Source organism: Polypterus senegalus, chromosome 5, assembly GCF_016835505.1.
Source record: "Polypterus senegalus isolate Bchr_013 chromosome 5, ASM1683550v1, whole genome shotgun sequence".
NCBI lineage: Eukaryota > Metazoa > Chordata > Cladistia > Polypteriformes > Polypteridae > Polypterus > Polypterus senegalus.
This window is the reverse complement of record NC_053158.1, coordinates 179,794,764-180,083,121: the sequence shown is the minus strand read 5'-3', so window position 1 is coordinate 180,083,121 and position 288,358 is coordinate 179,794,764. Positions and strand designations below refer to the sequence as shown.

Here is a 288,358-nt window from a genome sequence, read left to right as displayed (position 1 = left end):
TTCTAATAATACTATTCAGCGGCGTATAACAGATATGTCCGAAGACGTCAAAGAGCAGATTCTGAATGAAATCAAGGCTTCACCATTGTTTTCTTTCCAAGTTGATGAATCAACAGATATCAGCTCGTGTGCTCAGTTGCTTGTCTTCGTGAAATATATTCATTCAGATGATATTAAAGAAGAGTTCCTATTTTGTAGTGGACTTGAAAGTACAACAAAAAGTGAAGACATTATGGAGAAGATTAATGCGTTTTTTGAGACTGGAGGATTAAAGTGGGAAAATGTCTGTGGAGTTTGTACGGATGGCGCACCATCTATGCTTGGGTCAAAATCAGGCTTTCAGAAAAAAGTAAAAGAACTAGCTCCTCAAGCAAAGGGAATCCACTGCATGATTCACGGTATGCCCTTGCCAGTAAGACTCTTCCAATTCCTTTGCAAGCGGTTCTTGATTCAGTTATAAAAATCGTAAATTACATAAAATCTGGAGCTCTTAATACGCGTCTGTTTAAAGAACTGTGCAAAGACATGGATTCTAATCACGAGGTTCTGTTTTTCTACACTGCAGTACGCTGGTTATCAAAAGGGAATGTTGTGAATCGTTTCTTTGAATTGAAAGATGAAATTAAATTGTTCCTAGATGTACAAGAGAAACATGATCTTTTGGTATACTTTAACGACAAAGCTTGGTTGGAAAGAGTAGCATATTTAGCAGATATATTAGAACAGCAAAATAAGCTTAACCTGAAACTGTAGGGAAAGGAAACAAATATTATCGTATTTCACGATAATCTCTGTGCATTTTTATCCAAGCTGCAAAACTGGCGAAGGAAAGTAAATATTGGAAATATTGCCATGTTTGAGAAACTCTGCAGTGTGGTAGATGAATCTGGAGGTGAAATAAATAAAAAATTGAAGGAGGAGATTGTCGGGCATCTCGAATCGCTTGAGAAGGAACTGGAGCGTTACTTCCCTAAGCTGAAGGAAGAAGAAACTACATTTACACGTAATCCGTTTTCTGCATCTCTTGATATAACAAACATTCCTAATGAATTACAAGATGAATTCATAGATTTACGGAATGATTCCTCGGCACGTAACTTGTTTAATGAAAAATTGCTCACACAATTCTGGTGTAGTATGTATCATTCATACCCGAATGTGACAATGCTTGCCTTTCGAATTTTAATTCCATTTGTATCGACATATCTCTGTGAGAGTGGATTTTCCACTCTTCTTCGGTTAAAAACGAAAGAAAGAAATCAACTAAATGTTGAGAACGATATGAGATTGGCGTTAACGAATACTCAGCCACGAATTTCGAGATTGGTTGATAAGTTGCAATTTCAACCATCACATTAAAATGTAATTATTAAAATAATGTAATTTAGCTTAATGTATAAAATTATACTAAAATACAATTTTTTTGTTTTTTTTCAATTATCGTATTATAAATATCTATTTCAATTACATGGGGGGTCGCGGGTCATATGGCTATGATAAAAAGGGGTCGCTACGAGAAAAAGGTTGGGAACCACTGTTCTAGAGAATAGTGTCATAAATCAGCACTTTTTTTTTTGTTCTTAATTTCACCTTATACAATTTCTTGTATTAGGAATTTGTTAGTTTTCACATAGCTCTTGGGGTCAGAGCGCAGGGTCAGCCATTGTACAGCGCCCCTGGAGCAATTTTAGGTTAAGGGCCTTGCTCAAGGGCCCAGCAGAGTAGGATCTCTTTTGGTAGTCATTAGATTAGATTAGATTTATTGCAGGATGAATATTTTGATGATAATGAAAGTGATCAAGATAGTGACATTCAGTTGGATAATGTGGAACCTCTAAGACTTTGGTACTGATGTGAATAGTTGGTGTGAAGTGATTTCTTCATTAAAAGGCATCTGCAGTTGCTAACTACCAAATGTGTTGAGTAGATCCTGGCTCTGATACTGATGCAGGTAGCTTCTCCGAAGGCATTTCTTCATCACAAGGCACCCGACTTACCTCAACTGTCATGACAGAACACATGAATATCCTGTTACCCATTGAATGCACATAATCATCAGTTACCAAATGAATTGCATTCAATAAGCATGAACGGCGCAAAGAAACAAGTTATATTTATGACACATGTGCTTCTAAGCCTGCACTCTGTGTGGTGCCATGATTCAAGACTCTCAGTCTAATGCAGGCTTTTGGTCATGGTGCTGGTGAAAATAAATCATTTAACAGTTTCTTGACATTTTTCATTGAATTTATTTACATTTTCAGAGTTTTGTCAGAGTTACTGTTAATAATAAAACCACTGCTTTCTAATATATCATTTTTATTGAGTTTTGATAGAGTTCATTATTTATCATATATGGATGGATCCATACTGCAGCACCCTGGTAATAAATAGTCTAACATTCATTGTGTTAAAGATTCAAAATTATTAAAGCCTGCTTTTCTGTCTAGGCATTTGCTCTATTTTACCGCCAAGGGCTGGTAAATTTTTTTCTATCTTTCAAATATTTCTTTATTTGTTTGGTTAATGAATTCTGCTCATTTTTTGACCTTGAATCTTTCTTAGCCCCAAACAACTAGTTAATTTGTTGATCTTGTTTTCTTTGCTAGTTCTGACCTCAAACTCTAAGCTTGTTTCTGTTTAGCCATTTGGTTACATTATTCACAATAACCTTGACAATGACTCTGTCCTGTAACACTTGTTCCTAAACAGTCCTCTCCTCTGACCTCTTATGTAAGTTGCTTTCCATAAAAGCTTCTGCTAAGCAAATAAATGTAAATGTAAGTACCTGTTCCTAAGATAATTTGGGGCTTGGTTATCAAAAAGAAACACTTTCTGCTTAAAATGAATTTATTTAACTTTTTTTTTAAACTAAAGACAGCTGTTTCAGAATATTTTCTGTCTGTGAGTTTTTTTTTAACATTTCAAGAGTCACCTCTGCACAAGTTTTCTTTGTGCCAGTTGTTGCATTTGAGAGTTACCACATACAATATGTCAGAGACAGAGGTTTGAGTTAAGTCACATGTAGGCGGTTCTTGGATTGATTGGATGCAGCAACACAAGTAACTTGTATAGATGTGTATATCTGTAATCTTCTGTGCCTGTTTGAGCCCGTGTGCCTACTTTTAGAAATTGGTACTCACAAATGATGAATCATCCTGGCAGTGTTGATTGTATAATTTACTATCTTACTGCAAATGAATTCGCTTTTCATATTGCTATTTTGCTTTTTTCCATTATATGTTTTTGTTTTTCCTCTTTACTTCTAATGCAGCTGCATAATAGATTTTAAAATGTTATGCTTCACCCACAGATGCTTACAGGAAGATGCAATGAAAAAAATGTTGTATCCATGGAAACAGTGACAGCCAATCCACTATATTTAAGAGCTCTGCACTTCCTGTACCTCAGAAAAGCTTTTCTATTATAGAATGAGATCTAATTGCTCTAAATACCAAGTTCTGTCTTTTATTATTGGAGCCAATTTTGTAGAGATTTGTATTATTTACACACTGTTCTAAAATCGTCAAATGAAGTTAAGATAATCATTTCACCTTTGTAGTCTTAACACATATTACACATATTTTTGTAAGTTGTTATTATTAGAAAAATACGTATTTCACTTTTAAATTATTCCTGATCTTAAAAATACCATACTTTCATCATTAGTGCCACCGCATGACTATGGCCTCTCAACACAAAATAGCTTTCATGGGCAGTATAATTTATTTCAGCCTTCTAAAACTAGAATCTCAGAAACAGAGGTCTGTGCTCGAACTGGGTTTAACTCAGTGCTTATAAATCATATTGTTGGGGAAAATTCATTTGGGGCAAACTAATGGGCTGAATTTTCATTTCTTTGCATATTAATAGTAGCTGTATCATCATATGTGGTACTAAATGTATTTTTACATACCAGTAATATGCAGAGTGCCTCGTGCAATTTCTCCTAGCCCAGATTAATACCAAAAGTACATCAAAACAGCGCATCTATTCACTAAAATAAATGACAGCATGAACAAAGATGCAAAACACACCGACACTGAGTACTTTCAGCCAAAAAATGATTCAGCAGAAGTGGGTCAAGAAACATTACGGGGGCTCCTTTATATCAACAGCAATATCCCTGCATAATGCCTCACTGCGACTGTGAGCCAAGTCAGAAGCTTTCTTGCCTTTTAGTCATCCTTGTGTGTGTTCAAACCAAAGTGTGTGTGTGTGTATTTGTTTATTTATGTATCTATGTATTATTCAAAGAGTTTCTGTTAAAGCCAAATTTCCCCCTGGGAGCAAATGAAGTTTTGTTTATCTCTCTATCTTTAAAAAGTTATGGAGCCACCAAGTCACGGTGCCTTCTGCTATTACCGTACCATCCTTCAATAACTAATAAATATAGGAATGAACAATGTTCAGTTTAGTTTAATTACTCTTGCACATCACATTTCAATGAATATAGGCTGTGAGCAGTTACACACATCCATCCATCCATTATCCAACCCGCTATATCCAAACTACAGGGTCACGGGGGTCTGCTGGAGCCAATCCCAGCCAACACAGGGAGTAAGGCAGGAAACAAACCCCGGGTAGGGTGCCAGCTCACCGCAGGATTTACACACATTTACAACTAAAATGTAATAACAAATAAATGACTAAACAATCCAGCAGGACTATTCAATTACAAATTCAGTTAAGTCAGATTTTCAAACCTTCTGACTTTCAAATTTAGCTAGGCCAGACATTTTCAGATGACAAATTTTAAACCAACTCAAAGGAATGTACTGAAAAACAAGTAACGTTTGTTTACTGTTTCCCTTATAAATGTGGTCATCTCTGACCCAGGTGGGCTCAGGGAACATGCACATACAGCTCATTACCGTAACAGCCACGCGACGAAACTACTCAGGATCCTGGTTGGCCACCCCCCAAGCAGACATGCAGTCTAGTCTCACCCTCCAGAAATGACCCTCTATCTGCCGCAGCCAGGTGTTACGTGGGCACCCCCTTGGCCTGGTCCAGCCGCTCGTGTTCTCAACAATTAGGATCCTGCGAACCGGATCACCCTCAGGGAATCGTGGCAAATGGCTGTAGTACCATAACTGACGCTCCCTCACAATACAGGTAATGTGCCTCATTCGGGACTCCATGAGCAACCACTCATTCGACACAAAGTCAAACCAGTGGTACCCAAGGATTCTCCAAAGAGACACAGTACCAAAGGAATCGTGTCTTCGCCTCAGGTCACTGGATAGCATCCATGTCTTGCAACCTAAAGACTTGGACCTTTGTCCTTTTGTAAAGATATCGGGAGTGCCACACACCCCTTTCCAGCAAACACATGACCCCACCCCCATGCTCCCCCAATCTGTCTACTGACTGCATAAGAAGAGTCACCAGAGACATGAATGTGACTGCCGAGGTAAGTAAACCTCTCTCCACAGACAGACACACTGCTGATAGAGGTGCCTAAGAGGCACATCAAAAAGTGCATACAAAACAACAACATAAAAACTATAACTGAACAGAATCTGAGGTAAAAACAATACTTTTTTTCCACTTTTGAAAGAAAAAAAAAATATTTTGCTTACATCTGACCCAGGCACATCACAAAATGCATTTAAAAGAATTAAAAAGAACTATCAATGCTATCAGTGCACAGACACATGAATACAATGTCTGGTGCACATGGATGGAACATTATGTAAGTAGGTTTTAAATGACCATGTTTGATTTGTTACACATCACGCATTATGTTGATATTGTGACTTGTCTCACTACTACATGGGTTGTGGAGAATGGAAGCAGAGTTGGGGGTGGAGTCTTGAGGGAAAGCATTTTGTGAGGGCTCAGGGCACCTCCTAAGCTGAGTGGCAGGATCAGGGTGAGAGGGAAATGAATGGTAAAAGAGCAGGAAGAGGCAGTAATGTGGGAGGCTACCTTTTCTTTTCTTTATTTTTGTTTTGGAGATGTCCCCATGTCACAGACAAGGAGTGGTAGCCCAACATAGCATAGCACACCAAATAAAAAGCCAGTCAGCATTTTGAAGATTCCCCCAGAGAAGTGGCTCCTGTGTGTCTTACTTGACAGGTCATCACAGTATCATAGACTGCTACCACCACTTCTAGACTCACAACAACATGCTGCATTGTGGGTTGAATGTTGCTCGGCTATACGGAATGTTGCATTCATAGTATATACTACTGTAAGAATTCATGCAGGATTTTCTTAAAGCTTGTGAAATGTGCCTTTCTTGGGTTTCCCTGTGTTTCTAGTGGAACCATGGGCTAGTCAACTTGGTTGCTCTTGGGCCGTATATGGCCGCAGGCCACAATTTAGGTTAAGCATATTGTAAAACAGATAATAAAAAAAGTACAGCTTTGGAACATTCATAGAAAACCTAGGCCACTCTTCTTCTTTGTTAGTATTCTACAGCAATGTAGTGACCTTCCATGTGAGTAGAGAAAGAAAGAAGGACACTGTGAAATGCAGAAATAATTAAAAAAAATCGAAGTCTATTCTTCTTAACAGCTTTAAACAAAAGGAAAAATGCAAAAAAATTAGCAATAACCAATTACATTCTTAACTACTACTTCTCAATTGTTGTGGCCATGTAGAACATATTGCCTTCTGACTCTGGTGTTTCAATCAGCTCCAAAGCTGAGACTGCTGGCATTTTTGATGGAAACCAGGAAGTGATTGCGGAGAAGTTTGGTAAAATGAAACCTTTGTGTTGAAACTATATACGCAAATACGGTACATTGGCGGGTGGATTTCCGGAGACTCATTATAAATTTGATTAACTAAAATACACAATACAGTGGACCCTTGACTTACGAACTTAATTTGTTCGCGAAGGCTAACCCATAATGCGTTCCGAACCTCCCACTGCAACACTTACTTAACCTTTTCATAATAAAAAAGGGTTTTATAATTTACCAAAACACCAATAATTTTTGTAATGTACTAACCAAAAAGTCATAAAAAGTGCCTAGCCTACCAGAAGTAGGCTAGATTAAGCTAGGAGGATGGCGGCGTGTATGGTCGCAGCGGCTCAGGGCTCTCCTTTTCAGTGCACTTTTTTGTTGTTTTTGTACTTTTTTTTTCCTTGTTTGTGCACGATCCGTTCGGCGACCATCCGCTACACCCGTCAGAACCTTGGTGTCCAGAGCCAGACATCTGTTTCGAGTGTTTTTCATCACACGCACAACATCCCAGACAACATAGCGAGATCGTGGGTTGTTGTCAGGTCTAGGAGACGACGCAGACGGAGGAGGGAAAGAAAGCAGAAGCGGGGCTGCAGATCCGGCGTTATGCTAAGGCTAAAAAAACAACCATACAAACTCTATACACAACTTTTTTTCTGCACAGAAGGAGCTGCTTTTAATCTCATTGTAGATGTGTATAGTGACAATAAAAGGCATTCTATTCTATTCTAGAAACAACAATTTCATACTGTACTCACCATTTAATTTGACATCTTTGGGCTGCAGGAAGGGAGGAGGAGGAGAATGAAACGGAAGGTGGTTATTGTTTAGAAGGAGCCTCCTTATGCAAATCTTTTCTTTGTAAAATTGTCGAGATAGTGGATTTCGACATGCTGTACATATTAGATCGGTCACACGAACAGCACTCTCATATTTCCACACAATTTACATCTTCGTTTCGATTGTGATCGCTTTCTTTACCTTCTCTTCCTTCCTTAGCAATTATGTGTCTTGCTTGCATGGTCTTAATGAATTATATATATAGGTAAATCAATGCAATGACCAAAATTACATCCACAAACACATGTATCTGGGCTCCAACTGACGCTACTAACGCTCTCAGTTGTTTGTTTACAATCGCGCAAGCGGATACACGTGACCGCATTCGGGTCGTAACGCAAGATGTTGGTCGTAAATCAAAACAAAAATTTGTATTTTAAACTTCCCTATAATCTATACTAATAAAAGGCAAAGCCCTCACTGACTGACTGACTCACTCACTCACTCACTCATCACTAATTCTCCAACTTCCCGTGTAAGTAGAAGGCTGAAATTTGGCAGGCTCATTCCTTACAGGTTACTTGCAAAAGTTAACCAGATTTTATTTCGAAATTCTATGCGTAACGGTCATAACAGTCGACATTGTCTGCCATGTTAAACTTTCTTATTTATGGCCCCATCTTCACGAAATTTGGTAGGAGGCTTCCCTGCGCTAACTGAAACCAATGTATGTACTTATTTCGGTGGTATGACGCCACTGTCGGCCACCATATTGAACTTTCCAATGGTCTTTGTTGCCTATGGGCCCATCTTTAAGAATCCTACTTATGTAGGATTAACTTAACTGAATCCTACTTACGTACATATATACGTCCATAGCCTGCAGCTCGGTCGCCGTGTGAGGCGGCGTTGGGTCCCCCATCCCCACGCCTCCCACGTTGTTGGCTGCCTGCCTATATACAATACAATACAGTTTATTTTTGTATAGCCCAAAATCACACAGGAAGTGGCGCAATGGGCTTTAACAGGCCCTGCCTCTTGACAGCCCCCAGTCTTGACTCTCTGAGAAGACAAGGAAAAACTCCAAAAAAAACCTTGTAGGGAAAAATGGAAGAAACCTTGGTTAAGGCAGTTCAAAGAGAGACCCCTTTCCAGGTAGGTTGGGCTGTTGCTCCATTCTCTTCATTCCCTTCCTTGCTTCACCACGGTATTCACGTCTCCCTGCTGATAACTGCAGCCTTTTTATTTAATCCACGGCTTCTCCACTGTTTTATTGTTCGTTTACTACGATTATAGTTATTGTATAGGTATTTTAGACTTAGTTTACATTTTTCAGGTACCCATTTCCTTTATCGCTCCAACCGTACCCCCATTAACATATTTATCGAGGTGATCACCATCGATCAAAGAACTGTCACTTACCGAGTGGTTTCCATACCCGGAGATGCCGCCTGCCTTTTACATTCTCTGTGTTACATATTGCACATCCATATCAGGCTCACTATTGATATCCGGAGGAACATTGTGTCTTATGTACTGAATGACTGGGACAGGTTCAAAGTGTGGACTTATGATGGTACAGGAGATAATTATACTACACAGGAGCACTATAAGAGTGAAATACTTAAGACCTTCACCTATGGTTCTGCATGTAAGTTGATGGCTACCGTTGAATTGTTTGCTGGTCGCTTTCAAGTGTACCGAAATGGCCAAATATTTTACACCTTTGGACAACTGCCAATGCCTCTTAAACATCTTAGATTCACAGGTGACAATTTGAGTAGTGGACATTTTGATGTTTATGAATGTTTAAACTCTCAAAAGCTGGATGCGAAGTTATCGATGAAACCAGTTGTATGCTTACAATGCTTGACAGATGCCGAATGTCACTTCAACACAACAAGTCCTGCAAATACTAACGTAATTGAAACAAACCATGAAACTCAAACCGATTATGACAGCAGCAATCCAAGCTGTGAGATCTGAGGCAAGATTGCTTTTTACATGGCCAACTGTACGTTGCATGCTCAAGAGTAAGCTCAGCGCACAGCTTGGTCATATTACAACCGGAGGGCCGAACTGACAACTTGGCATATTAATAATTATTGGTATATTTTTCCTCAGTTTAAAAAGGTTTAATTTTCTTCTTAATAAAAATTTTAAGGCATTACTTCACCGCTGTGAAGTGTAGGTATTTTGCTAGTTTATTATAAATTTTATTAATAAAATCAACAACTGAAACACTTTTTTGAATAAATTCTTTATTTAATTTAAAGTACCGGCATGCAAAGTTACTTCTTCATCTGAAAGATGGCTCTGTGGTTTCGTCATTATTTACTTCCTTATTCATCGGCAAAACCGGCATTGCGCTGAAATCTTATATCTGAAACGATACTCGTGGTATAAACCGACCCCCAAACTCCAAGCCAAAAACCTAGGACGAAATTCTTGACTTATGTAACAGGATCTAGGGTAATTTTATTTTTGCATTCTCTTCCTTGTTTTAAATTCTACCAACACTTTTCATAAAGAGGATTTGTATAAGTCAAGGATTTAATGTATGCAGTATGTGAATACACTGAATGGTTTCTTGCACCACTCTCTGAAAGTAGAATGTAATAAGTGTGTGTAGCCTGCTTGAACAAGATGGAGTATTCAAACCGGGAATACATTAAACTTAAAATGGGAATGTAGACATGTATAGCAAGAAATATTTTGAAGAAATCCAGAAAGGAATATTAAATAAATCAAGAGAGAAGATGGCAAGGAGAGTTGTGGTCACGGCCAGGAAAATCCTTTTGAATTGCTCTAGGCAAAATCCACCCAATGTACTTGTTAAGTTTACTTTTATTGATTTATTTATCAATTGATTGGTTGGCTGTATTACCTGTCCTGTGAGTCTGTATTCTTGTTTTTTATGTTTCTGTGGCTGTATGCATTTGAATTTCACCATAGGCTTAATAAATGTTATCTAATCTAACATAAAATAAAGGGCACTAATGGTGTTCCATTGTTAGATGTAAGAGGTCCTTGTAATGGTAATGCCCTTAAAAGTTTGTTGTTCCATCAAATGATGGCTACTTCCTGTCCAAGTCATTCTTTATATAGGGCTGCCAGAAGAGGTGAAGCAGAGGCCAAACTGGAAGTAGCGTGCCCCTCCATGGTAAAAAACATTTACAAAGGAACCTGAATGCTTTCCATATTTACAATTTGCACACATTAAACATTTTTTGGAAGCTGTGATTGAACATAAATCGGCCATTGCCTGAATAATTATGAGTCTTTTAAGGCTACATCCTTATTATGAGTTAATTTGCCATTGTCAACTCACTAACTTTTTCAGTTTTTGAATATTACTGCACCCTCCCATCAACCTGTTGTCTGTAATGTCACATGAAGCAACACAGCAGAATTTTATGTTTGGTTGAATACAGATTGATTCAACATATATTTTATAGCTGGTTTGTGGTGGTCTGACGATGGGAGTCTTTTGGATCTGGAGGCCCCCCACCTTGTGGGAACTGCAGGATGTGTCTGCTATGCCACTGATTGAGAGTTTACCGGTGGGAAACACTCTACTTTCAGGGCATAAGCAGAAGATATGTTAGTGACTGGGATACTCTCACTGCCCCCTGTGCCCTCTTAAATCAGTCCCTGTAAGGAGCTTACCACATTGGTGTAAATGACATTATTAAACCAAGCAAAATCAGCTTGGGTTTAATAAGGAATTATGGGACAGCTCAGGCCAGGGCATTTCTACCTAATTTTAATGTGTCACTTCTTTTCCTGATTGGTTTATATAAAGTAATTCAGCAGCTGGTACTCTTCCTTAGCCTCACTGTTCATTTCCTCTTGTGAAATGTCTTTGAGACAAGGTTAATTAATGTAATCTACTGAGTTCACAGTCTCTTAACATTTGCTTGTGGAAAGATTATTTTATGTGACAAAGATGTAGATGTTGTTCTTTAGTTAGTGCATAAAGATAAAGGGCATTTTAAAAATCAAAATCTTTCCAGTAGCCTCTTTCATGAATTTGTCTTATAAATTGCTTTTAAGTATGGTGAGTTTTAAAAGGAAAAATTGTCTGTGAAAAAATGTTTCTGTGTCTTAAAAAGGAAAGGTCTGTCTATTTAATGGTACTGTAATATCCACATCAAATGCTTTTTCAGATTCACATGTTCCCTCTAGAAATCAACAGATTTACTAGTCACCATGGAAACCATACAACATATTTTCAAAAAATAAAAAGAGTGAAGTAGAGCCTATTTTATAAAAAACCTGGGCCACATTTCACTTCACTGACAGTTGTATTTTTTAATCATTTTTGTCCTAGTTATACTGTTCTTTTTCATTTATATGATTGATGTGTCACATCTGTAACAATTCCTTTTTTATAGACCAGATTGTATGGTACTAGTTAGAATTATGGCTTTCATGGCAGTTCAGAATCCTGCAATGATTCTTGAAAGCTGCAGAGAAGTATTTTTGAATGCCAGCCTGGTCATTCTTGTGTATAATCTGTATGTTTTCTTTGTGTTCACATAGTTTTCTATGGATAATCTGGAAATGTGTATATTATATTGTGACATTACATTTTCCCAGTACAAGGTACATGTGGTTATAAGTGTTTATCTGTGAAATTCATTAAAGCATTTTTTGCAGCAAATTTGCTGGGTTCGCCAGTGACCTTGCTCTCTGAATTTTTCTCTGAAAATTTGCTCAGGCAGCCTTTTTTCCCAGTGCCCCATGATGCTTTGTGAGAATTGTGTGACATTGCAGAGCAGTATCAGTCAATATTGGATGAGGATATCACTACCCGATCTACGCTACCTGCCTGATTTGCATTGTGCATGTGCAGAACTTTCAAGGATGTACAGTATAATGTAAGCATGCTCCACTACACTTTAAAGAGCTGCTTCATGTAAGTGTAAATAATTTATGCATGGTATGACCAGTGTCACCACTGGTTAGTAGCCCATAATGGTGGCAACTGTCGATCATATGCAGTTCAGTATTTCCCCTGCTCCATTTTTCTTCCCACATAGCGCTGCCAGCTGCACACTCTTAACTGTGAGCCATCTCTCAGTTAAACAGTAAAACTAGGGCAAAGGATCACAGCTACTCTTCAGAAACAGTATTTCAATGAGAAACAAACACACTCTCACACTCTTACCCGTCCCCTTTGCGGGATCAGCTGTGGGCTTACAGGCTTACTGTGCAATATGCTTCTTGCACGAGGCTTTGAACATTTAAAAGACAGAGCCCCGGTCAGACAGTCACTGCTTCTGAGCCGTTGAACCCGTTTGATGAGGAGGACTTTGCGTTATTTTGACCTGGAGATGAGAGCTGGACAACCTGTGTGTTTTCTGCTATTGACAAAACCCTTCTGAATAAGGTATTGTGTTTGTACCTGCAATAAAGATTTTGTTCCTTGGAAACCTGTCCCTTTTCCAGTATGCAGTGCAACTTTGTGACCCAAGCTTGACAAATTACACACATGCATGACTGAAGGAGTAGAATGGACTGGGAGGGATGTTTCCCCTTCTCTTTCCGGGATGGCCTTACCATCCTTGGGAGAAGAGGGGGACTTGGACTCAGATGGCATCAGGCTCCCTCTTATTTTTAAATATTCGGAGCAGGTACAGCATGTAGTCAGGGTGATTTGGAATAATTTATATCAGGCGCAGGGTGAGTTTGAACCATTGAGGCCTATTAAATTGGTGGCGGCATATCAAAAAAACAAAAACTTAAAAGATATATTTGTGCACACCTCGTGTAGCATTCGACCAAAGAAACGCTTCGCTTGGCACATCCCCTTCAAGATGAAGAGGGTCATCTGCAATCCATCCTCTCACAAAGAGGTAGCAATTTTGCAGGAAATTAATTTAAATAGCATTAATTGTGTATATGCGATACAGTATCGGGATTGAGGCTTAATTTACGTGGAGAGACTAAAAACATGTTGAGGGCCTGATGTGTCCAGCACCTCCGACTTATAAAAAATCAAACACAATTCACTATATTGTACCAACACTGTACCAAGAAGGGCACAGGCCGCTTATGTTTGGGCATGAACATAGTGGTAGTTGGAATAAGACATGGCAGCTTAAGAAAGAACTGTCTTGGATCAAGGACCTGGAGACATATCACCCCCAGAGTTTGAACGAAAGGTGATGGAGACTCTGCATAGAAAGAAAAAAAAAGTCATTACATTTTGAGGCTGTTGAACAGACCTTATTGCACAATTTCATTAGTGATGTTTATTTAGTTTGAATTAGGTACACTGTATGTAGGTATAGATAGGAATTGATTGCAGGCTGCAGTTTGAATGTAGTATGTTTATACTGTTATATGGGAAGTCAGTGTTTCTGGGCCAGCCTATTGGCTTCTATCCCCTACCCTATCCCTATCCCTATCTCTACCTAACCCCAATTTTATCTCAGGGAGACATGGTGGTCCAGTAGTTAGTACTGCTGCCCCACAGCTCAGGTCACTATTTGGTCGCAATAATTGGTTCAGTATAGTTGGCAGACATTTCTATAGCTTTTAGGGACACTTATACGATCACTGTACAGAGCATACCTGTTGAACATAAGCACTTATGAAACACTCCTTTGCTAAAATGTATCAGCTACAGCACTTGGTTCTGTTGGCCTTGGAAAAGATCCTAGCATGAATTGGTTCCCAGAGTTGTGGAAAAACAGATGTGTTGCCTTGGAGCCCATGGGAGAACAGGGATACTCTATATTAGAAGCGACAGTGGATGGAGAATAGGTGAGCTCTATTTTGATTTGAGAGTGGCCAGATTCTCACAGAGCAGCATGAATACAAACACTGGCATTATAGAGCTAGGCTGAAAAAAAGAGGCTTGGAGTTCAACCACAGAATAACAAATGGTCTTTTTAAGGGCCATCAACCACCAACATTATCTGAGAGCTAGCTCATTCGTTCACCTCCACTTCCTGTTTATTATACTGGAACACCAACTCTACTGGCCTGATCACACTGCCCTCAAATGGACCAGCTGAAAAACTGTGTGGCCCTGATGGATTAAACAGTGTAACATCTGCAAACCAGATCTTAGTTATACCCTGCTAAAATATCTATGGGTTGTAACAAGAAGATGGAACCATCTGGCAAAAAGAGTCATAAAAGGAGCCTTTACAAAGCTTGGAAAAGCAGTTATCTGTCAGACATGAGCACTTATAAGACTCACTCTGCTAAAATTATATGTCCTTGGCATATGTCCTTGCTTTGAAAACCCATGGGTGGTCATGGAAGTGGAGAACAATGGCCTGGTTTCAGATTGGAGTGTAGTCTCTTTGAATGAGTGTGAGATGGAGTGGCATCATTAGAATGTAGTCATTGAAGAAGTCTTCAATTTGGCTTCAGAGTAACAAAACACGTCGCAAACCGTTAACATTGTTCGAGGGCTAGTCCACTTTAGGAACTCCTGCTCCAAGGTAATAATAAATATCTCTCCATAAACTGCAATGAATGTAAATACCAGCATAATACACTTTTATTTTAACATTAGAAGCTGAAAGGAGCATTTTAATGTAAATGCTTTTTGCAGTTATGCTGAATGTACACACAAATGCCTTTTCCAGACCCCAGCAATACTACTGTGCTATACACCTTTGTACTACTTTTGCAGAAATTTAATAGTTTTGCGGTTACAGCAAGGCTTCTATTTTAGGAAGCATTACACAAAAGTAAGAATATAACTTCTGAACAATACATTGTATCATTTGTTTCTTGAACCATTGCACTTTTATTAATATAAAATTATTCTTTCTTGAATGCCCCAATATAATTAACAAAAACAAAAAAACTGCTATAACAGCTCTCTAAACTTCAAATATATTACAAGAAAGTATTCTAATATTAAAACCCCCTTGGTTTCATTTCAAATTAATTTTCAAATCAAAAAATGTTCTGCAGTGATGCCAGTAATGTAAACATTTATTCAATGCCAACATATTAGCTCGGCTTTGAAATTACATTTTGAGCACCTAATGGGAGAATGGCATGCTTTGTCAGCTTAGTGGTGCTTGGAATAAAGAACATGTACAACAGGTACAGAGTGGGGAGAAGACATGAGAGCAGCCAGATGTTAACAAAATACCACTCTCAACCTCCAGAAAGGAGAGCAGAAAATATACATTGTACTGTTGCCTGGCTCAGTGTATAAAGGCAGCAAATAATCAATTTTTACTGGAACCAGTTCAGGCCCCTTTTCCTTTTTACTAGTACCGACATATATGCATTCCTGAAATTTGATTTTTGGATTCTAGGACATTTTTAAGTAAATTTAGTACATCAGAATTCTAACTGGAGTTGCATGACAAGTAGATACAAGCTTTGGGGCAACCTAAGAATACATAATACTTCTGGGGGATTTCAATATACATATAGATAATATCAATGTCCCTATTACTAGAGGCTTTACATCCTGCCTTGAGAGGTTTGGATTCCAGCAGCACACTGATGTTCCCACTCATTACAAAGGACATATCTTGGACTTCATATGCTGTTCTGGAGTTACCCCGCTTGATTGTACTGCAGATGAACTCCCCATAACTGATCACTTTCTTATTTCATTCAATGTTAAACTTGCACTTTCTAACACTAAGCTTTCCCGTCTCGTGTCTTTCTGTAATATTAAGAATATTAACTTAGACTATTTTCTCTAGTATTGATTCCATTATGGACATTCATAATTTATCCACTCCTGAAGAACTGGTCTCACACTATAACACTGGACTTAATGGTATTCTTAACTCTGTCGCTCCATTAAAAATTAGATCTGTTTCTTTCTCCTTTTCTGCTCCCTGGTTCAAGTCAGAATGAAAGTTAGAGAATATAGTAATTCATAACATTGTTTTTGATTAAGGCATTATTGTAATTTAAGTTTTTATTTACTTTTTATTTTGTTTTACTCTTTTACAGTGATCCCTCGCTATATCGCGCTTCGACTTTCGCGGCTTTTAAATGTAAGCCTATCTAAATATATATCACAGATTTTTCACTGGTTCGCGGATTTCTGCGGACAATGAGTCTTTTAATTTATGGTAGATGCTTCCTCAGTTTGTTTGCCCAGTTGATTTCATACAAGGGACGCTATTGGCAAATGGCTGAGAAGCTACCCAATCAGAGCATGTATTACGTATTAAATAAAACTCCTCAATGATATACGATATGCTTCCCCCGCAGTGCTTCGCACACTTCAAAGCTCTAACAGCCCGTATTGATTTTTGATTGTTTGCTTTTCTCTGTCTCTCTCACTGTCTCTGACATTTTCTGCTCCTGATGGAGGGGGTGTGAGCTGAGGGGCTGTTTGCACAGAGGCTGCTTGCTTAGAAGATACGGACGCTTCTGTAAAAAAAGCTGAAAGACTACCTTCACATTGATGCCTTCATTGCTGCGCTGTTTGTCGCGGGTGCTTTGTATACTTAAAAGCGCAAGAACCCTATTAATTTTTGATTGTTTACTTCTCTCTCTCTCTCTGACATTCTCTGCTCCTGACAGCGCTCCTTTGAAGAGAAAGATATATTGGCATTCTTTTAATTGTGAGAAAGAACTGTCATCTCTGTCTTGTCATGGAGCACAGTTTAAACTTTTGACTAAAGGGTGTTATTTCATGCCTAGAGGGCTCTAATAATGTTAAAAAAATGTATTTAGAAGGTCGTAAACAGGTTTTCTATGCTCTAACTGAGAAAATATTAGATTTACAAATAAAGTATCCTACTTTGTGAAAATTCATTTATGTGTCTGGAGCGGATTAACTGCTATAAACGTGGGTTTACTGTATAACTGTGCGGAGAATATTTATAAACAGTGTGGGAGAGTTTCTAAGGGCTTAAAATATAGAAAAATAACCATACAAACATATGGTTTCTACTTCGCGGATTTTCACCTATCGCGGGGGGTTCTGGAACGCAACCCCCACGATTGAGGAGGGATTACTGTACTTTTTCCTACTTTTTATTATTCATTGGTACTTAAAATAGACAGCTGTAGTGAAATAGTCAAGTAACTGATTTTCTACTGTGGCACAGCGTTATATAGGTGTCAACCTGACACAGACTGACAGCAGAAGCACATATAAAAATAAACAAAAAGGTTTTTAATTTTGCTTCAGCCGTGGGGCACATCATCCCCATGTCCCACAGGCCCAACACAGTCCCAAAACACCACCAAAGAAAACATCAAAAACACCCAAAAATCACTCCTCTTCCTTCACTCCTCCCAGGCAGTTTTGTTGTCGTCGTCGTCGTTGTTGTTGTCCTCCTCCTCCTCCTACCAACTTTGGTGACCGGAGTGGTGACTGTCTGCTCCTTTTATAGCCCACCCGGAAGTGCTGCAGGTGCTCATTGACCTACTTCTGGCTGCACCTCCAGTTGTGACAGCTTGTTAGACTGTGCAGCACCCCCTGGCGGTGGCCACGGAGCCCAACAGGAATGAGGTCCGGTGTTCCAAAATATTGGCCCTGATGCAACCCAGGGGGGCTGCCAACAAGTGTTCCAGGGGACGTTGTGTGCATCCCAAGACTGCTTCCCCGGATCCATTGTCAAATGGACGTTCGACCGGGCATCTGCCACACTACCTATAATAACTAAGGATCAAAGCAGTCTTCCTCCCACGCATCTCATACTCTTCTATATACCGCCTATTTAAATGCAATCACTTTCTGTAATGAAGGAGTGGCCCAACGCCCTTTGAGCAGCTCAGCTGCAAGTTAGTGGGCGCCCAGCAGCTGCTGCTGGGGGTTGGCAAGCGAAGTGACCAGGGGGCGGAGCCCCTTCTTTATAAAGAAGTTTACAAAGATATTCCTTTTTTAGCATATTCTTTTATTAAGTAACTGATTTTAGAAACATCTACATTCTGACAGTAGTGGTGCCAGGATTTCATAAGAGTGGGCCTAATGTTGTTTTTGTTAATGTTCAATATACATTATTTTTAAAGAAAAAAAATTTTAGAAGTCCAGTCTTACAAATGTAAACAGGGTAATCTTTGTTTTCACACCTAGTTAGTTTGAATAATTTTTGTTAACAGTAATTTCAATCTAGTAATTTAAATGGATTTTGATGAAACATATGAGTTACCAGTCCATTGCAAGGTACAAACTTCAAAATAATTCTTACTGTAACTTTGATCAGTTATCACCAAAGTTTCAAGCTCATATCTTTCAATATCCTGTATTCTAGTCACGTACTATACCAGTTGTACCAATGACTCAAAAGGTGTGTGTCTTACTGGTTGTAAAAGAAGTCTAAAACGTTAGTACTAGTTGAGTTAGTGATTTATAAATATCAGACAAATCCATAAGCTTAGGTGATCCTTCAAACATTTGGTGGAGTAAAGGTTGTAGAATTTCCAGAATATTCAGTTGTAATGTTGGTAGCAAACTCATCACTAAAGTTAACAAATACGAAGGCAGGGTTTTCACTTACCATTAGGGTTTAACCCAAAGTTTCAATACCGACATCAGGCTCTGTAATGCAGTTCCGTTTGTTCCCTTTCGCTAATAAAACCTAACAGGGTTCTTCAGTGAGACATTGTCAATGCTTGATTTGCCATATTGAAATTGCCCTTCCACAGAACCTACCTATACAATAAGTAAAGGCAGTAAGTTACTAATTGATAGCCTCCTGCCCATACCACATGTTTTGAGTGGTTGCGATTGGTAAAATTAAAAAAAAAATAGTTTTCTAAATCTTGTTGAGTTGACAAAAAAGCCATGCATATAGCACTTTTTAAATACTTTAATTCTTAAAGTAATAAAGTGACTTAGTGATTTGGGTATGTTGGGGTTAAAATTAACTGCTACTTAAATAAAGGGAGCTGTATATTAAAAGAATGTATGCAGCACAGGCTAATTTTCATTTGTAAAACAAAATAAATAATAATTTAAAAAGCTTAAAAAATACCTGGGTATGTCAATGAGCAAAGTGGGTCGGCATAAGCCTACCCAGCTTCTATACTGGTCCCACCCCGGAATTGTGACAAAGATCCCATAACAAAAATGAGTTGACTGATACCTGTCAAAATGTAATGCTTGTTAGTTTATCAAATTATGTGTAGTAATGTGGATTAGTTTTAGTGAAGAACCCTAAAAGTGTGTATTTACAAAGGAAAAAATGAAAGGTTATTTTCACACTGAAAGGAGATGAAGGTAAGAGACACAACACATTGGCTGTACCATCTTTATCAGGTGTATGGCTAAAAAGGAAAAAGCTTGTTACAAATATATGTGAGTGAAAGAGGGAACAAAGCCATGGGATACGAAAGAAGTGAAAGATCAGAGTAGGTGTGCAAAGCTGCCATTAGATCATTAAGACCTGGAGAAATATGCAATCCAAGGATGAGTTTAGCTTCTTTGGTTTTCTTAAACACAGAGATTAGTGTTATGCTTAAGGTATGTGAAATGTTCTACAATAGGCTTGGTGAGGTCGTTGACTTTCACAACTTGAATGTACTCCCTGAAATGATCTGCTAACTCGCCCTGTTTCCCTGTATAGTGCAGATGGCAGGACACTTCCTACAAGAAATGGAGTAAATAAGATTGTTAGACTGGTATGAAGCTTGTTTGTTTCATACTTAATTTTCTCTTGGAACCAGATATAATGGTATCGTTGTTGGCATATTTCTAAGTGAGACAACAGCTTTTATGCAAGTTCATGGCATGTAACATGGCTATACCATATGAATTGATTTGTGAACAAGAGATTTGTACAGGTTAAGGGGTCAATGGAATGAGGTCAAAGGAAGGTTAGGAAGAAAAAGCTCCTGTGGTAGAATCTGTCTGAAAAATGGGAACATTTTGTTTAAATATAACATTACTTATGTAATATAACACATGATGTCCTATAACATATAATGTCATTTATCATTTTTTAATGACTTTTGCTTTTAAATACATTGACTCAGAATACTCTCTGTCCAAAGACCAGAACTACAATAAACGTCACTCTCATCCATCACTTTCCAACAACCAAAGTAATGTCTACAATGTACTCTGGAACATATTTTCCAAATAATTGCCAAAGTTTCCTCTTTCCATAAATAAGTGCCATCTTGAAAATTAAAATGAATGCTGTTTTTCCATTTATGTACCATCCACAGCTAACAACACATTAAGCTAATTGTGCCAAGTTACAAATATTTGCGTAAATTGTATTAAATCATTAAAGCCTTGAGAGACAAACATTTTACAGAGATGGCAGAACAATATATTACTGATGAAGCTGTGTAGATTTAATGTAAAGAATGTGGTTCTTCATGGTCCTTCCATGAAATATCGTGTCATATTTACCTCCCATTTCTTTTGTCATTTAGACTTTTAGTCTTTGAATTGCCTAAATAGTTAATTTCACATTAAGCAAATGCTGTTATTTGCATAACTTCCATTGGGTTTCAAAATTATGTACAGTAAAGCAGCCAGTATGTGTACTGAGTTGTGCTATCAAATTGACAGAGTAATCCAATATGATACAACTCATCCATGGATTGTGGTTATCATGCTTCTTTCTTCAATCAGATACACGCCTGAGACCACAAAATATTAACTTGTAACAGTAACCCCAGTTAGGACAGAAATAGGAATACTAATAATAAATAAAGGTACTGTACTGGAAATGTATTATATTGGAGAACAGTGTCATGACCAAGCATTATTAAAGTCACAAAGGCTTCCTTCTGGTCACAATTAATACAAAACATGCAAAATCTTATTCTATTTTAATCCAAAATACTTCTCAATTTCTGAAACTGTAGTGAGTCATAACATATGAAATGACATATTACACAAATAATTACTATTAGCTTTACCGTTTTCAGAATGCTGTTATATGCTGCACTATGCACAGCAGGAAATCTAGAGTATTGACAGAAATCATCTCTTGTTGTTCTCCAAGTGTCCTTTTTTGAGGGGTAAAAAGAAAGGATTAATTAAGCATAATCATCCAATCTTGGCAGGCAAAGCTTTTAGCCTGTGACGTACAATGAAAAGAAAGGCTGTGATTTTCCAAGAGCAATTTCGAATGCCTCAAGAGCTTTAAAATGTCATGAAGCCTGAAAGGTATGAAGAACAAAAAAGATGCTTGATGTGAGAAGGCATGTGCTATATATATATATATATATATATATATATATATATATATATATATATATATATATATATATATATATATATATATATTATTTCATATATATAGAGCCACTGCAGTATACATTTGCCTGTTTAGATACTGTGGACGTAACATGCACATATTAGAGTTAGAGACAGGCATCTCAGTAACCCCGTAAATACAGTATTTCTGTTTCATAAACATTGCTTTTGCTAAAGTCACAAGTGACAGATTGTAGTTTTATGACTCATTCATCAGCTGGCTTAAAGAATTTCGCTCTACATCCATAGAAATATACCTTTTGAACAGGCTCTATTATTCAGTCTCATGGTTTCTCTTATCAGTGCTCTGCCGATTATAGCTGTACATCTGTACCTGTTGTTCCCTCCAGAGGACCACAAGGTATCAACCAGAATCTAGGCACGTCTCACTGATATTAGACCTGGATGACAGAACATCATCTCTAGCTCAAACTGGCAAAGACAGACCTCTTGTTATCCCAGCTTGTGTATCTAAACAACATGCCATCTTTGTTCAAATTGGCTCATTATCATTAACACCTGCCAAGTTGTTATACAACCTTGGGGTGATGATTGATAAACAACTGTCCTTCAAGGACCATATTGCTACAGTCCCTCGGCCTCGCTCTGTACAGTATCTGCAAGATCATACCATATCTGACAGTGAATGCCGTACAACTCCTGGTTTAGGCTCTGGTGTTGTCACAGCTGGACTAATGCAACTCTCTGCTGGCAATAGCACTGGCATGTGTCACTGAGCTGTTGCAGATGATTCAAAGTGCAGTGGCTTGTCTGGTGTTCAGCCAGCCAAGGTGGGCACATGTCACTCCTCTCTTCAGATCAATATCCTGGCTTCTTGTAGTGGCAAATATTAAGTTCAAATCCTTGATCATTGTCTATATATACTTATATATCAAGACACTTGTGTGCTCCTATGTTTCTTCTTAACCACTGATTATTGGCATCTGGTGATATCACCTCTAAACAGTATCAAATCTCATTCCAGACTAGTTTCATGTGTGTCTCCTGGCTGGTGGAATGAGCTGCCCACATCCTATGGAATCTCTGACTCAATTAGTTCAAGAAGAAGCATTTGAAGACTCCTTTGTTGGGTGAATTTCCAAGTAGTTGCTCTTAGTCTTTGTAAATCTGGGAATCATAACTACATTATTATTTTGTTTTGAGCTTTTCACTGGTAGAAATCAATTTTGTACCCTTCTTCTGTATTATTTGTTTCCCATCAGTCCCCAGACTAATGATATTGGATTATGTTGACCTCTTTTGTAAATCGGTTGAATAAAAGCATCTGCTAAGCAAATAAATATAATCAATATCAAACATCTGCCTTTACAAGCTGATATGCTTATGCACCACAATCACTATAATAATTCAGTTGAAATGTCAGTTTGACAAAAAAGAGACAACGTGGCGTCACCATTGTGTAAATGCTTTTTGTTCTTTTCAGATTGCATTTCTGTTTACATTGAAACAGTATTGATTAGAATATTATAGACAGTGTTGCATGCGGCTAGGGGTGGAGCCCAGTCGGGACGCCCAGGAGGACCGGAGGAGGGCTTGTGCCTCTTTCAGACCACGAGGGGGCGACCGCCCTGGTTGTGCTGGGGCCATGGGCAGAGGGCATGGAAGCCCAAACCTGTAGGGGCCCGTGGCCACTGCCAGGCGGCGCCCCGGTGCCTGAAGAACCCTGGACCTCAGCACTTCCGCCACACCAGGAAGTGCTGGGGGGAAGAAGACTGGGGACACCCAGAGGGCTTCCAAGTGCGCAGCCGGCACCTCTGCCACATGGGGGTGTGTCTGCGGGGGATTGCCGGGAAAGCAGCTACAGCCCATCCAGGTTGCTATTTAAGGGGCCGCCTTACTTCCGTCAGCAGCAAGAGTCGGGTGTAAGAGGATGGAGCTCGAGAGTGGAGTGGAGGCGTCCAGAAGAAAAAGCATTTGGTGACTGTGAGGCCTGGACTTTGGGGGATCGGTGCGGGAGGCACTGGGACGTGCACTGAACTGTTTGTAAATATTGTACATAATAAACGTGTGTTGGGTGAACCGACGATATCCGTCTGTCTGTGTCCGGGTCCAGTTCCCCAACAGTTTATTTATCCACTTTTCAAGAAGCATTTTTTTTCAGATGTTCATCTACTGTGTGACTGCTTCCATCCACATGAATAAAGTCTAACTACCTTCATCTACTCACAACCCTATAATTTTAATCCCTCAGCACAAAGCTTTGTGTCTGGTCTGCGGGTGCACTAATTGTATTAGTTTTCTTTTTGAAGAGTGACTTTCTATTCACTGCCTTTGATTGTGGGGCTAAATTCTTTCTGCCAGTTGTGTGTTTGTGAATCTTCTTCTTCTTTCGGCTGCTTCCGTTAGGGGTTGCCACAGCGGATCCTCTTCTACCATATCTTTCTGTCCTCTACATCTTGCTCTGTTACACCCACCACCTGCAAGCCTTCTCTCACCACATCCATAAACCTTCTCTTAGGCCTTCCTCTTTTTCCTGGCAGCTCTATCCTTAACATTCTTCTCCCAATATACTCAGCATCTCTCCGCTGCAAATGTCCAAACCAACGCAATCTCACCTCTCTGACTTTGTCTCTCAAATGTCTAAATTGAGCTGACCCTCTAATGTACTTGTTCCTAATCCTATCCATCCTTGTCACACAAAATGCAAATCTTAGCAACTTTAACTCTTCTACCTCCAGCTCTGTCTCCTACTCTATGGTCAGTGTCACCATTTCCAACCCATATAACATAGCTGGTCTCACTACCATCCTGTAGACCTTCCCTTTCACCCTTGCTCATACCCGTCTGCCACAAATTACTCCTGACACTCTTCTCCTTCCATTCCACCTTGCCTGCACTCCCTATTTTACCTCTCTTCCACAATCCCCAATACTCTGTACTTTTGATACCAAGTATTTAAACTCATCCACCTTCGCCAACTCTAATCCTTGCATCCTCACCATTTCACTGACCTCCCTCTCATTTACACACATGTATTCTGTCTTGTTCCTACTGACCTTCATTCCTCTCCTCCACAGAGCATATCTCCACCTCTCCATTGTCTCCTTAACCTGATCCCTACTATCACTACAGTTCACAATGTCATCAGTAAACATCATAGTCCACAGGGACTGTCAACCTGTCCATCATCATTGCAAATAAGAAAGGGCTCAGAGCCGAACCCTGATGTAATCACAACTCAACCTTGAATGCATCTGTCACTCTTACCGCAGACCTCATAACTGTCACACTTCCCTCGTACATATCCTGCACAACTCTTACATACTTCTCTGCCACTCCGGACTTCCTCATACAATACCACAGCTTCTCTTGAGGCACCCTGTCATATGCTTTCTCCAGGTCCACAAAGACGCAATGCAACTCCTTCTGGCCTTCTCTATACTTCTTCATTAACATCCTCAGAGCTAACACTGAATTGTATTTGTGAATGTTATGGTGAATTGTTTTATTGGTCAGCTTCTTTGTGAGCAAAAGCAGTCTACCATTTTATACACTGCTCCCTCATGTATTATGTAGCCTGTATTACCCAATATCCAATCCCCATATATATTTTATATTTCATAACCAGTTTTGATATCACCTTGGTGAGCTCAACACTTCAGAGAACGTGAATGTGTCCTTTACTTCAGATTGAAACTAGTTTATCTGTTTGCAAATCCATTATTATGTACTTTGATCTGCTAAGCAGAGCCTGCTTTACACAAGACATTTATGTAAACAAAGATGTACCATCTGCTGCATAAAATACATTTTATTCAGAGGCGCTTTACATTTTAATGCTAAAATATTACAGCTTGTTAGAGATACAAGAGGATACTTAAGGCTTGTCCTTCTGTTCATTTGAAGTACAACATGGTTTTGTGTTCTCTGTTGGATACAGGAAAACTTGTTGAAGTTTCACTTGAAATATTATGATGCTTTCTACATTTGGTCAAGGATTCCTATAAAACTGTTAATGATCCTAGAAAGTAAAAAATTAATTGTATCCCTCAATATCTGCAGTGAAGTGTACATTACTGTTTCATAATATATCAAGTAGCAAGAAACAGAAGAGCTGGGCTTCGAACATCTCATCAATTACAGGCCAAAAGCGAATAATGACCCGTTGTAGCTTGTGAATAAAAGAATAACTGCATTTAAAGAGGGTGATACACAAAAGGAAGACATTGTCAAAAGAAAGTGTCATTTTCTGCCCACTGAAAGACCATTTGGGCAATCATTACCTGTATAACCATTACACCACAATCATAATTTAACTGTTTCTTATTTGATACATCTCAAATTTAATTTGCTGTTTCACTGTTTCCAATGCCCCACCAGTTTGAGAATGATTATCATTAATATTGTTGTATTATCTGTGTTCTACCCTATATTCTTCCCCCGTTTCTCCAAACTTTTATAACCAATTGACACCAATGATTGTTCCAAAGAGAAATGTTTATTGAGCATGCATATAATACAGTTAATGCCCCAATGCTCATGATTCATAATGACTCAGTCATGTTAATATAGAGGATTAAAAACTCATAAGTGGCATTTATCTCTGATCAGGTAATGTGTAATTTTCACTAATCATTCAGCACAGCATTAGGGTATGAGTATTGCACAGAACAAAAAGTACAAATTAGGCAAAGGTAACATGCCATTTTATTACAGGACATGCACAAGTAAAGCTATACCACATACTTGGTATTTTTAATTGGTAAATCAACCTAATTAAATGGCTTTCAACAACAGAAGGAAACCTTAATAAGTCCAGAGGTATAAGAAATACGCAGTGGGAGAACATGTTGAATTTACATACAACCCTGAATCAATTTAGGATTCTAGCTTTTATGATGTGAAATCTCTACTGCACAAATGACTATGGCCATTTTATGTGTACTCAATTCATCATATTTACTAAATCCGTGAATCCACAAACCTATTTTCAAATTCCAGTTAGTTATTCCAATTATAGGACGGATGAGCATCTCAGCTTAGCTTGGCTGTATCAGGCACAGGGTACAGTGAGAAAGAAACATAGATCTGCTCCAGTTTTGGCTAAATAAAAAAAAAAAGACTGATACATCTAATTCTTACAGCTTATGAGTAAGGTTATACTTTGGCATCTGTGCTAGAAAGAAAGGAGTATATCTACAATGTAAAAGCATTACAGTGTCATGAGCTAAGGGCAGCCTTGTAGCTAAAGTATCGTATATACTCACGTTTAAGCTCTCCCGCAGATAAGTCGGGGCTTGATTTTACCGTATTATTTCTGGTATTTTCTAATGTCAGTCGTATAAGTCGCATGCGGAAAACTTACGCTTTCTATCCAAGAGATTATGATATGCTAATACCCATCTGAGAGAGTAACCACAGAGCACACTTCCTTTTTTTCTATGTTATTGTGCCTACGGACTACACGGTAATAACAGAATTATTCCGAAGCGACATTTGCATTGTTTTGTGTCTTTTGTATCTCACACCTTTATTGTACACGCATACCTTATCTACGATGGAGCGTTCTATAAGAAGAAAATATGAAGCTGGTTTTAAGTTAAAAGTCATTGAAGTGGCAAAATAAATCGGTAACTGCGATGCTGCAACACAATTCGATGTGTTTGAGAAATTGGTGCAAGATTGGAGGAAGCAAGAAGATGTAAAAAAAAATGTAACCGTCATATTTTTGAACGGACATATATACATTAGGGTCTGATTTTATGATCAATTTTTTGGGTTTCAGGACCTGACTTATATGTGAGTATATACGGTATATCTAAATGTGTCTGGTACTTTTGCTCACTCCTTTATTTAAATCATTTGCTAATTATCCATAACATTTAGGCTGTAAGTCACATATACTTTGTGCTTATTTATGAGCTTTTGCAACTACTTTATTATAAAGAATTCTTTCATGTTTCTTGTCTAATGTATGTAACTTCCTGTGTTTCATTTTTCGCTCTGCATTGCCACGGTGTGTTGTTTTTCTTGCTTTGTATGCTTACTCCTGCTTGACTTAATACATCTCTGCATCTTTACCACACTCTAATTCTTCTAAACACGTTATTAATTAAATCGATTGTCATTTATTAAAGTAAGTAAATTATGTGTTACTTTTTTCCATGTAGCCTATAAAAAGTAATCTTTACTATGATAAGACTAATCCTGACTACAAATCACAGTTAAAACATTTCAATATTTATTATGAATCAATACATTGTTATGAGTGACCTGATGGATAATGTAAAGAATGCAACCAAGAATAGGTGGCATACATATTGCAGCAGCAGGGTCCAATAACGAATTAGTCTGCAAAGAGGAGCAAGCGCTAGCAGTGAAAACAGACATTGTCACACTAGTCCTGAATGAGTGGCATCATCAAATCACCAAAATGCTCTGTATGCACACTGAATGCCCACAGAAATGTAGAAATAGGTGCACACAAAGGAACACAGGGACAAAGAACTTTGATCAAGGAAAGGAATGATCTTTGCTCCCCCAGGCAGAACAAGAAAAGCAACACAGCAGATATCAGGGATGCATGATACTCCTTATATAAAAGGACTAGAAGTGTTACCCAGCTTTGCTAATGGGCCTCGGTTATAGTGCCATCGGTTTATCAAATATATTATTAGAAGTACTAGCAAAATACCCGCGCTTCGCAGCGGTGAAGTACTGCATTCAAATTTTTATTAAGAAGAAAATTAAACCTTTTTAAACTGTGGGACAATATGCCAATAATTATTTGTTAAGGATCTCTTTGTATACCATGTTGTCAGTTCGGCCCTCCGGGTTTAACATGACCAAGCTGTGCGCTGAGCTTACTCTTGAGCATGTAACTTACAGTTGGCCATGCGAACAGTAATCTTGTCTCAAATCTCACAGCTTGGATTGCTGCTGTCATAATCGGTTTGAGTTTCATGGTTTGTTTCAATTACGACAGTATTTGCAGGATTTGTTGTGTTGAAGTGACATTTGGCATCTGTCAAGCGTTGTAAGCACACAACCGGTTTCATCGATAAAATCACATCCAGCTTTTGAGAGTTTAAACATTCATAAACATCAAAGTGTCCACTACTGAAATCGTCACCTGTGAATCTAAGATGTTTAAGAGGCATTGGCGGTTGTCGAAAGGTGTAAAATATTTGGCCATTTCGGTACACTTGAAAGCGACAACCGAACAATTCAGCGGCAGCCATCAACTCACATGCAGAACCATAGGTGAAGGGCTTAAGCATTCCACTCTTCTAGTGCTCCTGTGTAGTATAATTATCACCTGTACCGTCGTCAGTCCACACCTTGAACCTGTCCCAGTCATTCAATACATAAGACAGAATGTTCCTCCGGATATCAAGAGTGAGCCTGATATGGCCGTGCAATATGTAACAAAGAGAATGGAAAAGGTAGGTGGTATCTCCGGGCATGGAAACCACTCGGTAAGTGACAGTTCTTTGATCGATAGAATTTCTTGAAGATGGGCCCATAAGTAACAAAGACTGTTGAAAAGTTCAATATGGCGGCCGACAGTGGAATCATACTACCGAAATAAGTATGTACATTGGTTTCAGTTAGTGGAGGGAAGCCGCCTACCAAATTTCGAGAAGATGGGGCCATAAATAAGAAAGTTTAACATGGCAGACGTTGTTGACCGTTATGACCATTACGCGTAGAATTTCGAAATGAAACCTGCTTAACTTTTGTAAGTAAGCTGTAAGGAATGAGCCTTGCAAATTTCAGCCTTCTACCTATACGGGAAGTTGGAGAATTAGTGATGTTGGAAAATTCAATATGGCGGCTGACAGTGGCGTCATACCACCGAAATACTTTACTTCACTTTAACATGGCCTTTTTATAACTTCATTTTAATCTTAATTTAACTTAATCCTGATACTCTGTATGTTCAATTCATCATAATAACTATTCATGGTGGCTCTAAAATCGGTACTGACCTCTACTCTCTTTTCTGTTTCTTTTTCCGGTTTCTTTGTGGTGGTGGCCTGCGCCACCTCCACCTACTCAAAGCTTCATGATGCTCCAACAATGATGGATGGATTAAAAGGAAGAAGTCTACATGACCATCATCATCATCAAGCCCTTCCGTGAGAATCCTAAATCCAAAGAGGACTGTTTCATTTATGTTAGGTAGAATGCCCAGAGGGGACTGGGCGGTCTCATGGTCTGGAATCCCTACAGATTTTATTTTTTCTCCAGCCGTCTGGAGTTTTTTTGTTTTTTCGTCCCCCCTGGCCGTTGAACCTTACTCTTATTCGATGTTAATGTTAATTTATTTTGTTTTATAATTGTGTCTTTCATTTTTCTATTCTTTAATATGTAAAGCACTTTGAGCTACTGTTTGTATGAAAATGTGCTATATAAATAAATGTTGTTGTTGTTGTTGTTGTTGAAATAAGCACGTACATTGGTTTCGGTTAGCTAAGCGAAGCCACCTACCAAATTTCGTGAAGATGGGGCCGTAAATAAGAAAGTTCAACATGGCGGACGTTGTTGACCGTTATGACCGTTACGCGGACAATTTCGAAATGAAACCTGCTTAATTGTTGTAAGTAAGCTGTAAGGAATGAGCCTGCCAAATTTCAGCCTTCTACCTACACGGGCAGTTGGAGAATTAGTGACGTTTGGAAAATTCAATATGGCGGCCGACAATGGCGTCATACCACCGAAATAAGTACGTACATCGGTTCTGGTTAGCGCAGGGAAGCCGCCTACCAAATTTCGTGAAGATGGGGCCATGAATAAGAAAGTTCAATATGGCGGACGTTGTTGACTGTTATGACCGCTACGCGTAGAATTTCAAAATGAAACCTGCTTAACTTTTGTAAGTAAGCTGTAAAGAATAGGCCTGCCAAATTTCAGCCTTCTACCTACACGGGAAGTTGGAGAATTAGTGACGTGTGGAAAATTCAATATGGCGGCCGACAATGGCGTCATACCACCGAAATAAGTACGTACATCGGTTTTGGCTAGCGCCGGGAAGCCACCTACCAAATTTCGTGAAGATGGGGTCAGCTTTCTACCTATACGGGAAATGTGAAAATTGGTGACGTTGGAAAATTCAATATGGCGGCCGACAATGGCGTCATACCACCGAAATAAGTACGTACATCGCTTTTGGTTAGTGCAGGAAAGCCGCCTACCAAATTTCGTGAAGATGGGGCCATAAATAAGAAAGTTCAACATGGCGGACGTTGTCGACCATTATGACCGTTACGTGTAGAATTTCGAAATGAAACCTGCTTAACTTTTGTAAGTAAGCTGTAAGGAATGAGCCTACTAAATTTCAGCCTTCTACCTACATGGGAACTTGGAGAATTAGTGATAAGTGAGTCAGTGAGTGAGTGAGTCAGTCAGTCAGTGAGTTAGTGAGGGCTTTGCCTTTTATTAGTATAGATTATGTATCCAAGTAGTATTCTGTATACAATATCGGGAGGTTTTTTTTGTTTGCTTTGTGTGCTGTGGTTCTGCTTTTCTTGCTGATTGACCTCGGCTTTTCCAAAACATAATTTTACAGGAGACTGAATTGAACTGAACTGAATAATTGTAATCTAAGGTATATATTATTATTATTAGATATTTATGAATTGTTCATGTCATTTCCTTAAGCATTTCTTTTCTGTCAGTTGTACTTTCAAGCTTTTATTTTAATATGTCTTATGGCTTTTTTTGCTTTAATTTATTATAAACAGCACTGACATTTACAGGCTACACATTTACAGTGCATCCGGAAAGTATTCACAGCGCATCACTTTTTCCACATTTTGTTAGCTTTATTCCAAAATGGATCAAATAAAATTTTTTCCTCAGAATTCTACACACAACACCCCATAATGACAACATGAAAAAAGTTTACTACAGATTTTTGCAAATTTATTAAAAATAAAAAAAAACTGAGAAATCACATGTACATAAGTATTCACAGCCTTTGCTCAATACTTTGTCGATGCACCTTTGGCAGCAATTACAGCCTCAATTCTTTTTGAATATGATGCCACAAGCTTGGCACACCTATCCTTGGCCAGTTTCGCCCATTCCTCTTTGCAGCACCTCTCAAGCTCCATCAGGTTGGATGGGAAGCGTCGGTGCACAGCCATTTTAAGATCTCTTCAGAGATGTTCAATCGGATTCAAGTCTGGGCTCTGACTGGGCCACTCAAGGACATTCACAGAGTTGTCCTGAAGCCACTCCTTTGATATCTTGGCTCTATGCTTAGGGTCGTTTGCCTGCTGAAAGATGAACCATCGCTCCAGTCTGAGGTCAAGAGTGCTCTGGAGCAGGTTTTCATCCAGGATGTCTCTGTACGTTACTGCAGTCATCTTTCCCTTTATCTTGACTAGTCTCCCAGTTCCTGCCGCTGCAAAACATCCCTACAGCATGATGCTACCACCACCATGCTTCACTGTTGGGAAGGTATTGGCCTGGTGATGAGCGGTGCCTGGTTTCCTCCAAATGTGACGCCTGGCATTCACACCACAGAGTTCAATCTTTGACTCATCAGACCAAAGAATTTTGTTTCTCATGGTCTGAGAGTCCTTCAGGTGCCTTTTGGCGAACTCCAGGCTGGCTGCCATGTGCCTTTTACTAAGGAGTGGCTTCCGTCTGACCACTCTACCATACAGGCCTGATTGGTGGATTGCTGCAGAGATGGTCGTCCTTCTGGAAGGTTCTCCTCTTTCCACAGAGGACCTCTGGAGCTCTGACAGAGTGAACATTGGGTTCTTGGTCACCTCCCTGAGGCCCTTCTTCCCCGATCGCTCAGTTTAGATGGCCGGCCAGCTCTAGGAAGAGTCCTGGTGGTTTCGAACTTCTTCCACTTACGGATGATGGAAGACACTGTGCTCGTTGGAACCTTCAAAGCAGCAGAAATTTTTCTGTAACCTACCCCAGATTTGTGCCTCGAGACAATCCTGTCTCAGAGGTCTACAGACAATTCCTTTGACTTTATGCTTGGTTTGTGCTCTGACATAAACTGTCAACTGTGGGACCTTATATAGACAGGTGGGTGGCTTTCCAAATCATGTCCTATCAACTGAATTTACCACAGGTGGACTCCAATTAAGCTGCAGAAACATCTCAAGGATGATCAGGGGAAACAGGATGCACCTGAGCTCAATTTTGAGCTTCATGGCAAAGGCTGTGAATACTTATTTACATGAGCTTTTTCAATTTTTTTAATTTTAATAAATTTGCAAAACCTTGTCATACGCAATTTCTTTGCACGGTTTTGCAGACTGGCAGCACCCAGCGTCAAATCAATGATACTGTTCCTGTGTGGTTACTCCTTATTTTCCTGATGTGGCTTTATAAATACACAGAAACTAACCGCATATTATTTATTAGTGTAATGCATCTGATTGTAATTAACTTGTAACAATATAACGGTCCAGGGAATAGCCATAGTATTCCAAATACCATAACTGCTTTAGCGTTGTTACTCTCACTGCACCTTCTTCTTCTTTCAGCTCCTCCCGTTAGGAGTTGCCACAGCGGATCATCTTTTTCCATATTACTCTCACAGCACCACTCGAAGTATTTATATCACTGTATCTGAGTGGTGAATCACAGCAGCAGCTGATCGGAAAGAGAATTATCGGGATACAGCATCAAGCACATGCTGTCTCAGCCACGGCAAAATGCTTCAGAGTCTTTCCTGTACGGACCTCGCGATTCAGAAACAGTTTCATCCCAAGAACTTTAAACGCACTCAATCAATTGCTCCTTGTAGAACTGCTTGTACTCTATAAGTACAATCACCCCACTGTAAACTTGCACTACAGTTATAATATTACACAACCTGCTCCACTTTATAAAGCGCGTATTTACATATGATGACGATATTTTTAAGATGAAATGCAGCAAAATATGTTTATTATATTATACAGATAAAACTTTAACTTCATTTAAATACTCTATATTTCTCACTGGGACTGGCATGAAGGATAGAATAATTAAACATGTACTACGAAGATATTTCAATGTTCCTTAAACGTTTTGAAGAATCAGCGCTCTACGCTTACAGATGGCTTAACGTCTATTACAGAGCTGATTGTGTGGCGATCGGTTACTTGGAGAAAGAAAAGCAAGGGCTGCAGAGGCAGCCACGCCAATATATATTGAATATAAAACAGAAAGAGAAAATAACGACACAGCTAAAAACGCAGGAGCAAATTTCAACAAAAGTTAAACGCTTGTGTCATGAGGCAGCTATGCAGTGCCCGCAACGGACGTGGCCATTCACCGTGCATAAGATACCATATTGACATTGGCGGGCGAAGGGGCCAACGATTCTTTCTCTGCCAAGGGCCGCCACAAGCCTAGAGCCGCCCATGAGTACTGCGGAAATAATTTCATCGAAGGTCGCACACAATCACTGCGCCATGAAACTCATGTTAAATAACATGCTTTAACTATCATCATGAAATTATCACGTATACATCTCAGTATTTTAATTATTCAGAAAGCTGTAATATCATGAATGTAATGGATTCTGTGTCCTGTCAGAGGAAGACAGTCGGTTTAAGAAGCAAGTAGTGATTCACACACATAGAGCACATAGAAGATCACATACAAAACAAAGCATTTAACGTGCTATACTTTAATTACGATGTGATTTGAGAAACTGGTTAATTAAATGATTTTAAGATGAAGTTTATGATGTTCTACTTTAATGACAAAATAAACTACGTGATTCAAGTAAAAATTTCGAGATTGAAGTTGACATTTTGTGCTTTTTCCCCACTGTGTACCTTTATTTTCTCTGTATCCTAATAAGCTTTCATATGACACTCAGACAGTGGGCTACAACTCGCCTTTTCACAGCGACTTTGATATGTGATTTCTTTTTTATTCCTGGGACTGTGCAACTTTGAGAACGTGAGCTTTTAAGTTTCTCCAACATGCTATGTTACACAATCAACTTCCTTTTGTTGATTATACCATGGTTTAAATCAACAAATAGTATGTTTTTCCTTTGCCTCCACTTGGTATTCGCTGAAATTCTTATATTTTCCCCCGTGCTTTTCCCATTGTCTTTTCACAGAAGGCTGAGCTTTGGGAGCGATTTATATTGATTTGCCTATTCAAAGAGGCGTAATTCTGGGAGGAGTTGGGGCGGGACATGAAGCGCATTCACGAGCATTACTTTTCGCGCTGACCAGGATTTATGTAGCGGAAGAATGCGGAAGTTGTAGTACGCACAGATTCCTGCATCTAGATTTTTCTGTGCATAAGCACATTTCGGATTTTGTGCTTACGCCATGTTATAGTGCGAATTCTACGCAAGGCGTTATATACATGAGGCCCCAGGTGTGTTGCATCATCCATTAATTAAATTGAATCAGTTGAAAATAGATCCGTTGTCTTTGACTCAGGAGTTGGCACTAGCTTTGTTACACTTTTGGCCGGTGAAGATTGGAGTATTGATTTTGTTAGATTCCCTCTCCTTTTCCCACAACCCTTGTCTTAATCTCAATGTTTTAGGTTCAACCCCCTACCTTTATTCTAATCTTAAAGTTTAATTCAGCCCTAATCTAAAAGTAAAATTGGGGGGCCCTGAGGATAAAAAGTCCTTTCCTTGGGAGCCCAACACTAACCCTCACATTGTTCTTCCCTTTTTCTAGATTATTTTTCTAAAGTACCTTAAGAGTAATTTTAAAATTTTAGGTACTGTATTTTATTTTGCATATTAGCTTGATGAAATTTTTCTCTTGAATATCATTTTAAAAATAAGGGATAGTTCTTTTGAACCCCCTGCTTTTTTGCTAGTATTGTTAGCAAACTCTGTAACAGACCTGTGGATATACATTCTAGCATCATATTATATGTATTATATTATAAAATAAGAAACGTCTACAGTCTTGCACAAAGATTTTTAGAGTATTCATGGGGTATAGACAATTTAAATAAGTTATTTTTGGGACTAAGTGTGCCAGTAACCGCCCTTTGGGACTCATTCTCCTCTAAACCTAACCCTAACCCAAGACAACAGTGAGATCACAGGATAAGATAGGATTCACTGGGAGACAAACAGCGGAGAAGATCTTAAATCATTGGGTCCAATATTTAAACTAATTGTCTCCGTGACCTCTAAATCTGCAGACAAGGCAGTGAAAAATAATATTTGAAACTTATCTGATGAATTTAGTTTGACAGTCTACCAAATTTCAGTTTTTAAAAAAGGTCTTTGTTCCCACCTCCCTGCTTAAAATACAGAGGGAAAATTTAAAAACTGAAATTTTTGACTACCACCAGAGAATGAAGCTAGCCGTGTTCTTTGAGAAGGAGACAGATTTAGAGAGGACTCCTTTCCACCTTAAATTAGACTGGTAGCCTAATATGGAACACATCTCAATAGAAGTAGTGGAGATAATAGAAAAAGATAAGAAACAAAACCAAGAGATAGTAAGAGAAGAGCCCAGTTTAACACACAATCTGACCAAAGCCAAAAACGATGTGCTCAGAGAGCTACAGAATAAAACAGAAATAATAATTAAACTAGCTGACAAGAGCAATGCGATTGTTTTCCAAAATAGAAGGAACTACATCTTCAAGGCTCGTAGACAATTGCATAACACTGAGCACTGAATGGATGGTCCAATTTTTCCAGAACCGACACTGATGATTGTGAACATTGTACAGAATATTACCAAAAACAAATTTCTCAAGAAAAAAGAATTTCTAACACACACACCCCACCACCCCAAAGAGAGAAAATTGTATCTTTTGCCCAAAATCCATGAGGATATGAACACATGGACAGTACCCCACAAAATTCCACTGGGCAGGCCCATAGTGTCAGACTGCAGCAACGAGTCGTACAACATGACACAATATATAGAGTATTTTCTAAATCTGCTCTCGACCTGACATCCCAGCTATGTAAAAGACAGTTATGGTTTCACATACAAGGTCAAAGTGCTTAAAATTCCACACAAGAATTTTTCACAATTGACATCAATAGCCTATACACCAATATCAAGACGGACAGGGGACTCCAGGCAGTCCATAAATGGTTCCAGAAGTATCCTGACCCGAACAGACCAGACAGTGATTTGTTGCGGCTTTCAGAGTTAAGTCTGACAAGAAATGACTTTGAGTTTGACTCAGAATATTACTTACAGATCAAAGACACCACTATGGGTAAACTCTTTGCTCCGTTGTATGTCAACATATACATAGCAGAGTGGGAAGAGACAGTTTTCCCAAAATGTCCGTTCTGTCCCAGCAATTACATTCGGTATGTCGAAAATATCTGGGGGACGTGGGAGCAGGACAAGGAGACGTTCAAGGCATTCGTAAAAATCCTAAATACTCACCATCCATCTATAAAGATCAAATACACCAGAGATGTCCAGAGTGTTAAATTTCCTGGACACCATGACCTACAAAGGCCCAGACTTCCTGTGGATCAGCTATTAATAGTTATCATCTCCCCAACACATTCCGGGGTTTGGTCAAGTCCCAGCTGCACTGCTTTCACAGAATTTGCACTAGAGTCGAGGACTTAGGCGCAGCGAGCAGAACTTCATTTCAAGCTCTGAGAAAGAGAGGTTATGGGAGATTGTTTTTGAGGGGATGCTTTGGGATTTTCCTGCAGAGCATTCAGAGTAATGACATGCAGCATATCTTGCCCTTATTCACCACTTACTCGTCATTTAGCCAGAAGGTGAACTGAATGGTTAAAAATAACTTCCAGGAGGTACAGCAGGCAGACCCTAACTTCCTGGCCTATATATAGAATAATTTCCGCCTTCCATAAAAACGGCAACTTAAAAAATAAGCTTGTCTCAAGCCGAAGGAAAAATCTCAACAGAATACTGGTCTAACCACAGAAATACCGGATGAGGACTAAAACCATTCAGAATGCGATCACCTTAGTCTCACGGCCCCCTCAACAGGGATTAAATTTAAATCCAAAACCTGTGTCTATGCGATCCAATGTAAATAGTGCCTGATGATTTACATATTTGAGACAGGGAATGCCCCCAGGACAAGGCTCCATCAACGTGTGCACAATATTAGAAATGAGAAGAAGAAAGATACACATTCGGTGCAGAATTTTTTGTCCCATGGCTTGCAGTCACTTAAGATCACTATAGTGGAGCACAATCTCAAATGTTTGAGTAGGGAAAGGAAAGGGAGGGAGAATACTTGGATAAGGACTCTCAACACATTTTCTGACTGGTTTGAATATGAGTGGATCTCGGTGACAGCCCAAAACAAATTAGTATGGCCTGTGCAATCTGAGCATCCATAGGACTGGAAGCACTCAGCTCACCATTGGAGCACTGCTGACAGAGCCTATGGGAACTTTGTTTTTCCCTAAAACCTTACCCAAGAAAACAGTGAGATCAGGCAGAAACAGAACAGACTTGTTCTCATCTCTAATGCTTCAGATTTTTCTCCTCAGAAAAAATATCCCAATATTCTCACTAATATATCCTCTTGAGTTTCAGCAGAGATCTCAGCAATGACACAAAGTGGGTTCAGATTTTCCGAGTAGTATTTTAACATTCCTTTTGCAATTTGAAAGTATTTGCAATGTGTAATATATGATGAAATGCATGGGCAGTTGTTTATGATAGTAAAACACATTTAATATTCCAACAGTGCAGTTGTTGCTTCTGAATAATACTATTGGATGCCATAATTTATATTGCTGTGTTCCAATTAGATCATCCTCATTTTGGAAGAGAAGGCAGGCACTGTTGTATGGTGGTTAAGACTTTGCACTTCAAACCCTGAGTTTGTAAGTTCAAATCATAACACTGTGTGACCACAAGTAATTCACTTCATCTTCCTTTTAGGAGAAACATCTTTGACAAAGTTGATTATTAAATGAAACGTAAATGAGAATCTCTTTCAAGTCCTATGGGCCATCAAAGTTCAACATTTTGGGTAGTAAAATGTTCTTATGGGCTAGAATAGCCTTGTGTATTCTTGCTTTTAATTTCACAGGCTATATGCTTTAGCTTATAACATGGGGTATTTTACATTTAATTGTAATTAGTACATGTATACCTGGGGTATTGTATGCATAATTATATTATTTTGAAAGTCTCTTTTAGAAAACTGCAGACAAAGACTCTTATATTAGCATTACACAGTTTTTCACAGTAAGATTTCTTCAAAGATTTTCAAAGTGCCTTTCAGAAATCCATTTTCTGCTAAATGGATCGGCTATTAGTAGTTGAAGTGTTTTTTTCAGAAACATGTGGCTTTTATTTTTAGCTAAAAATCTATTCCTCTAATTTACTTTTTCTAAGAAGAGTAGCTAAGAGACTATGCAGCACTAATAGCTCCAGTCCACAGGATCATGTGGAGAAGAAAAGCAGTGTATATATTTTTAAGTGTATAAAGACTTATACTGAATGCAACCCATATTTTAAACTATGTCTTCATGGTAGAAATGAAGATGCTTTTAGTCAGAGTCTGTGTGTTTTAAAATAAATGAGTATTTTAATGGTTTATACCTCCCTTTTACCAATTAACATAATGTTGTAGTGCTTTAAAATATTTATGAGAGAGACAGATATTGCACAAGCTAAAAATAACATTTTAAATATTGTAACTGTGAGTAGAGGTCATGAAAAATGGTCCTGAATTAAAACATTTTAAGTAACTTTTGAGAATAGTTTTGGACTAACTGTAACCAATAGCAATAACAAGTGAACAAAATTAAATCTATAGAAAAACAAAATGCAGATTTAGAAAAAAGTGAAGGAAAAATGTTTAAAAATCACCAGTACTCTTCCTCTCTTTCCAAGTTTAAACGGGTTTGTTCTTGTCAGACAACAATCAGCTGTATCCCATTTTATTTTTATCTTATAAAGCAGTCAGCATTATAGAGAGTGGCAGGTGTCAGGTTCATGTGAATATTTTTTTGACTAACAGTAGAGTAGTGTCTGTTTTTTCTGGTCAAGACAGCCATCTCATTTTAAATGGGAGCCGAATTTTAGTTCTGTTAAATTGCAAATCCATAAACACAGCAAACCGTTTGTGTCTGCTCTTTTTGCCAGCTCCCATGGCCATTCTATTATTTCTCCTTAGTTACTTTTTTAGCAAGGCAGCTGCTGTCTCACAGTTTTTTAGCTGGCCAACACCCAAGTGGCTGTGTCTCTGTTTTACTGTGCAGCTGCAGACTTTCATTCTAACTTGCATCTGTCTTGGTGTTGCACGGTTGACATTACCATCTAATGACCCCTTGCATTGTTTTAGGATGTTGTCTATCACTCAGATACATAACCTAAAAAAATAGAATCAGTGAGCCTGAAAACATAACATCAATAATTCAGAGGGCATTTAAGGATTTCTTTTCATTTGCCCACCTGAATCCAAACACTAAATTTGCTCTTGTGTAGAAAGTGTGTAGAAATAATCATTTGTACAGCAAAGGTCTTTGCCTCTGTTTCTGTGACTATTTTCTCATTGTATGAACACTCATTTCCAAATCCCTACCTATGACTCAATAGTGGAGCCCAAACCAGTAGATGAGTTGCATTTTAAATCATCAATGTTACAAATTTTCAAGAGGTAACAGAGCAGACAAGAACAATGAGAATCCAATTACCTGTTTCTTACAAAGCTAGAAACGCCTTTGCTGAGTCCTCGCTGTTTTGTCTATAAGTGTGTGAGAGATGAGATGACTATAGCAATTGAAAGAGTTGTAGTGATAGAAAGCACACTTCTGGAGAAATGTACTTAAGAATACACAGATGTAGCTCTGACATTTGGCAACCAAGGATATTAACTTAGGTCTTTGCTATCATTCTCCCTTGTTAGGAAATGTTTATTGAAAAATGATAGTGTGTTGTTAGGAGCTCAAGGAATTTTTTTGTGGCCTGGTTATATTTTTCTTGTGTACTCAGACGTATGGAGAATCCAGTCTTGTTCATTGTATATTTTTTCTTGTGACACCATGATGTAGCTTTCAGAATGTCAATAATTTGTGGTCCCATCGACAAGACATGGAGCTTAGTTGCTATGTTTGTGCCTACTGGCAAATTCTTAGTGCATAATGACATCAGCGCAACCTCATTTAAGGGATCAGCATGCTATTTACTTCATCTGAGATTGTGGATAACTTGCAGTTTTTGCTGTATTTAGGAATTTAATTTTGAGATACCGGTAATTATCTTTTTGACAATGTACTTAGACTTAATTTTGTGTTTAGTCGTTCATGCTAGGTGTTCTTTATTCCATAATATACAAACTTGGAAACCTGTGAAAGTAAGCAGTTTGGATTTAGTATACTGGTGCATGATTTTGTTTTTTTTTATCCATTTATCCATTATCCATTTATCAATGTTTCATCTCCTGACCTTTTCCCAATCCTATATTTATTTCGTTTGCTGTGACTAAACAGTATGGGCTTTCTCCTTTGGCCATTTTATTGATCCTAGTAAAATTTGCAAAATGTATCTATTGCTGACTAATGATTTAAGTTAAGGACTTAAAGATCCTAATGTTAAGAAAAAAACAATTCAGAACTATGCACACACTTCTGTCAGTACAGGGGAAGAACAATACCCAGGGGTGGTAAAACATTTCATTTTAGTAATTGGAGGCACAGTTAGAGAACATAGACACGTGGAATACGTTACAAATTAGTGTGGCAGACAATAGGACTTGGTGGACATTTAAAACTTGACTTGATGTTCTTTTGATGGAATTAAGCATATAGGACTGGCAAGATTGGTTGGGGTAAATTGCCTGTTCTTATCAAAAATGTCAAGATAGACTTAGGGTTCAGGGAAGTGGGAAAACCAATAACTGATAGATCAAGGGTGTCGAACTCCGGTCCTCGAGGGCCGCGGTGGCTGCAGGTCTTCATTCTAACCATCTTCTTCATTAGTGACCGGCTTTTGCTGCTATTTAACTTCTTTTGCCTTAGTTTGAATTAGCGTGACTCAGGCCCCTTACTTGTTTCTTTTTCCTCAATTAGCAGCCAAACAATAATAAGACACAAAACGAGCTGACATATGACCAGCTCACCTCACACAATATCTGACAATAAAGAAAGGTGAGGGTCTCAGTAAGGCTGATCTCTCAGGTCACCAAACCATCTTGACGGTGTTCTTAGAAAAAACAGAAACTCAACAGTTTTGGAAGTGTCTGCTGTGGCAGGATGAGAGCAGCAACAAACCATGGAATTAAATAACGGGTTTAATTAATAGCAAGAATCGGCTTCTCGTTAAGAAACTGGTTGGAGTGAAATTGGTTGGCGTTTGAAGCCCCAATTTAGCCGGTCATCTGTTGGCTCGTTTCATGTCTTATTTCTGTTTGGAGATCATTTAATGAAGAAAAGAATTTATTCAGAGGACTGAATCCTTAAAAACAGGGCCATTAAAATGAAGGGAAAAGGAGTTGATTAGCAGTGAAAACTGTTCGCTGATTAAGAATAGGGTTAGAATGAAAACCTGCAGCCACTGAATTAGACCACAGGTGTCGAACTCCATGCCTGGAGGGCCGCAGTGGCTGCAGGTTTTCATTCTAACCATCTTCTTCATTAGTGACCGGCTTTTGCTGCTAATTAACTTCTTTTGCTTTAGTTTTAATTAACTTAACTCAGGCCCCTTAGTTGTCTCTTTTTTTTAATTGGCAGCCAAACAATAATGAGACACAAAACGAGCTGCCACATGACCAGCTCACCTGTGCCCGTCACACAATATATGAAAATCAAGAAAAGTGAAGGTCTCGCTAAGGTTGATCTCTCAGGTCACCAAAACATTTTGACGAATAAAAAATCAACTGTGGCAGAATGAGAGCAGCAACAGACCACAAAATTAAATAACGGGCTTAATTAATTAACAGCAAGAATCAGATTCTCATTAATAGATTGGCTGGAGTGAAATTGGTTGGACTTTGAAATCCCAGTTTAGCTGCTCATCTGTTAGTTCATTTCAAGTCTCATTTTTGTTTGGCTGCCATTTCATGAAGAAATGAATCAATTCAGAGGACTGCATCCTTAAAAAGAGGGCTATTAAAATGAAGGAAAAGGAGTTGATTAGCAGCGAAAACTGGTCAATGATTAGGAAAAGGGTCAGAATGAAAACCTGCAGCCACTGCGGCCCTCCAGGCCTGGAGTTTGACACGCCTGTGATAGATAAAGCTTCAGAAAGACAATTTAGAAGATTCTCAATGGTGATTTATGACTTGGAAGTAACTAGTGAAATCATCATTGAATGGGGCTTAAAAGTGGGAACTTAACTGTTGGGGAAAAAAAGAACGCCATAGATCTGAGTTAGTGGTACGTGAAATAGAGGAGTAAGATTGTGGACAGTAATCTATATATATAATTCACTAAGGCAAGACAACCATGGAATGCACGCCGGAAGGGACGTGGATTCACTAAGCCGCCAACAAGTGAGACGCCTATGGCGCACGCAGGAAGGAGCCACACTCACCAACTCCAAGACCATTGGATACGACGACAACTCACAGAGCCACGCCCACCAACTCGGATGCGATGACACAGAAAAACCGGCGTCATTTATATTCATCTGTCTTAGAGGTCACATGCCTCTCCGACCCATATTGACTGTTCATAGAGGCATGTTTCTCGCTGTGCTTAAAAAATATTAAAAAAACGGCCTGATTATGTGGCGTATGGTATGCTCCGGGTTGGCTAGTATTGTATAATACGGGTTGTAAACCAGACACAAGCGGATATTTAGGAGAATATTTTTTACATCTGGAAACAGTGAAGTTAGAGGTGCTATACAGCAAAGGATTTTTCATTCTGGCAGCATAGGTCCTAATTTAGTAGTGGCATCTCAATGGAAAATTGCTCACTCTCTTTCTGACGATTTAAGGAAGTCTTCTTTGTACTTTGTATTTCTTTGTGAATTGGTTGGTTAACGGGTTATCTGGTTTCCTTACTAAAAAATATTCATACGTCACCTGGCTTTTATAAGCTTGTGTGTTGCGCCTGTCGCATTATTATTAATAATCTAATGGACTGCAGCATAGCCAATGATCAACTCATTTTTTTTAAGGCCCGGTCACTCCTTCTGAATTGCCTGCTGGTAAGAATAAATATGGTCATCCACTAGGATGGGGCTAACCAAACCGAGAAATGTATATATGTAGAAGAACCCATAGCGAGGGTCAATTCCAGAGATCTGAGAAAATAATGCCAAAACCAAAAGGGTAAACTGTAAATGAGGTCAAAAGAGGGATTGCCACAAGTTGGTAATCATGAACCATAACTAAATCCAAAACTATAGATGGCAGACAGAGTTGAGAGGAGAGTAGTTATGAGACACTAATCAATAAGAACTCCCAGGCACATAATTGATCCAGGTTAGAATCCAGATTCTCTGCAATGCAGAGAATTCACTCGAGCTCCATATGCGCAAAGCATACAATTATACAACTCAAAATTATATATCGAGCACATCTGTCTCGACTAAAACTCTCCAAAATGTTTCCAGGGCATGATCCAACCTGCGAACGTTGCAACCAAGCCCCAGCCTCACTGGGTCACATGTTCTGGGCCTGCACCAAATTAACATTATTCTGGACAAAAATTTTTAATTACCTCTCAGACAGCCTTGGACTCACAATCCCTCCTAACCCATTAACAGCTGTGTTTGGGGTTCTTCCAGAGGGGCTTAAAGTGGAGAAGGACAAACAAATTGTGATTGCATTTACTACACTCTTGGCACGCAGACTTATTCTGATAAACTGGAAGAACCCAAACTCTCCTCTTTTAAGTCAGTGGGAAACCGTTGTGTTATATTATTTGAAATTGGAAAAAATCAAATACTCAGTTAGAGGATCTGTACAGACTTTTTTCAAAACATGGCAGGATCTAATCAGTAATATTTTAAAATAAGTTTATAAAGCACAGAGAATTTATTAATTTAGGTATTTTTACAAGCCTTAAATTTTACACCGTTTGGCTTGCTCTCTCTCTCAGGGGTGGGGATTGATCTGTTCTTAACATAATTCTTTTTTTTGTAAAAACTTGATTGCTATGTATTGATTGTAATAAAATTAATAAATAAAAAAAATAATAAAAAAAAAAAGAATCCAGATTCTCAGATGCTGCAAAAAGCTATAAGTGTACCACCTGTGACATGGCACCTTTTGCCTGTTGGGGCACTGATCCTAGCAACAATGTGGCACATCCCAGCAACACGGTAACAAACTGGTGACAGGATCCAGTTAAAATGCCCAATGGTTCATTACATCAGTAATACAAAGCACTCACACATTCATATTCCCTGAGGTTAAAGTCTTCCAAAGACTCAAAAAAGAACAAGAAAAATGTATTCAAAACAGAAAAACTTACACAGAGTTTCCCAATTTATAACGCTGGGATGCTGGTGACCAGGGATGTCGAGATCTCAATATTTTTTTTTTTTTGCCTCTAACCTTTAATCTTCATTTTCTGATCTGGGGTGGGGCAGTACACTCTTTTACACCTGTCCTGGCACTTCCTCTATTTAGTTTTTTATTGTCTTTATCAGTGGTCCATGAGGCACATCTTTATTTTACTTATTTTTTAATATTGATTTGTAAATTGCTTATCTGCATTACTTTTCTCAATTCAATAAATTTTGTATTTTCACAAATGTGCAGATAATATCAAGTTAAAAATTTCATGATAACACTGAAAAATTTGAGAAAATCAAAAGAAGAAAATGACATGACATCAACAGAATAATTCTACGAGGAATGCTCGAAAAGTTTCTGCACATTTTTTTTTACTGTTTATTAAGAATTTCAAAAACAAATTACATCAGTTTTCTACATAGTCACCTTCCTTTGCAATGCAGTTTTCCCAGTCACACAACACTCTGAGACATGACCAATTACTACTCCTCCTGCCTTCATGGTTTCCAACGAAAATATAAAAGAGAGGAAACTTTTTGAACATCTCTCGTAATATGAAAGGTTCTTTAGGAGATCCTCCTGCAGTTGCTGTATATTCCTTCATAGTCACATCTTGTAAACTTTTCATGTGGGAAAATATACAGAACATGACTGAACTAAGTTTACCATCCTGATCAGCACAATCTGAATGTATTCTGGTACAATAGTTCAATAGGCCTCCAAGTTTAAAGAAAGACTAATATAATCTGAAGAATTATAGTTTCCTATAGGTAATTTTTAAAGGGCACTTTCTGATGCTGTGGTTAGTTCAGCTGGCTCATAGCATCAGATGACTGGCTTTGAATCCCAGCATGTCTTTCAAAAGTCACTACACACTGGGGAAGTTCTCAAGGAATAGAAAATTAATATTATCTTGTTATTTAAATTGAGTGATCAGGCAGATCCAAGTAACTATAGGCCAGTAAGCTTAATGTGCATCATGGGTAACTTAATGGAAGGAATTATTAATAAAAAAATTAAACATTACATGTCAAAACAGAAGTGTTACTGAACAGTCAACATGAGTTCATACGGGGTAGGTTGTGTTTTATTAATATACTGGAAATATGTGAGGAAACAACAAAAGCATATGATCAAATAAGTACAGAAAAGAAAAAATTTGTGGAGGCATTTGATAAGATTCCATATGATAACTTGGGCATCAAACTAAAATTAAGGGGAATTCAGGGGGTATTGTGTAGGTGGGTGCAAAATTGGCTGAAACACAGGAAGCAAAGGGTTGTGTATGATGTAAGGATGATGTTAAAAGTGGTCAATACAGTATCCCTTCAGCATGGCATTTTAATTCTTCTGATGTGTACATGAGACTGAATTGTAGCTCCTAAATAAAGTAAAAATAACTACAATACACTGATAATGTATAACTATCATCCATCCATCCATTATCCAACCTGCTATATTCTAACTACAGGGTCACGGGGGGTCTGCTTGAACCAATCCCAGCCAACACAGGGCGCAAGGCAGGAAACAAACCCTAGTCAGGGTGCCAGCCCACCGCAGTTTATAACTATCATAGAGAGGATAAATTTAATATTCTTTAGATTTTTTTTTCTACAACCAATTTTTCAGGAGCGTACCAAGAAAGAAAATATCACAAGTAAAACAGTACAAAATGAATTATCATTTTTATTCAAGAGAATCAGAAACGAGTTCAGTGTGAATTTTATTAAAGAGAAACACCATTTCACTATTTCTGCCTATAAGAGAAAAAAGAGAAATTCATGAAAGTAATCATCACAAGAGTCTGAGCACAAACTTTGTCTCCCATCTCTCTATTTATACATCATTTAAAACTTGTAATTGTCATGTAAGTAGATATGATCATTTACTCATGTGCCACAACTAGCACAATAACAAGCAATGCAAGTTTGACCTTTTCTTTTAAATAAATAAATTCAAGAAAAGCTTTCTGAAATGAACCCCCATTGATTGTACTCGCAGAGACAGAAAATAAAGCAAGTAATTGGCAGGATTTTTCTATAACCTACCATTTCTATCCATTTTCTAAACTACTTCATTCCAAGTTTAGGGACACAGGAAGCACAGCCAATTTTTTTCAGCATAATTTACAAGGTGGAAAACAAGACATCTGTTCTATTATGGGATGCAGCACCCACATCATACAGGAATGAAGTTACAGTTGGCAGTTAACCTAACAAATTTATGTCTTACAGATAAAGGGGATTATCCATATTTGAACATGGAAATAAAATTCAACTGAAGCACTCAAGTGGGAGGTGTAAATGCAGGTTGCTGCATCCATGTGACAACAGCGGTAACCAATGCACTGTGCCTTCTCGCATTCAATTCAATAGTGTTGAAGTGTGTCTGGTAGCCAAGATCACACAACACAGATGCACTTCACTACAATGCACCACAAATCACTCCAGCCCAGGCCCCAACACAAAGATACAAATCCACACTCAACATTCATTTAAGAATTGTGTTAGGGATGGCAGTAAGATCAAAGAGGAACCATCTTCAGGTAGTTCACCAGACCATATGTGGTTACTCATGCACATGCTGCAAGTCAGTTCGATTGTAGCCATGTGACAATGCAGGCTGGCTCAATGCTCCTGTTGTGCCCAGGAGCTTCTTTAACCCGCCAACATCGATAGCCATGAAACCGAGATGAGCCAGGCAGATGAGGACACATGCCTCCAGACAAGGGGTAGTTGTAAAAGTAAGTATTTTTTTTATTACAACAATCAACAGTGTCCACATTAAAGGGCAGTGATTCACAATGTCTTTCATAAGAAACTAAATAATCTAATACAAATAAACTGTTCAGTGAAGATTAAAACCAATCCTTTACATTAAAAACAGTCCTTTAAAATCAAGGTTAATATCCTCAACCACAAAATTGTCCATTAAAACTCAGTCCCTAGTGCAACCCCTTTAAAACTGACGTCTCCTCTGCTTATCTGTCACAAGGCCTCGCAGCAGAGGAGACACCCATCTGACAGGCACAGCCTTCCATCTTCTCCAGGTTTCTACTGTTCCATGGCTCCCAATTGGGCCCCACGTCAAACCTCAATGTGTCAGCCTCACGCTTCCTAAGGGGCTGTCCTCCTAGTTGTCTTCCTTCTTTCTTGTTTGCTGTCTTGCACTGGGATCTCTCCACCTTCCTTTCTGCTTCTCTCCATTCTTTAACCTCCATTCTTTTCTGTCTTCTCTTTCTTTTATTCTCAGATCATCCCATCTTGTACTGGCTCTCCCTTATATGCCTCTGTGGGTGCAGCGCCTCATTCGAGGACCACCATAAGCCAATGGAGCAACCAAGACAGACCACACCCTCACGTGCAGGCGTGCTCCACCAACCTTCCGCAGCTGCATGAGCACGCACACCCACAGAGATTGAGCCAGCTATTTCATTATTTATATATTATGGAGCCTGGGCTGCTTGGCTGTAGAGCCTCTATTACACAAGCTAATCCTTGTAACACAATGTCCACTGATTGTCAGTAGATAGTGGAGTCCCTGAGGAAAACCTACAATAAAGTTAAGAAGTGGATGTATCAAAACACATGACATCCCAACCAGCAACCTAACTGAGGTTTACCGACTATGACACTGAACTGCATTTTGCTTCTTCATTTTCATTTTTGGTACATCATTTTCTGTGCTGTAACTATTGTCATCTAAAAACAGAAGACCACAGTTAGAAGCTTGTTAAGGGCAAACTTTGCACAAACATCAGAAAGGTTTTGTTAAAAAAAAAAAAACTTAATGGATGGACAGAATAAATTACCAGGCAGTATGGTAGAGCATAAATTTGAAGGACCTTTACGTCTAAAACCAGTCCAACTTGTCAATAATTTGGTCCACCAAATACTTGTAGGAATGGACCACCTCGACATACACTCCTTGAATAGCAACCAAACATAGAGGCTCTTGTTGAAAAAGGACCTTTGGCTTCTCAGCAGCCATTTCCACCATGCCACTATGGTGTTCTGTTACTCCACATTCTCCCAGCTGGTTGAATCCTTTGCCCACTCATACATACTCCAGCTCCTCCTCACTCTGCTCATCTGGGGTCAGAGGCAACCCAAATACTACTGAGTGGACCCAAGGCTAGGGTCTGCATACAGGACGTGCTGCCAGCTACGCATCAGGGCTGATATACTCTAGTAGCCAGGAGACTCGTCTGAAGTGTACTATTATATCTTTCTATACATATAAAATCCAACGTCTGTATGTCTGTCCGCGTTTCACTACTTAATGAATTTAGATCATGTTTTTTGTGTATATTTTGCTAGAACATTCTGGTTGATTTTGTGATTTCTGTCATTTCGCTAGGTACCATAGTTCGCTTACAGGAGCAATTTATTTGTGCTAATCCGAGACAGAGGCTGCGGACCGAGGGGAGGGAGAAATGTGACATCAGTAGTGGGGAGCCGGATGGGGCCGTTCTCACTAATGCGCCAGCCTCAGTTCGAGTTGCTGTCTCTCTCGCCATGTTTTGGAGTGTAGCTTGCCTTTGCCTCTGCTTAGCTAGCGATATTTATTTATTTATTGATTTTTAAAGTTTGTCCTGTTTCTCTACTACGTAGACGGAGCCGCAGGGGACAGCTAGTATTATATACATAAAAGAGACAGAGTGACCTGCTGGTGCAACTACTACCTCACAGGTTCAAATCCTGCACTTTATAAATGTTTATGTGGAGTTTGCACATTAGCACCATGCCTGTTTAGGATTTTCTCCGGAATGTGCATTTTTTCTCCCACATCCCAAGGACATGTGAACTTGCTTAAAAGGTAACACTAAATTTTCCATCTTGCGACTGTGTACATGTGAGGCGATCATTGTGTCATGTGCTGTTATGTAATTCTGTTTAGGGAAAAACAAAGATATAGTGGCCAGCACCACTGTCTCCCAGGTATAAATAATGGGTTTGAGTCCCAGCCAGAGCACAATCTGTACATATAATGTTTGTCCAAGTGAGGTTTCCTCCAGGTACTTCAGATTTCACATCAGAGTTACAACATTTGCCTGATAGTTCTAAAGTCCCCAAAGTGGCAGATCTTAGCATGGGGACATGAGTGTATAAGTGTGCCATGCAATGGAATGAAGACATGCCAATTGTTGGTTCCTTCACTATGCTCAATGCTGTCAGGATAGACTGAAGCTCACTGACTATTAATTGGAATAAGTGCGATTCAGAATATAGATGACTTAATAAACCTTTTGTAAGTATGAACTAGAAGTTAGAAAAAAAATAGTGATGTCTGTGGATATACGAAACATATTTGTTTAGAATAGGAAAAGGGAAGATAAAGTCATAAATGAATTACATTAAGAGCCACATTTTATGAAAACAGAACATAAGCTATGCTGTGTGCTCATTTGGCACTTTACGGATATTGTAGTGGAGATGCAAGGTAACAGGGGAAGAGAACGACAGTTTTCCCTCTCTATTTTAAATTTAAGTGCACCTTGTTTTATTATTGTGAATGCCAGCAGCATGTCAAGAAAGATAATCATCTATTTTTTTCTCTAGAATATAAACCTTGTTTCTTGACCCACCACCAGACTGTCCATCTTTTCTTCACAGTTGAAAATTTTAATTAATTAATGTAATACTGTTTTTGCCATAAGAAACAAAGTAACTTATTCAGTTAGATAGGACTCACCTCTAGGAGGTACAAGGTTTTAATCCTTGTATCCATTTATGATAAAACCATCAAGAGTTTTTTTTTTCTTGCTTTGCACTTTGCCAGAGAAACAACCTAAGATCTGTGAGTACAAATTGAAAGGAAACCGAAGTATGAATCAACAGTGACAAGAAATATACAGGGGCCATGCTGAGCAGAAATGGCAGTGAATTCAGCAGTAAATATGCTTTCTGATTGCACTCTGTGCCCAATGAGCAATATTTTGTCAGTGCTGGACTAGTTAATAGAATCTGTCTGTTTTATGAAAATAAATAAATAAATGATGTCTCAACTCAAATTATTACTTCATAATTATGGTATATGTTAATTTTTCACATGCAAATACATTTTAAAGTGAGGCAAGTTTTAGAAATCTAAACAAATACCTAGCATGCTCTTGGACTTTATAATAGAATTAAAGAACAACAGGGTCCAACATGAATACAAAAACCTTTACTTTTCAGAAAAAATAAACTTTCAGAAGACGTCCACTTTAAAGCAGCAAAGGTTTTGATTTAAGACAATGTTAATTAAGCATTTCTGAGGCATTTGCGACAACAAAAGTAAACTGGAAATAAACTTTATCACAAATTGTTGGTACTATTTTCTTATAGTTTTTTTTATTTACTCTGTTATTTCCTTACAGTGTGTGTCATGGGAAGAGTTTGCATACTAAGCTAGCTGAGCCTATGCAGTACTCTTTGTTCATCAGTTATGTTCAGCCATGGCTTGTACTAACAGACAGATATGCACACAAATCATATGATTATGGAGCTAGAGTCATGCCGAATGACAGTGTGGTGATGAAGAGGACACATAATATTACATATGAACTGAACAGATTTACACCGCATTGCATTTTTTATTAAAAGTTTAGGCTTTTGAATGAAACAAGCCATCTGTTTGTTGATACCATCTCATGGTAAGTACAAAGAGCCATTTAAAATTCACCTCTACTTCCTATGGCGTATTATGCACACACACACAAAAAAAAATTAATTGTCAAATGAAAAAAAAAGAGTCTGCTACAGAATCAAATGACGATGACACAGATTGAGGCACTACAAACCAATTAAAGGCTTTAACAGCGCATTTTGAGTTGCTCTTAACTAGTAATGGTAAAAGAACTTAAGACTGTTTTTTTTAGTAAACTCGCTGATACCAGTCGACCCCTAAACACATGGTTAAAATGTGCAAACACTTTGTACAGATCTGGGTGTTGTAAGGAAGGAATGACGTCTCTGCACTACCACTCTGCCTATGCTGAGTGTTAAACTCACTAAACTTCAGCCTGATTAAAACTAATTGTTATGCCTGCCTATCAGTTCTTGTCAGTTGATCGCTTGCTGTGCACATGCTGGACCACCAAAGCATGTACAAGCATGATGATTGCGACAGCAATAAGAAATATATTGGTGAAATAAAAGTCCTTTTTTTTTTTTTTTGCATATCAGGAATATGCTTCTCAGTAATAAAAAGACTGAAAGTGAAGGTAAGAGTGGCTTTTATCAGTGATTAATGTCTAGTTCTCAACAGAACAGAAACAGCTGTTCACATCTTGACATCTGCATTCAATTATGTCAGTAACAGTATTTAAAGAAGACACATAATGGTGAAACTACACACATGGCCCAAACAGGGCCACCAAGGAAGATGAGCAGCGGGTCTCCTTTTAAAATGGCTGAAACAGAAACTCAAATTAGTGTTAATTTAATTGTGTTTACCTTGGTTTTAATTATTCATGTTAAGTGTTTATTTGTAATTAATGGAGGTTAAGCAAAATGCCTAACTGGATTTATCCCAAGTCTGTTTGTTTTAATGAGCCTCATGGGCCTACTTTAGGCTCCTTCAGCCACTGCAGTTTTACAGTGGCATTAGTTTTTGATGTGTGTTTCTGCTTCTTCTTGTGGTTTTATTTCATATTTTTGACCCTCTATAATGATTTTGGTTTTGGATATAGGATTTTGACTTGTTTATTTTAATTGAAGTACTCTTTTGCATTCCAATTTGAACATAGTTTTTGCATTTTGTATTTTTCTTCATTTTTTATTTTTGCATTTTTAATTTTGGTTTAACATTTTATTTGATTTTATTTTCATAACCAGGGTTTGTGATTTTTTTTATTTGATATTTATTTTAGAGCATTTCAGCATTACAGGGATTTGTTATCCTAAAAGCAGTTAAGAGACAGCAAGAGCTTCCAAATGACTTTTTAGCATTCCCTACTGTGTTTCATTTTTCTTGTTTTGATTAATATTATGTTCTTGACTGTATTCTAATAGCATGATTTGTAATTTTATCCCAGTTGTATACTACCAACATCGCTTAATTAAGTCTAGGGGTTATTGTCAGTGGTGGCCTCCACCTGTTTCCAGAAAGTGATAGCCAAATATATATGAATTAATACATTTACTGTAAAAGCATAAATTCATTCACTTCTTTCAGAATTTTCTTTAGTTACACTAATGTTACATTTTGGTAGATTTAAAGGTTAATGACCATTCATAATATTTCTGGATTCATATAAAAAGTATAGTAGTTCATAAAAGCATCCATGTGTTCAGAATAATACAGAGTAAGGTATTAGATTAAGAACAAAATGTTTTTCCTGTGGAGAAAAAAAAATGCAAAAGTAAATTTACACAATAACCTAAGCATGACAATATTTATATTCTTAGTCTCTTTTGTGTTACCTTTGTTTTAGTTTCACTTACCACTGCCCTATGAGAAACTATAAACTGTCTATTTTTTACACTGTTTCCAGTCTAAATTAAACCTTGTGTTATTGAGATATAGCTTCATCTAAGTTAGAGACAGTTAAACTAGCAGTAACATCTTTTGTCTTAATGCAGTGAAAAAGCAGTACCTGGAAATCATAAATAATTGAACTGAATGAATTTATTCTAAAATAGCATAATTCCATTTTTGAGTGCAGCTTACTTCCTAATCTCTAATTTTCTCTGCTTTCTTCTCTTGTTCTTCTGTTGTGGCACCACCACCATCTGATCATGACACCGGGCAGCCACCTGTGATCTTGGAATGAGGACAGGTGCCCAAGCTGTCCACGAGACTGACTGCATCAAATCATCTCAATCAAAGCCAGGAAGCAATGAGGAATGACTTAAGCACATTCATGTTAGGTAGAATGCCCAGTGGAGGCTGGGTGGTCTTTTTGCCTTGGACACCCTGCAGATTTTGTTTTTTCCTACAGCTTAATTGGATATTTTTGGGTTTTTTTCTATCCTCCCAGCCATTTGACCTTATCATTGTACTCATCTGCAGAGACATAAAATTTGATAGTGTATAGAAGAATCCTATCTTTCTACCAATTAAATATCTATGTTTTATAAGCTTGTATGGATTTTGGATTTATTTTCTTTGATATATATTCATTATCATTCTTATGTAATATTGTTTTTTCTTTTCTTGTAACTTTCTCTTTGACATCTTGTAAAGCACTTTGAGCTACATTCTTTGTTAGAAAATTCCCTATATAAATAAATATTGATGTATACAAAACATTAGTAATGATGTAGAAACCAAAATACATTCAGAAATCTATTTAAAGAAATACACATTTTTTTCTTTAAAAAATCGTTAACAAATCGTCTCAAAAGATTTTTAAACCCAGATTCAACTATAGTAAACACACTGCTACTGGACCTCAATCATTAAACCAGGATACCACAAACCTCTGATTGAGGTAACACTTTAGTTTAGGGATAGTGCATTTAGTCACTTCTAGCTGTGGATCAAGACCTTGATGAATGCTTTATATGGTCCAAATAAAATACCTTTATTTGGACTTAAACTATCAAATAACCATTACCAGTTGTTTCCTTCTACATTGTGCAGTTAGTTCTTAATAAATAGAAACACAACAGAGGAAAATAGCGATCAGAAGATAAAAACGGTAAACGTAAGCCAAGCATAAATTTGATAACCAAAAGTACACCAATTTTTCAACAAAGCCAAGAATCATAATGAAAATGTCAAAGTCGGAAAACAAAGCAAGAATTCTTAGTACTAGAAAATCAATCACCAACCATAAAGTCTTGTTTTGATCAAAACTCCAATACTGGGAAGGGAGTAGTGCTTACCTTTATACTGTTGATCTGATGACATCACAGGTTACAACTTCCAGTCATCCTCTGGTGGCAACCACCAAAGCAACAGCATACAAAAATCCTAGAGAATGGCAGCTCCCTTAAAAAACAAAAATGGCATCGTAAAATCCACAAACCAAAATCACCTTTGTTAACTATTAAACTATGCTGAAGGATAAAAATATAGTTTGTAGTGTTCAAAACCCCTAATGGTAAAAAAAGTCTGAAAAGTAGACATTACAAAGACAGATAAAATTAAATACGAAAGCCAATCATGACACATTCATACTTTAACTTTAAACTTACACATCCTTGAGTCTTAGTAAGTCCAAATATAGCCCTTGTGCTGACAAGATACTAGTATTTAATATGCTATTAATATGGCACATTGAAGAATATGAATGACCACTTTGTTGATGCGTTTAAGTCTTATTAATACCAAATAAAGCCTTGTAAAGATCTTCCTAAGTAGCATTGATGTGTGTAATAGGCGTGCCTTTTGTAGTCCATGAACTAAAGTATTCGGGATGAAGAGACATTCATAAGTGGCAACACATTCAAAATATACCAAGTAGAGAAAGATGAGGAATGAAACTTGGTAGTGGACAAACAATACAATTAATTCAGTATATATATTTACATGGAGTATGTAATGATGACTGCAGTATTTCTTAATGAATCCTTATACAGTGACAGTGAACAAAAGAGAGCGGCTAAGCAAGAATTTCATCTAAATAATGCCAATGAGGCAAAAGTGTAATAAAGGGAAGGCTTCATTATAACAAACATAATAAGTTGCATGGTTGGTAACCAAGATAAACACAAAAGGGAAAACAACAAAATCTAATGCCCCTCAAGACCTACCTAGACACAGATTCTCTCTCTTGCACACTCTGGTAGGTTTGCTGGTCCAGTTTCACAGTTTATTTCTGACATTTGCACTCAATCACATGTCTTCATAGTTTGGCCTCAGTTCCTTCTGTCTGCTGTGTCCTGCACTAGTTTTCCAATCACCAAGTGCACCTGGCTAGTACCAATGCACCAATGGAAACCTGGTTAATAATAAGATGACAATGGTTCACATGGTGTGAGGTCATCAATGCCATTGTTTTCAATAGCATTAGCAAACTTACTAAATTCACAGATAACATTAAAATTGGAGGGATGGCTGACACGGAGGAGGCAGCGAAAATAATTCAAAAGGATCTGGATAAGCAAAATACTTGACGTGGACTATAAGAATGTCAATTATAAATACAAGATGGGAGACGTAGTCTTACAGAAAGCAACCTATTAAAAGTGTTTGGGGGTATATATTGACACAACATTTTTATCAACTAAGCAATGTACAAAAGCAGTTAAAAGTACAAATAAAATGTTAGGTTATATTATAAAAACTGTTGAATATAGATCAATGGACATTATGCTTAAATGCACTAGTGAGACTGCATCTGGAAATTTGTGTGCAGTTCTGGTCACCGTGCTAAAAGACATAGCAGCACTTGAATCTGTCCAGAGGAGAGCAACCCAGTGCACCACAGGACTTAAGGACATTTCCTACTCTGATGGTGTGGGTTGGCCCCATGCTACTGGGACCTTCCCGCGAGTTTCTTGAACCTGCTACTGCCCGATAACGTACCCGAGGGATGAGCCAGCAGATGAGGACACAACACACAGACATAGCAAGGGGTAGGTGAAATAGTGCCTTGGTGCTTTTATTAAACCCATCAAAAACAAACCATGTTCAAAACTGCAGTATACTAAACTCTTCAGTAAATAAATATTCCAAAAAAGAAAGTGTTCAGTGGAGGTCAAAATCAATAAAATAAGTAATTCTTTAAAAACGAGGTTAAAAACATGGCAGGAATCTATTCTTTATCTGTTAGTATTACATTGAGGCACAGAAACCCTCACTTGATAACAGTCCGTGTCACTGACGTTCTTACTTTTTGAGAGTTCATTTATCTTTTGGGTATCTTATGATCAAACTCCAACATTAGACTCTACCATTCTTACTGCAGATGAGGTCCCAAACAATTCCCCCTTTACATGGGCTATTCAATTGTTATTCATTTTTTGGCATATTGTAATGAATTATGGCAGCTTTGAAATTCTACCTAATAGCATAACTTCAACCTGGTGGATCCTCACTGACCTGCCTTCAGTTTCCAGGCCCTTCACTTTCTTTACCAAGTTATCCTTCTTCAGGTTCTCTAATTACCTCCCACATTCTGAAATATTTAAGTTAATTTTAAAATGGTCTAATATGACTGAGGGTGTCCAGTTTGTGTACTTGTATCCTGCTGGAATGATGTCCAGTATATTGTGCAAAAAAAACTGAATTGAAAAGATGATGGTTCATTTTCACCTCATTTATGTTACTGCTTGATATATCAGAGACTAAGATTATGGCAGTTTCCTTATCAACAAAATGGAGCTAAAGAAGAAACAGAGAAAAACAGTTGAAGTGATGTGCTTCTCGGTGGAAACCTAAGACTGTATGTAAAACAGGGGGAAGGAAATTTCACACTTTTAGACGGTGGTGCTGCAAAATATGATTGGACATACTTATAAAAATCAGCTTTAACATACTAAGATCATAAGGAGGTCAAATAAACAAGTAGATAAATAAGCAAGAAAACGGGAGGAATCCATACAACTGCTGGTATGCTGAAGGCCTATGCGTTGGAGCTTGGGAGTCCTCTACAGCGTATCTTCAAACTGAGCCTGGAACAAGGGAGAATCCTGAGGCTTTGGAAAACATCTTGCATCACCCCAGTCCCAAAGGTATTACGTCCTGATGAGCTAAATGACTTCAGGCCTGTCGCCCTGACGTAACATGTGATGAAGACCATAGAGCGGCTGCTGCTTCACCACCTAAGGCCACAGGTCCGCCACGCCCTTGACACTCTGCAGTTCGCATATCAGGAGAAGGTGGGAGCAGAGGATGCCATCATCGATCTGCTACACCAATCCCTATCCCACTTGGACAGAGGCATTGGTGCAGTAACAATTACATTTCTGGACTTCTCTAGCGCCTTCAACACCATCCAATCTCTGCTCCTCAGGGACAAGCTGACAGAGATGGGAGTAAATTCATACCTGGTGGCATGGATCGTGGACTGTCTTACAGACAGACCTCAGTATGTGCGTCTCGGGAACTGCAGGTCTGACATTGTGGTCAGCAGTACAGGAGCGCCGCAGGGGACTGTACTTTCTCCAGTCCTGTTCAGCCTATATACATCGGACTTCCAATACAACTTGGAGTCCTGAAACGTGTAAAAGTTCGCTGACGACGCTGCTATCATGGGCTGCATCAGGAGTGGGCAGGAGGAGTAGTATAGGAACTTAATAAAGGACTTTGTTAAATAGTGTGACTCAATCCACCTACAACTGAACACCAGCAAAACCAAGGAGCTGGTGGTGGATTTTAGGAGGCCCAGGCCCCTCATGGACCCCGTGATCATCGGAGGTGACTGTGTGCAGAGATTGCAGACTTATAAATACCTGGGAGTGCAGCTGGATGATAAATTGGACTGGATTGCCAATACTGATGCTCTGTGCAAGAAAATACAGAGCCGACTATACTTTCTTAGAAGGCTAATGTCCTTCAACATCTGCAATAAGATGCTGGAGATGTTCTATCAGATGGTTGTGGCAAGTGCCCTCTTCTATGCGGTGGTGTGCATATAGAAGAGGAACGCCTCACAAGCCTGGACAAACTGGTGAGGAAGGCAGGCTCTGTTGTAGGCACGGAGCTGGACAGTTTGACATTTGTGGTGAAGTGACGGGTGCTAAGCAGGCTCCTGTCAATCATGGAGAATCCACTGCATCCACTGAACAGGATCATCTCCAGACAGAGGAGCAGCTTTAGCAACAGACTGCTGTCACTGTCCTGCTCCACTGACAGACTGAGGAGATTGTTCCTTCCCAACACTATGCGACTCTTCCTGCATTTTTATCACTCTTTAATTTATTTATTTTTTTTTTATCAGGATGCTGCTGCTGGAGTATGTGAATTTCCCCTTGGGGATTAATAAAGTATCTATCTATCTATCTATCTATCTATCTATCTATCTATCTATCTATCACTGCTCAAGAATTTGAAAAACTGTGGGAATTGAGTAAAAGCCTGCTGTTCATTTGATCTCAGATTGTTGCCTTTCATTGAATATTTAGTCTATAAATGCTTTATATTTTCTGTAACAAAGCACTACACAAAATACAAAGTGATCAGTGAGCATATTTTTAAAAAATACCCAAAATTCACCACAATATTCACCAAAATATTCACCTGTTTATGTCCATAGATAATGATAGAAACAAGAGCACTTTATAATAACAAACTTCACACTTAAGCCATTTTTAATCCTAAGATACCCTTGCGAGAGCAAAAATAGGAAACACTTAATCAATGATTTTAAAAAAATAAATAAATATTGCAGCATTCAAAATATGTCAGACTTCTACTGGTCCATTTTCTTTTCCAGTTACATTATGGACCAGATTTACTGTTAATTAGGAGATATGTTTCCTTTACCAGCCAGGTCATGGATCTTAGCACTACGACATTTACTGTATGTCAGCACTAATGCTGCATCTTTTCTTTTCTAGCTTTGTCTCACACTTCTCTTTGAAATCTCTCCGTGTCTGTTGTCATCTCTCCTTAAATGTCATATGTTCTTTGCCCCTCCATTAATTTATGTTCTCACTTCCTTGCCCATCTTCTGCTCTTCTTCCTCTCTATGTATGACTTTTTATACCACCATCCCTTGTGCACTCGCTTGCCTTTAAGTCCCAATTATCTAGAGCTACCTCATGTCCCTTTCTCACAGTTTATAACAACATATACTGAGAGAAATGGTTCAATTTTTCAAAACACAATTATGTATTGGCAGTACTGTAAGTATTTGAAAAAGCAAATCTCACACACTGAAACACAGAACCATTTGTTCAACATAATTTTTTTTATCGACAGTCACATGAATTATTATTCTGTAGTGCCATCTAATGGAAACAGCATGCTCTTTGGTTTTTTTTTAAATTTCAATTTTTTGCAATAAACATTCATTGAATGTTATAACGATGGCAAAAATAAAATTTAATATTCAAACAGCCAAATAAAATTTATTAATATGAAATTTTATCTCGTGTGGAACTTGACCCAGACACAGACAGGCAGACACGTTGTAATCACCCCACACACGTTTATTATACATACTACTATTTACAAAGTCCAGTGCTGTCAACCCCCAAAGTCCTGGCCACACAACACAATGCCTTCCTTCTTCAGGCCGCCTCTTTCTCTCCTCCAGAGCTCCATCCTACTCCACTCCCAACTCTTGCCATTGTCTGAAGGGAGGCGGCCCCTTTTATATGCACCCAGATGTGCTCCAGGTGCTTCCCGGCAATCTCCCACTGACATGCCCCAGTGTGGCGGAAGTGCCGGCTGCGTACACGGAAGCACTCCGGGTGTCCCTAGTCTTCTTCCCCCCAGCACTTCCAGGTGTGGCGGAAGTGCTGAGGTCCAGGGCTCCAAAGGCATAGGGGCACCCCGTGACCACGGGCCCCTATGAGGTGGAGCTTCAAAGCTCTGTACCCGTGGCCCCCAAAGGTACCAGGGAGGTCTCCCTCACATGGTCTGGGGAAGGCGCAAGACCTCCTCCGGTCCTCCTGGGCATCCCGGCTGGGTCGCCACCCCGGCCATCTCTGACACTAGATAAATACTGCGTCTGCAACAGAAAATTCCTATATTGCATGTAAATACAATTTCAAGTGGAGTATCATCTATCACCATGTTTTGTTTTTTACTTCTCCAATGCTTTTATCATCATACAGCCCTTACATCTGGAAGATTAGCTGATTTCTGTTCAAATAAATTTGTGTCATGGATAACTGAGTACTTAGACCAAAATTTATGAAGTTGCAGAAGCTGTTGCGTCCTGCATGAAGGTAATGGACCAAGGGCCTTCAAGGCTCTTCTCCGGCTCCAATGTATCTTTAACATTGTTACGGCCAAGCCTGTCATCATACGTAATTGGCAAATCTGACAATTGTACACAAGAATACGTCTGCCAGCTCAACAAAATGTCTAAAACATGGCAGGAAATGATTCTGGTCACCTTTTTACTAGAGATATTTTTTTTATTTAAATGTTAATTGAATGGCAGACACATGCAGAATTAATGCACTTAAATTTTCTCAGACCTGACTAAACACCTTTCCTTAAGCATCAATAACACAGATTCTGCTGGAAGTGAAACAGAGTTTCTTTCTCGATTTCTTTTGCAAAGTGACAAAATTCAATTTAGCCGCACAGAGTACAGCCAAGAAACTGTCTTAGAACCCTTCTGTTCACACTTCACATGTCTAACACAATTCTGAGACATGCCACCTGCAGTGCTTGAACCATTCGGAAATCAGAGGGTGCTGTGGTAAGTTGCATCATGGTGACAGTATGTACCATGCATGTGTGTGTGAGTGAGTGTACATATTTATTGATTTTCTTTTGCGTTTAAACAGTTATACTGGATTGCGTTTACCTTGAGGGTTTTAGGGTAGTGCCATTGTGAGAACTCCAGTAGAGAGTAACTGTGAGGCACATGTACATTTTATGACAGATTATATTCTGAAAAATCTTTTGGGTTTTACTCTTTTATGCTGAGCACAGTATCTGCCTGCCTGTCTGTGTTTACTCCTTTTTACCCCTTGAATTTTTATACTATTGCCATCCCTTTCTGTTGGCTAGTTGTAATACTGGCACTGTTATGATCGTGTGTTTGAGAGTGGCTGGAATGTCTTGGTTATTTGTCATGCATTCTGTTATACAGTCAGAACAGGAGATGAAGGGAGATGAGAGGGAAGGCCTAGATACTGAGTTGTACATTGAAGGTTTAAAAAATGCATTTCACATAATGGGGTGGCACGATGGTGCAGTGATATGAAGAACCACTTTATTGGTGCATTTTTAATGTTAGTCATGGTGTTAGTTTTGGTTTTCTTCAAAGGTTCTCCCTGCATGGGGTTTGTATGTGCTCACTGTCTCTGCATGGGTTACCTCTGGGTGTTCCAGTTTTTTCCCACAGTCCAAACAATGTGTGTTATTTATGTTCTTTGAATTGCGTTTTGTGTCTACAAGGGTCTCTTTTATGTATCTTGTTAAAGAGTCAAGGCCTTTTGGGCATCAAAAACATGGCCTGTTACAGCTTATTGCAGCAATCCTGGTGTAATTTTGGGCCATACGAAAATTAAATTGTTGTTAGGTGGGTTGGTGATACTACATTGGCCCTAGGGTTGTGTGTGTTTGCCCTGCGATGGAATGGCACCCTGTCCAAGGTTTGCTCCTAGCTTGTGCCCCATGCTAGCAGGGATTTTGCTCCATCACCTTTTGTGCCCCTGTTCAGGACAAAGCGAGTTAGAAAATGACTGACTGACAAATATTTCACATAATGCACTTTTATGAGCAGTAGTGGTTGGTAGATTTTGGAACTTGTGTTCCTGGTTATTTATTTTACTTTTTAAAAGGTAGTGTAGTTTAGTTTTATTATGTTGCACTTATTTGAAATGTATTGGGTACACCAGTGAAAAATTATAACAAATATATTACTAACATGCACCCTCTTTACTTAGTTTGACACATTGCAATAATAAACCTGTCTGCCCAGCACTTCCAGGGTGACTGACTGAAATCTTTCTTGGCAGGCAATGTGGCCTGGTGCCAAACAGCAATGTAAAACACAAAACTGCCATTTTAGTCTCGTGACTCTACCTCACTGTATGACCCTACAGAATTTACTTAGCTTGCCTGTATCCTCATTACTATTATTATTACAGGTGTTAGTTGGGACAGTTATTATAATAATGTATGTTAGACTCTTTTCCAGAAGGGTTATCAGTGATAATATTTCCAGGCAGGGACAACGATGAAGTAAACCATTGGATGGTTTGCAAGAAGTATTTTGGGAATGTTATTTCACAGAAGGGATGTGTGTTCTCATAGGGATGGCCTCTTTTAGTTCACCATGCTAAAAGTTGCAATTTGCTAGTTGCATCCTTATTAGCAGTGCTTGGTAACTTGTTTGACATATTAACAACTTTTTCAGTTCCCCAAACACCCAACACAGACAGGCTTGGGCACAAGTTGCAGGAGGCAAAGGCTTTTATTGTGTTAAACTCTTCTCAGGAAGAGTTTCCCACACCACCAAAATAGTACAATAAGCACAAACAGCACACAACAACTCTTTGTCTTTGACTTCTTCTCTTTCCATTTATACCTCTGTCTCCTATGCTCCTCCAGCAAGCTTTGTCTCCTTCCTCCTTGGGCTCCCAGAGCAGTGGCAGGTATCTCCTTTCATGTGATCCACGGAAGTACTTCCGGTGTCCCAAAGCCATGACACAGAAGCACTTTTAGGTAAGGTTGAGCCCGATAAATTAGGGCTCACCAGTGCACCCTAGCGGCACCAGTGAAACCCAACAGGGCTGAGCCAACAAACTCCAATACCAATGATGCCTTGTGGGAATCCATGGCAATGCTGCCACCCAGGAGAGCTGCCATCTAGCACCCTGGAGGAAACAAAGCCCTGTGCAAGTTGTCTCCCCCTGTCCTTCCACACTGTGGGTGTCCTGGCCAGGTAAGGATCACAGGAGGCACCCTGCACAAACTCCACATGTAAAATAACATTTGCTAACAGTTTTGTAAAATTTTCCACTTAACCAGTGCATGTCTGTGCTCCCCATATTCTTGTTGAAGAATTATTATAATTATACGATTTAGGACTCTTCTGTCCTTTCACCACTGGAGACTTCAGTTTTATTTGCTTTGTCTCTGCCTGAAATAAGTGAAATATGAACAATATCTAGCAGTTTTTATTGCTGTTTCTACAAAGTCTCATAAAAAAAAAAAAAACTTTAGCTGAGAAATGCATTTTTTCAGTTTATTTGGAAACTTTAAAACAATGGATATTGAGGTACACTGTTCACAGTATTTCACTGATAAAAATGCAAAACACTATGTCAATGTCTAGATAGTTTGTATATAACAATAGGTATTGTTAGTTAAATGTCACGACATTCAAGACCTAAGATGCAGAATATCACACTTCTGTCAAGTTAATTATGTCAGATATTTTCTCCCCTGGATATCCAAGTGCATTATATCCCATAGTATTTTTATTTTGAAATGTTGCATACAAACATCCTGGTCTTTTACTAAAAATTTAACGCATTTTGGAAATATAATACAGGGTAGGTTAACAGTTGTGAGTAGGCAAAATAAAGGGATTTATTCTTGTATTATGGTTTATTAATTATTGCATTATTTATTTCTATTAGTTGTCTTTGTATTTATGTTATTATTATCATCGTTAAAGTGTGCTTGAGTGTAGAAGTAGACTACAAGAATGTGCAAATAATAAAGTCCAGCAATTTGAGTGCTTACAAGATTGTACCGAAGTGCACTGTGCCATTGTGCCATTTTTTTGAGTTAATAAAGCGACTGTAATTATAAACCTGCATGTCTTTTTTCATGCAAACAACTGTAAACCTACTTTTGCCCACCCCTTTATATATCCCTTAGAAAAGTTACCTTATTCTAACTATGCCTGAAACAAAAGCAAAATGATATTCTGTTCCTTTTATTTCAGTATTTTGTAAACATTAAAGAAATATTTTTTTCTTTATGCCATATTTATAAATGTAAATACTCATTTTCCATCTATTAATCCTGGTGAAGTCTAAGTGGCAACACACTAGACTGAACAGTCCAGGCCACCCTATACCCAGCAGCCCCTTCCGGTTGATCCTTAAAAATTCCCACTCAAACCAGCCAAGACAAATAATCCTACCTGTGTTTTTCTATAAGTATTTTTCTTTAAATAAGATTGTTAATTCTACTTAATCAAAAAAAAAAATTTGTTTCATGCTAACATGGAGTAGAGGGCAGAAAATGACCATCGACAGGGTGCCATTCCATCACCAGGTCCATTCATGTCACATATCCTCACAAAGCTAGTATAGAGTATCTAATTAAAGTAATGTGCACATCTTTAGGATACTGCTGGGAGTTCAGAGCTTGGCTAAATTCTGTTTTTATTTAATAACATTCATAATACTGCATAAAGCAATTAATTTAAAGCAGTTGCATAAAGCGAATAATTATTTTAGTACAGTACTGTAACCATAAGGGGACACCACTGAGCCCCAACCCTCAGATACAGTATCACCCAACACAATTCCGGGTTCAAATAAAAGGTTTTTATTTTTCACCAACTCTTTTTCACACAAGCACCAGCCAAAATGCTTCAAAATAAACAGATTATCTTTCTCCTTCCACCTACAGTTGAGTGTTGCCTGCTGCCTCCCAACTCTAATTCACCAGTGTGAGGTTTTGGGCTTGTTTTGAATTAGACCCAGGGAACTGCTTTCGGTGCCAAGATCGTCATGGATTACTTCCGAGTCATGTGGAAACCAAGACATTGGCTCCTCACCATCACCTTCTCGCAGCACCCAATAACCCAGACCGGGATGCATTTCTGGACTCCAACTTCCATGCCACCCTGCGGGTGTCCTAATTAGATTCAGGAACACTGACACATACTGTATGGAGGAATGAACTTCTCTTGGCATACATGTTTGCCCATTGCATTTATTATGGCCTCCTGGCTAGAGAACATATCATGCTCCATCCTGGCTAGGATACCTCCTTCCTCCATACACGTCTGAGAAGGAAGTCAACCTAGTTAGTCATTTCTTATACTTAAAAAATCCAAAATAATGTCTGTGTTTGATGACCCCCAAAACTGTTATTTAAAGTTTAATTAAATTGCTGTCACTATTTTCATTTTTTTCAAGTGAAGGCATGTTTTCTAATGTGAAATCCAGAGCAACACTTCGAATGCACTCAAAAACAATATTTTTAAATCTAGTCATTTGGTCAACAATGTTTTAGTTCCTCATGAAAACAGTATTTAACATCAGAATAAATATAAATAAACATTGGTTTCATCCATCCATTTTCCAACCCACTGAATCCAATCACAGGGTCACAAGGGGCTGCTGGAGCCAATCCCAGCCAACACTGGGCACAAGGTAGGAACCAATCCCGGGCAGGGTGCCAACCCACCGCAGGACACACACAAACACACCCACACACCCAGCCCAATTTAGAATTGCCAATCCACCTAGCCTGCATGTCTTTGGACTGTGGGTGGAAACCCACGCAGACACGGGGAGAACATACAAACTCCACGCAGGGAGGACCTGGAAAGCGAACCTGGGTCTCCTAACTGCGAGGCAGCAGCGCTACCACTGCGCCACCGTGCCGCCCAACATTGGTTTTGTAAAATGAAATAAGATTTTCTTTTTTCCCTTACGTTTTTTTTTTTCATTTTTCCCTTAAAAACCAACATACTGTATGTTTGGATTCCAGAACTCTCTTTGAGGCAGCCCATCATTGCATATTTTTGTTAAATTCTATTGATAGCACTCGACTCAATTATTATAAAATCATAAAATATTCTTGGTACATTTTTGTATTATTTTGCATTATTTTGCATTAAAGTAACAGCTGATCATCCACCTCTTCTGTCACATCTCATCATAGTCTATGTTTCATTAGGCTAAGCAGAAAACTTCAATTCATGGATGGGTATTCCTTGCCATAATGGTCATTCATTTTCTACCTCTCAGCAGATCCTCGTCACGTAATGGCAACTATAACTTTTGATGTTTTATGCCTTCCTTCTGTTTTCACACTCTGTTATGTTACCTACTTTTTAATATTGCCCAGTAGCATAATTTTCTGTTTTTAAATAATATTATAATGTATTACCTAGTCATTTGTCTTATTTGCTCTAAAGAACTGATAATTTAAATCACAGGGAAGTAGGCAAAATGGGGTTGGATGACTGGTTGACCAAAGCCAGAAAAGGATGGTTTGGTCTATTTGTTAATTATTATAAAGCTTATAAAATTATTTACACCCTTGGAAGGTATTACCTTTTATTTTTATACAACAGTGAATCACAGTGGATTTAATTTGCCTTATTTGGTGCTGATCAACAGAAAAAGGCTCTTCAATGTCAAAGTGAAAACAGATCTCTGCGAAATGGTCTGAGATAATTACAAATTAAAACAACAAATAATTGATAAGTATTCATCCCCTTTAATATGACATACCTAAATCATCTCTAGTGTAGCCAGTTGGTTTTGGAAGTCACACAATTAGTTAAATGGAGATTACTTGTCTAGTCATGGGGTTTCAATTGAATGTATATAAATGCATCGGTATGAGAAAAATCCAACTTGTGAGGGATCTTATTGTGACCTAACTTACACAATGAAGCACAACGTGAAAAATACAAGACAGGAGATGGCGACAAGAAAATATCCAAGTCACTCAATATCCCTTGGTGTCCAGTTAAATCAATCTATATTATAAACGAAGGTTGTATGTATGCACGCATGCCAGAGGCCAGAAGCAAGCTGTACACGGATGCCAGAGGCCAGAAGCAAGCCGTGCACAATACAACCGCCGCCCGAACGCGAACGCGTACACCACCGCATATACTGTACAACCTTTGTTTAGTAATGTAGATCTCCAAGCCAGGATCCTCCTCCATGGTCATTACAGCTCACGGATCCACCGCCATCACCATCAGGGAACTTGGTGGCGCCTAAAGCGCCTCAGCACCTCAGATTCAAACCCAGCGGCTTCCCAAAGTCAGTAGGTGGCACCCAAACAACACAACACAACCTGTAGGGATTTACCTATCTGAGCCTGTATTTGGACATGGACAGCTTTATGTTGCCTTTTCAAGAGTCCGGAGTTTGTGTGACGTTAAAGTGAAGGTTTTAACTACTCCATAGTCAAGGACAGGAAGCCACCTTTACCAAAAATGTTGTTTATAAGGAAATTTTTGATTAACTATTTTGAATTTACCATTTTCTGAATTTTTTGTTTCCAATTTACTTTATTTAAACCTTTGCACTCCGCTATTTTTTTTACTTATGAGTGCAGCAATTGAAAAAAATGATATAACAATAAAATTTCAATTTTAGTTTTAATAAATTGGTTAATTTTAGTACAAATATATTTATTCAATTAAATGAAAACTTTCCCAGGTGCTCCCACCCTCCATGATTTTTCATCCCTCCAAGGATCGGAGGGAAGAGAAAGTGATTGACATTCTTGCATTTCCGATTCTTTACAGAATCGGAGGTTTACTGGTCATTAAGAAATGGAAAGAGTACGCCACAGACGAAAATCTGTTTAAAGCAGGCCACCCATAAAAACTGAGTGATCGTGCAAGAGGAAGACTAGCGAAGGATGTCACCATTGGAGAGGCTGTGCAGACAACAAATGGTGCACAAATGTTTCATCAATTGCAGCTTTATGGAAGAGTGACAAAGAGAAAGATACAGTTAAAAAATGCACATGACTTCTCAACTAAAGTTTGCTAAAAGGCACACAGGAGACTGAAGTCAGCAGGAAAAAGGTCCCAATTGAGCTTTTTGACCATCAGACTGAACATAATGTTTGAACTCTGTACATTATTAAAGACACGCCATCACCACATGATGGTGGCAGCATCATGCTGTGACGATGTTTCTCTGCAGTGGACTCTTGAAGCTTTTGAAAGTAGAGGGTAAAATGAGTACAGCAAAATACTGGTAAATCCTGGAGGACCTCTTGGTGTAGTCTGCAAGAAACTCGCACCTTGGGAGAGGTTTTTCAGCAAGACAATGACCCCACGCATAAAGCCAAAGCTACAGAGCAATGGCTTAAAAACAACAATGCTAATGTCCTAAAGTGGCCAGGTCTGAGTCCAGATTTCAATGTAATTGATGTTTGTGTCTGGACATGAAAAAAGCTGTTCACTCATACTCCCCATGCAACGTGAGCAGGTTTGCAAAGAAAGGAGAAAAAGTGTTCTGTCTAGCTGTGTACACACAGACTAAATACTGTCATGTCTGCTAAAAATGCTAATTACTGACTTGAAGCAGGTGAATACCTATGTGGTTCATTATTTTGTGTTTAATATTTAAAATTTATTTAGATAACTTTACAGAGACCTGTTTTCACTTTGACATTAAAAGGTATGGTGTAGTCCTTAAAGCTTTGAACCTAGAACTTTAGCTTCTGGGTTTGTGAGTTCAGATCCACTGTATGAACATGAGCATGTCACTTCAACTGCCTGTGCTCCAACTGGGAAAACAAAAGAAATGTGACCAATATGTTGTAAGTCGCCTTAGGTAAAGGCATCAGTCAAATAATAAGTAATAATGATCAGTGGTGCTTCTTATTCTTGGACATGCTATACACAATTGTCCATGCGTAAATCGTTCCTACTTTCCATGACTTGGCTTTTGTTCGTCGTTGCAAAACACAATTTTACAGCAAAGTGTATTCTTTTGAATTGAAATGGATAATCATCTGAAATATTGTGAAATCAGAGTATATATTATTGTCATTATTAAATGTTTATGATTTTCATTAGTTTACGCTGTTCACTCAAGTGCAATATTTCTTTTTGTGTTTTTCGACAGTTGTATGTAGTCCCTTTTTTAAAGTCCACAGATTTGAATGTATATGAAAAGCAGTTCTTGAAGTACATACATATGTGTGCTGGTACTATATGTGTTCCACTGTTGTATTAACATGAAGGGCAAGGAGTATGGGGCAGTAGCTTTGAGTGTTATGACAACATTTCTGTGGCTTCCCCATTAGGATTCAAAGACCACTATCCAAGACCTACATTTCTCCCTTAAAGTTTGCAGCATTGCAATCAAAAAGTAGGGCTGGGAGGTGTGGTTGGTTTTAAACACCGCAACTTAGGGCTGGAGGTCGATGGAGTAAAACAGACAACAAAGATGAGAGCCAGTATGCATCTAAGAGTGTTGGTAGTCAAAAGCAAAAAAACAATGCCTGCTAACCACTGAGCTTTAAATCTTCCTTGAATTTTGCCAAACTTTCACTTTCCATTTCACAACGTGATCACATTTCTTTTTCCCTGTCTAGGAAGCTGCCTTGTCTACAGTCATCTGGCGACCCTGTTGGGAAGTGGCGGTATTTGTGTGGCCTTTCAATCTGTTCTGCTGCATCCTTCATTTGCGTAAAGCATGCTGTCAGGATAGTACAGAGCATATGAGTTACCATAATATAAATAAATGTCAGCTATGATAAAGGGAAGGCAAATAAGAAACTGGAGAACTGAAGTAAATTTGGGGTGTCAACTGGGCCATCCCGTTTATGACAAGTGTTTAAAAACTGAACAAAACTGAACACATGGTTGCGCAACAGAAAATAGACATAATGAGTTCCTCGTTAGTCTCAACATGTTCTAAAAATAATCGGCGAGGGAGGGTTTGTGTCGTTCATAGAGGATGTAACTCCACCAGCTGAGACACCATCTTCCATGAGCTCATGGAGTTATACTTTCCTGATCAGGGTTATTGTGTACCTTATCAGGGACAGGACGTTGATCCTCAGATGTCCATACGTGACACAACAAATAGAAAAATTATCAACCAAAAACGTGTTGGCTAATTTTCTCTTTTCTGTAACGTTACCAAATTTCAGCCAAATCTGTAAAGGCATTTTTGAGATTTAGGGCTATTTACATATTCTCCTTTAATGGCCACTATTGCCCTAGATATACCATCCTGCTAAATTTCAACTTTTTAACTAAACTGGAAAATCTAGTTCTGGCAGATTTGCTCTTCACCCATCTGTTCCAGGCCAGTCTCTGGCAGGATGTACTGTGAACTTCAGGCCGGTTTACACTTGGATGGAACTTTAGCTGCCTTATCCTTTTCCTTTTCTTTCTGAACCCTTTGTTTGCTACTTGTACTTATTTCTACTTACGTATAATGTACTTAATTCCTATCAGGATAGTAAATGCAGGATAATTCGGGATGACAGTAAAAAAAGAAGGGTAAAATAACACCGCTTCTAATGGAGCTTATAGCCCTAGAGGTCCATCTCCCACAATGGACATAACACAAAAAATTAAAAAATTATCAACAAAATGTATTGGCAAATTTTTTTTTTTTACATCTCCAAATTTCATTCAAATCTGTAGTATTTACATATCCTTTCTTAATGAGCAGTTACTGCCCCAGATGCCCTAGATGTACCATCCTACTAAATTTCAACCTTTTAACTAAACAGGGAAAATGGTTTTCTTGATGAGTAAGGGAATGAGTTGGTCAGTTTCACATTATATATACTGAATATATAGAATATTACTGTTGGTTTTGTAAAGTATTACTGTTATGCACTGGGTTTATGTGTTTGTTGCATGTTCCTTTATTTTGCTTTCACTAGATTTGTTGGTATCTGTGTTATGAACTGACAACTCATCTAGAGATGGCTCCTAGTCAGTGCTACTGTTGCAGGGTTTAGTCCCTGGCACCCTGAACTGGACAAAGTGGGTTTGATAATGTATTTGTGGATGTCTGTACATGTATAGGCCACTCTGGAATTAAAAACTGAAGTACACTATGTTCATGTGAACAAATGAGGTACTGTGAGAAATTAAAGTATATTCTATACTACTAATGTCAATTTGTGCGTGTGTGAAAATATAAAGCTTCAAAATATAATTTTAAAAGTGATACTTTTTATTTGGTGCTTAGTTAAATGTTAAAGTGTCATCCAATAATCTGAAGACCACTATACAAAAATACAGTGTTGTCGTTCACTCAGAAATCTTTGTATATTAGGCCATTAGGAAGTGTGTGCATCCCTCAGTTAAATTCTTGTTAGAGTAAATCTAAAGGCTTACTGGCACAGCCTCCCATCATTTGATTATTATGAGAAAATGAAAGCAGATTGTGTGAGTCATCAGATGTCTCTAGTGAACACTGCTAATCAAATCAACCATGTCCTGAATGAAGTACTGATTCATCAATGAACTTCAGAATTAACTGAATCACCTTCACTCGCTGGTGTCCAACCGAGCACGCAGCATCTAAAAAGCAGTGGCACACTGTGTTCATTCGATGCCTGTGTGAAATACTAAACAAATTCTTACCTCTAAAAGTTAATAATGCAAAAAGATGTAGTCTTTCATTATTATTATTTGTAATGTGTATTATTATTAATTACTATGTATTATTATTTGTAATGTGTTTATGTGGGGTGTCTTAGTAGTTTAGAGTTCTGTGTTGTCTGCCTGGAGTTTTCCTTAAGTCTGTATGTTTTTTTTTCCTGGTTCTATGATTTCCTTATGCATTCTAAATGACAAAGTGGGCTAAGGTAGTTCATTGGTGGCACGAAGGTCCAATGTTAATGTATAGGATTTGTGCTATGTGATAGACTAGCAGTCCATCCAGTACTAATTCCTAGTCAAAGTCTGAATGAGCCAGTACAGAAAAAAAGACATGAATAAATGTTGAAAAGATTAGTATGATAGATTGACATGCTATAAATGTTAGAATCCTATCTTGTGACTGACACTACCAGGATTAGCTTGTCCTGTCCTAATAACCATGTATTAGAATAAAGCAGTTTTAGAAAAATGAACATATGTTCTAAAAAGTTTTACTTTTAGAAATGCTTGTTTCATATTAAGATTTTTTCCTACACCTGTTTTCCAAAACCAACACTGTAGTTGAGGATTCTAGGAAGTTAATGCCAGACTATATTAGACTACTGCTTTCAAGGTGCAAGTGCAAGAGAATACTTATACACTTATGAACTGATGAGCAGCTCCAAAGGCACACTTAAATGGCTATCTTTAATTATTTCTGAGTGGATAGTAACATGGTGCAATGTCTAATGCTGCTGCCTTAAGACCATGTCACATTATGTAACTTTTCCAGCAATTTTCTGTCATAGCCGCCATAATCTTAACAAGTCTGAGGCAGTCAGTTAATGTGACATACCCAGAGACCCACTCCAACTAGTCTACGACTTGCTCTGACAAATTTTAACCTGTTTAATTATTCTGTGTGAACCTATGTGTTCAGTCATAAGGGAGAGCTGTGTGCGTGTGAGAACTGACAAAAAAGTATTGCTCACACAGAAATACAATGCCTACTGTATAATGCAGAGATGAGGAGTATGGAACAAGGGTGTTTTGGATCTCACAGAGAGAAGAGGGTTTTGTCTATCTCATGTTTGATGTTTTATGTACCATGCCAGAATGACAAGAAGAAAAATGAAGGGCCGAGACTGCAACTGAACTTGCCGTGCCTATTAATCGTTCATACAGCACCAGCTCCATTAAGTTTATTGGATTAACAGAAAATATGCAATATGCATCATAACAAAATTAGACAAGTGCATAAATTTGGGCACCCCAACAGAGATATTACATCAATACTTAATTGAGCCTCTTTTTGCAAATATAAAAGCCTCTAGACGCCTCCTATAGCCTTTGATGAGTCTCTGGATTCTGGATGGAGGTATTTTTGACCATTCTTCCATAAATCTCTCCAGTTCAGCTAAATTTGATGGCTGCCGAGCATGGACAGCCTGCTTCAAATCATCCCATGGATTTTCGATGATATTCAAGTCAAGACACTGTGATGGCCATTCTAGAACATTGTACTTCTCCCTCTGCATGAATGCCTTTGTAGATTTCGAACTGTGTTTTGGGTCATTTTCCCGTCGTAACTTCAACTTTGTGACTGATGCTTGAACATTATCCTGAAGAATTTGTTGATATTACGTTGAATTTATCAGACCCTCAACTTTAACAAGGGCCCCAGTCCCTGAACTAGCCACACAGCCCCACAGCATGATGGACCCTCCATCAAATTTGACAGTAGGTAGCAGGTGTTTTTCTTGGAATACGGTGTTCTTCTTCCACCATGCTAAACGCTTTTTGTAATGACCAAATAACTCAATATTTGTCTCATCAGTCCAAAGCACTTTGTTCCAAAATGAATTTGGCTTGTCTAAATGAGTATTTGTATACAACAAGCGACTCTGTTTGTGGCGGGAGTGCAGAAAGGGCTTCTTTCCCATCACCCTGCCTTACAGATGTTCTTTATGCAAATTGTTCTGAATTGTAGAACGATGTACAGATACACCATCTGCAGCAAGATGTTCTTGCAAGTCTTTGGAGGTGATCCGTGGGTTGTCTGTGACCATTCTCACAATCCTGCACATATGCCGCTCCTGTATTTTTCTTGGCCTGCCAGACCTGCTGGGTTTAACAGCAACTGTGCCTGTGGCCTTCCATTTCCTGATTGCATTCCTTACAGTTGAAACTGACAATTTAAACCTCTGAGATAGCTTTTTGTAGCCCCATAAACCATGATACTGAACAATCTTTGTTTTCAGATCTTTTGAGAGTTGCTTTGACGATCAATCCCATGCTGTCTGTCACTCTTCAGAGGAGAGTCAAAGGGAAGCACAACTTGCAATTGACCACCTTAAATACCTTTTCTCATGATTGGAAACACCTGTCTATGAAGTTCAAGGCTTAATGAGCTAATTGAACTAATTTCAAATCAGCAAAATTACAAGGGGACCCACATTTTTGCACAGCCAGTTTTCACATTTGATTTAATTTCATACAACTAAATACTTCTTCACTAAAAATCTTTGTTCGGAAAACACCCCAGTACTCAGATGTTTGCTAAGAAATGAAAGGCATACTACTGTTATCTTTTTTGTTGAAAGTAGAGTAAATTATTATGCAGACTGAGAGGGGTTCCCAAACGTTTTCATATGACTGTATATGTTATGAGATATCTGAAGTCTTTTAAGACCCCAACAGGGTGACACGCGGAAGCACAATTGCCGCATCTGTTGAGGGCTGCTTGTCCATCGCTGAGGCAACCGGAGTTTCACAGCGCCACAGAAACAACAGAAAGCTGACGCTGCTGTGCACAAAATTCCTGTTGCCGATGGGTGATGCAGAGAACATTATAACTTGGCCACTTAAATGACCCGATCCTTCCCATTTGCTGTGTCTGTGTATAGTAGCGTGATAGATTCCGCTATAATAAATAACCTTGCTGTTCCTGTTTCGAGTTGAATAAAGCTGGTTTTGCTGAAGTACTGAGACTCAACCTCATCTTTTGGGTGCAAGACAGTGAATCACCTGTCACGGTGTGTTCAGAAAATTAATGGATAGTTATTAGACTTTTTTTTATTTGTTCAAAGTCATCTTGTGCATCATTGTGAACTGTGTCACCTAATATTAAAAAAAGATAAATATAATAGGTCCTGAATTAGACTAATAGCTGTCTAGGGTTAGTTCTTACCTTGTACCTGATTATTCTGGGTTAAACTTCAGACCACCTAAACTCTCCAACTGGTTTATGTTATGTTACCAGTTCTACTTGACTTTATATGTACTCTGTAGTTGTGACAAAAATAGTTTTGCTTTCTAATATTATGAAGGATAAATATGTATATTTATTTAAAATATTTATATCTCTATTAAACCCTATTTTTAGCTTCAAGGTGGCAAAGATTTTGATGCCATCCATTGCTTTCCTGTGAGAGATTCTGTTGCAAATTCGTTTTTGTTTTACCTTTTTTCGTCGTTTTTATACAGGTTTGTGAAAGAGATTCTGGCTTACAAGCACAGTCCAGTCACCTATAATTACATTGATTCCTTTATTCACTCGTTCATTCCTTTTCTGCACTCTCTTTGTCGAGAATAGAGTCATGAGGGCTGGATCCTATCTGGAAACATAGGATGTGAGAGAAAAACCAAAGTACCAGCAAAAAAAAAAAAACACCTCACACGGACACAGAAAGAAGTTCCAGTTTCTGAAGAGGAGAAAGTAACTAATCTAGATTTGCATGTTTTGCGTTGACCATGTACTGTATGTGACAGCAAGAGTATGACTTACAAGTGATAGACATCTGATCTTGGATTGGTTACTACTTTGTGGACATGATAGGCTAGAAATTCCCAGGGTTGCATTCTCGGTTGGTGGATTCACAATATGCACTTTTTATTTGCCTGCCATTTTGGTAGTGGCTGATAAAATGTATCGAGTCTACATATATACACACACACACACACACATCATACATACATTATCAATACAGGAACATTGTGCCTGGTCATTTATGTTTTCTTGATTTTAATGCTGTCATTACCAAAGTTACTAAACAGAAATAATTAAAATTACTGATGTATTTTAATTAAAAAAAACTTACATCCATTTTGCATTAAATTGCAGGTCTCCAAATTAGTAATTTTATAGGTGTAGTGGTACAAAAAGAGACCATTTCAAGTTATAAACAAACTGAGCTGTATTATCTTATAATATCTAAATTACTATTAGTTATGTCCAGCAGACCTTCTCATCCTCAGCATAAAACGTTCACATGAAATTAGACATCAGTGCAAGTGCATTATGATGCTTTCATTTCTGTATGAGATGAACATTTTTCAAACCAGGCTGCGTCCAGTCTGATCATTTCAGGAAATGCAGAGCATCACGAACTTCAAAAACAGAATCAGAATTTTGTGAATGTTTCTGAAGACTGTCTCCTGGTAGTTTCCGTTTATTCTAATTTACTCCAAATAGAAAAACAAAAGAGAAATGTTACCAATTGCTTCTCAGATGTATGTCACCTTGAATAAAGACATTGGTTATATACAGTACAATATTCCAAAGCTTCATTTCTTTATCTATTATCCAAGGAACTATATTATGTAATAACATTTAAGTGTACATAATTACAGTTACTTAAAATGAAGGTACTGTGCCATATATGAAAGTATAAAAACATATACTGTGATACTGAATCACATAATTCATCAGCACAGCAGCTTTAGAAATTATCAATGACTGGCACACACTTCCCTCTAGTGGAGGAACTAGGGAACAATCCAGCACACTACTAAATTATTTATTTTCAATATAAAAAAGTATATATCAGTTTAATTTCTGTAGCACTGATTAAAAATGTTACTACTTTGCCAAAAATAAGAAATTGTTAAGTTGTTAACAAGTGAACATCCATGAAGCAGATCAGGTTCATCTAGCATGGTGGTGGTACCAAAATCTATAAATGGTAAACTGCTTAACTGAAAATAAAAGATATCTTTACAATCATTTGCCTTTTGGCATGATAGTTAATGTGATAACACAGTCATAAATAAGCTCTGAATGTGTTACTCTAAATGAGACCAACTTGGAGGAATTTATTGAATAGTTGGATTTTTTTCTTTAAACAATTTTCTATAAATTATATATAGCAATAATCTATTTATTTTATGAAATCTGTTAAGATGACTTCATGTAGTATAACCGACACATAGCTTATCTATATCCATTTGTTGTGACTGTGTTTTGAGGAAGGTTTGGGAGCCCAGAAAAGATCCCACTCTTTCCGGTTCAGACCAGATAAAAAGGAAGGGTGATTTTTCTCTTTGGATCTACACTGCAATGTGAAAGGAGCTCCTGAATGTTTGATACATTTAGTATTATTGAGGCTTGATTGGCTGAATTTTTGTTCACTGTATTCAAACCTTAACATTTTCTTTTTATTTTCATTAAACAGGGTTGCCTGGTTGGCTAGCAAATGTTAAGTTTATTTATAGAGATTTTTAAGACCTTAACATCTCCCCAATAGCACTGTGTGCTGACCTACTGTTAATGTTGGCAAGGATTGGTTTTCCGCTGCTGGTATTCACAGATTCACCACATAACGCGTCTTTTGTTTGATAGTTTGTGCGGGGAATGTTTATAACCAGCTACTGATCTGGCCTTGCGCTCACTTTCTGTCTCCTCTATTGCTGTTTTTTTTGATCTGAGGAGGGAACTAATACAGGACAATGTCATCCTCACTGCGTGCATACAGCTTGTGTTGGAGTGACAGTTCCCATTTGAATAAATGCTTTGAAAATGTTCTTGTCTTTACAACAATAACTTTTTGGAAACCTTGACTAGCCTCCATCTCTCTTATGCAAGTCTGTGACCCACAAATTACTATATATCTTAAAGAGCTCTGGTGATGGTCATTACCCACTGAACTAGGGGTTGGTGCTGTGGTCTAATGCCTTCTCTCTTCCTTCCTCTGCAGAACGAAGACTGACAGCCACTCCACCACTGATGTCACTTCCGTTGTCTCCACACTCCTGGACGCACCCCTTCCTGCCGAATGACTATATTACCTGGGAACCCATCATCTTGCTCTCAGCTCTGCTTTGAACTTGATTCTGGAAAGATGCTAACTATTGTGGGTTGTATTTTTTGTGCACTTTTTCAAATTATACAGGGTCAAGCTGTTGCCCCAACACTTTCACTTTTTGTGTCTCCTTTATACAATCTGAAATAAATTATATAGCAAAAGAAAGCTGTACTGTGCATTCTCCTTGTGTGTAGCCATTTTTAGGTGTGTTCACATATAATGGATATCATGGTGATGTCCATCTATCTATTCACACAAAACAACTCTTTAGAAATTTCTGAAGTTCCCATTGAGAAGTATTGGCAAATTTGTCACCATATCTGTCTTAAAATCCTGTAGAGAAACATTCTGTGAGAGTTAAACTATGATTTAGTTTACTGTTTCAGTTTTACTTTAAGAAAAGACAACTTTAACTTTTATATTTCTTATATTTTTTTCCTTTTACTTATTCGACAGCTGCATCTGATAACAACTGCCTGATGTACATGCTGGCACAAACACCCTTTGTTTCAGAACAAGGAAGAGGGGGCAGGGTCAGATTATAGATAGGGTTGAATGGCTTAGTGTTATCATATAAGGAAGGTATGACATTAGATGTGTATGCATTTATTAAATTTGCTAATAATTTATATTCTTTATTTATTCAGTATGGCAATGATGACATTGTCTAATTTGTTCATCACTGTACAAGGAAAGTCCCTTTAGATATTGTGCCAGATTACAGGACTAGGTCTCATATGCTAACAGATTGGCTTGTGCCTCCATCCCATCCCATGTATGTCACTGTGGTTGCACAGAATCTTGCATGAACTTCAGTCACACCAGATCACTTCTCCTGCTCCTTGAAATCAATGTGGGTAAGTGGCATGATCTTCATGTCTGTAAACGTAAAAACAACATAAGCAGAAATGTATGAAAGATGGCTCAGTGACACTTTATGCTACAGTGTGTGGACGAAGGCTTCAGACCAGACAGCAGGTGTAATTATAAAGCAGCTTTATTTTTGCAGGGTCACAGTGAGAAGAGTTTCAGAAAAGCAGACAATCAAATATACATGACAGAGTCAGGGCTCTTCTGAACCCCGTCTGTTGGGTGGGGCAAGTTTTTATACCCCTAGAATGCGTGATTTCATATCATTATAAAATGTAACAGTCAACACTTTATTATACACAATCCTTGAGCCCCTTCAACGCCCCTTATGCAACTTGATTTCTTGGCCCCTTTTGTTATGGCGTTCAGATATAAGCTAAGGGAAAACGTGATAAGGCAGACTCATGTGTGGAATGCTTAGACCTTGAGTCCTTTGCACAAATATTTTTCTGTTTGCTAAAACAAAGCATGCTTTTACATGGTTTAGTAAAGCTTACTTCTCAGACATGAATTAGCACAAGGGAACGAAGAGAACATTCGTCTTCCACAACTGGCAAAATGTGCATTACCAGTACAATAAAACTCAATCTCATGACAACATTATCTAAAGATTATTATGAGTTAATATCTATGTGACACTATGTACAATTTAGCGATAAAATGCTACAATAACCCCACTATCTGTCGGATAACTTCGGATGCAGCCAAAAGTTTTAACTTGAGACTTCAGCACAGGTTTAAATCTCCATCCAGCATTTTTTTAACAATTTTATGTTTGAGAAATGTGAACTTCAATTACCCAAAGACCCTTCACATCCAACAACTAACAACAATACTGGAATCTTTTCATCACTTGAGTTAGAGTCTGCTGTCTGTTAGCAAAATTAGATTGTAAAATAATATTAGCATATGTACACTGCTAATACACTTAAATTATATAAAAAAATGGGAATGATCTCCCTTAGGCTTTCTCACGTACTCAGAAATAGGGATGGATATTTGAGGAGTAAATCACAAGATAATGATAATATAAAAATGTAATGTACATTAAAAACCATCAAAATCAAATCAAACTAATTAATATTGAACAATTATTATAAAAGTAAAGTTGAATAAGTCAGACTCTGCAGCTGCATGGATAAAAGGTAAAGTACCACTCCCAGTTAATGGAAATAGCCCAAAAGTTGATAGAAATCTATGTTTTGTACGTACCTAATACTTTTATGCAAAATTTGGTTGACCTCAGTGAAAGTGTACTCAAGTTATCGTGTTTACATACACACACAGAGACAGACATACAGACATAATTCCAAAAATGATATTTTCAGACTCAGGGAGGTCAAAAACATTGAGATTCATCAAAATCTCGAAATGGAATTTTTGGAGGATTCCAATACTTTCTCTATACTTGTATACGAGAAAGTCAGGGAGGTCTAAAATGTCGACATTCATCAAAATCTTGACATCGAATCTTTGGTAATGAAATACTAAATAATGTCAAAATGTTACAGGTTTTGAACTAGCAAGCCAAGTCAATGGATACACCTGAATGCACCTGAGCCATTACATAATGTACTTTTTAAACATTCCATGTACAGTGGATTTGGAAAGTATTCAGACCCCTTCCCTTTCACTTTATTGTGCTATAGATTCAAATTTTAAATGAATACTTTTTCATCTTTTTCCCATTTACTCTACACTCAGTTAACCCATAATGACAAAGAAAAAGCATGATTTCAGAAAGGTTTGCAAGTTTATTAAAAATCAAAAACTGAAATCTCTCATTTATGTAAGTATTTAGACATTTTGCTGTGGTCAGATGCATCTTGTTTGCTTTAATTCTCATTGTGATGTGTCTAGAACTTGATTGGAGTCTACCTGTGCAAACTGAATTGATTGGACAGCATTTAGAAGTGCCCAGACCTGTGTAGATAGATAGATAGATAGATAGATAGATAGATAGATACTTTATTAATCCCAAGGGGAAATTCACATAATAAAGTATAAAAGTGTATAAAAGGTCCAACGATTTTAAACTGCAGGCCAGTAGATCTCCATGATAAAATTTTGGGCATAGATCAGGGCAAGGGTATAAAGCCATTTATAACATTTGAGTGTTCAAAGGGGCACAGTGGCCTCAATAATAAATGGAAGATGATTGGAACCAGCAAGACACATCTATAGAGTTGGCCATGGCAGCCAAAGTGAATACATATGCAAGAAGGTCCTTGGTCAGAGAGGCGAATAAGAACCAATAGTCAATCTAACAGAACTTCGAAAGTCTTCTGTTAAGGTGGAAGAACCTGCTAGAAAGGACGACCATTTCAGAAGCACTCCATCAATCAAGAGTTTATGACAGAGTGGCTAGATGGAAGCCACTCATGAGTAAAGGACATAGGACAGTTTAAAGGACTCTGAGAGCATGAGAAAAAAAGATTATCTGGTCTGATGACACAAAATTGAACTCTTGGGGCAGAACTCTGAGCACTGAAGACCAGGCACTGCTCATTACCTGCCTAATAGTATTTGTATGGTGCAGCAAGGTTGAGGCAGCGTCATACCCCATAGAGATGCTTTTCAGCACAAGGACAGGGAGACTGGTCAGAGTTGAGAAAATGATTAATCCCGCCAAATACAGTTAGGTCCTTGAAGAAGACCTGCTCCAGAGAATAAATGACTTCAGCTTGGGGTGACAGTTCACTTTTCAGCATGATAATGACATGAAGCATAAAGCCAAGACAATGCTAGTGTGGCTTTGGGATAAGTCTCTGATTTGTCCTAATTGGCTCAAACAAAGTCAAACTTACACCTTATATAAAACCTGTGGAGATACCTGAAACTGACCACTTACCGGCACTTCTCATTTAGTATAAGGGGGCTCAAGGGGATCTACAAGGAATAATGGGATAAAATGATCAAGGTGTGCAGAGACTTACCCAAGAAGACTCGAAGCTGTAATTGCTGCAAAAGGGGATTTCTGCAAAGTACTGAATAAAAGGTCTGAATACTTATATTAATAAGAAATGTCAGTTTTTTAAATTTTATTAAATTTGCAAACCTTTCTGAAATCATGGTTTTACTTTGTCATTATGGATTATTGAGTGTAGATTGATGAGCATAAATGGCAATGTTATCAATTTAGAATAAAACCTACAATAGAGTAATACAGTATGTGCAGAAAGTGAAGAAGTCTGAATACATTCTGTATCTACTGCATATTGTACCATATAAAAATCTGTGTCTTTTGTGGAGCCTAATAAGTAATGTAGGTTGTATACAAAACAAATTATAATGCATCATGTCCCCATCACTATTGGCAGGCTTGGGGACCTCTAGTAAACACTTCTTTTAAATCCACCGATTCATTTGTAAACTGATTAACCTTTTTGGCTTCTTAGTCAAACACATTAGCCCATATGGCCTTATCTCAAAGCACACCATAACAGGATTAATATCATTTTTTAAAAAAATGATTTATAGTTCAAATGCGAAAGCTATCAAAAATCTCATATTATGTAGTGTTTCTGCAGTGCTGGTATGGCCTTCAGTTTTATACATTAATTCTGAACACTTTCTCATATCATGCTCAACCTACAGGGCTCAGCTGTCTGTAGAAATGTGTTTAGGAACTAACAGATCTCTGTTACTGCATTTCAGTGTTCTGCAGGGTTACTGGTTTAATTTGATCACAAATTACACATGCTCTCACTGAGTGTGGAAAAGAATGATGTAATTGCTGTAATCATGTAAATGTGACAAAGAGATAATCATAGTGAGTGATTGCCCTCTAAAAATATCGAATAATTGACATTTCAAGTGCTAAAAATGTACTGCAATACTTAGCTATTCTTCAGCATGTATGTACATAACTTTGTAAAGCTCCCTCCCAGATGTCTATGCATACTTGTTGATCTTATATCCATAGGGTTCATTGTGCAATAATATTTTCTTTATTAAATTTATTTTGAATAAAAATAAAATGAGGTTTGACTCTAACCACCCATGCTCCAGTATATCAATTAATACTTAATTATCAATTGTAAAAAAAAAAAAGTGAGAACTGAACAACAAAAAACATCTTTGGATCCCAATTTGGGTATACTCAATTTGAGGATAAGGTGAGAAAGCTGGTGCATTGAGATGGATTTATAGTCTGTCAAAAGCGTAGCTCTTCTGTAAGCCACAGGTATCCTCAGATGCTGTTGAGTGGTTGCTGATGGCGTGCGGGGAGTGGGAGTGAGAGAGCATGGAGAGGTCCATAGAGTAAACCAGGGCCATAGGCCTTCTCCTGTGTTGGCCACTTCAGAGCCGGAGATGAAGCTGAAAGATATGTGTGTCCCCTGGCATTTTCTTTAGTGCCTCACCACTAATTGTCTCTGCTGACTCTTTTTAGGCACACATGAACAGTAAAGTCCTCATCAAAGTAAATGAAACAACTGGTTGCACTTACAGACTGATTACTTACAGAAATCCATCAAGTCATCCATTCTTAAAACAAGTTCAGAAGTCTTCCACCTTCCTAAGAAGTCAATGAAGGACTTTGCCGATTCCACTGACTCAGAGCCCTCGCATTTGAAGTAACAAAAAATGCTGATGAAGCATATACAGTAAATACTCTAAATGGTAAAATGTAGGCCCAGTAAATGTAGCCAGTGACAAATAAGAGCAGTCCAGTGTTCAGAAGGAGATACATTCTATACAGTCCAGTTTCTCAGCACTTTGAAGAAATAGAGAAATCTTCTCTGCCTTCAGGGTGCTGACGTGCCAAACAAGGACACCAGTGAGCCAGGCCATCAAGACAGTGAAAGACGTCTGCCTCCATCCATTTCCACTCTACACTGCATTACTGTAGCTAATACTAGAAGATTTGATTCCCTCAAACTCTTATAATATTTAATCGTCGCTCTGCAGGTTATTGAGGACTTCCAAAATATCAGCCAGTTAACTTTCTTGTTTCTGCATAGTGCAATTTACTGACTGAGCTCATTAATTGTATGATGGGTTGTCTGGTGAATAGGAAACTGCAAGCAGGAAAAAGATGCAGTAGACAACGGAATGACACAAAATAGCACTAGGAAAGAGAGGGAAATGTGCAAGAGAAGAACTTTTACCTGTGATATTCTGGACATCTGATAGATCATGAGCCAAACAGGATCAGAGGAGAAGAAACACATACCAAAACTGACAGATGAAAGGCGCAAGTCTATTCCTAAAATGCTGTACAACAAAAACAAAGCAGTGTCATGCAGGTTTGAGTCATAGTCCTTCAGCGCTGACACTCCAACCAAAATAAATAAAAATTTAAAAAATCAAAAGGGACAAAACCAAAAACATTAGTGTGTTTTAACAGTTGGTAAGATGCACCTCCATAGTCCTTTATACGAAAACTACATGTACACAACCAAAATAAACTCAGTCTAACTTTTCAGGTCAGTAAGCTCCTCAAATGGGAAAAATGAAGAAAAATGTTTACCAGAAAAATCAAGTGTGTGTATATACAAATAGAAAATCAAAAGAAAACTATGCCAAAACCAAATATTTATATAAACCTCCACTTGGAGATATGTAGGTACAAGAGGTATTTGCAAAGCCGTCAAGAAAAAAATTTAACTGCTCATTTTAAAGTTCAGCAGCGCTTATCCCTACCTTGCCTTTTAGGTCCACTGACGACCCCTGTTGGCCAGCAACTAATTAAAAATATAACCGTCCAGGTTATCCAGGCAATAGGGACGAGCAGGGAACATATTGTGCCTTTAGCAGGTGCTGAAACAAGAAGGCTGTTCTGGGTAAGTTCTCCTCTTGATAGAGGCTTATGACACCAAAAGCGTTTTTTTGGTTTTTTTTTGCACATTGTCTTTAATTTTCTACATACTATTTTAGAAGCAGAGCTTGTTTTGGGTATGAGGTAAGTCAGTACAGAAAGACTGTGGAAGTATATGCTGTCACACACGTGTGCCTGAGGAGGGTCTTATGGGCTCTAAAATAGTAGGAAATATAGAGAAAAGAGAAAAGTGTTACACTAGAGCTAAAAGTCTTTTCTTTTCTGTCCTTAGAATTGAGGAAGCAACTCACAAGGCACCATGATGTCACTTCGGTTCTGCTCCTTCTGTTCCAGCCGCCATCTGACCCCACCTGAAGTTACCGTTCATTTGCAAACCAGCATCTAAATGTTTCCCTCTGAGTTTTTTGAAGCATTTTCTCCAGGCTGAGGAAGACAGTGCTAAGACCTCACACTCTTATTCCTGTTGTTGTATTTGGCCTTGCGTGATTTATTTATTTATTTTTTCTGGTGCTCGGCTCTGCACCCCAACCCTTTATACATTTCTGTGGTTCCTGTTCACACAGTGCCTTACATTTTCTGTTGTAATTTCGTCTACCTCCATTCAGAGAAGAATTTGGATACAACAAAAGGAGTTAAGATTGGTGGATCTTTATTTTTAGCTACTTTCATGAATTTCAGTGGCTAGAGACCCGAATGAGATGAAATATCTGTGAATATCTGCACATTAAAAGTGTTGTTTCCTTGCTGCACTACTGACCATTTGATTGTCATCTTTGGTTATTTTAATGTGTTACATCATTCACAAAATGATGTAATTGTCAAAAATTGGAACATATGGCATGAGAAAATTATATCTGCATCAGCAATAAACTACTGTTTGTCTACAGGAAAGTAAGAGTTTCCTTTGTCATGGGAGAACTGTTTTACTTTAGAATAAGATGGGCTTACAAGATCACAGCTGTTGAAAGTCTTCCTGCAGTCAACCGATTGGACTTTCAAGAAGTTTTGTATCTTCATAATTCATAATTATCTTCACAATAAGTTTTTTTAAAGTGTTTTTATGACATGTGTAATATCTTCGTATACATGTTTGGTCTTAAATTACTGCTAATGTTATATGGACTATTTTCAAGAGTTTTCTCTGTTTCTGTTATTATACCTTAAACTCTGTGTTTTATAAAATCTGACATATGTGTCCGCTTTCTCTCTTTTTATTCTACTGCAGCAAACTATACTGCTGCTAACTTATTCGAAGATTTTATATTCCACCCATTGTTCTAATTAGAAATGCTTTGGACTGTAATTAACTTCAAATATTTTTTGTTTGCATTTGGTACACTGTGTTAATCTCTGAAGGGAAATTGTCTTTTTGCATGACCCTTGGAGATCAGGGCACAGGATATTAAAAGGATAGGTTTCAAAATTACAAATAGAAGATTAGCATTTTTGTCTTCTGGAATGCACACTGCACTTTTCTAGTATTCCTTATTTCTCAATTTTATTAATTTATTCCCTTGTGTTATTTGTTTTGAGTTTGATGTAAGCTTTCAATTATTGTATTGATTTCCTGCCTACTATAATTATAATTAATTCTGAAATGTTGTAACCCCTTATACTGAGGACACATGCTAGAACATAGCCTCTGAGGTTTGCAATTAGGAAATTCCTGTTTGCTGAGTATTCTTTAATAGTTAGGCTTTAAATTAATGTAATACACATTATGTTAAGCTGCCTAGCCACTGAGGTTTTATTATGAAACACAAGCTAAGGTATGGTGCTTAGCCCCTGAGGTTTCATTATAGAGCACAAACTTGTTAAACAGCCTTAACCTCAGAAGTCACAGATAAAAAATGACTACCAAAGTCGTATTGCTTTCTACAGTATATGAACCAAAGTTTTGCAAATGACGTTAGCTTGATTTAACTCAGGCTAATGGATTTATATCATAAAGCTAAAATTGGTCATTTAGATCCAAAGCAATAAATTCTAGTCATGGTGCAGACTCCTATTTCATCATTGGTTAGGAATCGTAAGGCTGCAGTGGGACTGGGTGAGTTAAAACTTAATATCTGTCTAAACTCATTGCCAGGTAAAAACGCTGAAACCATTCCCCTGAGCAAAAATCCAACCTGACTGTTTAAACTCAAATGAAATTAAACATAAGAGGCTATCAGAATTTAAACACAATTTATTGCCAAATATGAAAGCGGCCTGTATTTGCTCTTACCAAATCAGATACAGTACAGGTTTAAGGTGTTTACACCAAAAATAATATCTGTCATGTTTATTTAAAAATTTGTAATGAGATCACATCAACTGGGTTATTTAAAATATATACTGTAGTTATTCTTGTTAGTCAGTTATTTCTTATAAAAAAAGCTACATTATTCATTGATAAAGTCAATTTTAAGAAATATTACCATAGGGTGTGTTGCCTATTTAGAACATAAAGTAATTATGAATTTCAAACATGCAACAATAATGGCCTTATTAACTTATGCACATATAAACATATTTTACAGTTAGTTATTTGATAGTTCTCAGTCAAAACATCAGGGGTCTCATGCATAAGGCCGTGTGTAGAATTCGCACTATAACATGACGTAAGCACAAAAGCCTAAATGTGCTTACGCACAGAAAAATCTAGATGCAGGAATCTGTGCGTACTCCAACTTCCACGTTCTTCCACTACATAAATCCCGGTCAGCATAAAAAGTAATGCTCATGCATGCACCTTCTGTCCCGCCCCAACTCCTCCCAGAATTACGCCTCTATGAATATGCAAATCAATATACAGTAAATAGCCCTTAAGCTCAGCCTTCTGTGAAAAGACAATGGGAAAAGCACTGGGGCAAATATAAGAATTTCAGCGAATACCAAGTGGATGCAAGGAAAAACTTACTATTTGTTGGTTTAAACAGTGGTATAATCAACAAAAGGAAGTTGATCGAGTGACATAGTATCGGAGAAACTCGAAAGCTCAAGTTCACAAAGTCGCACAGTCCCGAAATAAAAAAGAAGTCACATATCAAAGTCGCTGTGAAAAGGCAAGTCGTAGCCCAGCGTCTGAGTGTCGTATGTAAGCTTATTAGGGTACAGAGAAAAAAAAATAGGCACACAGTGGGGAAAAAAGCAGGAAATGTCAACTTTAATCTCGAAATTTCCACTTTAATCACAGAGTTTATTTTGTCATTTAAGTAGAACATCATAAACTTCATCTTAAAATCGATTAATTTACTAGTTTCTCAAATCCCATCATAACTAAAGTAACATGTTAAATTCTTTGTTTTGTATTTGATCTTCTTTGTGCTCTGTGTGTGAGTCACTACGTGGTTCTTAAACCGGTTTTCGCTTCCTCCGACAAGACACAGAATCCATTACATTCGTGATATTACAGCTGTCTAAATATTTAAAATACTGAGATGTATACATGATATCTTTTTCATGATGATAGGAATGAAAGCATGTTATTAAACATGGGAACATGGTGGCTGTACTGTCTCTTTCAAACGTACTAAACCCCAATTCCTGTCCTTACTTTTCTTTCTCCAAATACCCACTCACCACACAATGAGCTCTGTAATAGACGTTAAGCCATCTGTAAGCTTACAACAACAATTCTTCAAAACTTTTAAGGAACATTGAAATATCTTCGTAGTATGTGTTTAATTATTCTATCCATCTATCCTTCCAGCATACATCAATCAATCAGGATCAATCTGTCAACTAGCTAGCGCTGCGGCACCGTGTCCTCACATGTTTAATTATTAACAATACAGATTATTTAAATGAAGTTAGTTTTATCTGTATAATATAATCAACATATTTTGCTGCATTTCATCTTTAAAATTATATCATCATCATATGTAAATACGCGTTTTCTAAAGTGGTGCAGGTTGTAAAATATTATAACTGAAGTGTAAGTTTACAGTGAGGTAATTGTACTTATAAGTACAAACAGTTCTACAAGGAGCACTTGATGGGCTGATTGATTGTTTAAAGTTCTTGGGATGAAACTGTTTCTGAACCGCGAGGTCCGTACAGGAAAGACTCTGAAGCATTTTGCCATGGCTGAGGCAGCGTGTGCTTGATGCTGTATACCGATAATTCTCTTTCCGATCAGCTGCTGCTGTAATTCACCACTCAGATACAGTGATATAAATACTCCGAGTGGTGCAGTGAGAGTAATATGGAAAAAGATGATCCGCTGTAAAAGAAGGTGCTGTGAGAGTAACAACGCTAAAGCAGTTATGTTATTTGGAATACTATGGCTATTCCCTGCACCATTATATTGTTACAGGTTAATTACAATCAGATGCATTACACTAATTAACAATATGCAGTTAGTTTCAGTGTATTTATAAAGCCGTCTCAGGAATGTGCATCTAAGAAAGAAAGGGTAACCACACAGGAACAGTAGCACTGCTTTGACGCTGGGTGCCGCCAGTCTGCAAAACCAAGTGGAGAACTTGCGTACAATAGGGTATGAGGTATCGTGAAAATGTGCGTGGCTTTACGCCAAGTTTAGGCTTTATACATTGCGATTTGAACGTGGAAACGTTCTTACACATTTCTGTGGGTACGCACTGTTTATACATGAGGCCCCAGCTGTCTAAAGTTGACTCCAGGTTTTTATTGTTTCTGTGTTCACTTACCAATACACTAATTGTAGTTATTTGGGTCAATAAATTATCCATCAATTGCTAAATAAAGAGTGCGCTGAACAGGCTCCTGTCAACCATGGAGAATCCACTGAACAGCATCATCTCCAGACAGAGGAGCAGCTTCAGTGACAAACTGCTGTCAGACTATGCTACTCTTCAGTTCCCCCCGAGGGGGGTAAACGTTAATACTGTTACACTTGCCTCACACCCTCCACCTTGCATTTTCTAACTTTCACTGCATTTTTATTTAAATTAATATTGTTTTTATCCGTATGCTGCTGCTGGAGTATGTAAATTTTCCATTGGGGATTAATAAAGTATCTATGTATCTATCTGTCTATCAAGAGTGGGCAGAGTGGTAGCTCTGAGGCTAGGAATCTGCACTGGCAATTTGAAGGTTGCCGGTTCAAATCTCGTAAATACCAAAAGGGACTCTGCTCTGTTGGGTCCTTGAGCAAGGCCCTTAACATGCCATTGCTGAGCGCTTTGAGTAGTGAGAAAAGTGCTATATAAATGCAAAGAATTATTATTATTATTATTATTATTATTATTATCTATTGTGACAGATGGGGGGCGCTGTTCCCCTTGAACCCTCAGATCAGACGACAGACACCAGATAAAAGTCCAATAATTTGTTTTATTATTACAATAATGTGCACAAAGCACGCTCCACTCCACTATACTCACAAATCAAATACCATAAACAATAATCACAAATTATGAGTTGCCACCCTTCCTCCCGACTCAGCTCGTCCGTCTGGGATTTCCCATAGTTCTTTATTGTCCATGACCCGGAAGTGCTTCTGAACCCTCAGTCCATGTGACTTCCTAGCACTTCCGGGTCAGATCAAAACTCTTCTATTTCATCCCGGAAGTGCATCATTTCCTCTGTCCCTGTGACCAGGACATACTTCCGGGTTATAGGGCAAATAAAAGTCTCTGAGCCTCCCTGCAGTGTCCCCTTGCGGCCCCCATAGTATCCAGCAGGGCTGTGAAGGAAAACTCCAATGTCCATGATGCCCTGCTGGAATTCGGGGCACCTCCATGCTGCCGGAAGGGCTCCATCTAGCGGCGTGGGGGTATTGGCCGGGATGAACAGCCGGCCATATCTCACACTATCTATCTATCTATCTATCTATCAGTCATGCATGATTCAAAAGTTGCATATTAAAAAAAAACACCAGTCACAATTATTTCAACCATTTAATGATGTGTTAAGCAAAACATAAAGTAAGCAAATATTGTATTTAATAGTAAATCATTGTAATACAAGGAGTAAGATTACATGCACATAACTATTTCAATCTTATATACAGTTCTTAAATTGAATGGTAAAAATATAACTCAGATGAAACCCTTATTTTAAAAAACAAATTCTGGTTAAGCCCTTAATGCAAAACTAGAATAAGATAAGATAAATTGCATATGTCTCGACTAACCCCAAAACAGGATGCATGGAAACACCTTATTCCACTTACGAGTTTGAATGTGGTCTGCAATTTCACATTATCATAAAAGGCAGTGTGGTGCACTGATGTACTAAGAAGCTAATTCAGTCAAAAATATGGCTTGTGTAACAAGAGGTGCACACTTAACTGGTCCATTACCTGGTGCTCTTCTGCACATCTACCTAATGTGCCTACACAAAGCAGTCTTAGTATACATGATAAGAAGCTTGGATGCATTTACAATGAGATTGGAAGGTACCATCGTAGATTTTTCTTGTTTGCATAAGATACTGAATGAGTTTACTCTCCAGTTTCAATTAATAAATTAACCACAACAATCTTTTCCTACCACTTGTGCAAAGTGTATTTCATAATCTGTGTATAGTATAAATAATCTTGGGTCCATAATTACTGCCTTTCAAAATTTTAAGGAAAGCATGCATAGTGCCCCCTTTATGATCAATAGTGCATCATTAATTAATTAATTAATTAATCACACTTTATTCATTTCATGGAGTATGAAAATGGCATATGGAAAATAATTTTTATAAGAACGAGAGTTAATATTTGTAAACTTCTATGCATACAGAATACCCTCAAAGTTATGAAAAACATCCTTAAGAAATTCAGTATAAATTAAAGCTATTTTATTATCAATAAACCTAAGTATTTAAATAAATAAATAAGATGTAAATGTTACACAAGACAATAAAAGCTACAAAATATTACGTTTTCTGAAGACTAGAATGCCATAATAATAATAGGCATACAGATAATTTAATTGTTACTATAATTAAATAGTTCTGTCCTGTCGTATACAGCAAGGCAGGTGAAAAAAGTCTTATTGAGGTCAACCTCACAATTGCAGATGAATATTTCCAGGTTAGTGCTTTTTATGTTTCATATCATACAAAGTCACAATAATAATGCACATTAAGTAGACACAGTTAATTTTCCACAGTATGTTAGCCTTCTTTGTGGCCATTCTGTTTTCAAAATAATTGCAGTGACAATTGTATGTACTATATGCCCCTAGTCAACTGTTCCTATTGCTATGAAATTAAATATTCATAGTAATACAGGGTTTTCTATAAGCTCTTGTGACCAGGTTTAGAACTATATTTTAGTTAGCATTAATTAATCTAATAAACTTTTGAAATATAATTAAAATCATTTTGGTTTTCTAGCCAACACCAATTTTCAGTGTCTAGGCATGGGCGTCCCATTGATTTTTGCTGCTGCCGTTCACATGAAATCATCACATTGACACTCTTCAAGATGACGGCATGCATGAGGTTTGTCAATGAAAAGATAATTGTGACTTTACATACTGTAGATAAAGAAAAGATGGTAGACAAGGTTTAAGACAAGGTTTTTTTTTTTTTTGCTTTTTGACATTGACATGATTTTTGTCTCTTGGTTTGTTACTTGTCACCTGGTTCTCTTATTTTTTTGATGCAGAAATGTACCTCTTTATTGGCATTATCCTTAGATTGCCCTTAAAGTTAGTACTTTATTTCCCAATCAAAAAGTTCCTAACATTTTTAGTCTACGTGGCTTCCTTTAGCATTAGGCTTAGCAGGAATATTCAAGAAGCATTCTTTTCAGAAAAAATAATAAATCACCATTAATTTGTCACACTGATTCCACCCACTTTTTATTAGATCAAACAAAAAAGTCTGTGAGAACAGTGAAACAAACAATGGAATAAAATGAAGAATGATACAAAGGTATTAATGAAAACATAACAGCTTTTTAGGGTCAAAAAGGTGTGTCAGCTTGGCTGTCTTTGGCCACCACTGGTACAATTCCATAACTGTTGACTTGCCATCCAATCCATTTACGTTGAATTTCTGATTGGACCTGCAGGTTAAAATTATAAATACAGTTACAGGATAACGGTAACATTCAATTGTAATATACTCAGCAAACAAAGAAACGTCCTCTGACTTTCAACTGTTTTTACTTTCAGTAAACTTAATGTGTAAATATTTGTATGAACACTAAAAGAGTCAACACCATAAGACATAAACTAAAAATGTTTCACAATGTGTCCCTGAATGAAGGGAGGCTCAAAATCAAAAGTACCAGTCAGTATCTGGTGTGGCCACCAGCTGCTTGAAGTACTGCAGTGCATCTCCTCCTCATGGACTGGACCAGATTTGTCAGTTCTTGCTGTGAGATGTTACCCCACTCTTCCACCAAGGCACCTGCAAGTTCCTGGACATTTCTGGGGGGAATGGCCCTAGCCCTCACCCTGCGATACAACAGGTCCCAGACGTGCTCAATGGGATTTAGTGGGACTCTTCCACTGCGAGGATGATCAGCTGTCCTTCCTGTCTCCCTGTAGCGCTGTCTTAGGCGTCTCACAGTGCGGACATGGCAATTTATTGCCCTAGCCACATCAGCAGTCCTCATGCCTCCCTGCAGCATGCCTAATGCACGTTCATGCAGATGAGCAGGGACCCTGGGCATCTTTCTTTGGGTGTTTTTCACCGTCGGTAGACAAGTCTCTTTAGTGTCCTGCGTTTTTAGAACTGTGACCTTAAATGCCTACTTTCTGTAAGCTGTTAAGGTCTTAACGACCATTCCACAGGTGCATGTTAATTAATTGATTATGGTTAATTGAACATCCATGGAAAACATTGTTTAAACCCTTTACAATGAAGATCTGTAAAGTCATTTGGATTTTTAAAACATTATTGTTGAAATACACAGTCCTGAAAAAGGGATGTTTCTTTTTTTGCTGAGTATATATAGTCTATATTTTTCACTGGTCTTTCATAAGATAAGGTATGAAGAAGAAGAAAAATAAGAAAGTAAACCAGGTGTCTTTAACCATTTATACTTTTTCTCTTGAAATGAGATTGGATTGACCTAAACAACATTAGGTAATCGGGTAGAAAAATAAAAATATGTTCTTTTGTAATGGTCCTTGGATTTTTTGTTTTATTTTCAGTAACAGAGGTTAAGAAAATGAAATAGTAGATAAACCCATAATCCAAATAGCGAGGTGGTACTACATTTTCAAAACCAAAAGGCATGCAATATGGGTTCTTCTTCTAGCAGGTCATAGTGTCAGTAGATTGTTCCCATTTTCTCTGTGTTCACATGCTTTTCCCCAAGGAATTCCTCTTTCCATCCCAAGAAGTTTGTTAGGTTGATTGGTAAATATAAATTGGTTGCATTGTGTGTCATATATAGTGGATCTTCTCTAGGTTTGGGTACCGGCATTGTGTTTCCTGTAAACATCTAATATTAAGGTTAGATTTAATAAATATAAATGTAACATATACATTTTATTTAATTTTATTTATGCATATATTAATATATTAATAATTTCTGAAATGTGTATAAAAATAACAAAATATTTTAAAAAGGTCAGAAGATGAAATGTGGCCAAAATTTAGAAAAAAGTCAAAAACTGGGATATTGTAAGCCCTGTCAACCAAAGCTGAGAGACATAAGGCAAAAAATCAAAAAGTCCAGAAAGCAAGATAAATTCTAGGAATTTCAAAAGGATTTTTTTAAATAGCAAAATAGCCAACAAAAATGGTGTATCTTCAGTTCGGATAAAGAAGTGAAGAAAGGGTAACCTTTTAACCTGTTATAAATTAGGGATTGTAAATTAAGTAATCATTGGTCCTAGCCTTGTGCCCAGACTTGACAGCAGCAGTTCTAACTCTGCATGACTCTACACTTAGAATGACTGAGTTTACAAAATAGATTGATGAAAAAGTTTAAGGAATTATTGATTTTAAGGATTTTAAGTTAATTTGTTTCTAATTGTGTATGGATTCAGGTAATGTATTCATAATTCAGGCACATATCTGCCTAATCCTGGCCAAGAATTAGAGTGGCCAGATGCTCCTGTAGTAGTTGGAGCTTGTTTGCGTGTCAGTTTTTAAGTCATTCATGTAATTGCTTCTTCTTTCTGTTTTTAATTAGTATTAGAACACATACACTCACTAAACAAATTATAGGTAACTATGCAATTATTTAATCAGTCATTCATGTGAAAGCACCACAATGCATAAAATCATGCAGGTACAGATCTGGATCTTCAGTTATTGCTCATATCAAACACCAGAATGGTAAAAAAAAATGTGATCGTGACCATGGCATAATTGTTGGTGCCAGACGTGCTAGTTTGAGTATTTCTGATCTCCTGGTATTTTCACGCACAACAATCTTTAGAGGCTACTCAGAATTTTACAAAAAACAAAAAAATATCCATTGAGTGGCACTTCTGCGAAGAGACACCTTATTGATGAGAAAGGTCAGGGGATAAGAGCCAGGCTGGTTTGAGCTGATAGAAAGGCTATGGTAACTCAGATAACCACTCTGTATAACTGTGGTGAGAAGAAAAGCATCTCAGTATGCATAGCATCTCGAACCTTGAGTTGGATTTGCCACAATAGCAGAAAACCACATTATTTTTAAGTCCTGCCAGACAAGACCAAACAGTTGTGACTTAAGTGAGCACAAGCTTTCCAAAATTGGACACCAGAAAACTGGAAAATAGTAACCCGGTCTAATGAATCTTGATTTCCGCTGAAGCACAGATGGTAAATTTGGCACCAACAACATGACTCCATACACCTAACTGGCTTTTAGTCAACAGTCCAGGCTGATGGTGGCCTAATGGTGTGGGGAATGTTTTTGTGGCAGACTTTGGGCCCATTAATACAAATCAATCATCACCTGAATGTCATGGGCTATTTGAGTATTGTTACTGATCATGTGTAATTCTTGATAACCACAATTTACCACCTTTTAATACATGCTTCCAGCATGAAAATGGTGGTTTTATGAACATGACAACGAGTTCAGTGTTGTTCAGCTGCCTTCCCAGTCACCAGAAATGAATCTAGTAGAACACCTTTGGGATAACTATAGAATGGGACAGACACAGCTGACATATATGCAGAAATTGCATGATGCAGTCATGTCAACATGGACCAGAATCTCAAATGAATGTTTGCAACATCTTGTGGAATCTATGCCACAAAGAACTGAGGCTGTTTGGAGAGCACAAATGAGGCCCTATCCAGTATTAAAATATATATATATATATATATATATATATATATATATATATATATATATATATATATATATATATATACTCCTCACTCACACGCCAGCCTCAGGGTGTACCTTACCTCCGCTTAGCTAGCAAACGAGAGAACTACTTAATGGATTTAAATGAAAGCAAATGAAAAAGAAGAGGAGTCAGGTCAAGGCAGAGAAGGTTTGAGAGAATGGAGGCAAATTGTCAAGGTATTGGCTCAAGAAGAGTGAGCAGATGATGCTCACGAGGTAGGGTCACTCCTGTTGAGCACCCAGGGAACAGGAATGACCAACTGTTCCAGGAGATCCCGCAGACACCAACGGACAATGGTGGGAGAAGGGAGCAGTGATTGCGGTGCTGCCTGCTGAACAAAGAGGGATAGCGGTGGGGAAGACACGAGCCAGTGAGAAGAATGTTGACTGCACTTGTTAGTGAGTGTCTCTGCTGGCTAAGCAGACATAGTTAGGTTAGGAGCAGAAATGTGGTTTAGATGGAAACACCATGGCTCATGATTTGTTTTTAATGGACAGATCCTGAACGTGATTTAACTCTGTTTTACCTGTGGATTATTTATGAATTATTTACTGATTCATCACTGTTTTCACTATGAACCATTTATTAACTCATTTGAACTCAATTTAAAGACTGCACTATTTGCACTCAATTAACAGGCTCATCTTGGTCATGACTATTGATAGTCCTGGGTTCATGGATCAGCTGCAGGCAACACGGATGGTCACACTGACTGTTTCAAAACGTATGACTCAAAGAATCTGTAAAAAATCTGCATCAATACTGCAGTGGACATTACAGACATACCTTTCCTACCTTATACAGTGGAACCTCGGTTTACGACCATAATTTGTTCCAAAACTCGTAAACTGATTTGGTCGTGATCCGAAGCAATTTCCCCCATAGGATTGTATGTAAATGCAATTAATACATTCCAGACCATACGAACTGTATGTAAATATATATATTTTTAATTTTTAAGCACAAATATAGCTAATTATACCATAGAAAAACTGGCTTGTTCGTATACAGAGTGTGTGGTCGTGAACCGAGGTTCCACTGTATATGTTGATGTTTTGGTTGAATAAAATTCAGTGTTTTCTAAGGGTAAACATAATGTTAAGTAGGTTAATCCAATTCAGGATTTTTGGGGCCAGAGACTATTCCAGTGTCATTGTCAAAAGGAATGAAACACCCTAGGCATGGTGCGACTCCATTTCATGACCCATAATCACAATAGCATAAGGTTCACTTGTAAACACCAACTGTCCTTTGGAGAAGTGGTAGTTAAAAGCAATAGAGACATGGAGAGAATGTGCAAATGTTATAAAGACAACAGCTAGGCACGTGATTAAACAAAGAAAATTTTATATGTGAGGCAATACTACTGTGCCACCATGCTGCCTATTGAGAAATAAATTGCAAATAAAATAATAGAGAAATTAATATTTCTTAAGAAAAAGTTGTGACAGCTAAATTGGGTCTGATATATGGGACTGTCCAGGGAAATATGGGATGACTGATCACCCTATACAATGTTCGTTTGCAACACACAATAAATACAGTATGAGATGTAGTAGATTTTGGTTATTGAAGAGAAATATCTAATAAAATATTGTAACTCATTATTGTTCATTTGTGTTGTGTTGTCTGAGAAGTCATCAAGGTGATACATAATGTCATTTTGCATGCAGTTACGGTGATTCACAACTGAGAACTCTAAAATGGACTACTTCACTATTGCTGAATATTCTAGTGCAAGTCTTTTACTGTCCACTAGATGGCTCAAAAGTGTAATTTCTGCACCCTGAATGTCAAGTTGTACTACAGAATCCCCATCTATTGTATCTAAAATGGCTGTACACTTATTCCATACTTATTTGTTTGATATGCTTGATTATTATTATAGAAGATAGGTTTATTTTCTTAACAAATTTTGCACCATACACTAATGGCACTAATATCCCATGTTAAAGCAGACTTACTTCTTGATTGAGAAAGCAGTACAGAACAGCAACTAAGAAACCCTGAAAAACAAAAGATGATAATTAGAGAATCATATTTTGTAAAAAAGGGTACATCTATGAGTAAATTAATAATTTCTGACAATATTCTGTAAATGGTGAGTGAACAGTGATTGAGAATGTGATTTACTGCCTATTCTCCTCAAAGGTTTTCTGATGCTTTTCAACCCTTTTGTTTCTTACATTTGTTTAAAATGAGTTGTCATTGCATGCAAGTTACATAACTGGGTACTCAGAGAGCAGAAATAAATTTCCACATTGGCATGCTAAAAAATATATTTAATTATAAATGCAGTTAAAATGTTCTGTATATTTTCCGAACTGAAGAGTGGGTGTCATTTGTTGTAAATTTTATGTCCCATTTTTATTTTAATAGTAAGCCCCTGATAACACAGTAATAATTACACAAATATGATATAGCCTGTTTATTTTAAAAGCAGTTTGAATTTTTTCTATATTTTATGTGTTTTCTTTTGATCGTCCAATAATTAAAAAATGCTTCATTTGTGGTTGGATCATGCTGCAGAACATACTCAAGCCTTTGTAATAAGAAGATTATTTTTTAAACAACAAATTTCCAGTCAATTTTACTGTAGTTTTACATGACTGCACACATTCCCATGGCCCTGTAGCACAAACTGTTGGATCAGAAAATTGATTTCATACAACTTATAGATAAGTTATATAATTATGATTTTACTCATGCAGGAAAACATTCTCAAAAATATCAGTTACATTCAGCAATCATGTCATTCAGAAATTACAAACAATATGAGCTAATCATAAATAATATTCTCCAACCTGATTTGTCCAGTTCAAGGCCACGTGGAGCTGCGACCTATTTTGGTAGCATTGGGCACAAGGCAGCAACCAGTCTTAGACAGGATGCTTGTACGTCACAGAACACACAAAGGCCAATTTAGAATGCACATCTTTGGAAACTCAGTAATGCAGTGCTATAATATCCTCTAGTTCATTGATTAGCTAACCCACTTAGTCCAGTTAAAGGTTGTAGAAGTCCAAAGCAAAGGCGGTGCAAGGCAGGAGCCAATCCATGAGGGGATGCTATTCCACTGAAAAACAGGCTCCCTTCCAAACCCAGTTACTTATACTGGACCATTTTATGACTCCCAATTAAACTAACATTCACATTTTTTAAAACAATCAAAGAATCAGGAAGAATTAGGAAATTCTGATTTCGTAATCACTGAATTAAAATTTTAGCTCAAGAAGAAAGACATTTAATTTGTATAAACAACTACTGAATTTGTAACGTAGTAATTAATTTGTTAATAAAATAAAGAATTCCAAATTTAACTGGAAAAAAAATAAAAAAATGGATTCCCATAAATAGCCACTGATTTGTAGTAGTAATGCATTTCTGCTAATAATGTCTATAACATTAATTCTTATACCCTGAAATCTATCTATATTACAAGTAGTGATGAGCGAACTCTAAAGAGTTTGCTTCCCTGTGATTTTTGCCGAAATCACAGAAATGTTCAATATACATTGAAGTCAATGGGGAAGGAGAACCTGAATTAGTTTTGAATTGATTATAATGATGCAAATGGTCTTTTTAGTGTTCCTGAGGGCTACGGAAGTGGCTACCAATTATGCTGGACTGTTTACTGTGGTAAAAATTAGATCTGTGCCCTGAGGCAGCAGTGGTAACCACTTCCATCAAGGAGAATGAAACGCCTCCTGAATAGTAATAAATCTTTCATTATTATTATTTCACAGAGTCTCTTGTGTTTTCTGATGAGGGGTGGAAAGAGGGGTTGGCTCCTTTAAGGCCTGTTTTGACTGTATTTACAACTTATGACAAATTATGCATGCAAATTAGCCATGTGGCACTGTGAGCACATAGAGATCAGTGTTATATACTGTATTTGGTGGCAGTACTCATAATATTCTTGTTATGGTCAGCTAATGCAACCCTCAAGTGATAATACTTGAAGTTTTTTTTTTTTTAATGCATGTGGGGTGGAAAGTTGAATATTAACCATGTCATGACATTGCATGAAGCAGTTTTACAAATATCTTACATGTATGAATGCATGAAAGTTCTGTGCATGGTTGCAAGAGCTTTGCGAAGTCACCCATACCTCGCAAAGCATCATGGTGTGCTAGGAACAAAAAAGTTTGTCTAAGCTGGCCACTTGGTGAAATTCCATGAAAAATTCAGTGAACGAGTAACAAAAACCTCTTTGGCAATTTTCACCGATAAAAAATAATGACAAGAATCCATTTTCTGAACCCATTTACAGCTGACAGATGTTCATCACAATGGGCAAAATAAACAACTTCAATTAAAACAGATACAAATGTCTTTAAGATGAAAACCAGAGACACAGTGACCTCCTCCAGATTTGCATCCTGTCCCTTAGAAATGTGAAGCAGCAGTGCTAATCATTACAAATCCATGTCTTACTTATCACATGAGTACTGATACAAGAATCTTAACATGTTCTTGATTTGGGTATACATTTGTTTACAAACCTGAAAGGATCCCAGACAAAGTTCCATGAACAACCTTGCACTTTCACTCACATGCTGTGGTAGGAAATTAAAGACCATGTAGTGTGTTCCAAACAAGGGAATCAGAAGCAGTGTTGACTTTGCCAGACGCCTGCAAAACAAAGCAGAAGAGATTTTAAAACATTCTGTTTTCAATCTGGGCACTTGAAAATCTCTCTCTATATAAAATTCAACATCTGTATGTCTGTCTTTCCGCTTTTCACAAGAGAAATACTTAACAGATATTTTTTCTATAATTTGTGTGACTATTCCGGTTGATTTTGCGACTTCTGTCACCACGCTAAATATCATATTTTGCTTGCTGTACCGATTTATTTTTTTGTGAATCAGAGAGAGAGACAGTGGGCCGAGGGCATGGGGAAGCATGACGTCAAGAGTAGGGAGCCGGGAAGGGCCCTCCTCGCTGTCCTGTTTCACTATTACATGGGCAGAGCCGTAGTTACATACAAAATATCCTGGTTTTAACATTTTTTTTCAAATTGTAAAAACCAAAAAGACAGTAATTAATTTTAAATAGAAAGCTAGAAGACTGGATAGACTGTTTAAAAGTCCAGAGGTGTATCTGAATAACTTAAAATATTTTCCAAAAGCAATTAATTGGTCTCATTATTTTTATAATGTTTTATATATTGTAATGCAGGACCAAGAAGAGACTGGCAACTTTAGCTTGTGTAGAGCAGTTGCTGGGCAATAAGATGCCCAAATGGTTTTTGCAGTGGCAATAGTGACACTACACCGCTGGTACCCTGGAGTAAATTTTCCTGGAGTATAAATATGGATTGAATGCACTGGGAGAAGACTGGGAATTTCAGGAGTCAGCCAAACTGTTGGATAGCAGCATGGAGACCGGTGACATTTACATTTATTCATTAAGTAGATACTTTTATCCAAAGAAACTTACAAAAGAGTTCAGTGTAGTTGAGCAAACTTCAGTCTGGGTTCTGTTTTGAGAAAAATATTATAGGACAAGGTCACAAAATGGACCAACACAAATGAAAAGCTCTAAACCAATTACAACAACACAAGAGTATTTATTCATTCATAGCTACAAAGAACCTAGCATCAAAAACATTTTCAATGAGATATTCACATAACAAGATCAGTGGTGTGGATGGAGGTTGGCAGCTGATTTCACCATCTAGGAGCTAGAAATGAACAGAATTTGGATTGAGATTTAATGCCACATACAGAGGTGGTGTGATTCATTAACAGACCTGAGTGGGCAAGAAGGAGTGTAGGACCTCATGCATCTCTCCATATACATAGGTGTTTAATCATTGACTACCCAATAGGTAAGCATCAGTGATTTCAAATGAACACATGCTACTATCAGGAGACATTGGAGTGAACTGAAAAGAGCAGTGGCGTGCTGCAGTCTGTGTTGGTTCAACAAAAGAGATGCTGCTACATTTTGGACCATTTGCAAAGGCATGGCGGTGCATACAGGTACCCCATCTGCAGTGGTTAAGACATGACAAAACCAATGTATTGACCAGTAGTTGAGCTGTATAATCTGTCAGATATGGTCTGATTTGCATTAACGAGAGAAAACTGTAATGTGGTCAGCAGAGGATAGCCAGCCATTGTTTATCACTTCAAGGTTATGTACTGACTTGGTCGGTGTTAATAATAATAAGCTGAGCTTTATGTAGTCAGTTGCTTTGAACAGATGGGCTGTGAGGCTCCATTGATGACCCAACTCAATGTAGTATATTTTTCCTATTTTTTCAGGTATTGCAATAACATTCTTTACATTTCTAAAAATACAAATAAGTGTTCAGAATCTTCTGTTCTGCTTGAAGTGGCAGGAATTTGCTGTTATATCTGCCATATGCTTTTCTTTTGTCTACTGCTCTGGTTGAACTGTTCAGAAATGTCTAAGAGACTGACTTAGCACATGCTGGCCATTATTTAGCCTATTATTTTTTGTAGAAGTATTCTTCTAGTGTTTTGTTTATTATAGTTTCAATAATTTTACTCGGGATATGCAGTATGTAGGACTTATTAATCTGTAATTACTATGATCCAGATTTTTAAACCCTTCTGTTTTGTGAATTGGAGTTACAGCGACAATTTTCCAGGAATCAGACTCCATTTACCTGTTTAGTAATTGCTAGAATATTTTTAGTAAACATTTATAAATGATGTATTTCATTTCTTTCAATATACCAGGAAAAATTGCATTGGACCCTGGAGTTGTTTTTTTTTTTTTAAGTCCTCAATGCATTGAGGGTTTGAAGTACTTTTGATTCTTCTCTGTTAAAATCTGTAAACTCAGGGCTTTCTTGTACTTCTGCATGAGTCATTCCATTTATCTCTTCTTGAATGAAAGGCTGGGTAAGGTTTTTATGTAGTTGATTTGTTGCTTATTTTCACTGATATGTCCTAGTGTGTCTCTAAGGCTTCTTAAACTTTGTTTTATTGCTTCTTACTACAGTAGTACCTAAAACATGTTTACTGCTTGCTTGGCCTTAAGGGCAACTTTTTATTATTTGGTTTCTTTATGAGCCTTTTAAAGTTTTTCAGATTCCTGCACTACTTTCTGATATTCCTCTAGAACTACATTTTTTGTCTCTTTTTAAATATTAACATAGGATGATCACTTTAGTCTTACCATTTTTAAAATGCCTTTATTTATATATCTACAACATTTCTTTTGTCCTTTCATTTTATTTTTTGGGGTATATTTTTTCCAGCTTGATTTACAATGTCTCTAAGGCTGGAATGTAAATTTTAAAACCACATCTTTGCTTCCCTTTAAAGAGACAGAAATTCTATAAAATATACTAGGGTGCTCTGCCCCCTGCTCACTTCACTCGCCTACCCCCGGGTTTGGTTTGCCAGATACACAATTTAAAGAGATTGTTATTTTCATGGGAATTGTAACATATGCATTATTTCCACTTTTACTTTTAAACTTTTGTAAAAGCAATACTTGTCCTTTATTTCTGGCCCCGCGTGTGCTTAAATCTTTCTCACGGGACATATAACACTACCCATGGGGCTGGCTGAACTCACGCTAAGGAGATGTCGTCATTTGCTGTCTTTCTGCTGCTGCTGCTGGCGAGCTGTGTGTTCTTTTTGTCGTGCTGCACGACGATCATTTAAAAGCCTGTACAGCAGCTGTCCTTCTGCCACTTCGTGTCTCTGCCGCTCACATGGATGCACGCTAAGGAGTTGCAGTCGGATCATCTGTTGGCTTTTTGCTGCTGGCATGCTGCATTTCCTGCTTATTGCGCTTTGCGCCGATCATTTCAAAGCCTGTACAGCAGCTGTCCTTTTGCCATTTCACGTCCCTGCCGCTCTTGTTGTTGGGGGAAAAGGGACAGGGGTTGCTGAATGCACGCTAAGGAAAAGCGGTCATATCATCTGCTGGCTTCCTGCTGCTGCTGCTGGCAAGCTGCATGTTCTGCTTATCGCTTGTCGTTGTTTTAATAGCTGGGAGCACATCATGTCCGTCTGCCAAAAGCATTCCAACAGCTGCTTGGTTAGATGTCCTTGAACTTCTTTTAAATGTTGTCTCACTGCCTTGTCTCACGTGACATTAAAGTGTCTCTCACAGGATATCAAATTGTCTTTGCGTGACGCTAAAGTGTCTCTCCCGGGACGTCAAATTGTCTTTGAGTGACATTAAAGTGTCTCTTGCGGGAAGTCAAATTATCTCCGTGTGACGCTAAAGTGTCTCTTGCAGAACGTCAAATTGTCTTCTGAGAAGATCACATCTTGTCCCCCTAGTCTCCCTCCCAGGATTTATTTTTATAATAGAGAGATAACCAATATGACTGAGATTGCAAACCAAGTGCACCATCAGTGCCTTGTAGACGTTGTATTTATTGTTACATCTATCACCAAACCTGCTCCACCCAATTTAGAGTCAGAAGAGTTAAATTCTATCCCAGAAGCACCAGGTGCCTGCCAGTATCCAACCCTAGGATAGGGTGCCTGTCAAAGTCAGAACACACTTTTATATACACCTTACCTCACTTGTACAGGGTCAATTAACCTAACATACTTGTCTTATGAACACCTTATATTTAAAATACAGCCAAGGCTAAATCTTATAGCAGTGTTACACTCTGTTGGAGAGGATGAGATATTGAGATGGCAGTGATAGATTGGCCATCTAGCTCAGTGAAGAGGAATAATTATGTTTTGTATGTAGTCTTTACCCTATTTTCTGACACCAATTGCACACCCAACCTACCTAGAATGTGATCTTTCTCTGAATTATGAACAGTCTCAGATAACTAGGAAATCTGTTTCTCTTCTCCATATCAAACAATTTTGTGCCATGACATTTTGAAGATTTCTTCAACTTTTTTCCCTACAATTTTTTTTGTGTGTGTGTGTGTGGGGGGGTATTTCTTCTTCTCTTTGTAGGGAGTCAAGCCAGGGGGGGCTCTCAAAAAGCAGCGCCTGTTAAAGCCCAATGAGGCATTCCTTGTGTGTTGGGATATACAAGAAATAATTTGTTGCTGCATTACATCTGAGTGTCTCTGCCTTATCAATGACTAATACTGAGTACAACATTTCAGATATCAATAGTAGCAGTGTACTAACTAGCTAACTAAAGTTATCAGAAATATCCACAAGCCACCACAAAACTAAAGAAAATGATTAAAAAAAATATTTTGTTCTATCTGTCCATCCATTTCAAAATATACTTATCCAGAGCAGGATCACTGGGAAGCTGGTACTGATCCCAGCAAGCACTGGGCGCAAAGCAAAAATACTCCATGGACTGGGTGTCAGTCCATCACAGTATTTTGTAATACTCATACTTTAATTGCAAAACCTCATGTAAAACTTATGCTTTGTGAGAAGCCATATTGCATTTGCTTAAGTGGGTAATATACTGTGAAATAATGCATTGCTTCTGAGAAATGTGACAATTCTACACTTAGGAGCTTTTGGTGAAGTACTTCCACCTCATTCATGGCTCAGCCCATCAAGTCCGGGCACAGCAGATTTAGTTTTGCTAAGGTACAGTTCTGATAGTTTCTTTTTACCAGTCTGTTTTATACTGTATTGTAAATTTGTTAATGCTCATTGATGAAGGAGATTAGTTATTGTCTTTGTAATTTCTTTTACACATATTTAACACTGATAGATGGCTAAACTGAGTTTAGCTACGATTGTATATTCTTGAAAAATGGTTTGATCAGATTTTATTTAGGAAACGGCGGCTTCAAATACCATTAATCAGGACCCAGAAAATATAGTAAAGAGACTTCATATAAAATTAAATTAGTACAACAACAGGGCAGGTGAGCTGTGGAGAGACATAATTAACAGCACTCTAGAGCTGTGTGGCAGTAAATGAGCCATCAGTCCAGCAAAGATAATTATATTACAAGCGTGTCTTATTTATAAGAATGCAAAACTTGTATGTAAAGCTGTTGATGGTGCTTATCATGAAAGATACTATTAGTTGACAACTTTAGGCGTTTTTATCATGTATCCATGGAAATTCTAAGCTCTTCAGAAGTCCCTAAGATCTTTCGTTTAAAATATTTAGAATTAGAAGTTTAGAATTAATTAAGAACATCTTAAATGAGATATACATGAATACACTGGTGGTTGTTTATTTTAAAGCCCACTATTTTTGTCTCAGCTTGCTCGACCACAGACATAATTGAGGCATATGTAGTCAGGATATTGTTAATGTAAATTTCAATGTGAAACTGAAACAATGGTGGAAGTATATATTTTTTTGCATAAATCAACCCGCCCTTCCATCCATCCATTCATCAATGTACTCAGTTTGCTTAATTCAGTTTGGCAGTCTTTTCTAGCAGTCCAAACGCAGATTAAATCATCAATTTATTCAGTTTCCTTAATTCTGTTTTAAGGTCATGGGGAACTGCAATCTTTTCTAGTAGAATTGCTACTCACCCACTGGAGCCAGTTTACCATGTGTGTTACCATGGCACACATGTCTTTGACATGTACAGTAGATGACTACTGCAGAAAAACCCACATAGACAGGGAGAATGTATAAACTCAACAGAACAAATAACAAAGCAGTAATTTGAAATGGACCTAGTTTCATGTCAGGCTGCACAGCCTGTTCTCATCAGAATTGCTCTAATGTTCTTAAAACTGCAAGGCAGCAGCACTGAGTAATGTACCACTATATCACCCTTAGTATTAAGTTATGGTATACATTATAATTAGTTATAGTACAGAACATGCTGTACCATATCTATCTATCTATCTATATACTATCTATCTATCTATCTATCTATCTATCTATCTATCTATCTATCTGCCATGGTGATAGAATAAATTTGAAAATATTTTATACCTCTTGCCCAATGTATACCTTCAATGCCTTTCCTCAGTATCCTCATGTGTCTAATTCTGTCTCACCCAGCACTCCCTCTCTGATAAAGCCTGCTTCTCAGACTCTGCCAATATTTTTAAGGTGCCTTGTGTGCCTCTTGTCCACTTTTATGTACTCTTCCAGTATTTGAAGGCAACTCTCAGCATGTCTCCTTGTCTGTCATTTCCGCATTCGATCTCATCACCAATTTGCTATGCATGTTAGCTTTGAAATCAGTGCTTTCTATTGTAATTGATTTTAACTTTATTACATGTCTCTACTCAGAGTAACAAATCACTGTGATTTGTTTGACTTATTCTAATGGACTTCAGTTTGAAGATTTTATATAATTCAATTGCTACTTAATAAATCTGTCAAAACATTTCCAACCCACATAAAACTAAATGTGTTGTGCAAATGTGTTCTTCATGCTAAGGTGATTGTAGTTAGCATTTGGAGATGGAAGAATATGTTAATAATCTTAAGCTTTAACTGTTTTTTTGGAGACAATAAATTAACCATTTGACTGTGATATACTTAAAGAATTTTTTTTTATTATTGATCTGCTATTTGGAATGTGTGGCTTTTTACCATACTCGGCACCTGAACTCATTTTCCTGTGCTTTCTCTTTTTCAATTTGGGCCACTGCATGGACTCTATTTTAGCTGTTGAATATAAAATCAAATAAAACTGATTGTATTAACAGAATATTTTACCCAAATATATTTTTTATACATTGCATACTTTACATGTTTTGTAATGATGACTGAGAAAAAAAGTTTAACCTCATGTTTACATGAAAGAGAGAGAGAGAGGTTAGGAGCGCACCCTGATTGCAACCGTATTGTTGCACCCACCACATGACAAACCAACTCAGGATCCCAGATTATGACCCAAGTGCAGCCATGCAGCGGGTGACACCTCAGCACCACACTAGTTCAGATAGAATGGAACCAGTGTGAGGTTTTTTATGATGGCTGGAGTGACAATTCTGCCACCAACCCCCAGGTTTTTCCCTGCAGGTTGGAGAGCCTACATGCCGGGCTGGATGCAGGTTAATATCATACCGAGGACGGAGCAATTGTAGGTTAGGTTAAGAGCCTTGCTCAAGGGCCCAATGAAGTACAAACACTTTTGGCGTTTACGGGATTGGTACCGGCAACCTTCCAATTACCAAGTGCAAATCCCTGGTCTCAGTGCCACCACTGGGCCCACTCCGTTTACATGAAGAACAGAGATAAAGTTTATGACAAAATACAAGCAAATAGTGACTAGTGCTGTAAAGTGCAATGTGAACATCACTGGGAAAAAAATTGCAATTCACAAGAGTACTACCTTCTATTCAAAATCTCAATCACGTGTGAATTGTGTTTACAGTTTGTGATTTCACTGGAAGTATCTATTTAATGATATTTTATTAAAAAGTGCATTTTTCATGCATGTTGTAGGCATGTGAGAGGATAACTGATACAGCACCACACAGATTAAAAATATGTTAGAAAGTAAATCCAAATCCAGAGAAGACCATGCAGGAGCTCTAACCTCTATTTCACTTCTGTCCTTCCTGGTAGACTGATAATTGCAAATTTTCTGAGTTCCATACAAAAAAGTAAAAAGATAAAGCTGCAATCAATTTAAGTTTTGCTGACTTTAAATATATGAATCCGACTACTGTGACAAACAAATCTATATAGACCAAACAGACAACAATTAGCGTCAGCAAATTATTCATGCATGAATACCTGAGCAATACTGACCAAATAAAAAGTCATAAATAAAACAGAGAAATGCATATTTGAAAAGAAAAGCAAAGTAAAGGAGGCTGACCTTGTTGCTGATGTGGCAGTGAATTATGCTCTTGTGCTGAATGTCCATTGGGCCAATTAGAATGAATGGTTGGTTTATCCAATATACAGTAAGCATGTTTCAAAATGTCATTGTGTCTGTATTTCATTCATCAGTCATGGTCGTAGTCTTGTATGGTAAAAGCCAAAGGAATAGATACTTAATATATTCTACACATACTGTTCAAAAAAGTTAATTAAAGGAACACTTTTTAATCAGAGTATAGCATTAAGTCAATGAAACTTCTGGGCTATTGATCTGGTCAGTTATGTAGCAGAGGGGGTTGTTAATCAGTTTCAGCTGCTTTGGTGTTCATGAAATGAACAACAGGTGCACTAGAAGGGCAAAAATAAGACAACCTCCAAAACAGGAATGGTTTAACAGGTGGAGGCCACTGACATGTTTCCCTCCACATCTTTTCTGACTGTTTTTTCACTAGTTTTGCATTTGGCTATGGTTAGTGTCACTACTGGTAGCATGAGGCGATACCTGGACCCTACAGTGGTTGCACAGATAGTCCAACTTCTCCAGGATGGCACATCAATAGGTGCCACTGCCAGAAGGGTTGCTGTGTCTCCTAGGACAGTCTTAACGGCATGGAGGAGATTCTAGGAGACAGGCAGTTACTCTAGAAGAGCCGGACAGGGCTGTAGAAGGTCACACAATGACCAGGCTGAAATAAGTCTGGATGGTGGGCGGATTGATGTTTTCCAAATAGTTTTTAATTGTAGAGGAAAAGACAGATTAGTTGCAAAACAGATATTAATGCCATTTACTACAAAGGTCTCTATTCCCTTAAATACTGTTTTATTATAGTTGATCAGAAGCTTCATTCAAAGAATGCAAAGGCATTCTTCACATTAAATTTTAGATTCCTGTTTAGAAGCCTATAAAATACTGTATAAAGTACTTCTTAGCAAATCTTTCCTATTTGATCATTAAACACATTTTATGGAAAATACATATAAACTATCGATTCTACGTTATTCAAAGTACATACTGTTAATACTGATTAACTTTCTAAAAAGATAATATCAGCTATCACTTCTTGGCAGCTGTAAAACCTGCATTAGCAATTGGGGTCTTATAACAGATGGTGAGCTTGGCACTGTCTTACACCAAAATGTCTTGGCATTCTGCTTGCTGGGTAGGTCAAATGAATTTTTATATATACAGCACAATTCACTGAGTTCTATTGTTTGCCAGATAATAAGCAATATTATTATAAATTAGAAAACAGACTAACATGCAATTTTTGAAAACCAGTATTGTTTACTATACACATAGTGGGAATAATAAAAATGCCTGCTAATTAAACTAAAATGCATTACTCCATCAAAAAAATATGAAAATTAATAAATTAAAAGTGAATTCTATATTTTCTTTGTCTTGATGAATTACACTATCCTTGTTTTTATAAAGGCAAATGTTTCTTAAATTTTTTTTTTTTTTTTGTAATTTTGTAAAACACTTTTATGTAAAGAAGGTTGTTTTATTTACATAAGCCTAAATGATGACTGACATGTTTGTAGATGTACTAATCATTATTCATAATAAATAATACACCCAGTCATATAATTTGTTTAAAGCATGATTCTTTACTCTAGTTTTGATGTTTTTTTCTAATATAAGATTGTGCTTACCCTGTGGTCTGTGTGTGGATCCCAGTGCATTGATGGGGGCATAGTGCTGAAAAAGTTGCCATCGTCCTTCAGATGAGACGTAAAACTAGGGTTATGATGGTTATGAAAGTAAGCAAATGGTTTACCCGATGTTACTATGTTATTCTTTGTGCTGTAACAGAGTTCCAGAATTTCAGAAAAGTAAAATAATAACAAAATCCACTATTACTATCAGTTTTACTTTTAATTAAATAAACTCTAGTTCTAAGGTGCCTAGGATGGCAGCCATGGTAGTTTGATGCTCCGTCTTTTGTCTGTCATTTTGTGTTCAATTCATTGTCACCAGGCAAAGTCATATAACATATACAAGGGAAGAGAATATCTGTCACAGTGTGCAACCTGATCTAACCCCTGTCACACACATGTGCATGGGAGGCAGCTAAAGGGTCTAAATGAGAGTAATTCCATGCCAGACAAGGGGGTGGAGGAGTGCGCTGACCTTTTTTCTCGCTTTCCTGCAGACTGTTCACGAGAAATTCCACCAGACTCTGATGATGTCACTTCTGGTCCCAAACCCATGGTGGAGGACCATTCCAGTTCCAGCCCTTTTAATGACGTCACTTCCGGGTTCAAGCCTATGGAGGAAGATCCTTCCGGATCTGGCCCTATTGACATCATATCCTGCTTTGGCCTTTAAAACCGCTATTGAACAAACAATCAATCAGTTCTGTTTTGGACTCCGTTCTGAGCACATCAGTGCTAGCAATTCACTCTTTTGCAGCCAGGGAATATTATACAGGTGGCTGCCCCAAACCTTTTTATGACTCTTGCATCTGCTTTTTGTGACACTGCACATATTATAACTACATCTGCGGATCTTACAACTTTGTTGATCACAGGTGCTCATGCTGCTAAACAGTTAGTTCTTTTTAAATCATTCTATTCCAACCTAGAATTGCTTAGTAGAAACTGTAAGGCATTTTATTTACCACACAAGTTCTCCTCAGTGAATGTGGATGGTTTTTACAGTTGCTCTCGCATTAATACTCATGAATTGCAGTGGTGACTTACTAATGTAATCACTAAGATTGAAAAAGACAAACCAGACTTGCAAATCATTATTATTGGTGATTTTAACCATGTCAATTTTAACCAGGTTCTTCCTAAATATCAACAAAAAATAAAACAAGTTACATAAGATGAAAATATTGTAGATCACTACTATGCAGGTATTAAGGATGCCTTCTCCTGTGCCTCCCTAGGTAAGTCTGACCATTTTTTTTTGCTATTAAAGATGACTGACAGCTGGTGACATAGCTTACAAATCATAATATTTGGCAGCTTCAGCTAACACAATCTGCTGCAACTATTTTTTCCAACATGTCCAAGATCTGCCTCTAAAGCTCATTGGTACAGCATTGTGCTGAATATTTTCTAGTCTCATCTCACAGCTATGCAGGTCAGAGTGATTAGTGACAGTTGCTTTTCGTAGTACTGTACACTGGTGTCACATGTAAGGTTACTGGTTGCCTTAAACTTGATGCTACCAGAATAGAACTGTGGCTTCCTGTGAACAAACAGTTTCAGAAAATGTATAAATTAATGGATGCACCTCCTTATACACAGAAGCCTGCATGAAAACATGAGATTATACATTTTTATTGGCCTTCACTACAGACTACATGGGCTAAGTAAGATACAGTATAAAAAATAACATTTTTGGTATGATTATTTCTTTAATAAAAGCATGTACATTCTTAAATTAAAATACCAAAGTACAAGAACATAGATGTATAAAGAGATAAGTGGCATGTTTACCAGATTGCATGAAATTAAAAACAATGAAAAGGCACATAAACGCTACAGTATATGCTCCGCTTCCAAATATCATTCCCAACTAATAGATGAAAATAAAGACAACATTTTAATGTCATCTTGAATAGTAGTAAATTAAACAAATAGTCAACCTGAACTGCAATGTAAATTTCCTCCCAGCCGTAGACCACTTTTTAAAAAACAAATTACTTAAAATTTATGATTACAAGATTAAACTCTTTCCTTGCATGTACTATGTCTCTACAGTACATGTTAATTTAAACTAGATTTGCTTTCCTTTCAAAAGCTCTTGAGAAAATAGTGTCACCTTTAGCAGTACACCTATAAGAAATGTTTCAGGTTTGCATTGGCTCCATTCACAACACTAAAAAAGGCCTCAATTTGTATGTTTAGCATCAAATAATATTATCAGATGCATTAAACCCTGTATTTATTGGGACTTTAAAATTTACTGCAGCTACTCATACTTTGGCTAACTGAAATATAACAGATGGTTGGTTTGAGGTTACTAATAGCAACCTCAGAGATCATGTATGGAGTGATGTCAGGGGTCACAGGGTGTAAAGGGTGATCCTTTGGGTCACTTTCTTACTGGAGTCTGCAAATTTCTAAAGAGAATGAAGCAAAGTTTGTTTGCATTTTTCATTAAGCTCTTGGTATTTGAATACCTTTCTGTTATTCTTTTGCCTTTGAGTTTGGTGCATGTTTATGCTTGAAATGCTAGGCACATTTTCATCTTAGTTTAGACTATCTACTTTGACTCACGTTTACCTCCCAGTCCTTTCACTGTCTGAACGCAGAACAGCTATTCATAAATGGTTTCCATTTATAGCGTACAGTTAATTTGAAATTATGTCTCTAGTAAAACTGATTGCTTCAATATTAAAATGGCAAAAAGGGAGAAGAGGCTTAAAAATCAACAAATATTAGGCCAAGGCTTCACTAAATCTGCATCAGAAACAGGCCTCGCCCTATGCAACCATACCCTAAACTTAAAAGGTGGTGCTCCAGTCTGCCTAGACCCAAAATAAGACACAGGAGTTAAGAGATCTTCTTCTTCTTCCTAGTGTTAGTCCCATGTGATTGCAGGGTCCGCTTGTCTGCAATGTTTCTTCCATTTGGCGCGATCTGAGGCGTCCTCCAGGTCAACACCAGCGATTTTCATATCCTCCTTGATCTGATCCATCCAACGTTTTTTTGGTCTCAATCATGGGCATCTACCTTGGAGGCTCAGGCACAGTGTAGTTCTGGTCACTGAGTTCTCATCACCATGGGTGACATGCCCATACCATTGTAGCCTTGCCTTATGCATCTTTTCCATGATTGGTGCAACTCCCATCCTTTTCTGGACATCAGTGTTCATGACATGGTCCCATCTTGTCAAACCAAGGCACCACCGCAGCATCCGTGTTTCCATCACACTAAGGGCCCCTTTCGCGCTTTGCAGTAGCTGTCCAGCACTCTGAGCCATAGAGGGCAACTGGGCGCACCACCATTTTGTATATCTTGGACTTAAGACAGTCTGGCATGTTGTGGTGGCAGAGGACTCAACCATACAGCATTGATCCTTGCACGGGCGTCAGAGAGCAGGTTGCCGTTGCTGCTGATGACTGATGACTGAGCCGAGATATTTGAAGTCTGCGACCTTCTTCAGGTCTTTAACACCAATGCTGATGGTGCCGTTGGTCTGTGGGCCACAGGAGTTAAGAGATTAAAATGCTCAAAAATGCCCTTTTAAATGAGGGGATAGTTATTCATAAATTTAAAGTAGCATGGCAGACATAAAATCACAAAAAACAAGGCAAAAACCATAAAAAAGTCCAACCCATAATCCAGAAATCAGTAACCATAAAGTTAAAAGTAAGAATCCAACAAACCAAAAAAAATGCAAACAATACTTACAAAGAAACTCTAAACACTACAATATTTAATGATACTTTGTGCGACCTTAGATGGGTCTGAATGTGGGTGGTCCTTCAGCAATGGCATCATGGTGGACTTGCCTTTTGGGCTTCCACCCACAGTATATAAGGAATATAGCATCAATATGAAAGCACTGAATAATTAAACAATACAATATTAACAAAAACCATAAAAAGACAAAACTAATCCAAAAAAGAACTAACATTAAAATGGAACATATCATAAAATATAACAAAGACCTCAAAATAAAAATAAACATACTTGATCTGGTGATCGGACAATGGCTTGAACAGAACGATAGCATTGTAACACCTGTTATGAACTCACTAGAGTAACCCATTTTACATATAATTTTTTTAGTTTTATTTGAAGAAAATAACATTGCCTTACAATCATGTCAAACGTATACAGCAGATGACTTCCTAGTTAAACTAGAAAAAAAGAAGGAAAGCAGGAAGAAAAAGAGAAAAAACCTAAAAAAACAGAATTCAACCCACAACTAAGGTAACTCATTTTACATTCAAAACGTTATACATTAAACAATCCAAAGCACATCTTCAGGGATAAATTAGGCTACAGGAGAGGACAGAAGATTTAGTTAGGGGGTCTCCAAACTAAACAATGATATCCTCTGATTAGTGTAAGGGATGCTTCATAGTTCAACCATTAATTAATAGACAAATATTGCTGGGCTCAATTTATTTTATTCAGTTTTAAACTGTTTTGATTTCTTGTCTGTTAAAACAAATCTGTGTGTACTCATTATGTAATTAATACTTTGTAAATTTGTATTTGGTTTTACTTGTGACAGTGCTGTGTGTCTACACTTAGTGAAGAGTACTGTACAAAAATTAATTCAATTAAATTCATACATCTTAATCCAAGATGAAAAATGTTTGCTTATAAATTTACGGACTGAGCTAATAATTCTGCAAAACTATTTTAAGTTATTTGTTTAACATATAATGTAGCAATCATAATAACTATATATGGCTGACCTTTCTCCAATCTCTGTTCTTACCTTCATTACTGGCTGGGGCACTAGGTGCCATTGCTGCTTTCAATAACCAACTCTTCCTAGCATCATCGGTGTTATTCTACAAGGGAGTGCTCAAGAAAATGTGGGAGGATGGTTGGCTTTGGTAAAATGGACTCACTTTGATGATTTTTAAAGCACAATACACCTTATAAAGGGTTCTTAACTTTCAGAACACTGGAAATTGGAGTTTTTGCTTTCCCCAGCATAAAGCCAACTGGGCACACCTATAACAACTGAGCTAAGCTCAACAAAAGTTAACAGGTGTTATATAGTTAATGCATTTTGACTATGACAATTAAGCAATACATTTAAATGTTAGAGAGAAATATCACAAAAAAACACACACAAGTCATATTCATATTTTTAGAGCGTGACATACTGTAAGACATCCACGATTTAAAACTTTATGTGGGTTGTGTTGAGCTGGACAAAAATGAATAACCTCCTCAATCAACATACAGCACTGAACTTGAATCACAAGATAAAGTAAATTAGAAAAGCTGAAAGTTTGAAGTTTCAGACATTTCTAAGGCTTTTCAATTTCAGAATTGAATTAATGTAATCTAGACAATCATATTTAATTAAAATTAATTAAAATAAGATGAAAAACTGGTTAAAATGATAGTTATAATATAAAGCAAAACTAACACAGAATAATCTATTAGAACTTCATTTCTTTTGTCTTTTTACTTAAGACATCAACTTTGAGCAACCACTGTATGACAGCCTAATTGACTTTACTGGAATCTTAATCACAGCACATTAAAATGCAAACTCGTCCTTACCTGTACTGGAATGAATTGTTGAACTGAATAAGTCGAGGATCTAGCTTCTGTATTAGAATTCTAATGATGTTTAAAAAGAGTATAAAATTTACCTGTCAAAAAGAGACAAGGATGTGAAAAAATTGAATGCAAAATTATCCTGTTGCTAGTTCTGGCATGCAAACACTTTTAATAATATTTTATGTACCTTATGTGTAAATATCAAATTTCTGCTGATTGCTCCAAACACACAACAAATAAAGGATTCAAAAATATATGCCATCCATCCATATACTGATTTTTTTTTTTTTAGTATATGATAACAGGAAGGGAATTTTATTTGACACAACAACTTAGAAACATTTCACACCCTTGAATCAGAAGAAGCAGATTCAAAGATGTATTGATGGATGGAATTTAAGTATATCAGGTAAACTAATAAAGCACACTCTAGGAATGTAAATATCACAAAAAAATTACAGGGGAAAAAAGTTAAAATATAAAACTCCCAAAAAAAAGAGCCAGAGACCTACTAGGTAGTAACAAAGCCACCCTAGCACATTTGGTTCCTTGAATGCTTGTAGGATTTCTACTACAATCCAAACCCCATTACAAGTGGGCTAACGTTCTGTGACAAGGTGAAGAGTTCAGCAGTAAGGGAGAACATTGAAGTAGAAGCACTGGTTCTCTTTGATAAAGAATAGTAATTTGACATGGTATGGGTGTGTATTTAGGATGTCCTTTAGGCACTTCTCATGGGGTTGCATCAAGCATTGCCTAAAAGGAGAAGAGCTAGGCATTCTGGGGGGATGTTATCTCCTCAATTAAGCATTAACAGGTCCTAAAAGTCCTGAAAGCTAATAAAAACAATAGCCACTTTGAGCCTTACTAGGAAAAGCAGATTAGTTAAGTAAAGTGAAGAAATAGTAAAGTATGTGAAGATCCAGGAAGTTATTTGAAATGAAATGTTCTTCCAGAAATTGGTTTCTGTCAGACAGGTCAATTAGATGATTTAGTGTGCTAAAAACACATGAATAAAATATAATATATTGGCAAGGTAAACCTATTAAATGTGTGTTCCTCAGCAGATAATAATAAGGTCGATGTTACAAATATGGAAAAAGCATCCAAATGCTCAGTCACGTATCAAATATAGAGATCAGAGAGGACATTGTAATTGTGGCTAGGAAAGGTGAACGACATAGACATGCTTGTCATCAGCTGTATTTTAAAGAATTTTCTTCATTTATTGAACCAGTAAAATAATTTATTGCTGCTGTTAACAGCAATTTGAAAACAATTTTAATAGAATATTTCTCAAGCGTGAATATAATTATTAAACTGCACCAAATTGATTTTATACTGATGCTACAACTGAGTATGTAATGAGTTTTTTTCAAAGCAGCAACTGACATATAGACTATTAAAAAGGCAATGTGGAGGTTTACAGGAGGAATACAGGAAGTGAAGACAAATATTTTTATTGTAAAAATAGAGAAGAGCCAAGCAAAATGACACCTTTTATTGGCTAACTAAAAAGATTACAATTTTAATGTACAATCTCTACATTCATAATGGCTAACACGGTACAACACCCTAGTACTATTGTAAAAATATTAAAGCAATCTAGTTGAAGTTGTCTGCCCTATTGAAACATTCTTATTGCATGAAGTGTCTGATCTCAGTAGAAATATAAATACGATTCCATAAATATATCTGACTTACTGCAATAGATGTAACAATTGGACCCTTTATTATCCACCAGTATTCAGAAGTCTCATTAATATCCCAGCAGCTAAAAAGCAGATAAAAAAACACTCCATAACTTACACATAAGTAAAACAATATGTCATGTCAAGTCATCTTCCAACCCGCTATATCCCAACACAGGTTACATGGGGTCTTCTGGAGCCAATCCCAGCCAATACAGGGCTCAAGACAGGAACAAATCCCTGGGCAAGGCGCCAGCCCACCACAGGGCACAAACACACACACACAAACACAAACACACACACACGGGACAATTTAGAATTGCCAATGCACCTAACCTGCATGTCTTTGGACTATGGGAGGAAACTGGAGCACAGAAAGAAACCCATGCAGACATGGCGAGAACATGCAAACTCCATGCAGGGAGGACCCGGGAAGTGAACCCAGGTCTCCTAACTGCGAGGCAGCAGCGCTACCACTGTGCCACCCTGTAAAACAATATCAATAATGCAAATTATACTGAGATTGACATTTCTTATTTCTAGTTGAATTAGTGTTATATTCCCAAAAGGCAGTGTTTTACCAGTAATATTGGGTCAATTTGCTTTCCAGATTTACTAATAGAATCAAGAAAATTGTTACAAATGCTGCATGACTAAACCAATAAATACTGAAAAATAACAATATAAATAATAGCAATGAGGGTATGTCAAATTAATGTGTACAAAAATACAATTTTATACAAAACAGAAAACAATTACTTTTGTAATTGTTATGTAGTTATGTTGTGACTATTCCTTTTCATTTTAACTTGAAAGGCATAAAGCTTTAAATACATTTCTGGGCTTGACTTGCAAAAGAAAAAAAATGTGAACATCAATTAGTGGGAAAATGATAAACATGAATTAGATTAAAAGTCTAATTCCTATACAGGAATGCTGACAGTGATTTAATCAGTCATGACCCTGGCAATTCAAAACCTAGTGAGTAGACAAGTGACGACATTCTTTTATCTGTGGAAAAAATTAATCTGCTCTACCTGACATAACAATTGCTAGTACAGAAAATGATTCTTGTTCCATTATGAAAGTGCTGTATTATTTGTTGTTTGTGCTCTTATGAGGTACAGGTTGACTACATTGCAACATGACAGTATGTATTACTATTGTATTTGAATAATAACAGAATACTGTGATGGACTGGCGCCCTCTCCAGGGTGGTTCATGTCTGGGTCATCATATCAGTATTAGAAACAAAAAAGTCAAAGGACATTGAAATGTGCTATCACACACAAACTCTCTGATGGAAAAGATGATTCCTTCTGAAGAGTATTCTTAACAAGACTATTAATGGAAGCAATTATTAAAGAAAATGTTGAGCAATGCATGTTAAATACTGGTTTATTACTCAACTGTCAACACAGTTTTTGCATCCATTTTTAATAACATGCTCAGATTCTATCTAAGGACGCAACAAAAACATTTAACTAGAAATGCTATCTTAATTTTCAAAAGTGAATAAGTAATTGGTATTTTTTACTCTTTCTTGTTGGTACTTACTTGTTCAAATATATTTTATGAGGAGGCTGTTCTAGTATTAGGATTTGATGCCAATACAGAGTAGTGATTTGTAGCAATTTTAAATTCAGCTTTGAATGAATTACTTTTTGTGGCAGTTCAGCCCAGACACAGAAAGTCCCAAAACACACGTTTATTTACAACAAAGTTCTGCACACAACACAATGCCTTGCACCAAACACCCTTGTGTCAGTCCCTTTTTACTTCTCTTTCAGACTGCTTTTTCCGCCTTTCCACCACTCCTCCCAAGCATTGCCTTCTTCCTCCCGACTCTGCTCGAGGGAAGCGGCCTCTTTTATAATCACCCGGATGTGCTCCAGGTGCTCTCTGATAAATGTCTGGCGGCACTTCCTGGTCTGACGGAAATGCCACATGAGAACCCTCCAGGGCTCCACATTCCTCTGGGCAACCCCCAGTGGTGACCACGGACCCCAATAGGGCTGAGCTTTCATGCTCCATTCCCATGGCCCCCATAAAGACCAGGGTGGTTGCCCTCTTGTGGCCCAGGGGAGGTATAATCCCCCTCCTGGTCCTTCCAGGCGTCCCGGCTGGGCATGGATCCCCTCTGTCCGCCACACTTTGAATAACCTTTATCATATTACCAAATATAACTTCTGCTTTTTCTCCTGAAAAATTAAGTCCCACAGCAATTATTGTGAAGCACCAACCTCTAACACCAGCCCCAAGACCAAACACTCCCCGAGCATCCCACTGCAAATGTTTTCCATCATCCTTGGTTAGGTGAATAGGAATTGAAAAGGTGAACAATTATCTCACTGATTAAACATTAAAAGCCTACTTTATATAACACAGTGGCAAGAAATAAAGCTGTTTACTCAGAAGATTCATGTGTTGCTCTCCTATGAAGGGCAATCACGTAATCTGACATATTCTGTAACTAACTCCAAATAGTCCACAAAGTTGCTCTGAGAAAGTAAAACAGTTCTGATTTTGTCTCTAGTTGTATCGGCAGACTCGTGTGTGTGTGAGAGCTGACAACCAATAAATGCAAACAAAAGAGAAGTTTGGCTGTCCGATTTCTTATGTTTTATGTACCACCACAGAATGAAAAAAAAGAAAGCTAAACTCACAATACCTGTTAACCCTTCGTACAACATCAGTTCCAACAGGCAGCATGCTATTGGCTTTTAGAAAAAGGGATGAGAACAACTGTGCTGAAAAGTTGACACATAGTCACTAAAATTGATATTCCCAGCAATTTTAATTCATGTAAATTGCCATTGTCTGGTGATCAGATTAGCAACTACATTTGGAAAATCTGACATACTCCATGACTAGAAGACATGTAATGTGTCTTTGGCTTTAAGCCACATCCTCGCTGCTACATTTTCATTTAAAAAGGCAGACATTATTCTTTGTTTTCACCTTTCATACATAATACCTCAGCATTATTAACCCCCAAAAAATGGAGACGTTTTAAAATGCTCTATATTTCTGCAAACATCTTCTCATTGTAACAGTGTGGATGGTTGAAAATGGAGAGTTTTGAAAACTAATTGTGCTGTAATTGCTTTGTGCTTATAATGTGGCTCTTCCTTGTTTGGATCCTGCTTGTTACATTTTCTCGCCTTGTACACGTGCATTAATTTCAATAAAAATACCACTAACTATCAGTCTAAAGAAGAAAAACCTTTTTTTTGGTTTTTCGTATTCATCAGCCAAACGCATTTCTGCCTATGTGCCCAGTGCAGCCGAATAGTGTTTTCAATCGTTTTAGCGCTGACAGGGATACTTTAATAAATTATGTGAAAAAAGCTAGTGTGGACAGAGATTTATTTTATTTAAAAATGATGATGTAATGCAAAATGTGATGAGTAATATGAAAGACAGAATATAACTTCAAACAATCCTACCTTAAACCACTTTTGAACATGCAACCCAGGGAAGTCTTCCTTTTGGGAAAATTATAACAATGGCAGTTTTGCTGGCAGTTTGGCCAAGTATCTAGAAAAATCTGACATTAAACCTCAAGGTTTTTGGATTAATCTTTGCCTCTGAATCAGTGTTTTAGTCTGAATGAATCACACCCATCTCCCAAACAATGTTCTTGATGTTAAAGGAACATAAACCTTGTTATCATTATTTCACTGATGATAAATCTTGTTAGGATTGACACAAGCTAAAAAGAGACTAGCAGAACCATTTTGATATGTTTTACCCTGAGAATGAAACATCTTCTGAAGAAGAAAATCCTTTACTATATGATCTACTAAATGCCACTTGTTACCTCACTAACGTTATTCACACCATTAGCTCAAATGAACTAATGACTACTGATAATGTATATAAAATAGAGTAATAACAAACCACTCAGGAGGAATAAGAGACATCAAGTGCACAAAAAACTTAAAGTATGACTTACTCAGTGTCTTCAAAATAAAGTCTTGATATGATCCAAACCACAATAAAAAATTTGGGAAAGCCTATAAAAAAAGCAATGTCATTAGCCTAATGGGTTTCTGATGAGTCAATGTTTTGGGAGAAAAATACTGTTGATTATTTTTTGTGAAAATGAAAAGAAAATCGAACAAGCTCTAGCCCTATCAGAGCTCCTGGAAGCAGCTAGCACCATTTACAATTTAAACTGCAGTGTGTAGACAGACCATAACAGGACAGAGATATACACTCAATATGATGAGAGCATTTCAACTAATATACATTTCATTGGAACTTGGCAGAAAAGCAGAATACCAAAAAATGGGGATGCATTGAATGCATGATGCTGGAGTCATGAGGCAACAACACAAACTACGGAGTCAATGCAGAACGAATCACAACACTTACCTCATAAACTTCAATAAAAATGCATATTTGACTCTTTTTTTTTTGGTGTGTGTACTAAGTGATGAATTTATACTGCAGAAAGTTGATGTTGTAGTTAGAGTTTAGAAAGAGAGAAAGACAAGGAAGATCTAGAATATCATCCTTCATGAAGAAGGCTTTAATTCATGCAATATGCCTGATTTTGATATAACTGGCTGTCCCCTTTAACCTTATGCTGTGTAATTGTACTGTTCATAAAATGGTAGGATCAAAGTAATGTTTTAGGGAATGGTTTTATTCTCGTTTTTCAGCCTCATAATGGCTGCTTTGATTTTCATTTCCACAGCTCTTGTCCTCATGTTGAGCAATGGAAACTACTGACTCCAAAGGTAGTGCATAGGTAGAAGAAAACCTTGGTATCTTATGCCTGTACTAATGAAGCAATTAAATACACCTAAGTAATCACAAACATTATGGTGCTAAGAAATAATGGGACCATGTAGAAAAATTGTCGTTATTTCTCCAAGGTGTGACGAAATGTATGCAAATACCTTTAAATCAAAGTCGCAATGTTTAGTTTAATCATGTTTGAATTGTTTGATTTGTAATAAGCTGTTGTGGCAGACGGCTGGGGCTCTTACCCAGCTGGGACACCTGGAGAATGGAAGGACCGGGGAGAAACAAAATGTACCCCGGGACACGAGAGGGCAGCCACCCTGGTTTGCATCAAGAGCTTGGAAGCTCAACCCAGTTGGGGCCTGTGGCCTCTGCCAGGGGGCGCCTGGACATTTGTGGAGCCCAGGACGGTAGTACTTCCACCACATTTGGGAGTGCTGCCATTAGAAGATCCAGGGACACCTGGAGTACTTCCGGGTGCCCATGCAGTACTTCCGCCACACTCAGGAGTACTGCCGGACGTTAATGGGACAGCACCTGGACCACTTCTGGGTACAATATAAGGAGGCCGCCTCACTCCATTCAAGAAGCCGGAGTTGGGAGGTGGAGAACAGAGCTTTTGTGGAGGACTAGAGGTAGCAAAGAAAGAAAGAAAGGGACTGAGTAATTGGGGTTGGTGATTTGTGCATTGTGAGCTAAAGAGAAGAAAATAAAAAGTGTGCCTTTGTGCCTGTGTTCGGGTTAGGGGGCTGTCCAACCCCTGATCTTCCACACTGCAGTTGGGTAATTCATGGAAAAAATATGTGTTTGTTCCAAACATGAAGGGCACACTGAAAAGGGTAAATATACAGTGTCGTAAAAACTATGTTCCCACTTACTCAATCATTTCAAATATCTGATATTGAGTGCTCTCAGGCTTTCAACCAATGTTTAATACTTGATGAAGTTTTCACAATTATATATAAACACTATATATAACACACACACACATTAGTAAAGAGTATTATCAGGGGTGGTGTAACAATTGTAATTCCAGCCAGGGTCAAAAGGTGGTGCTGTTATTTACATCTTCTCCTTTTTTTAAAAGAGAGTTCTAGCACCACTTGCCAGTCTGTGCCACAATCAAGGCTGAATTTTGGGGTCTCACAGCCTTTTTCTTTAGTATGACTTAATTTTGCTAAACTGTCGTTAGTGTCACATCTAGCATTTCTAGGGGTGTGGCTTGTATGGTCGAGACCTGGATGTCATCAGCAAGATGGGATAAAAGGTCAGCAGTTGCACTAAGCTTTATCTGACCTGTGGATAAATCCTTTAAAACTCTTACAGAAATTCTATATTTATTACTGATTGTGTGTCGTGCCTGGTTTTTGACATCTTGCCTGATTTTTGACTGTGATTCTTGACTCTTGTCTAGGTTTCATTTGCTTCACTTATATTTTGTTTTATTTTGCCTTTTGCACACATCTCTCTGTTCAACTCAAAAAATGAGTTATCTGTTTTCTTGTGAGCCAGGATAGTCTGATTCATGGACTTGGGTCTAAAAAGATGACAGCTTATAAGAATGAGAAATTTTGTCACAATTTTCTTTTCTGTGCAACAATATACAGGAATTAAAGACTTGTACCCCAATTATCCAACACAAGCTTGCACTATGTGAAAAAGTTGCCTTACCTTAAAAAATGGCTATGAAAATTGTAACTGCAAAGACTGCAACCAGATGCTTTCTGTAGTTCAGCGTCAGTTTTTCACATCACTGTCTTGGTAATTTAAACCCACTCTTCCTAGAAGAATTACTTTCCATTCAGAAACAGTGATACATTTTTAAGCATTTTAAGGCTAAGCCAGTCCAAATGTTTAATTATACTTCTTTTTAGCCATTCTTAAACAAACTTGATTTTGTGTTTTGGAGCCATCCTTCATGACCCAACTACACTCCAGCTTCACCTCAGAGATGGAACATTCTTCCAATGAATTTTCTGATACAGAATAGAATTCCTGGTTTACTCAAATATGTCAGGTTATCCAGGTCCCAAGGCACTGACACATCCCCACCCCATCACACTACCACCACCATTAGTATGATGGTCTTACTGTGGTTGTTTTACACTAGAATTTATGTTGTCCAAAATGTCCCACCTTTGTGCAATCTGCCCATCTTCCTGAAATGTTGGATGATCTTAGTAAACGAGAGACAAGTGTTTGTATTCATCTTAACAGAGGTGTCTGTCTTTCTACTCACTAATGAAACCAATTTTAGTCCTGCAACTTCCTGATTGACTATTGCTGAGAGGCAAGACCATTGTGTAGTTCTTTACAGATTATTTTAGGATCCCTTGTGACTTCCTTAATAATTTTACTATGTGCTCTTGGAGGAATTTTGGCAGATGGTCACTCCTGGAAAATTTTTACTACTGTTCTAAATGTTTTCCAGTTGGCTATGGCTTCTAATGTGATTTGTTGGAATTGCAGAGCATTGGGAATGGCTTTGTAGTCTTTTTCACGCTAACAGATATCAAGAATTTCTTTAGGAATATCCTTTGAAATTGAAATTGGCATTATGTGTTTTTTGAATTTCTGGAATAAATAGAATAAGCTACAAAGTAATGTGGTAGACAGTAGGACTGTAGGGACTTTCAAAACTAGACTAGATTTCTTTTAGAAAAATTAAGTGAATTGGATTGGCAGGCCTTGTTGGGCTGAATGTCCTGGCCTGTTTTCATCTAGATTGTTCTAATCTTCATGCTGCCAATCTCACTCTGATGTTAAGGGTCAAAATGACTGTTTATGTTAAACAGGGCTGTCTGTAACCAAACCTGCGTGTTCATTCACATGACTGTTTTTACACAGCTCCAGTTGGTGCTTATAACATAATTCATTGGATGAATAAAAAAAAAACGTAAACATGTACAGTGGTACCTTGGTATACGTCCGCTTTGGAATAAGTCCAACTTGGTATACGTCCTGTTTGGACGCGAAAAATTTTGCTTGGTATACAACCTTTGTTTGTAATACGACTCGTGTTCTAGAACACCGCGTGCTACCCTTGTTTACCTCTCTCGAGACAAAGCCACGACTGCCTACGAGCATCAGTACGTCAGTTGCTAGCATTCAGTGAACAACCCGTGCTATAACTCTATGTGAATTGTCACGTGATTTTGTGTTTTTTCACGTAAATTTGAATTGATTGTTTAAAAGTATGAAGGAGGCATGCGTATCCGGGACATGGCTGCCATGGTATGCCAAGAACGACGGTATCTGCGATTGTGAAAAACAAAGATGTTATTAAAAAATAAAATGAGGTTAAATTTTCTTTTATTTCATCTAATTGCTTTTTTATTTATGTATTTTAGTATTAAGCAGTGTTTAAATTATTTTATACAACCTCATCAATGTATAATATACCAATAATAATAGGCTTTTTACTTCATGGGAATAGATTATTCATTTTCCTTTTATTTCTTATGGGAAAAATTCATTTGGTATACGTCCTGTTTGGTATAAGTTAAAGGATCTGGAACGGATTAAGGACGTATACTGAGGTACCACTTGTATTTGTTTATTCAAGTGCCCTTTACCTAAAGTTAGGTTTGGTTTAATACCAGAAAACATTAAGTGTCAAAAACCATCCATCCATCCATCCTCTTCCGCTTATCCGAGGTTGGGTCGCAGGGGCAGCAGCTTGAGTCGAGATGCCCAGACTTCCCTCTCCCCGGCCACTTCTTCTAGCTCTTCTGGAGGAATCCAGAGGCGTTCCCAGGCCAGCCGGGAGACATAGTCCCTCCAGCGTGTCCTGGGTCATTCCTGGGGCCTCCTGCCGGTTGGACGTGCCCGGAACACCTTGCCAGGGAGGCATCCAGGAGGGATCATGATCAGATGCCCGAGCCACCTCATCTGACTCCTCTCGATGCGGAGGAGCAGCGGCTCTACTCTGAGACCCTCCCGGATGACTGAGCTTCTCACCCTATCTTTAAGGGAAAGCCCAGACACCCTGCGGAGGAAACTCATTTCAGCTGCTTGTATTCGCAATCTCGTTCTATCGGTCACTACCCATAGCTCATGACCATAGGTGAGGGTAGGAACATAGATCGACTGGTAAATTGAGAGCTTTGCCTAATGCCTCAGCTCCTTTTTCACCACGACAGACTGATGCAGAGCCCACATCACTGCGGACGCCGCACCGATCCGCCGGTCGATCTCACGGTCCATTCTTCCCTCACTCGTGAACAAGACCCCAAGATACTTGAACTCCTCCACTTGGGGCAGAATCTCGCTCCCAACCCTGAGAGGGCACTCCACCCTTTTCTGGCTGAGGACCATGGTCTTGGATTTGGAGGTCCTGAATTACCATCCTAGCCGCTTCACACTCAGCTGCGAACCGATTCAGAGAGAGCTGAAGGTCACGGTCTGATGAAGCAAACAGAACAACATCATCTGCAAAAAGCAGTGACCCAATCCTGAGTCCACCAAATCAGACCCCCTCAACACCCTGGCTGCGCCTAGAAATTCTGTCCATAAAAGTTATGAACAGAATTGGTGACAAAGGGCAGCCTTGGCGGAGTCCAACTCTCACTGGAAACGGGTTCAACTTACTGCCGGCAATGTGGACCAAGGTCTGACACTGGTTGTACAGGGATCGAACAGCTCTTATCAGGGGGTCTGGTACCCCATACTCCCGGAGCACCCCCCCAGGATTCCCCAAGGGACACAGTCGAACACCTTTTCCAAGTCCATAAAACACATGTAGACTGGTTGGGCAAACTCCCATGCACCCTCCAGGACCCTGCTAAGGGTGTAGAGCTGGTCCACTGTTCCGCAACCAGGACGAAAACCACACTGTTCATCCTGAATCCGAGGTTCGACAATCCGACGGATCTTCCTCTCCAGAACCCCCGAATAGACTTTTCCAGGGAGTCTGAGGAGTGTGATCCCTCTGTAGTTGGAACACACCCTCCGGTCCCCCTTCTTAAAGAAGGGGACTACCACCCTGGTCTGCCAATCCAGAGGCACTGTCCCCGATGTCCATGTGATGTTGCAGAAACGTGTCAACCAGGACAGTCCTACAACATCCAGAGCCTTGAGGAACTCCGGGAGTATCTCATCCACCCCCAGGGCCCTACCACCAAGGAGTTTTTTGACAACCTCGGTGACCTCAGTCCCAGAGATGGGGGAGCCCACCTCTGAGTCACCAGGCTCTGCTTCCTCATTGGAAGGCATGTTAGTAGGATTGAAGAGGTCTTTGAGAGTACTCCCCCCACCGACCCACAAGGTCCCGAGTTGAGGTCAGCAGCGCACCATCCCCACTATATACAGTGTTGACACTGCACTGCTTGTCCCTCCTGAGATGCCGGACGGTGGACCAGAGTCTCCTCAAAGCCATCCTAAAGTCGTTCTCCATGGTATCCACAAACTCCTCCCACGCCCGAGTTTTTGCCTCAGCAACCATTAAAGCCACATTCTGCTTGGCCTTCCGGTACCTATTAGCTGCCTCTAGAGTCCCACAGGACAAAAGGGTCTGGTAGGACTCCTTCTTCAGCTTGACGGAATTCCCTCACCGCCGGTGTCCACCAACGGGTTTGGGAATTGCTGCCACGACAGGCACCGAACACCTTACGGCCACATCTCCAGTCAGCCTCCTCAACAACAGAGGCACGGAACACGACCATTCAGACTTGATGTCCCCCACCTCCCTTGGGACATGGTCGAAATTCTTCCTGAGGTGTGAGTTGAAGGTACTTCTGACAGGGGACTCTACCAGATGTTCCCAGCAGACCCTCACAACACGTTTGGGCCTACCAGGCCTGACCGACATCCACCCCCACCATCGAAGCCTACTCACCACCAGGTGATCAGTTGACAGCTCCACCCCTCTCTTCACCCGAGTGTCCTAGACATGTTGCCGCAAGTCCGATGACACTACCATAAAGTCGATCATTGAACTGAGGCCTAGGGTGTCCTGGTGCCAAGTGCACATATGAACACCTCTATGCTTGAATGTGGTGTTTGTTATGGACAATCCGTGATGAGCACAGAAGTCCAATAACAAAACACCGCTCGGGTTCAGATCGGGGGAGCCATTCCTCCCAATCACGCCCTTCCAGGTCTCACTGTCATTGCCCACGTGAGCATTGAAGTCTCCCAGCAGTACGAGGGAGTCCCCAGAAGGTATGCCCTCTAACACCCCATCCAGGGTCTCCAAAAAGGGTGGATACTCCAAACTGCTGTTCGGCACATACGCACAAACAACAGTTAGGACCCGTTCCCCCCACCCGAAGGTGGAGGGAGGCTACCCTCTCATCCACCAGGGTAAACCCCAATGAACAGGCTCCAAGTCGGGGGGCAATAAGTATGCCCACACCAGCTCAGCGCCTCTCATCGGGGGAAACTCCAGAGTGGCAAGGAGATTGGTTCCAGAGTCCAAGCTGTGTGTCGAGGTGAGCCCGACTATATCTAGCCAGAACCTCTCAACCTCGCTCACTAGCTCAGGCTCCTTCTCCTTCAGAAAGGTGACATTTCACGTCCCAGGAGCCAGCTTCTGTAGCGGAGGATCGGACCGCCAAGGTCCCTGCCTTCGGCCACCACCCAACTCACACTGCACCCAACCTCCTTGGCCCCTCCTACAGGTGCGGAGCCCATGGGAAGGGGGACCCATGTTGCCTCTTCGGGCTGTGCCCGGCCAAGCCACTACTCCAGGAGTGTCAAAAACCTGCTATAATAAAGGAAATCAGGAAGAGGAATATACTTTTCTGCAACACTCTATTTTAATGTCTGTATTCCAAAAACAGAGATGGTTAGGAGCATACTCAGGTAAGCAGAATATCAGTAGATTGATTCAGGGGAATAACAGAATGTACAAAAGACAAAATAATATAAATAATGTGTATTGCTTTTCAGTTTCTCTCTTCCTCTGTGTAACTGTTATGTACAGAGAGTTACCAAGCAACAAAAAAAGCGGTGAGATTAATGGCAGGTAGCATGTGAAGGAATAAATTATTTGTTAAGCCTCAGTTCATTCTAGATACACAATTATTATATCTAAAGAAAGTTCAAAAAGGAGCAAATGAGTAAAGTTGCACTATTGGAAAATTGTGCCCTAAGGTTTTTCTGCATGAATGGCTTCTAAAATGTGATCTGATCTTCATCTAAGTCATAATATTGATAAAGCCGGCCTGAGTAAACACACCCACACACACACACACACACACACAGTTGTTTCCATAGACAACATGCAGCTTTGTTTTTAAGTTGTCCTGCCCAACAAGAATTCTTCACAATTTTGTTTTCATATTTTAATTTTGCCTGATCATGCTTCAAATAAAGTACAAAATTTCATAATGTTTCCTCCACTTGCCTAGCATCTGCAGTATTTGTGTTGATCAACCAAGCAAAAACTAGTACAGTTGATAATATTTTATTTTTAAGATTTCTGTATTTCATTTGTACTGTTCATCCATCCATTATCCAACCCGCTATATCCTAACTAAAAGGTCCCAGGGGCTTGCTGGAGCCAATCCCAGCCAACACAGGGCGCAAGGCAGGAAACAAAAAGACAGTCTTGCTTGAAAGAAATTTCTTCTTCAGAGTTCCAAAATGGTGGAAGGAGTAGTGCCATGAAATGTTCTCTTGTTTTACTGGATGGTTCATGCTGTGAGATTTTGAAATAACATCACCCAGTATATAAACGTATTGTCTACTTCAGAGGTGTATTCTTCTATCTGCATTATCTCCTGGGCATGGACGTATTCCTAAACTATTAATGCTACAGCAGTCTGCAGTTTCAAAATTTACTGAGGTCATGACATCAGTATATTTATCGACTCATAAATTGTGGTGTCGGATTGATCTTATTTAAACTTTTCTAAAATAATTTAATATCATATATAGTGAATATTATATATTCTACTGAACTACAGTTGTGGCCAAAAGTTTTGAGAATGACTTCATGACTGACAGAATGCCAGGGTGAATTGCAGAGGTCTTGAAAAAGAAGGGCCAACACTGCAAATATGGATTCTTTACATAAACTTAATGTCATTGTCAATAAAATCCTTTAAAACTTACGAAATGCTTGTAATTATAAACTGCTCAAAAAAATTAAAGGAACACTTTGAAAACACATCAGATCTCAATGGGAAAAAGAAATCCTCCTGGATATCTATACTGATATAGACTGGGTAATGTGTTAGGAACGAAAGGATGCCACATCGTTTGATGGAAATGAAAATGATCAACCTACAGAGCCCTGAATTCAAAGACGCCCAAAAATCAGAGTGAAAAAATTATGTGGCAGGCTAGTCCATTTTGCCAAAATTTTATTGCAGCAACTCAAAATTGTACGCAGCACTTTGTATGGCCCCTGTGTTCTTGTATACATGCCTGACAACATCGGTGCATGCTTCTAATGAGATGACAGATGGTGTGGGGGATCTCCTCCCAGATCTGGACCAGGGCATCACTGAGCTCCTGGACAGTCTGAGGTGCAACCTGGTGGCATTGGATGGACCAAAACATAATGTCCCAGAGGTGTTCTATTGGATTTAGGTCAGGAAAGTGTGGTGGCCAGTCAATGGTATCAATTCCTTCATCCTCCAGGAACTGCCTGCATACTCTCACCACATGAGGCCAGGAATTGCCGTGCACCAGGAGCCACTGTACCAGCATAGGGTCTGACAATGGGTCCAAGGATTTCATCCTGATACCTAATGGCAGCCAAGGTGCCTTTGTCAAGCCTGTAGTGGTCTGTGTGACCCTCCATGGATATGCCTCCCCAGACAATCATTAACCCACCACCAAACTGCTCATGCTGAATGATGTTACAGGCAGCATAATGTTCTCCATGGCTTCTCCAGACCCTTTCACTTCTGTCACGTGCTCAGGGTGAACCTGCTCTCATCTGTAAAAGCACAGGGCACCAGTGGTGCATCTGCCAATTCTGGTATTCTATGGCGAATGCCAATCGAGCTGCATGCTGCTGGGCAGTGAGCTCAGGGCCCATTAGAGGACATGGGGCCCTTGGGTCACCCTAATGAAGTCTTTCTGGTTGTTTGGTCAGAGACATTCACACCAGTGGCCTGCTGGAGGTCATTTTGTAGGGCTCTGGCAGTGCTCATCCTGTTCCTCCTTGCCCAAAGGAGCAGATACTGGTCCTGCTGATGGGTTATGGACCTTCTATGGCCCTCTCCAGCTCTCCTAGAGTAACTGCTTGTCTCCTAGAATCTCCTCCATGCCCTTGAGACTGTGCAGGGAGACACAGCAAACCTTCTGGCAATGACACGTATTGATGTGCCATCCTGGAGAAGTTGGACTACCTGTGCAACCTCTGTAGGGTCCAGGTATCGCCTCATGCTACCAGTAGTGACACTGACTGTAGCCAAATGCAAAACTAGTGAAGAAACAGTCAGAAAAGATGAGGAGGGAAAAATGTCAGTGGCCTCCACCTGTTAAACCATTCCTGTTTTGGGGGTCATCTTATTGTTGCCCCTCTAGTGCATCTGTTGTTAATTTCATTAACACCACAGCAGCTGAAACTGATTAACAACCCCCTCTGCTACTTAACTGACCAGATTAATATCCCATTAGTTTCATTGACTTTATGCTATACTCTGATTAAAAAGTGTTCCTTTAATTCTTTTGAGCAGTATACTTCAGTATACCATAGAAACATCTGACAAAAAGATCTAAAAACACTGAAGCAACAAACTTTGTAAAAACAAATACTTGTGTCATTCTCAAAACTTTTGGCCATGACTGAACTCTCTAAAACTTGAATAGAGATTATTACGGTTTTGCAACCCTCTATTCCACTCATTCCTAATCCACGCATTCAAACACAGTGTTTAAAAAGAAAACGTGAAGTATATATTTTGACAAGTTCTACTTAAAGCTTGGAATTGATTCCACTTGTGAAACAAATAACATACACAGCTTTTCACTCAAAACATTCCAGAATTCAAACATATCTGCTAAATTTATAAAGAAAAATAAACATAAGCTGTGAATAAATATCCTTAATTGTTCACAATCACACATGCAGTGAATACTTACCCCATCCCAATAGCACAAACCACCAGAAGAATTTTCTATCTTGATGAAATGATGACAGAAGAAGTGAATTTAAATATAGGGCTTCTACAAGCAGCCAGAAGAAATTTGTCATTACACAATAATTGCAGAATACCATGGATACTTTGCAAGCCACCTAGCAGAAAATAAATATTATTAAAAGTCTTCTCATTACTCATTGCACACATCTTTCTTGACTCAGTCCAAAGCTTTAATTTTACTTCTTTTTATCTATTATTATGTGAACTTGCATTTGTGTTTTGAAACATTTTTTCCTTTATGTCCCAACTACTCTTCAAAATAAACTCAGCAATTGATGAACATTCTCTTTAAGACTTCTCTGATACAGAAAAATATTCATTCTATCATTGTAGGTTATCTATGAGTTCCTAAGGCAGCAAAGCATCCCCTCACTATCATACAAGCACCAATTTAAACAGTACTAAATGTGCTTTCTTTACTCATCACACATATTTTCTTGATTCCAACTATCTAAAATGGACCTGAGTCAAAATCCTTTTCTGAATAAAGTTGCCTAGCATTTGATTAACTGAGTCAAATGTTTTTTGAATATCTCACTCATACCTTATTGGAATGAAATCCTTGCCTACTTATGAGAAACTCTTGGAATATGATTAATCAATAGTGAACTTAACAGCACTCTTTTAGGTTATGCCTGTTATCAGGATAGATAGATAGATAGATAGATAGATAGATAGATAGATAGATAGATAGATAGATAGATAGATAGATAGATAGATAGATAGACAACCTAATTTGTTCCTGGGGGGAAATGTGGCTTTTTACAGAAGCTATTTAAATAAATAAATGCATAAATAGATAAGTAAGCAAATAATAAAGCAAGAAAGACTAGTAACTAGTAAACAGTTACTACCTAATGAGCAGTCAGTATCTCATACTATACTATTTTCACTGTTTTTTCTCAACCACAAGAATTCTAACTCTTCTACAATTATACAGTAAAAGAAGCAAATCGAATTTACATTAAAACAGGGACAGTATAGAGGAAGAAGAAATGCAGTAAAAATTTTGGTTAAAATGAAAGTTGTTAAGGGAATATTAGCCTGCTCACGTCTGTATTATTTGGGAAGTTTGAGGTTTTTACAGCTTCTATAAATCATTATTATCAGATATCCTCTTCTTTTTCAGTTTCCCCTTTGGTACAATACATATACACCTTTTCTTTTTAATAAACACCTCAGATACCTAAAGTTGAACTAAACAGTCTGTTGTGCATACATGGAAAAATAGCTACCAGATAATTTGGAAAATACTATAAAATTAATCTAAACTGTAAGCAGGAAAAAAATTTGGATTTTGATACACCTCCTATTCTTCTGAGAAAACAAAATTCTAACAACTAGCCTTTAAAGGATCAAGATATTGGTGAGGGGAAAAATAATTCAGGAGCTGTGATCACTTACTGTAGAAAAAGAACAATGATCTGTGTCTTCACTGGCAAATAGGATAGCATCCTTAATAAATACCGACACAGACTTCAGGATGAAGGTTATGAAAAGCTGGACATGTATATAATTGCGGGCACAATGAAGTCTCCTGCCAAGAAATAAAAAAATTTTTTTTTAGTTTTTTGGCCTTTTAATCTATTTTTTCCTTACTAAATATTGATGTACAATACAGACAGCAGTAATCAATCAAGATACAGAAAAGAAGGAAAATAATCAGTAAAGGATTTTCTAGAGCTAAGGTAGTTGGGGAACTCATTAGCATGCACTAGAATATACTCCAAAATCTGGAAAGATACATGATGCTGCAGATGCAGAACTGGAAAAGAATGTCAAACAGCTTATGTGATTTTAACTCACACACTCAAAGTCACTCTAATACAAGACTATCCATCCATCCTTCCATTATCCAACCCGCTATATCCTAACTACAGGGTCACAGGGGTCTGCTGGAGCCAATCCCAGCCAACACAGGGTGCAAGGCAGGAAACAAAACCCGGCTAGGCAATCAGCCCACCGCAGTAATACAAGACTAGTATAAGGTTATCAATTGATCTACAGGATACAAAAGAAAACTTGAGTTCCTGGGGAAAAATGCAGGGGCACAGATGAAATATATTACTGTACAAACAGCAACTGGGCCAGAATTTAAAGTTATTCTTCTGTACTGTAGATGTGGTTCAGAAGCAATAACCACTGGGCCACTGTGCTACCTTAGTTTACCACATTATATTCAAATAGCCTTTTTACTTATATTGTATGAAAGCAGATGTTGCATGGAATGGAACATCTCATAGATGGTACATCTGGCTTTTAAATGGACCAGTTAACCATTTCTGCTATAGCTATTAAGGACAACACTCAGCTAACAACAGTAACCAGCAAGTTCATTCTAAACTGATGAAGTCTGCAAGTCTCAGATTTCTTGTTCTACCTTGAGAATATTTACTACCATTTTTATAAATATATAGCGAAACAAAGTAACAGTTCCTTTTCTTTTCAAATTGTTATTTGGCATTTAAGCAGAAAAGAAATGTTTGTTAAATTAGTTTCAACCAGTAAGCTGTGCTTTCTTCTACTGTATACTAGTGACCTTTTCACTTCACAGTGCATTACAATGCACAATGAATAACATAAATATTTGTGATTGATTATGTGACATTGAATTTATTTAGTGTGCTCTAAAATAGGTGGATACATACAGCAGATTAAGGCTTGTGGGTAGTTATCATTAAACATATTAGTTCTGAAAGATGCACATGAGCCATTTTAGCAGTTCATCGCACAAGCTTCACAATAAAGATGTGCCATACACTAATAGTTGAGGTTGGGAATGTTGAAACGTAAACTCCAGCATGTGGAGAACACTCACTTTTGTATCACTGTTAGATTATAACCCTATTACTATGTCTGTCTCTTCTAAATTGAAATTATTTTCATCCTTGGAAAAACGTTTTTTAATTTAAAGAATTTATTGCCGTTTTTATGTCTTTAACAAAAGCAAAACATACCGAAAGGTAAGCAAAATGGCAACAGCAATTGTGAGTGAAACAATTGACGTGCCATATCCTATAGAGTAGATTGTCTTCATCGTGGCAAAGTAAGAACCCTGAAATACAAAATAAAAGATTAATACCATTCATATATACAGTATGTGTTTTACAAAAGGCTGCAACATATAATCTGTTCATCCTTTCAATATACAGTATATCTTTTTCCTGCCTGATGGGTCAGTGGTTTAAAATATGACCCCATGACTAAAAAACGCTCTTAGTCTTGCATTGCCTGCTAATCCGTATGGATTGTAAAGGATAACGTCTTAAATTTTATACAAGTAATTATATACTGAGTTTGGAAATTTATACATGTTTATAATCTCATAAAACTCATCTACCTCTTAATTTTTTTAAGTTTTTCTCCTGTTATTTTAACCTATCAAAACAATGAAGTTAATAAAGCCATGAAGACATAAAAACGGGAATAATGTTTCAGAAAACTACTGACTGAGTAAAATATTACACTTTCATTAAAGGAATGGTGTCTTTTTTCTAAGTATAGTCCTTAGCTACAGCATATTAAATAAATAAAATGTTTTATTTAATTGATATAGTGACAACAGGCAATCACAACACCTTACGTTTTTTAAATTCAAGAAGAATATCTTTTTGTTGCTGAGTAACAAAAGGTGACTATCTACAAGGCACATTATTAAATTGCACTGCTGTTATTATTATAAATACAATATTTAAATTCTCTGAACCTCATTCAGGAAATATTGCCTGAAAAATATGTAATTTAACAAATCACACATCTGCTGTTTACTTCATGTATCATTTATTATTGTTTGTCATTTTCCAAAAAACATGTTAGAAAACCTCTTAAACAAAATGAGCTTTTGAACTGTTCAAGTCTAAGCTCATTGTAAGGTATAAACAACACATTAAAATTCTTGCTTGTATTTTCTCTTAGAAACTAGTGACATTTTCATATTAATATGGCCTACAGTTGTGCTTGAAAGTTTGTGAACCCTTTAGAATTTTCTATATTTCTGCATAAATATGGCTTAAAACATCATGAGATTTTCACTCAAGTCCTAAAAGTAGATAACAAGAAACCAGTTAAACAAATGAGACAAAAATATTATACTTGGTCATTTATTTATTAAGGAAAATGATCGAATATTACATATTTGTGAGTGGCAAAAGTATGTGAACCTTTGTTTTCAGTATCTGGTGTGACCCCCTTTGCAGCAATAACTGCAACTAAACACTTCTGGTAACTTTTGATCATTCCTGCACACCGGCTAAGAGGAATTTTAGCCCATCCCTACATACAGAACAACTTCAACTCTGGGATGTTGGTAGGTTTCTTCACATTAACTGCTCGCTTCAGGTCCTTCCACAACATTTCGATTGGATTAAGGTCAGGACTTTGACTTGGCCATTCCAAAACATTAACTTTATTTTTCTATAACCATTCTTTGTTAGAACGACTTGTGTGCTTAGGGTCATTGTCTTGCTGCATGACCCAACTTCTCTTGAGATTCAGTTCATGGACAGATATCCAGATATCTACAGTGGTGTGAAAAACTATTTGCCCCCTTCCTGATTTCTTATTCTTTTGCATGTTTGTCACACAAAATGTTTCTGATCATCAAACACATTTAACCATTAGTCAAATATAACACAAGTAAACACAAAATGCAGTTTTTAAATGATGTTTTTTATTATTTAGGGAGAAAAAAAATCCAAACCTACATGGCCCTGTGTGAAAAGTAATTGCCCCTTGTTAAAAAATAACCTAACTGTGGTGTATCACACCTGAGTTCAATTTCCGTAGCCACCCCCAGGCCTGATTACTGCCACACCTGTTTCAATCAAGAAATCACTTAGACCAAAAGCACCTCAAAAGCTAGACATTATGCCAAGATCCAAAGAAATTCAGGAACAAATGAGAACAGAAGTAATTGAGATCTATCAGTCTGGTAAAGGTTATAAAGCCATTTCTAAAGCTTTGGGACCAAATGGCAAAAACATGGAACAGTGGTGAACCTTCCCAGGAGTGGTCGGCCGACCAAAATTACCCCAAGAGCGCAGAGACGACTCATCCGAGAGGTCACAAAAGACCCCAGGACAACATCTAAAGAACTGCAGGCCTCACTTGCCTCAATTAAGGTCAGTGTTCACGACTCCACCATAAGAAAGAGACTGGGCAAAAACGGCCTGCATGGCAGATTTCCAAGACGCAAACCACTGTTAAGCAAAAAGAACATTAGGGCTTGTCTCAATTTTGCTAAGAAACATCTCAATGATTGCCAAGACTTTTAAAAAAATACCTTGTGGACTGATGAGACAAAAGTTGAACTTTTGGAAGGCAAATGTCCCGTTACATCTGGCGTAAAAGGAACACAGCATTTCAGAAAAAGAACATCATACCAACAGTAAAATATGGTGGTGGTAGTGTGATGGTCTGGGGTTGTTTTGCTGCTTCAGGACCTGGAAGGCTTGCTGTGATAGATGAAATTATGAATTCTACTGTCTACCAAAAAATCCTGAAGGAGAATGTCCGGCCATCTGTTCGTCAACTCAAGCTGAAGCGATCTTGGGTGCTGCAACAGGACAATGACCCAAAACACACCAGCAAATCCACCTCTGAATGGCAGAAGAAAAACAAAATGAAGACTTTGGTGTGGCCTAGTCAAAGTCCTGACTTGAATCCAATTGAGATGCTATGGCATGACCTTAAAAAGGTGGTTCATGCTAGAAAACCCTCAAATAAAGCTGAATTACAACAATTCTGCAAAGATGAGTGGGCCAAAATTCCTCCAGAGCGCTGTAAAAGACTCATTGCAAGTTATCGCAAACGCTTGATTGCAGTTATTGCTGCTAAGGGTGGCCCAACCAGTTATTAGGTTCAGGGGGCAATTACTTTTTCACACAGGGCCATGTAGGTTTGGATTTTTTTTTTCTCCCTAAATAATAAAAACCATCATTTAAAAACTGCATTTTGTGTTTACTTGTGTTATATTTGACTAATGGTTAAATGTGTTTGATGATCAGAAACATTTTGTGTGACAAACATGCAAAAGAATAAGAAATCAGGAAGGGGCAAATAGTTTTTCACACCACTGTAGATATTCTAATTTCTTTAGAATTCTCTAATATAATTCAGAATTCATTGTTCCATCAATAAAGGCAAGCCGTCCTGGCCCAGATGCAGCAAAACAGGCCTAAACCATGATACTACTACCACCACCATGTTTCACAGAGGGGATAAGGTTCTTATGCTGGAATGCAGTGTTTTCCTTTCTCCAAACATAACGCTTTTCATTTAAACCAAAAGGTTCTATTTTGGTCTCATCCGTCCACAAAATATTCTTCCAATAGCCTTCTGGTTTGTCCACGTGATCTTTAGCAAACTGCAGATAAGCAGCAATTTTTTTTTTGGAGAGCAGTGGCTTTCTCCTTGCAATCCTGCCATGAACACCATTGTTGTTCAGTGTTCTCCTGATGGTGGACTCATGAACATGAACATTAGCCAATGTGAGAGAGGCCTTCAGTTGCTTAGAAGTTACCCTGGGGTCCTTTGTGCTGACTATTACACGCCTTGCTCTTGGAGTGATCTTTGTTGGTTGGCCACTCCTGGGGAGGGTGACAATGGTCTTGATATTCCTCCATTTGTACACAATCTGTCTGACTGTGGATTGGTGGAGTCCAAACTCTTTGGAGATGGTTTTGTAACCTTTTCCAGCCTGATAAGCATCAACAACTCTTTTTTTGAGGTCCTCAGAAATCTCCTTTGTTCTAGCCATGATACACTTCCACAAACATCTGTTGTGAAGAGCAGACTTTGATAGATCCCTGTTCTTTAAATAACACAGGGTGCCCACTCACACCTGATTGTCATCTTATTGATTGAAAACACTTGACTCTAATTTCACCTTCAAACTAACTGCTAAACCTAGAGGTTCAAATACTTTTGCCTCTCACAAATATGTAATATTTGATCATTTTCCTCAATAAATAAATGACCAAGTATAATATTTTTGTCTCATTTGTTTAACTGGTTTCTCTTTATCTACTTTTAGGACTTGAGTGAAAATCTGATGATGTTTTAAGTCATATTTATTCAGAAATATAGAAAATTCTAAAGGGTTCACAAACTTTTAAGCAAAACTCTATCTATACCAATAAAATGCAAAGCCCTCATTGACTCACTCACTCACTCATCACTAATTCTCCAACTTCCCGTGTAGGTAGAAGGCTGAAATTTGGCAGGCTAATTCCTTACAGCTTACTTACAAAAGTTAAGCAGGTTTCATTTTGAAATTCTACATGTAACGGTCATAACGGTCGACAATGTCCGCCATGTTGAACTTTCTTATTTATGGCCCCATCTTCACAAAATTTGGTAGGTGGCTTCCCTGCGCTAACCGAAACCAATGTACGTACTTATTTCAGTGGTATGACACCACTGTCGGCCCCCATTTTGAACTTTCCAATGGTCTTTGTTACTTATGGGCCCATCTTCAAGAAATTTGGTACGCGGGTTCCCAACGCTAACTGAATCCTACTTAAGTACATATATACGTCCATAGCCTGCAGCTCGGTCACCGTGTGAGGCGGCGTTGGGTCCCCCATCCCAATGTCTTCCACGTTGTTGGCTGCCTGCCTATATAAGGCCGTCTGTCACTCCGGTCTCTACATTCCCTTCCTTGCTTTGCCACGGGATTCACGTCTCCCCGCTGATAACTACAGCCTTTTTATTTAATCCACGGCTTCCCCGCTGTTTTATTGTTCGTTTATTACGATTATAGTTATTGTGTAGGTATTTTAGACTTACTATGCATTGTTCAGGTACCCATTTCCTTTATTGTTCCAACCGTACCCCCATTAACATGTCTATCGAGGTGATCACCATTGATCAAAGAACTGTTACTTACTGAGTGGTTTCCATGCCCTGGAAAGGCACCTGCCTTTTCCATTCTCGGCCATATTAGGCTCACTCTTGATATCCGGAGGAACATTGTGTCTTATGTATTGAATGACTGGGACAGGTTCAAGGTGTGGACTGATGACAGTACAGGAGATAATTATACTACGCAGGAACACTATAAGAGTGAAATGCTTATGCCCTTCATCTATGGTTCTGCATGTGAGTTGATGGCTGCCGCTGAATTGTTCGGTTGTCAGTTTCAAGTGTACCGAAATGGCCAAATATTTTACACCTTTCAACAACCGCCAATGCCTCTTAAACATCTTCGATTCACAAGTGACGATTTCAGTAGTGGACACTTTGATGTTTATGAATGTTTAAACTCTCAAAAGCTGGATGTGAAGTTATCGATGAAACTGGTTGTATGCTTACAATGCTTGACAGATGCTGAATGTCACTTCAACACAAGTCATAATTACGACAACTGTCGTAATTGAAACAAACCATGAAACTCAAACCGATTATGACAGCGGCAATCCAGGCTGTGAGATTTGAGACAAGATTACTTTTCACATGGCCAACTGTACGTTGTATGATCAAGAGTAAGCTCAGCGCACAGCTTGGTCATATTACAACCGGAGGGCCGAACTGACAATGTGGTATACAAAGAGATCCTTAACAAATAATTATTGGCATATTTCCCTCAGTTTAAAAAGGTTTAATTTTATTCATAATAAAAATTTTAAGGCAGTACTTCACCGCTGTGAAGCGCGGGTATTTTGCTAGTTTCCAATAAAATTGTGAAAACAATAATAGAAATGTTCACATATGCATTATCTATATAGCCTTTTTTCGATCTAGAAACATCATATATCCTACCATATTAGGTTTTTTGCTTTAACTAGATGCAAATGGTGTATTTAAATTCACAACATTATCATAATATATAACAAACAAATAAACAATATAGCTAAACAACGTGGACACCACCAAAGTAATTAAGTTCAGGTGTTTCAGCCATATCCATTGTTAAGAGGCTTATAAAATCAAATACATTGCCATGCAATTTCCATTGACAACAATTGGAAGTAGAATGGGTCGTACTGAAGAGTTCAGTAACTTTAAACATGGCACTGCTATAGGATGTCACCTTTACCACAAGTAGGTACATGAAACATCTGCTTTATTTGATATGCCTCGGTCAACTGCAAATGCTATTATCAAGAAGTAAAAGCATCTACGAGCAAGAACTCGGCCATGAAGTGGTAGAACACACACTCTCACTCCCAAGTGCTGAAGCACAAAGCGTGTCAAAATTGAATATCCTCTGTTGCATCACTCACAACAGACATCCAAACTGCCTTTAGAAGTAAAATCAGTACAAGAACCGCATGTTGGGAGCTTAATGAAATGGGTTTCAATGACTGAGCAGCTGCATGCAAGCCTAAGATCACTATGTGCAATGCCAAGTGTGGGATGGTGTTTCAGAAGCATGTCGCCATTAGTCTCTGGAAAAGCAGAAATGTGTTCTCAGGAGTGATGAGTTATACTTCACTATCTTCCAGTCTGACTGATGAATGAATCTGGTTTAGGCAGATACCAGGAGAACAATACATTCTGGACTACATATACTACCCACTTGTAAAGTTGTATGAAAGCAGGTTAATAGTCTGGAGCTGTTTTTCAGGGTTTGGGCTCAGCCCCTTGCATTCAGTGAAGGGTTATTTTAATGCTACAGCATACAAAGACATTTTAGAGGATCTTCCAACTTTGTGGCAAGTTTCAGGAAGGCCTTTTTCTGTTCCAGTACTACTATGCACCTGTACACAAATCCAGGTCTAACCTCTAGCCCACTGAACAAGATGAGATTAATGGGAGTGCCGATTGAGAGCCAGATCTTCTTGTCCAACTTCAGTACCTGACCTCATAAATGTTATTTTGCCTGAATGGACACATATTCCCACACACACACTCCACAATCTTCCCAGACTAGCACATACTGTTATATATATGTGGGGTGCCACCGCCAATAATGTCCATGGTTTCTGAATGGGATATTCAACAAGCTCACATAGGTTGGATGGTCAGGCCCATATACACTTTTGGTCATATGGTGCAATATGAACAACTAACTAAACATGTTTTCTAAATTATCAAAAAACAGATTTTATTTTTTAATGTCATTTTCATTATTTAAGAACCAGTGGGAATACATTACCAGTGATTACTCTTTACAGAAAATATTTGGAGCAACTTCAGTGGTCAATAGAGCCTAAATATGTAATGCAGAGTTAATAGACACTTATAAAAGAATGAAAAAAACATTGTTTTTGTTTTTTTCAGTTACTTTATCTTTACCAATAGGACTAATTAAAGTGTTTACGATTTTATTCTGAAAAGGGCTTATTTCAAGCTGGTTGATTGGATCAGATGGCTATAAACAAATGTCATTAAAAGCCTGGGTCTCAACAGTACCCACTTCATAAGATAACTCATTGACAGGCAGCTTCAATGAAATCTGTAGCAGCAGTTGAATATTGAACTCTTGATTATTATGGAATATGTGAATTTTCAGACTGTTATAAAAATCAAAAAGATAATTAGATTTATAATTAGTATATTTTTATAACTAAAACATTACCTAAAGTAGAGATATTAGACAGATTGCTTAGTGGTGTTTTTATCTGCATATATTATTTCTTCCACTTTTAATTGTATATTTTTCCATAGTATGAACTAAACATTACTTCTATTCATTTTAAAAATTATGTTAAATTTGCCTGTAAAGTAATATTGGCCTTAAAAAGCAATTAGAGTCATGTTTAGGTGTAAGCTGTGTTTCATTTTGACCAGTCTGAGGGCCAGTTTTCTTATAAAAAAGTAGGGAAGGCATCACCACTACAGATTTTAAGAAAATTGGTTTGACTTCTGGAACAAAGCTCTCCTTTTCAGAGACGTCCTTTCAGGGGAGGCAGGTGAGGCAGAGCAAATAAATGTGTCCACTGGTCTGTGCTATAAATTTGTTTTCTGTATGATTCCAATAATTTTGATCATTTTTATAAACAAAATCGCAATAGTCAAATTCCTGTTTAAATATTGGGGAGAAAAGTGAGGTGCGGCAGCGACAAGACTCACCTCACCTCAGACTGTGCCATCCCTCACACACTAGGCTGATGCATGCAATTGGCGCGTGCCTGTTGCTGTCTTTCTGTATGTCTCCAATATAATGTGTACAAACACGTTTATTATACACTTACTTTCCACAGTCTGGCTAATAGCTTTAATGAATGTGTGTAACATACATATTTAGTCTTGCTGATCGGCTACAAAACTACAGTGAAAAGGCACAAAGTGAGGCAGACAGTACTCTGCCACACTGAAGGGGGGCAGATGTGAACCCAACAGGTACATGTTGCTGCTGTTCTTTTACGCAGACACTCTATAAGTTAGCGATATCAGAAAGCCAAGCGCACTGCAGCGGCCCATTTATTTTTATTTTTTATTCCAACTGACTCCCAAAATGGAAGATTAAGACTAAAGGAAAATAAGGAGGACTTTTACAAGAAAGTGACGGAAATTTTTGTGGAGAAGGATTGGCACATGGACTTCATTTACAAATAGTGGTAAGACCATAAACGGTTTTCAATTTTATAAAAAATGGGATCAGACTAAGAAAAAAACAATACAATATTTAAAAACTAAATTTTGACCTTAAATAAAATATTCTTTTGTTTTTTCTTGTTTTCTTTTTGTTGAACAGTCTGTATTAAAATTGATTAAAGCATCAGAAATAAAAGCTTTTAAAAACAATTAAATATTTCAATTAAGGTCAAAATTGAAATCTGTTGGTTTTTTTTTTGTACACCATTCTATACTTTTGTTTGTATTGGGTCCTTGTACTTTTGGTATTTGAAATTTCATTTTAGAAGCAAAAATGCAAAAAAATGAAAGGAGTTTTCAGATTTTGATTTTTGATTAAAGAATAACATGAAAGAAAATTAGGTATTTTTTAATTATGTGGTAACAAATAGCAGTCATAAACTTAAAATTACACATACTTTTCTGGGTTTATTTGTGATTCAAATAATGAAAGTGTTATAGCTCAAAAACAACAGCATTTTTGTTGTCTGAAACTGAAGGTACTACTTCTGCGCGATTTCTGACGACACGTGTGAACAGTCCTCCTCACAACACATCGATTGACGGCCTTGAAGTTACACTGCATGACATCAGCGGAGGATTGACCATTACGTTGTTTTTCGGAACAGTAAAAGAGTGACACTCTGGGACGAGGACATGATTGCAGAAAAACTGAGTCGCATCTTTCCGGTAAAAATACAAGCTTTGCAAACTTTGCTAATTGATGTAGCAGTTCTTTTATGAATGTTATTGTTGTTACTTACTGTGAAACAGCTAACAATTGGTGATTTCATTTACTAACACCAAGTCTGGCAATTTTTAGAGTGCTAGCATTTTGAATGGTTGCTCATTGACTTTTACCGGCTAGTAAACGTTTTGAGTATTAACAGTGCGCACAATTAGGAGAGCAACGTGATTTACAGAAAGTTTTCTTAACATGTGTTACACTTGTCAATGAGCAACCATTCACACATTTACACACATTTCTTCCTAGTCATGCAACGACAGACCAACTCTAAACTCCTTCACAGATGTATGAATATCCTTTCTATATATACATTGTAAATTTGACCATCTACCCCATAGTATCCAGTGGGGGGAATGGGTAATTCAAAAGCAGAGGTGGGTAGAGTAGCCAAAAATTGTACTCAAGTAGAGTAGTGTTACTTCAAAAAAATATTACTCAAGTAGAAGTAAAAAGTAGTCATCCAAAAAGTAAAAGTAAAAAAGTATTTGGTGAAAAGACTACTCAAGTACTGAGTAACTGTTTGAACATAATAAATTATTTATTTTTTAGAAATGTTTTAATAAGACAGACAAAATATAAAATAATGTGCAAATTCTGCTATTTCCAAATAATAAAATAAAAAAATGGGTAAAAATAAATAACATCTTAACAAAATAAAGATGCACAAATAACACCAAGTTCCAAATCTCAGTTTTTCACAACAAGGCTTTTGAAGCCAATACTTACAGTAGGTAACATGTATGTTTGAACAGTGCAAACTATTTACAGTGACAAGATATACTGTACACTGTAATACTGTATATTCACTTTGTGGTGTAGCGGGTCCGCGGCTTCAAAAAAAAAAGGCCAGTTTCAAATCCATAAAGCCGCGTCACTCTCCGTGGGCACAACTGCATGACCGCAGGGAGTTAATAAGGTAGTTGGAGCGAGTATTCTCAATTGCTTCATTGACTTCCTGTGCCGTGTGATTAAGGCCCACGGAGATAGGAGTGTATATATGTGGGTCAGCACAAAAAAAGAAGGGGGAATCAAAGAAAAGGAGAAAAGAAAAGAGCCAAGACAGATGTCGGCCAAAAGGAGCTCGTGGCTGCTGAGTCTCCGCCGGCTACGCGAGCAATGGGTGAGCCAGGAGAATGAGAAGGAGGTGGTCTGAGATCAAGAGGAGTTAGTCTGCATTTTAACCTCGGATTTTAATTGATTTATTTACTAATTTTTTAATCCTTACTTTTCACAATGATTTTTATGGATTTATACTGTATATGTACTGTTTTTAGAACACTGCACCATTGACACTTTTGTTGATTTTACTTTTGTTTTGACTGGTTTTTAATAAAAGCACTTGAGCACTTTTTCCACCATCCTCTGGCCTCATCAGTGAATTATCCTCATATGTCAGGTCTCATCTCGTTCATAACTATCGACGGTGTGGGTTCAGCAGACTCTATTGTGGGAAGAGGGAGTCTGTATGGGACCGGGATCGTCACACACTTGCCCTCCAAATAGCACAATTGATAGAAAATTACACTAGAACAAGGCAGCTTGTGCACGTACAAGATGTCTCACTTTACCATGACTGCATGTGCATGTTTGGTTAAAATGTGCTTGTTCTTCACTCAGTGAAGTAATTGTTAAGCTTCTCAAGGTTCTTGTAGTGAAGCTGTGACCATTTAGCAGTGAACAAAAGCCCCACATGACCAAAAAGTCTCTCGCAGGCTGCAGATGCCGGGAGTTTGTGTGTGGTCATGTGACTGCATGGCTACGTCTGACTGGTGAAACGGAGTCATGTGATTATTGTTGCAAAGTCGGATTGGTGAAACAGTCATGCAGTAGATCCACTGGTGACTTCTCTCTGGCAAAAATATAATGTATAAATGGAAAAAAGTAACGAGTTGAGTGTTGCCCAATGTAGCGGAGTAACAGTAGCGTTTCTTCTTCACAAATGCACTCAAGTAAAAGTAAAAAGTATGGTGCAGTAAACTACTATTAGAAGTACATTTTTTTTAAAAGTTACTCAAGTAAATGTAACGGAGTAAATGTAACTCTTTACTTCCCACCTCTGTTCAAAAGTAAGAGGTTTCTTGGACCACTGTTGCATTCCATGGTTTTGCTTGGACGCTTGGTGTGAAACCGAGTCCTCTCAATGTGGGTGTTGGGCACAACAAAGAATTGGAGAGTATCCAGTGCAGGTAACCAAGGATTGGTTTCTGTTGGATGGAGAAGATGTAGTCTGCTTGGCCTCATCAGACTTTGATCGTAAGGACTCAGTTTGAAGATTTTCAGCTGAAAGAATGGCTTGAATGAATGAATGAATTTTAGAATGGCTTTCTCTGTTCAGCTAAGTGGTGAGCTCCTGCCCATTGTGAAGGAGCAAAGAGATGATGATGATGCGATTGGCTAATGAACTGGTATATTGTCTGCAGACAAGGGTTTTGATTTGCTACTGTAGTTAGTCTACATTCCCATCCTCACCTATGATCACAAGAATAAGATTGCTAATACAAGCAGCCAAAACAAGGTTCATGTGCTAGACTGCATGACTGAATGGCTCACTCTACTTCATAAGGTTAGGTCCTGAGTGATATTAGATGAATAAGGAGTGGCCTGTTGAGGTTTTATGGATATTTTATTAGAATGCACCCTTGGCACCATCATGAAAAGGTATTCAAGACACATTCTATTGGGAAAAGACCCAATGGGAGTCCCACAACCCACTGGAGAGATGATATCTATTAACTGTACTGGAAGTGTCCAGGAATTCTGTAAGGAAGGTTGGAAGAATTCCCAGATAATACAGTGGAATGGTCAGCCAAGTACAGTATGTTTTTACTAGGACTCTCATCAGAATAAGCGAAATAAAAATGATTTCATTTATGTTAGGTAGAATGCCCAGAGGGGACTGGGCAGTCCTGTGGCCTGGAACCCCTGCAGATTTTTTTTTTTTTCTCCAACCGTCTGGAGTTTTTTTTCTGTTTTTTCTGTCCACCCTGGCCAGAACCTTACTCCTTTTCTATGTCAACTAATGTCTTATTTTAATTTCTTATTTTGTCTTTTATTTTTCTTTTCTTCAGTATCTAAAGCACTTTGAGCTACTTTTTGTATGAAAATGTGCTATATAAATAAACATTGTTGTTGTTGTTGAATTTGAGCAATGATAACCTATGATACCTAACATATTTGTTTATGCCTCTTGTTATACAGATGTTCATTTGTTGTCTTGCCTGCTCTTTTAATACCAACCAATAATTTTTAACAAATTGATTTTCATAAGCACCTGTTACCAAGAATAAACCTGTACTTGTTACCAAATATAAGATTTGGAATAATGTTTTTTTTTTATTTATATGTAAACATATCTATATCTGTGCGAAAGCAGAACACAAACTGCAAAAGTGCCTACTTTTATCTAGGGAAATAGAGATACTTATAAATAAGAAGATTAATACAAAATTAAACTAAACCTCTGGACAAACTTGCAGTTATTACAGCTTCTTGCATGAATGTAATTTCAGACTTCCTTACCAGAGTGAAGGAAAATGAAGGATTAATAACATTATGGATCATGCACATAGCCTTGGTACAGAACATGGCACTAACAATTTTTCAAACAAAGATATGCTGTTGCCATCACTTCTAAAAACTAAGGAATACTTGCCTGCAATCCTGTCTCCCAACTATCACATGTAATGTGCTATGTGAAGAAATTAAAAAATTATGTCCCACTTGAATTAGTGCTGGGCAATTAATTGAAAATTAATCTAAACCGATATTTAGAACCTGTATAATTTTGCTCATGTCGGTTATTTTGTTTTTATAATTCTCTTAGTATTTTTTTTTATTCTGTTAATACTTTCCCCAGTGTGTGCTGATGTACAGTTCCCTTAAAAAATATACTATCGTGTGTATGTTGTCATGTGACTCCACCCTGTCCAGTCTGCGACAGGGAAGCAACAATGAGGAGAACTCAAACAATGAGCAACTCTTACCAAAGAAAATTGCTGTGTCCATTGTTTGGACACGTTTTGGTTTCAGTGTAGATGACACAGAACAAAAAGATGTTTAATGTAAACACTGTGGGAAAATATTTTCAGCGACCAAAGGTAATACCATCAATCTGTTCCAACATTTGGAGGACAATCATATAATTGAATATGAACAGTGCATGGATCAAAAAAAGACGGAGGCTGACAAGTGGCCAGCAACAAGTTCCTCCATGATGCAACTGTCGATAACACAAGCATTTACAAATGTTAAACAATACAAGCAGGATTCAAGAAGATGCTCTGGGGTGACCTCTGGATCTCTGGGCTTGGAACTCCCTCCATCTTCCGCACGTTTTTGGGGGCAGGTCCATGGCCCTTCACACTCACTATTGGACGCTTCTATAGAGAAACCTTACACATACAAGCGCGTGCACGCACACAGGTGCTCACATGGTGCTTTCATAAGTATGACTTGGACATCTTCAGCACATGACCTAAGGCTGTGGTTGGCCTTAAATGCCTTAATAATTATTAATGTGCGATTGTCAGCAAACATTTTTACTTTTATATATCTTCATGTAGCTGATGCAGCAATGTTTTTGTTTTGTGGTGTTTTTGTGTGTCCCCCCCTCTCTTCCTGCAGGTCTAGAAGCGGATTCTGGTTCATTTATTGTTTATTCTATACGAAATCCCCCCCTTCCCCCTTTACCTCCACCTCTTCCTTTCCTCTCTTCTTTTTCTTTATCTGTCCGGTTCGAATCTTAAAATCATCTGAAAATATTTCTAATAAAGTTTTGGTATCAGCGTGACTTTAGCAGAAGCTACAACGCTCCACCTGAGATGAAAACTGTAAGGCTAGTCGCTAGCATTCAGACATCAATTCTGATTGCTTCACAGCCGAACAGGACACAGGTAAAAAAAAAAAAAAAAAAGAAGATGGAAGAAATAACTGACGCCATTTCCTACCACATCGCAAAGGATATGGCTCCCACAGCTACAGTGGAGAACAGTGGGTTTAGTTCATCTAAACCTTCGACAGAACGTTTTCTAAACATTTCCTAAAAAGTTAGTTGCTGAACCTGGCAATTGGTAAGTGCACATCAGTTTAACAAACATAATGCTACAAGATTCAGTAATCTAAATGGGGATATCTGGGTAGTGGTTACCTGCTATATTCTTTCTGTGTTTATGTGTGTTATAAATGATAATGTCTACATGTTTTTATATGCCTTATTGTTTTAAATTCTCCTTTACGCATATTAATCAGATCACTAGGATAGCATTTTTTCACTTAAGAAACATAGCAAAATTTAGACCTCTTATATCTTTGAAAGATGCTGAGAAATTAGTTCACGCATTTGTTTTCAGTCGACTAGATTACTGTAACGCACTCCTCTCAGGACTACCCCAAAAAAAGACATAATTCGGTTGCAACAAGTGCAGAATGCAGCTGCTAGAATCCTAACTAGGAAAAGAAAATCCAAACACATTTTTTAGTTTTATTGTCACTACACTGGTTACCTGTGTCATTCAGGATTGACTTTAAAATTCTGCTTATGGTTTATAAAGCCTTCAATAATCTCGCTCCATCTTATATATCGGAATGTCTGACACCTTATATTCCAAATCGTAACCTCAAATGAGTGTCTCCTTAGAATTCCAAGAACAAAGCTTAAAAAGTGGGGAGGCGGCCTTCTGCTGCTATGCACCTAAAATCTGGAATAGCCTGCCAATAGGAATTCGCCAGGCTGATACAGTGGAGCACTTTAAAAAACTGCTTAAAACATATTACTTTAACATGGCCTTTTTATAACTTTAATTTAACTTAATTTAATTTAAACCTGATACTCTGTATGTTCAATTCATCATAATAACTATTCATGGTGGCTCTAAAATCCATACTGACCCCTACTCTCTCTTCTGTTTCTTTTTCCGGTTTCTTTGTGGTGATGGCCTGCGCCACCTCCACCTACTCAAAGCATCATGATGCTCCAACAATGATTGATAGATTAAAAGCCAGAAGTCTATGTGACCATCATCATCAAATCCTTCTGTGAGAACCCTAAATACAAAGTGGACTGATTAATTTATGTTAGGTAGAATGTCCAGAGGGGACTGGGCAGTATAATGGTCTGGAATCCCTACAGATTTTATTTTTTATCTCCAGCCGTCTGGAGTTTTTTTTTGTTTTTTCTGTCCCCCCTGGCCATTGGACCTTACTCTTATTCTATGTTAATTAATGTTGACTTATTTTGTTTTTTTATTGTGTCTTTTATTTTTCTATTCTTTGTTATGTAAAGCACTTTGAGCTACTGTTTGTATGAAAATGTGCTATATAAATAAAAGTTGTTGTTGTTGCTTACGTTTCTGTGCTGTTTATTGTTAAGCCCATTGTTATTGTCCTTAAAACGGTTCTACATAAATAAAATTTGATGCTACAGCTATTTTTCAGCACATTAAATAAATACTGTGACAACAACAACAAGTGTTCATATAGCACCTGTCTTAATGTTACATTGTGCCTGATATTACATTGTTTACAAGAGATGCAAGTTATTTTATCCTTTTTCACATGGCAATATTTAAAATAATTTATTTTGTTTGCAAGAAGTGCAAGCTATTTATTTTCTACTTTTTTTTAAGGAATTTGCTTTTTACACTAAAACTAAAATGTGACCTTTTTCATAAGACATTTCATTTCAAGCGATGTGTATTTTGATTTCAGTCCTTCAGAATATTCAGTAAATAACCATAAATACTTTATCTATGTCTGTTTCCTTCAGTTATTTTAAAATCACAAAGATATGCACTCTTCCATTAGAAACAAATCCCAGGTTTAATAGTTGAGCATACCTGTATTTACAGTGTAAACCTTGTCAGTGGACTATCAGGGCAAAAAAAAAATCATTCATTAATCGCATTATAGGTTAAATGTTCAATTAACTGTGATATTGATTTGATGTCACATTGCCAAACCCTAACTTGAGTTATGTATTGAGAGCATTCAGCATAACAAACCACAAATAGTTGTTTACTCTTATTATGTGATGGTGGAAGTAGGAGGATGAGGGTAGTTATTAATATTTTAAAGCACACAGAAACTCACCCTTGTTTTACGTTCCTAAATTAGAATGCCAAAAACTGGAGGGTTGGTGGAGAGCATCAAGGCTACAGGTCCTCCAAACTGTATGGACTGGCAGTATTAAAAGTATAAAAATTGCTCTCTATGGCACACTCTGAGTACTATTCTAAATAAATACATGACAACTGAATAATCCTCATGCACTATTAAAAATCATACAGATGGGAATTCTGAACTGCCATGCAAAATATATACAGACAGTAGCAGTGCAGATTTTATTAACTTCCTTAATGATTCAATTGATAACTTAAGATCCCAGATTTCGGTGTCACTTTGTAAAGCAAATACTGCATTGTCAAACTCTACCTGTTGTTGCACACACATCCCTTTAGTAATTTTAACATAATAACAGAACAGGAAGCCAATACTTTATTTTTTAAAATGAAAAGTACGCATGTCCCTTCAACACATTCTGGGTGTTGTGAGAAGGAGTCATGGACACATAATAAAAATGGCAGTGAGGCCCACAAAACAGGATAGGACCTTGATTGTCCTACCTCAAGATGGTCTCACTCCATTCAGCCTCACCCAAAACACCACAGGTCGACCTCAGCCTGAACATGCCCAAAATATGGAACTGGTGTTAAATGTTCATAAAAACTTGTTAAATGTTCAAAATTATACCAAAAATGGAAAACCATAAAAACCACTGGCTTGAAAGGACAAGGCAAATGCAGAATCTTTATAAATGAAAAATCTATTTAGATAAACAAAAGAATAAATAATGGATAAAGGGTAGAATAAGGCAAAATGATTTGTGTGAAAGGCAATCCAAGGCTACCAGTTCAAATCCAAAATCCAATACTCAAAAACCAAATACAACGGAAAAATCTAGAACACCTTAAAAATCAGTACAATAGTCACAAAGAAGTTCTCCACAAACCTCAATGAACCTTTGAGGGAGTCACTCTCCAAGCCTCAAATATATAGACCAGGGGTCCTCCATCCCAGTCCTGGAGAGCCGCAGTGGCTGCAGGTTTTTGTTCTGACCTGGTTGCTTAATTAGAAAGCAATTCTTGCCAATAAAGCACTAACAAGCTATGAAATTAAATTAACTCTGCTATGTCAGGTCATTCTCATATCCTAGATTTTCTTTCCCTTTCTATCATGCAAATGATTTGAAGGCTAAAATGGACGAGTAATTCTCAGTCCTTCACTTTTTTCTCTTCATTTTTCTTCCAAGTATTTAATTAAACCCAATAGTGCAGATAAATACACACAGGTGTAAATGTAAATAAGCTAAATGGAGAAATGCTGCTCTCTCTTGTCATTTGCATGTTATTGATAATAAGGAGCAATTAAAATAGCTGTTTAAGACAAAATTAAGCAATAAGGGCTCAAAATCACTAAAGTGAAGAAGAAGTGTTACTTTAGCAATAAGTGCTTTTTATTAAGCAACTGGATTGGAGCAAAAACCTGCAGCCACTGCGGCTCTCTAGGACCGTGATTGAGGACCCCTGATATAGACTGAAGTCAGTCTCTCAGCAGGAATGTAAAGGTGGTCCCGTCTTCTATGGTTCTACCCAAAAAATGCAAGGAATGAAAGCAAAAGAGATAAAACTACAATACTATAAAAATTAAAAAGCAAATTATGCTATTCAGTGGTAATATTTTTATCATTCACTAGTGACGCAACCTGTTGAAGAATTAAAATATTTGACATATCTTGCACTAGGTGTACCTTCAGCACTTTTCCTTGGTATCCTTATGTGTCTGGACCTCGCTTGACTGACACTCCCTCTGTGGAATGCTTTCCTATAAAGATATTATATATTCTCAATCTTTCATTACTGACTGGCTTAGTTCCTGATTCACTAAAAGTGTAAGTTATCAGAATGTGAACAAATCAGATCTGGACTCAAATACACTTAATAGTTTATAGAACTATTTAAAACGTATCTGTTCTTCATAATATACTTGAAAAAGTAGTCCACACACAGCTTTTTTCTCAAATGACATATCACAAATTATTTGAGAAACTCCAGTCTGACTTCCGCACTGGTCACAGTGCAGAAGTAGCACTAACCAGTGTTGTAAACAACATTCGGATACTCTCTGATGAAGCAAATTCCTCAGAAATTATGTTGTTCATTTAAGTGCAGCCTTTGTCACCTTTGACCATTCTACTTTATTACATAGGCTGGAAATCTACATTGAACACTCAGTCACTGTCGTTGCCTGAGTCAGTTAATAATTTTTGAAATGTATAGAAATGTGCCAACAGTACTCTATCATTATATTTAGAAGTTAAATATGGTGTCTGGCAGGGCTCAGTACTTGGACCTTTAGTGTTTTCGTTTTGCATCCTTTCATTTGGAACTTTCATTAGAAAGCATGGCATTCATTTTCATTCATACACAAATGATACCCAGCCATACCTCTTTTGGACCAAATGATGTTTCTCTGATATTGTCCTTAAATAATTGTTTCAGAGCACTCCGGTTTCCTCCCACAATCCAAAGACATGCAGGTTAGGTGGATTGGCGATTCTAAATTGGCCCTAGTGTGTGCTTGGTGTGTGGGTGTGTTTGTGTGTGTCCTGCGGTGGGTTGGCACCCTGCCCAGGATTGGTTCCTGCCTTGTGCCCTGTGTTGGCTGGGATTGGCTCCAGCAGACCCCCGTGACCCTGTATTCGGATTCAGCGGGTTAGAAAATGGATGAATTATAAGGTATATGGATGAGAACATGTCTCTGATTATAGAAAACCAGAAATGTTATTTATTGAAGGGAATGATGTAGAGCACAATGATATTGCATCACATTTTAATTCAGTAGGTCAGGCACATTACTTTATGACATTGGTATACTTTTTAAAAAACACATTACCAAACTATCTAAAACATGTTTTTCAAGCTTACAATATAATTGGAAATTAAGGTGCTTTCCATTGAGGATACAGAGAAATTTATTCATGTGTTTATTATTAGGAGGACTGGCTACCATTAAGTTTTATTCACAGGCTATTCAAATCACTCCTTATGCTGCTTTCAGTTAATTCAAAATGTTTCTACAAGAATTATTACAAGAACTAGAAAGTATGAACACAAAATGTTTGGTTTTAAAAGGTTAGAGCTGATTTCATAATTCTCCTTGGCATATATAAATCTTTAAATGACCAAGGCTCTACTTCCCTATCTAAACTTACAATTACTTTCAGACTAGAGCAAGCATTAAGTTCTCAAGATGCCCACCTACTAAAGATTACCATGATTAACAAAATAACACCAGGAGTGGGTGAACCAAAAACTATAGAACCACCTTCCTGGTTATTGTTATGAACTAGCACGTTTCAATGCATAAAGTGCCAAAAAATACTCACAATGTCTAGTAGAGGGGAAAATACCACCAAAAATCCCAGGCTGGTAACAAAAAAGGCCAACAATCTTTAAAGATATTCATATTAAATAAGCTCTGTTAAAAAGTGTAGCTCTTAAGATTACAAAAAACACAGCTGGAAATCCCTGAAAAGGGATATCCAAGGCAAGCAAGTTCCAATCACAAATTCAAAGAATGGTCAAAAAAGAGAACACAGAGGACAAAAATTCAGCAATTCACAAAACACAGGAAACTTGCCCTACCATGAATGCATTCACAATGAACCACAGAGTACCATGGGTTGCCCTCACCTTTGATGGGAAGGTGGTCCCACCTCTTGGCGAATTACCCATATAACATAGAGTACATAGTACAAGATACACTGTGTAACCAGTAGGGGATACCACTGAGACCCAAGTCAGTCACAGGTTCAAACATAGTCCCTTTTTATTAATACACAATGTCTTCAAAAATCAAAATAAGAACAATCAAAATAAACAGTCTAGAAAACAATTCCTTTTCTTTACACTCGCCCCGTCAGGCCTCATTCACCTCCTCCAGACACTGCATTTCTATGAAGATGATGCAGTTCTTTTTATGTATGACTCTTGTGACAGATAGGAGATGCTATCGCTCCCTTGAACCCCTGTCCAAGACTCCAGACACCAGATAAAAGTCCAATAGTTGACTTTATTTTTTTGCACCCTCTCCTCCACTATACTTATTAAATACACAATAATCACTAATAATAAACAATCTTCCACTCCCAAACACATTGCCACCCTTCCACCCAGCTCAGCTCGCCGTCTGGGAGCTATCACAGTTCTTTTAAAGTCCCTGACCCAGAAGTGTTCCAATCCCCAGTTCATGTGATCCTTATCACTTCCGGGTCAGATAAAAAGTTCCTTTCTTCATCCCGGAAGCACGCCACTTCTGTTGTCGCTCTTCCTATGACACACTTCCAGGTTATAGGGCACAAATGATTCTTCGGTCCTCCCTGCAGCTCCCTGTTGCGGCCCCTGTGGTATCCAGCAGGGTTGTGTATAAAAACTAGATAGTCCGTGATTCCCTGCTGGTCTTCGGGGCACCTCCATACTGCAGGGAGGGCTCCATCTGGCGGCCTGGGGGTATTGGCCGGGATGACAAGCCAGCCATATACCACACTCTCCAATACTTCTGTGGCTAGGATATGGTCCATATGAATCACTTCCACGTCAAAGAGGAATCCCACAAAGTAGGGACCATATCCCCCTGCAGTGCACCTAAGTGGCACCCATGGAACCCAACAGGGCTGTGTTCTGGAACTCCAATTGCTGTGATGCCAAGGGATGCTGCCTTCTAGTATATTATAGTACCCGGATGCTGGTATCTCGCCTGGTCCTCCCATCATACTGGCCTCATGGGTGGGAATGGATTACCCTCTGTGATGTCCGACATCTCCTGCTACACTCACAACAGAATCATACAAACTAAATGACCAGCAAATGTAACACAACAAAAGAAATCAAAAATGGGCAAAAGAGACATAAAAACAGTTTAAACCTCAGCCAGAGTTCTGAAACATAATTTTCATTTAGGAGATACCCATTTGGTATCAGCTTTTAAATCTCACTACTTTAGTCTAGCATATCCTGATTACAGTTTTTGATGTGCTGTGTACGTTGTATCCCTACACTCTTTGAGACGATTTATGAACGTTTGCATGACTTGTTCATCCGTTTCAAGGGGTATAGTGGTGATTTCATGGCAAATAGCATCCTTGAGGGTTTTAAGATTTTGAAGTCGGTGTGTGTATACCTTCAACTTAAGATAGCCTAACAATAAGAAATCACATAAATTGAGTTCAGGCGAATTTGAAGGCCACATCGCCGCGCAGGGAGATCAGCTTCCTCTGAAACATCTCCCGCACAACTTGCATTGATCTCCGCACCTTATGAGCTGTTGCACCGTCCTTTTGAAACCAGGCATCCATCAGATCCATTTCTTTCAGTTGGGGCTGCAAAAAGATCTCCAGCATTTCAAAGTAATGTTCTGAAGTGACGGTGACTGTTGCGCCCCCCTCCTCAAAAAAGTAAGGGCCTAAAATGTCAAATTCTGCAACGGCACACCAAACTGTAACACACTCATTTTGCATGGGTGTCTGATGAAGTTCACAAGGGTGTCGTTTCAGCCCAGTAGTGAAAGTTTTGCTTATTTATGCAACCAGTCAAATGGAAATGTGCCTCATCACTGCATATGACGATGGCATCTCGATGAATGTTCACGTACAACTCTCTATGGTTCTCCCAGTTTCTCTCAGTGACTTTCTGCACTACCATCATTTTGAATGGATGGAAATTAAGGTCCTCACGCAAAATCCTCCTCAAAGACGTGTTGGAAATGACTAAGGCAGAAGCATATTTGCTCTGAAATTAAAATCTATGTTTAAAGCAAAACAGTTATTTATTTGACTGTTATTAACTTAAATAAGCACCACTGGTTCATAGGTGGGAACCTAAAAGTTCTGTGTATTTTATGGGGTCAGTGGTCAGGGCATACAACATTTTCTTGGTTTTCTCTGTGAGTAGGATAGCTGGGCCAAGAACTGACATTGGGTTTCTAAGGAATGGCCAGTTAGAAGAAAAGCTACAGCTTAGTGCCACAAACATCATCAGATCCAGCTTTGGTGAATCCAGATAAAGTGTTATTACCACCCCTTCATACTAAGGTTGGCCTTAATGAAGCAGTCTGTCAAAGCTTTATCCAAAGATGGAGGCTGTTTTAAGTATTTGTACCAAATGTTTCCAGGTTTGTCTGAGGCTAAATTGAAAGAAGATATTTTTGCAGGACCTGATATTTGAAAACTAACCTCTGATTCAGAAAATGATGGTGCAATGAAGAACCCACAAGAGATTTGGGTGCCATTCAAATTAGTTCTTAGGTAAAAATAAAGATCCAAATTAAAAAGAAACTAAAAAATGTATTATTTCAGTTTAAGGAGTTGAGTTGCAACAGGAATCTCAAAGTTCACTTTTTGGAATCACATTTGGAATGTTTCCCTGAAAATCTTGCAATGGGGACTGAAAAGTAGGGTAAAAGGTCCATCAGAGTATCAAGGACAAGAAAGTACCAGGGATGTTGGGATGCTGATATGATGGCGGACTGCTGCTGATTGATTTACAGAGATGCACCAGAAAAAGTGTACAAACGACAGGCCACCAAACAAAGATCTGGATCAAAACAACTAAGACGTGATTAAAAACTAGACAAGTTACTGTATATGTAAGTCAATCAATATGTATTGTTGTTATATATGTTTAGAAACATTAGATTGAACAAATATTTTCATGTTAAATTGGCCTAGATCCATATTGTATAAATGAATACATTGTGCAGTTTGTTAAAATTTTAATGTGTTTTTGATTTTGAACTTAAATGTGACATGATGGAAACTTTCTAATGTATATTTTTATTGTGTTCATGAATGTGAATAAAAATAACTATTCAGGATAAAAACTTTGTTTCATGAATTTAATTTTGCAGACCAGTGTAAAGTTAATGGGGACAGCATGGTGGCGCAGTGGTAGAGCTGTTGCCTTGTACTAAGGAAGCCTGTATGGAGTTTGCGTGTTCTCCCCACATCTGCATGGGTTTCCTTCCCCAGTCCAAAGATATGCAGATCAGGTGGATTGGCGATACTAAATTGGCCCTCGGGTATGGTTGGGGTGTGTGTGTGTGTTCACCCTGTGATGAACTAGTGCCCTGTCCAGGGTTTGTTCCTACCTTGCGCCCTATGGTAGCTGGGATATGCTGCAGAACCCCATGTGACCCTGTTCAGGACGGAGTGGATTAGAAAATGACTGAATGTAAAGTTAATTGACAGGTATTGTTTGTTTGCATTTACATGAATTAGTTTCAAACTTCTTTGTTTTTCTTTGTGTTTAAACATATCTGTATCTTTACATGCACGTATTGTGTAATTAGTAGTTTGTAAAATGGTAATTGCATTTTTCCTATTAATGTGTTATAGCACTCTAAATCTACTCTTAGTGACGCATGCTATTCAAAAAGAAACTGAAATAAATATTTAAATTAAACCTGTTGTGATTTTATTCAAAACCTATTATTGGTCACTTTTAAGATGTAAAATAATATTTCACTGCATCAGTGGCATAGCTTTCATTGCTTTTGGTAAATGGATAAAAACAGACCTGTAGCATGACCTGAATAGCCTTGGTCCAGTATTCATGTCCTAACCCAGTCATTGTGGCGTATACAATAATTCAAATATAATTATATATGATATAATAATATATATTATACATTTTTACAGATCTTCAGCAAGACTAGAAATCTGACTTAACGATCATTTGTATTTTTAACACTCTCAAACCACTGTTTTTAAATTGCCGAGCTACAGAATGTTCACTATGCATACAAAGAGCTTATTTTCATATAATCAGGATTCAACAGGACTGACATTTCATTGCACTGCTATAATTTTTCTGTCTATTTAAATGAATAATATGTAGGAAACAAGTTATGACTTGATCAGACTTTTTACCTTTCCTGGTTTTTTATCACTGGGGAATCACCACTCTTATTCGCATGGCAAAATTAATGCTCCACTTTTTGTTCGTGTGTGAATTTTAGGAGAACATTTTGCAACTACATGAATACAAGTGTCTGTCATCAATGTTTTAGATAGAAAAAAATAATGAAATGGATAGATTTTCCTGAAGGGGAACATTTTTTCTAATGTATATGATTTAATATTTTAGTTATGCACTGAAAATTGTGCTTCAACTGTGTGGTATTTTATTTAGTCTGATAAACTGTGATCAGGTGCTGTTCTTGGCTTTTGGAGATGGGCCCTTTCATTATCTTCACCAAATTTGTTACAGAAAATACAAGACAGATGCTGATATGCATACTACATTGTGAAACAGGGGATCCCATTAAAATACGCTTTTGAAGTAAAAATCAGGGAGCAAGGCTGCCAGTAAAAAGAAACAGAATTTAATATTAGAGGCTTAAGTTTGATCAAGTGGAAACAGACAGAAGAGAAAATGCCATTGTAAGACCAAGACAATTGTTGTGAACCTTAATGGACCATTTCTCCCGCAGAACAGGAAAGCAGCAAGACGCCTAAAGTTATAAGAGAAAGCTGTAATCAGACAAGGGGCTCCAGTGGGTAACATCAGGAAACTGGCATAAGGCTACGGGTGACCTAAGAAAGAAATTAAATATGCTAATGATGTAAAACATTCCTGTGATTAACAGATATATGAGCAGTAGCTTATAAACATTGGCAAACTGTTCATGTGTGTTGTGGAGAGATAAATTCCAAGCATTCAATATATTTGAGTTATATTTCTTACAGATATACAATTAGGCTAGAAATCTTAACTGTTATCAACCGCTCATTTAACGAACTAAAAAAGGAAATGAAAATAAGAAACTGTATGAAAACAGGAGCACAAATAGACCATTTAGGTCAAAAGGGTAACAGGAGCAAGGCTAGAACTAGGATCTTCTTCTTCTTCTTTCGGCTGCTCCCGTTAGGGGTTGCCACATTGGATCATCTTCTTCCATATCATCCTGTCTTCTGCATCTTGCTCTGTTACACCCACCACCTGCATGTCCTCTCTTACCACATCCATAAACCTTCTCTTAGGCCTTCCTCTTATCCTTTTCCCAATATACCCAGCATCTCTCCTCTGCACATGTGCAAACCAATGCAATCTCGCCTCTCTGATTTTGTCTCCCAACCGTCCAACCTGAGCTGACCCTCTAATGTACTCATTTCTAATCTTGTCCATCCTCGTCACACCCAATGCAAATCTTAACATCTTTAACTCTGCCACCTCAAACTCTGTCTCCTGCTTTCTAGTCAGTGCCACCATCTCTAACCCATATAACATAGCTGGTCTCACTATTGCCCTGTAGACTTTCTCTTTGACATGCTGATACCCGTCTGTCACAAATCACTCCTGACACTCTTCTTCACCCATTCCATCCAGCTTGCACTCTCCTTTTCACCTCTCTTCCACAATCCCCATTACTCTAAACCTTTACAAAAGGTTCTTGTCATCTGTTGTTTCAGTGTGGTGGGATGTGCCCGCTTTCTCTTAAAAAATCTCTTTCTCTCTCTCTCGCTCTGGTGTTTCTTTTTCGGATCTAGGGTTGCTGTCCCTTTACCAATGAGGTTGTGTCTCTATGGTTTAAAGGATCTGTGTTGTTTTTATCTATGCTAAGGCTAGAGCTAGGATGAGTAAGGCTAGAACAGTAATGAGTAGGTAATAGGAGTATGGACAGCCACAAAATGACAGAGACAGCATCTGAAATTAGGAGCAATGTAAACATTTTCTAAACCTGCTTATCCAGAGCAGGAGAGCAGGAAACCTGAAGCCTATTACTGCAGCTTTGGATGCAAAGCAAGAAAAAGTCCTGTTATGCAGTATGTATGGCATGGCTGATGTTAAAACCAAAAAAGACTATAATATTTCATCTATTTATTTTGGGAAAGATTGAAACGACGGTGACAAATATTTTAAAATATAATTCTGCCACTGGACTATTTTCACAATATCAGGTATTTTGAGCTGTGAATGTAAAACTAAAAAAAGATAAATTAATAAATACAGAATAAATACAAAAATACATTAGTATGTTTAGTTTTCCACCAATTGTCAGATTCTGTTCACCTACCTTACAGCAGTTCAGTTCAGACATTGCCAACTCAGGAATATTACAACATTTGTATTGCTTCATTGTTAAACAAAATTTTTAAAGCAAAAATGATTGGTCAGCAACAATATGCTGAACTAGTCAGTCTCTCGATCAGTGCCGTTTTATTTTCAAAACAGGATTTCTCCTGTGCGAAGTGGCAGGTGAATTATTGTCAACAAAACGCCGACACCTGAGAAATAAGCTGAAACATTACTTACTTGTGATTTTTCTGTCCATATGGTAAAGGTTTTGTTGACCAACACATTTTGAATTCAGTTTGAATTACATCTTGAAATACAAGAAGCACAAAGAAATGCAGCAGCTCATCATAACTGACTCATATGCAACCTGGAATTTGGCTTAGTGTGTGCTGCTGTATTAGTTGCTCTGTAAATACTGCATCTTGTTCTCAGTCAGAATTACAGCTAACATGCTGAAATTCTGTAAGGGATTATCTGTTTCTAATACTTCCCACTTGAGCCTTGGAGATCCAGTGAACAACAGCTTTGAAAGCCACTGAGCACATTCAGAGCAAAATCCTCACCTTGGTATGCTTCACTAACACTTGAACCAGAATCTGCCATACTGTCACTGTTATCACAGAGTAAATCGCTTTCTTCTTAATAAGCTTTACATGCCTGTATTCAGCTTGCAAGAGTAGTCTTCTGTTGCAACATACAACTTCCAATTCAATATAAAATGTTGGAAAAACAGTAAAACATAAAAGAATAAAAGAACATATTGTAATAATGGAGATATAGTACATACCATAGCGGACAGGTTTGCAGTGAAAGAAATTTTTTTCTCTCAATGGGGTCATTATGAGCATAATGTCATGAGAGTTTCGGACTAGAAACCAACTCTTCCTCTCAATGCAAACCTGATATTTTCATGGCTCTTGGAAATTTGTCATAGCCTGTAGATGACAACTTGATTGTGGAAATTATAGGGCAGTTTACCAACTCCACTACTGCTAATTATCGTTTGATTCTGTTCCAGACACTGCACTTTGCTGCCTCATCACATTAGAAGAACCACAAAGAGCTTCCATGTCAAATCACAAAAGACAAATCTCTTCATTCTTTGTTTATACAACAGAACAGTCAGAAACTCTTAGGAAAGATGCCTGATTATTGAAAGAATATATTCCATATAAGAAGGTCCTTCTAACTGTATTATACAATTTTGCAAAAACAGAGCTATAAAAGTTGGTAAGTACTCTACCATGCTTTGTTGGGCAATATGAATTCAAATGTATTTTGTAATGAGACATAACATGATTATGAACATTGAGGTTTACCAAGGTTATCTGGTTGCAAAATCTTTTTTATCCACTATCTATGTTTCTGGACATCCTATGGGACGAAACCCTTTCTTTTAACACCATCTCTAGTTGGTGCTTCTCTTCACCAAATCACTTTCTACATTTCTCTCCACATGTCTACACCTCTTTAGTCTGTTTCTCTTGAGCTCAATACCATATTCCTTTTCCTCCATTACACTACATACACTAATTCATCAGAAGAAAATGAAAACAAACAGAGGCCAAGACAGGAAATCAAACCCAGATTGAGCATATTTCAACACTGCCACTTCTCGATTACTCTACTATGACATCAAGTTGGTGTTCATCATTTACATGCATGTGTGGAGAATCAGTAAAAATGCATTTAACAAACTATGGCAAGTGTGTGCAGACATGTCTTTTTATGATCCCCATTATTTTCCAAAAAGATTTAACTTGATAATTTAGGAAACCAACAGCTTTAGACATTAATTTAGAAGGGCAGAAATCTGTTATCTTTTGGCCTTTTACTTTTTGTTACCAATGATTGCTGTTCTATACATTCTGTTTTTCAAATGTTTCAGTATACATTTTTTGTTCTTTGTTTTGTCCCTTTTATTTTTTTATATTTTTAGGCTCATTAGCAGTATACCAAGAAATACATTCATGCATTTACTTCTAGTAGGAATAACTTATGAAAGCATTACTCACAGGCTGTTCAAATCATTCTTAATTAAACTTTCAGTTAATTCAAAATTCTGCTAGAGGAATCATTACAAGAACTAGAAAGTAAGAACACATAACTGTACTTCTCAAATCCATACACTGACTCTTAGTTAAGATTAGAGCTAACTTTCAAAATCCTTCTTTTAAAATGTAAAGCTCTAAATTACCAAAATTCCAAAATTTAAAGAAATAACAGTGGGAAGAAAAGGTTTTAGATACTGGGACTTGGGGTTCTTTGGGTGCCTTCAGCCATGGGTGCATTTTGTCTCTTGAGATTATTAGTAGTTATAACCAAGGTTGGACTTGGACAAGTGAGGACACAACAGCAAATGTGTGTCAAAAAAGTAAAAAAAAACCTGCATATTTATTGAAAACCAACAACAGTGTTATTATTGCAGTGTAGTTCAAATTTGTTAAAAAATGAATGCCTATAAAATTATAGTGCATGGGAATGTTCCATAAATAATTAAAATCCATAAAACCAATAGAAAATCAGATGTCCCTTCTACAGAGCAGCAAACTTTGAATTGTTCTTCCTGTACTCAAATCTGTAAATGAAGCCCAGAAGTTTCCCTCACTGCTATACAAATGAAGAACCCTAGTGACTCCATCGTCCCTCTATTAACTCCAACCTCACTCCAGCACTTGAATTCAGACTGTGCGGAGTTCCCCCTCAGATGAGCACCGTGTCAATTCTGTTTCCCTCCAGCAGATACAGCCTTCATCCTAGAACTGACCCACGGGCTCTCCCTCTGAAACCTCAAGTCAGTATTTGCAGGAAGATGCCAAGAGCACAATGACTCCCCAGCCCCTTAGGACACAGTCAACCCATCTCCACATGAACTCATGCTTCTATAACAAGGAGACAAACTTACTCAAAATTCATCACCTCCTCTCCGTCTCCATCCATTATAATTCTCTACCCAGATTAGCCTTTTCTTTGCTTATTTCTTCTCTCCTCTCTGCCTTTACTCCGTTTTTTATATCCTATAGTGTAGATGCTGCACTTACTGACTCATGGAACTCCTTTTGAGTGACGAATGTACAAATCACTCACCTGCATATGAATGATAATTTAATCCCATTCGTCCATTAGTGTTCCATGGCTGCACAGCTTTCCTACACACCTACCCTCTGAAGTATTACTGTCTCCAAAAAAAAAAATCTGCATCCCGCCATTATTTGCGCAGTATCACAATAAAACCTTTGAGCAATCTATTTACTTATACTGTATAAGATATGACCCTTCAGGCTCAGCTTTTAAATTCATACTGAAGACTCACTACTCTAGTATAGTACTGTATGCCCTGTCTTCTGATTAGCTGTTCACATTTCATCTATATTTTTTATTGATTTGTACAAAAGCATATGCATGCGTAATACATTAATGATGAACTAACCCTCCTCTATTCTGTTTCTCTTCCTGGTATCCTGCTGTGGCATTTGGTGTCACAGCTGTACTGCCAAGCTGTACTCCTGCCTATGGAAAAGACATCTGAGATATGGGGAGTGCTGGAATCATTGGATGGAAAGATTCTGTGATCATATTGGACAGTCCAACACAGACTGTACTATAGAATTCCCATGAGGGAGTGGGTGACTATTTGACCGAAGTCGCAATGACTGTCAATGCATTCTCCAGGAATGCTGCTGACTAGAGTTTTTGTTTTTCTCTCCCCCTGTTGTCAACTGGCTGTACCTCAACAGTTAATTAGTAGACAGATGTTGTTTGATTCCATTTTAATCAGTTTCAAACTACTTTCTATTACTTTGTGTTTTTAAGCAAATCTGTGTCTTCATGTGTACTGAGAATTAGCAATTTGTAAAATTTGTACTTGAAATTGTATAAAATGAAATAAAAAATAAATTGAACTAGCAGCAGTTCTATTATAACTTTACACCACTCACTCATATATACTTATGTACTCCGTATGCCTAGTGTTTTGTTATCTAGCAGAGTCCTAACAGACGCCATAATTTCGTTAGATGCTTATATCAATAGTAGGTGGCACAGCAATAGCAGGGTATTCGGCATGAAGTAAACACATAAAAAAATGGAACAATGATCTAAATTCTATATGAATAAAAAAAATATTTTTCTTAAGTGTTACAAATCATAATGCCAAGGGCAGACAAGAGAAATGAATGCATTAGTTTAACAATTTCAGTGTGATGTGGCTAACCTGGCTACTTCTTACAAAGCCCTGACACAGAATAATGACATTGCGTCATATGAACCTACAAGAGAAGTAATATCTTCTGATCTTCTGTGTATGAAATTGCTTTCTGGATGTAAAGTCCTTTTGATGTCACTGCACCTGCTGTTGTGTGCATACAATGCACTGTGGAACACTTTGTACTGAGTAGCTCCTAGTTTACAGCTTTGTGAGGTAACACTCAATAAGCCTTTCAAATGTACCAGCCCTGTAAAGCACCACTAAAAAATCAAATGCAGCAAATGAACGCTTCCAAAAAAGCAATTGAACTTTCTTATAAAGATATTATTTATAGCACAAATCTATTATAAATACTTTGAGATTCAAGATTGCTTCTTTTTCTTTCTTTCTTTTTTGCCATGAACTTTGACAGCATCCTTATACTGAACTTTTCTGGCAGTTCTGACATAAACTTGAACAGAACATTTTTTCATTTTAACTATAAAATATGCTCATTTACTTTTCAAATACTGAAAATTGAATAAGTAATTGAATAAGTAATTTAAGGATATGATGGGCTTGCATGTTACATTCAGCACATTATAATGAAATGCTAGTTTAAAAATGACTTGTTAAGACTGAGATCAAATTCCTTCCAGCAATACTAAATGCATACTTTAATTTTATCTATTATCTATGCAGAGCTTTACTTTGAAATTTTAGGCTATTTTTAGCCAGTGGACATCATTCTGTACTCCCCTTTGTTGCAAATGACCTCTACTGGATTTACCACAACATCCTCAGTCTTTGGTTGTCACACTGTTGTTGTATATAATGTCAGTCAGAACAAATGCATTACATTGCTTCTACTCATAAATGCAACATACTTGGTAATAAACTACATAATGAAAGGCACTACTGTATATAAATCAAAATAAAACAACAGAAGACATTTCTAATATTGGCACATATGCTTCTTTGGTTTTCTATCACAAGTTTATTTTTTCTAGCTATTCATTTTAGGTGTCGTTTCTCAAAGTGTTTAATTCTTTACACAGAGAATAAAATCCAATCTCAATCTCTTCTTTGCTGTTGTTGTCTTCGAAAAACTCAGAATTACATAAATTACAATTTATCCCAAAATGATTGGATCGATGTTCGGTCAATAATCTGTTTTTTCAAAAACCATGCAAAAAATGCAAGAACCAGCATTTATGACATCTTTTCACTTTTCAGTGCCAATCACACATCACAAATGGTATACTGCCTATCATTCTATTCTAAGGTGCTATCCGTTGGAAATGGTTTGACAAGGGCAACAAGAATTTTCAGAGAAACCATACTATGAGAAGGAAGACCTGGTGTATGTGGAGGATGCAAACAGTTTTTCCACACAATGCTAATTCTGGGCTTTGGCTGACCAACGTAAGGAATGTCAGAGACTCCACTCCAGTGTTTTTTTCATGCTGAAAAGTGACCAGTGGCAGCAATCTGATGTTGCCTGCACTCTGGAGCAGGTTTTCTTCAAAGACCTCACTGTTTTTAGCTACATTCACCCTTCCCTCAATTCTGACAAGTCTTCCCTTCACTGTCACTGAGCAACACCTCCACAGCATGATGCTGCCACCACCATGATTCACCATAGAGATGATATTATTACAGGTAATGATCAGTGCCAAACCTAGTGCTTGGAGTTCTCTGCCCCAAGAGTTTATTTTTTGTCTCATCAGACCAGAGAATGGTTTTCTTCATGCTGCTAGAGTCTTTTAAATTCTATTAGACAAACTCATATGTGCCTAGTTAAAGAAGTGCTGCTGAGATGGTTGTCCTTCTGACAGGTATTGCCATTCCAGCAGAGAACCTGTGAAGCTCCGTTGAAGTGACCATTGGGTTCTTCATAACCTCTAGGAAGAGCCCTGGTGGTTCCAGACATCCTTCATTTCAGGATTACTGAGTCTACTGTGCTCCTGGGAACACTGAATGCCTTAGCAATGGTTTCATTCCCTTACTCATCCTCAACCACAATTTAATTGCAGAAGTCTAAAGAGAGTTCCTTGGTGTTCTTAAAGTCCATTCAGTTTGCAGGGAGAGCTTTTGAAAAGAGTGGATAAATTTGAATATCTACGATCAGTGATAACCTAAGATGGAGAACTAGAAGCAGAGACAACCCAAAAACTGTAGTATGGATGGAACAATTGGAAAGAAGTATCAGGAGTATTGTGTGATCAAAGAATTAAAGTGAAGGTTAAAGGTAAGGTTTTTAAGACAGTGGTACGACCAGCAATGATGTATGTGTAATAAAACAAGCACAGGAGAAGTTAGATGTGGCAAAAATGAAAATGTTGAGATATATGTATGAAGTTACAAAAAGGACAGAATAAGAAGTGAGTCAATATGAGGTACAACAAAAGTAGAAGAGGTATCTAACAAAATATAGGAAAGTAGGTTAAAGTGGTATGGACATGTGATGACATTTGGATGGATAAAGTAAAAGATGATCTGAAGGAAAAGGGCTTTATTGTTCCTGGACTGAGCTGTTTGGAGAAGGTTGATCAAGCATATTGACTCCACAAGCAAAAAAGAGAGAAAAGATAAATTTGTCCAGACATGTGGTGTAAATTGTGGGACTTTATATACACAGAGACGACCAACTAGAGAGTGGTTAAAAAAGCAGATTGAGCATTTTAATTCCGCAAGAATGCAACTTTTTATATCCAAATAGTAACTTTAAATAGTAACATTTTACAAACAAAAAAACTGTGCAGAAAACATGCCTAGAGCCAAGATATGAAATGGCTGAGCATTCGGCATTAGAGTCACAAGATGTCAGGTGGAATAGTACAGTACATGCCATTATTGTCATAGCACTAGCAGTACTTAAAAATAGTCAACTGCAGTCAATTATACTTAGATTTTGTCATCAGAAGATCCTTTGTGAGTATTCATCAAGAAGGAGAAGAAAGTTGATGTTTGTGAAATGTGTAGCTGTGGGGTAACAAATTATGTTGTAGCTTTTCCCTTTCCACCTATCATAGCTTAAAGGAGAATTTTTAGATGACTAGAACTCTTTTTACCCAGAGTTGGCAGAAAGTACCAGTTGGCAAAGCTAGAAGCAAAGGATTTTAATTAAATGTTTGTAATCGGTGCTATTGCTGCAGAGACTTGTGAATTTAAAAAAAAAAATTAATTCTAATGTTTTCCAGTTATTCTGACCTGTATTTACAGTATATAATAGATGTCTGACAAAAGGTTTGCCATGTAACCAGGATGAAATAACTTTGTCACACAAGTAGATACTTTCAGGTCAACCTTGTAAGTGTATGGACATTAATTTAGAATGTTAGTTAGGAGTTTAAGTAGTTTCCTAATTAGGAAAACCCAAGCTTAAGGAACCAGTGTGTGATCTCTTGTGATGTGCTCAAGAGGATGTGTACCCCAATCAGCTTTCAATCTTATGTAGTTTGGTTTACCATCCCTTTTTTAGATTCAGGGGAAATCAGGGACTACAACTGTGTAGGCTGTGTCAGGCTGTACATGTGAGGTACGTACTAAATACCTTACCTGAAAACTTGCCCCATAAATTGGATCTAAAGGTTAGAAGAAATGACAAGTGACCCTGATACTTGATCTGATTCCAGAGATCGTTTGACCCTAACCTGAGAATGAAATTTAAAGTCACCTTGTGGCCAACCATGTTGAGTTTGGAGTCAGAAGAAAAGTTGTTGGCAAAGTCTCAGTTGGCCAGTTAGAGAAGCTAACTGTGATGCGGTAAAAAAATGAAAGAAATGAGAGGTAGGAAAGGGAGGGCTGAGACTTTTCGCTGGGCCACTCTGCCTGTTTGACATGGTTTGTGACCTGTTGAGGTAGGACCAGAGGGGCAGAAGATTTTTTTTCCCTCTTTACAAGCTACTTTATTTTCTTTCATATGCAACCTTCTCCTATAATAATGTGTTTTTGCTTTATAGATTTTCTCTTCTGGGTGTTATCCTAGGTACAGAGGACTACTATAAGGATCCACTCCTATCAGAGTTTTCATTAGTGAATAATGAAGAATGACAATGGCACTGCAGCGAGAACTGACACCAGGTGTGCTGTCTTTTCTGTGGTGTTTGCAGATCTGTCCCATCTTCATATTAGTTTCAACCACTTTTCCTGGCTTTAACCTCCAGATCCAAGCCATAGTGTTAATCTCATTAGAAGCTCTAAAATAGCCAAGTTGAGTGTAAAACCTGCCTAGAATTTGTTAGCTTCCAGTTCCCACCAACCAGAAGTGCACAGATTAGTTAAAATTAAACCACAAAATGGTTGTGCTTAGTTGCCTATTTGTAAGATTAAAATGAAAATAGGGAGAAATTAACATATATTTTAAAACATATTTGAATCATTTTAATTTTATTAAAATGTTGCTATGGATCCTGACTCTTATTTACTGTATAGTAATTTTCCAGGAAACAGCCTAACAAATTATATACTTCATTAAGTACAATATGAGCAGCATATGTATTACTGTTCAAAGTAGCAATGCAAAGGGTGATTTTAATAAAAAAAAAATTTCAACTCTAAATATGAGTGCCTAATTTTAAATTTCTCCATTAGTTGTGAGATGTGGCCGGCTTGTCATCCCGGCCAATACCCCCCAGGCCGCCAGATGGAGCCCTCCCTGCAGTATGGAGGTGCCCCGAAGACCAGCAGGGAGTCATGGACTATGTAGTTTTTGTTTTTGACTCATTTTTTCAAATGTAAACATAACACTAAGGAGGTTAACACCATATTTAAAACTACTTCTGTTTTTCTAAATATGTGCCTTATAATTAAAAATTTTTTGATCTTGAACTTTTGATATTTAACTTATAAATATATATTTTTTTATTAAATTATAAGCAAAGCAAGGACTGCAAAGTGAGTAGTATTGTTACCTCACAGATTCAGACTCCCGGGTTTAAATTCTATGCCTGGTTGTTTTCTGTGTGTCCTCCCACATCCCCAAAGAGATGCTTGCATAACCGATCCAAAAATATTTGTAAGGCATGGAGAATTTATTGATTATTTTCACATTTTGTTAACTTAATATTCTTATATCTTGAGATTTTTACCTTTCAACAACAACACTGGTATGCAAAAATATATATTAGGTTTTCTTTATAACATTGGATTAAATCTGGCAACAGAATTAATCTATCACATCCAGTTTTTAAAAGATAATGGTTTAAAATGAAAACATCACTATTTTAGAGGAAAATATATTTTAAAAATAATTATTTAAAGTTGAAAGAATTACAAATTCCTGATTTAATTGGTTTAGTATAACTATTACTTACAAAATGTACTCAGTAGCTTTTTTCATCTTATAATCCTCAGAAGGTGTTTCATGGTGGAATGACAACAGATGTCTGCCAACACAGACTCACTCCACTTCCCACTGTAACATCTGTCCAGTTGAATGATGACCTGGTGGAATCTCCGCTCATGGTCATTAGAAACCACTCCCATGTTCTCAGGGAAAAAAATCCAATAGAGATTGTAGGAAATGGATTTTTAAAGACATGTTGCACACAAGCTCCCCAACTAGTTCTTCATAGTTTTCTGTTTTTGTATTGCAAGAAAATGATGCCATTATTTTATCAATTGTTTACCTGCTGTAGTCAAGATAATGAATGGATTAACCCAACCTTTCATATTTCTGTGAAAAACATTTCAACAACAACTTTCTCTTTTCTGTGCAATATAAAGAAATCTTCGAAAAATACATTTCTGGCTATTGAGAAGGAATAGGAAATGAGAAAAAAAAACTGATCGAGAGAAAAAATGTGCAGTAAGTACTTGCTTTTGGGTTGTTTCCACCTCGTATAATGTTAAAAACAAGGACGACTGTCATTTTGCAGTTCAGAAAATACTTCATATAATATTCTGAGCATGAAAAATACTTAGTCTGTAAAACAAATTAAACTTATTTTTTAAAAAATCAACAATTTTTTTTCAAAACAGTGTTATTCCTCTGAATCGAATATCTCACTGAAATGAATTATGGTAGAGAAATTCCTGTTTCATCGATGTTCTTCTTTAGATTTGTATGGAGATAGACTGAATAGTACTACTAGATGCAGGTCATGTTACAGACATCCACCGTAGCAATGAACAGTAACATAGTTCTGCCTGGGACAGAGCAAGGAGAAAATTGTGGAGATCATGATGATTTAAAATGGTGTGACAAAACAAAAATAAAGCTATGAGAAATAAAACATTAATTAGAAATAATTCATCAACATATAAAATACATACAGGAAAAAAATATATATACACACATATATTCTAAAACTGCAGAAGCATTTAAAACATACTAATTATTGATTTCATTTGTTTCACATTACACTACCTGGCCATAACACCATAGGAGCTGATTGTGTTTTTAATTAAATATTTCTATTCAAACCATATCTACTACAACAGCATATGAAAATGGACTCACTTCCTCATCCGCGATATCATTTTTTGCAACACAGGCCACATAGTATGGTGGGTATGGATTGGACCAGCCATTAACAGTACAGTTCCTGTAGATTATTCCTAAAAAGAAGAATACATTCAATCAACATTTTTTTTACGTAAATGAGCTAAATGATAGTAGCATAGGTCATGTAGTTAGACTTTATGGTACCAAAAGTTTAAAAACTTAAATATTGGACATACATGGCTGAAAATATTAGCTGGCATGATGCAAAATTACAACAAAGGTGAAAACCATTTAGTCTTCATCATTTTTTTTACTAAAGTGATTTAAATATAATGAAAATTAACTCTTGTGGCACAAATAAAATTGATAAAATATTGTAAGGCTTTATTCTGTTATTCTCATATGCATTTAACACTTTTCCATCAAGATTCCCTAATTGTTGATATCTCATTTAAGAATGTATCTACCTTATAAAATGAAACATATATTGATTTCATATATTTGTTACCTTGACTTTTCAGGAGATGGGAAAGATAAGAAGGGCAGGAAATGCTGACAGTTTCTCCAGTATTAGCTTCTGGCCAGCACACAATTGTATCCCAGGTCTGATTGCAACCTGTAAAAATAGAGAAATATATCAGAAAGTAGTGCTGTTCATATTCTTCAAGAAATTAAAAGCCAAAAATTATTATTATTATTACAAGTTTATTACAATAAACATCCTTCATTTTCAGTAGCATCTTTTGGTACCAAATCCCAAACTTTGGCACTATATAAGTAAACACAGCTAGTAAAACTGCTTACATTTTCGATTTTTTTTTTCTTACAGTTGCATAGTGTGTCGGACGTGAGAATTGAACTGGCAAGTTTGATATTTATAGACCAGTTCTTAAGCTAATATATCACAGTGCCCGACTCTAGTCATAACATTACTACAATACTGGTTTGATTGTTAAATCAATCAAATCAAATCAAAGTTTATTTGTCACATACAGTTAAACACATAGTGTAAACTGTAGCGCAATGCTTAGTTACAGAAGTTCAAGAAAAATATAAATATGATATATTAAAAAAAACCCATAAACCTCTCGCTTGTATAAGTGAGCTGCTGCTATTGATCACAGATTTGTAGGTGGCAATAAAATGGTCAGATCTACTGTGTTGTACTGCAGGTTTTCACTTAAAGGCACTGACATTCGAATAGAGAAGGTCCCACTTGTTGTGGCCTCAAATGGAATCTGTTAATTTAAGTTTGTTTGTTTCGATATCCTCCTGGTTTCGTCACCGGCATTCTAGGATCAGGATGATTTACTCATTGGTGTATTAGTACAATGTGAATAACTTCTGTTCCTATGTTAATAAACATTAATCAAGATGATGTAATTTACTTAGTTAGGCAGTAACATGGACAAATTCAGTCAGTATTTGAAGTCAAGTCACTTTATTGTCATACCATGCATACATAGTATTGCAGCATACAGTGGCACAAAATAACGTTCTCCAGGACCATGGTGCAAAATTAAAAGTACATAAACACAGGTCAAATAACAAATGTGCTGCATATAAATTCACTACTAGGCGCAGATCTGAGGGCAGGGTGGCAGCACAGAGTTCAGAAACAGAATAACCAAGGGCTATAGTACCTTCTACAAGATAAAATTCGGACAAAGAGACCATGGCCGGGGTTCTTCATAATGCTTAAGCTTTGCGGATACAATGCTTTACAAAGATGTCTTCAGTGTAGGACAGAGAGGACCCAGTGCTCTTTTCTTCAGTGTGTATTATCCATTGCAAGACCTTATGGTCTATAGTTCCCGAACCAAATGATGCAGTTGGTTAGAACACTCTGAGTAATGCCCCTGTAGAATGAGGTGAGAATGGAGAAGGTAGTCTCACCTTCTTCAGCTTTAATTGTAATGTGCTTGCTTTTAACCATTGCTCATTCACAAATCTCCAGGCCCACTCTTGTCTTTTCCATTCCTTCTGATCTTATCAGATGAAACATGGGCATCTAAAATAAGACGTTTAAGCTGGTTCTCAACAATAAACAAATGCGTAAGTGCCTGAACTTGCCATGACTCAACACGAGATATAAAAGTTTTTCCAACTTATTTAAAAACAATAGAACACTCCACATTGTTGGATACAGGCCAGTTCTTATTCCTGTGCTTGCGCCAGATTTTCATGCTTTCCACCGTTGGTCAAGCTGCTCCTGTGGTAAGGTGCAACAGGCTGCAGTGATTGCAGTGCTACCTGCTGAGTATGGAAACATTTAATGTATTTCACTTTACATTCACAGAGTCTCTTACATTCTCAGATGTTATAGATGTAGGTAGACTTTAAATTTTTCAAATCCCCTTTGCTCAGCCTGTGACAGCTTTCAGGCTTGTAACTCGTCCAGATGTCAGTTGAGATGGGCCAACTGCTTGGGTTTGTATCTACGATGACACCAGCATATTTTTGATTTAAAAGTTCTATTAAAGTTGGCAGAAACCAGCCAGAGGCCATATCTTAATATTAATAATAAATATATCAATTTATCAATAATTGAAAAAAGGAAAGTTTGCCCCCCCCCAAAAAAAAAGTAGAAGAGAGACAGAACTCCTATAAAAAACAGGCACCCATTGTATTCCTAGTGTGGGCATGTGTATGTGTAAGCTAAATCTGTGAGCTGTGTCCTAATGTGGTGGCATAGGCTTGAGCTGACTGGGACCTTGAACTGGAATAAGTGGATTTGAGAAAGTTGCGTTATTTTCCTGTCAGAATATAAACAACGTCTTAAGAGTGGTAAAAAATTCAATTGTTCTAACTTCCCTGCAAAAGTCAGATTCTGTCTTTTGGATGCTCAGGAGCTTTTTACACATTAATGATGTGCGACTTGAGCACATTTACCTTTTTGTTAGTTATCTTCTTTTGTTATATTCTTCTGTGATGCTTTTACCCATTGGGGTTTAGTTTACATACACAGGCACTCACGAACTGCACTGTCAACTGTGCCAAGTAAGTCTTTGTACATTGATTTATCTTCCTTCCATCCCTAGATTAGTGTGAGTATCAGCTGGGAGTTTGTTCAACATATGCTGCGTTTTTTGGTGTTTGTTGTTAACTTAAAACCTTGGCAACTCTGCATCACATTATGTGCCACCTGTAGCATATTGATCATTTAGGATAATCCTTATAGTAAGGTACAGATAGAAAAATCAGTATTCTTCTTTTCAATGAGGATGTTTTCAGACCCATGTTAAATCAGACTTAAAATGTGATAGTGGTCTAAACACAAAATGAAAAAAAAAATCAATAAAATCAAATTAATTAAATCATCAGCATAAAACAGCAATCTGCAAGAATAAATCCTTTAAAGTCGCACTCAATAGTTAAGACTTTAAGAAGACAAAAGCAAAATAGTAGGGAGAAGAAAGATAAAAGTGTAATCTAAAATGAAGCTAGCACAAACAAAACTACAGTATCTTCAATCTGTGCTTCAGAGCAGCACTAATAACTTGAGGGACAATCTGAAACTCAGGCCTTTATGAGACAGGCTCAATCCCACTGCAGTTTTAATGTGAATAGCTATCATTTTCAGTGGAAAAGGTTAACTTACATTTACAAAAATGTATGGAACTATTCTACCTCTGTTCCTTTCAGAATCACAGACTGTTCGACACAGTTTCAAGGTCAACTTGTAGCTCCTTAAAATCTAGCAAGTTAATAGGTAAAAGGATTGAAATGCATAGGTCTTTTGCACTGAAAGGAAATATGCAAAAAAAAAAAACAAGCTTGAATAGCTGACAACACATATACATAAGCACACATATCAACTTGCTTGGCACAAGACAATCATCGGCAGAGCCTATATGATGAAATAATTAGCTGTACTGCTGTATTTCTGCGGTGGAAATAGTTTAAGGTTGGCAACACATAAGTAATTGACGAATAGTGTTTGGGAAGGACATCCATAATAGATGTCAAAATTGCCAAGTCTACCAAACTGTCATTTCATATTAGAAAATAGTTGACTGTTAGAGCGTTTTCCTGAAGGAAACAGTCAAAATCCTTTATGGCTGACTAAAGAACAGCAGACCACAACAATGTTTCAGGACATATAGAAGTAATGGTTCTGGTGAAGGACAGTTTACTGCAGATTCCAGGCTGTGGGATTAGTAACTTTATGTCAAAAGCCACTGGGTTTGAGAGATATTTTACATACAAATAAGGTTTATCTGTGTTAAACTAATAAGTTTTGTTACTGAAAAGACATCAGTTTACGACAAATATTGTATGCAAGGTAATTCTTTGTGTGTTTTACTTTTCATCTGGAAAAAATTGAAGGAAACATCCTGGGTCCAGCATAATTCATGGTTGATTAAAAAAAATAAATAACTGCCTGCATAGTTAATAAGTAAACGAAACTGAAGTGTGACTATGTGTCAATGTGCCCTCAGATTATATTATTCACCTGTCCAAAGCTGGGGATTTTAATTGCAATTGACTAACCCAGGAAATAAAATGAAGCCACTTTAAAGTGTACACAAACTCTTTCTTAAATGGTGTCTTTATAGGATGACCATCAGCAAAAGGTGCTTTTTAAAAGAAAGATATACAGTATTATGCTTTTTTACAACTGCAGAACAGGCAGGTTCAGTGACTTACTTTGGGTCATGCAGTAAGTCAGAAGTGGGAGTGAATGGGCGGCATTTGGTTAAGCCATTAAGGCCTGCTCACAGAAATCTCACAGAGCATAAAAGCTTCACACCGGTCCAGATATTGCTGAGGTACGTCTAGGCCAGTCCTCTTTTATCTCTTCATGAAATATTATTAGGTCCCTAACAGCTTTTTCTTTTTGGGGAATTCTATGGGGTATTATCCACAGGGGCAAGAAAGATTAGAAACTGATTAGCATGATTTTTATTATATCTTCTCTTTAATGATATATGCTTATTTGGAGCATCAAGTTTTTAAACCAAAGCATTTGTAATTTTTTAGATATGGTTAAAAATATGTTTTCCAATAAGCTTTATTTTTATATATATATACCTTATGTATATATATATATATATATATATATATATATATATATATATATATATATATATATATATATATATATATATATATATATATATATATATATGTAATATACATGGTATTTTGGCTTGCTTTTAATAGTTAGTAAAAAGATACTGCATCAGTTATTTATGGTAATAATATGCAGTGAGATTCAAAAAGAAAACACTTTCAGCACTTCATTAATGTAACTGTCTAACATTAACTGTATGTGACTGGATAAAGCAGATAGAATTGCACTATCCCAAAGGAAAAACATGGCAAGAGTTTAATTTTTTGGCTGAATGGGGTATAATGTGTGTGTCATTGACCTCACATGTTATGTACCCTACTCGTTTACAAATAATTATAGAATACAGAATTACATATGCCTGATTTGATGTACAGGTCATGAATGTGAGTTGCAGATGTTTCTTTAAAACTATGAAGTTGAGCAGGGTACTCCAAAATTGTATAATAAACAGCTGAGTGTGAGCCAGAGGATTAGTATGCTGAAGATTGCAAACTTTATGCAGGTTAAGTTAACGGATAATTTTTTTGAATTAAAATGATTTTCATATTGTATTACTATCAAATTCTTATAAACCTTGCAAACGATAGAATTTTATTTGCTTATGATAGAATGGGGAAACTGTTTGTTCCTCACAATATAGACATAGCAGTAAAGTTTGATATTAATTGTACCAGGATGTGTAACAGCAACTAGTTTTAGGTAACTGTAATAAAACATAATTCAGTTAGATTTTCTTTTCAACAAGTTACCATCATTCTCATGAATTAGAACTACATGAATGGATATTCTTAACCAAACTCAGGCTTTCAATCAAATCTCTCTATTGTATTAAAAAATAAGAAGCTCAATATATTTCACAATTAATAGGAAATGTTTTAACAGCCTAAAGTTAAATCAATTATTAACATAAAAAATCACTGAAGTATGTACACTTTACTTTTAGTATACTGTATGAATACAGTATGAATACTGTCTTTTGTGTATATATTTTCTGCCATTGTATATTTTTGTTCTAATATTGTACTTTAAAGGCTGTTATTTATTTTTGATGTTAATGAATACCATTTGTATTTGTGAAAGCTTAAAAACAGTCTCTTTGTCTTACTTTTACTAGCAGGCCAGGAGGTTAGATTGTTCATTCCTTTTCTAACTGCAGTCCATTAAGGGCACAAGGAGATGCCTTTGTGAAGTCCTGTACTGGTGGTATACTGGATTGAAATAAAGGTTTGAAAGTAAAGACAGCCTTAGTAAGCGAGCAGACTGCCATGGAGGACATAGAGTTGAGACATGTGTGAGACAGATATGAGGTGGCAAGTAACTGTTGCATGCGATGTAACTCATGCACAAGCCAAAATGCCTTCCTGTTACTGATCAAAGTGGCATGTTTATTTTGGGATGCAAAAGTAAACCACACTACCTAGATAAACCAATAGACATAAGGAGAAAGTGTAGCATTCACACAGATGTTGATCAGGCTGGGTTAAAACAACAGGTCCTTGAGTTTCTGAGACAGGAATGATAACCATCCACCCCCCATAAGCAGAAGTACATTTTAATACCTTATGGAGGAAATTCATTGTAACTTTTTGCAGTGACTATGTCAAATATGCTTAATAAAGCATGTAGAGGAAGACCCCAATATGATATTTCATCAGTTATGTGTTGTGATCACATTGTGACTCTTCATTTTCATAATAAAATTATAGTGTTTTCTTCAGCATTTAGTGGGCTATAATGTTTTCAACTAGTATATATATCTTTCTAAAATAATTAGCAGTTTCACTTTTACAAATTACTGTCCATGATCATTTCCCTTTGGTTTCTGATAAATGTATAAATATTCAAAGTATTCTCTGCAATCTTGAACATGCAACCGCCTGGGAAGCTAAACCTAAATATGTTCAAAGAAAAATAAGCTGCTTTGGGAAAACAAATCACTTGTAATCATAGCTCTGCTCTTCTGTTCCAATAGAACTCATCAGTAATTGTAGCCCCAGTCAAATATTATCCTAAACTTAATGAAAAGGCTCTTTTTGATGAGATGACAAAGGCCACAGTGGCACCTAATAATAAAAATCAAATTCAGCAACTATAAAAAGTATTATACCCCACTGAAATATATTTTGTTTTCCATTTCAACACATTAGAATGTAGAATCTTAATACATGATTTTTATATTCACTGAAAAAACATTTTTTTAATATTAAAGTGTAAATATTAATTGAAATTAATCAAAATGCCATATTCTGTAAATTCCTACACACATACCCCGTACTTTGCTGTGATATACTGTTAAGGTACAACTTTTTGTATAACTTTGTAAAGTTCTTTAGACTCTTAACAACAGAATGATGAGACAGTGACAATTAACACTTTTTTTATTTTGTTAGAATATATATATTGTGACAGATAGGGGGCGCTATTGCTCCCTTGAACACTTGACCAAGACGTCACCAGGTAAAAGTCCAAAAGTATGACTTTTTATTAGTCAACAGTGCACAAAGCACCCCCCTCTCCACAATACTCATTACCAATAAACAAATACAATAATCAGAAATCCTCCTCTCCCAGACACGTTGCCACCCTTCCACCCAGCTCAGCTCAACGTCTGGGGATTTTCCACAATCCTTTATTGTCCTTGACTCGGAAGTGTTTCGCTCTCTCTGTCCATGCGACTAGGAACACTTCCGGGTCAGATAAAAAGTCCTTTTTCTACACCCCGGAAGCACGTCATTCCTCTTGTCCATGTGACTCGGATGTACTTCCGGGGCATAGGGCAAATAGTCACTTCTTTTCCTTGCAGCATCCTCTGGCGGCCCCCATGGTATCCAGCAGGGCTGTGAATAAACACTCCAATGTCCATGATGCCCTGCTGGTCTTCGGAGCACCTCCATGCTGCAGGGAGGCCTCCATCTGGCGGCCTGGGGGTATTGGCTGGGATAAACAATTGGCCATATGCCACAATATATATATACTGTATATATATATATATATATACAAGAAGCTTCACTTTAGATATACAGTAAATATTTGCCGAAGATTTTTAATCTGTTTACCCATTTTGGGACCTTTAGATATACAAATGATAGAGCTGTGATAAAAGATTACAGTAATCCCTTCTCGATCGCGGGGATTGCGTTCCAGACCCCCCCTCAATAGGTGAAAATCCGCGAAGTAGAAACCATATGTTTGTATGGTTATTTTTATATATTTTAAGCCCTTATAAACTCTCCCACCCTGTTAACATTATTAGAGCCCTCTAGACATGAAATAACACCCTTTAGCCAAACGTTTAAACTGTGCTCCATGACAAGGCAGAGATGACAGTTCTTTCTCACAATTAAAAGAATGCAAATATATCTTATCTTCAAAAGAGCGCCGTCAGGAGCAGAGAATGTCAGAGAGAGAGCGAGATAAGAAAAGCAAACAATCAAAAAATCAATCCGTATTTTTAAGTATACAGAAGCACCGCGATAAAGCGGCATTTTGTAGAGGAGCCTCCGTGTCCTCTGTGCAAACAGCCCCTCCGTCAGGCAGAGAGAGTGAGAAAGATAGAGAGAAGGAAACAAGCGCCACGCGGGAAGCATATCTTATATCATTGAGGAGTTTTAGTAAATATGTAATACATGCTCTGATTGGGTAGCTTCTAAGCCATCCGCCAATAGCGTCCCTTGTATGAAATCAACTGGGCAATCAAACTGAGGAAGCATGTAACCTAAATTAAAAGACCCATTGTCCGCAGAAAGCGGCGAACCAGCGAAAAATCCATGATATATATTTAGATGTGCTTACATTTAAAATCCGCGATAGAGTGAAGCCGCGAAAGTCGAAGCGCGATATAGTGAGGGATTACTGTATACCATTTATCTGTATGCTGATTGGTGTAAAGTGATATGTTTCTTGGCTGTGTTATGTAAATGAACCTAAGTTACTTAGATTGTTGCTATGTTATATTCCTCAGTCTTGTCATACTTATCTGATATAATTACATGACAGGCTCCCTCAAACTTATTGTAATAAAGGATATCCATCTTTGAAGCTATTTATAACGTTGTCATCACAACTATTGTTTATTTAACTTAGAGAAGTCAGTAGCAGTAATGTGTGATACAGTGTTAGCCATTACAGACGCAATGAGGTCAAGCAAAATTACCCCCTTTATCGGCTAACTAAAAAGATTACAATATGCTAGCTTTTGAGGACGCTTGGACCCCATCTTCAGGTATGATGCAATACAGAAAGTGGATTTCCTATGTTTATATAGACACGAGGGGCCTCATGTATAAACGGTGCGTACCCACAATGTATAAAAACTAAACTTGGCATAAAGCCACGCACATTTTCATGCTAGTTTAATCCCTGGCGTACGCAAGTTTTCCGCCCGGTTTTGCAAACTGGCGGCACCCAGCATCAAATCAGTGCTCTTGTTCCAGTGTGGTTTCCCTTTTTTTTTTAGATCCACATCCCTGACGCAGCTTTAGCATATACACTGAAATTAACGCATATTGCTTATTAGTTTAAGGCATCTGATTGTAATTAACCTGTAACAATATAATGGTCCATGGAATGGCCAAACTATTCCAAATACCATAGCCGCTTTAGCGTTGTTCCTCTCACGGCACCTTTTTCTTTTTCTTTCAGCTGCTCCTATTAGGGGTTACCATGGCGGATCATCTTTTTCCATATTACTCTCACTGCACCAATCGGAGTATTTATATCATTTTATCAGAGTGTGGAATCACAGCTCTACACGTCTGCTCTCTAGCTCGTCTTCCATCGTTATTTATTATAGTTGGTTAGTAGAATGAAGTACAGAGTAGAATGATGTTAGAATTTCAACACACAAATACTCCCTGAAAATTCCTGCAAAGAATTGTATTAAACATTTGTCCTTATGAATAAACCTTCCCATTCTTAGTATTTTATAAACACAAATCCTCTAAAGTTTTGCACATGTGAACATGCGTACCGTGAAATCTTCTAGGTTTAACTTGGTTAAAATTGTAAGTTAACCATTAGTTCAGAGCAAAAATAAAATTTCTCTCCAAATGAGACAAAGGTTCTGAAGACAGTGGTAAAGCGGAAGCAGAAGTAGAAGCAGACAATGGCCAACAGTGAGATGAGATGAAGAACTCCAGGCACTCGACAAACAGATTTAAAAACTTCTGTCCAGACGAAGGTACCTTTGGGATTTGAAGGCTCAGCTGCTGGACAAACCATCCTTGACATCTGAAGACGACGTAACATCAACCCTGTGTCGTGCCGCTCACTTCCAAGGACAAGTAAGCTTCACCCCCGTGCCTTGTTGGAACAACAATGATGCCGATGAAGACCTTGGCGTGTGTTAGCTATGCAGGCGGGGGTTCAAGGCTAGAACACCTCCATCGGCACAGGCGAGCATCTCGACCCAGAACCGGTTCGATCCTCTCCACGTCCCCAGTTTGCCTTCATCCCCGGGTGATGTAATCGTGGTAGGTGATTCGATTGTATGAAACCTCAATATCACATGCCCTAATCGAAAATCTTTTGTTTCTTGTTTTCCCGGTGCTCGAGTCCAAGATGTGATGAGACATGCACCGACTGTCTACGAGAAGCACAAGAGGGCAGTTGGATCCATTGTATTACACACCGGCGTAAATGACATAAGACACCGACAGTCGGAGATTCTCAAGGCTAACTTCGCAGCAGTAATTAAAGACACGAAGTAGAGGACTCCATCGGCAAAGATCTTCATTTCGGGTCCACTACCTCTCGTCAGACAATCAAATGAATACTACAGTCGTCTGCTGGGATTAAACAACTGGCTGAAAGGCTTCTGCGAGAATCAAGACATCGGGTTCATCGACAACTGGGACCTCTTTTGGGAAAGGCCGTGTTTCTTCAAGCGGGATGGCCTGCATCCGAATAGATTCGGTGCCCGGGTCCTCTCTGAAAATATCGCTAAGGTAGTTCGTCTATCTTGACTATCTATTTCTACTTTAAACCCCTTCCGTAATGCTACTGCTTTGCTAGGACATGATAATGGCTTAACAAAGTCTTCCGTAAAAGTGCACAACATTAATACTCTAAAAACCAATCTTAATGCACGTACAAAATCCAGGCAGTGCGGCATAAACACCAATAATTTAATTGCAATTACTACTTTAGATGAACAATGCATTAAAACTATAAAAACAGATTATAGATTACATAAAAAATACATACAGAGTGGCGCTAATAAAAATAACCTAGTTTCTGTTCCAAATATCAATAATGCGCAAAGAATTCAGCCCTGCCCCTCCGAAACATTAAATAAGGCACTATTAAATGTTAGAGCTTTAACTAACAAGAAATTTTTTATCAACGATCTTATTAGTGATAGAAAAATAGATTTTATTGCACTAAGTGAAACGTGGCTTAGCTTAGACGGCACGGCTGTTTTAATCGAATCTGCACCTCTGGATTACAGTTTAACTCAGTTTAACAGTTTAACTACAGGGAAAAAAGGGGGGCGGCTTGGCAAACATCTGTTCCTGCCGATTAAAGTGTAAAGATGTCAGTTTTGGTAAAATCAAATCCTTTGAGTATCTCGCCAGTGTTATTCATGGAGATTCTCACGTTCTAGTATTATCCGTGTATAGACCTCCTAAATTTAACACGTCTTTCCTTGAGGAATTCTCAGACTTAATGTCAATTTTAATTACGAACTATGACACACTCTTAATAGTCGGCGACTTTAACTTTCATATCAATAATCAGTGTGACCTAAAAGTAAAGGAATTCATGAACCTCCTGGACTCTTTTGATTTGAGACAGCTCGTTAATCAGCCTACACATAAAGCAGGTCATATGTTAGACTTAGTGATTACCAAAGGACTAAAGTTGATGTAAAGCAGATCATTGATATTGGTCTATCAGACCATTTTCTTCTACTATTTAATATAGAAATAATGATAGAAAACATTCATAAGAAACATATTGTTAAAAAACGCTTCTTTGACTCATCAGCAGCTTTAAAACTTATAAACATTCTAAGCAATCAGGCCATTTATAGTGCCAACTATAATAGCGAGGATAATGTAAATAGTAAGGTGGAAAAATTTTATTCTAAAGTGAGAGCTGCTGTTGACATAGTTGCACCTGAAAAGACAGTTAAAAAATCTTCTAGCATTGTTATACCATGGAAGACCCAAAGAGTGTCTGATTTAAAAAGAACATGTCGTAGAGCTGAGCATAAATGGAGGAAAACTAAACTGATTATCCACTATCAGATATTGAAGGTTAAAATAACAGAATACAATAACACAGTCCGTCTTGAGAATCGCTGCTATTTCTCTAAGATTATAAATAACAATGCTAGTAATCCCATAGTCTTATTTTCTACAATTAATCGTCTGCTAAACCCAGGTAACACAAAGGAATGCTTATTAATGATATTAGAAATAACATAGTACATCTCCCCAACACTGCGGATCCTCCTAAGCCCCAGTACTCCGTTATAAACAAATTAAATTCTTTCACCAGGATAGATTTACCTGATTTACATAGAATAATCTCTCAACTGAAACCCTCCACCTGCGTCCTGGAGTTTTTTCAAAGAAGTATCAGGCATGCTAATTGATAATATTCTTGACATAGTAAATTCGTCATTAAATACGGGGGTCTTCCCAGACTGTCTTAAGACTGCTGTAGTTAAACCCCTACTTAAGAAAAATAATCTTGACCCCTCTGCTTTTGAAAATTTTAGACCCATCTCTAACCTGCCTTTCTTAAGTAAAATTCTACAGAAGGCAGTCATTATGCATTTAAATGACCACATCAAAAAACATGCTATTCTTGATAAATTTCAGTCAGGTTTTAGAACAAATCACAGCACAGAAACTGCACTTGTTAAAGTAGTAAATGACTTGCAGGTAAATTCAGACAGAGGCCATTTATCTGTTCTCATCCTCCTAGATCTGAGTGCCGCATTTAACACCATTGATCACAATATTCTTAGAAATAGCCATAGTTAATGGGTGGGCCTCTCTGGCAGGGTCCTAAATTGGTTTGAATCCTACCTGGCAGGTAGAAAATTCTTTGTTAGCCGTGGTAATTATAACACAAAGACGCATGATATTCTATATGGTGTTACACAAGGCTCTATCCTGGGTCCGCTGCTTTTTTCAATCTACATGCTCCCGTTAGGTCAGATTGTCTCAGGGCACAACGTGAGTTACCACAGCTATGCTGATGACACACAGCTGTACTTATCAATAGCACCTGATGACGCGACTCTCTCGATTCACTAACACAATGTTTTACTTGTATTTCTGAATGGATGAATAGTAATCTTCTCAAGCTAAATAAAGAGAAATCTGAAATTTTAGTGATTGGCAATAATGGATTCAATTTTGGTTATCAGAAATAAACTTGAATTAGGATTAAATGTCAAGACGAAAGTAAAAAACTTAGGGGTAACTGTTGACTGTAACCTGAATTTTAAATCGCATATTCATCAGACCACTAGGACAGCATTTTATCACTTAAGAAACATAGCAAAAGTTAGACCTCTTATATCATTGAAAGATGCTGAGAAATTAATTCACGCTTTTGTTTTCAGTTGACTAGATTACTGTAACACAGTCCTCTCAGGACTACCCAAAAAAGACATAAATCTTTTGCAACTAGTGCAGAATGCAGCTGCTAGAATCCTAACTAGGAAAAGAAAATCCGAACACATTACTCCAGTTTTGATGTCACTACACTGGTTACCTGTGTCTTTCAAAATTGACTTTAAAATTCTGCTTGTGGTTTTTAAAGCCTTAAATAATCTCGCTCCATCTTATATATCGGAATGTCTGACACCCTATATTCCAAATTGTAACCTTAGATCCTCAAATGAGTGTCAAATTAAAAAAGGCACATGGACTTCACTCATTAATATTTCTTAGTGTGAAAAGCTGTTGTTACATCAACTATTGTAAAATATTGTATTTGTTTAATAAGATACCTGAAAAAGGAAAACCCTTATGGCACTGATTATATCTGATTGTAGTGTAATATGTTATCGACTGTACCTAATTTTTCAGAAAGTTTTTATAAAACTTTATAAAAGAAAGACTAATATCTGGCAGGGATTAAAGATGCAGTAATATTTAAAGGCCAAACTTGTTTAAATGCTGACAGCAGTAATTTATGGCAATTTTGCAATATGGTGAGGTCAGAATTGGGCCTTGTTAAAGGCAGAGCTGAGGTTATTTTCTTTTTGTCATGTTTACACAAACTGTACAAACAAGTCAGTTCAATTTTCAAATGAAACTTAAAGAAACGGATTAGCAGATATCCCAGTGTCAACAAAATCTTTTCTGGGAATCTGGGTAGACATTTCAGCAGATACATGGGAAATGAAGTGTAATGTAAATTTAATGATTTATTAATTGAAAGTTAAAGCATCCCATACAATTATGCACTTTATAAAAGTCATCTGAGAGTAATTCCAAAGGATATATCACATTCTGCATTCAGACAGTGTACAGTATACAAATTATTAAAATTAATAAAAGAGATGCAGTGTAGTGTCAATACTTTGTGATATAGATGTCAAGGTACAGTGGATTCGGAAGGTATTCACACAGCTTCTGCACACTTTATTATGTTGTAGATTTAATTTTAAATGGATAAGTTCACCCATCAATCTACACTCAATAACCAATGTCAATGTCAAATTTAGCACATTTAAAACAACAAAGGAATGCTGTGGCCAAAGTGCTTTACAGTAATAGAATAAAAGAAAAACATACAATTAACATGAATAACATAATAGAAATAAAATAAATGAACATAAATACAATAAATAATAAATAGAATGTTACACAATCACAATGACGAAACCATCAGTATTACTGAAGGTTACGGAATGCAAGAGAATAGAAATGAGTCTTTAATCTTGTTTTGAACAGTTCGATTGTAGACGACTCCTTTATGTAAAGAGGTAAAGAGTTCCACAGGCGAGAAGCAGCAGCTGCAAAAGCCCTGTCCCCCTTGGTTTTACACTTGGTACGAAGGACAACAAGAGACAACTGACCAGAAGATATAAATACTCTAGATGGCTGGTGTAAAACACGCAATTCGGATAAATAGGCAGGAGCAACCCATGTAAAGATTTAAAAACTAGCAACAAGATTTTAAAATCAATTTGAAAAATGACTTTCAGCCAGTGTAAAGAAGCTAATATTGGAGAAACAGAAGCAGACTTTCTTGCCCCAACCAGGAAGCGAGTGGCAGCATTCTGGACCAACAGTAACCTGCATATCAAGGATTTGCTAATCCCAGAATACAGCGAGTTGCAGTAATCAAGACGAGAGAAGGTAAAAGCATGAGTAGCTTTCTCAAGATCCCTAGAAGATAAAAAAGGCTTGATCTTACCTAATAGACAAAGCTGGAAAAAGCAACTCTTAACTACAGAATTAATCTGTTTCTCAAACGTGAGGTTACTATCAAAGATAACACCAAGATTGCAGACTTGAGGTTTGCAAAAGATAGAGAAAGAGCCGAGAAGTCCAAGACCAACCTCCGTTTTATTTTGATTCAGATCAAGAAAATTATTAGCCATCCAGGATCTTAGTTCAGAAAGACAGTTGCGAAGTTGATTCATTGCAGAGTTGCAGACAGGAATATAAACCTGTGTATCATCAGCATAGCATTGAAAAGAAATGTTAAATTTCCTAAAAATAGCTCCAGTAGGGTGAAGGTATATAGAGAATAAAATAGGACTCAAAATGGACCAATAATGAAGACATGAAAACACATTTTCAGAAAGGTTAGCAAATTTATTAAAAATTAAAAACTGAAAATCACTCACTCATGTAGTACTCAGACCCTTAATTCAGTACTTTGCAGAAACTCCTTTGGCAGCAGTTATAGCTTTGAGTCTTCTTGGGTATGTCTTTACAAGCATCGCACACCTAGATTTGGGAATTTTATCTCATTCGTCCTGGCAGTTCCTCTGAAGCTTTATTAGATTGAAAGGGAAATGTCTGTAAACTGCCATCTTCAAGCCCACAGATGTTCTGTGGGGTTTAAGTCTGGGCTTTGACTGGGCCACTTAAGGACAGTCAGAGACTTGTTTGAAGCCACTCCAGCATTATATTGGCCATGTGCTTTGAAACATTTTAACATATAGTGCTGAAAGGCGAACTTTTGCCCCTGTCTGAGTTATTCATCTGAATTCAAACTTCCCTTAATTCTGACCAGTCTCCCTGTCCTTGCTGCTGAGAAGCACACCATAGCATAATGCTGCTGCGCCCACCATACCATAGTGATGGTATTAAGCAGCTGATGAGCAATGCCAGGTCTTCACCGGACATAGTGCTTAGAGACCTACTCATAAGAGTTTTTGTCTCGTCATTCCAAAGAATCATTTTCCTCATGCTTTTATACTCAAGATTGGAGTCTTTCTAGTCACTGTACCATAAATGTCTAATTGACAGATGATCGAACTTCAAACTTATCTCAGGAAAGGACTTCTGAAGCACTTTTAGAGAGACCATTGGGTCCTTGGTTACCTCTCTAACCAAGTCCTTTCTCATCTGGTTATTCAGATGGTGGAATCATGATGGTTTCAAACTTTTACTTCCATTTCACAATTATTGAGTCTGCCATGCTCTTGGGAACACTCAAAGTTTTTGAAATCGTAAATGTGAAAATTTTGTTCAATTTAAAATTAAATGTACAACACAGTGTGCAGAACATGAGTACCTAGCGAAGTTTTGGTCTTCATGCTAAGCATTAGCAAATTGTTACTAAGTGGAGGTGTGATAGGACTACTTTGAAAATTTGTAGGTTATGCGCAAGATAGATTTCTAGTTCTAACATTAAAATATATTTCTTTACACAGGTATATAATGACATATAATGTAGGTGAAACTTGGTAAACAGTACACTTCTTACAAGTTTTAGGAAATATTTTTTATACAAGGTATACTAGAAACATTAAACAGTTAACTTACTAGCATAAGTTGATGTGTCTGACAAATTGTTTAAACGAAACCTGACAAGTTACAGTACTTTTCAATGAAGGACTTCTTCTTGTCAAGGCTTTTTTTGTTTTTTTGTTGCACTACTTTATAAATGTCAACACCCTGCTGTACAGATACTTGACTTTACTGATCTAGACACATTCCTATTGCAGGCTGGTCCCATCCTGGAGGTGAGCTGTCTTTCTGCCATCCAGATTTGGAGGCTTCTATTGACTGCTCAGTGCATTTATACTGATAAAAAGTGTGCTTTTGTAACAATCTCTGTAAATATGTGATGCAATGTACCCTGAAAGTTGTGAAATTTTGCTAGTATGTGAAATATTCAGGTTATCCAGTTCATGTAATTTGGATGCAATTTGTAAAAGTTCAGTATCTAGTAACAACATACTGTACCTTCTAAGAAAACATACATTTTGCTTAGGTGCATAAAGCCATTATGCTTTTGTGCAAGAAAATATCACTTGGAACATTAGATTGGCGAATATGCCTATTACATTATAATGTTGTACTGCACATAGCTGGTAATGGAATGGTAAATTGAAAAAAAAAAAAATAACATTGCCATTTCAGAAGGAAATTATGCCTATTTCAAGATGTAACATTAACTTTGTGTTTCGAGTGGAAAAAAATCTGACCAAACACAAAATTATAGTACTCAGAATGTGAAAATGACCTTGAAATGAATGCATGTTAGAATAATCAAGAACTGCACTTGCAGTTGGCAGAGTGAATAATATGAGCAAGCAATGAGCTATTGTGATAGATAAAAATAAGAAAATACTGTGAAAAACAAAAAACTAAAAGGGAAAGAGATGCAAAAAAAACCCCAACTTTTACACAATAGGCTTTATTTAAAAAATACACAAAAGTAATGGGCAACTGCAGTTTCCATAAATACCCTTTGTTAGCGAATGAACTGTATATACTACTTTATGGTGTGTGAGATAACAGTAAAGCCTAACAAGATGGGTAACAGCTATTGCTGAGTCTAATGGTATTTTGTAACATTTTGCATGGCTCCATATTGCTACAAACTCTTTTTAGAAGACATCTGTGTACATCTGAGTACACTTTATAACACGTTTTAAACCTGATCTGAGTAGATGTCAATGAACAGATCAATTAGGGGTGGGATAGTTTGAACATCCTAGAATGACTGAGTTCCTACATTCTCTAATTTTTTTATACAAGAATATGACTTTGCAAATACAAATTCTAAACAAAATGACACTGGCAAAGTAGTAAGCAGCACTGCTGCTTCACAAATCCAGCGTCCTGGGTTAAAACAGTACATCTATTTGTCATCTGTATGGAGTTTGCACATCCTCTGCATGTCTGTGTGGGCTTCTACATTTTCCAAGATGTGTGTATTACAGTATCTTAGTTATGATAGTTTAGTCATGTGGTTACAGTAGCCATGAGGTCTTCTAATAGGGGGTTGTTCCAGGCATTTGCCATTTGTGGCTCTAAGTCCCTAGAACTAGGTGCTAGGTATCACCGTAAACTAAATTCAAGACTAACTATCAATTTTAATGTATTGTATTTAAAATAATTAATAAAACAGAGATGGAAAGCTAAAATTATATGAAACAATTACAAAACTGAAAAGACTAACTTAATAAATAATAAATTACAAAAATATTTTCAGCTTTTGTGACCAGACATCAAAATATTCCTCAATAAAGAGACAAGGTCACACAATAGAAGTGCAAGAAAGGGAAAGAATTATTTCAAATGTATTTACAAAGTAAATAAGGAGGAAATAATATTTGGATTAAACCTTACCCTGACCAACCCGGAATTCTGTTGTTTTTAGAAAAGGATTTCCTTCCCTGTGATGGATTGATGCCCTGCCCAGGGATTTTTCCTGCCTTGCGCCTTATGTTTGCTAAGATTTTCATTGTGACCTTGTTCTGGGAGTGTGGGTTTAGAAAATGGATGGATTTTCTTCCCTTAATGTGTATATCAATTAAAAATTGAGCATTGTCAGGAAGTGGCCAGGAGCTACACAAGACACATCACAATTTTGCATCAATCAAGTGGTGTCCTACAGTAATCTCCAAAATTATGTGACAGCGCTGTGGTCTGCACACTTGCACTGTCAGTAGTTTAATCACATATAGCATTGTTCTTTTGTTGTTTTCTTTTAGTGCAATTAAGATTTGCGTCTACCGACTCAACCTTAATGTTCTTGAGCATTTCATGTGTAATTCAGTTAGTACAGTTTCTCTTAATCTGTTGTCACAAGAATAATGAACAGACAATATAAAGGTTTAGGGCAGCCACCCAAATAATATATCCTGGCTGAAAAAAGGTATTTTTCAAGAGATGTTTACAAGAGAGAGTCCAAAACAGAACTGATTATATGAAGTCCAGATGGTGGCTTTAAAGGCCAGGGTAGGAAGTGACATCATCGGGGCCGGAAGAAGAAGTGATGTCATCTGAGGCGTGACCGGAAGTGAATTCATCAGAGGCACTTGAACAGGAAGTGATGCTAACGGAGGCACCGGAACAGGAAGTGATGTCATCAGAGGTGCCGGAACCCTGTGGGATTTCCCGAGAATGGTCTGCAAGGGATTGAGAGGGACAGTTAGTGCACCCCACTGCCCCCTGGTCGGATGTGGATTTGCCATTATTCAGGCCCTTTAGTTGACTCATACTCGCACGTGTGTGACACTGTATTCTGAATGACTTAAATGTTTTAAACTGCTCCTTTCACCAAAACTTTACACAACCACACCTCTTAAAGGAAGGCTTTTTCGAGATGTGGTTCTCTTTCACTGGTGAGAGATTCCTGCATCTCACCGATCTTCATCCAAGCCATTGAGAAACAGGCAAAAAAACCTTGGCAAGGGACTTGTGAGAAGCGCACGAGTGAGACTCTCACCATTTGTTATTGAGAAACCGGCCCCATATCTGTAAAAACACATTAAAATCTGTTTTTGCATTTTCTTTAAAATTCTTGATCTGCCATGTAGGTGGTGAAATCCAGTACATAACATTTGTCTGACTAAGATGATGTTGATATGGCCAGAAGAAAATGTTAGCGAGATTAACAAAGCCGGAAGAAAATGGGGGTGTGGTAGTTATAACATTGAAAGAAGCAATAGTAAGTGTATATTGTTAGAACAGGGTATATTGAGTGCTGTACAGATTAAAGGTAAAAACCCCACAAAACTTAAATTTTACCTAAATAGCCATCACAAATTTGCTTATGACATATGGGCAAAGGAAAAGAAAGGATGCAAAGCACAGTCAATCAGAGCACAAATGTAAGTTCAAGTTCAAATAATACATCATGTATTTCACTCTTTATTTATTTATTTTTTTTAATTTAATATTGTTTTTTATCAGTATGCTGCTGGAGTATATGAATTTCCCCTTGGGATTAATAAAGTATCTATCTACAGTATCTATCTATCTATCTATCTATCTATCTATCTATCTATCTATCTATCTATCTATCTATCTATCTATCTATCTATCTATCTATCTATCTATCTATCTATGTTTGCAAAATAAGGGCAGCAGATTGTAGAGCAAACTCAGTTGAACACCAAAAATGCAAAGAAGCCCAAATAAACCTGCTTATTGAAACTTGCATGTCTACATTACTATGTTACATGCCATTCTTCAAACAATGCCTTTCTTCTTTTGACCTCCAAATTTAACATGCCATGTGCTGCACAAATAAATGTGTGTACCTAGATCAACCAAGCATATCAAAGAAATTGTCAAACAAGCATGGAAACCAGCCCCTTGTGTAGACAGATGGAGTTAAAAGGGTCTGATGGCTTTATTTTTGGGAATTCCTGGATGTTTTCCATTCACCAGTCTTTGTTTAGTTCATGTTGCATATGTTATCCGCACATTGGCGAAGCTTTAGCAAACGCAATCCACCAAACTCTGGATGTGTGTGACATATCCGAGGACAAGGTTATGACAATAGTGACAGAAAACGGAGTATACATAATAAAAGCTGTAAGATATATGTTAGAAAGTGTGAAGATGAGGAGACTATTATAGTTGACAATTGAGATATATTATATAATATTTATTATGTATGTTCATTCCTTTTTCTATCCTTCCTTTATATCATGAAAAATGTGTGCATTTTTAATGTGAAACAAAATAACCTCTATTTTTGGAAGAGCCAATCCTAGTAAAATCCTTTCAAAATTCACATAGGAGTTTGGTTAAATAGAATAAGAAGAGAATGTTAGTTTTGCATAATCTTTATGGATAATGGAAGGGTTTACTTGTATTAACTACAGCTTGAAATGCTAATGAAATATTTTGAACAATGCTAAAAAATCTAATATATAAGATAGAAAATTATGTGCTACTTAATATCATTTATGAATGAGGAGATAAAAAATGTGTTTTTCATGAATTACTTATTTGCATTAGACATACTAGAACACTTGTCATTCAGATTAAACATATAAGGGAGAAATGCGTTGTGGTCCCCGGCCGACGCCCAGGAGGACGTGAGGAGGGCTTGTGCCTCCTCCAGACCGCGAGGGGGAGTCCGTCCTGGTTCTGTTGGGAGCCACGGGTCGAGGGCATGGAAGCCCTACCCTGTAGGGGCCCGTGGTCACCGCCAGGCGGCGCCCCGATGCCGGTTTATCCCGTACGGTCCTCGGCTGGGGCTGGAGCCAGGCCGGGACGCTTTGGAGGACCAGAGGAGGGCGAGTGCCTCCTCCAGACCGAGTGGGGGCGTCCGTCCTGGTTATGCAGGGGGCCTCGGGTACAGGGCTTGGAAGCCCAGCCCTGTAGGGACCCGTGGCCACCGTCTGGCGGCGCCCCAGTGCCTAATTATTCCGGGAGCCCGGCACTTCCGCCACACCAGGAAGTGCCGGGGGGAAGACGACCGGGGAGACACGGACGGCTTCCGGGTGCGCAGCCGGCACTTCCGCCACACAGGGGTGTGGCCACCGTTAAGTGCCGGGAAGCAGCTGGAGCCCATCCGGCTCCCCATAAAAGGGGCCGCCTCCCTCCAGTCAGCGGTGGACGTCGAGAGGTAGTGTTGGCAAAGCTTGAGAGAGGACAGGAGGCGGCCAGGAAGGCACAAGAGACTGTGGGCCTGGACATTGGGGAAATCGGTGCGAGAAGGCACTGGGGGTGCACGTGAGCCATTTGTATATAATATTCGTGTAAATAAAAGTGTGTTGGGTCCAAAAATGTTGTCCATCTGTCTGTGCCGGGGCCAGCGTTCACAGCGTACATACCTGAGCAAATATTTTGTATTAGAAAACAGGTTGGGAACATGGAGCCTAGGGGTTTTGGCTATTTTGACATTTGTTTTCTAAAACTAAATGGAAATTTACTAGTTCATTAATGCTTAGCTTGCCTGTGTGAATAGCCATTCCTTTTCTTCAAAGAACTGCAAATATCTCAGTTATTTGTATTGACAGAGGAAGCAGAACACAATAAAACCATGCAACATGATAAGATGCAGATACACCAATTGTAGCTGTTTCAGCAAACACCACAGGTCTTTAGAAACACAAATTCTTAGGAAATAAAATAATCAGCTTAAACCCAGAAAACTAGCTTTGGCCATCTGAAAGTGCTCCACTTGAAATGCAGAAATATTTGGAGGAAGGTAGGCAGAGTGTTTTCACAGGTATGCCACTTCAGGTCTAGCAAGCCAAGAGTGGCTGTGTATCCTACACTTTACCCTTTAGACTATGGATATTGTGTATATCCCACCCCACAAGCATTTGTTGAATGCATATTCTCAGCTTGTAGGCAGTTGTTGTCTGGATTGTGAAACAGAATGACCACTTCTCTGGAGCACAGAGTTTTCTTGAAAATTAACAGAAAGCTGTATAACTGAATCACACCAACAATCAGACATTGTTTGGCATCAATGTTATGGATCGACTTTATGAAAGTAAATTGTACAATGGGTATAGAAGTTTTTGTTGCGACAAGCTGAAAACCTTTCACTCTTGGTGGGGATTCTTAAGAATGCAACATCCATCTTTCTTGAAATGCTTCAGTTATTCTAATTGCTCATTCTTCAGTATCCTTTACTACAGGACTTCTCAGTTTAGGTCTTGGTTCAGTGTTTACATAATCTCTCCATGTTCTATTGAGTTTTTTCTCTGGATACTCTGGTTTTCTTTCAATATTCCAAAGATATGCAGGTCAAGCTGACTGATGATTCAGAATTGGATGTGGTAATAAGTATACCCAGCTATGACCTGGAATCTGTCTGCATAATCTTTGTTTTTTTTTCTCATTTCTTTTTTCCATTCTTAACACAATTGCTAATCAAGATTGCATGCACTACTCCAGGTGAGGCCTCCCCTTGCAGATATAAGGAGGAGCAATTCTTTCACTTCAGAAAATAAAAAGAATAAATGCGCATAATCTTTGATAGATAGATACTTTATTAATCCCAAGGGGAAATTCACATACAGTTAAGTCCATAAATATTTGGACAGAGACAACTTTTTTAATTTTAATTTTGGTTCTGTACATTACCACAATGAATTTTAAATGAAACAACTCAGATGCAGTTGAAGTGCAGACTTTCAGCTTTAATTCAGTGGATTGAACAAAAAGATTGCATAAAAATGTGAGGCAACTAAAGCATTTTTTTAACACAATCCCTTCATTTCAGGAGCTCAACAGTAATTGAACAATTAAATAACTGAAATAAAATGTTCATTTTGAATACTTGGTTGAAAACCCTTTGCTGGCAATGACAGCCTGAAGTCTTGAACTCATGGACATCACCAGATGCTCTGTTTCCTCCTTTTTAATGCTCTGCCAGGCCTTTACTGCAGCGGCTTTCAGTTGCTGTTTGTTTGTGGGCCTTTCTGTCTGAAGTTTAGTCTTCAACAAGTGAAATGCATGCTCAATTGGGTTAAGATCAGGTGACTGCTTTAATAAACTCTAGTGCACCTGCACTATAAAAGAGGCCGCCTGACTTTGTTCAGGGAGCCAGAGTCAGGAGGTGGAGGACAGAGCTTGTGAGGAGTGAAGGCGGTAAAAGAGAGAAAGAAGAAAGACAGTTCAAGAAAAAGAAACTGAACAATATTAGTGATTTGTGCACTGTGTGCTTATAAGAAAGAAAATAAAAGGGTGTATTTTGCAATTGTGTCTTCGTGCCTGTGTGTGTCTGGGGCTGATTTCCACAGAGTATAAAGGTAGGAATTTGTATCTGGTTAAGATGTAATATTAATAAAACCCACTGGCCCACAGGATACTCAGTTTGAATGCCACACTCAAGTCTGGGTGGATTTTATCCAGGTATTGTGGTACCTTGTAGTAGCACATCTTCAAAGGTAATACAGATAAAGCTATGCAGCAGTTCTAAATTGACCCCTATCTGGATGTGTGAGTGAGTGGATTCTGCAAAGTTTCCGGTGCTGCTGGGTGTGAGTGAGGGTGATAATACAGTATATCATATCTAATATACGTACCATGTCTACCTGAATTTTCTCAGGATGCCGACATCCCAAAGACATATTAGGTCAATGGGTGACTCTAAACAGACACAGGATGAGTGAGTTTATGTGCATGTATGAGTAGGCCCTACCCTGCGGTGGGCTAATGTCTAATAAAGGATTTGTGCCTGGTATTACAGAGCAATGATAGTGTTTCAATCTTTACAATCACATACAGTAATTGAAAACAAAGAGAAAATGGATGGATAAATGGATTGTGTCAAAGGTATTTCCTGGCAAAAAGATATTTAAAATATTTATTATAAGCAAATTATAATAGGGTACAGCTGAGGAAATATACAATGAATATAATCAAAAGAAAATATAATAAAACTTAAGGCGAACAAAAAACAAGAAATACAGTGTACACACAGTACCTTTAATGAAGCAGAGAAAAGGAAAAAGGAAAAGAAAATCCCAACACATTTCTCCAGTTTTGATGTCACTACACTGGTTACCTGTGTCATTTAGGATTGACTTTAACATACTGCTTATGGTTTATAAAGCCTTAAATAATCTCGCCCCATCTTATATATCGGAATGTCTGACACCCTATACTCCAAATCGAAACCTTAGATCCTCAAATGAGTGTCTCCTTACAATTCCAAAAGTTAAAGTTAAAAGAAGTGGTGAGGCGGCCTTCTGCTGTTATGCACCTAAAATCTGGAATAGCCTGCCAATAGGAATTCACCAGGCTAATACAGTGGAGCACTTTAAAACACTGCTGAAAACACATTACTTTAACATGGCCTTCTCATAACTTCACCTTAATTTAATCCTGATACTCTGTATGTTCAATTCATCATAATAACTATTCATGGTGGCTCTAAAATCCATACTGACACTTACTCTCTCTTCTGTTTCTTTCTGCCTTCACAACCACCACCTACTCAAAGCATCATAATGCTCCAACACTGACGGACTAAAAGCCAGAAGTCTATGTGACCATCATCATCAAGTCCTACCGTAAGAACCCTAAATCCAAAGAGGACTGTTTCATTTATGTTAGGTAGAATGCCCAGAGGGGACTGGGCGGTCTCATGGCCTGGAATCCCTGATGATTTTATTTTTTTCTCCAGCCGTCTGGAGTTCTTTTTTGTTTTTTCTGTCCCACCCTGGCCATCGGACCTTACTCTTATTCTATGTTAATTAATGTTGACTTATTTTATTTTCTTACTGTGTCTTTTATTTTTCTATTCTTCATTATGTAAAGCACTTTGAGCTACTTTTTGTATGAAAATGTGCTATATAAATAAATGTCGTTGTTGTTGAGATCAAAAAGCCAGGATATCCAAAGATCAATAAATGAAGAACACACACACAAATCAAACACTAACCACTATCGATGCCAAAACTAATGTGAGAACTACAGCGTCTCCATTTATATTGCTGGAGCAGTCCTCTATTTGCATAATCAGCAGACCCCGTCTCCTTGGGCTCTATATACAGGAGACAGAACTGTTGAAAATAACAAATCAAACTAATATGTACAACATTAACATAATGCAAAATTGCTAAAGTTAATATTTACTACACTGTATCAATGTTAATGTGACTCCAAAGTTCACATTGTGCCAGGATAGCATTTGTATTGAGAGACCACCCAACTATGCATATCATTCTTGCTGCTGTGGACCAGCCACCCTACTCGACACAGACAAGTGGATGTGCAACACACCTTTTTTTTTCCACATGGGAACAGCTTCCCTCTGCCTCCCACCTTTACAGCACAGTTCTCCAGTACACAATTCACTAGTCTATATTGCTCACAGTCCTTCTCTTTTTGCCTTTTTCTTGCTGCCACTCCTCCTCCAGCAAGCTTCGTCCTCTTCCACCCAACTTTGTCTCCTGGAGTAGTGGCTGCTGACTCCTTTTATAAGGCTTTATAAGGTGTGTTGGAAGCGCTGCCACTCAGGGCTCTGACAGCATTCAAGTGCCCTCTGGCAGAGGCCATGGGCTCCAGCAGGGTGGAGCTTCCAAGCTCCAAACCCGTGGCCCTACAGCATGCCAGGGGGGCTGCCCTCTAGTGTCCCAGGGAAGATAATGCCCTGAACACAGTCTAACCCCCATCCTTCCGTTAAAGGGGCATCCCGGCCGAGCAAATGTTCCTGACACCCGTCACACTGTATAAGATATGGGGTTTAATTGTCAGTCACCCAAGGAATTTGTTTCTTGCTACATCTGTATGTGGTTTGACTGACCTAAACATAAGTGAAAATTTACACTTTTTTTTTGCGTGTTCAGTGGTCAATGTGAGAGGGATAAAAAGGATTGGAGGCTCAATCACAAATTGAGATTAATATAATTGACTAATGCTCATTTATATGAACTTGTACTGTATGTGTGTGATATTTACATGGTGACATTGCTTAATTACCGACACCAAGTGTAGTGTGACAGAAACAGCTCACATAAATGTTTTTCACAATGCATATTTTCTCTAGTTAGATTGGTCTCATGTCAGATCACATGCATATTGCTCCAGGATTTGCTTGTTTAGACCATTGTTTCTAAAGGGTCTCAGTTTAGTCATTTTGGTCCACACGACCGATTGGTGGTTCACATCTGTCTACAGGGGAAATCACTCCCAACAAATTACAGTACAGACGACCCCCAAAATTTGCGGGGGTTACGTTCCTAGAAAAACTTTGGATGTGGTCAAAAAATGCCTATAAATACCTATTTTTATAGTTTCAACCCAAAATATGCCCCCAAAACACTTTAATTTCATTTCAAACAGGCTTAATATATTACCCTAAAACAAAAGAATGTTAAGGTAAACGTGTATACTGTACAGTACTGTATTGCTATGTCACCTGCAGTGCTAGAATGTAAAATACCAATGTTACCCCTATATGTAATGTAATTCATGCAAGAGTGTTTTCTTTGGTATACACTGTTGTTTTCTTTGGTATAATTGTTATACGTAATCATTTTGTTTTATTTAATAAAAATATAGTAAAATGTACAGGTACTCACCAATAATAAATGATATTAATTGAAGATGATGATGATGATGAATTAGTTGTGCAGCACGATGGAGGTATGTAATTAAGATGATGGCTCCTCGGGTGACGCCTCTTCTTCATGCGCTTCAGGAGGAGTTGTATCTTCTGACGGGTCTTCTTCTGGTGAGGTTTCATTTTGGCTTTTCTTTATTTGTTTGAGGAACATTGTCATGAGAAGTTGCTGTCGTTTCTTCATAGTGGCGAGGAGGGTTTTATATGTCTGAATGGCAGCATCGTTGCCATTAATAACTTTGAGAACCCAAACCATATAGGGATCCCATGCTTCAATCATCCCTTGCAACTCCTTCGCTGTCCTAATAATCTGGGACAGACGTTCCAATGTCAGGCCCCGCTCCTCCTCTTGCTCTTGATCTGCCGCTTCCTCCTCCTCTTTGCTGGCAGACTTCGTTAACTTCAACAAATCGTCGTCCATCAGGGGTTCAGAGTGGGCATCAATGAGGTTGTTGACCTCATCTTAAATGATGTCGTCAAAACCTTTGCCACTAAATACCTTTGCCAGTCTCACAGCCTTGTCAACAGTCTCATGCTGAATTTCTTCAGGTAAGAAGCTCTTGTAGTCCTGGACACACTCTGCCACAGCTTCTTCCAGCATGCGTTGAGGGTTTCCTTTTTCATCTCCTTAAGAGCAGCTTGGATGACTGACAGGCAAGTTGTGATCGTAAAGTTATGCCAGTAACCCTTTAATGTAAAATTCTCACCCGCGTCTATTGCATCCACAAGGTGTTGGTGAGAATTCCGGGTATAAAGAGCTTTGAAGGCACAGATCACACCTTAGCCTATAGGTTGGATGAGGGAGGTAGTGTTGGAAGGGAGGAACTCTTTTCTTCTGTGCCTTAAATCCTTCAGCTTCTTCCTTCATGATGTTCCAGAACAAGCCAATCTCATCCATGTGTCAGTGTCATTAAATGTAAACCTACAGTACAACCAAGCATATCTGACCTTAGCTTACAACCAAATACAAGCCTGTGATTTACAGCAGCAGTAGCTCTTATTCAAACAAGTAGTTCTTTATGTGTGTGTTCGGTGGGGTTGTTGTTTCTTTCTAATAATTCTCCTGTGAAATTTCAGTTTCTGCTTTGGGGCAAATAAAGTATATCTATATATCTATCTATCCTCCATAGAGCTAAAGATTCCCACATTGCAAATATTGTTGCTGAGGTAGGCTCCATCTTCCTGCATTCCTCTGCGCAAAAAGTGGTACTGAAAAAAGGGCATGCTGGGTACTTTTGACACGTCTATTGCAATATTAACATCTTAAAATCCTCTGAACATCAGGCATACTGTAATATATCATCCATCCATTCATCTTCCAAACCTGCTTATCCAGAGTGTGCTTGTATGTGTATGTTGACCCTACAGAGAACAATCCAGCGACTACTCCTGCCTTGTACCTGATGCTTGCAGTAATATAGAATTTTTGATAATATTTTTTCACTAACCTTGTTTTGTTAGATTGCCGTATTCCAAGCTTTGCTTCTCACATTTCCTTTTTTCCCTCTCAAATTGTGTAAGGTAGTCACATTCAGGATGTGGGCTTCCCAGAATCTAGAAAAAGTAGAATTCAGTTAAACAACACTGTCAAAACAGTCTCTATACTGTTTTGCTATTGATATACTGTGTCTTATTAATGGTTTTATGGAATAACACAATCCCACACTGAAACTTTATTCTCTGTTATATTTTTATTCAAAGCACTAAGACTCAAAAGTAATTTTTTTTACTGTATGCGACATATTGCATTGAATGCATATTCAGTCTTGGCACTTTAATATCCTTAATATTACTGAGAATAAAATGGAAGTGTAGTATTTGTTATTCAGTAAAATTAGGGAATTGCTCAAGGGTCTGAATACTATCAGACAGAATTGTAAACAGTGAAGAAACATGCACTTGAGATGTCAAACTTTGCTGTAATAATTGTCACGATACATTGTCTTAAGTCAGTGCCCGCTAGTAGTTCAAAGTCAGACTGTGTTCAAGATGCCCAAAAACACAGATAAAGCACAATTTATTTTGAAACCAAAGTCACGGATGTTTATTTTAGGAAGGGTCATACTCCAGTACTTGTTGAGTGAGATAAAGAACAAAAATCTGTAAGAAAAAGGTATAATTAAAAGGTAAATAATCCATAAAAATAATATGCAACAATCAAGCAAAACAAAACAGTCAAATCCAAAAAAGGACAAATTCATTAAATAACTGAAAATGTTCATGCACAGTAGTCACAGGCAAGGATTCTGAAAATGTACATAGTCTAAAGATGCCAAAAAAAACATAATAGTAGAAAGAAAAAGATCAGATAACTGGTTCAGTGCTGAAGCTCTCCCAAAATCTAGGAGACACCCTGACTTAAAAAGGTTCAAAATTGCCTTTAAGACAGCCAACAGCATGGGAAAAAAACTTTGCAATAATCACAATAGCAGCACCAATCCTCACAAATGACTTGCCAAACTAATGGCTCAGAGGCCTTTTAAGCATTTCCTACACACATGCCTAAAGGCAATGGGCTCATAGCATTCTGATAGAGGTGGGGATCCACCCCTTTATCCTCACTTTATACCTACACATAAACTAACTTTCCTACATTTCACACATCCCCAGGGATTATTTCTGAACTTTTAAACAACAACAAAACATAAAATCCACAAACAAGTAAAGTAAAATTTCTACCATTCATGCACTGCGATTGCTTCCACGTTTCAAGTTTCGTTAATCTCAACTATTGTGAAATCAGCTGATTGTCGGCTTTTAGCAGCGTAAAGGGAGGACATAGTCATGCACACGCAGAATGAAAACTGCCCATCAACTGACTGCTAAAGCAGGTGATCTGCTAAAGAAGAGGACTCCCCCGAGCTGGTAAGTGAAGCCATTGTATGAAATCTAAAAATCGGATTCTTACTGAAATGATGCACTAACATTAATCATCTTATAAGGATTCATTTAACTATACTATCTTTCAGTACTGCACTTGTCAACTCTAGACTTTATTATACAGTACTGTATTTGGTTAAATCCTGGCTGCTGCTTGTTCTTCCAGCTCACCGTAGCTGTCAAAGGACCTGGTGAAACTTCTACTACCGTCACAAAAATACTTGCAACAGAAAAAAATAAACTCCTGATGAAACTGCACAGTTGAAAATTATGTCTGTAACCTTCTTTTCATTTTTTCATGTGGGAAGTGACACATGCAGCCCTTCACTAAATACTTTCTAATAGCACATAGAATAAAGGGTGCTATATAAAATAACAAAAGATTGTCAGAAAAAGTCATTATATTATTAGCAAGACAATGTAGTGTCATTTTATTTATTGTCTAAAAGTAATTTCATAACTCTGTGCTGTCATTTTGTAGACAATGTGGCATAGTGGCTAAAGAGTTGGACTGTAAAGCAGGGAGTCACAGGTTCAGTCCCCATTAGTTGAATTATTCAGTGACTCTAAGCAAGTCACTCACCCTGCCTGCTCTGCAGTTATGGAAACATGGGACAATTCGGCTTAGATGTAAGTGCTTTGGGATTATGTTCATTTTGCTTTTTTTTATTTGCCAATATTTACTAAGACACTAAATCAAGCATACCTTATGGCTTTAGAGCTAAAGGTCTTTTCTTTGAAATCAGCTTTTCATTTCAGCTGGACAGATCTGCCATTGTTATCAATCAATCAATCAACATTTATTTATATAGCACATATTCATACAAAAAAATGTAGCTCAAAGTGCTTTACAAAATGAATAGAAAAATAGAAGACACAATAAAAGATAAACATAAGTCAACATTAATTAACATAGAATAAGAGTAAGGTCCGATGGCCAGGGTGGACAGAAAAAACAAAAAATGTTTTTTCCTATAATAGTAAATTGGTAAATCTAAAAATAAAGCAGTATCAGAGTAATAAAACAGTTCAGTGAAGCAGAAAAGCACACAGACCTGTTTAAAATGAAGACAGACATATCATTACATTCCCTGCAGATGAAGATTTACATGCTTCAAGGTATCTTACCAAAAAATATTAATAAAGCCACATGTTTGCAGTTAGTATGTATGTACATAACGTAAGGAGGATTTTTAAACAAGTTAATGTCAACAGGGTATCTTGTCCAGATGGACTTACAGGATTCAGTATGTTTTAAAAATGTGGCAACCAATTAGCTGAATTCTTCTGTCACATCATTAAAAATTCACTGAGAGAATCTATTGTCCCTGCCTGCTTCAAAAAGATAATTGTCCCCATGTCTAAGAAAATAAATTGTACTGTCTGGATGTCTACAGACTAATGGCATTTACTACAGTGATCATAAAGTGTTTTGAGGGACTGGCACTGAGGCACATTAAACACCATAGTTATGATCACCTCCAGTTTAAATATTGTCGCACTCAGTCCACAAGTCATATTCCTTGAACTTAATACCATCTTGGCATATCCTGAGTCACTGTTATGTCAGAATCCTTTTAATAGATTACACCTCTAACACACTTGTATCAGCCAATCTGATCACTAAACCCCGTGATTTGGATTTAGTAACATCCTCTACGATTGGATTCTGTACTTAATAGAAAAAAGACCTCAGCATGTGAGGACTGGTAGCACTGCATGCTCTGTACTATCCTTCAGCACAGTCAACCCACTGGGTAATGCGTTCCACCACCTTCTGTACTTCTTTTGCACTCCTGACTCTGTGACCAGATATAGCTAAAACTCCATCATTAAATTTGCTGATGACACTACAGTCATATGCCTGATCACCAGCAATGATGAAACAAGTTGCAGAGAAAAGGTCTACCTGTTGATTCAATAGTGCCACAACATCAATCACACACTAAATGTTCATAAAATCAAGGATTTGGTCATAGACTTCAGAAGACAGACTACACATATGTATTGGAGGGGTTGCTGTTGGAAGAGTGTTGAAAGAGTGAACAGCTTAAATTTCTTAGAGTGACTATCACTAAAAAATTTGAAATGGGCACAAAACAATTTAGCTCTTGTTGAAAATGGTCGCCAGTGCTTCTACTTCCTCACATGTCCGAGGACAGGTCACATGCCTGCATCTGTTCTCACAATCTTCAGATGCACCTATGGCGTAGCAATGGATTGTGCAGATTGTGCAAAGCACAAGGGCCTACGAACTTGGGGGGGCCACTTGGGGCCGTATAGATTAAAAAAAAATGTTAAGTACCTAAATCACTTGCACAATTCATTGTGTTAATAATTCCCAGTTTCAGTGCCATGTTTGCACCATCACCAGGCAAGTCCAATCCAATCCATGATGCTATTATATATTTGGCAGGCCTACAATTTATACAAATTTAGACTTCGGAGGTTCAAAGCCTAATCAAAGGCACAACACAGCCTTACAGAGAAGTACACAAATTTCCCAAAATTCCCAAATTCCCAAATTTGGTGACCTTTGGTGTGCCACAGCAGACATGAACGGAAGAGGTTTTGAAGGACGTCACATGAGTAATGTAAATCTCTTAATTATATAAAAAAATCCTGGGACGAGACGAGACCTTTTAGCCAGGAATGAGACGAGACCTTTTCAGAGAGATAATTTCAAGTTCCGTGAGACGAGACTTTGAGACAAAAGATTTAACCACACCCAGGGCTGGAAATCTGGTAGAACGTCGTAACGAATTCAAAAACATTTTCGCAATACACATGCAGAGCAGGTTAGAGATAATGAAAGTACTAAAATTCGAAAGTCTCAAAAAAATTATAGTAAAGATCACATTAGTGTAAACAAATGGAAATTATTACTCGATGAAATAACAGAACATTGAAAAGAGATTGAATATATTGTTCAGATTTAAACTTTTAAGTCAGAGATTTATAGATCGTCTAATTTGTGTTGCCATCAGGAAAATGCAGTGTTTTGTCCCAATGAAAAGGCGTATCTGCAAGAATTAAAAGATTTGTTGTTTGGTGAAAGTGAAATCCACATATGTGAGCGGCAGGCTAGGGGGGTTGGTGAGTGGAGCGAGCAGGGGGCCAAGCCCCCTAGTATACATTATTATTGTAAATAATTGTTACTTTTGTATTTTGATTTGATGTTAACAGTTTTCAAGATTAGAACTTGTAAATGTTAAATCATGACAATTCTGTTGTTAAGTTATGGTCCCTGTTAGTCGACAAATGCCAAATATTTGAAAAATTTGAAACTTTTTATATTTTTGCAATACGACACCATGTCGGCTAGTAGCAGTGGATCTGGCAAATATTATAAGAGTGGTAATGCTAAACGTAAGGCACGCCTGCAACAGGAATTGAAAAATACTAAGCTTATCAAGATTTCTACCTTTGACAAAACTGAGCATGGACCAGCAATAGTAACTGAGAATGCTGATGCTTTTTAATTGTCGCAACAGCCACAAGCAGGTTATGCAGACAGTGCAGTGAATGAAATGGCTGAGACTATCAAGTCTGGAAGTAGCAACACAATGGCTTCAGATCAGGTGTCTGCTGAAACTGCTAAAGACAAGCAATATATATGACAAAGCAATTTCAAACCGACAAGGCAAATTTCTTGGAACTATTGATACCTCACTTTTTTGATGTCCATTTTCTCAGAACTTGTGTAAAACAGGTTGATTGTGTGGTAGTATCCAGTCTGAAGTTGCTTCATGTTATAACACAGAACAGTTCCTACTTTCTAGCTTACACTGCATTTTAATAATCCTTCTCCACAAAATTGTCTTGGAAAACTAACAGATCCACATCTTAGATACAAAGTATATTTATGTACTACTACTACTACCCACACCTCCCACATTCCATTCCCAAAATTTATTTTATTTTTTTTAACTTACAGCAGCTGTAATAAAGCAATTAAAAAAGTTATTGCAAATTACATTTGAAGAGCCAGTTTGTTTGTTACCAGCATCTGATCTGATAGTGACACGGTTGCGGACGCCACTGCCCAGCTGGCCCCTAGGATATTGTTGCAAATAAATTACTAACAGTTATGCTAGACAGGAGGAGCCCACCTTAGGGTACTGCACAAGGGCCTTCAGCAAGCCAGCTACGCCATGCACAGTAGAGTCCTTCATCACTGGATGCATCAAATCCTAGTGCAACACCTGCTCAGCACAAGAACATAAAACAATGGAGAGGGTAGTAACGGTGGCACTGAATATTACTGGTACCCAGCTGTCTTCTGTTCTGGTTTTATACAATATTCATATTCATTGTTTTAGAAAGGTAAACAGCATTATTAAAGACCAATCCTCACACAGTTGCTTTTCACACTCCTTCCATCTGGAAGACAATACAGTACAATTGGCATGTTCACCAGTAGATTCAGGGATAGTTTCTACTCTTTGAAGACTGTTGAACAGTCAATCATAAGGATGAATATTATAATATAACATTGTTTATTTAAACTGTATACTGTATATATCTCAGCAATCACTTGGCACAAAAGCAGGAACAATACCAGGATAGGGCACCATCGCTATTTATTTACAAACACACACACACACGAAAACCTTAAAATTGTGACAGAAGTTGTAAACACCGTATCATTGTCATGTAAGTTACCAACATTGTTAGCAGAGATATTAGGAGTGTCCAGCAGGTGGAAGCACGGAGCAGACAAGCTACATGGTGTCATACTAGCAGTATGAAGATGGCAGACCAACTGAAAACATTCACCAACAAAAAGCAGCATTATGTCATCTGCTTTTTGAGCACTGATGGGGTGAAACTTTTAGATATTCATCAGCGAAAGAAGGTTCATGCACGTCTGTCACTCCAGCAAGTATATGAATGGAGTACAAAGTTCCAAAATGACACTAGGTCTGTGACAATCTCTCCTCGACTGGGTCATACACACTGAATAGTGACAGTAGAGTCGACTGTAGAAATTGAATGCATTGTGACAGAAAGTTGTTGAATAAAGTGAATTAAATAGCCACACTTTTGGACATGAGTCATGGTTCATCACAACACATTATCCATGATGTGCTCTACTTCTGCAAAGAGGAACTGCACTTCGAATGCTGCAGTGATTACCACATCTTTGGACCACTCACGGAGGAAATGGATGGAATGAGTTTCAATTCAGATGAAAAGATGCAGAAGGTGGTGTATGAATGGCTGCATGTGTGAACAGAAAACTTTTTTGTCTTGAGGAATCCAAGCACACCATAAGCATTGGATGACTTGTATTGAATGCCTTGGAAATTCCAGAGAAGAACCATACAGTTGTATTACACTTTTGCTGCAATAAATGATAAAAAATAAAATATTTAAGGGTTCATTTAATTCACCCATGTGTTTATGTATTTTTGGTATTGTTCTGAGGAGACACGCCAGTAACAACTTCATTGTACTATAAACATGACAATAAACTGGACTTGACTAAAATTTGCAGTAATTACGTAATGTACAGTTTGTACTTCTTAGGTATGTCTAAATATACTGCAGATTGATGAGGTTGAAACTTCCTTCTGTTTAGAACAAGACTTTTCAAGTCAAATATTTGTGACTTTACATTTTTTTGATGGAACACTGTTATCCTTATGCAGCATGACTTTTATTTTACAGGTAGCAATATTTAAAGTAAAAATCTTATTACTCTTTAATCATTAATAGCCAACGTTTAGATACTTACATTATTTGAAGAAATGTGTTTGTTTCATAAGAAAGATTGTCACAAGCTATTCGAACTTTTGTATATAAAATACAATAGCATATGCATTTTTTATGATGAAGTTCTATATATATTAGAATTTTTACTTATCATTATGCTTACTGTTATGCCCTTACTCAGTGCTGATTGATGCCCAATCTTGCTCTCCAACTATATGATTCTGGATGATTGCTTTTCTCTTGATATTTTATTTTGCTCAGTATGTCCCATTCTTTGTGCAGATTGTGGATGTTAAAACCACAAACTTCATTTTACTTTTTTCATTTGCAAATGTGCAGTCTCCAGTAAGGTGAAACGTCTAGTTTTGACTGTGTACAGGGCATCAGTTGTTCACAAATAGACATTTTCAACATACTGTGTATGCTTTCCTCTCAGCACTCAAGCAATTACAGTGTAAAACCACATTATCTCAAATCATACTCCACATATTACAGGACTGGCTGCTACAGATTGATGTTTTCAGGCAGATCTTACTGTTTTACTCTACTCCTGCATGTAGCTGATGGATTTCTTAAACACGTGCTGTATCTTCACACTGAGACCAACTACAATACAGGTGTTCTTAAGTATTAACAGAGGCACCTGTGATGGACAGCTGGGTCCCATGCCCGGCCGGGACGCCCCTGCTGCATATGTTCCGGGGGAGCCACCATGGACAGCTCAATACCTCCCCCGGGACGCTTGGTGGCAGCCTACCTGGCAAATGTTGATTTCCCAGTCTCCCGCCTGGCTCCATGGGACATGGAGTCCTCCACAGCCTGGTTGGGAGCTGGGGTGGCCGCTAGGGGTTGCTGCCGAGACTCAAGAACCCGGCTGGAGGAGTCATCAGCCCCACCTGGCAAGCACCTGGAACACTTCCGGGTGGGCTATAAATCGGGTCAGCCTCCACCACTAAAGGCCAGAATCGGGAGGAAGAGGACGAGGTTGTCTGGGAGGAATGTTGGTGCAAGGCGTAGAGTTGTTGCTATTGTGTTTAAGTGCTTTTGGGACTGTGTTAGGCCTGTGGGACACGGGGAAGACGTGCCTTTATCACACACCTTTTAAGCAATACCTGCTAAATATATAAAAGGAGCAACTTCCAAAGAAAATGTTGTCATCTTAAAGCTTCCCGAGAAATATGTTTTTCCTTTTTCTGAAAGTAACCAAGATACCATTTTGATATGATTTGAAAAGCATTTGAGATATCTGAAAATGCATTTAAGATATCTTGAAACATATTATCGATTATCTGTAGGTATGCATAAGATATCTTGAATTACATTTTGCCAAACATTTAAAGGACTCTGACCTTCAGTGGCTTTGCCAAAGCCCCGACTTGAACCCCATAAAACATCTTTAGATAGACATGAACACTGCAGTTTACTGGCATTTCCAATCGAATCTAACAGAGCTTGAGGAGGTCTGCCAGGAAGAATGGGATGAACAGTCCAAATCCAGTTCTGCACGTTTGGTAGAGACTTACCCAAGAACACCTGAAGCTGTAATTGCTGCCAAAGACATTTCTCCAAAGTGCTGAGTTAAAGGCCTTAATACTTATACTGTATTAATGAGAGATTTTAATTAATTTGCAAATCTTTCTGATAACTTGTTTTCACTTTGTCATTATGGGTTATTTAGTGTAGATTGATGCGAAAAAATGACTTATCCATTTGTCCAAAATGATTTATCCATTTAAAATTAAATGTACAACACCATAAAGTGTGCTGAAAGTGACGAGGTCTCATTGTATGTGTGTGTATGTATATATATATATATATATCCATCCATTTTCTAACCTGCTGAATCCGAATACAGGGTCACGGGGGTCTGCTGGAGCCAATACAGGGCACAAGACAGGAACCAATCCTGGGCAGGGTGCCAACCCACCGCAGGACATACACACACAAACTAGGGCCAATTTAGAATCGCCATTCCACCTAATCTGCATGTCTTTGGACTGTGTGAGGAAACCGGAGCACCCAGAGGAAACCCACGCAGACACGGGGAGAACATGGAAACTCCACGCAGGGAGGACCCAGGAAGCGAACCCGGGTCTCCTAACTGCGAGGCAGCAGCGCTACCACTGCGCCACTGTGCCACCCTATATATATAGTAGTATGTATAGTATGTATATTATCAAACCCAAATCAAGTATTTGCGTCAAGTCATTGCGTATCATAGTCTCTGTTGCTTCCAGAATACTATACGGGCGTAGCTGTACCTTCACACCAGGCTCAGTCACAATCTTGTGCTCAGCAATTTCAGTCTGGCCAGGCATGGATGAAAAGACATCAGAGTTTCTTCCCATCATGGACAGTAAGTCAGTGTTCTGGATGTTCATCAAATCATCACCAATAGTCATCTCAGTCTAAAAGACTTAAGAGGTAGTGGCCATTACCTAATCAGGATTGTGCCATTCCTTTAAAATTAACATATAGGATTTGCATGGGCTTGCACTGGCTGGGAATCCTAACTTTATAGTTTGCAGGACTCGTGTTCCATCACTACTGCAGGAACTGCCCATTTTTCCAGAAACTTATGTGGGTCAGATGGGTTCAAAACAAGAACATAATCTCCTTTTTTAAACTCACAAAATTTGCTTTTTCTATCAAAATTTCACATCTGGGCCTCCTGTTTGCTTTGCTGATATCCATAGCAGTGGATGACAATTTAAAAATATATTCCTGGATCAAACCAATCCGATCGACAAATCTCAACCCATGAGTGTCAATGTGAATCCTTGTCCATTCTTCCCAAAAAAGGTCCAACACCCTTCATGGCCGCCTGCGAAATAATAGTTTAAATGGACTTAAGCCAATATATGCTTGAGGAGATTAAAGAACAGTGAATAGGAGAAAGAACAACACGGTGTTCCAGAAGGTTTGTTTGTCATGAGCCACACATGGAATTATCAGCTTTAAATTTGTTTAAGGCTGATAAAAAGTGGTGCTCAACTGTTTAACTGCAAGGCTCTCACATAGCTGTTTCATAATGCAGTAAGTAAAGGACATAACCTGGTCAGTTAAAATTTCATATAGAATGCCAATATGAATGAATACCTCTGACAGGACCTTAGCAACAGTATGCATGTTAGCCTTCCGCAAAGCAACCACTTTGGGATATCTTGTTGCATAATCAACCAGCACAAGTATATACTGATAACCATTCTTACACTTGGGAAGTGGACCAACAATGCCTGACTCAACTCTCTCGAAAGGGATGTCCAAAATAGGCATTGGAGGAAGGGGAGCCCTAGTGGGTCTATGAGTGGAAATAACCTGACAGTGGAGGCAAGACTTACAAAACTGCTCCACATCTCTGCTCATATTCAGCCAATAAAACTATTTTGAAATGTGATCCCTCATCTTTTCCATGCTGAGATGACCCCATCAAGGCATGTGTGTGAGCACTTTTCAGCACTGTCTCTCTGTGCCCACTCAGGACCACCAATTGCTCAATTAGTCTTCCTCCAATGTGATCAGAAATCACCAGATACAAGGAACAATTCTTAATTTAAAGGTCATAGTTTTGAAACTAATGTCCTCCCACTGCTCATAGTAACAATCATCTATGACATGTGTTTTGGTCACATGCAAAATCTAAGTTGCAGTCACCTTGATGCAAGCACACAAGCTCGGACTGTATGCTTCATCTGAGCATGATGCAATAGCCCATGACCCCATTTGGATGTCAGCCCCTGCCTTTCCTAACCAATGGTTCCACCGAGCTTGAAGCAGCAGCCCTGTCTGGGGAGGCCGAAAGTGCAAGTGTCTGCTGCAAAGTGGCCTCCAACTGTCACAGAAACTCAGGTGAGAGATTGTCCCCATCAACACTTGCCAAATCAGGTTAAGTCTCCAAGCTGGCTTTCTGGCTGACCTTTTTGGGGTCAAGCCCTTCTCTGCTAAAAAAAAGAGATGCTTTGCAGGCGGACAAGACATACATGTACACAAAACACACTAACTTGGTTGAGAAGCTGGTTCAACCTGGCTGTCCATTGCAATATATATATATATATATATAAAGTTGAATCCACATAGTTGCCTGTTTGTGGGAGTAGGTAATTTGCTTTAATGATAGGTGTACCTAATAAAGTAACTACTGAGTTTATAGTTGGTATAGCTTTAAGTACATTTTGAAAAACTACAATGTTTAATATTCAAATACTGTACATTTTTAAAAGAACTTTTAATGTGCACCGAATACCAGAGCTGTTTAAAATTAGTGAATTAGATACCGCTTGTAATACTTTCTGAACAACTACTAACATTTCACAATATGAGCCTTAAAAAAAATCAGTAGCTGAAGTTAGCAAGTAATTATTTTTGTATTTTAATTGAGTTTGAGAAACAATTCATAGGAAAAAAGCACATGCTTTATAATTATTTTTTTCTTCATTAGTCTATTTTCAAAATAAATGTCTTCATTTCTTGTGTTGGGTGATCAGATGCGCTTTGAGACATCTGGCCGGGTAATTTAGATTATCTTTAGAGAATGGTAACTTTGAATTTAATCGTCAATAGGTGCTACTACATAATAATTCTCATCAAGGGAAACAAAAATATGCTTAGCATATAGATAGTCTTCCTGAAGTGATCTTTTTATGTTCTGAAAAACATTAATCAAATCTTTTTTTATTCCACCACTCATTGACAGTTACCATTGTGGGACTTTAGCAGAAAGACCCTGCTCTTCCTGTGATTTTCTCATGTACGTTTTTTTTTCTTCCTGGAGAACATCTGTTTGTTATAATTCTGTTGGAAGAAGCCCAAACTGGCATACAGAATGAATAGAAATGATGAGTGTTTTAAACTTAAGACATATCTTTTTGTTAAATTTATGAATCTTTAAAATGTAATACTGTATAGATGTCTTAACTAGGCCATAATATTCAAAGACAAATGGTATTTTACAGGGCTGTGTCAAGTTCCTTGTCCATTAACCTACTGTAATTACTTTACAGTGACATTCAACACCTGATTGATTTCATTTTACATTACAACAGCACTATGTAAATGGTATACAGAAGGATTGAAAAACCTTACCTGCTATAACATCTTAAAAATGGGGTCTTACACTGACTCTTGCAGTAAGGAGACATGGGTTTGGATCATGGGTGCTCCCTTTGTGGAGTCTGCATGTTCTCAATGTGTCTCTTTCCTCTGGGTTCTCCAGTTTCATCCCACAGCCCAAAGGCATCCAGGTTAGGCAGACTGGAGATGCTAAATTGCACTAGGGTGTGTGTGCGAGTTTGTGTATACAGTATTCACCTTGTCATGGGCTGGTACCCTGTCTAGGTGTTCTCCTGGCTTGCTCCTGGGGATTGTTGGGATAGGTTCCAGCTGCCATGCCCTAGGTAAGCAGGTTAAAAAGATGGATGAACTCCCTTCTACTTTTCCATTTATCTGTGAGTGTATTTTGTGTCACTGTCATCTTAGTACTCTGGAGCCACTTGTGATGTTGGAAGGCAACTGGATGCTATGGAAGTTTTATATGTACAGTATATGTCGTCCCATTGGGACTCATGGGACTCCTGAGACTCCCCAACAGGACAACACACCGTATCTGTGGAAGACAGCAGCGGCAGCTGCTTGCAATGAGCAAATCTGAGCTGACCATGTTTGCACTATAAGTTTCTATCACCAATGGGTGATGCAGGGAACATTATAAATACAGGGAACAGTATTATTTGGTCATTAACCTGGCCACATCCCTGCCTGATTGCTGTGTCTGTGTATAGGAGAGTGGTAGATCCAGCTACAATAAATAACCGTGCTGTTCCTGTTTCAAGTTGAATAAGTCAAAGTCAAAGCGAACTTTATTGTCATCTTAACCATATACAAGTATACAGATAGACGAAATTGCAAAACTCAGGGTCCGCAGTGTAACAACATGAAGTACAAATTAAAAATTAAAATTAAATTAAAATTTAAATTAAAACACAAACAAGACAAGACACTGTCCAAATACGAGTCTGGTTTTGCTAAAGTACTGAGACTCTGCCTCATGTTTTGGGATGCAGGACAGGAACTCACACGTTACAATATGAAGCTATAACAGAATGAATTATAAAATAAAAGGAAAAGGATTGAATGTAGCTCAAGGCTTAACCAAATGCAATTAAAAGGTAAAGCGCCTGAAGTCTCTGCCTCATCTTAGAGAAGCTACCAATGTAGTTGTCCAAGGTTAGAATGAGGTAAATGAGTAATGAAGACCCTTCCAGAAAGCAGAGATTAACTGATGGGAAAGACCATACTCTACTCTACTTCTATGAAGCAATGTTAAGATCAATAGGACAATCTGCAAAACACCCCTCTTAACAAAGTCATATTCAGAATAATGGAAGAATTGCCATTGATTGGAGGAGATGATAAAGTTCTACATATTAAGAGTCAATAAGGTGATGTAATTAGAAAAAAAAGTATAAAAGGAGATGAATTGTTTAATTATTTGCTAACTCCATAGACTGATACATTTGTGCATAACACTGTGCAAGTAAAGAAACTTTCTGCATTCTCATCTGGACTCCATGACTGCCTTCTTTGAAGATAGAGAAATTTTTTTTCCATGACACTACTCCAACTGTTTACAAGACCCACTGCACTGAATCTTCTAGGATGAAGCATAAAGACAATAAGGAACTCCTTAAGTGCCATTTGTTTGGTAGAATGCCCACTATGGGGTAGATGGTGTTTTGGCCTTTGAACCCCAGCAGTTTTTGTTTTCTCTAGCATCTCACTAGCTGGTGTTTTTAGTTTTCTGTCCTCCATGGTCATCTGGCCATAGCATCAGACTTATTATTGTTATCTTTAGAGACTTAAAAAGTGAATTTAGCAAAGTATTGCTTAATTAATGACTCTACTCAATCAGTTTCTTGTTTATCTGTATTTTGTAAGTGCATTTTGATTTATTTCTATTAACTATTTTTGGTATTTCATGCATATTCATTCATGTACCCATTTGGATCTAATTTAATATTTTTCATTTTTACTTGAAAAATCTTGTAAATCTCTTTGAGCTACTGTATATATTTTGAATAGAAATGTTCTGCAGAAACAAACGTTGCTGTTGTTGGTTTCAATGAGCCACAGCTTATTTTGGCAATGAAGAACCATGGCTGGGACGCTGCTCTATTGCATATTTACTCCCTCACAATTTAGAGCCAATAGTTACACTAAAATGGGAGGTAGGTGAAAAAACAGATTTCCCAGCGAACTGTGCACTTGAATGTTGTGAAGAAATGCAGATTGCACATGCAAAGACTATCAGAGTTACCAAGATGCAAGTTCACACACACATACACACACTCATACATGCACACACACACAAACATACTGTATATATAAACTACCCATAAACAAAATGAATGGATATTATAAACATTCAGTAAAGGAATAAATACAGTAATTATAGTTGCAGATGATGAAAATCTTTTCACCTAAAAAGCAAAAAATGCCACCATTTAAAGACAAACCATTACTTTTCTTTAACAATTATGCTCCATGGGGCTCAACGCATAAACATGCAGCATGTTGTTAGTCTCATACTTCAATTATATAGGATTTGCATTAAAAATCACAAGTTCAATTTAAATGCAGATGATTCTGTTTTATATGCATGTATATCCTTCTCTGCTGTAAGTAATTCCCAGCCTGCCATTCAGTCCTTCATTGTACTCATATTTAATTAAGACTTGTGTTGAATAATATGTTTTTTTATTTATCCACAAGGACTAAGAACTGTTGCAGAGAGGTTACACTGGAAGTGAGAGAAAGCTAAATGTGATACTTTTGTAAGTCTTTCCTATTTATTGTAGTGAGAAGTCATAATGGCTAACATGGTACAACACCCTTGTACTATTATTTATTGTATCAATCCACCATTCACTGCAAGCATAATGACAAAGTATTACAAAAAACAAAGAATATAAATCAATACAGGATAACATGGTAGATTTCTGTAAGTGAACATATTAGACAAAAATATGTTTTTTACATTTAAAATTGACTCCATCCCTTCATTTTCCAATCTCTTTATTTAAGTGTATGTTTGTTGGGAGCTGAATCAATTCTTTAGAAGTAAAAGTAGCAGAAGATCAGTTAAAAATTCCATGGCACGACTAAATATTTGTATTTTTGTATGTTATTTTGCTTTAGACGCACACAGTCAAATGAAGTCAAGTGTAAGGTCATGTGTATGAGGTGCAATGAAATGTACACAACAGTTACTACCGTTGACTCAGAGTTCCAGGAACGTGAGTTCATTTTCTTGTCAGGTGTGAAGTTTGCAAGTTATTTTATTTTACACGGACATGTTTTTGTAATAACTGAAATTACAGAGCACATTAATTATCACAATTAAAAACATGAGTTGGCAAAAAATCACAAAATTCTAAGACAACACAAAAAAAACCTTGCTTCTCCACTTAGTTCCGAAAACAAGTTGTTTGGCTGGCTCATCTACTTACCCATGTCTGCAGTACAACTAAAGCACTCTTCTATCTCATCTCGAAACTCTCTTCCACAAGTGGATCTTTCTTAGGTCTCTAGACTAAAATAAGCCTGTGGCTCAAGGCTGTCTTAAGCATTTTCTTGTGTTCACTACTGGCCAAGCCCCAGAACTACTTTAGATATCAGGAGTGTCTTTTTTTGGCTAAAAGAAATCCAGGCTACATGGTTCCTGGTGTTTCTGCTCAGGAAGCTCTATGCAGCCATTAAAGATCTGTCAGCTCTTGAATTGCCTGCCTTAAGAAGGCACCCTGGCTGGGCCAACTTCTTAAAATCATAAATTGTGTGCTGCCTTCAAATGATTTGGAGATTAATGTGTGGACTCCTATTCCTCCAATACTCAGCTTTAAAGAAACAACAGTGTCCCAGCTCTCCTGACCTGGAATGATGTCCAGCTTCTTGTGGTAAATTATTTTAAATTCTCCGTAGGTTCCACTTTACCTCTGTTGGACTGTTGTCCCCAAGTATATTCCTGTTATGGGTGCCACATCATGCGCCTAACCAATCTGTACACTGCCCTCATACTGGGTTTAACATATAGAAATTCACTCATATTGTAAGTGTGGATGTTCCTTTCTTTTTAATACTTGCTGTGTCCTATGGCAAACAAGCCCAATGCCAGTTAGACAACACCAAGTCTGCATGGGTTTCCACCATGGACTGCAATTTTCTACCTTATTCCAAACACTTGTACCATGTATACTCACGTATAAGTCAGGTCTTGAAACCAGAAAACTCAATCATAAAATCAGACCCCGACTTGTACTCCTGTACTTTTTTTTTTTACATCTTCTTGCTTCCTCCAATCTCACATCAGTTTCTCAGACGCCTCGAATTTTCTTGCAGCAGCACAGTTACCAATTTCTTTCACTACTTCAACATTTAATTTAAAACCAGCTTCATATTTTTTTCTGATCGAATTCTCCATCGTAGATAAGGGATGCTCTTTTGATAAAGGTGTATGAGGGTGTAAGATAGAAAAAACACAAAACAGTGCAAACGCTGCTTCGGAATAGTTCAGGTATTGCCATGTGGTCACGTAGGCACAATACATAGAAATCAAAAAGGCTGTGTGCTCCATGGTTACTCTTTCAGGTGGGCGTTAGGATATCATAATCTCTTGGACCAATAGCGTAAGTTTTCCACCTTCGACTTATATGACCGACATTATAAAATACCAGAAATTATGCGGTAAAATCAAGTTCCGACTTATCTGCGAGCATATACGGTATATTTTCTTAAATTGCACATCCTAATTGGTTTTTTTATGAACATGTGACACAGCATGCACCCTAAAGTTGAAATACTTCACCTCAATAGTTATTTCTTTCTTGCATCTGATGTCTCTTGGGATAGGATCCAGCATCCTACAACCCGGTGCTGAAGAATGTGAGCTCAGACAGGGGATGATTCTTATTTGGAATTTTAAAAAATTTTTTTGGTACAGCTTACGTGTTGGTACAGCAGACAGTTGATAATAAGCTGAAAGTGTTGAACACACTATTGAACTGTATTCATTAATTGGCTTATAACATCAACATTAATGATTTTACCTACAAATTCTGGTGGAAGAAATGTTCCTAAATACAATACATTTCATTATTATAAGAATATCAAAAATGAATTTGCCTGGAGAAAATTTAAGGCTAAGCTTTGACAGTTTCGTTTAAAAAATGTTACAACTTTCTGAAAGGTAATTATTTTCTTATCACATTTGCATATGATACCCTGGGTCAAGAAAAAAAAAAGTACAGCAAATTGATGACATTTTTTGAATTTAGGAATTATGATAACCATCCTTCTTTAATGTACAAATACAAACTTTACACAAATTGTTTAGATGTTTGTGCCTGTGAATATGTCACTGACAAAACCATTGGAATAGGTGTAAATGTTGAATACTTTAACATTGTCCCTAACCTATACTATATACAGTAGTGTACTTACACTAAAATTAATTGCTGTATATATACACACTGTATACAGTATATGAGGGAGAATCAAAAGTAATGGCAATGTAGCATTTAACACTAGTAAACTGTGAGCAGATCAACGTAACAGTTGTATCACTTCTCCACATGGTCTCCCAGCAGGTTAATACACTTCTTGTATTTTTCCACTAAGTTCTTCATTCTTTGGGAGAAGAAGCTTTTTGGCTGCACCTCTTCCTTAATCTCATCAGAGGTGAACCTGTGACCACTTAGAGCCTCTTTAAGTATACTGAAGATATGAAAGGCACATTGTGGTAGACCAGGGCTATAAGGGGGTTGTTGAAAATGTTCAGACAGTAGTTGTTACATTGCCTCCACCACTGCATGTGGTTGTGCATTGTCATGGAGCAGTAAGACACACAGTGGATACAAACTGAACTGACTGTAGATCATTTAGAAAGGCACACACCTTTGCATATAAGGCACTGCAATGCATACTGCATGTCAGGAAAAAAAAAACAAGCAATGAACTGTCTTTTGAACTCTGTGATAAAATTGTGGTGAGAAACAGATCAGGGCAAGGGTATAAAATCATTTCTAAATCTTTAAGTGCTCATAAGAGCACAGTGGTCTCAGTAATTGTGAAATTGAACCACGATGACGCTTTCTGGCTTTAACTGTCTCTCCTAAATGAGTAAGTGGGCAAGAAGGACTTTGGATATGGAGGAGACGAAGGACCCAATGGTTCCTCTAACAGACCTTCACAATCCCTCTACTAAGATGGAAGAACTTGTCAGAAGAACTATCTTAGCAGTACTCCCTCATTCAGGTATTCATGGCAGAATGGCTAAATGGAAGCCAGTCTTGAGTAAAAGGAATATAATAGCTTACTTGGAATTTTGATAAATGGCATTTAAGGAATGTGTCAGCATGGGAATAAAGATTAGCTGGTCTGATGAGATAAGTATTGAACTCTTTGGCCAGAATTCCAAGAGACCTGGCACTGTTCTTGAACTGCTGAATAACATTCCTACGCTGAAGCATGGTGGCAGCGTTATGCTAAGGGCATGCTTCTCAGCATCAGGGACATGTGGACTGGTCAGGATAAATGCAGCCAACTACAGAGACGTCATTAAAGAAAACAGGTTCCCAAGTTCACACAACCTTAGACTGGGGTAACAGTTGACAATGACCAAGACAATACTGGAGTGGATCTACAACAAGTTTCTGTCACTGAGTATCCCAGCCTAAGCCCAGTCTTATACTCCATAGAACATGTGTGAAGAGACCTTAATATGGCAGTTTACAAGCAGTTTTCTTCCAGTCTAGTGAAGTTTGAGAGGATCATCCAGGAAAAATGGGATAAACTGTCCAAATCCAAGTGTGAAACGCTTGTAGAAACTGACCCAAGAAGACCTAAAGTTGTAAGTGCTGCCAAAGGGTCCTTTACAAAGTATATACACATGCATGCACATATACAGACATATATATATATACATACACACACACACACACACACACACTCACACACACATATGGGAGACAGTTTTAAGGCTTGGGTTATGGTAATTCTATGCCAAGGTTGGTGCTGTGTGATAGTAGTCTCTCTTTTCCTCCTTCTGTAGAAATGAAGACTGACAGCTCTTTGTCTCTGATGTCACTTCCAGGGTCTGCCCACCTGGACCTGCCTTTTCCTTTGAGAACACCTCATAAATGGAAGAACTGCCATCTTGGAAAGTCATCCATAGAGGGCACAAGTCTGAGGAAGACCCGTTTTGCACTTTCAAAGCATTTATTTTCTATTTCACTTTTTTTTATTTAAACAGGGTTTGCCCAAAACACTGATGTTGTCTTGTTTTTATACATATATATATAAAGAACTGACAGTTTATATAAAGTTTTGGAAAATAACATTTATAAAAAAATAAATTGAAAAATTATTAGCTAACAGGCAGTAAGCAGATGCAAAATATAACAGATTAAAATTTGCTTGCCACAATGACAGTAGTAAGAAAAGTCAGATAAATGAAAATATTTAATAGAAAAAGAAACTTGTCTACATCTAGGAGTTAGGAGCTGAATATATTATACTATGAATACTTAATTTAGAAAAGGAAAGATCAATCACAAATGTGTGGGTGTGAAATTTGAAAAAAAGAAAATTTTAAAAAAAGTCTGCTTTAAATGTGACATGAACCTGATGTCATATGTTTAGAGGTTTATAGGGTCACTACTGTCATATGCACAGAGTGCAGAAAACTTTTCTTGCATGTGCTAGTCAGCATGCTGCACGTTACCACACTCTGCAAATCTACAAGTATAAATACTAACACTGGAAATACGTAAATAAATCACTGCGAAGACATCACATTTAATCAAGGGTAGTAATGAAAGCTTTAATCTAAGCACATAAACGCACACACACACAAATACAGTACATATTGTAATGCATGTGCATCTGGGGACCACCTTCCTGGCTCTGATGAGGTAAACAATACAACCCTGGGATGAGAGGATGAGCAGACATGAATGCTACCTTCTCCTTTCTTTCTCACAACCAAAAAATAGCACCCAAGGATACCTGACCCCGTACCTTCCTGAGAAACCATCCGCATTCCGGTCTTCCAAATTGAAGAATGGCTTTTTCCAGGAGGAGGCATCAGATGCTAACCTGGCAACCACAGAGGACAGAGCTTCTAAGATTCAATATCATGGTTATTCTTATTATTATTCTTATTATTTCCATCTTTGATTAAACAGGGCTACCAGAGTGGTACTCTAACCTTTTTCTGGTGTCTCTATCTTGTCTACCTTCCCGGCCAGTTCTTACAATATACGCATGCACATTGTCTCACACGTGCGCATGGGAGGCAGTCAATTAGCTTGACTAAATGTGTTGTTACGCTGGACCAAGGGTTGGCAGTGAGAACTAACACCTTTTCTCCGTCCTCTACAGATCCTCAGAAGGAAATCCTGTTTAATTTAACTTCTGGTTCCTCCACAGACTCTACTTCTGGTTACAGCTCAGTAGACCTCCCACCCAGTCCCACTCCTGAACTCATGTCCAGGTGCAGCTCAAAAGACATGCCTCTTCCTCCCTCCCATCTATAAAGCCGCCATTCTCTCTGTACTGTGTCAGTCCTGTTTTGGACTCAGTCTAGAGAGATTTCTCAGTCAATCTGTTGTATGTACAATATGCTTACTTTTTTCTAGTATACGGGGTGGATCTCCAAACCTTTTTCTTGTCTCTGTTCTTTATCTTGTTACAACATATAATGTGTACTATGTTCCTAAAATGCACTTCTGGAAATCATTGCATATTTGTAGGAATTTCTACTGCAAGCTTACAAACATTATTCCAATATAGAAAATGGTAATTAGGCTACCCTATTACCTATATGCCAGTTTGTTTAACGTGCAACATGGAAATATTTAATTAAATGATTATTAGATACAAATCTGAGCAACAAATATCAATTATTAACATAATAGCAAACAGTCAAAGTGAGTCTAGACAGAGTAGATTGTATTTCACTAATATAAAAGCATTTCAAAGTGAACATCAATGGCATTTGATAAGAGTGACATAAACTATACTGTTTATCATAATTTTCAAAAAGCTTTATATAAGACACCTCCTCTGTAGTTTGAATTCTTGAGATGCATTGTGTCAACGTGTGAAAATTTGTTTTTAATCAAAACACAATGATTATGGTTAAAAAGGGAACAGTCAAGTTTTTCTAATTTTTAACAGAGAAAAGTACTATTTTATGTGGGAGTTTTGAAAAAATTGCAGCATGAAATAGTCAGTGATTTCTTTAGTGCCTGGCTTCCTGAGGATGTGCTCTCTGCTCAGAAGCATTGATGCCAACATTTGCTATGTGGCTGTTCTGAGAAGTGAATTTCCCTTAGTTTTTCCACCAATGTCTTTTTTAACATGGAAAGCACACCAAGGGGTCTTGTCTGACATCCACAGTAGCTGCAATATCAGTAAACATAGGTACTAGCTTGTCAGCACAATGTATTGGTTTGGAGTGAGATCTTTTCTTTGCGGAGAAGTGGAACCAAAGATATAGAGGTGAGAATTAAGTGCTCCAGACATTAGACTGGGGATCAAAGAATTGTTATACAGTACCGTTAACTGCCCTGACATGTGCGCACACATGCAGAATTAGGACCCACCCCCTGGGGATTCCACACCTAAATATCCAAATAGAAACCAATTAAGCGCTATTAAACAATCATAAATATAGGGAAAACAATTACAAATTAATTGACCAATAGGCCAACAATTACTAATAAGTGATTCATTTTCAGCTCAAACGCAAACTGAAAAAACACGTAAACACGAAAAAAAAGTTGAAGCAAAACACACAGACAGAGCCACAGACTCTCTGTTGAGTTTGAAATAAATTCTTAGAGATCAAGCATTCAAAAGGAGTTTAGCTTAAATCCTTTAAGCACCAGTGATATGTACTACAGGTAACGTGTGATCTTCATCACCCAGTGAGGATGTTTTGATATTTTGGTAATAGTGGTCCAGAGTTATTCTGTCTGTCAAATAACACACTTCTGCAGCTTGCTATGTTTACATCTTAAGGTTTGGTTAAAGTCACACAAAATAATAAAGTCAGGTATTAAAGCCTGACATTTGATCTGCCCATTACTGAATTACAATAAAAGAATTTGCTTAAAAGGTGTCATAAACACCAAACAAATTTCCTCTGCAGGTACAATAATTTACTGTTAGTTATCTTGAATTTCAGATGACACAAGCAACTTTTTCCATCACTTTGATGCTAGAAATTTTCAAGTAGTAATACCTCCTTTAAATATACCACAAAAATCACACAACTGATTGGCTCTATAAGTTTTCTATCCATAAATGCTGTCAATCTGAAGTGAGGTAGAAATTAATCTTAAGATATTTTAGTAATTCTTGGAATGAAACCATGTCGCCTGAAGTGGTATTGCTGCTTCCTTTTTCTCTTGCCATTGACCAGATGTATTGGAAACAAATTAGCAAAGAAGTGCTGTGTTGAACATTACAACAATTTGGAAAAGAAGAGGCCATTCAGCCCAACAAAGCTTGCCAGTCCTATCCACTTAATTCTTCCAAAGTAACATCTTTTATTTTTGACTGTCCCCAAAGTCCTACTGTCTACCACACTAATTGATAACTTATTCCATGTGTCTGTGGCTCTTTGTGAAAAGAAAAACTTCCTAATGCTTGAGCAAAACTTACCCTTAAGAAGTGTCCAACTGTGCCCCCGTGTTCTTGATGAACTCATTTTACAGTAACAGTCTCTGGACTACTGTATTTCCCTTCATAATTTTAAACACTTTAATCATATCGCCTCTTAATCTTTTTTTGCTTAAACTGTGAGGACAGAAATGTGCTGGGAATCAATTTGTAATATTTCACCAAATATGCCTCTTGTGTTAGTAAACCTGTCAGTATTATCATGAACAACATATGAATCAACCAAAACAAAAGAAATAGAAACAATATACTACATTCCTTCAGTAGTGTTTTAATTTTTGCTTAAATATGCTGAAATATTTCAAGAGTTCATCATGGCATTTTGTTTCCTTATCTGCATTAGCCACTGCAAAATTTACAGTAGAATAAAATAAAACAATGATTTATCATCAGAAAAATGTAAATGCAATTTTGACAAAATTTTAAGGAATGCAAAACACGCACATGTATGTTGGTTTAATTACTTATTTAAGCCAAAAGCAGCAGTGTAATATGGGGCAACAGAAAAAGAATAACTTGTTTAGAATTTGGTAGACATTCATTAATGGTATTCTTAATTATCAATGCATGCTGAACTCCTGAAAACCATTAGGATGATTCAATGTGTTTAAAAAATGACTTCATATTATATTTTTTCAATGTCTTCCTCTGTAGGTGGGTATGAGAGAATGGCTGATGTGTTTTCAACAAAGACATATCATTTCATGTCTGGAGGGATTCCAGACATTATGTTGTAGTGACCAGATCATTGGACTTTAAGCCACAATGTAGCTGGATTTACAATGCACTGAACAAGTGATGGCTTCCTGTCAGTCAGCTGTTAAAATATACAGGCTATAAACAATGGAAATGTATGCTGTTTTGTAAATTTTTTTGTATAAAGCCACCTGCCAAGCAATAATAAATTGAAGATTATGTAGCTCTTTTACTAATATGAATGAAGGACATTCAAGTGATAACATTTAGATGAAATGACTGAAAAAATAAATGTGTGGCAATAAAAAAAATCACTTCTAAATCCAGCTATATACAGAAGGAAACAGTGTGTCTTAAAATTTAAAGAATTAGAAAGACAGAGTGAGGTGACAATATTACTTTTATGTGCCTGGTATACTGTATGCCTGTTCTGAAAAATATGTAACATTCAATCACCATAAAGAACCAAGAATAGATTCAGTGAAGAAAGAATAGTGTCAAATAAAATTTGAAAATGCATTTTATACTGGATTTTAAATATTTTAATCTATATAATAAAAATCATCAGCATTATGTGACCTTCTGACACAACTGTCAAAAAGCTCAAGTGAAAATGAATTCAAAACTTGGCCCTTTGTGAAAGGTTCATGTGTGAGTACTCTGGTATCTTCTCACATCCCAAAAATATACAAATTAACCAGACTGGCACTAGAACTCCCAATTACTCCAGAGTGATGAAACTCCAGTCTGTAAGTAGTGTTGTTCTGTGACCAGTCCAGAGTGGGTTCCTCCCTTGTTCCTGATGTTGTCATGTTAGGCTTCAGTCCCCCATAGCACTGTATTGTACTAACATGGTTTGGAAAATAAAAGAATCATGACAATTAAAATCTAAATGTCCCTCAAAAGCTACTATTATATTTAAAATTATATGTAAGTATTCAATATAAAATTAGAAAAAGTAAATTAAGCAGCTGAAAATCATTTGCATGAGGAAGCTAAAGGTACTGGAACACAGGAATCCCTGAGGAATTGTTACTATTCCATAAAAAACAGAACTTGCCTCATCAGTATTTTGCAATATGCTCTTGGGACTTAATGCCTTTTTGATTAATCTATTCATCATTGCAAAATCCCTTTTTTGTTAATCCATTATCACATGCTGACCATCATCTGAAAGGATAAAATAAGTGCCAAAGCGACAGCAGTGATTAAGAGTAATTTGGCTCTTCTGTCAAGACAAGCTATGCTGGCATGTCTATATTTATATTTGGTAATCTGCAACTAAAATAATGATGAACAGGATACAACACAGGAATACCAATAAGTCTCTTTAATTCTGTGTGAGTAAACCACATCCAGTACAGAATGGATCTCACCATGAGCTTTCCTCACTATACTTCTGATAGCTGATATCTGCTGCTTCTGTTATTTTTAATTTTGAATGGAACTAAAATTGTGATTCTATTTTATGTTTGTTCTGTCTTTCATCATCTATGTCATGTCCAATAGTTGTTGCCATTCAATCCATGATCATTGCCCTTTTTTTTCACTGATGGTATTGGAAAAATAAAACAAAAAAAAAAGAGATCCTGAGTCAAGCTGTCATCTACCATGAAAAGCAATCAAGCTTTGTATTGCTTCAGAGCAGAAAAAGGTTACTTTTACACAGAACAAAAAAAGGAAATTCTAATTTTTCATTTTAGATATATCGGTAGGTCATTGTTTCATTAACATGTAGTTTTTGTTCAACTTTTATTGTAGTTTCAATACTTACATGCAAACTATGCTGAAGTCCTGAAATTATTCATACCATGCACAGCAATCAGAAGCAATGCATGTGTCATCATATTTAAAGTGTGACGTATACTTCAGAAAAGTAATCATAAAGATTTCAACCTTTCAGGAGCACATGTAATCATCAGAAGCCTTTTATTTTTCCATTTACATCAGATATAATCTATAAATCTGTTTTGTTTTAGTAACATCCAAGTTTTGCTTGCTCAGCACCACTCCTCCTACATTTTTCTAGACATTATATCTCCTTTTAGCTCTGCTGGCTTGTTATAGAATTCATCCTTTTTATGTTTAAAATTAACATAACTAGCAGGATGGCATGAAAAATGGGTTACAAATGATAAAATGTGTCACTTTCTGATAATTACAATCATGTAGGAACTGAAATCTACAATGCTTATAAAAAGTATTCACCCCCTTGGAAGTTTCCATGTTTTAATGTTATACAGCACTGAATTACAGTCGATTCAAGTTGGCTTTTTAACAACACTTCAAAAGAAAATGGCTTTTTAGTTTTTAAGTGTAAAAAGATCTCCGCAAAGTGGTCAAATTTAATTGCAAATATAAAAATAAAAAATTGGATCTTATAACTACTCACCCCCTTCAAGTCAGTATTTAGTAGGTGCACCTTTTGCAGCCATAAGAGCCTTGAGTTTGTGTCCATAGGTCTCTATCAGCTTTGTACATTTAAACACTACATTTTTCCCCATTCTTCTTTGTAAAACCACTCAGGTTCTCTCTGGCTGCATGGGGATCATGAGTGAACAGCCTTTGTCAAGTCCAGGCACAAATTCTCAGTTGGATTGAGATCTAGACTCTCACCTATCCATTCCTGGACATTAACATTGTTGATTTTAAGACATTCCTGTGTAGGTCTGGTTTTATCCCTGGGGTCGTTGTCTTACTGGAAAACAAATTTTCTCCCAAGGTGCAGGTGTCTTATAGGTTGCATCAAGTTTTCCTTCAGGATTTCCATGTATTTTGCTGCTTTCACTTTCCCCTGGACCCTCACAAGCCATTTAGGGCCTTTTGCAGTGAAGTATCCCCCCCATTATGATATTACCACCACTATGCTTCACAGTAGGTATGGTGTGTTTTTTTTATAATGTGCAGTGTTTGGCTTATGCCAAAATATGTTATTTATTTTAGTGGCCAAAAACTCAGTTTTTTCAGCGAACTTCAAAGTTACCCATGTGCCTCCTGGCAAACTCTCCCTCACATGTCATGTGCACTTTTTTTCTTTGCCACCCTCTTATAAGGCTGTGACTTTTGAAGCAACCGATCACTATTCTCTCCAATTATATCCACAGTAGCTTGTAACTTCTTCAAAGTTCTCATAGGTCTCTTGGTAGCCTCCCTCGCTTGTCTTCTTCTTGCACAATCACTCAGTTTTTGTGGACAGCCTGCACAAGCAGATTTACAGCTATGCAATACTCTTTCCATTTCTTCATGATTACTTAACTGGACTCCAAAGTATATTCAGTGACTTTGATATTTTCTTGTCTAAATTCCTTGATTTGAGCGTTTTGTTTATCAATCGCTTTTAGCTTGGAGTGTTGTTTTGTCTTGGTTATGTATGTTGGGTTAGCATACGGACTCATGACAAGTTGGACCATCTTGATAAAGTATATTTATACTACAATCAATTAAACCTCCTTGACAAATGATCTCCATTAAAATAATTACATCACTTTTAAAACCAATTTGCTTTATTTCATTGATAATTTAGGGGTGTCATTTTACTTATACTTATGTGATCAGCCATTTTGTGTTTTAGATTTTTAATTACTTTAGACCACTTTGCATGGATCTGTTTTCACTTTGACATTTAGGAGACTTTTTCTGTTGGTAAGTGTCAAAAGAGCTAAATTAAATCCAGTGTGATTCAGTGTTGTATAACAGTAAAATGTGAAAACTTCTGAATACTTTTCATAGGCACTGTATTTTGGAATGTGGATTTTAACTCCAGTCCTCAAAGTGTATTACATATTTTTACAGCAAAAAACAACAACCAGTCTGTGCTGGATTTACTTAAAACTGAAATTACTTGAATTAGATTGGGGGTATAAATGCAGAGATGAATGTGCATGGGAAATATTGGTAAATTAGAATCTGATTAACATTCTAATGCAAAATGTTTTGAAATGTTACTTGCATGCAGGGCTGTCTTAGCATCTTTATAGGTCCCCAGGAAAAGCAATGCATTTGGGCCCCTACCTACACAACTACTCAGCAAGTCACAGCATACATAGATTTGCACGGGTGGCCTCTATGCTCATGGGGCCACCAGGCAACTGTACTAGCATGCCCATGCGTTAAGACAGCACTGGTTGCATGGTACTAAATGGCACTTATGGATACTTCAAATAAGAGAAACAGTTCCTTATACTGCTGACACCAAAAGACATGGAGAGCAAGCCTTACCAAATCTGAAAGACAGCACAAAGGACCATGTTCAATTATGTACTCAGTGGTTAAATATGGTGCTTATCCACTTTGCTTTGTTCCCATGATGATGTTCCGAAGATGATAATCAGGTTAAAAAATAAGTAACTAGAAGAACAAACTGCAAGCTTGGCCATGCTTTAACTTGGCAATTCCTCCATGTTTTCTTATAGGGGTGCTAGCTCCCTGGAAATACTTTCATTTTGTAATTGTGGCGTCTTAAGTAACCCGAAACTATATAGATATAATATAAAAAGGCATTAACCCTCCCTTAGTGATACAGCGGTAAGAAATCACATAGGAGCTTAGCTTTCTTTATTGACAATTTATGCAGCATAACAGACGAGGAAGCCAATGACAAGACTTTTTACTGAAGTGGGAGCTCGATGTATACAGTCTGCCATTTTCGTCACTGCGTTGGAAGGATTTTCAGGATTGAATGACGTTATCTCCCATTTGTCTGTCAGCTTCCTCGTCTGTTATACCGCGTAAACCGTCATTAAAGAAAGCTAATTTATTTTCTCTTATGTGATTTCTTACCGCCGTATCACTAAGGGAGAGATATAGCCTCTTTATAATATATCTATTTAGGTTCATGGTTACTGATGACGCCACAATTGCAAAATGAATGTATTTCCATGTTAGCTAGCACCTCCTATAGGAAAACACTCCACGATTGGTTTTCACTTTGTACACAGTAATTCCTGGACAGGCACCATCTCCCCGTGATTTTGAACTGAATAATCCGGATAGAGGAATAAGATAAAGTACTTTCACTTCTACATAATCTTTGAAGGAAGCTTGAACTTAAAATATGGATCTGATGAAAACTTAAATTTGAGCTTACATGTGACAAAGAAGTTTAAATATAAATTTGATACATAGAAAGTAAAATGGATGTGAAATATTCTAATGAACTCATCACTCTGAACATTCAGGTATTATTCAGGAGCAATAAAGAATACTAATAAGATGTGGAGGCATATAGTGCTCAGTGAGGAGTCAAGAGAGGTTATAATTAAGTTGAATAACACAAACCTGTACATGAGGTGTCATTTTAAATATTGAGTACAGTGCTGGTTTTCTTATTAGCACTAGAAGAAGTTGAGAAGAGAGCTACTTGAAAAATAACAGACAGTAAGGAAAAGACATATGAAATTGAATCTTTACAGTCTGAATACACTGAATTTCAGTAGAGATTTGACAGAACTGGTGAAAATGTGAAGATATACAGATGTAGATATAGGCTGCTATCAAAAGCTGTTCGGACATACAGTGCCTTCAGAAAGTATTCAAACACCTTCACTTTATCACATTTTGTTATCTTGCAACCTCATGCTAAAAACGTTTAAAATCATTTTCTTCCTCATCAAACACAACTCAATACCTCAGAGCAACAAGACAGAAAAGAGTATTTTAGGAAATTGTGCAAATTTATTTGAAATAAAAACCTGAAATATCATATTGATACAAATATTTAAACCGTTTCTACAACTTGTGTAAAGTCCACTTGTAGTCAGCTTAACTGGTTGGACTTGATTAGGAAAAGCACACACCTGTCTATAAGAGGGTCCGAAAGGTGACAATGGGTATCAAAGCAAAAACCAAGCCATGAGGTAGAAAGAAATCTTCTGCAGAGTTTAGAACCAGAATTACATTGATGCATAGACCTGGAGGATGCTAAAAAAAAATCTGCAGCATGGAAGGTTTCCAGAAGCTCAGTTGATTCAACTTTGAATCTTCTAGCATAGCCAAATTGAGCAATCCAGGAAGAAGGGCCCTGGTAATAGTGATGACTAAGAACCTGATGGTCAATGAGGTTCAGGGAATCTGGATGGAGATGGATTAAACGTCCTGAAAGACAGCCACCACCACTGCAAAACTCCAATAATGTGGGCTGTATGGTAGAGTGGCCAGATGATACATGAAAGCTCACTTGGAGGTTGTAATAAGGAACCTAAATGACTCTCAGACTGTGAGAAACAACAGCCTCTGGTCTGATTAAATCATGATTGAACTGTTGGGTCTCAATTATAAGGATAACGTCTTGACTAAACCAGGCACCACACATCACCAGCGCAATACCATTCCAACAATGAAGCATGGTGGTAGCAGCATCTTGCTGTAGGATCATTTTTCAGAGACTAGGATTGAAAGACTACAGGAGTCAAGGTAAAACTAAATGGAGCAAAGGACAGAGTCTTAATGAAAACCTGTTCCTGAGTACTCTCAGATTGACCTTTTAACAGGACAATGACCTTAAGCACAAAGACAAAACAGGAATGTTTAGGGACAAATCAGGGAATGTTCCTGAGTGGCCCAGCCAGAGCCCAGACATGAACCAAACTGAGCATCTCTGGAGAGGCCTGAAAATGGCTGTCCACTGACCATCTCCATCCAACCTGACAGAGCTTGAGAGGATCTGTAGAGAAGAATGTCAGAAAATTCTGAATTCCAGGTGTACAAAGCTTGTCTTGTCATACCCAAGAAGACTCAACGGGGATTCAATGAAGTACTGAATAAAGTGTCTCAATGCTTGTGTCAAACAGATATTTAATTTTTTTTAATAAATTTGCAAAAATGTCTAAAGTCTTGTTATTGTTTTGGCCTTCTGGAGTATTGAGTCTTGCTCGATGAGATAAAAAATAATTTAAATGGCTTTAACACAAAACTGCAACATAACAAAATGTAGGCAGTGTGTTGACATGGTGAAGGCTTTGGACTTCAAACCCAGAGGTTGTGGGTTCAGCTTCTGCTACCGTCACTGTGTGACCATAAGCAAGTTGCTTGGCATGTCTGTGCTCCAACTGGAAAACCAAAAATAAAAGTAACCAATTGTATCATAAATGTTGTAAGTTGCCTTGGATAAAGGCATCAACCAAATTAATATATACTGTATATAGGGGTCTGAATAACTTCTGAAGGCATTGAAAATAAAAATAAGGTGTTATTTTTTAAATCATAGTACAAATGATATATAGAGAAAGTGGCACTAGGGTGGTCAATAGATTTCATCTTGATGTTTATTTGCACACAGTAGATGAATACCAATTGACAAGCTACCAATTGATTGACCTGTTCTCATTGCATCTTTCCTTTTGTCTTTATGAATGATGAGATGTGAACAGTACATCCAAACGAACTAGGCTAGCTGAACACAAGCACAGGGCAATAGCCAATATTTATGTAGATAATAGAAATGTATCATGTAAGTGTTAAGCACACTATATCTTTCTTAATCCATTTTTTTGTGATCAAATTTATAATTGAAATACAAAGCATACACTTTTAAAGGGTACATAAGCCTTTCTGACAGGAAGTGCAACAAGGCAAACCCTCATGCTCAATGCCCTCCAACCCTCCAGCCCACCACCCTAAACCCAATCTAACCCTGCTATGGTAAAATTGGTAGCAACAACACAAAAATAAAGGAGCCTATGAGGGTTTGTGAGTGAGGGATCAGCACACCATAAGACCCCATTATGAAAAAGAAGAACTAAGGTTATGGCCAGGACCTGGGTGCATCCGTAGTCAGGCCAGCCATACCGTATCAATCCATTTATCAATATAAGAGCCAAAAGACCCAATGATCCTCACCATATTTATTTTTAACAGGGTCCCGACAACATCATGTACTATTTCCCCCAACAGACCCCCAGGCCATCTCAGGGCTCAATCACACACATTCAAATAAAGACAAATGTATAGCTTGGGGAAATTTAAAGGTGTCAGTCAGCATAACAACATGTGGAGCTTGCCTATAATAACTATTGTAATTATACTTGAATGTATCATAACGTTTACTGTTTTTCAAATAATTATAATAACATTAAGTAACTACAGTATATAATAATAATTACTTGAGAATAGTTTTCACATGCAGAATTAATATGACATAGATATCATCAAGTATGCAATGCAAATCTGATGAAAATGTTCAGTTTAAGTACAGTGCATACAAAATGTAATTTTGAATAGCCAGTAAAATACAAACAGAATTGGTAAAATTTCTATTTTATACCATGAATGCCATGATAAAAACTGTGCAGAAATACCAGTGACATTATTGCATCTACAGTTGATTAAAAGAGTAGACTTTAAAAATGTGTAATTAGATAGAGTGACAGTCGCCATAATGTAGAGGGGCACAAAACTCAAGACGTATATTACAGCAGTCAGCAGGGAACATCTCAATTGGCAGGTTGTGCTTTCAAAAGGAAAGTTTTAAACCAGGTATTCTTTGAAAGCCCAGAGCTGCTGTTACAAAATGCGAATCACTCTAGAATCTCATAATTGTCTGTATAAGCATTAATACTTTGCATTTTGTTAAACAGAGCATGAACAATGGATTTCAAAAGAGGTGTATATGATGCCAGTGCGGGGCTCTTACTTCTAAGTGAAGCACATTTTTGGACAAGTGTCCCATTTTCTGATGCTTGTTCAAATCCTTGAACATAACATGGTACTTGTTATATTATGCAGGTGTTTCACTTAAAATTCAGCAATTATCAATGTGATTGTGAATGAACCTCGACTAACAGCAAAAGTAAAAAGCGTTACTTGAATGGAATATTATCTCATAAATTGAAATCGTTAAGTGTCGTTATCTGGAATTAATGCTTCTGTTTTTAATAGGATATAGATTAAAAACCAAAAGTTTCATAAAAATAATTCCCGAATTTCACATCATGTCAATTTAGGCGACGAAATTTATTATTCCTTTTTTTAATATTCTGTATAAATGGAATTTGCTGCCTTTATTAGGAAAAGTAACATCAGTACAAGAAACACAAACATCGAACAGTTTCTTAGTGCGTAATCTTCAAATCTAAATTACTGAAGACTTTCTCCAGCCCTGAATTAAATATGGTCCATACGCAGCATGCCTGTTCTGAAAACATAAAATCATTTTTATTATGTAATTATTTTCCCTCAGTGTAAGAATGCCTGCTAGGAGAACGGATTTCGTTGACATCACGGCGTCCGTTATGATTTGGATTCCAAAAGGTATTGTTAAAGGTGTCAGCTAAGAAATCGTTAACAAAGAGGTACTTACCGCTGCCACCATGCAGAAGGCAAATGCAGCCCCGCAGACAGCTGTTCCTTTCATATTTACTGATGTCTCAGAACTGTGCGCTAAGCACACCGCGCCTCTCTTTGATACTCGTTTTTTTCTCGCTCTCTCTCAGAAATAATAACAGATCAGAATTCCCCAAGTCTTTCCAAGTGGACTCCTACGCAAGTATCAGGACATTAATATGTGATCTCGCGTCTTAGAGACACCTAACATCTGGCAGGCGGAGCAGCGTTACCGGCAGCATTTATATGCGCCCGCAGACAGCGAGGGGGACAGAAACAATGAATCGTTTGAATAAGGGAAAAAAAGTTAATACTATCTATTGATCCGACTGTCTGCAGCTACCTTTAAGTTCGTAACTCCGTTTTTTTCCACTCGTCCATGCATTTTCTTAACAGGTTTAAAGCCATTGCTGTATTGGAAGGAGCGGCGTTTTCTTTTATAATATTCCGGTGAGTTCATTTTATGATTCGGTTGCTTCACCAAACATCCATTTGAGCCTTATAATAATAAAGAATTATAAGAAGCAAAGACAATACAGGATGAAAAGAAGTTAATCTAAAAAAGAAGTTGTGCTTAAAAGGTGTGAGTCATCTTCATATAACGTAAAGAAATAATAAAACATATGCAGAGTTTGCAGGTTTTCGCCATTTCTATTTCAGTCCAAAAGCTACTTGTGCGGTTCACTGTCGTCAATAAACTGGACCGCGGTGAGTGTGTCTGTGTATGTTCTGGATAAGTTCCTGCATGCTATGCATCCATGTTCTCCATCTGTACAGTTCTTTATAGACAAAGATGATTCTGAAAATGGGCAGATGGGTCAGAATTTAACCAAATATACATGTGGATATGGAAAACATGATGCTGATATTATCACTTCTTTGTAATTAGATATCACTTGAATTCAAACTTTGGGTTCCTTCTGTATATCTGCATGTGCTCTATGCTTTTCTATTGGTTTACTGTCAGATCTTAAATGCTCCATTCTGGATCTTCATGTTGGACTCGTTTTTTGCTCAGTATTGTTTCCTGCCTTTCAGCTGCCAGGATATACTCTGACTTTCTTTGATCATGCATTGAGAAATACAGATTCTTAAGATGTTAGTAAGATGGATAATGGATAGGTGAATCATCGATCCAGTTCAGTATATACATTGTAGCCTTTTGCCCGGCTGGGTCACCTCCACGCTGGGAGGACCTGGGGATCAAGCGTGACCAAAGTGTTACCTCTCCCGGGACGCTAGATGGCAACCCCCCCTGGGTTGCAGCAGTGCCTCGGACTCCCGCAGGGCTTCATGGGAGTTGGAGTGTGGTGCAGCCCTTTTGGGATCCATAGGCACTGCCAGGGGGTGCTGCAGCAGGAGCTGCTGAGCCCTTATTGGCAGTTCTTCCACCACACCTGAAAGTGCTGCTGGAAATGAGTAATCAAGTACCTGGAGCATTTCTGGGTGTGTTATTAAAGAAGCCAGCAACCACTACTTGGGGGGCCAGAGTTGGGAGGAGGAGCGATGAAGCTTGACCCGAGGAGTGAAGGAAGAGAAGGAAAAGAGAGAAGAAAGAGACTTGTGGTATTGTGCTGTGCTTGTGTCGGGACTATGTTATACTTGTGGGGAATGGGGAAGGTGTTGCTTGACAAACTTCTGTTAAATAATTGTTGGCTAGAAGTCCTCAGTGCTAGTGTGTCATAGAGAGGATGTGCATCATTGTTCATAATGGCCAACAGTTTTGTCTTCATTCTCTTCTTTGCTTTTATGTCCAGATGGTTGAGAATGCATCCTGTCACTGAGCCTGCCTTCTTAATCAGCTTGTTGATATAGTGAATCTCTCTTGAAGTGATGTTACTGGCCCAGCTCACTACATTACTCTAAACCAGGGGTCCTCAATCACGGTCCTGGAGAGCTGCAGTGGCTGCAGGTTTTTGCTCCAACCCAGTTGCTTAATAAAAAGCACTTATTGCTAAAGTAACACTTCTGCTTCACTTTAGTGATTTTGAGCCCTTATTGCTTAATTTTGTCTTAAACAGCTATTTTAATTGCCCCTTATTATCAATAACATGCAAATGACAAGAGAGAGCAGCATTTCTCCATTTAGCTTATTGACATTTACACCTGTGTGTATTTATCTGCACTATTGGGTTTAATTAAATACTTGGAAGAAAAATGAAGAGAAAAAAGTGAAGGACTGAGAATTACTCGTCCATTTTAGCCTTCAAATCATTTGCATGATAGAAAGGGAAAGAAAATTTAGGATATGAGAATGACCTGACATAGCAGAGTTAATTTCATAGCTTGTTAGTGCTTTATTGGCAAGAATTGCTTTCTAATTAAGCAACCAGGTCAGAACAAAAACCTGCAGCCACTGAGGCTCTCCAGGACTGGGATTGAGGACCCCTGCTCTAAACAAATGCAAATTATGTGTTATCATCTACTGTTAAATTCTGCTCTGTACTTGTAATATTTTTATTTTACTATTATACTGTATTGAGTATTAATTGTGTTTTTTCTGTGTATTGTATTGTATTGACCCTCTTCTTTTTGACACTCACTGCATGCCCAACCTACCTGGAAAGGGGTCTCTCTTTGAACTGCCTTTCCCAAATTTTCTTTCATTTATTTCCCTAATAGGGTTTTTGTAGGTTTTTTTTCAGTGTCTTCTTAGAGAGTTAAGGCTGGAGGGCTGTCAAAAGGCAGGGCCGGTTAAAGCCCATTGCAGCACTTCTTGTGTGATTTGAGGCTATACAAAAATAAATTGTATTGTATTACTACTGAATTGCACTGGCCATCACAGACTTATAGAACAGATAAAGAATGTCACTACCCCTAATAAGGAAAGGTAGTGTCCTAAGAAAAAGAGTCTGCTCTGGTCTTTCATATATAGTTCCTCTGTGTTATGAGACCAGTTCAGCCTGTCATTGATGTGGACCCTCAAGTACCTGTAGCAATGCACCAACTCCCCATCCACTCTCTGAATTATGACCGAGCACAGAAGCTCTTTCATGAGGCGAAAGTCAATAAACAGTTCCTTGGTATTGGTGATGATAATTTGTGGACAGTTCTCTTTGTACCAACAAACAAACCCGACTCCTAATCTCTGTCTCATACCTCTTTTAAATGCACCTCACTAGTGCAGAATCAGCTGCGAATTTCTGCAAGTGACATACAGTACATATAAAATATGAATGAAAGTTGCTGGTTTGTGTGTGTCAATCTCTACATTATTTAATCAACTGCATCTCAATATAGAATTCCAGTAGCACACCTTTTTGTGTTTTCGTTGTCTAATGGTGCCTGCCCAGCTTCCCCAATACTACATCAATATCTAGGTTTGAAAATACAGTACTTTAGCTAATAGTGTGGAGGGCATCTGTAGCATCTCCAGTCGTTAACGACTAATTTCACAGTGCACACCCTTCAGAAACAATGATGGAAAAGTGACTCCTCTATTAATATTTCAGGAACAAGGAATATATAAATATTAATATCCAAGATAAGAAATGGAAATAAGTCATTTATAACATATGGTTATAATCAATCTATGCGAATGATGGTGTAATTCATATAAAATTGTAAATGACACAAATCTTTTACATTTAAAACGTATCAAGGACAGGACCCTAATGTCAAAGCGCTAGTCTCACTAGATCATATTTTGGGGGCCATTTAGGGCAGGGATATTCACTCACTATTCTCTAAGGCCACAATGGCTCCAGGTTTTCATTGCTGCCAGTTTCCCAATTGGAGAACGGCCCTCGCTAATAATGAAATTTCGTATTTAACTGTATGGCTTGTTACTGCTTTCAGTCATCAAACCAATATTTGCTATTGTGAGACTTGCCTGGACACCACCAGTTGGAAACCACATCTTTATAAAACTCATATGTTTATTTAGCACCACTATACACAGGTTTCAGTCCCAAACATCACACAAAGCACTCAGCAATAATCTCCCACAATGATTTTTTCCTTAACTCAGTCCTTTGCTGCCTCTATTCTCCTCCTGGGAGCTTCGTCCTACTCCCACTCCCAACTCTGGCTCCCAGACTGTTAGGAGGCGGTGCCTTTTATTCCCGCCTGGATGTGCTCCAGGTGGCTGGTGACAATCTTCCGGCAGCACTTCCTGGTGTGGCGGAAGTGCTGCCCTTTGCACTGGAAGCACTCCGGGCGTCCCTGGCAGGTTCATCCACCATCTTGCCTGGTGTGGCAGAAGTGACAGTTCCCTGGGTCCAGTGAGGCTTAAGGTGTCCCCTGGTGGTGGCCACAGTTCCCAACAGGCCAGAACCTCTTTGTCCCTTTCCCGTGGCCCTCTTTTTGTCCAGGGCGGTTGTCCCCTTGTGATCCGGATGCTATTATTGTCCCTTTCCGGCCCCTCCAGGCATCCCGGCCAGATAATGACCCTGGCAATCTGCCACACTATATATTTCTAGACTGTTATTTTAAAATGAGTTCATCAAGAACACATGAACATATTTGGAAACTTGTTAAGGGATAAATTTCACACAAACATTGGGAAGTTTTTCTTTACATAAAAAACGATAGACACTTGGAATAAGATACCAAGTAGTGTGGTAGACAGTAAGACTTTAGGAACTTTCAAAACTCGATTTGATGTTTTTTGAACAATAAGAAATAAGTGAATAGGACTGGCAAGCTTTGTTGGGCTAAATGGCCTGTTCTCATCTAGACTGTTCTAATGTTCTAGCAAATATGCAAATGGTGCATCTACTGCAAGTTACACAATGTCAGAACAATACCTCACAAATCCTGCACACTTACTAACCACACAGTTCATTATAGAAACAGAATGTTGTGTCACTGATGATAATTTTGGAACATTCTAGGAGATGAATGAGAAGCAGAAAAGGGTCAACACTGGGAGATCAAAAGACAGGAGGCCCAAGCCAAAGCATGAGAGAAAAATCATAGTCAAACATTTGGCTAGCAAAAAGGTCAGAAACAGAATACAAGACAAAAAAATTAGTAAAAGGATGTTTGAAAAAGGGATTTTGGATCCACAACTCAGAAGAAGAAATGACCTTTCAACCCATCATCTTAACTAAACGTGGTTCATGACCACTGAGGACATGCCCCTAGAAATCTGGGACATCATCCTAACGATGAGCATCCAAAATAGCAGTGAAAACTACAAATACAAAATGGTGGCTAAATCCATACAGAAAATTAATTGACCCAATTCCCTTAACTGGCCTGGTGACCAATATAATGGAAAGATCAGGGGAGGCTCCATTTCAAAGCTGTATGCACCTCTAACCCACTACAATTTACAATACAATACAATTTATTTTTGTATAGCCCAAAATCACACAAGAAGTTCCGCAAAGGGCTTTAACAGGCCCTGCCTTTTGAGAGCCCCCGAGCCTGGACTCTCTAAGAAGACAGGGAAACACTCCCAAAAAACACTTGTAGGGAAAAAATGGAAGAAACCTTGGGAAAGGCAGTTTAAAAAGAGACCCCTTTCCAGGTAGGTTGGGCGTGCAGTGGGTGTCAAAAAGAAGGGGGTCAATACAATACAATAAAATACACAGAACAGAACAAATCCTCCAGACAGTATAAAAATAAAAGTTTTACAAGTACGGAGCAGAATTTAGATGATATCACATATTATGATTTGGATTTGTTTAGAGTCATGGAGACCTCAGCCATCAAGCTGCCTCCCCCATTTGGCCATTTCATAGCTAAAACAGCGCTGGGCCAGCCAATCCTCATGATTCCTGCAATCCTCCATCAAGGATGACTTTACCTTAGGCAGGCAAAACAACTTGGCAGGTGGGCTGTGGCACCAAGTGCCACATTTGAGTACAGAGAAGAGAAGCAGAATAGGTGAGGGTTAGTAACAAATTATAAGTATATTACTTATGTTTTAGTGCTAAAGACTAACAACAGAGATGCAGTCTGTACAGTTATTCAGCAGCTCTAGTCAGGATATGCTAAACTGAAGTAGCCAGTCTTCAGACGGTATTTAAAAGCTGAGACTGAAGAGGCATCTCTTATAGTAGCAGGCAGACCACTAGATGATAGCATCCCAAGGTTTCTGTACCCATTTACATATTTACTGGGATTACTGGGAACTATAGTCCAATGGGACAGCCTAGCTGGTGTTCATGGGTGCCACAGGCAGTTGCACTCCCGACTTTATGAGACGTCCCATTGATCTGTAAGTGCCGCCTATGGACTATGACCTAGCACTGGATATACTCCAACATCCATCAAAGAAGCCACTCAACCTTATCCAGGTGAGTTGGAGTCGGTTATGGAGGGCAGAACAAGCTCACCTGGGCGGTGTGTACTAGGTGAAAGAGGGAGAAGAATTGTGTTGTGTTGTGCTGATGCCACTAGTTAAGCCTTTTCAGAAGATATTTATGGGAAAAAGCCTATTTTTTATATACTGGGACTTGTGTCTGTGCAGTTGTGTCTGGGGCTTGGGGGTGCTGCAACGCCCCCTAGTGATCACACATGGTAGAAAAAGTTAAGCAATGTCACCAACAGCTCACAATAAAAGTAATATCACTACATTTAATTTAAAAAAAACACAAATAGAAAACACAGAACATGTGTAAGATTGATCTGCAGCCTGCAAAACATTTCACAAGTCTTTTCTTTTGAACTTTGGAGACTTACATAATTGTTTTGGTTTCTTTAATTATTAAATTGTTATTTAATTGTTTAATGTTGTTATTCACTACTTTTCTTTTTTGATTTATCCATTTTTTTAATGATGGATTTATTCAAATGCCTTTAACTGAACAGGGTTGTAGTCTAACTTTACATTTTTCTACAAAGGGTTGCTGTAGTAAAAGTGGAAGGTTTAGTCCTCATGGGAGACTGGTGTTTTAGAAGATTAAGGCACCTGGATACCAGCACAAATGACAGGGAGACTGGTGAAAATGGCAAAGAAGAAATCACCAAAGACAGGGGACAACTGAGTTCCTATCACCGTTATGTAAAGAGAACAGAGAGTGCACCAAACTGATGGATATAATCCAGATGGGAAGCTCCAGGGACTCATGTACATTTCTTTGTGTTTCTCAGCAAGTGGGGATACATGGATTGATTTGCTTCACATTGGTGACTGGTGGCAGAAGACGCAATTTGAGTAATATGAAGAACATTTTTAATGGTATCTGACTCTGGCCAATGGGGAAAAGAAATTATTATATCTATGTTCCACTATTAAAAATATTGAGGCAGCTCACAACAGCCACCTTGCAGCCCAGAAAGAGTTGAAAGCAGGAATTAGTATTTTACAAAGAGGCTAGATGTTAAATGCAATGGACCACCTCACTGTTATAAATAATGTTGGAAATCAACAATACGCTTAGCAGCATTTTCCTTTAAGCATATATATAAACAAATATTTATACATATGTCCTACTTTTTCAACTATAAAGTGCGTTGAATAGATGAAGCACTGAAACAAACATTATCAATCATAAATACATTCTTGGTTTTATTCTCTGCCCCACAGCAACTGAATGTCATAAAAGACTGTGGCATTTTTCCATAGTTGCATTAAGAGAGTATTTTTCCAGAGAAATGGTGGTCCAGTCCATTATTCACTTACTTTAATGTAATAGTGGCTTAGTGTATAATAGATTTTTTCCCTTACTGAATGCTGGAACCAGGCAACTTATTTTGATCAAACTGATAAGCAAACTTGATATATTTTAAACACAGTCTATGGCTTAAAATAAAATGTGTTTTTCTGAATTAGTATTTTGGAACAAAGTTCTAGAAAGCCTCTTTTGGCCAGTGCTTTCGATTCCATTAACATTCTTCTGCATATTCCCACTTTTTTTTTTACTGTGATTCAGTTGTTCAATATAATAAATGTAATTAATAAAAATCTGTCAATCTACCCATCCATAACGAGGCCCTGCATAGTCAAGCTGTGGGTAGCTGCGAACTGGAGTCCATCCTGGCACCCAGGGTCATGTAACAAGAACCAACCCTGGCTGGGATGCCAGTGCATATGCACATAAGACCATTTTACAGTCACTAATAAACCTAGCAGTCTTTCAAATGGTGACTGGACTGGAAGTATGGCAGCACTACTGGGCACTGTGCCTCCCTTCTGAAGTAACTAACATTTAATGGTTCATTTTTTAAAACTATAGCGATGATGTCATGTCTGCAAGCAGACTGGGTTTGAGAGTGACAAAGAAAAATAGATGAAAGCCAATAAACTGGGAGAGCAAAAAGTACAATCATCAAAGCCAAAATGAGAGACAAAATTAATTGTTGTAAAACAAGAGCAAAGAAGCTATTCACCCAAATTTTGTTAAAAAAAGAGTTTGAAAGAGAAATTAGAAAAGGGGTTTGAATCCTTCATTGGGGTGAGGAAGGGAATTCAAGGAAGACCTTTTAGCCCATCTGATGATAATCTCAGAGGATACTCTCCAAACCAGGGTGTCTTTACCCTAATGACAAGAACTTTAAAAAAGAGGTGTTTCTAAGTTTTGATGGCATCATAGTCTTAAGTATAAATGGGGTTATGGATCTGGGGGTTCTCTTTGATGTTTTCAACAAGTTGATATAAATTTATGACATTTGGGAATGGGAGGGGGTCCCTTAGTATAGAACATCACAAGGAAGGGGGAGGGGTTTCTCTTGGAATTTGGAGTTTGAATCCATTTATTGTTGGGAGGCAATGCATTATGGCAGTACACAAAGATCAAGGGCTTGACACAATATATCAGGGGGTTAAAGCTTATAAAGTCCACCCTACTGCCAAAAGTGGCAGCAAGTGTGAAATCCAAAATGGCAGACAAAGCGAACTGCAAACTATTTAACTGTCAAAACACAGGAGAATCACCACAAATGGATGTCAGAATCAAACTCTGTGACTCAAAATCACCCCAAAACAAGTGTCTGATTATCAAAATCAAAACAGAAAAATATATAAAAACTAAGAAACTCAGCCCTAACAAGTGATGTGTGCTTATACTGTTCATTTAATTATATTCACTCACTTAAATTTGTATACCATTCACTTTATAATTACAATATAGTATTTAAATCTGAGCGCTAACACACAGGCATTTAATGAAACTAAAATAACTTCTGCACAATAAGATCATTTTTTTTAAACAGGAATTTTATCAGCCTTAGAAAAACTGCATAGAAATGTCACATCCTAACAAGCATACCATAGTTAAATGAAGAAGAAAATGAATGCTGAGAGTGAATAGACTGCTGAGTGTTAAACGCTCTGACAGCAATACATAATTCAAATTTAATAGAAAAGTGAAATGCACATGATCTGGTATTTCTGACTGGAACCTGAACAGAACACCATTAAAAAAACAGCTGTAACTGGCTTTTATGCCTTTAACCAGTAACCACAGGCATTTACCTGAGCTGAGTTTTAAATCCTACATTCAAAACCACTGAGTCACAATGTAATTATTGTATGATTTGAATTGCTCATCAAATTATCCATGTCATTTACTAGTGCCTTTGCCACTCTGGAGTGTCTTTTTATTTTTTCAGAAATTTCTGATAATTTGATATATGTGTTAAGGGGTATTGTCCTGAATTGAACTCCATCTTCCAGACCCAAAAAAGAAGAAAAGCAAAAGAAAGAGCTGTGATTAAGAAAGCTTTTTGGGTTTTAAGATAATAATCCATCATATCCAAATCTGACTCATCATATCCAAGTAAGGAATGGTAACAGTATTATGATACATGGTAGCTCAGGTGATACATGGATGATAACCTGTTATCTCTATATGGTATTTACTTTATCCTTTTACTTTTTATTGATAACTATTGTGAAAAGAACAGCCTCAACACACACAAAAAAGGTTTGGGGCAGATACCCATATACTGTATTGTTCCTGGCTGCAAATGGGTTTTGATAGAGCACTCATGTGCATTGGTTCGAGTCCTGTGTTGAACTGATGGCGGCTTTAAAGGCCAAAACTGGAAGTGATGTCGTCCGTGGTGCCGGTGCCAGAAGTGACATCATCCGTGGCACCGGAACCAAAAGTGACATCATTTGTGGCGTGTCTGGTAGGTTTTCCCTTATCTGGCCTCCAGACATAACAGAAGTGGGATTAGTGCACCTTGCCACCCCCTGGCCTGGCGAGTAATTACCTTGATTTGGTCCACTGAGTTAAATATGTTTGAAAATGTATTTATTTATGTTATAATAATCTTATTCAGGAAAATATGCTGTTCCCTTAGATATCATTGTTCCTGAGCTTCTACAGTATATAACAAAATAAAAAGCAAACATTTTATATAATATCAGTAGGCAGATGAATAAATTAGAACTCAAGATGTTCAGTTTAAGGAAAGGATTAGCTATTGAGTACAAGATTGTTTAAAGTGAAAAAACTACAGCTATCATTTCCTGTTTTTGACAATGCTGTTGAATGGTGCCAGCTGACAAACTCCACCCCCTCTTCCCAAAAAAAGCAGGCTGTATTTTGAAAAAGTAGGCCACAAGGCTCCAGGTGTGGCCTTAAAAAAAATAAGCTTGTCCCCAAACTTAAGAAGCTGGCTTCACAAAAAAGGTAGGGGATAAATTGTAAAAACTCCCTGTTCAAGAACAAAACACAGCTTCCTAATATTTAAAGATTTTTATCTACAAAAAAGAAATCAAAACAAGGAAAAAATTAGAACAGAATCAGAAAGCGCAGTGTGTAGTTGATACAAAGTTGCCCAAAACAGGTGTAATGCCTCCAAAAAAATACAGAAAGCAGGCCAGTTCCTTTACTAGTCTGTACAGATGAAGCTCATCCCAAGTCAGCCAGCCACAACTACTATAGGATGGTCCAGATCTAATTTTGCAGTTTTAGTTACGCTATAACTTATTAAGTTTATTATATAGAAAAATCCCAGACCATGGAGAAGTGTGCGAACTGACGACATGAAGAATCATCTTTGCGCCGAACTGGAATCGTCCCCGCATAAATCAAAGTCATCCAGACGATCTGGATCTGCATAATTAGATCTGGACCACCCTGTACTGCTGCTTACACTGATCTAAAATGAGAAGCTGGCTTTAAAAGTTCAAAATGTACAGAAGTGACTTATTAGAGACAGGAACAATAAAATATTTGGCCTGATGAGACACACTCCAGAAAACATCTTTGCAGACAGAATTGTTTTATATACTACAAAAGAAACATGAAAACAGGCAAAAGGCAAAAATGAGGGAAAAGGGTTTGTCTAAAAAGGCAACCAAAAGTTAACAAAAATTTAAAAAATCCCGATATGTAAACCAACGGCTAAATCCAAGAACAACAAATAAATCACAAAAAATAAATAAATCAACAGAATTAATAGAAAAAGCAATGGTCACTAAATAATGTCTTACAAACTCCAGTGCTGAATTACACTCTCTGATTCAGCATATATCCAAAGGGAGATCCCAAAAGCAGCAACAGCTGGGTCACTTCCACAGAGTGCACTGAATAGACACACACTTAAAAGACACAGTGAACAAATAAGCAAAACATACAGAATAAACATTAAAAAATGAAGACGGCAAAAAAAATATAGCTTGTAACACAATATAATGCAAACCTAAACATCCTCAAGTCTCAATATTGAAATTTCAAAAACAGAGCCAAAGTCCATAACAACAACAATACAGTTTATTTATATAGAAGATTTTCATACAAAATATGTGGCTCAAAGTGCTTAACAATACTTCAAAGAATACAATACATAGGTACAATAAAAAAACTAATTAAAATTAGATAGGAATAATAATAAATAAATAGTACACAAAAAATAACAATGCACGCTTACTGTACATAAGATAGATATATAATTAATAAAGAAGTAGAGTCCTTAAATATAGACCTGGATTTTAAGTCTGTCAAGGTGAGTCTGTTGATAAGATCAGGTGGCTTGGGACGACAAAAAAAATTTAAAATACTGCAGTTAAACTACCGAAAAAAGAATAACTCTCTAATGGTGACAAAAGGATGCTCAGCTCACAATGGGCATTCTGCCTAACATAAATGCTCTCAAGTAGTTCCTTATTGTTTTTTCAGGCTTCATCTTAAAGGATTCAAACAGTGGGTCTTGCGTGAAGTTAGGGTATCTGGACAGCTGCACAGGACTTTGATCAGGTGGTGGCGGCGGCACAGAACACCACTATGGAAGAAAAGAAAACAGAAAATAGGAAAAATGATTGGTGAATTATTAAACAGTGTGGTAATTCTATACATATCTCAGTCAATAAGGATAGAACTACAATCAGGTTATGGAAAATATACAAAATATAAATAAGAACAATAAAATCAAGCGTTAAAATCCAGAAATCCAAAAGTCCAACGAGAGGCAAACAAACATAACTGTAGTGAAAGCCTTAGCAGTCTTCTTGCAATCCATTGGCTTTTAAATAGAACTGGTGGCTGTTCCCAACAGCTTTTGTGTCAGGTGGCACCACCACCCCAGGCATAACATACATAAAATTAAAGAACATAATTTACAGAACTGACATATACTACAGTAACATAACTTGAAAGGCATACTAGATTATAAAATAACAAGGGAAATACATTAATATTGTTGTTATAATAAAACTATGCTTATTTATTTATTACCGAAATTTACCTCAGAGAACAGAGAAGAGGAGTGCAGCCCAGGTAAACCAAAACAAGCAGCACTCTAAAAGGCAATAGAACTAATTTTTAAGAGCAGTGACTACCTGAAACACAAAATGAGCAATTCTGTTAAATGCAATGCTTTCAGTGAAGAGTATAATCTTGTCAAACCAAACCTAAAAACGTCTTTAACAAAACACATAAATTACTGAGCTACTTTCACACGTTTTATTCACTTTTCTGAAACAAATTTAAACTGTATCAGCACATCCGAGTACTGCACAAAAGGGGCCGCCTCACTCCAGTCGAGGAGCCGGAGTTGGGAGGGAGCGAGATGAAACTTTTGAGTGAGGAGTGGAGGCGGCAAGAAAAGAATAAGAGAGAAGGAAGGACTGTGAGTTTGGTGCACTGTAATTATCAAGGAAGATAAAACCGTGTGTGTTTTGGACATAAGCTGTCTTGGTGTCTGTCCCCGTCCCGGCTGGTACTCACACAGCATAAACATGTTTCACAGTTGCAAGGCATTCATAGGTCACAGTTTCTCTAGGCAGTTACAGAGTAAATTAAGATGTAAGTATTTGAGATGTGAGCAGAAACCAAAGTACAAAGTGAAAACCCATGTGGATATTCATAAATTTAATCAGCAGTAGTAATAATAGTAGTAGTAGTACTAGTAGTAGTATTAGTAGTAGCAGTAGTAGTGTGATATGTTGTACTGATTTTGGTTGCTAAAGATGGCGGCTTTATATGCCAAGACCAGAGGTGAAGTCATCAGTGGCACCAGAATCGGAAGTGACGTCATCAGTGACATCGGAAGTGGCATCATTAGTGCCACCGGGATCGGAAGTGACATCAACATTGACAGCGGAAATGGAAGTGACGTCCTCAGTGGTGCCGGAAACCTGTTAGATTTCCTGTGGATGGTCTGCAAGGGGCTGAGAAAGAAAGTTAGTGCATTTCATCGAACCCTGGTCTGGCGTGGAATTACTATCATTCAGGCCCTTTAGCTGTCTCCCAATGTGTGACACTTTCCTAAAACCATAAAAAGCATAAAACAGAGTACATTTTCTCCCTACAGTTTTCACTCAGCTTATAATACTAGCACATCAAGCACAGTGCATTTTATACTCATGATTGCATTGCAGGACAACTTGAAATAGACTTAAGTAAAACAAAATACAGATCCGTACCATAACACCGTTTCTGTTGAAAGGCTACATACTGCAATACAAAAGCAAACTTACTGTAGTCAAATGCAAAATATTGTACTCAGTAACAACTAGGAGGGATATTTGTTAATGCTTGGCTAAGGAGACAGGAGAAACTTGACTTGCTGATTGCCACTGTTACAGTTAAAAAATAACTGACTGATGTTTTATAATGAAAAAGCCAGTCAGTATTTTAAAACGTTTAGCCAATAGGTATCCCTTACACTAAAAAGCAGATCCTGCCACTCTTTCAAAACAGTTAATTAATGACACAGGTGGACACATTTGCTTGGATGGGATGGCCTTCTTTCCACATTGTTGTTATATATGTTTGGTTAATCAGATGACTCTAAACTGGCCTGGTATGAGTTAGTGCGTGCATGGTAAGAGTGTGCCCTATAATTTGCTCAGGTTTGTTACATGCTCAAAGCTGCTAGAACAGGCTTTACCTCCTGATTACCCTAAAGTAAGCACTAATCAGTTAATGAACAATGGTTATAGCATATGACTGAAAATGAGTAGCATTTTAAGATGTTATCTCCTAAAGTTACTATGCTGAAACAAAATTATAATACGAAATAATACATTGTAATATCACCAAACTTCTATGAAAGTTTAATCCTGTCACACACACATAAAAGTTGAGTTATGCCACAACGATATTGCCTGCTGTGGTCAGTAACATTGTCCTTATGTGCTCCGCTAGTTTGTACTGACAGCTAGTAATGAAGTAGTTAAGCTCGTGCATAGAATCCAATTTAGTGACAAGAACTAAACAGGCATTACATGTATACATTTAATGCTGCATGTGCTGTGGGGTAAATTTAATTTGTTTAGTTTAGGGATACAGGGAAATTTGTATTGTCTGCATATTGATCTGTAGCGATAGTAGGGAGCAGGTTGAGGAGACCCTGGAGAGGTGGAGATATGCCCGAGAGAGGAGAGAAATGAAAGTGAGTAGGGACAAGACAGAATACAGTTGTGTAAATGAGAGGGAGGTCAGTGGAATGGTGAGGATGAAGGGAGTAGAGTTGGCGAAGGTGGATGAGTTAAAATACTTGGGATCAACAGTATTGTGGAAGAGAGGTAAAAAAGAGAGTGCAGGCAGGGTGAAATGGGTGGAGAAGAGTGTCAGGGGTGATTTGTGACAGACAGGTATCAGCAAGAGTGAAAGGGAAAGGTCTATAGGATGGTAATGAGACCAGCTATGTTACTTGGGTTGGAGACGGTGGCACTAACCAGAAAGCAGGAGACAGAGCTGGAGGTGGCAGAGTTAAAGATGCTAAGATTTGAATTGGGTGTGACGAGGATGGACAGGATTAGAAATGAGTACATTAGAGGGTCAGCTGAAGTTGGACGGTTGAGAGACAAAGTCAGAGAGGCGAGATTGTGTTGGTTTGGACATGTGCAGAGGAGAGATGCTGAGTATATTGGGAGAAGGATGCTAAGGAGAGAGCTGCCAGGGAAGAGGAAAAGAGGAAGGCCTAAGCGAAGGTTTATGGATGTGGTGAGAGAGGACATGCAGGTGATGGGTGTAACAGAACAAGATGCAGAGGACAGAAAGATATGGAAGAATATGATCTGCTGTGGCAACCCCTAATGGGAGCAGCTAAAAGAAGAAGAAGAAGGGATACAGGGAGTCACTGATTATTGCAGCAGCCATGGGTGCAAAGTAAGACGCAAATATGGGGAACAGTATGCCGGTTCTTTGCAGGGCTCAATTGCAAAGCCAATCAGAAAAGAGTAACAGGAACCTATAAATAAAGTACTTGTTTAATTTTCATCTAGTTATTTACTATTGATATTCTGAAAAATAGTTACCTGGTGGAGCAGCGGCCAGCACTTATACCATTGAATCCTTGGGGACTTGGATTGGTTTAGAAAAAGAGATAGAAAAAATATATTCTCTTAAATGAAAAGTTTTATTAACACATTCAGTAATTATATGCAGTTAAACACATTGACTGATATCAAAGAATCTTCAAACAGAACATGCAAACTATATGCAGACCCTGGCACTCTGAGGCAGAAATGCTAGCTCAGCTCTACCACTCTATCTATGTTAAAGAATCTGTACTAAACTTTAACCTGATTAAAACTAAATATATACCTATAAGGTTAACACCAGCAGCTGTCAATGTCCTGGTGGAATAATGCAACAATTATTATGAAATAATGGTATTCTGTTGTGAAATAACACAAAAAATATTATTTTAAATGGAAGGATAAGCTTCTGTAGATTCCTATACATATTGAAAAAGATGTGATTTATGGATTAAGCAACTCAAGAACTGTGCCTGTCAGTCCAACACAAATTTGAAGAGAGTATAGTAGAATGCTACAAATGATAGTATCATAATCTGTACTTTAATCTAAATGCATGATCATTTTTATTTTATTTTTTGAAGGGTATTAGAATGTACTTAACAATGTGAGGCAAGGCTGGTTTTGTACTGTGACCAGGATGACAATGAGTGTGGAACTTTCAAAAACAGCTTCTAGCTTTTAAATGAGACTCGGTTTCAAAGGATATTAGTTTAGAAAGACACATTTTATTTTAAAAAGATCTATTATTTTTATACAGTATACATAAAGGAATAATTTTCAGTAAAATTATTAGAATGATCTCTTTAAAATCTTCAGGGACAGTGCATTTCAGTGTTATTATATTAACTATGCTAGATATAAATCCTACAAGTGGGATAATGAAGTTTTCAATAATTTGGATGTAAATGGGACATATGGTTGATTTTATTATAGAAAGCAATACTACAATATCCTGTTCTGTTATTCAGGTAAAATAAATGAGGCTACTGTCAAATCAAGTAATGCAGTTGTACCATTAGCTAAAATTTTTTTTTTAATCTATAGACTTGTTCTGTCCTGTTTATAATAACATTATGCAACATTTTTTCATGAAATTAACCAGTTTTCCAAATATAGTATTCTGCAAGTCACAAGTATTAATTCGAAACTCTATTATAGTTAGTTTCAATAAATCTTTAATGATAAACCTCTAACTTTTAAGTGTTCATTCAATGGCCAGTATATTAAGCCTACTTTGCTCATTACTGCAAATAACCTTCTCCTTTGAACAGCCAATCATGTGGCTGCAACTTTATATGTATTCCATTCAGATTTGATCACGTGATATACTGTAGTTGTTGTTCAGATATTAGAATGGACTACAAGATGATTTAAAGGATTATGACCATTGTTTGATTGCTGCTGCTAGAAATAGTTGGTTAGCATCGCTAAATCATGTGCCCTCCAGGGAAGTTATTACTCTACACTCTCTAGTTCAGGGCTATTCAAATGACAGCCTGCATGCCTCATGCAGCTCAGAAGCAATCTCCGAGTGGCTCAGCCCGTGGTCCTGCCTGTGCTCCCGACTGCATACTAAAATGCCCTTAAATGCAACCAAACATAGGCTTTGGTGATTATCATTTCTACTTACTCTGCCAGTTTGAATGAAATCATCGAAACCTTAAACAAATTATATTGTCACAGATACAAAAGGCCATTTTTTTTACAGTTAAGCGGATGTGCCGTTAACATACTGTATGTGTTGGTAAGAACTCCACACTTGCATATCCACTGAGCCATATAAAAGTCGGTTTATATTCTGTGCTAAGTGCGAGGGAATTGCGGCGAAAATGACGTCAGACTTGGAGATGCGTGCAGGAAAAATATTTCTAAGTACAGTACATGGTGCTGCTGATGGGCCGGCTGTGAATTTCAATGACAGCCTGAATATGTTTGTGCCAGAATAATGAACAAAGGGCTGAATATGATACAACCAGTCATCCAAACAAAAGGTAGGCATGCAAAACATTTGAAATGTATTGTGACAGATAGGGGGCGCTATCGCTCCCTCAAACGCCTATCCACGACTCCAGACACCAGGTAAAAGTCCAATAGTTGACTTTATTTAAATGCCACAGTGCACAAAGCACCCTCTCCTCCACTATACTCATACAACTAACAATAATCACAATAATAAACAATCCTCTAACTCCCAGACGCGTTGCCACCCTTCCACCCAGCTCAGCTCGCCATCTGGGAGCTCCCACAGTCCTTTTATATACCCTGACCCGGAAGTGTTCCCAATCCCCAGTCCATGTGGTCCTGTATCACTTCCGGGTCAGGTAAAATGTTATTTTCTTCACCCCGGAAGCCCATCGCTCGTCCTTTGACGAACTTCCGGGTTAAAGGGCACAAATAAGTCTTCGGTCCTCCCTGCAGCTCCCTCTTGCGGCCCTTGTGGTACCCAGCAGGGCTGAGGATAAAAACTACAAAGTCCATGTCTCCCTGCTGGTCTTTGGGGCACCTCCATACTGGCGGCCTGGGGGTATTGGCCGGGATGACAAGCCGGCCAAATACCACAGTATCTATACTTCATATAGGTTCCATGTTAAGAAGATATCTGTGCCCTGTGGAATTCAGTAGTCCCTTCTGATTTATCGTGGCATACTAAGGTGTGATTGTCACCGATCTCCTTGTGTTCACGCATCTTTGCATGCCATTTCTCTTTTGATTTAACGCATACTCCATGCAAAATACTGGCCTGTCTTGTCAGTAAACTTGTACGAGCAGTTGCCTGCCTGCTGTTTCGTCACTCACAACGATGTGATGAAGTCTGCGTTTTAAGGTTGAAGGTGTATTACAGTTGTTTAACCGGGGTGCTCTGTGATTGACATCAGAAAGTAAACTTTGTTAAAATGTTATAAAAAAAATGCTACTTTATTAGTTGTTACTTAAGTCATTTTGGCATGCGCAGTATATGTTCTGTTACCAATAAATTCTTCAATGGCAGCTCATCAACAAAGAAACACGGAAAATAAGATTTAGTAAAAAAATAATAATAGTAATAATTCTAATTAATAATTCATTACTTGACATCCAACAACTCTATACAAAGAGACAAATCATTAAATGTCATATGTAATGCCTTACTTTTAAACAGGTAGTCTTTTTCTGGGGGGCTAGGAAATTATTCAAACAGGAAAGGCTTCATTTTGGAACTCAAATTTATTTATTTGTTTTTTTATTTTTTAACATTTTATTGAATTTATTAAAAGCAAGTAATATTCCATACAAGCAAGTCAAACATGACAAAACTAAGTTCAAATCAAATCAACCCCCACCCATGAGAAAGAGAGCTAAACAGAGAGAGTAAAACTTTAAGAGTAGAAAAAAAAAATAAAAAAAGGTAAAAAATTCTTTCCCTTAATTTAAATGCTTATACTAAAATGTTATTGATTAGATCCTGCCAGTTTAAAAAAAGTTTTACACAGATCCTCTAAGTGAGAATTTGAGTTTTTCCAATTTCAAGTAGTACAGAGCATCAGTTACCCACTGACTTAAAAGAGGTGAGTTAGGATTCTTCCAGCTGAGCAAGATACGTCTACGCTCCAATAAAGGCATTTCCAGTTTGTTTGTTCTTCTCTACTTTAAGCCCATCTGGGAGTCCAACAAACGCAACTGTGTTGAGTGGATTAGGAGTGATAGGAACTCAAATTTAATCTCTGTCATATGAGTGATTAAAACCGTGTGAATGAAATAGTTTAAGTTCTATGAAACAAAATCCCTTGTCTGTCACGACCACCCATTTAAATTGGGGAACTCATATTTCAAAAGGGAAACCAATGTTATTGCTGACACTGTGCACTGTTTTCATTTTATGCACTTTCAGATGTGCCTGGGTCATATGTGAGCAAATGAAAAACGGAAACAATGAATAAACATTACTTGTTTCTAAATACATTCATTTGTGTTGATTTAAAATTTGTCATCACCTGCTGCTTACTGGCTGCTGGAAATGTCTTGCCCAGCTAAATTTCTTAGTTTGAAAATCTGGCCCAACTGAAATTGTAATTGAATAGTCCTGCTATTACATAGAATACAGCAATGAAAAAAAAACTAAAAGCAACCATATTAGTGATAGAATTCAGTGAAGAATGTTCAGAAGCATTGAGACTAACAAAAAGTGATACTTAATAAAAAACAGCTTTACAACAGTGTTGTACAGACAGGAATCTGTTAACATATAGCTGTCAGACATTGCAATGAATGGGCTACTGCAGTGGAAAATCAAGCCAGGTTCCTCTCCTCTTTGTTTAAAATGAAAATATAAAGCTAATAGGAAAATGTCACTATGAAAGCCAAAAGATTCTAGAGCAGAAGTGTGCTTCAAAAAATTTTTTTTGGTTTAAAAAGCAACAGCAAAAAGAGGTACAGGCCTCAAAATATCTCAAGAAAGAGCAGGTCTTGGTTTGTTTCACAGAAACAGGCCTCATTCCAGGCAGACAGGTCCAAAAGTCAAAAACCAGACTTTCCACCCTGCACACACCCAAACTAATGCTAAACATATATATTGTCAAAATGTGTTGTTTGTGTGGTATATCTTGAAGCACGGTGAAATACACAATCCAACATCCCAGTCTGGACAATAGTAACGTGATTCCTTGCAGATTTTCTTTCTAGACTAATCACCTTTTGAACAGCACACTGCACAAGTGCGATTGACAAGAGCATTGCTTTCGGATTCATCAGAATTACTTTTGATTTCATTGTTTGTTTCGATTTCTCTCCCTGAAAACAGATTCACTTTGTCATCACTGCTTATATCACTGTCAAGAGCTTGCCAACACCTGGGCTACTGAAAAACGTTTCTTACAAGACGCCATTATGAGGCTAGGAGATGTGTTTGCAACATTGCTTGGATAACAATCATATTTCCATAAATCCAGTCATAAGTCCATATTATATTATGTGATATCATCTACTGTTAAGGGCGGCACGGTTGCACAGTGGTAGCGCTGCTGCTTTGCAGTTAGGAGACCCGGGTTTGCTTCCCGGGTCCTCCCTGTGTGGAGTTTGCATGTTCTCCCCGTGTCTGCGTGGGTTTCCTCCGGGCGCTCCGGTTTTCTCCCACAATCCGAAGACATGCAGGTTAGGTGGATTGGCGATTCTAAATTATCCCTAGTGTGTGCTTGGTGTTTGTGTGTGTCCTGTGGTGGGTTGGCACCCTGCCCAGGATTGGTTCCTGCCTTGTGCCCTGGGATTGGCTCCAGCAGACCCCCGTGACCCTGTATTCGGATTCAGCGGGTTAGAAAATGGATGGATCTACTGTTAAATTCTACTCCGTACTTCTAAAAATTTTTATTTTTATACAGTATTGAGGATTTGTTCTGTTCTGTGTTTTGTACTGTATTGTATTGACCCCCTTCATTTTGACACCCACTGCACGCCCAACCTACCTGGAAAGGGGTCTCTCTTTGAACTACCTTTCCCAATGTTTCTTCCATTTTTTCCCTGCAAGGGTTTTTTTTGGAGTTTTTTTTCTTGTCTTCTTAGAGAGTCAAGGCTGGGGGGATGTCCAGAGGCTGGGCCTGTTAAAACCTATTGCGATACACAAGCCACACCTATACCGTTTTGGAATAAATGCTCGGCACTAATGCTGTTGTCATTTTTACAACCCAAGTAATCCTCGGGTCTAATGCTTACACGGGACATGTCTATACAATTGCTGAATGATGCTCGGAACTAACACTTTTCGCACCGTTTCTACATCCTGAGTGATGCTCAGGTCTAACTCTAAGGAGGCTAATACATTAAAAGTTTCTAAGAGCTAAAATGGTTGCTGTGGAATCTTGCACGGCTGCTAGGATTTACCCTCTAATAGATGCTGATAAATTATAGTGTAGTGGCGTGAGCTGCTTTGTCCAAGAAATGAATTCAATTAGTGAACTAGTGCTAGCAAAAGTTAGATTTTTATCTAACTTAGCATTAAATATTCTGATGAGTCTTGCTATATTTATTGACTCAGTTTCCATCTTAGTGTTTTGGCTCTGGATATTGAATAGTATTTTCTTCGTAAATTACCTTTTGCTAATCCCTCTGATATGAAAAAAAAACTATGTGTCCTGAAGAGGTTATCTATCAATATGTGCGTCTTGGGAACTGCAGGTCTGACATTGTGTTCAGCAATACAGGGGCGCCGCAGGGGACTGTACTTTCTCCGGTCCTGTTCAATCAACATAAATCAGACTTCCAATACGACTCGGAGTCCTGCCACGTGCAAAAGTTCGCTGATGACACTGCTATTGTGGGCTGCATCAGGAGTGGGCAGGAGGAGTACAGGAAGCTAATCAAAGACTTTGTTAAATGGTGCGACTCAAACCACTTACACCTTAACACCAGCAAAACCAAGGAGCTGGTGGTGGAGTTTAGGAGGCCTAGGCCCCTCATGGACCCTGTGATCATCAGAGGTGACTGTGTGCAGAGGGTGCAGACCTTTAAATATCTGGGAGTGCAGCTGTATGACAAATTGGACTGGACTGCCAATACTGATGCTCTATGTAAGAAAGGTCAGAGCAGACTATACTTTCTGAGAAGGTTGGCATCCTTCAACATGTGCAGTAAGATGCTGCAGATGTTCTACCAGACGGTTGTAGCGAGTGCCCTCTTCTACGTGGTGGTGTGCTGGGGTGGCAGCATAAAGATGAAAGACGCCTCACGCCTGGACAAACTTGTTAAGAAGGCAGGCTCTATTGTAGGATTAAAGTTGGACAGTTTAACATCTGTGTCAGAGCGACGGGCACTAAGCAAATTCCTGTCAATCATGAATAATCCACTGCATCCACTGAACAGTGTCATCTCCAGGCAGAGGAGTAGCTTCAGTGACAGACTTTTGTCACTGTCCTGCTCCACTGACAGACTGAGGAGATCGTTCCTCCCCCACACTATGCGACTCTTCAATTCCACCCGGGGGAGTAAATGCTAACATTAATTTTATTTACATTTTTTTCATTTTTATTACTATTTAAATTAATATTGTTTCTTTGTATCAGTATACTGCTGCTGGATTATGTGAATTTCCCCTTGGGATTAATAAAGTATCTATCTATCTATCTATCTATCTATCTATCTATCTATCTATCTATCTATCTATCTTTTGTTTTCAAATTAATTTCTCAGTGTTTGAGAAAAATAATGATTTAATTTTGTTTTTGAAATGAATTTTTATCTCCTGTTCAGCTTCTTCAAAAATTACACTGGTATGAAACTTTGGATGATCGGTTTGGGAAAAAAAGTAAGTGTGCCCACCACTGTTTCCCATTGTTTCATATTTTTCAGTGACTGTCATAAAATCCAGAGCCTACACTTTTTTTAGATGGATACTTCCTATAGAATAACACACCACATTACAGACCAGGCATCATCTGAAGATAGTTCCACAAGCATGACAGCAATGTTTGTTTATCACAATGACCTGTAAAGTCCCCAGCTCTCAATCCAATGACAAACCTCTGGAGTTGGGAGGAAGAAAAATTGAAAAGGATTAATGTGTGGATGAAAAATCATCAGGAAATGCAGGGCTAGAGAGACCCTAAGAGAAATTTCCACTACTTTAATTGATGACCCCAAAAATGTGTGTGGTTCCAAAAGCAAAAGTGGCTGTACATGTTAAGTGCTAACCTATAGAGTGGCCACTGAGTGTATTTTTGTAAACCATAGTGAATATCTTTTTCTCAAAGTACTTCTATACCTAAAGCTTATTTCAAAGTGGAATTATACTCACTTGTGAGTTATGTTATATTGCTCTTAAGTGAAATATTTGACTTCCTCACAATATCAATTCATTTTTCTGTACTGTTGTAATCTATGTGCCATACTCTTACTGTTTTTGCCTGCATAATTTTAGCCAGGACAACAGCAGATGAAAGGGAGTTAAATAATGGCCTCAAATTGGTTCCTCCAGAGGAGAGATAATTACATTTTGAATATTAACGTCATGATTTATAATTACATCTAATGCATGATTATGAAAGTGTGTCTAACCTTTCACAGTTCTGATACACCCATCATAGTTTAAACATGCTTAGAAAACCTTTGCTAAGGCAGGCTGTTTCATATCTGTGTGAATAATAAAATCAACAATTAAGACTACTTTATTATATTTTAAGCCGGACTGGGCAAAATGTTACTAAGTAATCTATGAATAAGAAGCCTGGTCTAAGAGGTCTATAAATTAATAATATAATTGTGCTTATTGTTAGCAATTTAAAATCATCTAGATTTTTTGAAATGATTTGCATTTCATTATAACAATTACTCAAGATCTGTCTCCTCAGTTAATCTTTTGGGAGAATATAAAACCATCTAGCGTGGCCTCCACTAAGTAGTTTACATATGAGGGGTGACTCAAAAATACACAGAAAAATTAAAAGAAGCCTTTACTATAAAATCTTACATCAATTCCCTTTTTTCTTCCACAGTAGCAAATCTTCTTCCCATTCAAATCAATTTTAATTTTGTAAATAAAAAGAAATCACACTGAAGCAACAACCACATTGTTCTTAGTAAAAAACTCTTCGACTAACAATGCAGTGCATACAGATACATTGTCATGAGAGAAAATCTAATTTTGGGTATAAGAATTCTACAGATATTTTGTCCTGGTGGTTTCCCGTAGATACCTTAGCAGGTCATTATAATGTCACTGACTAACAGACTGTCCATGTGTGAACAAAATCTTTATGAACATGTTCATCAAAGTTGAAAAACGTGATCATCTTTGCGTCTTGAAAATCCACCTTGCTGGGTTGGAGAAAAAAAATCACCCAAGTCATGGACATGATTGTAAAATAAATGGTAAAAATACAAACTTAATCAACTCAGCATGATGACTCTCGGCAGAAAGATTAACCTGACTTTAAACATACAATACCTAGCGACATATTTGCAATCTACACCCTACTCCCATACTATTGAAGATTTCAAGGAATTTTTCAGTCCCCTCTTGAATTTGAAAGCAGATTTTAGAAACTTAAACTGGATTAAAATACTTTATATTTATTGTAAATGTCAATTAACCTTTTAGCTTCCAGGTGCAGAGTAACCTCCAACCCAATTCCCAAAAAGAGCTAACATTAATCTAGTTACTACTGTTATGAAGAATGTGAAAATAGTGCTGTATTAACAAAGATAGTTTTAAGGAGAAACAGATATGTAGAGAACCTCACACAGGAAGTTGCCCTGTTTGTCTGCTCTCTCCGTAACAATGACAATAACAATGATTCCAGAAAAAGATGAAAAATAATGTCATATCTGACTGCACCTGTAACTATTAACACATTTTAGACATGTATCATCGTAGGATCTGTTTATAATGTTGCTTGATCATTTATTGGTGAATTTAAAAAGTATTTTTTTCACCGGTTTAGTTTCTTTGTTTATGCAACACAGCTGTATGCATCATGTGACCACAATTGTCGCATCGATTACGGGATCTGACACTATAAATATGGCAGTGATCACATTTCAGTATTTCCCTTGGTGGATAAAATTTGTGGAACCTGAAATCTAATATAGTTAGTTGCTTTACTAAGTAGGCCCTAACATCAGGTGTCATTTATGTGTTTTGATTTTCTTTGTGACTTTAATGTCTGATTGTTTTTTTGGTTGCTTTTTTGTTTACCTTCTTTGGCTTTGTTCTGGTTTTCCCATCTGATAGACTCTGATAGAAGAAAGAAATAAACTCATTTTTTAAATTTAATACAGTGGATTCAGAAAGTATTCAGATCCCTTCACTTTCTGCACACCCTATTGTGTTGTAAATTTCATTAAAAATTGATAAACTTAGCATTTCAGGTGCATCTTGTTGGCTTTAATTCTCATTGAGATGTGTCTAGAAGTTGATTGGAGTCCACCTGTGGCAAATTGAATTGATTGAGCATAATTTAAAAAGGCACAGACCAGTGTATAGGAGGTCCCACGATTCATAGTGCAAATCATGATAAAATTTTGTTGAGGCATAGATCAGGGTAAAGGTATAAAGCCATTTGTAAAGCTTTGAGTGTTCCCGGGAGCACTGTGGCCTCAAAAATTGTGAAATGGAAGATGATTGGAACCACCAGGGCACATATATACAGTTGGCCATGGCAGCCAAATTGAATAACCAGGTCAAGAAGGGCACAACGGTCAATCTAACAGAGCTTCAGAATTCCTCTACTGAAGTGGGAGAACCTGTCAGAAGGACAACCATCTCAGCAGCATTCAGTCAAATAGATTTTTTTATGGTAATGTGGCTAGATAGAAACCAATCTTAAGTAAAATGAATATACGGTATATGACAGTTTAAAGGACTCTGAGTGCATGAGGAAAAATATTAAATGATTTGATGAGACAAAAATTGAACTTTGGGACAGAACTCCAAGCATTATGTCTTGAAAAGATGAGGCACTGCTCATTATCTTCCATAATATCATTCAGATGGTAAAAAATGGTGGTGGCAGTATCATGAAATGAGGGTGCATCTCAGTGACAAGGATAGGAGACTGGTCAGAACTGAGGTGTGATGAGACTGGTCAGAAATGAGATATGATGCATTTTTAGATGAGTAAATAAAACCTGTGAGGTTTGGGCTGTATGGGTGTGTGTGCTCAGGTGGCCCAGGGTGTTTAATGGAGTGATTGAGGCTAATCTTGCTAGCTCGTGAGTGCATGATTGGTTCCAGTTGCCTCATTTACTTTCTGCGGGTCATAATTAAGACACTGCAACCATGGATGGATAATAAAATAGCATGAACAGGATAGGGAAGATAAGAGAACAAAACACTGAAAGGAAAGGAGAGGAGAGGAGAGGAGCCCTTTTAGGGATTCCCTAGGCCTCAGAAGGATGTGAGGGAGACTGCACAGTCTGGCCCAAAGCATCATGGCAGACATTGATAGATGCAGTTGTGGCGAGTTCTGGAGTAGATGGCCATGACTGCTGGTGTTTCCAACGGCTGCAAAACCTGAGCAGGGTGAGCTGGGGAAATAGTGGAAGATGTACTGGGCTTGGGATGGACAAGAAAAAGAGAACCCAATGACTGAATTGTTTAAATTTTGGTTTTTATTCAAGGATTTATTTATTCATTTAACTTTCACAGAAGAGCACCTCTTTTATGGCTTATTTGATGGAGCACTGTACTGTTGACTGTGTGTGTCCTCATTTGCCCCTCATCCTCAGTTATGACTGTCGACGTTTCCGGGTTCAAGCTGCCAACTTGGGGCCAACCTGCACTTGCAGATGAATGGATGAATGCAGACTAATATATGACATGCGTGTGTAAGTGGTGGGTGTGTTCACTCTGTGATGGGATGGCATCTTGTCCAGATATTGTTTTGGCTTCAGATGCCCTGTGACGCTGTTCTAAGTAAACATATTTGGAATATGCAAAAACATAGCATTGTTTTTTAATAATACGTTAGTCTCCCACTTTTCTCTTTTTAGTAATATTCATGTGAGAAAAATGCTTGAAAGGAAACAAAAATATTTACTTTTTATTACATGGACATTGTTATTTGTCTCTTGATGACTCTGTTGTCACTGTCATAATAATCTTCTTCTTGGTCCCAGTATGGTACAGATTTTCTAATCTGCGTCCTCAAATTAAAAAATTCACAAACTTCTGTTTTAGAGGTTTATAGCACATACATAATGCTGTTAACCAATTTTGTTTAGATGTTTAAAGCATAAGTGAAAGAAGCGCCCAACTGATTCATGATTTCTTGTATTTAGGGCTAAATCATAATAATACGGGAACAACACATTTGATACTTCAGATTTTATTAGAGTACATTCTTGCTCGTTTATTTGTAATTTTACTTAAGTTAAATATTTGAGTACTTCCTCCACCACTGGGAGGAATGCAGAACATAAGACTGAACTTAAGACTTAAGACTGCTTAATTATTTACACACTTCTACTTTGGTGTGTTCCAAATTTCCTATTTTTACAAACAGGTAAGGGATATCAATATGGGGTCAAATTTTGTCTAACAGGAGGTCCTACTTCAAAATGTCCTCAGTGAATAGTTTTTGGACAGCTATGTTTGCCAAGATCCAATACTTTATAATTCATCTTTTCAGGTTTCAAGTACAGAAAAACGCAAAAATTGTGTTTTTCTTTTTACCTGCCCTTGAGGTATACAGAGATAACAACAAAAATAATTTGTAACTGCACTTTCTATTCATATGAATTTAAATCAGGTTGCACCAGTTATAAAATGTCACAACGGTAAATTACACGATTTTGCATCTAATAGAATGTCTTTGAACCATAGGAGGAAATTAAAAAGTAATTTACCTGAATGAATAGTAGCTCGGTAATAAACAGAACAACATTAATGTGTAAAATGATTAGGAATCCAATTACAGTATGCATGACTCTGCATAATTCTGTTACACTATTTTGATATCATTAAATTTTCCTTTCCTTTTTTTGAATAACTCTTAAAGTCTAAAAATGTTCCTTTTTGCATATGGTGAGAGCTTGTATTGAGTATTGTAATGCATGCAGTATCTACCCTGTCCACTATGAAATGGTTTCATTTCACCTACTACTAGCAATAGAGGCACAAAACTCATAAGCCCTTGCCTTCATCTAAGACCCCATGCATCCTAGCAACAATCTGTTTGTGCCCCCTTGACTGTTTTATTATTGATAACAACTTTCTGCCTTTGTTAAAATCTTGTACAATATATGCAGTACAATTGTTACCTCAGCCCATACTCCTCTTATTATGGAACTTAAACGTTACACTCTACAAATACAATTAACAAAATTAAACCCATTAAAATTAGTAGATTAAGACTTTATGAAATTAATTTCTGCACAAAGTGATATTTTCACAGCGACCTATGCATCTCCAGAGATATTTGCAGAAACACTTTGGAAAACACCGGGGACAAGACATTACTTATCAGAACTAATTACTGACATTTCCAAGACTTACCAGAATATTGAAATTTGCCTAACAATATGTATTACAAACAAATGGTTGTCATCACAAAGATAATTTAATCTTTTAACCACAAGAGAAACAAAGTAACTAATCCATCTGTATATATAATTCACTAAGGCAAGACACCCATGGAAAGGCAAGAAACTCATGGAAAGCATGCCGGAAGGGGCGTGGATTCACTAAATCGCAGACAAGTAAGACACCTATGGCACACGCAGGAAGGAGCCACGCCAGAGGTGAATCGCCATATGCAGCGTGGTAAATGGTTTGCGAGGGGTATCCCATGGGATCCTTAAAACAATCCTTTACAACTGAGGTTAAAACACAATGAAGTAAGCAGTCTTTAAAAACCGAGTTTTTGGTTACGACGCACGACTGCGTGCACCATAGCAAACTGTTTTACACTCTACATACAGCAATTCGCATCCGCGACAAACATGTGTCTTCTTAGATGCTCCTGTAAGAACACGGAAGGTCTATGTGAGTCACAGGTGCATCTGGACTGTGCAAAGATGACAATGACTCAAGTGACGAGTTGGAGGTGGGCACATGAGCGATGGCGGTCCGCCAGTTTTCAGTCACGGACAATTGTGTGTTGGTTCGTTCCGTACAGTGTTACAATGTTGCTTTTCTTGCTGATTTATTACATTACCGATTTTTCAAATGTTAATTTTCTCCCTGTGCTTAAAAATCATTAAAAAACCGGCCTGATTATGCTAAAAACTAATAAGATTTTAGCTCAAGAAAGATTTTTATTTGAGTTGGACCTAAAGTTAATGAAGATTAAGTATTAACCAACATACTTAAGGAATATTAGAAGCCTTTATACACATCAGAGTACACTGGAGAAGAAACTAATTGTAACAAATTCTTTTGTAAAATAGAATAGTCGCAGGTTAACATACTGCTTGTAGAAGTACTGGATAAACCGCTGAGGCCAGTTGAAATCCAAGATGGTACTGAATTTTTACAAAGTGGCAAAACCACGGGCTCAGGTGGCTATCTAGCTGAATTTTATGAAATGCATTCTATTGCATTAGCTCTGCTAATGCTAGTTTTATTTCAGAAAATTGGAGAAGATAATAAGGTACCCAAAATTCAGGTATCAGTCACTGTTTTTCCAAGCAAAATAAAGAGCTTCTTGTTGAGTGTTCATCCTACAGATCCACCTTGGTATGCAATAATTCTTAAGATCTTCAAATGTTAAGACCATGACAAAGACTTTAGCTTGTTTAGAATAGAGAAAGCGCTATTACATCACATTTACATTTGTAAACCTTCAACTTTTGCTTAATGCAGTTGTCAGGGATGCCAGGGGCAACGACCCGGCCGGGACGCCGTGAGGGACCGGATATGGGTCTGCGCCCACCCTGGATCACGTGGGGGCCGCCGCCCTGGTTGCTTTGGGGGCCACGGGTTGAAGGTATGGAAGCCCCACCCTGCAGGGGCCCGTGGTCACCGCCAGGAGGCGCCCCAATGCCTTGGGGAACTGTTACCTCAGCACTTCTGCCACACCCGGAAGTGCTGGGGGGAAGATTTAAAAGGACGCCCGGTGAGCTGGCGGGAGAACAGCCGGCACTTCCCAACGGGGGAGTGTCGGGAACACCTGGAGCTCATCTGAGACATGGATAAAAGGGGCCATCTCCCTTCATTTAGGGCTGGAGTCGGGTGGAAGAAGGACGAGGCATGAGAGGAGTGTGGAGGCGGCCCGGAGAAGAAGGCATTGAGTGGCCAGGACTGTGTGTTGGGGTTTGTGGTGCACGGACTGTGTCTGAGTGACATTATATTTGTAAATATTGTAGAAAATAAACGTGTGGTGGTGGAAAACAACATGTCCGTCTGTCTGTGTCCGGGCCGGGTTCACACAGTATATACCTCTTCACACAATCATGTGGTCCTGTTATTTACTAATGTAGAAAAAACTTTTGATAGAGTGTAAGGCAGATATCTTTTTACATCACTTTGCAAATTTTGGTTTGGATCCAATATTTATGCTTGCATAAAATTCTTATATTCTAGCTTCCAAACCTCTGTTCATGAGAAAAACATACTGGAAATTCTATTTCATATTTCAATGCAGAACCAAACTAGGATGCCCACTATCTCCAATGCATTTTGCAATTTCTAATGCACTTCTGGCTATCTGTCTTTGGCAACAATCAGAGATAAATGAAATCATATGGGAAGAATTAGAACAAAATGTTTCACTGTACATTTATGAAATGGCTCTTTTCATCATAGTTCCAAACTGCCAACAATAATAAATTTAAAGGACACATTTTCTGGGCTTACTATTAACTTGAAATCAAACAATAGAAGAAATTAGAAGGTAACGGAACAACACCTGCTTGGTTAGATTTGAAAAGGAAATCTTGCTCAAACTTCTCTCTCTATGTCTTGCTTTGCATTTCATTCATCAGTAACCCTTATCAATTTACTCGCAATCCAGTTGTACGTCACTCATTTAAAATATGGAACCAATACAGGAAATAGTTTAAAGACAGACATTATTTTCTCTGCTGCTCCAGAATTTGCCAAGGATGTTGGGCCACTCCCTCTGTTGTTTTTTTCCCCCAAGATGTCATTATAAATAAATATACTCTTGTTGTAAATTGGCATCTAAAACATGGTAAAAGGGTGCTATGCCTTCTAAAAATCCCAAAAAGAAGGCCAGGACCTTCATAGGTCTACCCAGATATGTCCTTTCCCCAGGAGACCAGCCCCCAGCAACTAGATGCAGGCTTTGGCCTAGGCAGGCCTATCTTTAAGAAAAAAAGAGTTTATCAACCAAAAATAGCTAGAAGGAAAAAAGGAATGAAAAGAATTTGACTAATTCAAAATCCAGAACCAATAATAAATAAAGTGCCATGGGAGCAGACTCCATTCCAAAAGGCTTAGACAGGTTGGTCACAGTCAGATGTCTATGATGGCCCCGAAGGGCAAGTGACAAAAAATTTAAAGGTGAGAAGCGAACAATTAAACAAGGAGACACGCACACCTAAGGTGTTCAACATTCAAACGAGGTGATGTGCAGAATTAAATGCAGTGCCAAACAATTAAAAAACGTGACGCACACAATTAAAGAAAGTGACGGCACATTTAAAAGAGGTGAAACGCAAAATTCAATGTGGTGCCGCGCAAAATTATAGATGACACGCTTACAATCAGAGGGGTGAAGACAAGTAAAAGTGTACAGAATGGGTAGGTACCTCGGCAAAACAAAAGGAAAACACTGATTGGTGGAAAGGTTTGCCTGTCAGTCTCCAGGGGAAGTTTCCGGTAAAGTTATGTATTGAGTGAGGTAAAGTTAATTCTTTTTTCTGTTACATTGTTGGCGATCACAGTTCCCGATGTATGTACATGATGTTGTACATTAACAGGCGGACATCCATTTCTTTTTTTTTCCCCATGCAAGAGTTATATAAAAAAATTAATCCCAAAGTAAACTGGAGGTGCTCCCCATTCTTTTTTTTTGCCTGCAGTGAGGTGCTTGATAGTTTGTTCCAAGTTTGTTAAGATTCTACATACCATACCACTAAAGGAATTATTTGTAATCTAACAGGTGATCTGTGGTGATTTTATGTTCAATTGGGTGCTGTATCATTGGAAAAGTATTTCAGCAAAAGAGACAAAAAATAAATGCTTGTGCATCTCACACCTTTAAATTTTTTGTCACTTGCCCTTTGGGGCCACCGTAGATGTCAGTGCAAAATAAGAATTGCAGACTACTAAGGAACATCAATCCCAGATTAGGAGGTGTCTTCTTTTAGGACCTTAAGTAGCTATACACAGGGACTGTGTAGTAATTCTGAGCTTCAAAATAACTTCCAACAATATAAGTAGTTATTAGTGGGGGACTCAGTTATTAGGGGGATTAACACTGTACCATCTAATATTGATAAAGTTAATTTTTAGCAGATGTAGAAAAAACTAAAAAGACATATAGTAAACAGGCATGAGACAGTTGTAGAGCTATGCAGCAAGTCTGAAAGACTCTAACGCATAATTTGGGTCAAGTTCATTTTGAAATTTAGAAGCAGTATGAAAATAAATCTAACTTACATAATAAATAAATAAATTACATACATATATGGTAAATAATTCCAGTGCAAATTGTATAACCTATGAACACAAGGGAGCAATATTTAAAAGAATTAGCAAAAATGAAGTTAGAGAAAAATATTGCAGAAAATAGGAAAGATGACCCAAAGAGAATTTGCCATATTTTTATAGTAAAAGAACAATTAAGGTATTGGGGAAATGTATTTACGTATAGGTTGTGGCCAGGTTCAGTAATGGATGGTCGAAGATCAAATAAAAACTTGGGACACCAACCAAGTCATCTTGTTAAATTAAAGCAGTACAACAAAAAACACACCTTTTGGCATCACTATAAACAGCCTATTGGGCAAAACAACAAAAGTATTCGTCTGTTGGAGAGAAGGTCAATTACTAGACCTCTGCCCAGCGAGTCCCTCTTAGTGCAAAAGACCCCTTCTTCAGGAGTGCCAAGTTTCTTATATCGCATAAACCGGAAGGGACTTTGTTAAATGCTCTCACTGGTCAGTTTCTCAGTGCTACAAGGAGAGAAGGAAAAGATAATGTTAGTGACAATGCCCTCTTTTGCCCTGGTGGATTATCACATATCTCGATCAAGCATGTGAGGAGATCCTCCATGTGCATGCTGACAAAATAAATAGGTGAACTAAAATATACAAATGATGGAATAGCAGACACTCTAAATTCACTTTGTTGTTAACAACATTTGAAGCACCTCCATGAAGTTTTGATAAATTTTATTGTCATTGTACAGGTACAATAATAATTAGTATGTACATATACATGATATGAATACATATAGATACATGAAATATTTTTGTGCACAAAATAGATATATATAAGCAGATGAAAGTTTACATAGAGTACAGTGAGAAGTTATTGATATTTAGAAAGGTCAGCTATTGAGTAGAAAGGGTTGAAAGTTCAAAATAGCGATGTTATGAAAGAAACTGTTCATGAGCCTGCTGGTGTGGGACCAAAGCCCTGTGTAGTGCCTCCCTGATAAGAGGAGGGCAAACAGTCCATGGGTCGGGTGAGAAGTATGCTTGATTATGTTACTAGCCCTTCACAGACACCGTGTATGCTGCAGGTCATCGATAGTTGGCAGTAGAGTTCCTGTCAGTTACGGAACAGTTGCCATACCAGTTAGTCAATATGCTCTCGACAGTGAATTGATAAAAGTTCAATAGAATCTGAGGAGACATGCAGGTGTTTTTTAGCCTTCACAGAAAGTAAAGTTGCTGTTGCTCTATTTTAACCTGACTGGAAGTGTTTATTGTCCAAGAAAAGTCCTCAGAGATAGGATGCTCGGGGATTTGAAGCTGGAAATACACTCCACTTCAGCTCCATTTATAGATAGACAGATAGATAGCTATAGATACTTTATTAATCCCAAGGGGAAATTCACATATAAAAAATGTAGTGCAAGTTAAAAAATGCAAGGTGGAGAGTGTGAGGCAGGTATAACAGTCTATAATCTTGTATAATGTTAATCTTTACCCCCCTGGGTGGAATTGAAGAGTCGCATACTATGGGGGAGGAACAATCTCCTCAGTCTGTCAGTGGAGCAGGACAGTGACAGCAGTCTGTCGCTGAAGCTGCTCCTCCGTCTGGAGATGATCCTGTTCAGTGGATGCAGTAGATTCTCCATGATTGACAGGAGCCTGCTCAGCACTTGTCACTTTGCCACTGATGTCAAACTGTCCAGCTCCATGCCTATAATAGAGCCTACCTTCCTCACCAGTTTCTCCAGGCGTGAGGCGTCCTTCTTCTTAACGCTGCCTCCCCTGCACACCACCACGTAGAAGATGGCACTCGCCACAACCGTCTGATAGAACATCTGCAGCATCTTATTGCAAATGTTGAAGGATGCCAGTCTTCTAAGGAAGTATAGTCGGCTCTGTCCTCTTTTGCACAGAGCATCAGTATTGGCACTCTAGTCCAATTTGTCATCCAGCTGCACTCCCAGGTATTTATAGGTCTGCACCCTCTGCACACAGTCGCCTCTGATAATCACGGGGTCCATGAGGGGCCTGGTCCTCCTAAAATCCACCACCACTTGGTTTTGCTGGTGTTCAGTTGTAGGTAGTTTGAGTCGCACCATTTAACAAAGTCCTTGATTAGATTACTATACGCCTCCTCCTGCCCACTCCTGATGCAGCCTACGATAGCAGTGTCGTCAGCGAACTTTTGCACGTGGCAGTACTCCGAGTTGTATTGGAAGTCCGATGTATGTAGGCTGAACAGGACCAGAGAAAATACAGTCCCCTGTGGCGCTCCTGTGCTGCTGACCACAATGTGAGACCTGCAGTTCCTGAGACGCACGTACTGAGGTCTGTCTGTTAGATAGTCCACGATCCATGCCACCAGGTATGAATCTACTCCCATCTCTGTCAGCTTGTCCCTAAGGAGCAGAAGTTGGATGGTGTTGAAGTCCAGAAACATAATTCTTACAGCACCACTGCCTCTGTCCAAGTGGGAGAGGGATCGGTGTAGCATATGGATGATGGCATCCTCCGCTCCCACCTTCTTCTGGTATGCGAACTGCAGAGGGTCAAGGGCGTGGCGAACCTGTGGCCTCAGGTGGTGAAGTAGCAGCCGCTCCATGGTCTTCATCACATGTGACATCAGAGCAACAGGAAGTCATTCAGCTCAGTAGGACGTGATACCTTTGGGACTGGGGTGATGCAATATGTTTTCCAAAACCTCAGGACTCTCCCCTGTTCCAGGCTCAGGTTGAAGATGAGCTGTAGAGGACACCCCAGCTCCAGGGCACAGGCCTTCAGCAGTCATGGCGATACTCCATCTGGACCCACTGCTTTGCTGGCAGAAAGTCGCCTCAGCTCTCTGCTCACCTGGGCTGCTGTAATTGTGGGTGGGGATGTCACTCCTATGCTGGTATCAGCAGAAGGATGAGTGGAGGGTGCGTACTCCGAGGTGAAAGTGGGTTAGGGTGGTCAAGCCTGTTAAGTTGTTCATTTGGTTTGCTCTCTCCATGTCTCTCTTGATGGTGGCACCCCACTTCGAGCTGCAGCCAGTGATGATCTTCATCCCATCCCACACTTCCTCCATGCTGTTATTCTGCAATTTCTGCTCCAGCTTTCTCCTGTACTGCTCCTTCGCCGCCCTGAGCTGGACTCGGAGTTCCTTCTGCATGCGCTTGAGCTCATGCTGATCACCAACTTTACAAGCCCTTTTCTACTGGTTAAAAAGGCCGTTTGATGTCACTAGTAATCCATGGCTTGTTGTTAGCATAGCATCGTACTGTTCTTACTGGAACTACAGTGTCCATACAGAAGTTGATGTAGTCAATAGTGCAGTCAATAACCTCCTCAATGTTCTCACTATATGATCCCTGCAGGATATCCCAGTCCATAATTCCAAAGCAGTCTCTCAGAGCCTGCTCTGTCTCAGGGGACCACTTCCTGAATGACCGTGTGGTTATAGGTAGCTCCCACACTCTTGATAGTGAGGCTGAAGCAGAACCAGGTTATGATCTGCTTTCCCAAGCGCAGGCAGCAGGGTGGCGCTGTATGCGTCTTTAATGTTTGCATACAGTAGGTCAATAGTCCTGTTTCTCCGGGTGTTACAATCCACATACTGGGAGAAGGCAGGTAATGTTTTGTCCAGCGTCACATGGTTAGTCTCCAGCGATTAGCACAAGTGCCTCAGGGTGCTGTGTTTGTAATTTAGCAACAGCAGAATGGATGATGTCACTTGCTATCTCCATGTCCACCCGAGGATGGATGTAAACAATAACAACAATGACATGTCCAAACTCTCTGGGCAAGTAATAGGGATGCAGACTTACGGCCAACAGTTCGATGTCCCTGCAGCAAGTGGAGATTTTGATGTTTAAAGTCCAGAGTTGCACAACCTTGTATTCACATAGAGAGTGAGTCCTCCTCCTTTCCGCTTCCCGCAGGTATTTGCGTCTCTGTCCACTCTAACTGTGCTAAACCCAGGTAGCTCCACGTTAGCATCTGGGATGGTAGATGTTAGCTACGTTTCACAAAAACACAACAAACTCTGTAGGTCCTGAAATTTTTCACCAGCGTGGCCAGTTCGTCGATCTTATTTGGTAGTGAGTTCACATTTCCCAGGATCACAGAAGGCACCGAAGGCTTGTAGCGCCACTTTCTCGCTAGTCACTTGACTTTTAGCTTAACTCCGGCTCTGCTGCCATTATACTGCCTTCTTACCTCATCAGGTAAATAGGGAACCACACCGACGCAGGCATTTGTTCTCAGCGCTTGAAGTTTACTACTTGAATAGACGAGTGTAAAAATGGTAGGGTGTCTGCTGCCATTAGTTTTCTGGAAATCTACAATGGATCTCTTTGGTCTTCTTGGTGTTGAGGGTGAGGTTGTTGTCAGCACACCATATTGCTAGGTGCTGAATGTTCTCTCTGTAGGCTGACTTATCTTTGACACTGATCAGTCCTATTACTGTGGTGTTGTCTGCAAACTTTTATGATGGAGTAGGAACCAGGAACCATATAAAGGGACACAGTCATGGGTGAAGAGGCAGCAGAGGAGCAGGCTGAGTACACAGTACTGCAGAACCGCAGTATTCAGAATCAGGATAGATGATGTGTGGTTGTTTAACCTGACAGACTGAGGTCTGTTGGTTAGAAAGTCCAGTGTCCAATTACAAAGAGTGGAGTTGATGCTAAGGTTGCTGAATTTTTTAATAGACTGAAGGAGTTGATGGTGTTAAATGCAGAGCTAAAATCAACAAATAACATCCTGATGTAGGAGTTGTTGTTATCCAGGTGTGTCAGGACAGAGTGAAGATGCAAGGATATGACATCCTCCATTGACCTATTGGGACAATAGACAAACTGGTAGGGATCTAGTGTGGGAGGTAGACTGGATCTGAGGTTGGCCAGAACCAGTCTCTCAAAACGCTTGGTGATGATGGGGGAGTGCAATATGGTAGTAGTCATTCAGGCTCTCAGGAGAGGATAGTTTAGGCACCTGTACAATCGTTGTGGAGTAAAGGCATGCAGGGATGACAGTCTGGACCAAAGACATATTGAAATTATTACTGAAGACCTCAGCAAGTCTTAAGCACACACCCGGGTAAGCCATCAGGACCAGCAGCCTTGCATGCATTCGCTTTGCTTAATGCAGATTGTACAGTGGAGGTGGTGAGGTAGAGGGGCTGGTCATTTTGGGGAGGGTCATGTTTGGTTGCAAGTGTTTTATTGTCCCAAATTATAATGAGCATAAAAGTTGTTTAGCTCATCAGGGAGGGAGACATTACTTGTTGTTGAGGTTGTATTTTCCTTCCTGTATTTTGTAATGGTCTGGATGCCTTACCATATATATGTGGGGTCGGAGTTTTTGAAATGATCCTTAGTTTGTTGCCTGTATTTCTGTTTGGCTCTCCTGATGCCCTTTTTTCAGTTGGCCCTGAATGCATGCTTTCAACAGGAGTCTTACATCTATATTCATCCTAGGCTTCCAGGTAGTGAAGGTCGTAATTGTTTTTTTAATTAATGCTAGTATTGATGTACTAGGACAGAAGAGGTGTACCTTTCAATGTCCACTTCCGAGTCCCAAGTGACATCAGTGGCAAACTATCTTCAGTCTGTGTACTGAACATTCTGCTATAAAGCAGAGTCTTCCTCTTCAGGCCAGACCGTACTCAGCAAAAGTCTTGTGCTTCTGATGAGTTGTATGTATTTGGGGAGGAGAAGCAGGGAAAAGTGATCTGATTGTCCAAGGTAGGGGAGTGGAAAGGCCTTCTAAGCTGCAGTAATGTTTATATACACATGTTCAAAGATTCTATCCCCTTGGGTGGGGCAGGAGACATTTTGATGAAACTTGGGGAATACAGTTCTAAAGTTGCAATGATTGAAATAGCCTGTTATGATGGAAGCCCCATCTGGATGTGCCATTTGTTGTTTGCTAAGAGCAGCATGCAGTTCTGTCATTGCAAGCTGAGTGATGGCATCTGGTGGTACATACACAGCCATGATAATAATAGATGTGAATTTCAGGGGTAAGTAAAAAGGTCTACATTTAATCATCAGATATTCCAGATCAGCAGAGCAATGGCTTTCCATTACAACGGTGAACACACAGCAAGCACTGTTCACATAAACACACAGAACTCCACCTTTGGTCTTACCTCTGTTTTCTGTTGTTCTGTTGGCCTTGAAAACGATGTGCCTCTTTAGTTCAATAGCATTTTTTGTGATACAGACATTTAACCATGTTTCTATGAAAATCATGAAGTTGCAGTTCATAATACGTGTGTGTGAGGTTATCCAGAGTTGTAGTGCGTCTAGTTTGTTCACCAGAAACCGAACATTGGCAAGAAAAATGCTTGGCAGAGGTAGATGATGGGGGTTGAGATGAAGCCTGGCCTGAATTCCTCCATGCTTCCCTTTCCTTTTTTACATTCTCGCCACCACTGCTGGGCTCTTCCTGTCTGTGGAGCTGATTCACTAGAACACGGTGTTCTGGCTATCTCCGCAGTAGTTGAACATTGTCCAGTGCGGCATTTTTACATGTGCCAATGTTCAATAGTTCTACTTGGCTATACGATGTATTTGCACAACTGCATCAGGGAAAAATAAATGAAAAAATTAACCATATTACTACTAATTTACAAAAACTGGGGAGACACAGGATCTTGCGATGCACACGTTCTTCCGTGACTCTCATTTGAACTTACTGCACTGAAATCAAATATAATAGGGTACACTGCATCAGTATGTTTTATTTCCTGTGCCAATAAAATATTTAAAAAATAATAATATAGGCTGAGAATAACAATGAGACTATTTAACAGCCTACATAATGAAAACAGGTGCCACTGTGCTAAATGTATTTTAGCCTGGTGTACAAGTTACTTCTAGAAACAATAATCTTGCCAACTGGAATTCTGAGCTTCCACTGTATAAAGGAGCAATACATTTCATATTAAATTTTTGGCTGTCACAATAGGCATTTTGGAATAATTAAACTTTTATGTAGTAGCAGTATACATCCAATTCAATTTACTACTTAAGATTGTATGTATAGTGGCTGCATAAAATAAGAACAGAAACAATAATTTATTTGACCCAACCAATGAACAAAATTAATCCTTAAGAAATTAAAATAGATCAAAGTGACTGGATTATTAAATGATAATAGATATTCTTCCATTATTTGAAATTTGTTTCTTTAACATACCTTTGTAATTTTTGCCTAAATTCATATTTAATTAGTATAAAATCTCTCAGTAACACATCTGGTAAAGAACCAGTGCAGATCATCAAAAGTATAAGCCATCACCAGCAGAAACATCATTACTGCTTACCACTTCCTTTGTGTTCCCTGGTTGGAGTAGAATGCTGTGATAATGTGATTAGACAAGGAGCATTTCTAAATTTACACCTTGACCCAGAATGATGTCTGGCCTTGGCTCCTACACCTCCTGACATGACATGTTATGCATAATTGTATCTAACTGTGGTTAATATTTAGTATATCACTGAATGTCATTGGTAATTTAAAACCAATGTACTTGCTTGTCTAATCACTGTGTAGGAAGTTTGCAGTTTCTTCCATATCTGCTGGAAAATTTTCAGTGTGCCAGTTTTTCCTGCCTCACATAGATGTTTGTATTAGGGTTACTGTTATCTCTAAATTGGCATGTGAGTATGTGTGGGTGTGCGTTCACGCATGATTAGAAAAAGCAGTTATGATGGCTAAATCCTAGGTCATTGTGAACATGATTAATGTGTTTCAGCATAAAGATATGACACAGAATGATAACTGACAATACATACTTTACATTCAATGTTGTGATTAGTTATAATAAAGAAATGGTCGTATTAGGGAAAGAGCTCAATGCCTGAATTCCCTGTGTTCACATGTAAGTGCCTGTCCTATAACAGCTTCAATCACAGCTTAACAGTGGTCGAAATTAGCAAGTGTCACTTTCAACTATGAAGAGAAGACAGGTCAAATAGAAGTAATAAAAGCAATTGCTTAAATTTGCAAAACAGGAATAAGGCTTACATTGTTCAGAAGCACTCGCCAATCTCATTGTACTCTGAAATTAAAACATAGAACAAATAAACAATTGGAGATATGAAAAAATGCATGGCTATTTTGAAGCTGTTGTCTAATGTGCCAGCTGTTGACTGATTCTGTTATAGCTTTAGATCTGGACAGACTTTCTTCAAGTTTACAAGTTCTTTTTGATGGTGTAGGAAACTGTACTCACTGACACCTAGGCTCCCATTGCAATTTCCCTAAAGAAAAGACATATACTTTGAAGAGTTCCTAGCTGTACTACCTGTCTAAGCTTGGTGAAAATCTATTAAGTAGATTTCTGTCTGTCCAACAAATAATCTCTGTTGGGTGTTTTCAGCATTAATATTTGCAGTACACCTTCTATTGGAATGTATCATGCAATGCATGTAGTAATAAAATGCACTGTGTTTATTTTTTCAGATGGTGCATCATAAACATTAGTACTGCTTTTACAAATCCCACACCAAATGTCATATAACAGAGACATAACAACCAGACGAACACACAGATGCAGTTTCACAGACACATGAAGAGAACCTTGTCTTTCTCATTATAAAAGGAGCCAGCAGCCAGTACTCAGGAAGCCAGTGTCGGGAAGAGGGAGACGAAGCTTGCCAGCAGGAGTGGAGGGGAAAAGAGAAAGAGAAGGAGAAGGAAAAAAGGATTTGTGTATTGTGTGCTTGTGCTGTTTGTAATGTGTTGTGCCTTTGGGAAACAGAGAAGGCAGTTCCCACAAGGAAGAAGAAAAGAAAAACTCACGTGTGCTTTGGCCTTGTGCCTCTTGCACCTGTCTGTGTCAGGGTATATAATATATTATATATATATATATACACTATCTATCTATCTATCTATCTATCTATCTATATATATATATATATATATATATATATATAATACACACAGAATACCTTTTTTGTCTATTTGCCTTTTGTTGGTATTGTATTATTGTCAACTGTTCTGAGCAGACAAGGAACATGTAATTTCATTGTGCTATGAACAAATAATATTGCAGGTCTGGCAGCATTAATAGCTGCTTTGTTTCAATTTTTAAAGATATCAACAAAGAATACATAAATAGCCGAGGACAAAATACTTTTAGATTCTCATGCAGGTATAAAAACAGCTTACTGACAATAAATCAGATTCATGAGAGTCTGGTGTTTTTCCTCTATGATTCTGTTTCCCATTCTCTGAATATGCTGTTTGCAAGGATAGGGTCACAAAATAGGATTAAATACTGCATTTTACAGAACTGCACCTGAGAATTAATTCTCCTGCTTAGGATCTCTTGTCAACCTGAATTACACTGATAGCGTGATGAGATTCCTTATAGCAAGCATGGGGTGCTGTAATGTATCTTAGTGTATCATAGCAGTTTATGCAATAAGTAAGAACGAACCATAGACTGGGCATTACTTTAAAAACTTTATTACATTAATTGTTTTGCTTTTACATAATATTTGTTGCAGATCCTGACTGTAATAGTCAGTGAGTTCAGAATTGCGATTGACTCTCTAGGGACATTTCAGTGCCTAAGTAGGGAATGATGAAGATGCATGTAGAAATGTGTTTGGGAGGAAACATTTGCCTCTTATAAATATTAGAGATGGATCATGGAATTGGACTCTGTAATTCTTGATTATTGATAAATAATACTAAGTCTGAACACAAGATCTGCAATTAAGGACAATTAGTAATAGAATTTTTGGGGCCTAACAATTTTCTTGACATATAATCTCAATCTACTCTGTACTTCTAGCTGTATAATGATACATGCTGAATCATGGTGGTGGGCCAGGACAATCAAACAGAGTTTCTGATGGAAACATAACCATGTACAACCCCAAATCAGAAAAAGTTGGGATGGTATGGAAAATGCAGTGATTCTTAAAATGACTTTGACTTCACTTTCATTGCAGACAATTTCATGTTTTGTATGGTCAGCTTCATTTCATCCATTCCTGCATAATCCTTGAAGGACAGCTGGTCATCGATCATCTCAACCAAGGTTGCGCACTGACTTGGAGAATACAAGCGATAATGGGGCAAGATGAACAGAGATAGGGTGCTGAATAGATGGATATTCTGGGATAACAAGAAGATTTAGCTTAGCCAGATTGAGTTGGAGATAGTTTTCCTTCATTCAGGATGCAATATCAGTGAGACATATAGAGATTCTGGCTAACATCGTGCAGTCCTCTAGCTACTCATCATTAAGCATAGCGTTGATATGAAAAACCAATGGAACATGATGAAAGGGCCTATTGAGGAGGTGCATAAAGAGAAGAGGAGAAGTCCCAGGATGAAGACCGATTACATGTTTACAATGGTAAGTAGAGCCATCTCAGTGGAATAGCCCCTCTTGAAGATTGATTAGAATTAAACAGTCTGGTTAGACTTGGTTAGAGAAAGCATGCTCCAGTGTTTTGGATAGAAAGCAGAGGAGAGAGACTGGTTTGTAATTACCTACTTGAGATGGATCAAGTGTGGGCTTATTAAGAAGGGGAGTTATTAGGACCTGTTTAAACAATGTAGAGGAGTGACCTAGCAATGGTAAGTAGAGCCATCTCAGTGGAATAGCCCCTCTTGAACTTTGATTAGAATCAAGCAGTCTGGTTAGACTTGGTTAGAAAAAGCATGCTCCAGTGTTTTGGATAGAAAGGAGAAGAGAGAGACTGGTTTGTAATTACCTACTTGAGATGGATCAAGTGTGGGCTTATTAAGAAGGGGAGTTATTAGGACCTGTTTCAACAATGTATGAAAAGGGCCTGTGCTGTGTGAAGTGTTGATAACATGTGTACTTACAGATATGAGTAAGGGAGAGATGTGAGGGGGTGGGGTCAAGTGGATAGGTAGTAGGGTGTTTAAAAAGAAGGTTGGAAATGTCAGTGGTGGGCAGAGGAGAAAAAGAGGAGAATGTCGTGTTCAAGAGGGTACAGACTGGCAGATAATGATGATGTGAAGCGACAGCTTATGGCAGCCACATTTTCTTGAAGAAAGATTTCCAAGTTATCAACGGTCAAGACGTTTGAGGGTGGAGGTGGTGGAGTGTTGTGGAGAGATATAAAACCAGAGAACAAGCTCTAAGTATCATAAGTGCTCCTAATCCTGTTTTGAAGAAAACTTACCTTTGTGGGCCAGTAAAAGAAGAAAAGGGAGATAGAACAGAATGCTATTCATCTAATTCAGCCTGGGCATATGACTCCATTTCTTTTCAGTTGTCCTAAGCTGTACCTGTAGACTATATAGAGCTTCAGAAAGCCATGGCAGGAGTGTTTTTCATGTGCAGGCCTAGAGGAGCGAGGCCAGCCAGCATCAAGGCAAGAGGACAGAGTTGAGCACAGGGTGTTAGTGGTAGCATTGGTATCAAGAGAGGAGAAGTGATCAGGAGGAGGGAGAGCAGGGGAGACTAGGGAAGATAAACAGGTGGGAGAAAGAGAGTGGAGGTGATAATGGAAGGACACATTGGGAGGAATGGCAGTGGGAGAAGGAAGGATCTGTGAGAATTGAGTGAAAAAGTGGTCTGTTGTGTGTAGTGGCATTACAATTGTGTTTGTGGCTATGCAGGTGCGTAAGAGAAAAAGATCGAGAAGTTTACCAGCTTTGTGAATTGCACACTTGAAATTTTGTGAAATCCTATAAATTTGACTTGGGTCTCTGCCAAGAGTGCCTTTAATGTGATCAATATTTTTGTGGTTTATGTGGTCAATTATCAAACCTTACATAATCAGTTATTTTGTTTTTTTATATGTGTAATTAATTTAGAAAACTTTGCAGAAATCTGTTTTCACTTTGTCATTAAAGAGTCTTCTTCTATTGATCGACAAGACAGCCAAATTAAATTAAATGATGTGTAACAATAAAATGTAAATGTTTTCTATAATATATATACATATTTATTAAAAGATTTCATTTTAGTTCAAGATGTATACTCGATTAAGTTATATATGCAGATGTTTATATGCTTACTTTTTTCTAATTTTGTTTTATTTATGTTTATCAGATTAGGCTGCAGCTCTAATATAAATCTCCTCTGTTTCACTTCGATGGTTTCGTTTAAAGTTGAGAATACAAAAACATTAGGTCGATTTTATATTCTACTTTGTGTATTTCAATTGAGGGGTTCCTTTTATTTGCCAGACACAAGGGATTTGTGAAACATGATAAAGTGACAGATGCAGTGGAACATACTGTTTACACAAGCAGTTACAGCAGCTGAGAACATTTAGCTAATTCATTTTAATCTTTGTGATTTATGCAATACTTTTGCCCTGTATTCATTTCCTCCTCTTCAATTCAGATAGGTAATGTATCATTTATTAAGTATAAATAGATTTAAATGGCAGAATATGACAATTGCGACTTTGATGGACTTTACATAAATGTAAGAGAAGTTACAGGATACAACCAACAAATGACATTAACTATTAAAGATGTTGACATAAAATGCAAGAGAACAATACTGTATACATTTGTAAGGATTATTTCAAAAACATTCCATTCCATCAAAATGTAATTTCAGTTGTAAAGGAAAACATTAATACCCAGGTCCTACAATTCCTGGTTTTACCAATAGTTTATTGCTTAAAGTTTATTTTATGTGCATAAGTGCACATTTTTTATTTGTGTTACAAAAACAAATGTAATCACTCAAGAAATGGTCTAATTTCCATGAATGAGATATAGGAATGGCCTGCCATGTAAATAATAGTTTTGCATGTTTCTTAATGTTGCGAGGTGGAGATTCAAAAAAGAGGCTTACTCGAAATCAGCCTATCCCCAACTATTAACTGCTGACTTTCGCCTATACTGGCTATAAAAGTTCTAAATTATAGCTAATAATTAATCGCCGTTAACGTGTGTGACTAATGACTTCAATGCAACCACAGAATTGCATTAATTTAATTTGGTCAATTTGACTGCGCCTCACAATTATTGAAGCAGCACCAAATGAATCTAAATTCACTATTGATTGTTTCCTGTGTTGTTTTTTTGATAATGGTCTCCATCTACACAAACCAGTAGATCCACCTCTCATCCCTTATAATACAGGATCTTCCCGAATTGGAATATAAAATACAGCGTACCGTATCAGTATTCGACCTGTATTTTCATACACATTATTTCATATGTAAACTAGCTCTTCAATGTGCAAGAATAAAATAAGAAAAATTACATTCAAGCTAAACATACAATTCAAGTAAATGAGTTTCATTTTCTTGTCACGCTAACAGACAGATAAGCATTGCATGCTGAAAGTATTCCACGTCAGCATCATCATTGCCATTATGCTGCGTTCACATATTGACTGTTAAAAAAAAAAAGTCACATTGCACAACATAGTGGAGCGACCAGAACAACACATTACATGAGGTGATGTCTGCTAAAGCAAGTCCACATCATGGAATGTAACAGGCTGTCGAGGTATAGGTCTGAGTGCAAGGCAGAATGCGCTGAATCAGCATGGTGCAGGTAGTAGCCATGTCCAGGCAGCTAAAGAGCAGATGACACAGAGACTCTCCATTCCTTACATCTCTCTAACACTTTCTCCAAGCCAGACATGGTAAGTTGTTTTTATTAATTAATTGTATGCTACCTACTGTAGCCTACATTATAACCTACATTAGGCTACTGTAACCAATAAAACTAGGCAATAGTTAGTGCAAATTGATCATACTAATATTTCCATCCATCTGATTGGACAGGTTAAGATAGTCAAACTTATTTTATAATTCATAAATTATAAATTTTATGACAATGGGCCATTTAAAACATCTAAATAAATAAGCATATCAGATATATATTTAGAAGTTGTTTTCAGTCTATTCTTTGCAATTTAATAGCCTAATCTATACACATTTTGAATCTAATCAATGACAAATGTATAAGAACAACTATGACTGTGAAAATGGCAGTCATACCAAACTGATTATATTGCGTACAGCATGCTTGTACACCAACCAGTAAACATGCAGACACCAACAATGAAAATATGAAACAAGAAGTGATGCTCAGATAAGGACTTCTTTATGCAGGGAGGCAGACTTTTACTCCTCTAAATACCATCCACTTGCCTCCTTACTGGAGTTAGTATGTGTAGCTTCCAGAGATTTCTGTAAATGTTGTGGTGTTCTCAACTCTTCTACACTGATCAGCTTTTTTTGCATCTTGTAAATTAGAATTTCATACTCAGTTCTGTGAACTGTTTATAAACTTAGCTTTCTAGTATAAGATCCAATAAAATATGTTTCCTTTAATGTCTATAAAAAAAGTCTTCACGTTTAATCTTCTTTTCAGTAATTGCTTTTATTTTCCAAACCTAATTGCCTGACAGGTCATGTCATGTTGTTTAGGATTAAATTGCACAGCTAAGCCACTGATATCTAGCTTGTAGCAGACAAGAGGTCATCCAGGAAAGAGAAATTGTTTTTTAGCACTTGTTTTCTCCAACAACAGATTATTTTCTATCTTTTGAAGAACTGAAGCTGCAATTTTATTTATAATGACCTTTTTCTTTTCACTGTGTGTTTCCATTGCCTCTTTCAAGCTTATCATATAATATAAACCTACAAGGCACTCAACTATGAGTCAAAGATTAATGTCTTTGGCGACAAAATGTTTCTGCATTGCTGGTGTTTAGACCTTATCCTTGTTTATCCTATTTCATTTAAAATAACATTATATCCCAGTACAGTATGTGCTATATAAATTAGGCTGAATAAAAACCTCAATAACACAAATATATAAAACAGTATTTTCATTTTATACAGTATTACTAAACATCTGGGCAGATACCAAAAGTATGCAAGCGTTATTTGGAGATGTCACATTTGAGGATTTTTTATATATGCAAATTCCATATTTCCTGAAATGTTGATATGAAAAATGCCATTCAAGTTTTCAAAAAAATATGAATAATGAGTTTCTATTATTACTATTTCTTTTTGCAGCTTAACTATACTTTATTTTGAAATAAACTTTTAACAAAGACTTTTTTTGTAGATATTATTTGTATCAGTGCTTGGAGGACATTAGGCAGTGAAGTTAAAACACCAGTTTTTAAATGTGGATAGCTATATTCCATGTGGTATATTTATGCCTAACATTTAGCTGGTTTTGAGCCAGGCATTTAAAATCTAGAAAAATCTACAGACATGTGTGGATCATCCTGATTGACAAACCTACCTATTACTGATATACTGACTTTTTACCACTAAAAGAAAAAACAAGCTCAGATCAGTAAGATATCTTTCATTATCTTTAGGTCACCATTCTCCCTTAATTATTTACAGGGAAGCTCTGTCCGCTAAAAGACCATGAAACTTAATTTTTTTTTTTGAGAAGCAGTTGGTCTTGAAACCCTAAACCGTAGCCAGTCCCCTCATCATTTACACCATCTAATCTAATCTTTTAAAAACTTACTTCACCTTCTTGTCCAGTGCATTTTGTACTGTTCGAATGAGCTAAATACAATTTTTTGAATTTAAAAGAGTGGTCCCCTTTCATTTCTACTGTATTGTTGGACTAGTCCCATAATTTTGCTTTGATGATGGAACTACTGTAGCGGTGTGTTTCCATAATATACCTCAGTGAATATACAATACAATACAATACAGTTTATTTTTGTATAGCCCAAAATCACACAGGAAATACCGCAATGGGCTTTAACAGGCCCTGCCTTTGACAGCCCCCCAGCCTTGACTCTCTGAGAAGACAAGGAAAAACTCCCAAAAAAAACCTTGTAGGGAAAAATGGAAGAAACCTCAGGAAAGGCAGTTCAAAGAGAGACCCCTTTCCAGGTAGGTTGGGCGTGCAGTGGGTGTCAAAAGTAGGGGGTCAATACAATACAATACACAGAACAGAACAATTCCTTAATACAGCATAATAATAAAAATTTTAGAAGTACGGTTTAACAGTAGATGATATGACATAATTAGGTTTGGATATTTTTAGAGTCCTGGAGACCTCATCCATCTAGCTGCCTCCCCATTTGGCCATGCCACGGCTGAAACGTTGCTCCGATGAAAGGACCCCTCTTTCCCATGATTCCTGTGATCCTCCATCAGGGATGACTTTACCATAGGCAGGCAAACAACTTGGCAGGTGGGCGTGGCACCAATGCCACATTTGGGTACCGAGAAAAGAAACAGAATAGGTGAGGGTTAGTATTCAAATATAATTATCATGTTACTTATGTTTTAGTGCTAATGACTAACAACAGAGATGCAGTATGTACAGTTAATCAGCAGCTCTAGTCAGGATATGCTAAACTGAAGTAGTGAGTCTTCAGCCGGGATTTAAAGGCTGAGACTGAAGGGGCATCTCTTATGGAAGCAGGAAGACCATTCCACAGTTTAGGGGCCCTGTAACTAAAAGCTCGACCTCCCACTGTTATTTTATTAATCCTTGGAATCCTAAGCAGACCGGCATCTTGAGATCTTAATGTGCTCAGGTTTGTAAGTCATGATAAGTTCAGACAAGTAAGCGGACCTTGGCCATTTAATGCTTTATATGTTAAAAGGAGGATTTTGAAATCTGCCCTAAACTTAACTGGGAGCCAGTGTAAAGATTTAAGAACTGGGTTATGTGTTCATATTTTCTTGTTCTTGTAATAATTCTTGCAGCGCATTTTGGATTAACTGGAGGCTGTATAGAGAACAGTTTGAACAGCCAGTGAACACCGCATTGCACATGAATTAATTTCTCACAATCCTGTTTATTTAGAAAGCGCCTTAATTTCCTAACATTTTTAAGATGGAAAAACATGTTTTGGACGACTTTGTAATATGCTTTAAATGACATGCTAGAGTCAAAGATAACTCCTAGATTGCGGGCTGATTCAGTAAAATTAATTGGGATTCCAACTGAGTTAAATGACGACAAAATATTGCTGTGATCAGCGTCATTCCCTCCAACAATTAACATCTCTGTTTTATCTGTATTTAAAGACAAGTAGTTCTCATTCATCCATTCCTTTAATTCACTAACACAACTAATTAAAGACAACATCGGAGAAACTTCATTTGATTTAAATGAAAGGTATAACTGGGTGTCATCTGCATACGAGTGAAAATTAACATTATGTTTCCTAATGAGAGATCCCAGTGGAAGCATGTAAAGTGAAAACAGTAAAGGTCCCAGTACTGAGCCCTGCGGACACCATATTGAACTTCTGTGTATAATGATGGAGTACTGTCTGCACATTTCTGTACATACTGGAATCGATTTGATAAATAAGAACTGAACCAAGCGAGCACGGGGCCTGTAAGCCCAACATCGTTTTCTAGCCTGTGCAGTAAAATAGAATGGTCAATGGTGTCAAATGCTGCACTTAAGTCCAACAACATAATTACAGTGGAATTTCCTTCATCAGAGGATATCAGAATGTCATTTACAACCCGTGTTAGTGCGTTTCTGTACTATGACCAGTCGAAAGCCAGACTGGAATTTCTCAAATAAATTGTAATGCGTAAGGTGTGACTGAAGCTGACTGGCGACTACTTTCTCTAGTATTTTAGAGAGAAATGGTAAATTTGAAATAGGCCTATAGTTATTTAGTATGTGTGGGTCTAGGTCTGACTTTTTAAGTAAAGGTTTAATGACTGACACTTTTAGTGCATCAGGTATGTGCCATGCAGTAATGAACTATTGATAATGTTAGAATAGGTGCTGCAAGAACATCCATTGCACTTTTACTAGTTTTGTTGGCACTGGATCTAGGGAACAAGTAGTGGGCTTCATTTTAGTAATTAAAGTTAAGACTTCCTGGTGAGTTACAGGATTAAAATTATTAAAGTGCTGAATGCAATGTGGCAGGGTCTGCTAAGCTAGTATTTGGTTTGTACTGTGATGCTGAGATCTGGGATCTTATATTTTTAATTTTCTCATTGAAGAAGTTCATAAAGTCTGTACTGCTAATATCTGTTGGTATTTTGCACTGTTGATCTGAATTCCCATTTGTTAATTTAGCCACTGCTCTAAAAAGTACCCTAGGATTTTTATTATTGCTATCTATTAATGTAGAATAGTATTCTGAGCGAGCTTTAAAGAGGGCCTTTTTATATTTATTACACTCTCTGTCCATGCAATTTGAAAGACATGTAGCTTTGTTGTTCTCCATCTGCGCTCCAGTTTTCGACACTCTAATTTAAGAGCTCGAGTGTTTTCATTAAACCAGGGAGAGTTTCTATGTGCTTTGATCACTTTTGTTTTAGGGGAGCCACTGTGTCCAGAGCATCTCTCAAGGTCACATTATAATGTGATATTAGCTGATCTAAATTGTTTTCCACGTTTACATTTGATGTTAACTGATCTAAATGGTTTTCCACAATTACACTCGACTTACTCAAGGTATCTATAAATTTTGAAGCAGAATTACAATCTAGATGTCGCACTGTCTTTGTTTTAATCTGCGAGTGCGCTGGCATGGGCAGAACTAAATCAAACGTAATTAAGAAGTGATCGGAAATAACTACATTTAATGGAGTAATATTTAAATTTTGAATTTCAACTTTGTAAGTTATAATTAAATCTAATGTATGGTTATGATTATGAGTTGGACCTTTGACAATCTGACAAAATCCTCCTGAATTTAACAAATAAGTAAAACATTTGCTGAAAGTGTCAGTTTCCACATCAATGTGTACATTAAAATCCCCCATCAGAACTACGTGATCATAATTTATAGCCAAATCAGACAGAAGGTTGCTAAATTCAGTCATGAACAATGAATATGGCCCTGGTGGTCTGTAGACTAGCACTATAATTGTGTTGGAATCTGTTTTAATATTTAAAATGAATGCCTCAAAGGATGTAAAGTTGCCTACATTTTTAAGCAGAATATAGAGATAAACCACTGAGAGGCATTTGCATGACCAGTGGCGTAGCTCGAGTTCGTGCTGCTCGGGAGGGGTGGTGCTTCAATTTGCCACCCTCCATCATATCTGAATATGTTAACCTATTTAAATAGAAAATTAAGATGACGTATAGAGAAAAATTAAGATACATTTTTCATAGATTTATTCATATATAGAGAAACAGCAATAATTTTTCACATATAATTATTTATAAGCATCAACTAGACAAGAATATAGTATAGACGCACTGATAGGCCGTGTTCTGATTATTAGTTTAATATAATTACACTACGAAAACCAGAACCAGTGTAGTGTACAAGTGACAGGCGGGGAGGTTTTCTGTGCAGAGCAAGAACGCATTCGGATTGATAACGAAACAAAATTATAAATTGTAAATTAGTTGTTTATCTTCTGAGAAATTATTATCGGTGTAATGTCTACTACAACAACAACATTCATTTATATAGCACATTTTCATACAAAAAATGTAGCTCAAAGTGCTTTCTTGTCTATGTTTATTTTTGTTATTGCCTCATAAATTTCAACTACTGTGTCTGATGATGTCACAGAAGGACAGTCTGAAAATTATTTTTAAAGCATTTGTGGATAAAAATCAGAGAATTTTCATTTTTTTCATTCATGAGTGATATTTTTGCGAACCCTGCTGCTTACACACAAATTGTACTGGGCCTTATGGCTAATAATGCCACCCCCAAAAATGTGCCTCCTGGGGCGGACTGCCCCCAGCTACGCCACTGTGCATGACTGTCACTAAACTCTACATGCAAGTTAGTTTAAGAGAAAATTTGCTTATCTTCACTCTGTTTTGGAGACTATGTATCTCATATGCATGATCATTCTATTTGTCATTATGCTATTCACTAAAAAGTATCTGAAATAGTTAAGTACTGAAGAAAAAATAATATTATACACAGAATGATTAAGGCTGGTTTAGGATAAACAAGCAAATAGAGGTCAGTAAGAAAAAATAAAGCATTAGTAAATACATACTGTATAGTAAATATATGAATTATATAACTATACATTGTAACAAGAGAGAAATAAGGAAAAAGTTGGGGGATCTCTGTGGTGCCCTGTTTAATGCACAAAAAAAATTAACTCAATAATAAGAAGATGGCAGGTTCAGAAATGTTGTGGTCCAAAATCATAGTAGGTACTCTTTATACATAGGAGGAAGTCAGATGGTGTCCATTGCAGGTTCAATAGTGAATCCCAACTTACAGTCTATTGTTTTTTTTTAATTCACAGTAGGGCAGAAGAGGTGAGACTTCTGGAAATGGAACAAAGTGATGTTCACTAACCCTCCAGCAGTTCACCTTCTGCTCTATATGTGAAAGGGAGAAGTGGCCAATTAGATCTCTGAAATGCACTCCAAGAATGCAAGGGATGGTGAGAGACAAAAGGGGTTCATACCTGCCTTCACACCTCACCAAAAACACTTGGAAAAGAATTAAGAAGCCTGATGATAATGATAATCAGTTAATTCCGATAACCATCAAGACTCCCTCCTGCTAAATAGTTATGCTCAGAAAGCATTTGATAAGGTGCCACATGAAAGGTTGGGCATCAAATTAAAAGAAGTGGGAATTCAGGGTGATGTTTTTAGATGGGTACAGAATTGGCTCAGACACAGAAAGCAGATAGTGATGGTGCGAGGAACCTCATCAGAACTGGCAAGGCCAGTTAAGAGTGGAGTTACACAGGGGTCAGTGCTAGGGCAGCTGCTATTTTTAATATATATAAACGATTTAGACAGGAATATAAGTAACAAGCTGGTAAAGTTATCAGATGATACCAAGTTAGCCAAACAACCTAGTACTACAGATAATACCAAGAAAATTTGGAATCTGTTATATCACTACAGAAGGACTTGGATAGCATACAGAATTGGGCAGATTTGTGGCAGATGAAATTTAATATCAGTAAATGTAAAGTATTACAAATAGGAAATAAAAATGTTAGGTTTGAATACACAATGGGCTGTCAGAAAATCGAGAGTACACCTTATGAGAAGGACTTAGGAGTCATAGTGGACTCTAAGCTATCGACTTCCCGACAGTGTTCAGAAGCCATTAAGAAGGCTAACAGAATGTTAGGTATATAGCACAGTGTGTGGATTACAAGTCCAAGGAGGTTATGCTCAACCTTTATAATGCACTGCTGAGGCCTCATCTTGAGTACTGTGTGCAGTTTTGGTCTCCAGGCTACAAAAAGGACATAGCAGTGCTAGAAAAGGTCCAGAGAAGAGCGACTAGGCTAATTCCAGGACTACTGGTGTTGAATCATGAGGAAAAATTAAAAGAGCTGAGCCTTTACAGTTTAAGCAAAAGAAGATTAAGAGGTGACCTGATTGAAGTGTTTAAAATGATGAAGGGAATTAGTGCAGTGGATCGAGACTGTTATTTTAAAATGAGTTCATCAAGAACACGGGGACACAGTTGGAAACTTGTTAAAGGTAAATTTCGCACAAACATCTGGAATAAGCTACCAAGTAGTGTGGTAGACAGTAAAATGTTAGGGACTTTCAAAACTCAACTTGATGTTTTCTTGGAAGAAATAAGTGGATAGGACTGCAGA

General features: G+C 37.9%; 1 protein-coding gene across 6 annotated transcripts; it reads right to left on the bottom strand.

Moving 5' to 3' along the window:
• Positions 1–90,373: 90,373 nt before the first annotated feature.
• ghrhrl (growth hormone releasing hormone receptor, like) lies at positions 90,374–234,664 on the bottom strand. Of its 6 annotated transcripts, XR_005633793.1 has the most exons (14): positions 234,204–234,560; positions 201,325–201,430; positions 172,826–172,933; positions 172,333–172,430; positions 135,241–135,338; positions 133,688–133,820; positions 132,225–132,378; positions 121,387–121,447; positions 117,442–117,511; positions 115,738–115,829; positions 101,263–101,302; positions 100,374–100,452; positions 97,782–97,823; positions 92,538–92,573 (listed from the first exon to the last, which is right to left on the bottom strand). XR_005633793.1 is itself a non-coding variant. In XM_039753674.1 (13 exons), exons 1-13 carry the CDS (start codon positions 234,609–234,611, stop codon positions 92,472–92,474), a joined length of 1,236 nt encoding a protein of 411 aa, XP_039609608.1. In that variant the 5' UTR covers positions 234,612–234,664; the 3' UTR covers positions 90,374–92,471. The 6 variants fall into 6 exon arrangements, 4 of the variants coding, with proteins under 4 accessions (XP_039609608.1, XP_039609607.1, XP_039609609.1 ...); XM_039753674.1 differs by lacking the exons at positions 101,263–101,302; positions 234,204–234,560 and adding an exon at positions 234,570–234,664 and having other exon boundaries at positions 90,374–92,573; positions 100,323–100,452; XM_039753673.1 differs by lacking the exon at positions 101,263–101,302 and having other exon boundaries at positions 90,374–92,573; positions 100,323–100,452; positions 234,204–234,557.
• Positions 234,665–288,358: the final 53,694 nt, after the last annotated feature.

Coding starts and splice junctions, on each gene's coding strand:
- ghrhrl (XM_039753673.1), bottom strand. CDS start 234,257: ATGAAAGGAACAGCTGTCTGCGGGGCTGCATTTGCCTTCTGCATGGTG. Junction 115,830..117,441: donor CAATTGTTACATCTATTGCA/GTAAGTCAGATA, acceptor TCTTTTTGACAG/GTAAATTTTATACTCTTTTT. Junction 92,574..97,781: donor ACTGCTTTCTCAATCAAGAA/GTAAGTCTGCTT, acceptor TTTAACCTGCAG/GTCCAATCAGAAATTCAACG.